The sequence below is a fragment of the Ambystoma mexicanum genome, chromosome 6p (assembly GCF_040938575.1).
Source record: "Ambystoma mexicanum isolate Mex_15411 chromosome 6p, UKY_AmexF1_1, whole genome shotgun sequence".
In the NCBI taxonomy this organism is placed as follows: domain Eukaryota; kingdom Metazoa; phylum Chordata; class Amphibia; order Caudata; family Ambystomatidae; genus Ambystoma; species Ambystoma mexicanum.
In genome coordinates, this window is record NC_090935.1 from 152,011,199 (window position 1) to 152,292,739 (window position 281,541).

The window sequence follows — 281,541 nt, forward strand, 5'->3', positions numbered from 1 at the left end:
GTGCATTCCTGGGCTCGCCTTTGAGTGTTGTCTCTGTCCTTCATCTTGCTCTTTTGCTCCTGATCCTTGTCTCTCGTTTGCTGTTCGAGTTGTGTTGGCAACGCCGGTGTGGGCCCTTCCGGTAATCTTGTTTTGACGTGTCTTCGAAACACCAGGTCTGCGAGGCACACCCCGGTGGTGCTGTGGGGTGCGTGTCGGTACTCCCTCAGCCGCTGATAGAGAGCTTGCTCGAAGGGTTTGTTAAGTATGATGGCTATCTGCAGAGTCAGCTTGATGCTTGTCATAAACCTTTCAATGATACCATTGGCTTGAGGCCATCTTGGAGTTATCTTCCTATGCTGAAAACCCCATGTATCTTGCAAAATTGTGAAAGGCCTGGCTGGTAAATGGCAGGCCATTATCTGATTTTATAACTTTCGGAACTCCGTATATTGATAGCATGTGGTCCAGAACTGGCATCACACACGTGGTAGATGTGCTCTCAACCAGCTGGAAAACGGGAGTGTTCGTCTATCAGCACAAGGACATACTTGCTGTTGCGGAGAGGGCCAAAGAAATCCACTTCCAGTTCGTCCCAGACATTTTCAGGGAGTGCAGACATTTGTAATGGTTTTGGGAGTGCAGGCGGAGTCACCTGTGCACATGTCGGACATCCTCCAACCATCTCCTCTACCAGGACGTCCAACCTGGGGAACCACACCTTTTGTCTCAGCAGGCGCTTTGTTGACACCATCACCCAGTGATCTTTGTGTGCCAGCCTGACTATCTTCTCTCATAGTGCCTCTGGAATGACCACTTTGCAGCCTTTCAGGAGGATGTAGTCATCAACGATGGACAGTTCGTCCTATACCAGGTCTAGACACCTAATGTCGTCCCGGACAGACTCATTCTAGTTCCTGGCTTTATGTTTCACGTGAGCCATTCTTTCTGACTTGATGCAATGAGTTGTAATGCTGAGGGCTCTGTCGTGCTCCGATGCTGCCATGAGCTCAGACCAGTCCACTGGGAGTGGCTGCAAGTGATGCACAATGTAGTTGATATACGCGCCTGTGATGGAGGGCCCCGTCTGAGCCGGGCCTGTGGGGTGGCGACACAGACAATCCACTGGGTTTTCTCCTTGCCTGGGAGATGTTTGATGTCGAACTTGTAGTCCAGCAGGCGAAGACCCCATTTGGCTATCCTGGTGGGCATCCTCGCCTTTGGGTCCCCATAGATCGTTAAGAGGGCCTGGTGGTCTGTCACCACCGTGAATGCCTTCCCGTACAAGAATAAGTGGAAATACTCACAGGCCCATACCACCGCCTGACTCTCTTTTTCTGCCTGAGAGTATGCCTGTTCCGTGGCTGTGAGGCTCCTGTTGGCTTAGGCTACTATGAATATGTTTGTAGGGTCAGCAGGGTCCCTCTGTGTCAGGATTGCTCCCAGCCCCACAGGGCTGGCGTCTACTATTACTTCGGTAATTCTCTGCGCATCGAAGTTGGCCATGTCCTCATCCTGGGCGATGTTGTTGCGAATTGTCTCGAAAGCGCATTGGCAGTCTTTGGACCACTCAAATGGCTGGCCTTTTCTGGTGAGTAGATGAAGGGGGTTGCTGATGGTGGCATAGTCCTTGAGGTATCTCGAACAGTAGCTTGCCAGGCTGAGGAACGATCGCAGTTTGGACGTGTTCTGAGGGGGTTGTGCCCTGTTGAGTGCTGCCTCTTTGTCAGGATGGAGCCTCATCCCTTTTTCTGAGAAGATGTGCCCTAAGAAGCGAAGTGACCCTTTTACAAATTCACCCTTTGCTTTGTTGATGGTAGGCCTGCCGCCTCGAGTGCGGCACACACCCTGTGAAGAGCTATATCGAGTTGTTCCTTAGACTTTCCGAACACGATGACGCCGTCTGAGTAATTGAGGCAGTTCGGTACATGCTGTATGACCTTGTGGATCTCCTCCTGAAATATCTCAGCTGCTGACGAGATGCCGAAACTGAGTCTTTTGTATTGAAATAGCCCCAGGTGCATCACCAATGTGGTGCTGTATCGAGACACAGGCACAATCTTGATTTGGAGATAGCCTTTTGTGACGTCCAGCTTGGAGAACTGTATCGCCCCGTGGAGCAGATGGATCATGTCAGTGATCCTTGGCGCTTGGTGTCACTCACGTCCATCAATTGAGGACCATTTATTTTTCAAAGAGACGTTTGTCTATATAAAGTGTGCACTTTAGAAACAGTAAATATATTTTTTAAAGACTTGTTTACTTTTTCTAGCAGCTGCTTTGTCGGGGGTAGTTGTTTGGAAGTAGGGACAGTTAGATTATGAAGCATTAGTGTCTGTTGACCCCTTTTTATATGAAACTAACAAAATGCCAGTGTACTGTCTGCGGCTTGGCCCCTTTATTGTAGGGCAAAGCCAGAGACCATGTAGATCATGACCGCCTCGAAAGATACCATACAGCAGAGACAGAGCAGGTAGTGTGTCATTGTGTCATCTGCTGATCTGCATAATTCAGTGGCTGTGTGTTAATATGGTACGTTGCTTCATTTAGAAGATTGGAGCCTTTCCCTTGGTCCCTGTCTTTCTGCTAACCTGGCTACCGGCACCTAACCACCTTTCCACTGCGGCACAACCCCTGGAGGATCCACGGGCCATAGGAAGTCCAGTACATGGAGTGGTTTCTCCAAAATGATCTGAGCTCCTCCTGCTGCCACCTATTAACCTAGCAAGGCAACTGAAGCACAGGGCAGGGGTTAAAAAGGGATGTGTGACAAATCCTCCTACCTGCGGACTATTGGGACCCTTAGGGAGTGGCTAAGGGGGATGGGTGCCGACCCGAGCGCATGATGTACTGGGAGAGGAATGGGGGAGCATGCCCGTCACTCTCCCACAATCCCTGTCACAGGGGCCAGTCACAGTGCCTCAGACACCTGAGGAAACCATTCTGGATCATGAAAAGGCATCCCTTGCCCCTTGGGAGAGCCTGCAGCCCTTTTCAAATAGAGCTCCATATCCAGTGAAGAAAATAAAGTGCTTTTCCTTTAAGGGGATGTGTTTCCTGTCACCAGACCTTGCCAGCGTGCATTTGTGAAAAAATATTGTTTGTAAAATGGGGGAAGTCATTTCCCCCATTAAAAGACGCATTAGAAGAATCAGTGAGTTCTCAAGTTCCAATCGGCTGTTGGCGGGGGCAGGGGATGTATGAGAGGGAAAACCGAGTTATACAATGATTGTCTCTCAATAGAGAAATTACATGTCAAGATTACAAGGTTGCACGTTCTCCAAGCACAAAGACTATTCCGTGAATTTAAGAGTATACAAAGATTACACAGCCTGTCTCTTGACCCTCACCTTCCAACCCTGGGTGTGCCTTGCTGCTCTGACGAGCAGGTCCATGCCCACAAAAAGCTCCCTCACAGGAACTGGAGCCTGTGTTTCACCTTCTTCCTAGAGCTGAAGGGAGGGTTTTTGTGTAGGTTAGTAAGGGGCTGTCACTGTAGGAAGGGAAAGGGGTTCCTGGGAGATTTGGGTGCACTATTGGGGAAGCCACAGGATGAAACAGAACCCAAAAAGCCAAAAGAGACTACTTCCCCCAGAAGACCATATCTTCTCTGTGGACTTCAGAAATTTCAGGGGCCATTTTAATGGTGAGGCAATACAAGCCAAACCCAATGGATGATCGAGGCTCAACAGAAAGCATCAGGAAAGCTGGTGGTGCTGTAATCACTTGTGAAGACCAAGTCCAAGTCCCTCCGGAAAAGGATCAGCATCTATCAGGTGATCATCAGGCCTACCCTGACATATGCCTCCCCAGCATAGATGACTTGCCAGGAGCGACACAGGATGAGACTTCAGATAGTCCAGAACAAGGCCCTGCGGATAGCGACTGGAGCTCCACCCTTCACAAGGACAGATGACCATCGCAGAGAACTGGACATCGAGATGTTGGACGAACATCTAGAGAAGCTGAGCAAGAACATCTGCCAAGGACTAGATCAGAACACAAACCCTCTGCTCAGGAGACTGACTGCCACCACTGCAAACCCTTCCGACCACAACCAGCGGCCCGTCACGGCAAAGACCCTGTGAAACCAGTCTAACTGTGACAAGTCAACACAGACCATAAAGAAATCCAACCCACGACTACACGCTCACCTGAGAGGATGGAGTAATGAGGCTCAAGCCTCGGTATCCAATAATCACCACTGATGGATAAAATCTGTCAGCAAGAAGGAAGAAGAAATGAGCTTTACTCAGCGTTCACAAGACCCGGCGCTTACCGGATAAGCTGCTAAGGCTTGTAAAATATTCTGCTCCAGTTCCCTGCTCAATGAAACAAAGAAAAAGAGAAAGAAGAGAGGTGAATGGGGAAAGATACTGTGTCATTGTTACATGTAACATTATAAAAAGCATCACTTACCTGGAAAACGTATCCACTCTCGGGAACCGCTACTGGGTAGAACTGAAAAAAAGCAACAGGACAGGAATTAGTACGCTGCTTATAGCAAAGCAAGATACTACCTCACGAAGACAAAGAATACCATCAATTCATTTGCTTACCCAAGACCGTGTCTGCATTTTGGCTACTCCTCCCACCTTCTGTGGAGCCACCAGCAAAAACCTACCAAAGAGATAACAACGGTGAAACAAAAGAAGAGAAAAAGGCACAGACATTGCATATCAAGGAAGTAAACAGGGAGCCCATTCCTGAGTCAGCCATACTGGGGCAACAGGTCCGCTGCAGCCAATCAGTGAGGATAACTGTTTAGGAAGCCAACTCCCTCGCAACTGGGGCACAAGGTATACTTGGGGTTATATGTCGATGGGTGGTTTGGTCAGAAGTGGAGAGGTACTGAGCCTGAGTTATTGCATATTTCAAACCTGAACCCAAATATGGGCACCACTTGGATTTAAACATCCCCCTTCCTCCCATTGGGTTCCCCAGTTTGTATCATTGAAAGGTTGAAACACCAGTAGGAGTAGTGGAGGATCCTAAGTGTCTCTGCTGAATTCATGGGAATTCCAGGTAAGGCATCAAAGCCTGTTTCCAGTATTTCCTTCACAAGCTTGGGAAGCATAAGCTCTCGACTCAGTTCAGGCCACTCCAAGTAGGGTTAGGGAAATATTTCTAAAATCCAAAATGGTGGTCAGGTCAGATATAGTCTTGGTCCCACCATGGGTGTGATTTGATTGGAGAAGGCTGGAGACTGGTGAGTGCTTGAGAAGGAGGTGGCTGGAGAGACATAGAGGGGGGTAGAGGTATCAGCAAGAGGGACCGAGAGGTTGCAAGATCAGTAGGGAGAGTAGTGGTAGAGGCACATGTGGCATAGGTGGTAACAGCCGAGGACAACATGATTAAGGGATGGTAGTGGAGGAGTTGCGGAAAGACTCTACATGGTAGAGTGGGGGTGGAAGTGAAGAGAAGGGGCCAAGGTGGCAGAGACAAGGTGGTAACAGAGAATATCCCAGGGTGGTAGGGAGTAGGTGGCAGCAACAAGAACAATCCAAGGTAGTACAGACACATTAGTGGCAAGGCGAACAGCCCTATGTGGTAGAAACAGGGTGGTGGTGGTGAGCAGAACAGGCCAAGGTGGTAGATATGAGGTGGTGGTGAGAATAGCCCATGGGGGTAGAGGGGCGTGGTAGCAACAAGAACAGCACAGGGGTGGTAAACAGCACAAGGTAGCAACAAGAACACCCCAAGGTAGTACCCAGGAGGTGGTGATCATAAGTACTGGCCAAAAAGGTAGTGAGAATATGGAAGTGGAGTTAACCACAGAGGTAAAGGAGGGGCTGACCCGGAGGACTGGGTACGTTGGAATAGGCACATCTCAGAGTGAATGGGACAAGGAGTTTTTGAATGAGAAAGGTCAAAGAATGTTATAATGAGGAGGTTGAGAATGAATAGGAAAGTAAGAACTGTCTTTGGTGGATAGCAGGTGGTGGAGGCAGGAGAGGGCAATTTACCACAGAGATCTGGACTTTATTGACAGGTGGGGGGAGGTTCTAGCCGGGGGACAAAGAGCCTAGTGTTTCCTCAGAGACGGATTGTGGATGATCTATTAGAAAGTATGGACAGGTCGGGGGTTCCATGTCATTTCGACGACAGGCATTTGTACGTAGACAATATTAAGAAAAAAGCCATGGAAGTTTTTCTTTGGGGGGGGTCCCCCAAAACTCTCCCTCCCCCACCTATTTTTTGGTATCGCCGACCCCCCGCCCTAAAATTTCAATTACTTTTTCGTAATAGTGTCCACGTAAAAAAAAGGCAGTCGTAAAAATGCCTGTCGATGAAACAACGGTATACCAGGTCGGGAGTGATCCTTCTGCCTCTCTTCTGCATAATCCTAACATCATGGACGAGACCCGGAGAATCTCACAAACCTTACAGATTGGGTTACTGCACCCCAGAAATCCTGCACCTAGAGTAATAACTAAAGACGGAACGGGAACTCTGTGAGCCCACAAGGCCAGAGGAGGCCGGGAGGTAACTTACACTCCCATAAACACTGAGAATCTGCACATTGGCAAACAAGGGTCTGAAAGACCTAATAACACAAAACTGGGCGGAAGAGGCAATCGTCTGTAGGAGAGACCATCCTGACTTTATCATTATTATTGCTTGTGGAGAAAGTCCTAGCCTTATGCTTAACCTGTGCAAAGTCCAAAAATGAAGCATTGCACTGAAGATGCCGAGTCTTGGCATTGTTCTTTATTCTGGATGCTATACGTATCAAGAGAAGTCCAGCAATTATCTAAGAGTGGACCACTCGACATTGCTATACGTATCAAGAGAAGTCCAGCGATTATCTAAGAGTGGACCACTCGACATTGCTATACGTATCAAGAGAAGTCCAGCGATTATCTAAGAGTGGACCACTCGACATTGCTATACGTATCAAGAGAAGTCCAGCGATTATCTAAGAGTGGACCACTCGACATTGCTATACGTATCAAGAGAAGTCCAGCGATTATCTAAGAGTGGACCACTCGACATTGCTATACGTATCAAGAGAAGTCCAGCGATTATCTAAGAGTGGGCCACTCGACTTTGCTACACGTATCAAGAGAGGTCCAGCGATTATCTAAGAGTGGACCACTCGACATTGCTATACGTATCAAGAGAAGTCCAGCGATTATCTAAGAGTGGACCACTCGACATTGCTATACGTATCAAGAGAAGTCCAGCGATTATCTAAGAGTGGACCACTCGACATTGCTATACGTATCAAGAGAAGTCCAGCGATTATCTAAGAGTGGACCACTCGACATTGCTATACGTATCAAGAGAAGTCCAGCGATTATCTAAGAGTGGACCACTCGACACAGTACCCGAGGCTCCCCATTAGTTTGTTGACATGGCTCATGACTGATGGGGCAGTAGCCTCATGGAACCTACACCGTGAAGGCCACCCTAACACGGGAGCCTCTTCAGGGTCACCCAGTTATCCCTACTATAGAATTGTCCATTTGTGGCAGTTCAAAGTTGTGGGAAGTGCACACATTTTACAACAGAAGTATTGATATTGATACTGATATTTTATTTGTATTGCGCTCGTACACAAGTGTTTCAGAGCACAACGAGGCAAGGGAGGGGAACAAGGGAGAACAGAACAACAATCTTATTAGGCCCAGTGACATTGAGAATGCGCAAGGTGTTTACATTGTTGTGCTAAAGCCTCAGAGAATCTCTCCTGGCCCCTCACCCTCAGTGGGGTGAGGTGGCCTTACTCTGGCATCAAGCTCTATACAATTAACGAACCTATCATTACCATGTGTGGTAAGAGCACTGCAACACACGCAGCGCCCTAAACAGGAACCCTGAGCTCCACAGGCACTACATTCGCAGACAAGGGTGTAGTGCTGTGAAGTCATGCGTATTGGCAGCTGTGCACTATATACTGCAATCAGATGCTTAGAGATAGATCATCGGCCTGCAGCTGATTTTGCTCACTCCGCCTTGCAGCACAGGATCACAATAATGGACCCACATTCGGTCCTCATGCTAGCAATCACTAATTCACTGACCAAGTCAAACACATACTCCCCCCCCACCCAAAAGATAACAAGTCTTAAAGATGACTTTACAGCCCTAGTCATCTCTGCCCAATGAAATGCTCTTTTCCTGGAATGTAATCTAAAGTCTATATTGTAATGTCCATACTACTGCCCACCGAATTCCCAGACAATCCAAAGCGCTTTGAAGCCATAGTGAACCAGCTGGGTGCGTTACAGAGATCACATGACATAATGTGTCCTTCTTCTGGCCAGCAAGGTGACCAGGTCTAAATTGGCCTGTGTGTGGGCAGGACAAGACATTTAGGACAGGTCTGGGTCTGCATTGTTGTATGGCTGGCCGTGTTTTGGAGCATGAAATAACACAAAATGTTGCCAATAGCATTTCTTCGCAGAACTTTATTATCCGAGCAAGCAAAATGACGCCATAATCAGTCATATAGCAAAGGTGTGTGCTGTAATTTTTAGATGAATATGTATCTGTAGGCAGCCTTTCCCAGGAATGGCATTTTTCAGCTTACCGCCTCAGAGGCCTGCACTGAGGCAGGCGTGCAGCTAATTTCATAGCACCGAGCAGGAAGATTATTGTTTTCTCAGAGTTTGGGGCTTGCAAAAGCAAAATGAGCTATCATTTTCGGCCGTGCAAATAACAGCCTGGGGTGAGGTGGTAAGCTGTACTTGCAATCTTTGCTCCCTCTATGGGGCGGGCCGTATTGGGAGGGCGGTTGGGGGGGGGGGGCGGAGGTTGGCGTGCTGAGGAAGCAAGCTATGCGTATGGAATTAGAGGATGCATGAGAGAAAGGCAGGACCCCCCAAATCGAGGGGGTGGGGGTGGCTGGAGGAATAACATGTCGTTTAGTTGGTATCTTCTCATCTTGCGTGCCCTCAAACCAGATCAGAAAAAATAAACCGCTAGGGGAAAGGGTAGGGGAAAGGGAAGTACATGTCGGGGAGTCGGGTAATAGGGAAGCGCCCCAGTTAAAACGATTAAAATAGGCAATAACTAGGAAATTACACCATTTTTTTTAATTGTTTGGTTGTCAATTTTCAACCTTTCCATATTAATTTCGCCAGTCATACAGTACAAAAGAAATCAGTTTAAAACATTTAGCATTTTTACATAGAAAAGACACACTAAAAAATACCCATGATGCATGAACAACAACTGAAAAGACATTAATGTCTTTATTTATTTATTTAATGTGATTTAGTTTACATAATAAACTTTACACATAATATACATAAAAATAAAACAAACATATTTCCAATATCCACAAAACACATATCTAACAAAGTGCGCAATGCATCTCTTAAAAATGTCAATCTCAAATGAAAATAATAAAAACATTCAAGGATTCCCTTAGATTCCTTTAGTGATATACATCATTCCCTGCTCTAATTGATAGTCTCAGATACCCATCCCAGTTAGTAATCCATTCCACGCACTAGTTTCCACCTGTTTAATTCTACTCAATGAGCTGCAGAGTGCTTGACTCGCTCTGCTCCATCTTGTGAAAGGTTGCTTAGGGGGAAAACTCTGTTTAAGAGTTTGGGAATGGCTTGGACTGGATGCAGCTGCAGCTTATAGTGATCGGGACATTGGACTACATAGGTCTAGGAAAGCCAAGGGAGATGCTTCAGGTTGAATGAAATGGCAGCTGAAACCAACAGACACCTTAGATGCTAGAAACACGCACCTCCTCTCGGGATGATGGCTCAGGGGCAACGTGTTCGCCTTGGAAGGACGACGACACGGAGAAGCGCGGGTTCGATCCCTGGGTCGCTCTTAGAAACCTCTGGGTATTAAGCACTTCATAAATAACCAATCCTATCATATCAAGAGGCTACTATAGCCAATCAGATTGTACTCCATAGCAGCCTAGTGGAGGTCCATCTGCCAGCAGCCAAATCCAGTAAAACCCCTTTGCAATAGACATGCCCAGTGTGTGCATTTATTGCTGCAGCATACACATCAATGGCAATGTTTAACCCTCGCCCCCTCCCACGCCCCACCACACACACACATTTCACAGAGGATGAATGAAGCAAAGAGGACGCACCAGTGTACTCATGTCAACTCTGGACAGTGAAGGTATCCATGAGAACCGTTCCCAAGTCATTACTGATGGAATTTCCTGCTAAAAAGTCTCTCAAACTATGTGGCCCAAACCCTTGAACAGAATTGCTGCGTCTTGGTTCCAAACTGCATGGAATTCAGAGTTGGCTAATTTTGTGAAATGAATGGAAACCTTGCACTGATTTACTTACATGCTTCTCTAACTATTTTGTAAAACTTTGGTTCACATGTTGGTTTACAAGTGAGCAAAACATGCAGATCTGCAAGTCCATTTGGACTCTAAGCTCAAGAGTTTTGTAAAGATTAGGTTTGCCTGGTTTACAAAATAGAAAATATTTGCAAACTTGAGGGACACTCATGAACATGTTATGTAAACGCTACACATCAAGTTTACCTTGCTTTCATGGTTTACAAAAGCATTGCAAACTTTTAAAGCCTAAAGTTAACAATGGTTTACAAATATGCAAAACATAGTAAATGTAAAGTTTGCTCATGGTTTACATCCTTGTAAACACTTTGCAAACAGAATTTACGCTCATCAACATGTGTAAACACCAAATAAACATCGGGTTTGCAAATAGTTTGCAACATTGCTATGAACTGTTCAAATCTAGGGGTATGCAATGGTTTACACATTCTGAGAAATGTGCAAATCATTGTTTTCTAGCAGCGCCACAACAACTTCATGAAAGCGCTTAGAGACAGGTCTACAGTATTAAGCGCATTGTAAAAGATTAATTAATTGAAGGCAGACCCATGTTTGTGGGAAGTGTAGCTCTATGAACCCCATGAAGCTTGAGCCCTCCTACCACACCTCCATTTTAGAAAAGCACTGAAAATATGGTGATTTAAGAACGCATGCTACATAGACGAGCTGCCTCAGCTCAGAGAATCGCCTGGAGACACATGTTTTTCGAGAATTCTCCCCAGTCTCAGAGGAAGGTAGAGAGAGGGAGACCTCCAACATTATTGGTGGGACGCATCCATCTGAGTGGGGGGTCCCACTAATGCTTGGATCCCCTAGGACTTAGGTCCTGCAAAGTACCGTCAGGAACACTGTTAAAGGAGTGTTGTGACCCTTGGCCGGACACCCGGCCCCTAACTGTCTTACAAAGTCAGGGAGGCACAGAAGCTCTCATAGTATGCTGGAGGAGGGGGCCTTAAATGTCAGGCTGTGTATCCACCCTGACCTCAGAGCCTTTGTACTCCAATAGGTTACATGGCACGTATTACTTTACATTGCATTGCAGACTCGGAGCGGCCTATAGGGCAATTGGCCCATGCCCGAACCAAAAACACAAAATGCTGGTGTGGGCCAGTTTTTCTGGTCAAAGTGGCCCACTTTTCTGGCTAATTTGTGCCAGTTTGATGAGTTCATTCACTCTGCGGCTAGTTGTTATGACCAGAGTTGCTTAATAAATATAATTTAAAATGCACAATTTGCATCACACTGTATCAAAGCAAACCCTCTTAGTTACTATTGAAACAGTGTCATAAAAGGAATGAATAGCCATGTGCAACTATGGGCCACTTTTTCATTGGTGCCCGAGACAATTTTATGGCCCAGTCCGACCCTATTGCATTCTGGTAGTTGTAGTTGTCCGATGAAGGTGGTCAAAAAAGGAAAGCTACAATCATACTCTTTACTTAACATATTTCTATAGGGGTTTCTAGATTTGTCAAGTTGGTAAACTGTGATGAGTGCACTTTTCAAGCAATCTCTTTAAAAAAAAAAAAAGGGGTCTTTCTTGAAATCCACACTTTGAACACATTTCTACCAAGTAGACCTGAGAACATACAAGGTTAGGTCCCTAAGTGGTGGACTGGTCTAAACTTCTAGCTGCATCACTTAACTAAAGTGTGTGATCCTGGGCAAATCAGTTTATCCTTCACATAGAAAGCCATTGCCTAGACACTAACTCTCTAGCTGGATCTACACTTAGCCCCTCAAAGGACAGGTGGTACAAAACGTCTGTGGTGCAACACCACACAAGTATTATAAATACATAACCTTATATTTGAAAATGTTATTGCCCTGGTTTGACATGTCTCAGACAACTCAGGGCTTGCACTACAACTCCCATGGTGCCTGGCCATTGACTTTGGTGGCTTGGGTTATTGTGAGTTGTAGCACACACTATCTGGCGTACCAAAGGTTTCAGAAACCTGTGGGTCGCCACAGGTGGGCTACTCATATGTGTCTCTATATGCATAAGTCCCCTTAGCCTTGGCAGAAAATAGTACAGGTCAGCAAGCTGCTCTGAGTGTGTTATTAAGAGTCCCCTCTAGAGCCTTCCTGCAGCACTATAAGCACTTGGGGGTCTACTGCTCTTTGTGTATCAAGTTCAAGGAGAACTAGTGTTGTGCCATGCGTCCATTCAACTATGGAAACTCATTGATTTAGCAGCAAGAGATCATTCTCACTAACATGAACCTAAATATATCCCTATCTACAATCCGGATAGGTGTCCCCGCTTAGAGGGTGTGGCGGGTCGGAAGATGGAGGTGGACACTAGAAGGACCTTATAACTGGTGTTTATTAAAATAATAAAGATAAGGCCAACCTTTCCCTATTGCTTGAGGGGTATCGCTGCCTTTATAAATTTCTCAAGATGTTCGTCAGTCGTCCGGAAGTCCCCAATGAATGTGTCCAAAACTAGTTCTATCTGAACCTACCGCTATTTTTTTTAACTAACTTAAATTACACAAGTAGAATGTCTCCCCTCTCCTGGTTATCTCTTATGACAATGTCTCTTCTTACTCCATAGTTCTCTTCAGTAAGATATCATCAAATAGTCTCTTGCCACCTACTGGATAAGATCTTGTAACTCTTTTACAAACCCCTTGGGTGTTGTCTCCCCTTTAGGCACAGTTGTTCCACAATCCTTTGGATCACTCTTTCTTATTCTTTGATTTCTGACTCTTGTAACCCAGGCCGCCTGAGGTTGGTTATCAATGACTTCACATTCCCCTGCTCCTGTGGTTTCTTAGTTTGAGTATTTCTTATCATATCTGCTTCACTTGCTTTCACTTCCCATTCATATCTATAAACTCCACTTTCTGGTTTCCTCCACTCTTTATTTCTTAAACCATGGGGTGCGTTCCCCTCTTCGGAGCGTGTTTGTGCCCAGTTCTTAATACTTTGTCAGGCTTGTTCGTTATTCTTTTGATCACATTGACACAGTTCCATGGCTCTATACTTAGTATCTCGTCAATTCCACTGGCACAGAATTCTTCTCCATAACGATGCCCTCTCCCGTTACTCCCTATCTCCCAGTTACACTGCATCTGCAGGTAAAGACTGTTGGGCTTGGTGCTCGCTCAGGTTCTCTTGCTCTGCTCTGGATCTTGAGCTTCTCCTTGTTGTCAGTGTTCCGCACTCAGTCCTCTCTCTCGTTGTAACTGGGTCTGGGCCTGGGTGCAGGTTGCATTGTGTCTTGTTGACGCCCCCCGATGGACGCACTACCCACTACGAAGTCATCGTGGTTAGGTCACCAACGGGATAAGGATTCCCTTATCTTCAGAATTATACGATCGGACCGAAAAAAAAGGTCTGACCATATAAAAAGTCCAAAAATGCTACCACCAAAGGTTCGAACACCAAAAGTTCGAACCTTTGGTGATAGCATTGTAGGTAAGTATTAAAAAAAAAAGACTGCGGGGGCTGCAGGAGTGTCCCCCGCAACACCCCGCTCACTATACTGTGTGGTATAGTGAGTGGTGGATGCGGGGGACACCCCTGCAGCTCCGAGAAATTAAGAAAAGAAAACAGGGGCTGCGGGGGTGTCCCCCACAACACCACGCTCACTATACTGTGTGGTATAGTGAGTGGGGGATGCGGGGGACACCCCTGCAGCTCCAAGAAATTAAGAAAAGAAAACAGGGGCTGCGGGGGTGTCCCCCGCAACACCACGCTCCCTATACTGTGTGGTATAGCGAGCGGGGGTTGCACCTGCAGCTTCTGAAAAAAAAAAGAAAAGGACCTGAAGTGAAAGGGAACTGGTGCCGCAGGGAGACAGCGTGAAGGAAAGGTAGGTAGGGTAGGGGTATGGTCGGTGTGGGTTGTGGTGTTTTAAGGGTGTGGGTGGGGGTGTGTTGTGGGTGTGTTGTGGGTGTGGGTGGGGGTGTGGATTTGTAGATGCATGTTCGCATGGGAAATGTGCAAACTTTTTGTGGTTCGCACATTTCTCATGCAAACGTTTCCGTCGCAGACTTTTCTGCGACGGAAAAATCACACAGATCCTTACCCTCGGCTTCTCTCTTCTCAGAAATGCCACGCCTCCAACATTTCCTTCTGATACTCAGCACTCCTCTGAAAGTCGCGGGCCCGTGAGTTTCCTCAGCTCTGCCTCCACTAGACATCACCTCATCAGAGGGCCTGCTTATGCTCTTCTCTCCCTGCCTGTGCTTTGCCTTTCCTCAGCGTGCTCTCCCTCTTCCCAGGGTGCTTACTCAGTTAAATATGTGTCTCTGCTTAAAGAGACAGATCCACCTCCTTGTGCATAATGGGATATTTTAGCTTTGTCTTCAGCCAAGTCCCTGGATCTTATAATGTTCTTTATATCGGATAGTCCCATATATGCCATTATGGTAGATGGTCTAGGGAGTTCCTCAAGGGAATGGGGGTCCTTGTCCCCTAAGGGGGAATCTCGTCCCCCAGTGAGATACCACTTGCCCAGACCCCTGGGGAGGGTGTTATAGAGTAGGCTCACATCCCTAGCCTCAGAGGGGGAGGCTCGCCCTTGCAGAGAAGGGAAAAATACCCTTGATTTGTCACAATGGGCAAACAAAAACTACACATTTGGCGATGCCCATTTCAACCTACCTTTTTTAAGCAATATTGCATTTGGTGCAGATCGACCCAGATGGTAATGCCCCTCTGCCAGAGGTAATATGAGGAACATTGCGAGGACCTGTAATGGAGGAATATGGGCTGTTGGTAGGTATGGCACACCGTTGAGGGCATTATTGCTATTAGCACAACAAAAGGAGCACTAATGTATTTTTTATTGATGAAAATATTTTCCCCCATTGTGTGAAAGGCTTGTATTCCCCAATGATAATAATAATACAACCATGATGGCTGCCAGGGCAATAGGGAAGGGCACTCTTGTAAGATCCCATGGTGGCCGGCAGCAGCATGAATAGGGGCGAGCGAAGCAAGAGGCAGCATGAAAGACAAATTGTGTTCTTCATTTAGTATCAGGAGGATTGTGGAATGGAGTGCGTAGGAGACAGACGAGAGGGGCATAAGAGAATAGCCAACAGCATGCTTGGAACACAGGTCTTTACTGTAAGAGTCCCCATGTATTCCGATTTGCTGCTCACTGACAGTGGCATAGCACAAAATGTGGGGGCCCCCTGTGAGACATGCTGAGGGTCCCCTCCCCCACCCCCAGAGTGGCAACAAATCAAGGTTCGCACCAGTCAAGATTACCACGCTTGCGCAATACACAGTCATGCTGCTGCAGAGACACGCCGCACACTACACTAGGAGAAAGATATAAATATGTGCTTTAATGAATTATACAGCACACTTTCTGAGAAAAATTGGCTAAAAAGCCAGAGCATTTGCAATTGCATTGTAGGATAACACCAATCTAAGAATCCAATACATGCAAGTCACCAACAATGCACGGGAACATTAATGCTTTAATTAATGTACTGCTTTGCTATTAAAAATGCCATGCCACAATGAAAACATGACCAACTGGCTGCACAATGTAGACCATTCTAGACATGTAATAACATATTACAGTAAAACATGCCATGCCACATTAAGACGGACTGGTTACACCAACATGCCTGCTGAAGTAATAACACTTATCATGGTTATTCTGTCACAGATGCCCAGAAAAATATACAATGCCAAAGTAAGAAATGACTATACTGGCTGCCCCAAAATGCCTGTCTAGCCACTAATAACACATATCATGCCTGCTTAACCTGGACATGGATTACCGTTTCTATGTAGAGCACAGCCCCTCTCCCCCACCCACCCACACATCACCTCCCGATCCCACCTCCTACCCCAAACCCCAAAATCAGCTTCTCTGCCCAGAATTACCTCCATGACATAAGTACGGAGTTGAGGAAGAGAAGGGCTAGCAGTGATGAAGATTACCACTAAGTAATCCAGGCATTAAACACAAGCACACACACCATTCACCATACACTCACACACACCCAGCCACCCATACATTTAAATGTGCACCCTTTCACCATACACTCACACACATACGCACCCAGGCAGCCTCCAATACATCATGCATTCACACATGTAGAGGAGCATGTAGACACATCATCCATACCTCCCGCCCCCTCACCTCCATCATATTGAAATAGCATGAGAAGAGCCCTCTGTGGAACACCAGGTATAATCCCAAACCGCATCGAGTGTATGAGAGTAGGTATGGACTCAGACAACCATATTGAATGTGCCCTCGCACCGAGAGGGTGGAAGGATGTCTGCACACACCATTGGACATCGAAGAGCTATAAGTGAAATCTGATGAGAGCAGAGTGATGTCATAAAGGATACAGATGTAACTAGAATGATAAGATAAAAATGTAATCGAATATGAAGAAATAATAGACACTAAAGAAATAAGTGAGAAGAGATTAAGTAAATGTATATACGCAGAAACGCAAGGCAGCTGAGACATATAGAAGCTTGCTTCAGAAGAAAACATAAAGTGGCTAAGGCAGCCATGATGGAAAGATGGACGTCAGACTCATTTTGAAACCAATCAAGCTACCTCAGAGACAAACCAGGGCTGCATAGTCAAGAGTTGCTGGAAAACAGCTTTCTGTGAGGAATAAAGAAGAGTGTATTGGCCTGGGATCAAGGATGCCACGCCAAGGAATAATTGTAAGTCACAAAAGGAGTCAAGAAGATAGGCCATGTACGTAAGACATATTTCTCTTAGATTAAGCTGAGAGGAAAAGATCTGCAAGAGCCAAGTATTAGGCATTCAAAGATGTGAAAACCATTTGCAAGGTGGAGTGAGCATGTCTCCAGAGGCCAAGAGGAGTAATAACACCAAGCTTAATTACATCAAATAGCAGTAAATAAATGGTTGAAATGGACAAAATCATGGTCTCCTCGCGCATGATTCAGAAGTCAAAAACAAGGGCTATTCATTAAGCTCTAGACGAAGATAATGGTGTACCTACACTACCTTGAAAGACTCTGAACACAGAACAGGCTGCAAGGTCAACTATAATGAAGATGCCTTAGCTTGGGGCACGGCCAATGAGAGATGATGCACTAATTGGCCAAATGGGTAATAGTCTGCACCTGTGTTTCATTTTGCTTACATGCTGCTAACGAGCTGAAAGTCCAAGGTTGGGAGAGGATGCAAACCAATTAGAGGGTCTATGTAGCAACATGCTATACAATGTTGCAATGGCTAACCCGCTGCTGTTATTCTGCTATAATTTGTATTATAGGTATTTAGAGGTGGTTCAAGGCGTTCCTACTAGATAAGGGGCATCCAGCGATAGTACTAATACTCATATGATATATAGGCATATATGTTCCCTTAACCAATCCCTCCCTTCAATAGGTTTTACAGTTTGCCACTCAAGATGACATCCTAGCTGACGTACATTGAGGTATAAAACCTTTGTGTAATTGAAACTGAAGTGTGAGTGTGTTGAGTACAGTTTGTTGTTCGCCAGATTCCCCTACTTTATTTTATGCTGATCATAAAGTAGTACTTTGCCATATTCTTTGAGTCTCTGCAGTTACTTGTGTCTGAGATCATTATTGGTAATTCCATCTAGCACATGAGACACTTCAAGGTGCTAGAGCACACACACATGACAGTATATGCATCTACATACACACTTACATACACGCACACACATTTAAACAAAACACATTTTCTTGCCTTTTTGAATCCGTTGGTCGAGGGAACGAGGCCTTCAGCTCCTTGAAGCAGCCGCGTGTTCCCTTCATTTGTAGAGGATTTGGAGGCCTCCATGTCATGAGGTGCAGGGGAGCCCTCTGACTTCATAATTACGTAATTAAATAATGTATTTATGAAAGCAGAGTGACTTCAAAAAGAAACAATGTATTTTTGAAGTCATTGGGCTCCCCCCACTCCATGACATGGAGGCCACTAGCCACGGGCTTCCATGTGATGGTGTGGGTGGTGGGGGGCCGACAGACTTCAAAAAGAAAGTGTTTCTTTTTTAAGTCACTCTGACTTCATAAAGAAATTATTTCCGTAGCATAACGGAAATAATTTCTCTATGAAGGCAGAGTGACTTCAAACATTCCAAGGAGGCTCCCTTCCAGGACATGTGGCAGCAGGGCCCCTGCACCAAGGGGATGCAGGGGCCCCACTACGCCAGTGCTTACTGAGACACAGATGTGAATGACACAGGAAAAAAGAAGCAAGGAAGGGGTAAAATGTTTAGTAAAAAAATGGCCAATGCAGAAAGGAAAACCAATCCAAGTAAAAGAAAAAGGATAAGAAACAAGATCAAAGCTAGAAAAGGCTGAAAGCAATTGGAAGAAAAGAAAAGGAATAGAAAAAGATAAGATAAATGTTTTAAAAAAAAGAGACAAAAGGATGGGAGGGCAATGAAAAGGGAAAACATGCAGAAAAAAAAGAGGCTCAATAGGGAAGCCAGGTGCAAAATATAAAAAACAGATGAAAATAAAAATAAAAATGTTGGCTGAGCGATAACAGGAGAGACAAAATGGGATAAAGGTCTGGAAAATGAGAGGCTAAATAGAGAAAAAAAGGAGAGAAAATTGCAAAAAAAGAAATTTGGGGATGGTAAAATGACAAAAGTGGTTTGGTGATATATGCCGTAACACCTATGTATAAGAAGGTATAAAATACCTACAAGTGTATGTAAAAAGGATAATACAAGTCACCTCAAGGCTAAACACTGTTGCCTCTCTAGGAGCACAGAGCTCCTTACTAACTTAAAGTATAGTGTGACATCACTACTTACCTGTAATAAGAACATGACATCACTTATAGGATGTAAAGTCTTATTGCTGTTGAGTTTTATCATTGCAATGCTTACTATTAGTACAGTGTGTGAGGCAGTTCCTTACAGCAAATACCAGCAGAATACTAGCAGCCACTTATCCACTTAAACCGATTATTAGCTTTTGCGATTCTTTTAATCTAAAGCAGGGTTCTGCAACCTGCTGCTCTCCAGATGCGTTGGACTACGGCTCCCATGATATCTCACCACTGACTATGCTGACTAGAACTGGTGGGATTTGTAGTCCAAAACATCTGGAGAGCCAAAGGTTGCGGAGTCCTGATCTAAAGTAACATAGACACTTCACTGGCATTAGTTAGTAAAGCGATATGTACAGTTGTATGTTTAGTGCACTGCGTGTTTTTAGTACAACCTTCAGGAAACTATCTTCATATTACCATTTCACTGCAGATATAATTGGTTGCGGCACTTTACAAGCTTCGTATTGGGGTTTCTCTTTTGTGCAATGTAGATTCTACACATAATGTACATATTTACAACACAACATGTTATAGTTCATCAGAGCAAGATACTAAGAGGCCGATTCATGGAATAATTAGCGCGGCGCAAGTGGGCAAAAACGTGCGAATCGCAGTGGAATAGCGAAAATCGCAGTGCAAGTGCGAAAATCGCACGAAAAGCAGCGCACATCGATTCATGGAAGGCCATGCGCGAGAAAACCATCGGATGTGCGATAAAAAAGTGCGCGGCGCACGTTGGCGCACAGGTCATCTAACTGCGTGCGCCAGGTCACAGCGAAAATCGCACAGGCCACAGCGAAAATCGCACATAGCGCGGCGCACGCAACAAAAGTAGGCGGAACACGGGGCGCAACACTCGGAATGGGGAACAACTTGCCAAAATGTGGGCGTCACGGGGGAAGTACAGGGTACAAGTGCGCGGAACGCCCACACGCTCGCCTACAACACGTATTCATGGAATAGAATAGGGCAAAAAAGCGCACGCTCAAACCAGCGCACAGGCACAAACACGACCACCACAAGAAAGCAGGCGGTAGTGTCTCTGCGCCTGGAAGAAATGTGCGCCAAAAGGTGCGCCAACAAATAGCACCTATATACAGCCATGATGAATGTCCTATACTGTGGCCCTCCAGGACAAATGACGTGCAAAGGGGTACCCACAAACACGGACACCCGCTGACAAAAAATACATGTGCGTGTATACCGGGGTGCGCGGGAAGTCTCACACGCGATTTGGCAGGGTATGTGGATTTCAGGGGTGCGCGGGAAGTTGCACACGCGATTTGGCAGGGTACGTGCGCAGGAATTTCCACACGCGATTTGGCTGGGTACGTGGATCTCAGGGGTGCGCGGGAAGTCTCACACGCGATTTGGCAGGGTACGTGGATTTCAGTGGTGCGCGGGAAGTTGCACACGTGATTTGGCAGGGTACATGCGCGGGAATTTCCACACGCGATTTGGCTGGGTACGTGGATCTCAGGGGTGCGCGGGAAGTCTCACATGCGATTTGGAAGGGTACGTGGATTTCAGGGGTGCGCGGGAAGTTCCACACGCGATTTGGCCGGGTACGTGCGCGGGAATTTGCACACGCGACTTGGCTGGGTACGTGGATCTCAGGGGTGCGCGGGAAGTCCGACACGCGATTTGGCCGGGTACGTGCGCGGGAATTTCCACACGCGATTTGGCTGGGTACGTGTAATTCAGGGGTACGCGGGAAATTCTACACGCGATTTGGCTGTGTGCTCCCAGGTATTCCCTGTACACCCTCCACGGCCCCTGCAGGCAGCCGACACCACAGGGGACTACCCTGCACACCTGCTCATGTCACCCAGCACCCCCAGCAGTGTGGGGCACCCTCCATCAGGCCCCCACTCATGGCCCCTATCACCCGAACCCCCCAGCAGTGCAGGGGCAGCACCACCAGGCCCCCACTCATGTCCCCCTGCACCCCCACCCCCCAGCAACCAGGGGCACCCTCCACCAGGCCCCCACTCATGGCCCCTATCACCCCCACCCCCCAGCAGTGCAGGGGCAGCCTCCACCAGGCCCCCACCCATGTCTCCCACCACCCCCAGCCACCATGGGCATCCCCCACCAGGCCCCCACTCATGTCTCCCACCACCTCCACCCCCCCAGCAGTGTGGGGCACCCTCCACCAGGCCCCCACTCATGGCCCCTATCACCCGAACCCCCCAGCAGTGCAGGGGCAGCACCACCAGGCCACCACTCATGTCCCCCTGCACCCCCACCCCCCAGCATCCAGGGGCACCCTCCACCAGGCCCCCACTCATGGCCCCTATCACCCCCACCCCCCAGCATCCAGGGGCAGCCTCCACCAGGCCCCCACTCATGTCTCCCACCACCCCCACCCCCCAGCAGTGTGGGGCACCCTCCACCAGGTCCCCACCCATGTCTCCCACCACCACCCAGCCACCATGGGCATCCCCCACCAGGCCCCCACTCATGTCTCCCACCACCCCACCCCCCCAGCAGTGTGGGGCACCCTCCACCAGGCCCCCACCCATGTCTCCCACCACCCCCACCCCCCAGCCACCATGGGCATCCCCCACCAGGCCCCCACTCATGTCTCCCACCCACCCCCACCCCCCAGCCACCATGGGCACCCTCCACCAGGCCCCCACTCATGTCTCCCACCACCCCCATCCCCCAGCCACCATGGGCATCCCCCACCAGGCCCCCACTCATGTCTCCCACCACCCCCACCCCCCCAGCAGTGTGGGGCACCCTCCACCCGGCCCCCACTCATGGCCCCTATCACCCCCACCCCCCAGCATCCAGGGGCACCCTCCACCAGGCCCCCACTCATGTCTCCCACCACCCCCACCCCCCAGCAGTGTGGGGCACCCTCCACCAGGCCCCCACCCATGTCTCCCACCACCCGCACCCCCCAGCCACCATGGGCAGCCCCCACCAGGCCCCCACTCATGTCTCCCACCCACCCCCACCCCCCAGCCACCATGGGCACCCTCCACCAGGCCCCCACTCATGTCTCCCACCACCCCCACCCCCCAGCAGTGCAGGGGCACCCTCCACCAGGCCCCCACCCTTGTCTCCCACCACCCCCACCCCCCAGCAGTGCAGGGGCAGCACCACCAGGCCCCCACTCATGTCCCCCTGCACCCCCACCCCCCAGCATCCAGGGGCACCCTCCACCAGGCCCCCACTCATGTCTCCCACCACCCCCACCCCCCAGCAGTGTGGGGCACCCTCCACCAGGCCCCCACTCATGTCTCCCACCACCCCCACCCCCCAGCAGTGCAGGGGCAGCCTCCACCAGGCCCCCACCCATGTCTCCCACCACCCCCACCCCCCAGCAGTGCAGGGGCACCCTCCACCAGGCCCCCACCCATGTCTCCCACCACCCCCACCCCCCAGCAGTGCAGGGGCACCCTCCACCAGGCCCCCGCCCATGTCTCCCACCACCCCCACCCCCCAGCAGTGTGGGGCACCCTCCACCAGGCCCCCACTCATGTCTCCCACCACCCCCACCCCCCAGCAGTGCAGGGGCACCCTCCACCAGGCCCCCACTCATGTCTCCCACCACCCCCACCCCCCAGCAGTGCAGGGGCAGCCTCCACCAGGCCCCCACCCATGTCTCCCACCACCCCCACCCCCCAGCCACCATGGGCATCCCCCACCAGGCCCCCACTCATGTCTCCCACCACCCCCACCCCCCAGCAGTGCAGGGGCAGCCTCCACCAGGCCCCCACTCATGGCCCCTATCACCCCCACCCCCCAGCATCCAGGGGCACCCTCCACCAGGCCCCCACTCATGTCTCCCACCACCCCCATCCCCCAGCCACCATGGGCACCCTCCACCAGGCCCCCACTCATGTCTCCCACCACCCCCACCCCCCAGCAGTGCAGGGGCAGCCTTCACCAGGCCCCCACTCATGTCTCCCACCACCCCCATCCCCCAGCCACCATGGGCATCCCCCACCAGGCCCCCACTCATGTCTCCCACCACCCCCACCACCCCAGCAGTGTGGGGCACCCTCCACCAGGCCCGCACTCATGTCTCCCACCACCCCCACCCCCCAGCCACCATGGGCAGCCCCCACCAGGCTCCCACTCATGGCCCCTATCACCCCCACCCCCCAGCATCCAGGGGCACCCTCCACCAGGCCCCCACTCATGTCTCCCACCACCCCCATCCCCCAGCCACCATGGGCACCCTCCACCAGGCCCCCACTCATGTCTCCCACCACCCCCACCCCCCAGCATCCAGGGGCAGCCTCCACCAGGCCCCCACTCATGTCTCCCACCACCCCCACCCCCCAGCAGTGTGGGGCACCCTCCACCAGGCCCCCACCCATGTCTCCCACCACCCCCACCCCCCAGCCACCATGGGCAGCACCACCAGGCTCCCACTCATGTCTCCCACCCACCCCCACCCACAAGCCACCATGGGCACCCTCCACCAGGCCCCCACTCATGTCTCCCACCACCCCCACCCCCCAGCAGTGCAGGGGCAGCCTCCACCAGGCCCCCACCCATGTCTCCCACCACCCCCACCCCCCAGCAGTGCAGGGGCAGCACCACCAGGCCCCCACTCATGTCCCCCTGCACCCCCACCCCCCAGCATCCAGGGGCACCCTCCAACAGGCCCCCACTCATGTCTCCCACCACCCCCACCCCCCAGCAGTGTGGGGCACCCTCCACCAGGCCCCCACTCATGTCTCCCACCACCCCCACCCCCCAGCAGTGCAGGGGCAGCCTCCACCAGGCCCCCACTCATGTCTCCCAACCACCCCCACTCCCCAGCCACCATGGGCAGCCCCCACCAGGCCCCCACTCATGTCTCCCATCACCCCCACCCCCCAGCAGTGTGGGGCACCCTCCACCAGGCCCCCACTCATGTCTCCTACCACCCCCACCCCCCAGCAGTGCAGGGGCAGCCTCCACCAGGCCCCCACCCATGTCTCCCACCACCCCCACCCCCCAGCCACCATGGGCATCCCCCACCAGGCCCCCACTCATGTCTCCCACCACCCCCACCCTCCCAGCAGTGTGGGGCACCCTCCACCAGGCCCCCACTCATGGCCCCTATCACCCGAACCCCCCAGCAGTGCAGGGGCAGCACCACCAGGCCCCCACTCATGTCCCCCTGCACCCCCACCCCCCAGCATCCAGGGGCACCCTCCACCAGGCCCCCACTCATGGCCCCTATCACCCCCACCCCCCAGCATCCAGGGGAAGCCTCCACCAGGCCCCCACTCATGTCTCCCACCACCCCCACCCCCCAGCCACCATGGGCATCCCCCACCAGGCCCCAACTCATGTCTCCCACCACCCCACCCCCCCAGCAGTGTGGGGCACCCTCCACCAGGCCCCCACCCATGTCTCCCACCACCCCCACCCCCCAGCCACCATGGGCATCCCCCACCAGGCCCCCACTCATGTCTCCCACCCACCCCCACCCCCCAGACACCATGGGCAGCCCCCACCAGGCCCCCACTCATGTCTCCCACCACCCCCACCCCCCAGCCACCATGGGCAGCCCCCACCAGGCCCCCACTCATGTCTCCCATCACCCCCACCCCCCAGCAGTGTGGGGCACCCTCCACCAGGCCCCCACTCATGTCTCCCACCACCCCCACCCCCCAGCAGTGCAGGGGCAGCCTCCACCAGGCCCCCACCCATGTCTCACACCACCCCCACCCCCCAGCCACCATGGGCATCCCCCACCAGGCCCCCACTCATGTCTCCCACCACCCCCACCCCCCCCAGCAGTGTGGGGCACCCTCCACCAGGCCCCCACCCATGTCTCCCACCACCCCCACCCCCTAGCAGTGTGGGGCACCCTCCACCAGGCCCCCACCCATGTCTCCCACCACCCCCACCCCCCAGCAGTGTGGGGCACCCTCCACCAGGCCCCCACTCATGTCTCCCACCACCCCCACCCCCCAGCAGTGCAGGGGCACCCTCCACCAGGCCCCCACCCATGTCTCCCACCACCCCCATCCCCCAGCAGTGCAGGGGCAGCCTCCACCAGGCCCCCACCCATGTCTCCCACCACCCCCACCCCCCAGCCACCATGGGCATCCCCCACCAGGCCCCCACTCATGTCTCCCACCACCCCCACCCCCCCAGCAGTGTGGGGCACCCTCCACCAGGCCCCCACCCATGTCTCCCAAAACCCCACCCCCCAGCCACCATGGGCATCCCCCACCAGGCCCCCACTCATGTCTCCCACCCACCCCCACCCCCCAGCCACCATGGGCAGCCCCCACCAGGCCCCCACTCATGTCTCCCATCACCCCCACCCCCCAGCAGTGTGGGGCACCCTCCACCAGGCCCCCACTCATGTCTCCCACCACCCCCACCCCCCAGCAGTGCAGGGGCAGCCTCCACCAGGCACCCACCCATGTCTCCCACCACCCCCACCCCCCAGCCACCATGGGCAGCCCCCACCAGGCCCCCACTCATGTCTCCCACCCACCCCAACCCCCCAGCCACCATGGGCACCCTCCACCAGGCCCCCACTCATGGCCCCTATCACCCCCACCCCCCAGCATCCAGGGGCACCCTCCACACGGCCCCCACTCATGTCTCCCTCCACCCCCATCCCCCAGCCACCATGGGCACCCTCCACCAGGCCCCCACCCATGTCTCCCACCACCCCCACCCCCCAGCCACTATGGGAAGCCCCCACCAGGCCCCCACTCATGTCTCCCACCCACCCCCACCCCCCAGCCACCATGGGCACCCTCCACCAGGCCCCACTCATGTCTCCCACCACCCTCACCCCCCCAGCAGTGTGGGGCACCCTCCACCAGGCCCCCACTCATGTCCAACTCATGTCTCCCACCACCCCCACCCCCCAGCCACCATGGGCAGCCTCCACCAGGTCCTCACAATCCCCAATCATGTGCGTTATGGTCAGCCTCCACAGCCAAAAAGCCCTACCAAGTAACCCATTCATCCACATGGAAATGGAAATTACATGTTACACACCCAATGTTCATGAAGCTAATGAACCCATGTCCGTCACACACAATGGTTGCAATTGAATGGGAAAACACCCAACATGACATGCATGAAACCAATGAGATGATACCACACAGTGAAGTATGAAAACAAAATTGTATTAAAAAAAAGAAAGAATGCTAAAGAAATGAAACAAACTACAATGGGAATGAAAAAAAGATAAGCTGCATGTCCGTTTTAAAAAATAAAAACACCAAATCCTAATCCAAAAAAATGTCGTCCAAAGTCAAATGAAAAAAATGAATCTATCCAATTAAGAACTATGTAAAAAACATCCAAGGGTCCATGAGCCCAACTGAACAAAGGAAACCTACAAAAAACCCTAACTAAAATGCAACTATATACAAAAAGTGGAGCAGTGTCCGTTGACTCCAAATCATAATAACAAACAAAGGAAACCTAAAACTAAAGAACTATATACAAAGGCGGCGGGCAAGTCCAGCGGCTCACTCCGTGGTGTTCCGGGCCAGGGCATCATCGAACTCCTGTTCGATGTCCCGGAGGCGGTCCTGTTCCATGGCCCTGAGGGTCCGCAGGGACGACGCCGTGTCCTCCTCCAACCCCCTGCGGATTGCCTCGAGGCACTCGGCCCGCCTCAGGGCCCTCCGCATGGAGTTCTCCGCCCTGACCATTGTGAGCCGCGCCTCTTCCGCCCGCCGCCGCTCCGCACCTATGGCGTGGCCCAACCGCTGCCACACGGAAGACACTCTCTGTCCTGGGTCCTCCTGCCCTCCGGCCGATGCCTGCCCCTCCGATGTCGAAGGCCCCGAGCCTTCATGGCTCCCACCATGTTGCTGCTGCTGCTCTGCCTCTGCCCGTGCACTGCCTCCTGCTGCCTGCACATCCTCCGCCGGCTGGGGTGCAGTTGTTGATGTGGCCACCCCTGCTGGACGTCCGACTCCCGACTGTGGCAGGGATGCCTCCTCCACCAGCCTGGCCGCACCGTCAGAGGCAGCTCCACAGGGCACCCAGGTGACTGATGGGTGGGAAGATGGCACAGAGGACGACTGGCGCATAGGGGTTCCAGTTGAGGAGGGGGTCGGAGCAAGCCCCATCAGACGGAGGAATCCGGCCTGGGTGACCTGTCCCAGCAGGCTGACGAGGTCAACGAGCCATTCGAGATGACGTGCAGTCTCTCCATGAAAAGACTGCAGGTCACCTCGCATGGCCCGTTGACGCAACGCCACACCAGCCAGGACAGGCTCATCCCGGACCTGGATAGCCACGTCCGCAGGCAGAGGAAGGCCAGTTGACGTCAGCTCATCCCCTGCCTGAAAACGGGTCTGGACGTAGGCATCCCTGCTGGTGCAAGATGATGCAGGGACAGGATCGGGGACAGGATTGCACACAGGCACCTCCGCGGCGGCCTGTGCTGCCTCCTGTCCCTGGTCCTGCACTGCACCACTAGCACCAGTGGGATCCCCACCTCCAGACCCCGTCTCTGGTGCTTGCACGGCCTCCTCCTCCACCAAACCCCCCACCAACCTGGATGACTCCGTGCCATCTTCCCCTGTTGGGCCCTGTGGGGTCCCAGCTGCCCCTTCTGCTGCCGAGGAGTCCAACTCCAACCTCCGCCTCTTGGACCTCCCCCCGGCAGCTGCGGCCTTGGACGCGGCACCGGACTCCTCACTCCCCGACGAGATGACAACACGGGAGGGGAGCCGGGCCTTGCGTCTCCGGCTGGCGGTGGGATCCCCGCCGCTGTGCTCCACAGCACCTTCTCCGCCCTCTTCATCAGTTGACGCTGCAGACAGGGAGAAACAAAACACAGGCATCAGGGCACTGTACAATGGACACATACACACATGACAGTTGCACATGAGTGGCATTGGCAAACCTCAGACATGTCATCACAATCCCCAACACACATGTCATTGCAACTCGCACACATGAGCCATACCACAGCCATATCGCAACTGCCACCACCATCCCTACACATACAACAGCATGAGCAGCCAAAGGTGAGCCAGACATCACATGCAACACAGGAAGTGCACCACACATGTACACACACCACCACACTTGCATGCATGTGTACACCTCTGCCAAGTGTCGCACTGTTCAGACTGGCATCCATGTCACATCTGCCAATCAGGCTTCCACATACCGCTGTCACATGCATCCATGTTGCATCACTGTTGCACCCTTGCCAAATACACACACATGCACATGTACACAGTGCTCATACATGCAGCCGAAAACAACATACATGCGTGACATCACGGACATGTCTACTTACATACACATTCATCCAAACATGTGTGCCCACACAACTGCATTTGGCATGCAAGCCTACACACACAAGCACCATCCATGTCTCACACATTACAGCCCTCGCATGTGTTAGCCCCACAGCCCTGTACACCCCCACCCATACTCGACCCCATACAAACAGATGTGCAACCTGCACACTACCGAATAATCACCACACGCACTGCTCACAATCAGGATGCATGTACACTCACCGCTCGACTCCAGACGGGTCTGCTTCTCTAGGACCTGGACGTGGAGCGCTGGGGATATGCGTTCCAGGACCCTCATCTGTTCTTCCGACAAGTGGCCCCGGCGCCCCTTGGCATCCGCTGCCTTCAAGAGGCGCCGGGCCTTGTTCAGGGTCCTGGACCTGAAGTCCTCCCAGCGCTTCCTGACATGTTGTAAGTCGCGGACTGCCACCCCCTCCGCGTTGATGGCAGTCACGATGTCAGTCCAGATCCGAGTCCGTCCTTCCTTGTCGGCGCGGGAACTTCCGAAGAGGGCATCATACTGCCCCAGGACTTGCTCCACCAGGACACCAACTTCGGTGGCACTGAAGCTGGTGCCCCTCTGCCTCTCTGGCCGGGGGTTGTCAGTGGTCACAGATGGTGTTTGCCCCGACATGACAACCCCAGAGGCAGGAGTGGGTGGGCAACTGGGTCCTGGGGCTGGGCTGTGGAGCGATGGAATCCCAGTCGGGAGTCTTCGGTTCCAGCAGGGGTGGTCACAGCAACAGCACCCCTGGCTGATGTGCAGGCAGCAAATGGCAGTGCACGTGGGCAGCAGGCAGTCAGGCAGCAGCAGATGGCAGGTGGGAGCGTGCTCGGGGCTCTGGGGGGCAGTAGTTCGGCCTTCTGGGCAGGAGCGTGGTCTTCCGTGTGCTTACGCGTGGCCAGCTTGATACGGAGTGATTTGGCACGTGAAAAATCCAACACGTCTGCGTGTAATTCGAGGAAAGGCCCTTAGCGCGTAAACGTGTCGCCAGCGTATGCGCGTCTATGAAGTCACGTGCACGTTGAATTGGGCACACGTATGAAAATGTTGCGTGTGAAAAAAATGAAAGACACGTCCGAGTGTCAAAGCGTGTAATTGGTGGGAATGGGCCTAGCGCGTACACGCGGCAGTGACAAAGCGTGTAATTGGTGGAAATGGCCCTACACGCAGAAGTGACAAAGCGTGTAATTGGTGGAAATGGCCCTACACGCAGAAGTGACAAAGCGTGTAATTGGTGGAAATGGCCCTAGCGCGTACACGCCGCGTAAGTGACGCTGGACGTGTGGGCCTGTATAAAAGGTACGTGTAGAACACCATTTCCTTGTACGTGCTTTTCGTGGAGAGCGAGTGGGTGAATTCTGTACTTCTTGTCGTTTCACGCGCGATTTACTTCACGGCGTTTCAAGTTCGTATTCCCTGTTACCTCTCCTCAGACAGCGTACAAATCTTCTTTTGGCGGGGGTGTTGCCAACCAAACGCGCTCCTTTTTCATGCTCTTTTACCTGGCAGACGGTGAGTCACGCACGTATCTAACATCTGTGCTTGCCCCGTGTGTAGCCTACCCCTTTAGAGGTCATTCTAGGCTGCGTGTGACAAGCATACGTTCATTCTTGTGTTACTGGGTGCCACAGCGTAGTGCAGGTTTTACTTTCTGCACACGTGGTCTAGGAGGGGTTGCGTGCACGTCATCTCCCTTTTTTGGGGCTCCTGTGCGTAGCGTGACCCGTCATCTTTCCCCAGGGGTTACATTCAGCCTTGCAAGAGCACTAGGGTACAATTACCATCTGGTACCGAACCCCTTTGACCCCCAATTGCCCAGGACAATAGTTTACAGCCACTCCCATACGCACATTAACATCAGTGCCATGGCTGGGAGGCGAGGATTCCGTAAGGGTGGCAAAGGTGGAAGAGCCACAAGTGGTGGCCGTGGTGGATCCGGTAGGGGACGTGGTCGTTACTTGCAGGGTGAGCCTGTCCCCTCATGTGTGGAGGACCAGTCAAGGGCACCCATAATCCCCCCCCTCCCGTTGAGGCTGATGTGGCTGACACCATCCATGCTCAGCCCTTGTTGGACCAGCCCATTGTGGCACCAGACCTGGCTGACTCCATGGCTGACTTCCTGGTGCACGTTGATGTCATCATGCCACGTGCATCTGGGGCAGCAAGGTCATCTGCTGCCCCAAGTAGGCAGGGCGGAGAGGCTGCAGGGGCAGCTGCGGCTCCATCCACCCCAGCTCTCACACACCCAGCCAGGACAGTGTCGGTCCTAGTCCATCCTGCTGACATTCCCCCTGACACCATTACACTTGAGCCAATGCCTGCACCAACTCCCATGCTGAGTGTGCAATCCCACACTCCTGATACAGAGTGTGATGGCATGTGTGTTTCACCTGGCAATCACAGGCCAATGTGTGATGCCACTGCCAGGCAGCATGCAGAAAATGTGTTCATCTTCCATCTTGGTGTCATCAGTGTGTGCCATTTGCCTGCCCTTCATATGCAGTGAGGGTGCATGCATGGGAGGGTTTTAGTCATGTGGGACATGTGTCAATCAAGTACTGGTTCTGTTGCTTCTCAGCCCTCATTGTGTGCCATGGTGCTAATGCCTGTTTCCATTTCTTTGTTTTTATGTCTTTGCAGGGGAAGACTCACCTGATACTGCTGGGGTTGTGGAGATGGTGCAGACCCAGGAGGGGTCCGAGGGCCGACCAACCACCAGTGAGGGACGTGGTGTGGTGGTGGGTGAGAACCCACAAGTGCTGCAGGTCGTGCTCTCAAGGGATGTCTCTGGCTGCACCTCCCCCGAGCTGTACTCAGGTGTTGATTCGGATGATGAGACCTACGTGCCGTCGCAGGTGAGTGTTCCAGGGAGGGATTCTGTTCTGTCCCACCCACCTGCACCAGGGTCAGAACCCTCAATGGGGATGTCAGTGTTGGCAGCTACGCCTTTGGTGGTTACGGATGCAGGGTCACACTCCGCGACATCTGATCCTGTTCCTGGGCCAGCAGATCAGAGGGGGAATGCAGTCCTGCAGCCTCAGGCAGTGCCGGCACAGCAAGGCGCAGTTCGCCTTGCCCCAGACAGGTGTGGTGCCCGCCGATGTGGTGGCCGTACGCCACCTGGCAATACCGCATGGGAGCAATCCATTTACGGTATGGCAACCCAACAGGCAGCATCATCCAAGATGATGGCTCAGGCCATGGATAGGGTGGCCACTTCCATTGTCCCCCCTGAAAGGCTGATGGAGCGACTACAGCAGGCAACCGACTCCATCTGCCAGTCACACAGGGAGGACATGTTGGCGTCCAACAGGGACAGGCGGGCGGCACTGGCGACTCTGCAGGAGGCCATCTCCATAGAGTCCCAGGGCCACAGGGAAGCCCTGAGGCAGGAGCTCCTTCACCTCAGGACGACTCTTGTTGAGCTTGAGGCTTCAACACACCAAAGGACAGAACAGCAGCTGGAGCGTCTCACCCGTACGCTCTCAGCTGAGATGCAGGCAACGAGGGCGAAGGTTCGGGCATCCCGTGAGTTGTTGCATGGGGACCTCCGCACACTCATCCTCCAGAACCAGACCTACCACACCCGCATGCTTGCAGCCATGGAGGAGCAGACTAGGGCCTTGCGTGGGCTGCCTCCCATAGTGCAACCACCTCCGGATGCAGCTGAACAGGGTGATAATAGCAACAGCAGTGATACTCCCACAATAGTGTAGCCGTGTGGGCCATGAGCCCATGGAGGTGTTTTCTTTTCCCAGGATCCACACAGGTGGGTTTTGGTGTGCACCCTGTCCTCAGACCTCCTGGGTGGCCTCCCAAACCCCCCCGGGCCCATCAATGGCCATTTTTTATTTTTTTTTATTTTTATTTTTATTTTTTTATTTTTTTATTTTTAATAATTTTTTTCCCAATTTTTGTGGGACAATTTGTTGCCTTCCGTGGTTCCTGTGGGCATACGCTGCATTGTGGCTGGGCACATGCAGGCTTGTCATGCATTTGGTTCAGATGCTTGGGTTTGAGTCACACACACCCCTCCTGCTTCCCGTTTCCATGGGCTTGCAAAGGGTGTGCCCAAGTGACATTGACGTACATGGTGACGTTGGACTCCCACTACATGTGTGGGTAGTCTAGTCAATACTGTGTATACATTCCTAGTGCATATTGCTGTTGTGTTGTACACTGCATGTTGCATTGATGTGTAACTCATCATCTGTGTCTACCTCCCAATTTGCAGGTCTCTTCCTCATGTCTACACAAGGCCCTCTAGTTTGGAGATGGGGTCCATGTTGGCAGCAGTGCACCTACAACTCTACATGGCGCCAACACTGCACAGTTGGTAGTGGTGGGAGTGCAGGCATTTCCAGGTGGTGAGACTACTAATTCATAACATTTGTGATGTCATGTTAATGGTAGTACCTGCTCAAGTTTGTTGTTGGTCCTGCATTACTGTGAGCATTTCAGGTGTTGCAAGTTTCAATTAGGGACACTGTACATTGTGACACTAGTGTCATGTTGTGGGGATTACTTTGTTTACCTGCAAATAGCATGACATGGCACGGTGTGTCCTGTGGCGGTGCTGGGGATGGGTTGGCTGACATGGCACTGTCCTCTTGTTGCATTTTGCAAGTGGGTATTCATTTTAGCTGCTTGAATGTGTTTCTTCACAAAACTGCATTGGTGGTGTCTGTGTGGGTAGGGATGCACACATTGTAACACTTCCAGGTGAACAATCTCAGGCTGATATGGTTTTCACGGTTGATTCTCCAGACATTCAGGATCAGTGTCAGGTTGAGTCATCATTGATTGTCAGATGGAATGTGCCAGGGCAGTGTGCACTCCACAGGGGTGTGATTTCTATGTGAAGTAATTAGCCACTAGCTGTGTACGGGCTGCCTCCCCCCGTGCCCTTTCCCCTCCCATGCGCAGCGGCTGTGCATGTGGTTGGGGATGTGGGGCCACCACCATGTCCACGGCCAGGTCCCGGCGTGTTGCAACGTTGTGCAGGACACATGCTGCCACTATGATCCTGCACACTACTGGGGGAGCGTACAACAGCTGCCCGCCAGAACGGTCAAGGGAGCGAAAGCGTGACTTTAGCACTCCGAATGTGCGCTCCACTCTGCCCCAGGTTGTAATGTGGGCTGTGTTATATCTTACCTGGGGTGGCGTGGTGGGGTTCCGAATTGGCGTCATCATGTGGGGGCTGAGAGGGTAGGCACTGTCCCCTGTGGAGGTGGTGATTGGTATCATTGGTGGGGTTGTGACCTTGCTCAGTATCTGACATGCATGCATGTGCAGTGGCATTCATACTCACCAAGCAGCCATGTATCGCCATGCCGCCCAGCTTCTAGGTCCCGGCTTAGGGTGGACATTCGGTAAATGAAGCTGTCGTGGGTGGACCCGGGATAGTTGGCATATACTGAGGTGATGATTCCCTTGGCATTACGTACTACCTGCACGTTGATGGAATGCCAGTGCTTGCGGTTCCTATAGATGTGCTCTGATGCCCTGGGGGGACGTAGAGCCACATGGGTGCAGTCGATGGCACCTAGCACTTTGGGGAATCGTGCCACACCGTAAAAATCCAGGGCGGCAGCATGCCTTTCTGCAGGTGTTCTGGGCAGGTATATGTGCCTGCGGACTGATGGGCGTGCAGTGATGATGTTCAAGACCTGGTGTAGGCAGCGTGACTGGGTGGCCTGTGATACCCCACCCACTATGGCACTTGTCCGCTGAAATGATCCAGTGGCTAAGAAGTGCAGTACATTGAGGACCTTCTCCAGGGGGCTGAGTGCTTGGGAGCACAGGGTGGGTGATGTGAGGTCATCCTCCCACTCACTCACCAGGTCCAGTATAATGTGTGGTGGAAACCTCTACCTCCCATACACCTGGTCATCAGGCATCCCGAAAAGGCTGGTTCTGGGTGTGAATATTCTGGCCCTGACTATCCTCCTCCTCCTCCTTTGGTAGCCCACACCCACTGCTGCTAGGAACGGTATGTTCATCCTGGGTCTGAGCTTGTTATTTTGTTAGCGCGCAAATTCATGCGTTGCGCGTGTTGTAGGCGAGCGTGTGACCCGCGCACCCCTGAAATCCAGTACCCAGTCCAATAGCGTGTGGAAATTCCCGCGCACCCCGGGATACAGGTGCGCTGACGTACTTGCGTGTGTAAGTGCCCGCGCACCCCTGATATACATGTACATAGGCCAATCGCGTGTACGCGCACTTTTGTCCAATTACACGCGATGACACTCTGACGTGCTGTCCAATTACACGCGATGACACTCTGACGTGCAGTCTTTCCACGTGTGCTCTGTCATCACGTGCTGTGTGGGAAACACCCGTGCGGGTCACGTCACAGACGCGCTTATGCGCTGAGGGCCTTTGGTCCAATAGAATCGCGTATGCGTGCTGACGCGCTTACGCGCTAAGGGCCTTTCCTCGAATTTCACGCTGACGTGCAGACTTTTCACGTGCCAAATCACTCCGTATCAAGCTGGCCACACGTATGCACACGGAAGACCACGCTCCTGCCCAGAAGGCCGAACTACTGCCCCCCAGAGCCCCGAGCACGCTCCCACCTGCCATCTGCTGCTGCCTGACTGCCTGCTGCCCACGTGCACTGCCATTTGCTGCCTGCACATCAGCCAGGGGTGCTGTTGCTGTGACCACCCCTGCTGGAACCGAAGACTCCCGACTGGGATTCCATCACTCCACAGCCCAGCCCCAGGACCCAGTTGCCCACCCACTCCTGCCTCTGGGGTTGTCATGTCGGGGCAAACACCATCTGTGACCACTGACAACCCCCGGCCAGAGAGGCAGAGGGGCACCAGCTTCAGTGCCACCGAAGTTGGTGTCCTGGTGGAGCAAGTCCTGGGGCAGTATGAAGCCCTCTTCGGAAGTTCCCGCGCCGACAAGGAAGGACGGACTCGGATCTGGACTGACATCGTGACTGCCATCAACGCGGAGGGGGTGGCAGTCCGCGACTTACAACATGTCAGGAAGCGCTGAGAGGACTTCAGGTCCAGGACCCTGAACAAGGCCCGGCGCCTCTTGAAGGCAGCGGATGCCAAGGGGCGCCGGGGCCACTTGTCGGAAGAACAGATGAGGGTCCTGGAACGCATATCCCCAGCGCTCCACGTCCAGGTCCTAGAGAAGCAGACCCGTCTGGAGTCGAGCGGTGAGTGTACATACATCCTGATTGTGCGCAGTGCGTGTGGTGATTATTCGGTAGTGTGCAGGTTGCACATCTGTTTCTATGGGGTCGAGTATGGGTAGGGGTGTACAGGGCCGTGGGGCTGACACATGCGAGGGCTGTAATGTGTGAGACATGGATGGTGCTTGTGTGTGTAGGCTTGCATGCCAAATGCAGTTGTGTGGGCACACATGTTTGGATGAATGTGTATGTAAGTAGACATGTCCGTGATGTCACGCATGTATGTTGTTTTCGGCTGCATGTATGAGCACTGTGTACATGTACATGTGTGTGTATTTGACAAGGGTGCAACAGTGATGCAACATGGATGCATGTGACAGCAGTATGTGGAAGCCTGATTGGCAGATGTGACATGGATGCCCGTCTGAACAGTGCGACACTTGGCAGAGGTGTACACATGCATGCAAGTGTGGTGGTGTGTGTACATGTGTGGTGCACTTCCTGTGTTGCATGTGATGTCTGGCTCACCTTTGGCTGCTCATGCTGTTGTATGTGTAGGGATGGTGGTGACAGTTGCGATATGGCTGTGGTATGGCTAATGTGTGCGAGTTGCAATGACATGTGTGTTGGGGATTGTGATGACATGTCTGAGGTTTGCCAATGCCACTCATGTGCAACTGTCATGTGTGTATGTGTCCATTGTACAGTGCCCTGATGCCTGTGTTTTGTTTCTCCCTGTCTACAGCGTCAACTGATGAAGAGGGCGGAGAAGGTGCTGTGGAGCACAGCGGCGGGGATCCCACCGCCAGCCGGAGACGCAAGGCCCGGCTCCCCTCCCGTGTTGTCATCTCGTCGGGGAGTGAGGAGTCTGGTGCCGCGTCCCAGGCCGCAGCTGCCGGGGGGAGGTCCAAGAGGCAGAGGTTGGAGTTGGACTCCTCGGTAGCAGAAGGGGCAGCTGGGACCCCACAGGGCCCAACAGGGGAAGATGGCACGGAGTCATCCAGGTTGGTGGGGGGTTTGGTGGAGGAGGAGGCCGTGCAAGCACCAGAGACGGGGTCTGGAGGTGGGGATCCCACTGGTGCTAGTGGTGCAGTGCTGGACCAGGGACAGGAGGCAGCACAGGCCGCCGCGGAGGTGCCTGTGTGCAATCCTGTCCCCGATCCTGTCCCTGCATCATCTTGCACCAGCAGGGATGCCTACGTCCAGACCCGTTTTCAGGCAGGGGATGAGCTGACGTCAACTGGCCTTCCTCTGCCTGCGGACGTGGCTATCCAGGTCCGGGTTGAGCCTGTCCTGGCTGGTGTGGCGTTGCGTCAACGGGCCATGCGAGGTGACCTGCAGTCTTTTCATGGAGAGACTGCACGTCATCTCGAATGGCTCGTTGACCACGTCAGCCTGCTGGGACAGGTCACCCAGGCCGGATTCCTCCGTCTGATGGGGCTTGCTCCGACCCCCTCCTCAACTGGAGCCCCTACGCGCCAGTCGTCCTCTGTGCCATCTTCCCACCCATCAGTCACCTGGGTGCCCTGTGGAGCTGCCTCTGACGGTGCGGCCAGGCTGGTGGAGGAGGCATCCCTGCCACAGTCGGGAGTCGGACGTCCAGCAGGGGTGGCCACATCAACAACTGCACCCCAGCCGGCGGAGGATGTGCAGGCAGCAGGAGGCAGTGCACGGGCAGAGGCAGAGCAGCAGCAGCAACATGGTGGGAGCCATGAAGGCTCGGGGCCTTCGACATCGGAGGGGCAGGCATCGGCCGGAGGGCAGGAGGACCCAGGACAGAGAGTGTCTTCCGTGTGGCAGCGGTTGGGCCGCGCCATAGGTGCGGAGCGGGCGGAAGAGGCGTGGCTCGCAATGGTCAGGGCGGAGAACTCCATGCGGAGGGCCCTGAGGCGGGCCGAGTGCCTCGAGGCAATCCGCAGGGGGTTGGAGGAGGACACGGCGTCGTCCCTGCGGACCCTCGGGGCCATGGAACAGGACCGCCTCCGGGACATCGAACAGGAGTTCGATGATGCCCTGGCCCGGAACACCACGGAGTGAGCCGCTGGACTTGCCTGCCGCCTTTGTATATAGTTCTTTAGTTTTAGGTTTCCTTTGTTTGTTATTATGATTTGGAGTCGACGGACACTGCTCCACTTTTTGTATATAGTTGCATTTTAGTTAGGGTTTTTTGTAGGTTTCCTTTGTTCAGTTGGGCTCATGGACCCTTGGATGTTTTTTACATAGTTCTTAATTGGATAGATTCATTTTTTTCAATTGACTTTGGACGACATTTTTTTGGATTAGGATTTGGTGTTTTTATTTTTTAAAACGGACATGCAGCTTATCTTTTTTTCATTCCCATTGTAGTTTGTTTCATTTCTTTAGCATTCTTTCTTTTTTTAAATACAATTTTGTTTTCATACTTCACTGTGTGGTATCATCTCATTGGTTTCATGCATGTCATGTTGGGTGTTTTCCCATTCAATTGCAACCATTGTGTGTGACGGACATGGGTTCATTAGCTTCATGAACATTGGGGGTGTGACATGTAATTTCCATTTCCATGTGGGTGAATGGGTTACTTGGTAGGGCTTTTTGGCTGTGGAGGCTGACCATAACGCACATGATTGGGGATTGTGAGGACCTGGTGGAGGCTGCCCATGGTGGCTGGGGGGTGGGGGTGGTGGGAGACATGAGTTGGACATGAGTGGGGGCCTGGTGGAGGGTGCCCCACACTGCTGGGGGGGTGTGGGTGGTGGGAGACATGAGTGGGGGCCTGGTGGAGGGTGCCCATGGTGGCTGGGGGGTGGGGGTGGGTGGGAGACATGAGTGGGGGCCTGGTGGGGGCTGCCCATGGTGGCTGGGGGGTGGGGGTGGTGGGAGACATGGGTGGGGGCCTGGTGGAGGGTGCCCATGGTGGCTAGGGGATGGGGGTGGTGGGAGACATGAGTGGGGCCTGGTGGAGGGTGCCCCTGGATGCTGGGGGGTGGGGGTGATAGGGGCCATGAGTGGGGGCCTGGTGGAGGGTGCCCATGGTGGCTGGGGGGTTGGGGTGGGTGGGAGACATGAGTGGGGGCCTGGTGGGGGCTGCCCATGGTGGCTGGGGGGTGGGGGTGGTGGGAGACATGGGTGGGGGCCTGGTGGAGGCTGCCCCGCACTGCTGGGGGGTGGGGGTGGTGGGAGACATGGGTGGGGGCCTGGTGGAGGCTGCCCCTGCACTGCTGTGGGGTGGGGGTGGTGGGAGACATGAGTGGGGGCCTGGTGGAGGGTGCCCCACACTGCTGGGGGGTGGGGGTGATGGGAGACATGAGTGGGGGCCTGGTGGGGCTGCCCATGGTGGCTGCGGGGTGGGGGTGGTGGGAGACATGGGTGGGGGCCTGGTGGAGGGTGCCCCACACTGCTGGGGGGTGGGGGTGGTGGGAGACATGAGTGGGGGCCTGGTGGAGGCTGCCCCTGGATGCTGGGGGGTGGGGGTGATAGGGGCCATGAGTGGGGGCCTGGTGGAGGCTGCCCCTGCACTGCTGGGGGGTGGGAGTGGTGGGAGACATGAGTGGGGGCCTGGTGGAGGGTGCCCCACACTGCTGGGGTGGTGGGGGTGGTGGGAGACATGAGTGGGGGCCTGGTGGGGGATGCCCATGGTGGCTGGGGGATGGGGGTGGTGGGAGACATGAGTGGGGGCCTGGTGGAGGCTGCCCCTGCACTGCTGGGGGTGGGGGTGGTGGGAGACATGAGTGGGGGCCTGGTGGAGGGTGCCCATGGTGGCTGGGGGATGGGGGTGGTGGGAGACATGAGTGGGGGCCTGGTGGAGGGTGCCCCTGGATGCTGGGGGGTGGGGGTGATAGGGGCCATGAGTGGGGGCCTGGTGGAGGCTGCCCCTGCACTGCTGGGGGGTGGGGGTGGTGGGAGACATGAGTGGGGGCCTGGTGGGGGATGCCCATGGTGGCTGGGGGGTGGGGGTGGTGGGAGACATGGGTGGGGGCCTGGTGGAGGCTGCCCCTACACTGCTGGGGGGTGGGGGTGGTGGGAGACATGAGTGGGGGCCTGGTGGAGGGTGCCCCTGCACTGCTGGGGGGTGGGGGTGGTGGGAGACATGAGTGGGGGCCTGGTGGAGGGTGCCCCACACTGCTGGGGGGTGTGGGTGGTGGGAGACATGAGTGGGGGCCTGGTGGAGGGTGCCCCACACTGCTGGGGGGTGGGGGTGGTGGGAGACATGGGTGGGGGCCTGGTGGAGGGTGCCCCTGCACTGCTGGGGGGTGGGGGTGGTGGGAGACATGGGTGGGGGCCTGGTGGAGGCTGCCCCTGCACTGCTGGGGGGTGGGGGTGGTGGGAGACATGAGTGGGGGCCTGGTGGAGGGTGCCCCCACACTGCTGGGGGGTGGGGGTGGTGGGAGACATGAGTAGGGGCCTGGTGGAGGGTGCCCCTGGATGCTGGGGGGTGGGGGTGCAGGGGGACATGAGTGGGGGCCTGGTGGTGCTGCCCCTGCACTGCTGGGGGGTGGGGGTGCTGGGAGACATGGGTGGGGGCCTGGTGGAGGGTGCCCCTGCACTGCTGGGGGTTGGGGGTGGTGGGAGACATGAGTGGGGGCCTGGTGGAGGGTGCCCATGGTGGCTGGGGGGTGGGGGTGGGTGGGAGACATGAGTGGGGGCCTGGTGGGGGCTGCCCATGGTGGCTGGGGGGTGGGGGTGGTGGGAGACATGGGTGGGGGCCTGGTGGAGGGTGCCCATGGTGGCTAGGGGATGGGGGTGGTGGGAGACATGAGTGGGGGCCTGGTGGAGGGTGCCCCTGGATGCTGGGGGGTGGGGGTGATAGGGGCCATGAGTGGGGGCCTGGTGGAGGGTGCCCATGGTGGCTGGGGGGTGGGGGTGGGTGGGAGACATGAGTGGGGGCCTGGTGGGGGCTGCCCATGGTGGCTGGTCTGTGGGGGTGGTGGGAGACATGGGTGGGGGCCTGGTGGAGGCTGCCCCTGCACTGCTGGGGGGTGGGGGTGGTGGGAGGCATGAGTGGGGGCCTGGTGGAGGGTGCCCCTGCACTGCTGGGGGTGGGGGTGGTGGGAGACATGAGTGGGGGCCTGGTGGAGGGTGCCCATGGTGGCTGGGGGATGGGGTGGTGGGAGACATGAGTGGGAGCCTGGTGGAGGGTGCCCCTGGATGCTGGGGGGTGGGGGTGATAGGGGCCATGAGTGGGGGCCTGGTGGAGGGTGCACCACACTGCTGGGGGGGTGGGGGTGGTGGGAGACATGAGTGGGGGCCTGGTGGGGGATGCCCATGGTGGCTGGGGGGTGGGGGTGGTGGGAGACATGGGTGGGGGCCTGGTGGCGGCTGCCCCGCACTGCTGGGGGGTGGGGGTGGTGGGAGACATGGGTGGGGGCCTGGTGGAGGCTGCCCCTGCACTGCTGGGGGGTGGGGGTGGTGGGAGACATGAGTGGGGGCCTGGTGGAGGGTGCCCCACACTGCTGGGGGGTGGGGGTGATGGGAGACATGAGTGTGGGCCTGGTGGGGGCTGCCCATGGTGGCTGGGGGGTGGGGGTTGTGGGAGACATGGGTGGGGGCCTGGTGGAGGGTGCCCCTGGATGCTGGGGGGTGGGGTGCAGGGGGACATGAGTGGGGGCCTGGTGGTGCTGCCCCTGCACTGCTGGGGGGTGGGGGTGCTGGGAGACATGGGTGGGGGCCTGGTGGAGGGTGCCCCTGCACTGCTGGGGGGTGGGGGTGGTGGGAGACATGAGTGGGGGCCTGGTGGAGGGTGCCCATGGTGGCTGGGGGGTGGGGGTGATAGGGGCCATGAGTGGGGGCCTGGTGGAGTGTGCCCATGGTGGCTGGGGGGTGGGGGTGATAGGGGCCATGAGTGGGGGCCTGGTGGAGGGTGCCCCTGCACTGCTGGGGGGTGGGGGTGGTGGGAGACATGAGTGGGGGCCTGGTGGAGGGTGCCCCACACTGCTGGGGGGTGGGGGTGGTGGGAGACATGGGTGGGGGCCTGGTGGAGGGTGCCCCACACTGCTGGGGGGTGGGGGTGGTGGGAGACATGGGTGGGGGCCTGGTGGAGGGTGCCCCTGCACTGCTGGAGAGTGGGGGTAGTGGGAGACATGGGTGGGGGCCTGGTGGAGGCTGCCCCTGCACTGTTGGGGCGTGGGGGTGGTGGGAGACATGAGCGGGGGCCTGGTGGAGGGTGCCCCACACTGCTGGGGGGTGGGGGTGGTGGGAGACATGAGTGGGGGCCTGGTGGAGGGTGCCCCTGGATGCTGGGGGGTGGGGGTGCAGGGGGACATGAGTGGGGGCCTGGTGGTGCTGCCCCTGCACTGCTGGGGGGTGGGGGTGCTGGGAGACATGGGTGGGGGCCTGGTGGAGGGTGCCCCTGCACTGCTGGGGGGTGGGGGTGGTGGGAGACATGAGTGGGGGCCTGGTGGAGGGTGCCCATGGTGGTTGGGGGTTGGGGGTGGGTGGGAGACATGAGTGGGGGCCTGGTGGGGGCTGCCCATGGTGGCTGGGGGGTGGGGGTGGTGGGAGACATGGGTGGGGGCCTGGTGGAGGGTGCCCCACACTGCTGGGGGTGTGGGGGTGGTGGGAGACATGAGTGGGGGCCTGGTGGGGGATGCCCATGGTGGCTGGGGGATGGGGGTGATAGGGGCCATGAGTGGGGGCCTGGTGGAGGGTGCCCCACACTGCTGGGGGGGTGGGGGTGGTGGGAGACATGAGTGGGGCCTGGTGGGTGATGCCCATGGTGGCTGGGGGGTGGGGGTGGTGGGAGACATGAGTGGGGGCCTGGTGGGGGATGCCCATGGTGGCTGGGGGGTGGGGGTGGTGGGAGACATGGGTGGGGGCCTGGTGGAGGGTGCCCCGCACTGCTGGGGGGTGGGGGGGTTGGTAGACATGAGTGGGGGCCTGGTGGAGGGTGCCCCTGCACTGCTGGGGGGTGGGGGTGGTGGGAGACATGAGTGGGGGCCTGGTGGTGCTGCCCCTGCACTGCTGGGGGGTGGGGGTGGTGGGAGACATGAGTGGGGGCCTGGTGGAGGGTGCCCCACAATGCTGGGGGGGTGGGGGGAGTGGGAGACATGAGTGGGGGGGCCTGACGGGGGATGCCCATGGTGGCTGGGGGGTGGGGGTGCTGGGAGACATGAGTGGGGGCCTGGTGGAGGCTGCCCCTGCACTGCTGGGGGGTGGGGGTGGTGGGAGACATGAGTGGGGGCATGGTGGAGGGTGCCCCACACTGCTGGTGGGGTGGGGGTGGTGGGAGACATGAGTGGGGGCCTGGTGGGGGATGCCCATGGTGGCTGGGGGGTGGGGGTGCTGGGAGACATGAGTGGGGGCCTGGTGGAGGCTGCCCCTGCACTGCTGGGAGGTGGGGGTGGTGGGAGACATGCATTGTTGATCAGTAGTGCAAGGTGACATGTGGGTTGGCTGGGGGGCATGCCCATGGTGGATGGGCTGCCTGCGGGACATGAGCAGGGGTGCAGGGTAGTCCCCCGTGGTGTGGGCTGCCTGCAGGGGCCGTGGAGGTTGTCGAGCGTACACCTGGGAGGACCCACACGGCCAATTCACGTGTAGTACTCCCCAGAACCCCTGAAATTCACATACCCTGCTGAAATCGCGTGTGGAACTTCCCGCGCACCCCTGGAATACACGTACCCTGCTCGCACGGGGCCAATCGCATGTGGAACTTCCCGCGCACCCCTGAAATACACGTACCCTGCTCGCACTGGGCCAATCGCATGTGGAACTTCCCGCGCACCCCTGAAATACACGTACCCTGATGAAATCGCGTGTGGAACTTCCCGCGCACCCCTGGAATACACGTACCCTGCTCGCAGGGGGCCAATCGCGTGTGGAACTTCCCGCGCACCCCTGAAATACACGTACCCTGCTCGCACTTGCCCAATCGCGTGTGGAACTTCCCGCGCACCCCTGAAATACACGTACCCTGATGAAATCGCGTGTGGAACTTCCCGCGCACCCCTGCAATACACGTACCCTGCTCGCACGGGCCCAACCGCGTGTGGAACTTCCAGCGCACCCCTGAAATACACGTACCCTGATGAAATCGCGTGTGGAACTTCCCACGCACCCCTGGAATACACGTACCCTGCTGTAATCGCGTGTGGAACTTCCCGCGCACCCCTGTAATACACGTACCCTGCTGATTTTGGTGTGGAACTTCCCGCGCACCCCTGATGCACACGTACACAGGACAATCGCGTGTGGAACTTCCCGCGAACCACTGAAATACACGTTCCCCGCTTGGCGTTTGCTGTTTGCTAGCCCGGTGAACTGGTCCACGGTTAGCGCAGCCCTTTGCGATTATTTGGGGATTTTGAAGGCTTTTCCTTGCGCGAGGGCGTTCTTGGGGGCGTAACTGGCGCTGCTGCAGGGTCGCTGCGCCACGCTGCGCCACAGCTGGTTTTGGATGCGAAAATCCATGAATGCGCTGTGCGCGGAAATCGATTTTCGCGCACGCGGCTGGCGCAGACAATCGCACGCGGACACTCTGCGCCAGCCGCTTGCGACACTTTTCTGCGAAATTCTATGAATTACCCTGCAAGTATTAAAAAGATGTTGGGATAGACATGCATTATAAGAAATAAAGGTTCTATTTAATAATCTCCTTTAATATTCTAAATACATCAATTCCCCCTTGCCTGCCTGCCCTTTCACCCATGAACCCCCCTTAAACCATTGCCTGTCCCAACACTGCCTCACAAACAAATACTCACACTCAGACAAATACCTTTTCCCCATTCCCCCGCTTTACATACAAATACACACTAACACACACCTTCTCCCCAGCCCTCTGGCCCTATCAAACACGCAGGTACGCAAACATACACTCACCTGAAACCGGTCTTCTCCTACCCGTAGGGTGACCAGACGTACCGGTTTTGGCAGGACTGTCCTGGTTTTTGCTGCTCTGTCCCCCTTTCTCAAGATTATGTTTCCATTGGAAACTGCAGTGGTCACGGTGTTTGGTAGTCGGTCTTTATAGCTGACAGGCATAAATGCACAATCTCACACAGAAGAAATGCTGCACTTGACAGCTTGAGATAGTGTTAGTTATTGATAAATGTATTATAATATTTGTTTATTTGAACATTAACACTTAAACTCCCTTCTCCTCCAACCTCTACTGAAGTGTAGTGCCTTGACAAGCACTTTCAATAGTTAGTGCTACCTTTATGTTAATTACCCTGTCCCGGTTTTTTGACTTTTTATATCTGGTCACCCTACCTACCCGTCTCGGTCAGCCTGTCAGTCCCTGCGCGCACTTCTGTGCAGCAGGGACGTGATAGTTAAGATTTAGAAAGACTGCTCTGAGCGTTCTCAGAGTGGTCTTTCTAAATCGGTCTTTTTCACGAAAAAGACATTTTCATTTAATACCGAAATAAAGTTCCCCATGTGGGCATAAAAAAAGGTTTTTTTCTGGACTTGATAAAGGTCCTCCATCTATGGTTTCACAACTCCTCAGACACTTGAATGATCATAACAATGTATGATTGCGAGTAATTTCTCCCATATATGCTGAGAGCTTTGTTGCCATATATTGCTGTCAGTAATAGGGAAGTGACTAAATAGTACCTGTCTCACAATCCTTGCGAGTAGTGATATGTTAAGATTTGGCACTGGCAAGCATGACCACATCGAGGAGGCCAGGAGGTCGGCCACTGGGGACAGAATCAAGTTCAAGATCTTGTCCATCGCCCAACGCTGCCTGTCCAACGATGACCCCCTTACCTTTCACAAAGATTCAAGAAGCACACTTGATCAAGGCCCTCAAGAACGGCCCACAATCATCGACAACATCACACCTAGATAAAACCGCAAAAGGTCAGGTGGTGCCAGCTTCCCTGTCGTTGCCTCCATCCTATGGAACAACCTCCCACCCCACCTATGGGAGGTACCATCCTCCAACTCCTTCAGAAAACACCGAAAAACACACCTCTTCAACTACCTTAGGTTCTGCCTTGACTTTTTCATTGTCAACTTTACCCCCCCTCCTTTTGTCAACTGTATGCAAGGTAATTAGCACATAGATGCCTACGGGCTGTGTGTGATGTATACGTGTGTAAAAACATAAATAAATACAATTTAAAATATTAACGTGTAAGTCTATAGTTCAATAGTGAAATAACTACGATATTCTTGATGACTGAACAAACAGCTATCTTTAAACCCAAACCAACTATAGTTACTGATGCCCAAATCCTGTTATTTGAAATCTTATTCTTATTCCAGCCCCATCCCATCTAGTGACCAGTGAGATTCCATCTCTTTTTTAATTTTAATAGTTTTGATTGTTTAAGGCAATAATGATAATACATATGAGAGCAGGCTACAGGCTTTGCATTGAACACATTGGAACCTTGTACATATTACAACAAGCATATTAGATGGAAGTAATATAAATGTAACATTAATTATTGTAACAAGTCTGCAGATAGTAGATTAGGAGAAATAAGAATGGACATAAGGGGAGACAAACAGACTGACAGAAAAAAAGACATACAAGAGACAAGTGGGAAAGAGGTAAGGAAGGGAGATGGGTGTAATCCATTATTTGATCATACTTAAATTACCACTGTAATCATATTATATAACAGCTAATAGCTAATAAATTAAGTATGATTATATAGGTTCAGGAGCCATGAGCAGTTGCATTAAAACAGTTGAGATAGCGGATGAAAAAATACCATTTAGCATTAAATTTAGGAATAGTATTATGATTATTAGCCATGCAACATTCCATTTTATGAATATGACAGATAGAGTTCCACCATCCTCTGGTAGATAGAGATTGGAAGTCTTTCCAGTTGGCTGTGATACATTTCATTGCTAAACAGATAAATAAATCATACAGTCCAGTTGAGTCCGGAGAAATATACGTTTTTATTGCCAGACTTCCTGGGAAAACATTCACAGAGGATAACGTAACGTCAACCGAAAAAATAAGCTTAATGAACTTCCAAATGTCCTGCCAAAATCTGAGAATATATGAACATTCAAAGAACATATTCATGTATGAGGCGGGAGACATGCCACATGACCAAAACTTAGCATCCTGATTAGGGTTGGCCTTTGCGAGTTTAGCTGGAGTAATAAATGCTCTATGAATATATAAAAAATAATGCTGTGTTATGTTTGTTGAAACCGATATGTGTTTGATTTTAGAAAACAAACAGTGCCAGATATGATCCTCAAACATACATCCTGAGTCATTCTGCCATTTAAGACGAATTGAGCAAACATCATATGTTGAGGTGAGCATGTTATAGATTTTTGAAGCTCTCACATCGCAAGTCATGGTAAACTGTAATAATCTGAGGGCATCTGGAGAAAGAATCGCATTGGAGAAGTGATTGAGTGCATCTAGGCAGGAGTTAATTAACTTATTGTAGTATTGAAAATCAGCTTTGGGAATGGCGAATTTGGATGAGATATGCTGAAACGAGAGAATGGAAGAGCCATCTATAAAGTGTTGGATGAATCTAATTCCTTTTTTAATCCATGACTTGCGATTAAGGACCCTGTTATTAATTACTATATTCTTGTCGTGCCATAATAAAGGGGAAAGGTACTTATTGGGAGTTTTGGTATGGGGGAAGAGAAAGGTTTGTAGAGCTGTTATAGATGCTTTAATGGGGTCCAGAATGTTCATGTTGGTATGTTTATATATATATATGTGATTGGTGATGTTATAAGGCTGAACTGAGAGTTTTTCTAATGTGCACCATGTAGGAGTATCAGAGATTTCACGATCAGCGAACCAGTGACAAGATTGCTTTATGAGAAATGCAGAGTGATATAGTTTAAAGTCTGGAAATCTTACACCACCCATTTCATATGGTGCTTTAGGTTTGGTTAGCGCAATTCTTTTACTTTTTCTCACTCCCCAAAGAAAGTTTAGTACAATTCAATATATTGATTTGAAAAAGGAAAAAGATAGTGGAATAGAAAGAAGCTGAAGGAAGTGTAGTACAATAAGGGACTGCATCATTTTAATCGTATCCAGACGCTCCCACCAAGAGAGGTAAAGGGGGGACCATTTGGATGTTAGGTCTTTAAGACTATCCAAAAATGTCTTAGTGTTAAGCTTGATGGTATCATGGATAGTAGGGGCAAACCGAATACCCAAGTATTTAATGGAACTACTGCACCATTTAAGGCCATAAATGTCAATGTCATGTTTGAAGCAGTAGGAGTTTAAGGGCATGATTTCTGATTCCTGTCTATTTAATTTGTATCCTGATACTTGACCAAATTGGAATACAGCATTAAGGAGATTGGGTAAGTGAAGTTTTTTTTTTTACTTTCTTTTTGCATTTACCATTTACAAGAATACAAATTAGCCCGAACTGTGGGCTGTACAACTGGCGCCAACACCCTTTCCTCGCCCACCCCGCCCCGTCACCCCAGACCTCCCTCTAGTCGACGCACTTGTAATAGTCTTTCGGCCCCTTTGACTAATGTGTGTTGGTATTGGCACTTAGTCGGCATGGGTTCCTGTTTGCGTTGGCTTAGGCAATGATGTGGGGGAATCAGCAGTGGCGAGCAGATATGATACGTGAGGGCCTCAAATGTCCGAAGGCCTCGCGTGTAGGGGCAGTGTTCTTATGAATTCTGCTTCCACTTCTTGGCAATAGATGATGTCTTTCCTCTAGTTTGTTAGTGTGGGGCCTGGGCCCCGCCCCCATGCCATAGCTATTCCTCTGCATGCCAGTACCAGTGGTACGTTTGCCAGTTTCCTTATTGGTGGTGCCAGGGTTTTTGTCATCCCTAGTAATACTACTATCGGGTCGGGTCTTATCTCCTCGCCTATTATTGCTTCAGTTTCGCAGAGCACATCTGTCCAGAATTTGGCCACCGTTGGGCAGCTCCAAGCGAGATGCAGGAAGTCAGCTGCCGGTGTCCCGCACCTGTCACATGTAGAGTTTAACTCTGGGTGGTGTCTGTTCCAATTTTGCGGCGTGCAGTATGTTTGGTGTAAATAATTGAAATGAATTTGTTTGAAGCGTGAATTTAGTGCTACTTTTTGCATTTGTTTCAATATGTAGTCTCATTCTTCATCTGGGATAGGTGTTTGTAGCGACTTTTCCCATCTTTCTTTTGTTCTTGGGTTCGTTGGTAATGTGTCTGTTACAAGGGTTCTGTATATTGTTGAAACCAGTTTTCCCGCTCCTTGTGCTTGTATCGGTCCGTGTAGTAACTACCATGTTGGTGGTTGTTGTGGGAATGAGGGTATAAGTTCTTGCAGAGCGTATCGTAGTCTGAAGTATATGAATATATCCACGGAGGTAGTGCTGCCTTTCTCTTTCGCTTGTTGGGGTGTTATAAAGGTTTCTTGGTCGAACAGTTCGCCTAGCATACTAACCTTGCATTTGTCCGCCCACTTAAGGAACACTTTTTCAGCAGTGAGAGGTACCCCTGGGATAAATTTAATGGCATTATCTAATCTGTACGTTGCATTTTTGGGCAATTTTCTGCCAAAATGTATATGTGGATTGTACTATATTCAGTGTAGTGTGTGGTACTGCCTGTTTGCTAATGATTATGGCTCTCAGCAGGTTTGGTGAGGCCAGGGCTCGCTCAACCTGTACATGTCGTCTTATGAACTGAGTTGAGTACCAGTGGCTGGGAAACTGAGCTTGAGCTGCACAGTAATATCTTTCCATATCAGGGAGTGTAAGGCCACCTTTAGCCACCGGCAATGTGAGGGATGTGTATGCTACTTTCGCTGGCTTGCCCGCCGAAATTTGGTCCAGCACCAAGCTCCTCACAGTCCCCAAGAAGCGCTGAGACAGCAGGATTGGAATATTGGAAAACAGGTATAAAAGTTTGGGGCGAATTACCATTTTTACTAGGGACACCCTTCCCCACAGGGTAAGTGGGAGTGCTTTCCACCTGTTTACCTTTTCTCGTAGTGTTTTAAGTACGCTTTCGTAGTTGTCTCTGAATATTTCATGATGATTCAGGGACATCTGGATCCCCAAGTAACGGACGTGGGCGTTTTCCCATTTGAAATTGTAATCATCAATAAATGATCTAGTGTTGGCGTTCAAGGGGAATACAATTGACTTGGAGTGGTTGATTTTTAGCCCTGACACTGCCCCGAACTTTATTACTTCGCGCATGATGGGATTGAGGTTTTCGCTAGGGTTTTGTACGTAGAGAACTATGTCGTCGGCGTAAAGGGATACTATCAATATGTGTGATCCGATATTAAGCCCTCTTTGAATTTGTCGCTCCTGAAGGCCGGCCGCCAGGGGCTCCATTACTAGTGCAAAGATAAGGGCAGATAGTGGGCATCCTTGTCTGGTGCCACGTTGGAGTTTTATATGTGCGGATTTCGTTATTCCTAAAATGATTGCTGATTGGGGTTAGTTGTTGAGGAGGGAGACCAATTTAATATACTCGTTCCCGAGCTCGAGTTGCTGCAGCAGTATGAACAGGAAGGGTAACTCGACAGAGTCGAAGGCCTTTTCGGCATTTAACAGCACCGCTATAGCCTGCTGATTGGGGTCCAGTGCTGCTATCACCCCGAACATTCTCCTTATCCAAAATGTTGTATTTCGCCCGGGTACAAAGCCTGCTTGGTCTGCTAACACCAATGCAGGCATTAGTGGGAGTAATCTATTTGCCAGGATTTTGTTGTCGAGGTTAATTAGAGAGATTGGGCAGTAGGATTTAGATTCTTCAGGGGGTTTGTCTTTTTTATGTAGGAGGATTACGTTAGCTTCCCTTAGAGTTTGGGGGAGAATGCCAGACTCAATTGCTTCTTTGTAGACCCTTAACAGGAGGGGAGCTATGATGTGGGCAAATAATTTATAGAATTCACCTGTTAGCCCATCAGGCCCAGGGGCTTTGGAGGTGAGTAGGCTCTTTATTGCTTCTAGGATCTCCTCTAGTGAGATGGGGTCATTTAGAGGCTCTCGGAGTTCCCTCTCCACCCAGTACAGCTCGGTGTCGTTGAGATATTTGCAGATCGCCTCTATGTCTGGTGGATGATTGGCACTGTACAGTTCTTGATAATATATTCGGAACACCTCGACTATTTCGTCCTGTTTATATATCATGTCCCCTTGTGGGGATCGGATTCTTTCTACCCTTGTAGGCTTCCTGTCTGCTGCCATCAGTCCGGCGAGGAGAGCTTGTGGTTTCTGGCCCTCGCCGTATTGTCTGATCCTATGTCTGTGTCCTAGAAATTTTAATTTGCGCTCTGCTAGGGTCCTGAAGTTGAGATGTTCCTTCTTCAACTCTGCTTGGGTGTGATTTTCGTTAGTGGTGCGTTGCTGACTTTCTAAGGATTTCAGGCGGTTTTCGCTGGTGGTCAGTTCGCGGCGGATCAGTTTCAAAATACCATTCTCTTTGGCTAAGCACACACCCCTTATATAACATTTGAGTGATACCTGCAGAGTCGACTGTGCCCTGGTTGATTTCAAGATAGGCAGTGATTTCTTCTCGTAGCTCCGTTGCAAATGCTTGGTCAGCAAGTGCCCCGGGTTTGAAGCGCCAGTGGGGTGGTCTCGACCTGATGTCTGGTGGGTTGCATTCAAGTGTTACTGTGCCATGGTCCGAGAAAGTTTTGGGGATTATTTGGCAGGGACCCCATTGCCACTTGCTGTGGGAAGATACCAGCAGGTAATCAATGTGTGAACTTGAATTGTGGGTGCTGGAGTGATAGGTATAGTCTCTGTTTTCCAAGTTTTGTTGTCTCCAAATGTCTATCAGGTCGAACGCTTTGCAGATTTATTGCACTTGTAGACTGGAATTGGATGGGTTCGCTGTTGTTGACTGCGTTCTGTCTTTCCGTGGGTCGAGGTGTGTGTTCAGATCACCTCCCCAGATTATGGTTGCGTTACCCACTTGTGCTAGACGAGATAGCACCCAGTCAAAATTATTTGGGCCATCTGAGTTGGGGGCATATGAGTTGACGAATACCACCTCCTATCCTGCCACGACTCCCTGCACCAGGAGAGCTCTCCCTTCTCCGTCTTTTTCTGTTTTGGTCAGGCGGAAGCATAGTGTCGGGTCAATGAGGATCGCCACTCCTCTGGCGTATGATGAATATGAAGAGAAGTATCGGTGGCAGCCCCAGTTTCGGGCCCAGAGGTGTTTGTTATGGGGGAGAAGATGGGTCTCTTGGATCATTGCCACCTCTATCTTATGGCGTCTGAGGAGTTGTAGGATCTTCCTCGTCTTGGCGGGGTGATTGCCACCTTTAATATTCCATGATGCTACCTTGAATTGCCCCGGTGATACTTTGTGTGGTGCCCGCAAGACGGGACGGCGGCTGGTTTTTCGTGGCTCATGATGAAGGGTGGGGCGTCCCTTGAATAACAATAACAAAACTTGCTTCCTTGCACGAACAACCCCAAACTTGATCATTAGGAACCCCCCCAACTTGAACTGGAAACATGCTTTGCATGGGGCGCATGTGTCCTTCCAAGAATTAGGCTCCCACGTCCCGTTGCTGATATGGCCCAGACAGCGTGTTTCAACTTAGGTTTAGGCAGGTGCTTCGAGTTTTTATTAAGTCGGTATTCTTTCCGTCCTTTCTCTTCTTGATGGTCCGGAGCTTTTGTTTGCGGGTTTGCAACCCTGTCTGTCTAGGAACAACGTGGCTTCCTTGGGGGAATTGAAGAATTGTGTTCCTCCATCATATTGGATGCGTAGTTTCGCCGGGAAGAGCATCGAATAGGTGATTTGGTTGACGCGTAGTCTGTGTTTGATGTGAATAAAGCACTTTCTCTGGGCATGGACTGATGGGGAGAAATCTGGATAGAACTGAATATCGTCGCCATCATAATGGAATTTGCCTTTCTCCCTCGCCATTCTCAAAATTCTATCTCGGTCCTTATAGCTGAATAGCTTGGCTACAATCGGTCAGGGAGGTGCCCCAGGAATGGATCTGGTGGATGGGATCCTATGGGCTCTCTCAACCACGAACATTTGGGATAGTGCAGTGGATCCGAAAAGCTCTGTGCACATTTTCTCAATATGTTCCTCCATTTTAATTTGTAGCTGTTGTTCTCTCATGTCAACCACCCTTATGTTGTTCTGTCTGGGGCGTCCTTCCAGGTCCTCGTTTTTGGCCAGGACTGGTTTTATTTGACCCTCTAGTGTAGAGACTCTTGCGATGAGTGATGATGCTCCATCGTCGAGATCTGAGACTCTTTGTTCAACACTGTCTAGCCTATCGTTGTGTTTATCAAGGCAGTGTTGGAGAAGGTCCACTTTGGATGACAGCGTTTCTATCTTGCAGTCTAGGCTGCCTATCCCGGCTTTCAAGTCCATTAGTATTTCCCGGATATCTGGCTGCTGAGGAGGTTCTTCCTCTGGGAGGTTTGACATGGATTCTGGGCGACTCTGATCTAAGAGCCTTGGGCGCTGGGCCGGCATCAAAGTTGAGCTTTCTCTGGGACTTGTCTGTTTTGCACATGTTGGCCCATACAGGGATGTGTCCTTCAATTTTCGATAAGAGACTTCTGGTGTGCAATGTTAGCTGCTCTTGGGGGGTGAGACCGCCGGGGGGGCTCCTGTTTTCTTTTCTGCGTGAGTGCGGCTTAGCATTGCCTATCTGTTGATGTCTTGTGCCCTTCTGGGTCGGCGCAGCACGGGGAGGCCGTGGTGGTTCCCAGGCTGGAGGTCTAATATCAAATGTCTCCTCGCGTAGTAGGGTCTTGTGCTGGGAGTATTGGTATTGGGTTTGCTGTTCCGATGTGGGCGGAAGCCGCCAGCTGCTCCCGCTTTTGTTTGTATTACCCCCTGGCCACGCAGCGTCTTCTCCCCCTCGCTTCTTATCACTCGGCTGCTGTCCGTTCAGGCTCTGCTCCGCTCAGGTGGTGAAGCAAGTCTCTTTGTTCCCCCTGCTGGACCACAACGGCACCTCTGCCGCCACCCCCGCTGCCCACCACGTCGTTTCGCTGCTATCTGGACGTCGGGCTGTGTGCGGTTGGACGCGGGGGGCCCTCGCTCTACTCTCGGGCGTCTCCTCCCTCTCGGCCTCTGACTCCAACGGGCCTCGATGTTCCAGCCGCAGCCTTATACGCCGCGTGGTTCAACTCCCAGAGGGCCTGCGTAGATCCGGAGGGTGTGGCCTACTCCACAACACGGCCGTCTGGTATGGCGTTTTTCTCCGTTTTTTCGGCAAAAGTGCTGGTCTTGAGTTGTTTAGTTAGTACGCCTGCATGAACTGGGTGTTGCACATCAGGAATGCTTTGATTGATCAGGATTCATTCGGGAGATTGCCGGGAGCTCACAGGGGAGCCGCCATCTTGGTTGGCCCTCTAGCGCCCTCTATATCTTGGGTAAGTGAAGTTTGGGGTTTTTGATTAAAATAAGTATATCATCAGCATACGCTGCTGTTTTGGTACATGAGGTGCCTACTTGAATCCCTGGAATATTTTTGTTAGAGCTAATTAATTCCAATAATGGTTCAAGTGAAAGAATATATAGTAACAGTGAAAAGGGGCAGCCCTGTCACGTTCCTCTGAGCAATGGAAAGAAGGAGGATGTTTGACCATTTAAATAGATAGAGGATGTGGGGGATGAATAAAGGAGTTTGACCAGTGATATGAATTTATCACCACAACCGTGCCAGCGTAGGGTTTGAAACATAAAGTTTCAATCTACATGGTCAAAAGCCTAAGCCTTCTCTGCATCCAATGTGATGGCACCATAGCCTTGTTTATCTTTTTTTATCTTTGGCTGCTAGGTTAATGGCATTGAGTAGCAGTCTAGCATTTGAGTATATGTTGCATCCTTTAACATAACCCGTTTGATCTGCTTTAACCAGGATAGGAAGTGAGGATTCAATTCTATTAGCTAGTATTGGGGAATGGGATGATAGTTACTGGGAAGTGTAGGGTCTTTGTCTGGTTTAGGGAATATAATAAGAAAAGCTTCTAAGAATGATCCAGAAGAAGATTTATGGGATATAAAGTATGAGAGTAGTGCTTTAAGTTTTGGGGTTAGCACTTTAGAAAAATGTATATAGAATTCAGTGGAAAGTCCATCAGTGCCGGGTACTTTCCCCTTGCCCAGACCATGAATGGCTTTAGTAATCTCTGAGGATGTAATATCTTTATCAAGGTGAGAAAGGTCTGTTCGAGGGTATGATGTACGACTAATATTTTTAAGAAAGGATTCTATATTTACATTAGGAATAGAACATTCAAGGGTGTAAAGATCAGTATACAATTTTCTAAAACAATCAAGTATTTCTTCAGAGCGATGATAAGATATGCCCTGGGTATTCTTAATATGGGATATGTGAAACTTTTCCTTTTTGGTTTTTAAGTAAGAGGAAAGTATTTTGCCCGCTTTATTTGATGTTTGATATATCTTAGTTTTGTATTTGAGTATTGTCCCAGCTGCAAGTTCTGTAATTTCTTTATTAATTATGAAACGTAACTTTATAACCTGCTGTAGGTTAGTACAGCTAGAGTCTAAATAATAGTGTTACTCTGCTTGGGTAAATTGGGAATAAAGGTCATCTAGGTGTTATTTCCTAAGTTTCTTATTCCTACCTGAGAAGGCCATAATATGACCTCTTAAAGGTGCTTTGAACGCACCCAAGTTGTTAACAACAGAAGTATCACAGTCTTGATTATAAATTAAATATTGTTGGATAAATGATTGAACATATTGCATAAACTGTGGATCTTGTAGGAGGAAATTATTAAGTTTCCATCTACTAGTAGTTTTGTTACCATCTATAAGGCAAAAAGATGTTATTACAGGTGCGTACTCTGATATAATAATATTAGAGATTTTAGAATCCACAATGGATCCGGAGAGAGCCTTGACACCAAAGATATAATCTAGCCGTGATAGTGTATTGTGCAGGGTTGAATGTAGTCTAATTGTGTAGGATGGGATAGCCTACATGTGTCAATTAGTCCTGTTTCCGCTAGGCAATCTACAAAAGATTTATGGGTTTTATTTGATTTAAAAAAGCAGCTGGATGTTCGGTCTAAAAAAGGATCAAGGACCTGATTAACATTTCCACATAAAATCAAATTAGTAAAGTTATTTTTGAGTATTATTTGTTTGATTGAGATCCAAAAGGAGGGGTCTGGTAGAGTGGGACCATAAATGTTAAGGATAGAGGGCCTCCTCACGAGTCTGGCGGTGACCCTTAAATGCGGTAGTAGGGCTATTACTGCCGCATTTAAGGGTCTGCCAGATCATGGTTTTGGCGGATTTCCCCCCAGCTCTTAGCTGGGGGGAAATCCACTGCAAAATTGCTGATTTTCGGTGCGATTACCGCCGGTGGGAAATCTGCCAGCGGTAATAGCGCAAGTTTTCCCCATTAGGCCCAATGGGGAATGAGGAATTCCCGAATGGGCCCAATGGGGAATGGGCAATAACCCTTCCGCCAAACCCATGATCCGGCGCTAATAGCACCGGGTGGTTTGGTAGTAGGGCTTTTAGCACCGGCGTTACCGCCCAACTCGTGATGAGGCCCAGAGACTGGTGTAGAGTCAATTGAAAGTTTTACCCATACCCATCTTCCATTAGTATCGGCATCTTGGTCTATCATTTTAAAGGTTGAGTTTTACTAATTAATATAGCTACTCCATTCTTTTTGGCTACTGCCGGACTGAAAATGACCTCCTTTACCCAATGGAATTTAAGCTTAATTGTCTCCTTGATAGATAAATGAGTTTCTTGTAGACAAGCAACCGATAGCTTACATTTGTTAAGGTGAGATATAATTTTGCATCTTTTGATGGGATTCTTACATCCTATGATATTCCAAGTTATACATTTGAAGATGATTTATACAGATACATAATGATAAACATGCATCATATGACAGTAGTGAAATACCAGAATCAGATTCATGGTAATGTGGTTTAAAACATATATACCCAAACTGTGACACATAAGGATAGAACATTGAGGATCAGGGAGAGGAGAAGGGAGTTTGATCATGAACTGAGGACCTTTAGGCAATGAAAAACAAGTATTTTTAGAGCTCAAACAGGACATAGGAGAATAATCAGGGAGGATGGTTATAACAGGGATAGGTAACACCAACTGGGTCGCCAAAAGGAGAGAGAACGACCAACAGTGGAAGAGAGACACCACAAGAGCATCCGCCTCAGCCTTTTAACATAATTGTATAATGACTGCATTAAGTAAATAATAAAGTAAAAGGAATAAAACTTGCATATGTTTAGAGATGTAGATCTCAAGTACCAGATGAAATTGATCCATGCCGTTGCCTTTTATGGATTGAGTAAAGGCCCTTAGATCTGCTGGATCATCAAACACAGCTGTACGTCCTTCATGTGTTACCTTAAAGGAGCATGGATGGTATAGTCTGTAACGGATATTTAGTTGCTTTAGAGCTGGGCGAAAGGACAAGAAAACTTTTCTTCGTTGAGCTGTGCTTCTGGCCACATCCTGTGAGATAAATAACTTGCTACCATGCCAAATGAGGGATTTCGCTCTTTAGCAGTGGATATAATAAGTTGTAGTTGAGAGTATTCCAATAAATAGAAAAAGAGAATTCTGGGTAGCGGACGAGACGTGCTAGATATTGTAGATTGACCGATTCTATGAGCCCTTTGTATGTTGAATATTGCTTCCAAGGGCAAATGTAGAATGGCTAGTAGGAATATTTGTAGAAAAACAATGGGGTCAGATCCTTCAGACCCCTCTGGTAGGCCTGATATGTGTAGGTTGTGCGATTTTCCAAGTCTTCACTGTGCCTTTGGAGGTCTTTGATTGATTTTCCTAATTGTATCACTTTAGGGGATATATCTTCCAAGACCCCTACTCTTTTTTCCACTTCCTCCACTCTGTTGTTGACACCCATCCATTTATCGTCTAATTGCTGTAGTTTAGTATTTGTAGACTCCATAAAGGGTTTAAGTGCTCTGATTTCCGCAAGAATGACTTCAATGGCAGGATCAGAGATGCTGAGTGGAGGCGGTGAGTCGCTTTTTGGTCTTTTAAGATTTGTTGAAGAGGAGGTGGAATCTTTTGCTGAGGATGCATTTTTTTTATTTGCTTTGTTAGCTGCCATTGCAGATAGTTTCTTATCGAGATGTTGTTGGTGGAGCAGTATATTGAGGCAAAGATTTTAAAATAGATGTAAGTCAGAGCAATATGCAGCTTGTGTACAGTATTGTGAACACCTTTATGTAGGGTGTTGGGATGACTTCTTAGCTTGAAAAGGGTTTTATTTATTTAAAGATCTTTATTTATTTATTTAGTATAACATCTCATAGTATGCAATAATTATATCCATATTATTTACACTGTCAAACCCTTACAATAAGAGTCCAAAATAAACAGAGAATAATAAGGCGCAGACTGTGGGTACTTAAAAGTATGAAGAAATCTTATAAGATTAATAATGACTGATAGAATCCAGAAGCAATCATCCAACACAATGTATAATAAGGCGAGAAGCAAACAGATGAAGGTCAAAACTTTGAGATAAGAGTTATAAATGTTATATATGAGGAGGTGAGGCGGTTGGGAGTTATTTGTCAATGATGCAGTTAGCAGATGTAGACCGGAATATATTTCTCTTTTTACTTCCACTCTTACACAATTTTTTGTTATTATTTCACTTAGAACTTTATCTTTCTACTGTTTCTTATTCTTTCACTCTTTCCTCTCCCTCCACCTTATCCTCTCACCTTTTTATTTTTCTAAGTAATCTCCTATAATACACTTTTCTTCAGAATTCACGATTCAGCCACCATTCATTTCTTATTTATTTTTCCTTTATCCCAGTTCGCCACAGGTGGCGCCGTTTAAAATATAGAGCCCATGATGTAGGACCACGCCGGCGCATCACTTGGAACGCGTCGCTGCTCAACAAAGCTCCGTTCCGAACGCCGGACCGCAGCAGGGACTTCAGAAACCTAGCGGTCTGACTTCACAGCAAAGTAGTAGTGTGGAGGAGGAAGTAGTAGTGTGGAGGAGGAAGTAGTAGTGTGGAGGAGGAAGTAGTAGTGTGGAGGAGGAAGTAGTAGTGTGGAGGAGGAAGTAGTAGTGCAGAGAGAGGGAGTAGAAGGTGATAACATTGTGGGTGGAAGTAGGCGGTAGAAGGAGAGTGAGAGACATTGGAGGGAAAGAGAAGGAAGAGGTGGGATGAGAAGGGAAAGCAGATGGCATGAGAAGAGGGAAGAGAGTAGCCGTAAGTGAAATAGAGTAGAGAGACATAGGGAGGGGAACACCAAGGCATGAGAGGAAGAGGTCCAAGTGGGGCTTAAGTGTCTGCAAAGCACATCCCTACAAATCCCTTAAACCCAACCTGAATGTTAGAATGGGCAAGGGTAAATAAGTGCCATCTACTAGACAGGAAAGTAGGGATGCTTCGGCTATGGTGGGAACTGCGTACTTAAAATGAGGGAGACAGGATAAATTATTATTGCTCTGTCAAAGATTTCAATAGAAATACTTGGACCATCTCTGGGATTAGGTGTGCTCTTCATGCCATCTGTGACACCCCTAAATTCAGAAGCAGTAACCCTTTCCTGGGCTGTGTGCATTGACATAGTGAGGGGTGATTACGGTGAAGTGGTCACTTGGCAAGCCCATGGAAGCCCATGGTAGACTAATGTTGCTATTGCTGTAATCAGCAGTAAAGCCACTCATCGATGAACCCACATTTACTGGGTCAGTTTATCTTATCAGCATTCCCCAATTGCTGCACCACTTGGAACTCCCGTATAGCAGGAGTGGCAGTCACTGGTACATAACCTGTGCAGCAAACACTGTAACCAAATGGGCATCTCCATTCTGCACTCTGATAGGGGTTCAGAGGTGCAGAAGCTTGGCAGGTCCATAATGGACAAACAGGTGACATGAATACCCAAAAGTCCAAAATTAAACTCTGTTTGCATTTGTATCCACGATTCACATCTTTTGATCGATTTGTCCCATACTTATTAAGGGGCAAGATACGTGCCCCTCCCTCTTGCCCACGTGTGTGTCCTGAAGAGTTATCGTCATCTTCTGTACCTTTGCACAGCTGGCAAGTTGATAATTGGCAAATAGATTGTATGCATGGCCAACTTTTCATCATTTGTTTTCTCAGGCGACTCACAGGGGAGCCAAGGACCAGAGGAGAGATGGACAAGAGCAGCAATGTACAAGGGAGCCAAGGACCAGATGTAAGTGACTCACGGGGGAGCCAAAGACCTGAGGGACGACAGACCAGAGCAGACAAGGAAAAGAGGGGGCGATTGACCAGAGCAGTCAAGGACCAGGGGCTCACAAACTAGAGGAGTGTGGCTCGCCAGGGAGCCAAGGACCAGAGGAGCGATGTACAAGGGAGCCAAGGACCAGATGGAAATGACTCACCGGGGAGCCAAATACCTGAGGGATGACAGACCAGAGCAGACAAGGAAAAGAGGGGGCGATCAACTAGAGCAGTCAAGGACCAGGGGCTGACAAACTAGAGGAGTGTGGCTCGCCAGGGAGCCAAGGACCAGAGGAGCGATGTACAAGGGAGCCAAGGACCAGATGGAAATGACTCACCGGGGAGCCAAATACCTGAGGGATGACAGACCAGAGCAGACAAGGAAAAGAGGGGGCAATTGACTAGAGCAGTCAAGGACCAGGGGCTGACAAACTAGAGGAGTGTGGCTTGGCAGGGAGCCAAGGACCAAAGGGGTGGCGGACCACAGGAGAATCTTACAACTGAGTAGTGTTAGCAGATGACTCCATGTTATGAGAGACACCCAGCTCCACTACCAGGCTTTACTTTTACCTGACAGCAACCAGATGTTTACTGGCAGTCACAAAGTCTATTGACATTTAAGGTACAGGTATGGGCTTGCCCAAAGTATTGCATTTCTGTTTTGCTCAATTACTGTTATTGTTATTTATAAATAAAATGTGTTATTAAGGGAAATGTGTACTATAATAATGTAAAGTGAACATTAAACCTTCACCTGCCATAGCTGAATGGGCCCCCTTTACTTTGCATATAGGTAAATGTTATATCAACCTACTGACACTGTTAAGAGCCTTATGCAGTTCTAATTTGACGCCAATCACCACATGTTTAAGCTATATTTGTAAGTGTGTGTTTTAGTGTAAATGATGATTCAAAGAGAAAACTAATGAACATGTAAGGAGATGTGTGGCAAATATTATTTTCTTTAATTTGAGAGCATAGTTGGAACCTCGATTTGTATTTTTTAATAAATTGCTCGGATATCTGTGTTGGGGAAGAACCTAGCGCCAATTTTTTTATTATTCCAGTCATTATGCAGTCAAGCCCCAATGCAACGAGGGACAATGGTGATTGCTAACCAATGATCAAGCCACACTCTACGCCCTGAAGAGGCGCTCTTCATACAGGTGTATACCGTTCCTGCTTCCAACAGATAAGGAAGGGGAAAAGACATTGGGCCTCATTACGAGGTATGCGGTAGAGGGATAATTGGGCCAGTAGAAGTGCCGGCCCCGTTATCCCTCTACCGCCCCATTACAAGGTCTCCTTAGCGGGTCTCGTGAGCAGACCAGGATGCAAACAATGGGCCCGTCACTAACGGGCCGGTTGTTTGCATCCTCCCCATGCCCATTGAGCCCTATGGGGGCTCGAATAGGGATGTACCGGGTCCGGGTTCCCAGGAAGGGGAATTACCGGGCCCTCCAAGGTTGGAATGGCCCTGTACTTCCCGATTCCAGGAACCCACACCCGGTATGGGGTTAGCCATGCAACTAATAGCGGCATGGCTACTTCCATACTTGTAATGAGGCCCATTGTTTGAGGGCCAGACTTCCGGCACAACCTGGATGCGAAGGTCTCAGGCCTCGAGACTTCCGGCACAACCTGGATGCGAAGGTCTCAGGCCTCGAGCAACAGAATGTTAAGCCCTGCAAGTGCATCAGGGTGGGAAGGAGTGGCTTGTTGGGCGGGCCTGCTGCACTGAGGAGGGAGGAGACATCAACACTCAGGCCATCCGGCCACAGGTGATGGGGATGGGGGACTAGGAGAGGGGTCTGAGACCTATCACTAACCCGCACTTGTCTGGGAGTATGCCTACTGTGCTAATATGGGATCTGCGTGATTTTTCCATTACGGAAAATTCAGTGACGGAATAGTTTGTATGAGAAATGTACTCATCACCAAAGTTTTGTACATTTCCCATGCAAACATACACTGCAAATCACTACATACCCACACCCCACCCACACCACATCCACGGCACACCCCCACCCACACCCTCAACACACCCCCACCCACACCCCCAACATAAGCAAACCCTACTTACCTTTTCTTCCCGTTGTGTCCCTGCAGCGCCAGTTCCCTTTCACTCCCGTGATTGGGAACCGGCGCTGCAGGCTCCTTTTCTTTTTTTTTTTGTTTACGGGCAGCGGCAGGGGTTTCACTATACTTTTTTTTTTACTTATCTAAAATGCATGCCATCAAAGGTTCGAACTTTTGGGGTTCGAACCTTTGGTGGTATGCATTTTGGGAATTTTGGCCAAGTCAAACCTTTTTTTTCGGTCCTTTCGCACAGTTCCCTAATTTGGGATGCCAGTGCCTGGTCTGTTTGAGCTAATTGGGGATACTGTTCCTCTGGCCACATTGTGCTAACTATGCCCACTGGCATGGCCTCACTCTAGCTACTGGGCCTAGTGGGATCAGGCACTAGACTCACTTGAAGTGTCGCCGTCAGACTTCACTGTGCTTAGCTAGTACAAAATAACTCCCTGTGTTGTGCTAACAGAGGTTTATTGAATCGGGCCTGGCTGTGATCACTTGGAGAATTGGCAACTGGCCTCACTGTGCTTGCTGGCAGTACTGGCATCTGGCCTCATAGTGATCATTGATAGCACAGGCTTCTTGTATAATAGTACTTGCTTGGCCTGTTGAAATTAGGATTTCCTGTGCTTACTGGGGATGATGGAATCTGGCCTCACTGTGCATACTAGTATTACTGGCACTACCGTGACTGTGGTTCCTGGAAATACTGGCACTACCGTCACTGTGCTTACTGGAAATACTGCCATATGGCCTTACTGTGCTTACTGTGGCCTTACTGTGCTTACTGTGCCTAATGAATTAGGCTTCATTGGGCTTACTGATGACTGGATTTACTCTGCTTACTGGGAGCCCTGATTATTTGTCTCACGTACTGGCCACAATGTATGTACTGGGAGTACTGCCATCTGACATCACTGTGTTTACTGGGCCTAAGCGAGTTACGGCCCACTGTTCTTACAAAGAGCACTAACAGTTGACCTCACTGTGCTTATTGGTCCTAATAGAGTTAGGCCTCACAGTGGTCACTGGTAGGATTGGAATCTGTCTCAATGTACACATTGGGCCTTCTGAAGTCAGGAATTGCTGTGCTTTATGGAAATAATGGAATCAGGCCTTACTGAGAGGAGTAATGCATCTAACTACACTGTACTTACTGGAAATACACGCATCTGGTTACAAAGCCCAGTTGAATTGGGGATTATTGTGTCTACTGGGAGTTTACTGGGAGTACTGGCATCTTCCTCACTGTGCTTACTGGTCCTAATAAAAAGGCCTCATTGTTTTTACTCGGATTACTGTCATTTTTCTCCCTGTGCTTAGGGGGCCTAATGTATTAGGCGTCATTGTGTTTACTGGGAGTAGTGGCATCTTTCTCACTGTGCTTATTGGACCTAATGAATTAGGCTTCATTTTATACACTGGGACTACTGGAAATACCCCAAAAGACTGCATCCATTTGTAGGAATGGTTCAAAAGACCAAAAAAGGCCTGTACGAATCCAAAAATACCGGGCATGAGGAGCAGGGATTGCAGGGATGTCCCCCACTCCCCATTTCGTAATTTTCTAATTCAGGGGTGCAGGGGGGTCCCCCGCATAGGGGAATAAAGTAAGGGGGGAAAGGAAAGGACCCTATGGTGCCCGTTCCCAAGCACGTAAGTGAAGGGAACCAGTGTTGCAGGGAGTCAGCGGAACACAATGAGGTGTGCTGCCAAAAGGGAAGTAAGACGGGGTGTATTTTTAGAATATGCTTGGGGAGGCATTTACTTTGGGTTGTTTGACCGTAACTGGCAAGTTAGCTGCAGTCTTTTCGGCCGCAAACATTTCAGTTACAGGCAAACAAACCAAATCCGGAGTACTGACATCTTTCTCACTGTGTTTGATGGGCCTAATGGAATTAGGCTTCATTGTGTTTACTGGGAGTACTGGCATCTTTCTTACTGTGCTTAGTGGGCCTAATGAATTAGGCTTCGTGTTTACTGGGAGTACTGACATCGTTCCCACTGTGCTTAGTGGGCCTAATGAATTAGGCTTCATTGTGTTTACCGTGAGTACTGGCATCTTTCTCACTGTGCTTACTGGGCCCAATGAACCATGCTCCACTGTATTTACTAGGAGTACTGGCATATTGTTCACTGTGCTTAGTGGGCCTAATGAATTAGGCGTCATTGTATTTACTGAGAGTACTGGCAACTTTCTCACTGTGCTTACTGGTCCTAATGGAATTAGGCTTCATTGTGTTTACTGGGAGTACTGGCATCTTTCTCACTGTGCTTAGTGGGCCTAATGAACCATGCCTCACTGTATTTACTAGGAGTACTGACATATTTCTCACTGTGCTTAGTGGGCCTAATGAATTAGGCTTCATTGTGTTTACTGGGGGTTCTGGCATCTTTCTCACTATGCTTACTGGTGCTAATGGAATTAGGCTTCATTGTGTTTACCGGGAGTACTGGCATCTTTCTCACTGTGCTTAGTGGGCCTAATGAACCATGCTTCACTGTATTTACTAGGAGTACTGGAATATTTTTCACTGTGCTTAGTGGGCCTAATGAATAAGGCATCATTGTATTTACTGAGAGAACTGGCATCTTTCTCACTGTGCTTACTGGTCCTAATGGAATTAGGCTTCATTGTGTTTACTGGGAGTACTGGCATCTTTCTCACTGTGCTTAGTGGGCCTAATGAACCATGCCTCACTGTATTTACTAGGAGTACTGACATATTTCTCACTGTGCTTAGTGGGCCTAATGAATTAGGCTTCATTGTGTTTACTGGGGGTTCTGGCATCTTTCTCACTATGCTTACTGGTGCTAATGGAATTAGGCTTCATTGTGTTTACCGGGAGTACTGGCATCTTTCTCACTGTGCTTAGTGGGCCCAATGAACCATGCTCCACTGTATTTACTAGGAGTACTGGCATATTGTTCACTGTGCTTAGTGGGCCTAATGAATTAGGCGTCATTGTATTTACTGAGAGTACTGGCAACTTTCTCACTGTGCTTACTGGTCCTAATGGAATTAGGCTTCATTGTGTTTACTGGGAGTACTGGCATCTTTCTCACTGTGCTTAGTGGGCCTAATGAACCATGCCTCACTGTATTTACTAGGAGTACTGACATATTTCTCACTGTGCTTAGTGGGCCTAATGAATTAGGCTTCATTGTGTTTACTGGGGGTTCTGGCATCTTTCTCACTATGCTTACTGGTGCTAATGGAATTAGGCTTCATTGTGTTTACCGGGAGTACTGGCATCTTTCTCACTGTGCTTAGTGGGCCTAATGAACCATGCTTCACTGTATTTACTAGGAGTACTGGCATATTTCTCACTGTGCTTAGTGGGCCTAATGAATTAGGCTTCATTGTGTTTACTGGGGGTTCTGGCATCTTTCTCACTATGCTTACTGGTGCTAATGGAATTAGGCTTCATTGTGTTTACCGAGAGTACTGGCATCTTTCTCACTGTGCTTAGTGGGCCTAATGAACCATGCTTCACTGTATTTACTAAGAGTACTGGCATATTTTTCACTGTGCTTAGTGGGCCTAATTAATTAGGCGTCATTGTATTTACTGAGAGTACTGGCATCTTTCCCACTGTGCTTAGTGGGCCTAATTAATTAGACTTCATTGTTTTTAATGGTGGTACTGGCATCGTTCTCACCGGGCCACCCAGAGGAATGAAAGAGGTCATGGAGAGTCATGGTGATGGTGGGCGGATCCCCGTTTAGGCATAGGGTTGCCCAAAAGACCAGCAGAGCAGAGGTTGCTCCATGTGGTTAGCCAGGCCACCCTGAAGAAAGAGGCAGGGCCAAACCCCCAGTCTATCATCAGGGGAAAGCCCCCCAGCCAGCCCTTCTTCCAGCTTGGCAGGCAGCCCTCAGGGTGCCAGGGTCACCAGAGACTGCCCTTGAAGGTTAAGGGGATGACTGACTGCAGCAGTCAACCCCATTTTGACATACTGTTTATATAGTGTTACATGTTTTATATATGGTGTATGTCAATGTATATATGCATGTGAATTTATATGTATATATTTAAATATTGTTAAGTAGGATGTTAAGTTGGGAAATGTAGAATGGGGTTATATGGAAAGGGAATGTTATGTAGAATTTAAAATTTAAGCAGGGGTAGGACGTTAACTATATATATAAAGACATTGGGCCTCATTCCGAGTACGGCGCTAACCAATGGCGCTATTAACGCCTTGGTTGACGCCGTACCCGGACCGGCAGCGCCTTGGTGGATGGCGGAATTACCGCCCCATTCCAAGGTTGGCGGGGCGGTAATTCCCCATTCACCAAGGCTCTTCCTCATTCCCAAATGAGCCCCCATAGGGCTCAATGGGAATGGGGAAGATGCAAATAACGGTGACCGTTCATTACGGTCACCGTTATTGGCTTGGAGGCCCCTTTGCGCCCTCGACTTTACCACCTGCTCAAAGCAGGCGTGAAGGGCGAGGGCGCAAAGGGAACTCGGAGTATGGCGGTAAGGGATCACTGCCACCGGTCTCGTTACCGGTGGCCGCTATCCCTTACCGACATACTCGGAATGAGGCCCATTAAGAAGAAAAAGGGAGTAGAGGGGAGGTACCCTGGCGTGAGGTAGCAGGATAGTGTGGTGGCCTGCCCGAGATCACCTAGCAAGATGGGACAACCCACAGAGGCCATCCTCTGGCTTACACCTCATGTGGGTGGTACCTGAGTGTAGTTGAGGGGTCTGTTGCGTCAGACTAACTCTAAGGCTCCCTGGAAACCCTCCAAGGAAGGGTGAGCTGATGTATCAGGTCCCCATTTAGTTGGGGCTCACGCCAGGGGTATCTATGGTGGACTAAATGGCAGGGATGTATGGCAGTGATGCAATGCCTGTGTCATTCATGGAATGTTACTGTGAATCGTTGGAGTGAGCTTTCCAGCATTGACAGCTAGAGAAGAGATGTGCTGATGGCAGCTTGGATGGTGGGCACTGGTACTCCTGGCCTTACCTTGTGACACCTGGCATTCCTGTTGTCTGTCCTAGCCTGTACTTCAAGGGAATCAATACCATGACCTACATCGTAACTGAGTGGTCTCCTTCTTGATTCCTGCCTGCTTCCATGCAACTACACCCCTAGGACAGGACATGACACATGGCGACGAGCTGTGGAAGGACCTAAACTACTGCGGGGGAGTATCAATGCCAGGGAAGCACCCCCTGGAAGAGAAACCCACCACCCAGTGCCTCTGTCTCCCCTGTTGCCATCCAAGGTTGAGGAGAAAAGAAGAGGACTCGCCTCTCCAGCTCCCAGCAGACAGTGGCACTATCCTTTCAAGTGCCGCCTAGGGAATGACGTGAACAAAATGAGTCTGCGCTATGTCAGCTGTCCCCAAGGAGACTCTTGCAGCAGGTGCCGTTGTCCCTGTGAAGAACATGGACCCTGCGCTTACTCAACATGTGATCCTCATGAGGGTGCATTGTGAGTGCAGTGTCAAGCAGGGGGTGAGGGAGATCACCTTACCTTCAGTGAGATTCCCCAGGGAGGCTCCCAGTGTCAGTGGGCTCCGTCCCCCCACCCCCCGAGATGATCGCGCTGAGATTGCCCCATCCGCGCTGTATGTTGTGGGCACCCGATGACCAGGTAAGCACAGCATGGAAGGATTCAGGAGCCATAAGGTAGGTTAAGTATTTATTAAGTGGTCTGCTCCCAACATGGGAGCCACACCTTGCAGCAAAAGGCAACCATCGCTCTGCCGGTCCCTCGTGCCGAGACATTCAAAGGGTACCTCATCGCGACTCGCTGCACGAGAGACAGGCCGGCAGCCATGAGCCAACAGGGAGGCCCGTGGCGGGGGAATACTCCTGTACACACCTTCCTCCTTAATCAAACAAACTCAATACATAGTCCTTGAACTTGACGGGCAGGCGCCAGATCCATGCACCAATTCTTTCCTGCTCGACCACCAGTTCACTGTTCTTCTGCAGGTCAGTTCCAACCTGCCTTTCCGATGATGATCCTTCATGGGATCTTATTCCCTCTCCCTCTACAGCATTTGCACTCTGATCCACAACACTCTCACCCTCACTTTCTACCAAGGGGTCCCCAATGCATCTCTCACCTCCCCCCTGACACCTCCTGGCAACAACTCCATCCTCAACAGGAAAATCCTGTACAACTTCTTTGTGCATCACATCTCTGCACTCCCGCTCCGCTTTAGGACACCTCTCCAATTGACTTACACCCCATTTCGTGTTATCCTCCGACACCACAACTGTACCTAGAAACCTTGCAAACCCTCCTGGGTTAAGAAAGATATGGGACTTCAGCACCTCTCACCCTCGGGTTCCTTATCCTGACAAAATCGCCAACCACCAATTGTGAAATACACACTCTTTTCTTACTGTCATACAATTCCTTATACATCTGCTGACATTTTTCTTCTCTATTAATTAACTCTGCTCTGTCAACCTTGACTGGACCCGAGGTCCCCAACCATTCCGGGGTCAGCTCATCAATCAGCCTCCTTCCCCTCAATGCCACAAAAGGTACTCCCTTAGTAGAATGGGGCATGGTCCTGTAGGCCCAGGGCATATTCTCGACCAAACTCACCACATTCAAATTTGATATTCCGGCTAGTTGCAGCATCCCTTTCGCTACCCTGTTGAGCAATTTCTAAAATGGCACTTCTCATACCTTTCGGAGGAATTACCTTCTCCCCCCTGCACAAAATGTCACCATACATCTGCAACTCACCTTTGACTTGTTCAAACTGAGCACACACCCCAAACATCCTCTCTGGTCAACCATCCTTCAATGACTGACAGACCTTGGTCATCTCTTCGTCTGCTTCCTTCTCTATGTGCAATTTAGCCAAATCTAACACTTTGTCCTGGCCAATGACAGCAACCATGGACCAACCCTTGCCACAAACCTGCTCCCCCCCTTAAAGGGGAGGACAAGATAGACAATCTGCCACAACATTCTTCGAGACATGGACATAGACAACTGAAAGGTTGTACTCTTGGAGGGCAAGAGCCCAACCGTTAATCTTCAGGGATCCTCACACGTTTCTCCCTTCCAATGCATGAACCAAGTGGTTGACTGCCCAAAAACACCCCCGTGCGTCCCTCTCTACCGTTGAATAATTCTTCTCTGCACCTTGTAAAGTCCTAGATGCAAAAGCTATTTTGCACTCTTTGCCATCTTGAATCTGAACAAGGGCAGCTCCTAGGCCCACCGCACTGGCATCTGTCATTAGAATAGCTTTACAGCACGTATTAAACATGCTGATGGTGGGAGTACTGGCAATGCTACTTTTGATGCATGAGAATGCCTTCTGACACTCCTCGCCCCACACTAACCTGGCATTCCTTTTCAAAAGTTCCCTCAGATAAGCACAGATGGTTGCAAATCCTTTTCTAAACTTCGAATAATACTCAGCTAGTCCCAAAAATGTCCTCAATTCATCCTTGTTCTGGAGAGCAGGAGCTTTCGGCACTGCCTCCACCAAATCAACTTTAGGCTTGACGCCCTAACAATCAATAAAATGTCCTAGATACGACACTTCTCTCATGTTGAACTTACACTTTTCTCTCTTGACTGTGAGACCAGCTCGATCCAAAATCTTCAAAACTTCGCACACATACTCTTGATGACATACAGAGTCAAAAGCAAATAGCAAAATATCATCTTGAAAACACTTTACATTGGGCAACTTTCCACCCAGCTTTTCCATGACTCTTTGAAAAACAGCCGCTGCAGATGCCAATCCAAAGGTAATCCTTTTAAACCTGTAAGCTCGAAAGGGCGTTACAAATGACATCAAGGGCCTTGAATTTGGATGTAACACAATCTGGTGAAACGCACTAGACACATCAATCGCAGAGAAATACCTGGCACCATGCAGGAGGGTAATCATTTCTTGTACCTTGGGTAGAGGATGTCTGTCTACCCAAGTGTTACTGTTGAGTGACCTGAGGTCCACACATATTCTGATGTCACCATCTCCCTTTCTTGCAATAACCACAGGGGAAACCCACTGAGCAGCTTCAAGAGGTTCAATCACATCATTCAACCCCAACTTGTCGATCTCAGCCTTAGGTTCCCCCTTAGCAACAAGGGAACAGGACGCACTTTGTGTACAACAGGTTTTGCTTCCCTTTTTAAAATTATTTTGTGGCTGAACCCCTTCAGGTAACCAAGACGGTCAGCAAACACATTGTGAAAGCGAGAACTACAATCATTCTCTATAAACATGACTTGTTGCAAAGCATTGGGATCGAGGACCATACATTTCTCCTCCTGATGCCTCCAGCTTAGTAGCGGAACACCCTTGTTTGCCACATACAAAACTGCTCTGATCATTCTATCCTTGAAAGCAATCTCAAAAGTTTGTGACCCCAGTATGTGAATTGTGAGCCCCCATATCCTTTAGGACATATATTAGGAGGAGCTAATTCTTCCATAGTAATACCAAACGTATGCATAACATCCAGCCCAATAACTGTGTATTTTGAGCCTGATTCAGCCCTCATTCGTATCTCAAGACAATCGACTTTCACTTAAACCCAAGGAGCATCCACATCCTCACCATCTACACTGGCATTGAGCAAATCCTTCCCTCCCTCAAGGATCAGGTCTACTTCTTCCTCAATGCATCGCACATTCCCCACTGTATCTGCACGCTTTCGCTAAGTGCCCCTTCTTGTTACACTTGACACATGTTGCCACCTTGGCAGGACAACAAGGGCTGGTGGAGATGCGATCCCCCTCGCCACAGGCATAGCACCTAATGGCTAAACTGGGTGCTTGTGCCCAGGAAGCCTGAGGAGGGCCAGTTCCAACTAGGTTACGTGGGGAAAGCTGATGCTGCACTTTCTTCACAGACTTGCTTCCAACATTGTTCACAACTCCACCAGAAGCGTTCAAAGTCATGGAGTACAGCAAAGATTGTTCAGCTAGTTTAGCCATGGTTATGGCCTGTTCCAGAGAAAGATATCTCACCATTAGGAGCCTCTTTTGTAGTTTTTTTATCTACAGTACATCTCACAATCTGGTCATGAACCAGGCTATCAGTAAGTGCTCCAAATTCTTTAGATAGCCCTCTCAGGGAAGCCATGAACACATTCACTTTCTCCCCTGGCTGCTGTGAGCGTGAGAAAAACAAATGACGCTCCGTGACGACATTAATGCAAGGACCAAATTGAGCAAGTAGGGCACATTCTGTGGATTGGTATACATCTGAGGCATCTCCGTCCCCATCACCAATGGGAATCACAAGTAATGTTTCAAAGATCCTTCGCCCTTTCACTCCCAGGCAGTTGAGAAGAATGGCTTGCTTTCTCTCTGGATTAAATCCTTTCAGAGAACAACATCCAACAGAGGAAGCACAACACTCAACACCACACTACAGGCGACAACAGAAGTGGATGCAGCCAACTTACACCTTCAGAACATCCACAGCCTCTCACACAGAAGGAAATCCCTCCAAATCCAATCTGCGTGCAACCCTTGCAAGAAACAAACAGGGTTCGCACAACCGGCGCACGCCCTGAACCACGGCATGTGATAACAACCCTACACCATCAGAAGAAACTAAAAACGCTCTGCCTAGGATTGCCACCCCCAAGCCTCAGCCCTGCCACAGCAGAGCCAGACCAGCTCAACTTCGAGCAACTTACATGGCCAATCGACAACACACCTTCCACTCAGGTATGACAGCTCCAAGTCTCAGCCCTGCCACAACCAAGCACAACTGGGAATACTATCGAGGGAAATGGCATAGACCATTCACTTGCTGGATGCAAAGTAAATGCTTTTTTGGCTTTTTTTCTCACTAAAAACGAGTGATACCACTGGTAGTATTTATTTATTTATTTATTTATTTATTTATTTATTCGCATTTGTTGAGCGCACAGGAGACCGAAGGCATTGTGGCGCTAGTTACAGTGTTGCTTGTACTTAGTTACATACAGTTCCTGTTCGTACGGTTACATTGGACGATATATACATTTATGTTTTTTGCTTATTTATTTTACATATGTGTTTTGAGCAGCAGCCAAACACGAAACAGCTTTAGTTGAGTTTCGGAAGGAGAAGAGAGATGTTTCAGCTTTGAGGTCAGTGGGCAGAGAGTTCCAGAGCTTTGGTGCGAGAAAGGGGAAGCCTATACCTCCTGCCTTGATTCTGTTGATGCGAGGTATCGTGAGTTGATTGGTGTATTGTGATCTTGTCGGTCTTGTGGATTGAGATCTACCTATCGTGTCTGAGAGGTAGGAGGGAGCTGAGAGATTGATGCATTTGTGCGTGGTTGTAAGAATTTTGAAGGAGATACAGTCCTTGACTGGGAGCCAGTGAGCTGTTTTTCTGGCTTTTGTGATGTGCTCTCTTTTCGGTATGCTGAGGGCTGCTCTGAGACCGTTGTTTTGGGTGGTGTGGAGCCTAGATAGGTTTTTTTAGGAGGTGCCGGCTAGGCGTGCATTGCAGTAATCTAGCTTGGCTCCTATAGTTGCTCGGACGATGGAGAGGCAGTTATCCTTGGTTAGGAATGGTTTTATTGCGTTAATGAGTTTATTACTCAGTGCTGAGGCAGAGACTATGGCAATGACTTGTTTGTCCATAGATAGGGTAGAGTCTATGTGAACCCCTAAGGTTTTGACTGAGGATAGGACTGGGATGGTGCAATTATCTATGTTGAAGTTGATGTACAGATGGTTGAGGTTGGAGAGGGTGGTTTTCTGGGCTAGGATGAGGATTTCGGTCTTGTCCCCGTTCAAGCAGAGGCCATTAGTCGCCATTCATGCTTGTATGGTAGAGTAGATTTGCTGTAGGGTGGTGGCGTCTTGGTGATAATTCCCTGTCAGGGGGAGAAGGACCTGCGTGTCGTCGGCGTAGTTTGTGTAAGTGATCCCCAGCGCGTCTAGTTTATCAAAGCGAGGCTTGGTAAAAAGAGTGTAGAGCGTGGGGGCAGTACAGGAACCTTGTGGGACACCACAGTGGATGATGGAGGGTGCTGCATGTGCTGTGTTAGAGAACACTTTCATAGCCCTACCCTGTAGGAATGAAGTTACCCATGAAGCTGTGTCCTTAGAGAAGTGTGCAGTGTGCGTCAGGTGACTGGTAAGTGTGGTGTGATCTACCAAATCAAACGCGGCTGAAAGGTCAAGGAGAAGGAGGAGAGCAGGCTTGCCTTTGTCTAGGATGTTGGTCATTTCATTTTTTAAGTCTAGAAGGGCGGTTTCAGTTCCGTGTCTCTTGCGGAACCCTGATTGTCTTTTTCTTAGGATTGCGTTCGATTCAAGGTATAGTTGAATATGTTTGTGGGTGGCTTTATCAAGTATTTTCAGTAGGAAAGGGAATGTGGTTATGGGTAGGTAGTTGTTGGGATTAGCAGGGTCTAGCGTCAGATTTTTTTAAGAGGGGGGCATACCCAAGCCTCTTTAAGGCTGTTTGGGACTATGCCCGTTTTGAAAGATGCATTGATGAAGGCTGTGAGAAGGGGGGCGAGTGGTTCAGCGCAATCTTTGATGATTTTAGGGGGGCAAACATTACCCTTACATAGTGACGGTTTGAGGTGTCTGAGGATGTCAGTGACCTCGGCCTCGGAGATTTCGGTAAATGCAAATTTGGGCAAGTTTCTTACTTTTACATTTGGTTTTATCTGTTCATGTGTGCTTTGCTTAGGTAAAGTATTGAAGTGGTGTGACATCTTATTTTGTAGGAGGTTTATTTTTGCAAGCATGGCTGATAGAATGCCTGTACATCAAGCCTCGTCTTTGACGATCTCATCAGGGCATGTCGGTGGTACGGTCAGTTCTTTGAAGATATTGAAGAGTTCTTTAGAGTGAGAGTTGGCAGTGGAGATGCAGTGATTGTAGGCTTCAGATTTAGCTAGGAAGATGGTGTCTTTGTATTTTTTTGCTTGGGATTTGAAGTTGTCTTTTGTGGTATCACAAGGGTTACCCTGACAACTTTTTAGCACCATGCGTTTGTGTTTGCGCATAGTCTGAAGTTCCTCTGTGAACCAGGCATTGGCGTGGAAGGATTTTTTCTCTCTTTTATTTTCCAATGGGGCAACGGAGTTAACTGCCATTGTTATGGTGTCTTTGAATATTTCTGCGAGGATGTCAGGGTCTGCGGAGAACAGGGGCGCTAGGCATGGCAGATTGAGGAGAGCCCTATCGTTGTCAGCGGTGAGTTTCTTGACACTTCTGGCTAAGGTCGCCGGTGCTTTGGTCGGCACTTTAGTGCTTAGTGGGACAGGGATGTCAAATAGAAGAAGGTTGCTGTCTGTCCATGGGAGGCTACTATTGGAAGTGATGGCTGTGTTACAGTTATGGTCTATAATCCAATCTAGGATGCGTCCTTTTGCGTGAGTAGATGAAGTGATATTTTGAGTGAAGCCTAGGTCGTGGAGGTCTTTGGCTAGGGAGATCGCAGTTTTGTCCTTGGGGTCGTTGAATCCTAAGTTAAGGTCACCTATAAGTAGTGATTTCTTGGTTTTTTTAATGTTGTTTCCTAGCAGGTGGTTGACTTGACCTATGAAGTTGGCGGTAGGGCCGGGTGGACGGTATATGGTGTGAATATGTATTGTGCTATTTGGGGAGAGTGCTAACTTGACTGATAGGATGTCCGTGTTTCCTTCCTCTTGATGGGGTACGGCTCTGATAGATAGTGTTTCTTTGTGAATAATGGCTACCCTCCCTCCTGTTTTGGCTATCCTATCTTGTCTAAGGATGGCATATCCTTGTGGTAGGGCTAGTGTGATGGCTGGGCCGGAAGCTTCGTTGAGCCAGGTCTCAGTGATAGCGAGTATGTCTAAGTTTTGGGTAGTTATTAGGTCATTTACTTCTAGAGCGTGGGCGTTGAGAGATCGTACATTGATTAAGGTGCATTTGTACGGCGTTGAGCAGAAGTTTTTTGTGGGTATGGTGTGGGTGTCTGCTTCGGAAACAGCGGTACAGTGAGAGTAGGAGTTCCCTCCAAGTGTGGTGAGCATGGGTTTGGAGCTGAGGCATATAGGGGTGTTATCATGTATGTGTAGTGAGTGTACTTTGGAAGTGCGTGAGCCTAGTCGGAAGTTTCTGTGAGGTATGCGTGTAGGGTTGGAATGGTGGTGTATAGGGTGGGTGCGGGCTCTGAGTCTGTCTGATCTGAGACTGAGGTTCGGTATCAGTGCAGTGTTGTTTGAGGTGTTTGAAGGCTTGGGCAGGAGGTCCATTGTGTGTGGATGATCAGAGGTGGTTTGGTTGAGCTTTAGAGTATAATGGTGAGGTGTGGTCCTAGGGGTGAGTAGCGTGCTGACTAGCCAAGCGAGGAAAGGCAGGGAGTACATACTGTGTGTGAGTTCGTTGTGCTGTGTTTTTCTAGGCTAGGAGTGTTGCTTCTAGGCCTGGGGCCTGTATTACTGTTAGGCGCGATAGAGATTACACTTTAGTGGCTAAATGCACAATACACACTATTGGCCTGGAGGGCAGAATGAATGCACAATACGCACTATTGGCCTGGAGGGCATACACACTATTGGCCTGGAGGGCAGAATGAATGCACAATACACACTATTGGCCTGGAGGGCAGAGTGAATGCACAATACACGCTATTGGCCTGGAGGGCAGAATGAATGCACAATACACGCTATTGGCCTGGAAGGCAGAATGAATGCACAAAACACGCTATTGGCCTGGAGGGCATACACACTATTGGCCTGGAGGGCAGAATGCATGCACAATACACACTATTGGCCTGGAAGGCAGAATGAATGCACAAAACACGCTATTTGCCTGGAGGGCATGCACACTATTGGCCTGGAGGGCAGAATGAATGCACAATACACACTATTGGCCTGGAGGGCAGAATGAATGCACAATACACGCTATTGGCCTGGAGGGCATACACACTATTGGCCTGGAGGGCAGAATGAATGCACAATACACGATATTGGCTTGGAGGGCATACACACTATTGGCCTGGAGGGCAGAATGGACATTATTTGGGATGTAGCATCTGGTATTAGTTGTTATTAGATGTATATGGCCGTTTATCTATGGTGTGCAGGTCTTAGGCCCTGCTTAGGGCATAGGCAGATAAGACTTACTGTTATGGCGCCTTCAGTATAGGTGTGTCCGAGAGCATTTAGGTCCATGAGGGTCCTGGGGGACAGGTGCAAGTGTTCCCTCTTTGTGTGTCCTTGTTTTCGAATCAAGACGGAAGAAGGATCATGGAATCATGGATTCACCTGCGGTGGCCAGGAAGACTAATCGAACTTGTAGAGGCGAGTGAGGCGACAGGACAGGGAAGTGGCAGAGAGGGGCAGACAAGAGGGGTCTTTGGCTCACGGGCCTTCGGCTGTTTAGGGCCGGCTTCCGCCTCCGGTCCTCGTCACTGCTGTATATGTGTCATGATGCCCGCTCCCGGGGAGCCGGTTCAAGCCCTGCGTCCCCGAAAGCGGACATCCAGTCCCCAAGGAAGGACCCAGCAACCCCATATAGGGGCCCTCTGGACAGTGTCCTGGCGCCTGTGGCGCCAGGCTCATAAAAGACATCAGTCCTGGCGCCATAGGCGCCAGGCTCATTATGGAAGTGCTTGGGTGCACTTACCTGATGCAGACAATGCTGCAGGATCCCTGCCTCCTTGAGGCCTGAAAGGAACTACTTTACCTGTGGGACTAATTTACCATCCGGGCGTGGTCGGGGAAGGATACATACCTGATTGGAGGAAGGATACATACCTGGAACTTCTTCCAAGGCTATTTAAACCCCACCCGAACAGCCACACGTGCTTCGGTTGTTCTGCATCTAGCAGCTGGACGCTCACCGTGTCTGCTCCTGCATCCTGACTTCTGCCACGCCTGCCAGCATCCTGGATCACCTGCAAAGGAAGAGAAGAAGAGAACAGAAGAAGGAAAAGTCCTTACCTGCTAAATCCGCATCCCGGAGACATCTCGCCGACAATCCTGAAAAGGAAGACTTCTATTTAAAAGCTCATCGCGTCGATCGCTGCAGCGCTGCATTCCACTCACCTTTACAGGGCGCCTCCATGTTCAGCAGCGATCATCCGGATTCGCAGTCACGCCCCAGCGCCTAGGGAGAAAAAGACCAGAACAAAAGGTGAGAGAGAGAAGGGAATAAGGAAAGCTAAATCTCCATGTTAAGACTTACCTGTTGATTCATTCCCTCTTCATTTCAGGTCCGCGCCGCATCCTGGCATTTCCGGACCCCGGCCCCTAAGGGGAAAAAGAGACATCAGCGTTAATGAGCGAATGAAAAGACATTACCAAAAAACGCTCATTAAAGACTTACCTGATTTCTACAAGGATTTCACCTGTCATCTCGGGTCGGTGCCTGTTCCCCGGCATTCCGTAGCCCGGCCCCTATGGGGAAAAAGACACTAGCATTAGTACATTAATACATGGACACAAGGGGAACCTCTTATCAAAAAAACTTACCTGGAAGCCAAGCAAGTTTGGTTCTCACCAATCCGAAAATCCAGTGAAGTAACTGGATACCAACGCGCCCCTGCATAAGAAGCAGGATGGAGAGCTTGTCCTTCCAGACCCTAAGGTGAGACGCTACGAGGAATCACAGAAGGGTTTCGAGGAGGGTGAGAGGGGAAAGTAGGAGACTGATTGCATTACCCCGCAGACAGTTAATCCCCTATTTTCACCTACAGAAGGATACTTCTGCGAGCCAGACAAGCCAGATTTGGGGGCCCGGTCCAGTCCGTCTTCCGAACCCTGCGCATCACCTTAGAAGAGGTCACAGCAGCGCGAACCAGGCCAGTGCCTCCGTGGGAGTCAGGTGAGCGTTACAATATGCTAACATGGTTGCTAGGCAACCGAGGTGAACGCTCGTAGTGCGTTCTTCATGACGGCCATCTTGTGAGGACGAGGCTCGTCGGGTTTCCTTCCTTGTGGAGCTGGGTAATGTGGCCAGGGGAGCAGGCACAACGGTGCAGGCACTGGCGAAGTTGGGATTTCAGGCACAATGCTCACTGGATCGATACGATCGGCGAGGCAGGCGTGCTGGCTGCTGTGCTTCGTTCTAGGCTGCTCCTGCAGCCTGATGCCGCACCGGCACGCGGAGCTGCCTCTGGGAGAGTGTTGCAGGGCTCCTGCCCATATGGATAGTGGGCTGGAGGGGCAGACAGGGGGGCATTTGGTTCACGGGCCTTCGGCTGTTTAGGGCCGGCTTCCGCCTCGGGTCCTCGTCACTGCTGTATATGCTAACGTGGTTGCTAGGCAATCGAGGTGAACGCTCGCAGTGCGTTCTTCATGACGGCCATCTTGTGAGGACGAGGCTCGTTGGCTTTCCTTCCTTGTGGAGCTGGGTAATGTGGCCAGGGGAGCAGGCACAACTGTGCAGACACTGACGAAGTGGGGGTTTCAGGCACAATGCTCACTGGCTCGATACGATCGGCGGGGCAGGCAGGCTGGCTGCTGTGCTTCGTTTTAGGCTGCTCCTGCAGCCTGATGCAGCACTGGCACGCGGCGCTGCCTCTGGGAGAGTGTCGCAGGGCTCCTACCCATATGGATAGTGGCATAACCACACTGTGCTTACTGGAAATAGTGGGATGTGGCCTCACTATGCTTACTGGGAGCACTGGCATCTAACCACACTATGCTTACTGGGAATACTGGCTTCTGGCCTCACTGCTTACTCGTTTTATTGGCATTAGGCATTATTTGGCTTACTGGTGACTGGCTTTTCTCTATATATTAGGACCACTGACATCTGGCATCACTCTGCTTACTTTAGGCATCATAGTGCTAACTGGTGGTACTGGTTTCTGATCTCAAGTACTTACTTGGCCTGATGAATTTAGGACTCCCTGTGCTTGCTGGGGATAATGGAATCTGGCCTCACTGGGCTTACTGGGCTTCCTGGGAGTACTGGTACCTAACCTCAGTCTGCCTACTGGAAATACTGCCATCTAGACTCACTGTCTTTACTGGGCCAAATCAAATTAGGCAGCATTGTGCTTAATGGTGACTGACTGTACTCTGCTTACTGGAAGCACTAATATCTGGCTTCACTGTACTTACTTGGCCAATTGTAATTTGGCCTCTTTGTGCTTACTGAGAGTACTGGGGTCTGGCCTCACTGTACTTACTGGGAGTATTGCCATCTGCCCTCACAGTGCTTACTGGGCCTAATCCAATTTGATGTCAACATTATTACTGAGTGCACTGACATTTGGCCTCACTTCGCACAATAGATGTTGAATGCACTGGGCTCACTTGTAATAATGGCAACTAATTCTGTGCTTACTCGGGGTACTGATATCTTGCCTCACTCTGCTTACTGGAGATAATGGTGTCTGACCTCCCTGTGCTTACTGGTACCACTTTCATCTGGCCTTACTGTGCTTACTAGGCCTAATGGGATTAAGCATTGTTGTGCTTACTTGAAACAAGCCTCAATGTGCTTACTGGGGTTACTGGTATCTTGCCTCGCTGTGTTTACTGGCGTCTGGCTTCACTGTGCTTAATGGAAGAACTGACAACTGACCTCACTGTGCTTTCTGCGAACGCTGCCATATGGCCTCATTGAGCTTACTATGAGTACAGGAATCTGGCCTCACTGTGATTACTGGGCCTCATTGAATTAGACATTCTTGGGACGTCTGGAATCTGGCCTCACTGTCTTCAATGGGGTTGATGATATGCAACGCCCCTCTGCTTGCTGGGAACACTGGCATTTGACCTCATTGTAGTTCCTGGGCCCAATGAAGCTACACCTCACTTTGCTAAGTGGGAATAAAGATGTCTGGCCTTACAACGCTTACTGAGGCTAATGAAACAGACTCACTTTGTAAAATTGGATCAATGGTATCTGATCCTATTGGGTAGATAGGTACTGGGCCCTCTGTCATATTTGAGATTAATGGTATTTGACCTTCCTGTGCTTACTAGAGACCAAAGGGAGCCTGGACTCTGGGTGCACACTGGAAACATGATGCTTGTCCTAATTGCACTTGCGGAGCTGAATGGAATTAAGCCTCACTGGGCATAATGAGGTGGACTCTTACTGTGCTTGCTTGGCCTATTAGAACTTTGCTGGGGTGATTCTGAATAGTTGTATCTTGACTTTCTGCAATAATTGCCAGTGTTGATATTGGTCCAGACTGTGCAACTCAGCGCATGTCCCCATAGGCTATCTGGTTGTATGGAGATATGGTAGCAGGTCCTCTGTACTTATAAATAATAACGTTAGTTGAATTGCTTACACTCTGCATTGCACGCAGAAGCACGCAGTGGTAAAGGAAGGCTGGGAGCAATGTCGGGTGTTTTTTTACACCCACAATTGACATTTTTCATTGTCACTTGTGATCGACAGCTTGTCGATCGGTGCGTGTGCCTTCCAGGCCACCGCAAGGAGTGTTGCCAAGCACTCGAGAGTTAATGAGTGCAGCCCCCGCCGTTGGAGAGGCGGAGTTATTGTATTGGGGAGCGGGAAGGAGAAACGGGGAGTTCTGGGTAAGGCGCGAGGGCGCCAGTTCCTGTTAGAGATTAGATGAATAAAGAAGTTGTTACATCCACTCCGTGTGCGCGTCCTCCTTACTGGCCCTTCTGAGAGGGCAACACTGGCGACGAGGTCTTCCAGTGCGCACCGCGGAGTCCTCCTCCTCCTTGGCAATCCGCCACGCTCGTGCTCGGCAGGCCTACCGGCTCCTCCGCCGCATGCACCTCCTCCTGCTCCTTCAGTGGCCGCACACGTGCCACCACCTTCCTCTTTCCGCTACATCGGGGATTTTTACCACGTGCACTCCGGCAACTGAAGTACGCCACGGCCTGACTCATCTCCTCCCGACGAGCTACCGTCGCACGTCGCCATGAGCAGAAGGGGCTCCACCTCAGGGTCCGGGCCCAGCTCACCTCAACTGGCCCGTGCGACGCAACCGATTCAACTACGCCTACCCCCACCTTTCACCATGACCCCACAGTCCACAAAAGGGCCGCGATGGACTGACTGGATGGAAGATTTTCAACACTACGTACGGGGGTCCGGCGATGGCGAATCGCCCAACATCAGGGACATTTTCCTCAACCTGGTGGGGGGAGAGATCAAAACCGTGGTGAAAACGATTCCCGCTGCAGAACAAAACACCTTCAAGAACTTGATCAAGGCGCTAGACAAGCTCCTCATAATTGAAGTCAACCGTGACTATGAACGCTACTTATTCAACAAGTGCACCCAAATGCCACAAGAGACGGTAGATGAGTTCATCACCCGCCTTCGGGTAAAAGGAGCGAACTGTCAATTTGACGCGTATTCACTGGAAGAAGCCATTAGACTGAGGGTCATCGAAGGGTGCCTGTCTCCGGCCCTCAAGAAACAGCTCCTGAAGAAACCTCTCACTATCCAAGAGGTGAGTGAACTAGCCCGCATTCACGAGAGGGTGGACGCCCAGGCCACATCCATGTGCAATCCGGCCCACTCCAAATTGGACACTGCTGAAACCGTCGCGGCGCTGCAGCCATCCCGCCCGGGAGATAGAGGCCCATACCCGTACAGGACGCAGCCCACGCAAGCTCCTCGTCTACAGCGGCAGTGTTATCGATGTGGGATGTCGTTCCCCCATGCCGGAGCGTGTCCAGCGCTATCACAACGATGCTCGAATTGCGGGAGAGAGGGCCACTTCCAGTCCGTATGCCGGGAGGGCATACCATTCCCGCCGGTGAGACCCCTCACACAGGCCAGGATGCCTTTCCGTCCGCCGTCCCCACAATATCACCAGCCCAGATTCGGCCAACCAGGAGGGGGACAGAGGCGGTACATCAGAGCCATCGATGAGTATCAAACCCAAGGTTACCCGATGCAACCTGAACAACCGGATCAGCCACAAGCTCTCACCGACGAATATGACCACCCCCCGATAGACTTCAGATATGGGTCTGCCTACCATGACGGGCAAGATGCGGCATACGATCTGCCATACGACATGTATGACCAGGACGAATTCGTCAACCTGATACAGGACACCGAAGAAGCCAGAGAGGCCCCCAAAATCCCTGTCAAGATGGGAAATCAACAGTTCCTTTTCATGATCGACTCAGGCGCCACCGTCAACATCATGGGTGAACAGGACTACGCCAAAATTCTGAACCCACCAGCACTGGAGGCCCCCCGTTCCAGAATTTTCCAGTGGGGTGCCGCAACGCCCCTACAGGCTGTGGGATGTTTCACTCAACGCTTCCTCCTGAACGGCCGGCAGATCGACACGACTATCCACGTCATCCGGTCGCTCACCAAAAGCCGATGCCTCCTCAGTTACCACACGGCATCTCGTCTGGGACTAATCGAAATCCATGTGAGAGCGGGAGACGTCATTGCCGCAACCTCGGACAGCCTGAGCTCGAGAGACTCAGTCGGCACTGTCACGTGCCATCAACCGCAAAATGTGATCACACAGGCCGACGTTGCGAGTGGTTTCCCGAAGCTGTGCAAGGGCCTGGGCAAGCTCAAGGCCCCCCCCATCCGGCTACACATCGACCCTTCGGTGACCCCCGTCCCGCAACACCCTCGGAGAGTTGGATTTCACCTACAGACGGCAGTGTCGGAGGCACTTCACCAACTGCTCTCCGACGGTATTATCGAACCAGCCACCGGGCCGACGCCGTGGGTGTCACCACTTGTGATCGTGCCCAAGGAAGGGGGCAAGATACGTCTGTGCGTTGAAATGAGGGTGGCAAACACCGCCATCCAACGGGAGAGACATCCAGGACCGTGCATCGAGGACATGATCGTCCAACTGAACAACGCCCAGATGTTCTCCAAGCTCGACCTCAATCAAGGTTACCATCAGTTGGAGCTGCATCCGGAGTCCAGACCCATCACCACATTCGCCACCCACGATGGCCTCTACAGATACCGGCGGCTGAACTTTGGGATCTCGTCCGCCGCTGAAATTTTTCAGGAGGCCATCCGGCAGGTAATCAGACCCATCAAAGGCACCCTAAATTACAGCGACGATATCCTCGTGTTCGGATCGACGAAAGAGGCCCACGACCGAGCCCTCCTTGCCACGTGCACGGCACTCCAAGACGCGGGTCTCACCCTCAACATCTCCAAATGCAGATTCAGTAAATCGAAGCTGAGATTCTTCGGTCACATCTTCTCCCGTGAAGGGATGCTCCCGGACCCTGACAAGGTCGACACCATTACCAACCTGAGCGAGCCGCGGCAAGTGGCCGAAGTCCGTTCGTTCCTTGGCATGGCGGGGTATTGTGCCAGATACATACCCCACTACGCGTCCCTCACGGATCCACTACGCAAACTCCTGCAAAAGGAAGCAGCCTTCGAGTGGACCCCCGCGTGTCATGCGGCATTCTCTGACATCAAGCGTGCCCTGGCGGAGGCACACCGATTGGCGTACTTCAACCCGTCATGGCACACCGAAATTGTCGTGGACGCTAGCCCGGTGGGCCTCGGCGCCATCTTGGCCCAGACCAGCGGGGAGGACATTCACCCACGACATGTGATCGCATATGCGAGCAGGGCGCTGTCCGCCCCGGAACTTGCCTACTCCCAGGCGGAAAAGGAGAGTTTGACAGCTGTATGGGCCTGCGAACATTTCCACAATTTCGTCATTGGCAAAAAGTTTACGCTCATCACTGATCACCAGGCCCTGTTGTCCCTGTTTGGGAACCCTCACACCAAGATGCCCCCTAGGATCAAGAGGTGGGGCATCCGCCTGCAAGAATACAACTATGACATAGACAACCGCCCCGGGGGTGACCTCAACCCCGCTGACTACTTGTCACGACACCCCGTCGGGGCGCAAGTGACCCGGGAGGGTGACGTCGCCTACGTACAGTTCATCTCCACCAACTCACTGCCACCCGCGATGTCCCTCGAGAGAGTTGCAGCCCCATCGGCGGCCGACCCGACCATGGCCCTCGCCATCAGCCTCACCTCCGCCAACAAGTGGCACGACCACCGCAGAGCGACGCTGGCGCACCCGGGGGCATTCAAACAGGAAATTGAGCGGCTGGCCTGGATACACAGGGAGCTGATGTTTGGACATATTGTTCGGGGGTGGTGTTGCCAAGCACTCGAGAGTTAATGAGTGCAGCCCCCGTCGTTGGAGAGGCGGAGTTATTGTATTGGGGAGCGGGAAGGAGAAACGGGGAGTTCTGGGTAAGGCGCGAGGGCGCCAGTTCCTGTTAGAGATTAGATGAATAAAGAAGTTGTTACATCCACTCCGTGTGCGCGTCCTCCTTACTGGCCCTTCTGAGAGGGTAACAAGGAGGTGCTGGAAAAGGAGAAGAAACTTTTGCAGCTGAAATCTGGTGGGAAATAGCAATGGGCAGCAAACGCACGTTACAGCACACAGGAAACGAAACGAGCGGGAGAAAATGTCAAGGCTGCTGCAGTGAATATAAAAGGCCACCGCGCAAATGGCGATATAGTACGTGTTAAATAAATAAATAAACAGCGTGCATAGTGCGTCGTGAAGCTAGGAAGAAAAGGAACATTAAATTTGAAGGTGATTCTGTGGTCGGATAACCTGGCAGTGGTCCAAATCATTAATCAGGGGACTTCCAGCAACTTGATGGTACTGAGGTTACTGAGGGAGCGGACGACAAGCCTGCTCAAATTGAACTCTGACGTAAGAGCACAACACATTCCAGGAGTAAAGAATATGGCAGCTGACTCTCTCTCTCTCGTTTGCAGTGGGAGAACTATCCAGAGGCAAGCAAGAGGATGACCCGGTTCAAGGTTCAGTGGTGGGGCATGATTGCATGATTAGGGAAATCTGAGCTCACTGAGCCATGCAGCCCTGGCCCTGGGCACAGCAAGCAGGTACAGGGGGTGCTGGGAGCAATTCCTGGCCTTTCAAGAGCACAGTTTGACGGAACACCAGAGGGGAGCGCCAGTATGCGCCTTTGTCATATGGGGATGGCGGTTTGGGAAAACCGGATCCTGGATATCTTACCATTTGGCGGCGATAGCACATTACTACAAACTAGGGTTAAAGCCCGATCCCACCAAGGAGCATTACATTGTAATGGCAATGAAAGGTTGGGCAAAGCAAACAGAGAAAAAGCCTGACGTAAGGCAGCCCATTTATATTGTTAAATTGCACAGTTTAATAGAAATCCTGAGTGTGATTTGCCATCGCGAGGGGGAGAGGGTTTTGTTCAAGGCAGCTTTTACCTTGGCCTTTTTTAGAGCCTTCAGAGTGAGCGAGCTGGTATCTGAGAATAGAGAGGGATGGGGCTCCGGGTTTCTAAGTTTGGAAGATGTGCAATTATCAAAGGAGCTGGTGTACATTTATTTAAGAAGATCTAAGATGGATCAGGAGGGAAAAGGGAGAACAGTCACCCTTTATAGCAATGAGGGGACCATAGTGTATCCAGTAGCAGGGCTGACAGCTTACCTATATGAGAAGCAACAGGCGGGTGCAGGGTTGCCCCTCTTCCTGCACAGGTATGGGTCGGCTCTGAGCAGGTTCCAGTTCAGGAGCGTGATGGACATGGCGTTTAAAAGGCTGGGAGTGACAGGAGGGGTGTTTGGAACACACTCTTTTAGACTCGGAGCAGCCACATCAGCAGCCGAGCTGGGCATGGGGCCGGAGGCAATCATGAGAATTGGGGTTTGGAAGTCAGGTTGTTTTAGGAGGTACATAAGGCCGGACAAACTGTAGTATTAATGTATCACCTTCTCATCTCCCTCCATTTAACATTAGCACGAAGGAGGAGATGGTCCATTCGGGTAATGGGTCATTCTTTTGTGGCTATGGCAGGGGCCAACTGGACGGTGGAGAGAGGGTGACCACTGGCGAGTATCGGATCTGGTGGCATGGGGTGCCCGAGATGAGATGAGCACAGTTGCAGGGGCACATTGGCAAATTGTTGGGCAGGCATCTCAGGCCCGATGTATTGATCATCCATCTTGGCGGCAATGACCAGACAAGTGTGGGTAAGGGGTCATTGATGAGGGAAAATATGTTTACCTTACAGAAATTGTCCTCGCAGTTGGGCAAGACAGAGATCATTCCGAGACAGGAATGGAGGGGCGCAGAAAGCCATTCGGCAGTGGAGAAATCAAGGAGGAAGCTAAACGGGGCAATGGCCAAGTTCTGCAGGAGCAGAGGTTTCGCGCAGGTCAGGCATGGTCTGATCAATTTAAAGTCACCGGAATACTGTGATTAGTACATGTTTGGACACTGAACAGTCGGCTGGTCGCCGCACCTTCAGAACTATTTTCACAAAGTTTGGTTTGCAGTGTTTCGAATTTTGTAGTTATTAGCAATGTTGTTAAAATAAATCTGCGTCCTTTTATGCCAACAAAATAAAGAATGCCTCATTCTGCACCTTTTTCATAGCAAGGTAACAAGGTGGGCGATTGGAATGAGCAAGTATGTTGGTGTAAGCATGGACAAATGCCCAGGTTATGGAGGTGACGACGTAGCACAGCTGAAGGAAGCGCACAAATATCTTGGCAGTGTCCTCCTCCCTCCCCCCTGGGTAAGGGGGAGGAGTTGGGCCAAGCCCGGGAAAGGCAAGAGGGGCTGGAAGCCCGCCAAATGGACAAGAAGGCCAGCGAAAGCAAACAATGGAAAGGGGTGTGGCTGGGGGCTTATAAGCCAACGGATAGCTGACTGCTGGATCATTGCAGTACAGGGACGCCGGACGACGATCGAGGAAGGAGGAAGGAGACAGCAGTTTTTGTTTTCCTCCCACTCTGCATAACGATGGCAGATTTGCAAGGCTTTGCCGTTGCTGTCGCAGAGCGGTGAGGCAGTGTTTTGGTGACAATTAGCACTATACAGACTACTAATGAGCCGTGGAAAAGCGGGAAAGGTTTTTGCTCTTCTTGCGAGCAGCGCCCTTTGAGACCTAAGCGGCAAGGGCGCTGGAGGCATCGAAGAGGGCTTGGCTTCCCCCAACAAAATGGCAGTCCTCCAGCCCAGGAACACCTGCAAGGGCAGGTGGGGTTCGGACAAGAATGGTTGGGGGAGTTTTGGCCTACAGTGGGCTTGGTTGGGAAAGGGGGAAGCAAGGTTTGGACACGGAACAGTCAGCTGGTCGCCGCACTTTCAGAACTATTTTCACAAAGTTTGGTTTGCAGTGTTTTGAATTTTGTAGTTATTAGCAATGTTGTGAAAATAAATCTGCAGCCTTTTATGCCAACAAAAGAAAGAATGCCTCATTCTGCACCTTTTTTCATAGCGGGGTAACAAGGTGGGAGATTGGAATGCGCAAGTATATTGGTCTAAGCATTGACAAATACCTAGGTTATTCCCCATGTAAGGATATATTCATGTGTGTCGTGGCGTGGGTTGGCCTCGGTCGCTGAGGGTGACACACCTACAGAGAGACAGACATGGAGCGAGTATGCACACGTCTTTCCTTTATTCATTCCTTACACAAACTAACTGATCCCTCCTCCCGCCACCCGTCATATCCCGCTCCCCAACGTCACTTCGCTTTCCCAATGACCCGCCCCCATAACCATGGAGACATCAACGTGACACCTCCCCCCTTTTTAAACAGTTACCAGGACATTTACAACAAGTGAAAATCTGTGGTGGGCCCCTTAGCCCATTTCTTCAATCCAGCTGCGCGCTTGTTCCAAGCTCTCTGCGGGTGTGTGCTCACAAGTTCGGGTGGGTTTCCACTGATCTCGTACTCCATGGAAACTTCATGGTCCATGTCATCTGTGTCTCCATGATCTCCTTGATACGGGTCGTCTGAGGCATAGCTAATGGGAATGACCACGCGTCCACTGAGTCGGTGCGTTCCCAGCGAGGGAATGTGATGAGTTCCTCTTGATGGGGCCTCCCAAGCCCTGAGTCCTGATTGTGGATCCCTTCCTCTGCGTGACCAGCAGTGGTTCCACTTGGAAGATGGGGGTGTGCTTGTGGGTTTGTGGTTGTTGTACGGCCACAACGTCTCCCACCTCTATCTGGGGTGGCCACGCCCCTCTCTGCTGATTGGAATATTCTTTAATTCGCTCCATGGCTGCTTCATCTTGCTCCCTTAGCTCCTTTTCGAGGTCGGCAACCTGTTCTTGTGGCAGAGCTTGCGGAAGTCTTGTCTGGACGTCTCTCCCAAACATTACTTCTGAGGGTGTTCGCCCCGTGGTGCTGTGGGGTGTATTTTGGTAGTCCCTCATGAGCTGGTTCATTACTTGTTCATAGGGCTGCCCCGTCAGTTTGGCTATCTGGAGCGCTCTCTTTAGGTTGGCCATGAAGCGTTCCATCATCCCGTTAGCTTGAGGCAACAGCAGTGTTATCTTGCAGTAATGAAAACCTAAGTAGGTTGCAAACTGTGTGAACTGGTGCCCATTGAATGGGGGCCCATTGTCAGCCTTGAGCACTCTCGGAATGCCATATGCAGAGAAGATGCGGTATAGGGCGGGTGTGACGTGATCGGCGGCTGTCGAGGATATGAGTTGGGCCTCCGGATAAGGGGAGTACTCGTCCATGACTGCCAGCATGTATTTTCCTCCTTCAATGGGCCTGAAGAATTCGGCCGCCACTGCTTCCCATACTCCTTGTGGGAGTTCTGACTTCCTCAATGGTTCCGGGTGACGGTTTGGCATGATGAGGCTGCAGGTGGGGCATGTCTTCAATGTTTCATGAGCCAGCTCGAGGACCCTTACTCGCAGGGCTAGTGAGATTACCAGTTTGCGGTCCTTAATCAGGAGACTGTCGTCTGAGAGTGCCAGTTCATCCTTTACCTGTACCAGCCGTTACACCTCAGTGTGTACCGGGTCCCCGGCCGCTCCTCCTTTCTTGCGGGCCCTTCTCCACATGCCTGTCTGAAGACCCTCGCAAATGATTTGACAAACCGAGTCGTTTTCTGTTTCTCGGGCTACTATCCCAATGTCTATCCCAGCTGGGATGGATTGATGTCTAAGGTACCTAAGATACCTATCTGCCACTGAGGGTTCTGGTATGCACCCATCGCGGGGTCTTCTGGAAAAATAGTCAGCAGGGTTATCCCCTTTGCCCGGTCGGTGCACAATTTCAAAGGTGTAGTCCTGCAGCCGCAGCCCGCAGCCGGCTATCTGAGGTGGTATTTTTGCCTGGGGGTTCCCATAAAGGAACAGCAGCGCTTGGTGGTCTGTGACTTCCCGGAATGGTTTGCCATATAAGAAGAGATGGAAATGTTTGCACGCCCAGACTGCGGCAAGGCCTTCCTTCTCTGCCTGGGAGTAGGCCTGTTCTGTGGTCGAGAGACTCCAGCTGGCATACGCGACTTTGTGAGTTCACGAGGTATCACTTGGGTCCATCTGGGCCAATATGGCCCCTAGCCCTACTGAGCTGGCGTCCACCGTTAGCGCTGTCTGACGACTCAGGTCATAATGGGACATATTCTCGGCCTTGGCAACTCTTTCCCTGATGGCTTTGAATGCCTTTTGGCACTCGTCTGTCCATTGGAAGGTTAGCAGTCTCAGTGGTTCGCTTACTGTCCCGAAGTCTTTGATGTAACGCATGCAGTAGCTCGCGAGCCCTATGAAAGAGCGCAATTCTAAAACATTGGCCGGAGGTGCTGTGTCGTTTAGCGCAGCCATTTTATCGGGGTCTGGAGACATGCATGATTCCGAAAATATGTGTCCAAAGAATTTCAGCGTGCTCTTGCGGAATTCGCATTTGTCCCGATTTAGGGTGAGGTTGGCTGCTTCCAAAGCCTTGCACACTTTCATTAAGGCCTCATCGTGTTTGCTGACATCGGTGCCGAAAACCAGGATGTCGTTGCTGTAATTAAGGCAGTTTGGTATATGCTTGATGACATTAAGTACCGCGGCCTGAAATATTTCTGCAGCCGAGGATACCCCGAAGCTTAGCCTTTTGTAGTAGAAGAGGCCTAGATGGGTAACGAAAGTGGTTATGTTTTGGCTTTCGGGGCTCAACACCAGATGGTGATATCCTTTCTGTAAATCCAGTTTCGAGAACACCTTGGCCCCATTCAGAAGGTGGATCATGTCGGTGATGCGTGGGGCCAGGTGTCTCTCCCGCTGTATGGCTTGGTACGGGCGCCTCATGTCCACGCAGAGTCTGATCGCTTCCGATCCTTTCTCCGGAACGGTTACTATTGGGGATACTCACGTGGTGGGGCTGGTGGCCGGCTCGATGATGTCCGGTTCGAGCAGCTTGTGTAATTTGTCATCCACTTTCCTCTGGATGTTAATCTGGATCCCTCAGTAGTGTTGGGCCACAGGGCGTATGGATTAGTCTATGTGCAACTTTATGGGTCTGTTCTTCAGTTTTCTGATGCCTCGGAAAATGCATGGATAAAGATTGCTGATCATTTCCATGGGGTCGGTGTATTTGTGGACCATGATATTGTATAGGATGTGAATGAGTCCCATGTTGGCCGCTGCTATGAAGCTTAGCACACATCCATTGTCTGTTTTGGTTGCCAGTACGTGATCAGGTGTTCTTTTCTAATGCCCCTTGTATCGACATGTGCCCTCAAATTGTCTTAGGCACTTGTCTACCATGGCGGGGCTCAGTTTTGGTCTCGCAGGGAGTTCCTTGAAGACGGCTTCACTGATGACATTCACTGTGGCGCCCATGTCGATCAGGAATTTGGTGGGTTGTTCATTTAATTTGATGATCAGCGTGGGACTGTGTGCCGTGGCAGTGGGATTTCCCAAAGCATAGACGTATGCCTTCTTCTTCTGGTCGCTTCCCGAGGAACTGGGCTCTGAGTCAGATGGTGATTGCTCCACCAGATAGCGCACATGGCGCCTTGATCGTTGCTCGGATCTCACCCTCATTACATATCTCCTTCTATCTCTCCTCTCTCTTCTTTGTTTGTCTTTCCCTGAGTCTTGTTCTCGGGAGTCTGGGGTTACCTGAGTAGATGGCCCTTGAGATGAGGCACCAGGGTGGTTCCTTGGGTAGGGGTGGGGTTTTGCCTTGTGTCTGGGTGGTGTGTCCCTGGCACGATCCTTTCCTCTGTCTCAGAAAAGTCTACACACTGACTTAAAGTGGCCTTCCTCGCCACATGTGGCACACCGCTGACCGACGGCAGGGCAAACCCCTTCACGGGGGTACTCAAACCCACACTTACAGCAAAATGGTTCTGCCGACCTTCTCTCGGGTTGTAGTCTGTGGATGCTTTCTCCTGTTGCAGGGTTGTTGAAGCTCTCCACCTGTGAGTCTATGGCTCTCTCTGCGCAGGCCAATGCGAGTATCTCATCCAGAGTGCATTGTTTTTGGAGTAACTTCCTCCTAAATGTCTGAGATTCACACCCTGCTATGATTTGGGACCTTAGCGCTTCAGTGTTGGAATAATTTGCGAAGTCACAGTGTTTCCTTTTTGTGTGCAGCCGCATGACATAGGCGTTCATGGTCTCACCTTTTTGTTGCTTGGTGCTGTGGAAAAGGTGCCTTTCATAGTCCACATTGGTGTGGGGGGTGAAGTACGCCGCTGGAGCGTCCTTTAGGTCTTGAATGGAGTCAATGGAGTCAGGGGGCATCTCGTCGATGATGTCACGAGTAGCAGATCCCACTGCCAGCTTTAATAGGCATATTTGGCGAGCATCTTCTATGGGCCCTGTGGCTCCCATGTACCGGTCAAAGTCTCTAATCCACTTGCTCCATCTAGGACTCATGTTGCTGGTGTCGGTGACGTCAAATGCCCCTGGCATCTGGGCCGCCAGCGTGTACGGCAGCCTACATGGGACTTGGTCTGCCACCTGGGGGCCTTGTCCTTGGCCCTGGCCTTGCGCGCCTTGTTCATTGTCCTGACTGGACATCTTGACCTCCGGGTCGTTCCTTTATCTTGGGCCGGTGTGGGGTTTCTTAGACCTAGGTCCCTTGTTGTCTTTGTCTTTTAGGACGTGGCGGCCTCTTTGGGCACAAGCACCACTCCCTGCAGGGCTTCCAGCCCTACACATGTCACTATTTCTGAGAGAAACGCCTCCACTCTCTCAGTCCCCAAAGACACAGATGGTGCTCGTGCCCAGAGAGGATGGCCGCCTCTCTGGGCACGAGCACCATCTGTGTCTTTGTGGACTTGTGGGGGTGGGGTCTTGCCCTGGTATGTCCCCCCTTTGGTGGTCCTACAGTTACCGTGTTGCTGGCTGCTCCCCCCTCTTCCGGGGTACATGCCTGCTAGCTGGAGTCCCCAGCTTCAACTTTCACCAATGCGGCTCGGGAATAGAATGTTCGGGTCAATGCAGGAGTTGCCGCTTTGATCAGGCCCTCTGAGGCAGGCCTCCAGCGTTCTATCTGCGCTCATGCAGCTCAGCATGCAGCTGAAGAGGCCTTCTTCGTTCGCCGTGTGGGCAACGGGCTGTAGTGCAGCCCTGCACACTCCCTCGCCTCACTTTCTGCTCCACGTGCACCCCACAGGAGGCCGCCCGCCTCGTTGCTAGTGTCGTGGCGTGGGTAGGCCTTGGTCACTGCGCGTGACACACATACAGAGAGACAGACACGGAGCGAGTATGCACACGCCTTCCCTTATTAATTCCTTACATGAACGAACTGATCCCTCCTCATTCCACCTGTCATATCCCGTTGCCCAACATCACTTTCCTTTCCCAATGACCCACCCCCCATAACTGTTGAGTGTTGGTCTAGTGGTTGTGTGCGAGAGAGCGTCATGATGCCTCTCTAATAAAAGGGGCTCTGCTGGCACGCAGAAGAGAGTGTAGCAGATCCCCAGGAAGCGCCAACTCGTGTCTGTGTGGACTTCTTTGTGGGGAGGTCGCAACCATGTGATCGTGGCCTGTGTGGGTTGGCTTGGCCTGGGTGCCCCCTGGCCAAGGCCGACATTTGCTGGGTGACCCCAGCAGTAAGGAACTGCCCGGTGATCCGGGCCAACTAGGGTGATCCCTGGTCCTGGCTCGCGGCGTGCTCGCTGGCGTTCTATCCCTGTCAGGAGTTCCCATCCCCTGTAGAGGCCCGCCCCGGTGACCGGGGGTGGGCCCCTAACATTGGCGACGAGGAGGTCTCGCCCGCCCAGAGGATTTCATCTTCTGCTGGGCAGAACGGGCAGAGAGAATGACCCACGCACACGGTCGCAGTCACGGCCCTGTAGTGGGAGGACGTGGCGTCGGCCACATGGCCCAGGGACCTGGCGCTGTACATCTGCACAGGTCGCCTGGTGCCCGCAGCGGGTCTTGAAGAGGAGGAGCAGTCCTGTGCGGCAGTGGGAGCCGCAAGCAGCAGTCCAGCTCCGGAAACCGGAGAAACTAAATTGAAGCGCGGTGTGGGCCACGTTGTGCCGCCATGCCCCCGGCACAAAGAAAAGGGGCAGGGCCTGAAGGCCCGGGCCCGCGACCCATCAGTGAATCCCGCCACGAGTGGGAACGTGGGCGTGATTCCCGCTGCGAAAAGTGAAAACAATAGAGTTGGACATTATGTGAAAAAAAAAAATTCTATTTTTGTTTAGATAGTGGATCTGAAGGCCGGTGAAGCGGGCCAAAAAGGGGTGTGGCCTACAAAACCTGGCCGTGGCGGTGAACAATAAGAGAAAAGTATAATCTCAACTCCACATCTGTGCCAGGCCCGGAGGTAGCAGCCCCACCCGGTGTGCTTGTGCGCCCTCAGGCAAGTCCATGCTATCTGGCACTGCCGAAGCCCATCACCAGAGAGTGCCAGTGGTGGCCCACACTGACAGGAACCCGTGAGCCCAGTCCAGTGAACACAAAGACAGGGCTGGATCCATCCCGGCATCCCTGCCACCATCCATCTCCCAAAAGGTAGAAGCCCCCCTAAGGAGTGCTTGAGCGCTTTTAAAAGACTTCCACGAAAGGGGGCAAGACATAGCAGGCCCGCCGACCGTGGACACACCTTGAGATTCAGCAGCAGGGGTCCCATCTCGCACCCCAGTAGCCATCATGACAGAGAGCGACAACGAAGGGGTATGACAAGGCCAGCTCGCGCCACTACATCATTTTGACGTGATGGGGTTGTTGGCCAGTTTGGGACCCCAGTGGACGGCCCTGGTGGAAACCCTGGAGCTGTATTTTGAGGCGGTCGAGACACCAGCCAGCATGGCGGGGACATCGGTGGAGAGTGAGTCGAAGGGGAGAAGGACCCCTAGAGTGGCTGCGGTCCAAGCGGTGGAAAACCCAAGGAGAACGCAGTATGATGCGGGAGAAGAGGAAGAGGAAGAAAATGTATTCTTCCTGTCATGCAGCAGTGCCACTGGCCAGTTCGATCCAGGAATCTTCTGAGTTGGACGAGCCCGCTGCCGAGCCCCGTGGTTTGCAGACTGGAACACACATGTTTGTTTGCACTGATAAAGGCACAGGTTTGTGAGTAGATAGTAGATGGTGCTCGGACTGGAATGCACCCAATGTTTAGAGTGATGATGTAGGAACACAGTGGATGCGCGGACTAGAATTCACCAAGTTAGACCCAGTAGAGGGTCGCTGTTTGCAGTGGGGGGGTGATTTTTCATTTGTTATAACAAAGGAGGGATGTTGAGTGTTGGTCTAGTGGTTGTGTGCTAGAGAGCGTCATGACTATGTCATGACGACTCTCTAATAAAAAGGGGCTCTGCTGGCACGCAGAAGGGAGTGCCGCGGAACCCCAGGGAGCGGCCACTCGTGTCTGTGTGGACTTCTTTGTGGGGAGGTCGCAACCACGTGATCGTGGCCTTTGTGGGTCGGCTTGTCCTGGGTGCCCCCTGGCCAAGGCCGACATTTGCTGGGTGTCCCCAGCAGAAAGGAACTGCCCGGTGATCCGGGCCAACTAGGTTGATCCCTGCTACTGGCTCGCGGTGTGCTCGCCGCCGTTCTATCCGTGTCAGGAGTTCCCAACCCCTGTAGAGGCCCGCCCCGGTGACCGGGGGTGGGCCCCTAACAATAACCGACATCAACTTGACCATGTGTTACATGTGACTATTTCTTTGAGAGGTATGATCTTGTGAGTTGATGCACTTCCTGTGAAGTTACTTTCTGTGATGGAGCGTCTGACTATGTCACTTCCGTTAACACCATGGAGTGGCATATATTGTTGTGATGTCATCGAATATGAAAATTAGTACTTGCTCGCAGCACTTTTGAAAACTTAAAACCTGAAAACAGCGACTAATGTATGCAAATGTTTTTAAAACAAAATGCATTTAATTCATCTAGTCTATGAGGTAGCTGCAATTCTAATATAATTAAGTATCAATTTCGGAGGGGTTTTGAGAAAATGCCCCAATTTCGGGGACTTTCGCCTGGCCTGGCACATAATGTCAGGTAATGCTTGGGAGAAAGGGGGCGTAGCCAGGGGGGATGTCTAAAAGAGAGCTCCACATGTAAATCAGAAAACATGCCAACACATCAGCAGAGTACAGATGCGTGTGTTGTGCCTTGCGTGCTACAGGTTGCCAGGCTGCAATCCAACACGCCAGTGGTTGCTGAAAACAGAACTACATCCCCCAGATTTCCTAAAACGCGTTTCCACCCAGCCCCGCCCATTTCACCGAGCGACAGCAACTTTGGCCAATCGAACAGCTTGCGGAGGAACCCCAAAAAAGAAAAGAAAGTTGCTCTTCCTGATGCAGTTGGAGTTGCAAGTTGGCATGTTCGCTTCTGGCATGGTGAGTGCATGCTCGTGTTTATCTGTGTGGGGCCGAGGTGCTTTCGGAGGGGTGTTTTGCAGTTCCGTGTACATGGCTTGTCCCATCTGGAGTCGTGACTGCATGCACTGAGGGCGAATTGAGGAGACCCTAGGAAGGGCGACAGACAGAGGGCTGTGTGTGTGTGTGTTGCGCAGGGCACGGGGACTGCATTGCACAAGTCGCGCCTGGGCATTCCAGAGACAGCTCGGCTAGTAAACATGCTGCGGCCGGGGGCTCTGCCGCAGAGCACCGCCGCCAGTGCACGACCGCCGCCGCAGTGGACACTGCATTGCAAGGCTCATGGGTGGCAGCGCTTCACAAACAGACGCTTCGGGGTTTGGGCTTGTGGAGGGAAGGGGACAAAGAAGAAGGAAGGACTTAGCCCCCAGTCAGCATTGTTTTGAGTTTAAGTGCGGAAGACAGCTCATCAAAAAACCCAACGTGAACATAGTTTCTAAATTAAACAGTTCATGTAATTCTGAACGGTTTGTATTTATTGAAAAAAAACGGTCAAAGGTGTCATTTTGAATAGACAAGGTTTACATAGTGAGCAATTGGTGAGCAGACTCGGTGCTTGGGTGAAATCCTTTTAAATGAGAAGCACTGGGAAAGCCCAACAGTTTTTGGCTTTTGTGTAAGGTGGGCATTTGCCAGGTACTGCCTTAATGGGGACTGCACAGGCAGACTGTGGGAGTACCTGGTCAAGACACATTTAAGAGTTCCAAAACGGTTGGTTTTTACCATTGCTCGTTTTTAGCAGTCATTCTATGCAAGAAAGAGATGCGAGGACACACATGTAGTGTTTAAAAATCAAGTTACTGAAGACACAATTAAGGCTTTTTTATTACACCAGGAGTGGCTTTACAGTTGCAATGAAGCCATTGCATGTTTGAGGCTGCTCGAAATTAACAGTAGCAGACCCATAACAGCCCTTACTTTGATTTTACTGTATGATAAAGCTAGCTCAAAGAGACCTCATGAGGGTGTGTTTTTTGGAGAGTAGTGGATGAAATGGCTATAGGGATTAACATAGCCATGCATAGTCATTGGGTGGCTAAAAAGCCACACAACACCAACAGGCTGTATGTTACTCCTCCTAGCTCTGCTATTTTGCGAACAGTTTAGGCATTTACATGGGGTGTGATAGCACCACCTAATAGCCAAAGCTGTAAAAGGGCAGATTTATTTTCCTATGGAATGAACTGTGTGTCTTCTGAGCTTGGTCGTAAGACTCATTTGGGATCCTGGACACCCTTAATCAGTGGTGGTATATCAACTCTGTTTGATCACCATTGACATCATAGATATACAAGGTGCTTGGCCCATCTAAGATTGGTGCTTGTGGTATCGGTTACCTGGACACATGTCGGACCATGTAGTACCTCTCTCCTCGCTGAGAAGTGGGGTACAGAAAGACAAAGTGAGCATATATGCTCCTGAAGTTTCTGGTTATTGCTGCAGCTCCTGGCTTCGGAGCTGGGGTTCCATTCCAGGGTATGAGATAACAGTCTACTTTATGTGCTAAAATACGCTGCATGTCCTACCTGGGAACCTAGTCGCTTCACTGTCAGTGGCACGTTTAGGCTTTCTGCTGCCCTAGGTCCAACTAAGTGCATGCTCCCCCCCCCTTAACTTTACCTTACCTCTGCCAGACTCTGCACCTTCACCAGATTCTGTCCCTTCAACAAACTCTGTTCGCCTTGGCCAAACTACGCCCCTTCACCCTCATTTTGTTCCCTATTTTGGCTCCGTAACATTATGAGGACGTTTTTCAGGTTCCGGGAATGAGAATGGTATTGCTTCCTCTCTGTTGTTTCAATCCCGTCATCTTGTATGTTATATTGGTTGAAAGAGTGTTTTCGTATCTCTGCTTCCCAAGGTTTGGAGAAGGCAGCGTGTTCTGCAGTTGAGTGCGCTAGAGGTAATTGTTGCACCTAATTGTCTATTTTCGTTTGGGTCTGAAAACTATCTTTTAGAGGAAGCGATTAAAAACTACTAACTAGACACAAGTGAAAGAAGGTTGGAACGAGGAATTTTGGTCTCGATGCTAATATCTGGTTTTTCTCACAAAGTGCCTGCTGTCACTCTATGAGAAGCACCTAGACTGGTCTTTAATAAAACTGCAATACAACATAGCTACATTTCTACCTCCTGGTCTTGTCAAATGGTAAAGCTTACATATGAAGTATAGGCACATATTATCAAAATGTTGAATTAAAAGAACTCTACCCCCTTCTCATGGTTACAGCTCTGGTGTTAGCAGGGTGCAAAATCGAAATAAGGCAAGTTACCAGTTTCAGCCGATGTAACTCCATTCCCTTGGGCTTGAACACCATTAAAATATGGCAAAATCCCAAATGAAGTTTGCAAACTCTGCCTGGGCATAAATGGCTCAACAAAGACATTTGGGGAAAGTTCTTGGAATCTTTGGCTGTGCATTCTCACGGTGGAGTAATGGATAAGGGCGACCCTGAACATTCATGTGTGGGAAGCAACAACATTCCTCGTAGCTACCCAATGCAGCACCTTTTATAACAAATTAAGTGGTACATACTGTTTACATCACTGCTGTTTGTGGAATTGTTCAAAATACCCAACACTCCACAAGTAAAATTGAGCAATGGATCGGACGTTCAAGCACAATATTACCTTTTGTGGGTGTGGTTTAGGCTGTGGGTCATGCCAGCTCGCGTTTAGGGTCATTTAAAATGTTTGTTAACTCTGTAGAGTTGATTGGACTGTACAAAACATTGGAGCATTTTGAGATTTGTGGGTATAGATAAAGATATTTTGCTGTCGTTGGAAGCACTGTTTCACAGTAAAAGCCCTACCTTGTATTTAAAATATAATTAATGTAAAGATTACTTATAAACATCAGTTATGCATTGTGCGACATCATTTGTAGTTGCTTCTCCTGGTAGTACTGAGCATGCAGCAGAATGTCCTCAAGATTCATGTTAAAACAAGAAAGGGTGCCATTTACCTGCTTGGCACTGAGCAGTTTCTGTAAAGATTGCTTGCTGTATGGATATCTTTGCAGGACACCTTCACAGCTGTGAAACAGTGTGTACCTTTTGCACACAGGTTTTGTTCTCACCCTTCTATGCCTTTTGTGAATCCTTTCACAGGTTTCTTGATGCACTTGTGCATTCATATTTACTCTTTGCCATTTTAACTTCTCTATGAATTATTTCATGCTTGCTCCTTTTGGGCGGCCACAGACCTCTGAAATGTGGGGCTGAGGAGGGAAATTGGTGCTTGCTTCTGAACATCATTTTAGTTTATTTTTTATTTTTGTATTTGTTTTGGAGCGCGGTATAAATAACCAAGACGGACTCAACTGTTTCCAAGCGCAGATGGTCAAGAAAGCTATATTCAAGGTGTCCAGAACAAATATTCTTGTGTCTCTGAGATGAATGACCTACTTGAACAAATGAGTTTTTAAAGCCTTTCTGAACTGGCCCAGTGACTGACGGGCTCTGATCTCCAGTGGGAGATGGTTCCAGAGCTTAGGTCCTAAAACTCTGAATCTCTCCAATCTCCTTTGGAGACAACTTTGGAACGTGGATCAGCCAGCAACAGTTTGTCACCTGAGCCAGTGCCCTGGGCGGATGATAATGGCACACCTTCGTACTGAGGTAGACTGGGGCAAGGCCATTGGGATATTTGTACATCAGGCACGCTACTCTAAACTTGATTCGATCCTCGACCACCAACCAGTGTAAGGATCTATAGAGAGAAGATGCATGGTCCCTTTTTCTGAGATGTCCTACCAGTCTAATCGCTGCATTCTGGGCCCTCTGGACTCTAGATATCTGCTTAGCTAGAATACCTACCATCAGATTGTTGCAATAATCCAGATGAATAGTTGTCATTGCCCCTACAACCACTGGATGATCTTCTAGAGGCAGAAAGGGCAGAAAGTTCCTAAGCATCCGTAAGGAATAATACACTGACTTCACCTAGGCCACCACCTGGGCTTCACTGCCCAGGTTCTCCTGTCAGACACAGGCCAGCTTTTACATTTGGCAAACTGAAGTTTCTCACTGAGAATATATGGGGAGGAAGATTGCTTCTCATCCCTAAATCTCCCCTTAGGGCCAAAAAGAAGAATCTCAGTCTTTGCTGCATTCAGTTGAAGCTGGTTACTCGCCATCCACTTGTCAATATCCACTGTGCAATGATTGATTCTCATAAATGCGTCCTAGGTGTTCTTCGTCTCAATATAAATTTGTGTATCATAGGCATATGAGTGAAAGCTCCACCCATGCTTCCTCAATATATTTAAGACTGGGCGCATGTACAGGTTAAATATCAACATGGATAATGGTGATCCCTGATGGACAACCGCCTCCGAGGTGAAGTCCCCAAACAGCACTTGTTGGACTCTGTCCATCAGATCTAAACCACATCGCCTCTTGTTCTGAAGCTTTTCCCAATCCTCACAGATGCTCCAACATAATGTGATGATCCACTGTGTCGAAAGCTGCTGATAGGTCCAACATCAACAATACCTTTTGATCCGCGGGTTCCAACAGATCATGTACTGCTAGCAGCACTGTCTCCGTCCCATGTTTGGGTCGGAAACCAGACTGGAGTTAATCCAACAGCCCCTCCTTATCTACAAATGCCTGAAATTGAGAGGATACAACCTTCTCCAAAATGTTAGCTGGCCGGATCAAGTCAGCCACTGGTCGATAGTTCTTCAACACGGCTGGGTCAACGGGGGTTTCACTATTACATTTTTAAGTGCATCCGGGACCCAACCCTCAGACAGGGACTTGTTCACAAATAGGGTCACAAATGGTGTAATGTTAGCAGCCAGCCGCCTAGCTGCACAAGCGGGCATCGCGAAAGCGAAGCCATTTGTCGGCTTGAGTTGGAGAATAAGGGAATGTATCAGTTCCCCAGTCACCTGCTCGAATCCACTTTCCTCCTGTACCCCCTTCCCCAGCATGAAGTTCTTCTTGTTATAATCTAATGACCCATCCTGGCCTCTCAGACTCTCAAGGCTCTTCTGTATAGCTATGATCTTCTCCTTAAAGAAGGTATTAAAGTATCTGCTTGTTCCTGCGACGGAGCAAGAGAAGCTGTAATACAGGCAGGACTACTAAATTTAGACACTACTGCGAATATTGCCCTTGCCTGATCAATTAATCTTAGTGACATCTGTGGGAACTCTGTGTTTGACTTAAATATAGGCATGTGTTCAATATTGTAAAATGATGCATCATTTTAACCTTTACTTTTCTGAAAAGGATACCCTTATTTCTGCAACGGTTTAAAAAATGCATTCCATTTATTTGAATATAAAAGTGATTGCTTAACACAGTTTATATGTGTAGCGATTCGAAAGAACTCCAAAGATAATGTGAAGTGACACCAATGAGGTTTTGGCTGTTTTTCATATTGAGAGCATTTTGGGAAGATAAGAATCATCAAAGAGCTTTATAGCCACACAAGTCTGAGAGAGTTGTATTCCCGAATCACTAAATCCCTAAAGCATGCTGGGTTTGCAACGCATGTGTTTCCTTTAAAAAAAAAAAAAAAAAAATGTTTAAACAAAACTGTAGCAATAAAACGTTTGTAAATATCAAGCATATATATATGTTTGGCCATCAAAGACTTTATCTGTCAGCGTGGAATAACTGCTCCTAGCTCAAAATTACTCGTGGTGTTGAGGATCAGTCAGAGAAACAAAATTTGCTTCATATTTAAAAAAATGACAACCAGTAAATTGAACATAAACCGCAATAAAATGCTGCTCCTCTGGCAAGCTGCTGCCGTCGGCCTGGGCTAGTCGCTTGTTGTAAATACGTCTATGTTCACTGTTAAATCTTGTGCCAAGTGAGTTGTTGTTCCTCAGTAGGAAATGGGATACCCTGCTTCTGTCCTTGGCACCTTTCAAAGCCTCAAGGGACCCTTCGCTTTCTTACTTGCACCCATCAGTCAATAGTACACATCAAGATAATACGTGTCCACTTACCAACTTTTGGTGGGTGGCACCCGCTATAGTCAGTTCCCTCCATCGCCAATTTCCTTGTTGACCAATAGGGGTCAATAGAGAGCACACATGCAAAACGAACATCTTTTCAGTTCACCTGCATTTTCATTTCTAGAGGTTGACTATTGTGGAAGATGCTGTTAGTAGATGGAGGCTGTTATGTGCGAATTAATGCAGCCAACGGTTCCTTTAGAAAGAGGACCCAATCTAACAGGATGAGGAGGAGCCAAAGAGGAGGAAGGCTGCAATGGAATAAATATTGTTTTGTGTGAAGATCTATCTCTGCATCCTCCTTTTATTTATTTTTTGCACCCCACATATATTGGCTTGCATGATCCCAGTGTTAATAACTGACGACAAGGCATGCTCTTGGTTTATCACAGCACTTTCCCCCCCCCCCTATTCACCACCTCCACTCCCCCCCCACCCCCCCAGACCCCAAGGTCATACTGGTGCGAGGTCCCTGGTGCATCTGCAGTTAACTCCTGTTCTGACAGGTTGTGTATAGTAGATTTTACGGTCTATGCATTCTCTCCCAATCCCACTGCAGTGACCATGTGCCAGGAGCTTAGGTAGCACAGTTTGGACCGCACGCACCATGTTGTATTGTTGAGCTGTAGGTGATTATTAAAAGCTTGTTTGGATTCAGCAGTTATGCTTCTTTGTGCACGTTATGTTTCATAGAGGTTAAGGGGCAGCTGGTCATTGAAGCTCTGCTTCATTAAGCTTCGAAACAAGTTGCAGAGCATCGTCACTACATACCTCCTGTTCTGAACAAAATGAGTGTCCTGTTCAATACAGTCCATCTCGAAATCGGTTGGGCAGTTTTGTCATGATCTGGTCTCGATCATTTGATCGCTGATTTGGTTTTCTGTAAAGACCGAGTACCTGGTTGTTTGTCTCCAGATGATGTCCAAGATATGAGTTGGATTCTTGAGGATTGACGGTCTCTGTATTGGTGTCAGCTGTGGAGGTGGGCTTGAATAATGTGTAGTCGGTGATGGTTTCTTCTTAAGTGTCTTCTCAGATAGTTTGTCCTTCCGGTCCTGAATGCAGTGGGGGACAAGGTTGTTCTTTTTGTACAGTGCCACCCATTTCGTATTCCACAACCTACGTCATGTTCTCCTCTTGTGTACTAAATGGGAGAGCTATACTCTAATCATCTTTGTGATTGTTTTATAAACGAAAGAAGCAAATCTCTCGCGGCGATATCAGAAACTTGCATTGTTTTGTGCTTGTCGCAAAGAAGTGTGTTTACTTGTCAATGATGTAGGGCCGTTTTTCTTGATGGTCCTCTTGTCAAAGAATTTGACATTGAAAACTTTAAGTGGGCCTTCGCTAAATCCAAATATCACAAAGGGATAAATGAAATGAAATACTCTCTCTCAAGCCTTTGATGAATGGAAAGTGTTTTGATTCTAATATTGCAGGGGGGAAAAATAACTAAAAAGGGACAAAGAGAAGGCTATTGGAGGTATGAGATCCCTCTCATCAATTGACCATTAAAACAAAATGTAAAACTAGATGTATACAAATTCTGTCCAAAGGTACAAAGCATCTGCCATAACGAAACAATGGTTCCTTGTATTTAATGCTTTAGGTAACAGACTCTCGTAGATTCCATTCCTCCATCTTATGAAGAATAAACAGCAGATCTCTGAAGCAAGTCATTAAGGAAACCAGGATTTTCATAAGGGACACATTGAACCGTGCAACATCTTCTGTAAATCCTTCCACCCAACCTAGAAGTAGCATCCAGCCTTTCCTTGCCCCTGACGGTATAAATCCCATGCTGAAACCACCATAGACCAGAAGGAAGTTAATCCCATATCGGAGTCCTCGTGGACAATTTATATCTGCAGCCTATAATATATAGATCATTCTGAGTTAGTGAATGAGGAATAATGGCACTTTGTATTGGTAAAATATAGCTTACAGTAGTCAATAGAAGACTTGGAGCGAATGATCCAAAAAAACAAAACAGTCTAGGGCCACCGGCCCTGATGGGATAACTAATCTTATTATGAATAAAGTACCTAAAAACTGGTCCCTCCATATTGGATAGATTATTTCATATAATGAAAACCACTGGATGCACACAATGTGGCTGGAAGTCCTCCATACTGATCCCGATATTCAAAAAGGGATCCAGGGACAACCAATCGAATCATTGCTTGCTTGCAATGGTGAATGCCAGCTCTAACCTCTTCTCCCAATTACTCCTACAAGAACTTAATGCCTGGATAAAAGAGAATAATCTCTTAAAAAATCAACAATCTGGATTCAGGAGGGTTATGTGCACTCTCTCCAACTTGGGTACCTTTTTATATCTCATTTGCTCCAATCTGATAAAGCACCCTTTATATTTGCTTTGTAGATTAAAAAGTGGCGTTCGACACATTAAAACGTTGATATTATGGATCAAACTAAAAAAGGGGAACCTGCACCTGGTGGTGTTGCATTTCCTAAAAGATTTATATTCCGACACAACGGTCCAATTGAGAATAAATCAAGAGGGGCAACTAAGTAACAGTATAAACGCCAATCAAGGATTGAAACAAGGTTGTCCTCTAGCCCCCATCTTGTACAATCTTTGTGGCGGACCTGGGAGATGCACTAGACGAGTCATAATTTTCCACCGCGAGTAGGGAGCCAGCATGTGTGGCTTGCCTACGCCGATGACACTATCCTATTAGCTAGGACCCAAAAAGGACTGCAGCGTAGTATCAACGGCCTACATAGCTACTCAGTGGATAATGGTCTCATCATCAATCGTAAAAAAAAAAAAAAAAAAATTATGATATGTCTGAACAAGAGAAACCAGAATAAGGTTGTTTGGAAGATTGAAGACAAGACCATAGAGGTGGTTTGCGCATATGTTTATTTGGGTATTAATATAATGGACACCCAGAAAACCTCAGAGGTGGGGGAAAAAACAGCCTTAAAGTGGAGAGAAGAATTCAACGTTGCCCGTAATTTTATTAAATATAAAGGTGGCTACTCGAAAACAACATGTTTTTAAGTGCATTATATGGACTAGAGGTTTTTAAGGTTAAAGAGACTAAATAGTTAAAACTTTCAGAAGGGAAACTTGGCGTAGATCACTAGCATTCTACATCTTTTGAAGCAATAAACTGGGGATAATATCTTTATGTACCCTTACCTACCTTTTAAAGTGGTATTTTATTTATGTTAAAATGCTATCTTAAGAAAACGGTCATGATTCCATGTTCGCAAACTTTACTGGACTACTGAATTTCCCTTTTTCTACTGATACCTTGAGGAAAATGGATAAAAGACAATGATTCCTTGTTTGAAGACATTGGATTTGTGTTAGAGCAAAACATCAATGTTACATTGTCGGATATAAATATTATGAAATTTAGCAAAGAGGGATAGAAACAATAACCTAGTATTATTGGGTATCCATCTAAATAGTCACTTGACAAAGCTTTCCTGTTAATGACCCATGTAGCTACAGAGAGAAATTGTACAGTGGAAAAGTGAGAAGATTCATAATGCCGCTACGATTGGTGCTTCTCCCTGCTATGTCTAGACTGGCAGCATGGACAAAGAAAGAAATCCTTTACCAGCAACGTCTGTCTGTTTTGTAACATGGAAGTGGAAACTTCGAGACATCTACTGCCTCGTTCTAGGACCTAGATGAACTGTACATAAAAGGATTTTACAATCAGTGTTTTAAACTTGAAAGTGTTAACTCTGATCAATCATGGGGACTTCTGTACTCTAATAGAACGATTTTACATTGTACCACATTTGGTTGGAAATCTTGGCATACACATTCGTCTTTTGTGGGTATTTAAAGCACCGATATATTTAAGAAGGTATAATTAAGTTGATGCTAAGCACTTTTTTATTGTTTATGAAATGTTTTATAAGATTATGAATTTTTAAAGGGATAATACTTGTTTATAATATCTGTAATAAAAGTAAAATGTTTTTGTGATAGTGTTTAATAGGTATTTATCCATGTAACTTTTTTAAAAAAAAGTAGAGCGGCTTTGCGTTTTTTGTGCTATGCCAGAAATCCAAATGTATCCTGATTTCAGTTTACACCATTATCTGTGAGCAAATTGCTTTGGTATTTCTTGTCTTCTGAAAATGTCTTTGAGTTTCTATATATGGTGGGTGTTGTTGTGTTCAGAACAAAGTACAGTTTTAATCATCTAGACAAATCTACAACGGGTCCTATGCATTCAAATCAGACTTTTTCCCCATGGTTTTCCTACTTTCTATGCCGTATTCAATGTTGCCGTTATCTGGCCACAAGTATGCTTCTTCCCTGATTCTTTAAGGTCATGCCGAGTTGTTCTACGAGTCTTCTCTATTCATGTAGGCCTTATGGTGGTCTAGCCTTCTCTCCTTGAACAGTACGGCCCCCCTGGAGTGTAATTCAGTGGACATCACTGTTGTGTTGTGGAGCTGGCCAGGGGACATCGCACCAGCTCCACCGTTGGATGCTATGGGACACCAGCATCAGGAGGCTCATGGCCCCAGTGATCGGCACAGCTGGCCGTGGTCCTTCCTAGGAACCTGCCCGGCAGGCTAAGCAGGGAACTTCATGGCACCGTGGCCTGCAGGCCCTGTGTCTTCAGGGCGGGCCTGCAGGCCACAATAAGAGACACGCACACCAGTTAGTTGGTCATGGTGCCTGCGGCCGTTCTCCCCGCACGTGCCTACAGGCTTCCTTTTAACTTGGGCCATGACGTAGTCATGGCACCTCTTAAAAGGGTAACACTGTACCAAGGTACACACACCCTTAAAGGGGAAATACATATCGGAGGTCCACTCCGTAACAATCACTCTGTATGCTTCCGGGGACAGGGATCATTTGTCTGGTCAATTTCATGTACTGTATTGCATTACTTTCTTGAGGATTTAATGTGTTGCCATGCTGCTCTGCCTTTCTATTTCACTGATGGTTTGCACACACATCTGTACTGGTGGCGACTATACATTCATCTCTCAGGATTGTATTGTTGGGTGCTTCTCTGTAGGGCAAGCGGGACATGCAGCCCACTTAGCTGTTATTACAACCTGGAATGTGCTGGATGTCATGGGCAGTATTCATGTAGCTTTGCCACTTGTCTGCCTAATTTAGGGGTACAGGACTTTGTGCTAGGTTTCAACGTGTGCACTATTTGCTTGGGATCAGTTTGGAGGTGGAACCTGTTACCCTACACATCTGGTAGAGTGCTATGAAACAAATGCACAAGTATGCATTTTATTTTGCAATCCTGAAGAAATTACATTCTGCATATAAAGGAGTTTTCAATGTTGGAGAAGATGGGCTCTTGGTTGCTCTTGTGTGGCCCTGAGGCTATAAGAACCTGCATCAACTGTTATTATCAAGCCTTGGATCTAAGGGTTTCCACACATTATATTTAGTATGTGTTTTCATTTGTGGAAACTCTGTCTATATTCTGCGTCACTTTTAAAGGGTGCATGAACAGGCTCAACTTCTCAGAAAATACTGGTACAAATTTTACATATTCATCCGATCCCGGAAAGGACTTCTTCATAAGTCTGAGCTAGAGCATCAACTATGGCTGTGAGTAAGTTGTGTTTTTGGTTTAATGCCATCTGTCGAGAATGAGTAGCCCAAGTATTCTACTGACTCCTCCTTGAATGTGCATTTTTCTCTTCTGGCACATGTTGCCGACTGGGGATTTTTTGGGGCACAGTTTCTAATAGTGTTGCTGTCAAGACCTTCTACATCAGGGGTGTCCAACTCAAAGCCTTGAGGGCCGCAAACCTGACGTGCTTTCAGGAAATCCCTTAACAATATTCATGAGATTTACCTGTATACATTTAGAATCATTGTATGCAAATTCATCATGAAAAGTGATGAGGGCTATCCTAAAATCTTACATGTTTGCGCCCCTCGAGGCCTGGAGTTGTTCAACCGTGCTTTACATCATGGCATCTTCCTGAAGTATGCAGCATGTTGCACTACACGTAGCAAAGAAACCATCGTGCTTTGGAGCACAGATGCAGCAGATGACCGTCCGAAAGGCATACAGGTTTATTGGAAGGCACAGGTTTTGTATTCTTTGTAGCGCTTCATCTTATGATGGGTGTCTTCCATGTCTAATTTTGAGAATGCGTGTGCTCTCTTATTATCAGTATTAGCACAGTAATGTTCAAAGTGTAGTCGTCACTAATTTTCTCCCGTGGAAGTCGTCTTAGACCACACACATTTTTGTCGGCTCGTTCTTCTGTAGTGCCAGTGGGCTCAACCATTCTCAAGCCTCAATGGCCTTCTCATGTTGCATTTTCTGTAGTCAGTCTTTCAGTGCCTGTCTTGCTGTGGCAGGCACAGAGTGGGGTTCTATGGTTTACTGAAACCTTTCAGAGGTGTAGTTTAATGTTAAGAACTTAGTTCATCCGGGGGTGCTGTTGAGCAGCCCGGGAAATGGCTGCCTAGCTGCGGAGCTCCGTGGAGAGTGGACCCAAATCTGGCCACATCGGCGGACTACGCTGTTCCCATCGCCCGAAATCAAGCTAGACTACTGCCTAGACCACATTGCCTGCCCCGATCGAATCCCGGTTGGAATCGGGCTATGGGAGACCCGTTGTCCCTTATCTAAGTTTGGGGCCTGCTCGCGCGGGCGGACCCCGGCGCTGCCGGTGGCCTGGTTGTGGTCCGCTTCTGTGGGAGCCCGCGCCGCTCATCATCGGTGCGCTTGGATTGTGCCTGCCTGCCCCTGATGCCCTAACACTCGATCCTTGCGAGCGGCGGGGGTTGTGTTTATTCCCCCCCCCTCAGGTGCCACAGCGTCCTCGCCAAATGGCCGCGCTGCCCCGGGGGCCGGGGCTCCATCTGCCTGATACCTGTGACCGCCCCTCCTCTCGTCTGCAGCGCTGCGGTCGGCCTGGCGGTGCTGCCTGTGAGGCAGCTTGCGGCTCCTGGTGGCGGTCCCGCCGCATTCGCGAGCCGGGGCTGCACTGAGGACCCGTGTATTGGACGCTTATGCCCACAAGATCCGGCAGCATACCCCGCCGACTGCGGACCGTGCTCGCGGGGCAGGTGAGGAGTTGGGGGAAGGGGGGTCTTGGTCTCTCCCACAATTGACATTTAAGCAGACACCTCCCTGCATCAACCGCCCACTGCTTGGACTGGGCGGCAGACCCTGGCACACCTGACACCTGGGCCCCAACAACAACTCCGGCTTGACTGTGCCTGCAAGCCCGTGGGCCCCACCGTGATCACCCTTTCCTCCTCAGGACTGCCTGTAAACACATACCATCTTGGCCACTACCCATCCGCCTGGTGGGTACCATACTGCTCCCTCGGCCAACGGTTCTGCTGTATCCGACCCCAGGATCCCCCGACTACCGAAGCCCGACTGTGGCTACAGGGCTGTGGACTTCATTCACGTTTTCAGTCATCTGCCAAGGGGCCCACAACAACATCACCTTTCCAACACCACAGTGCTGGTTCGACAAGCGCCTCACGTCTCCTATTGCGCCCAACATCGCCCTGGCCGCTTGATAACGCAACCCTTTATTGCCCTGACATTCCCAACGACGGAGGGCTGCATGAACAACTGACCCCATTGAGTCCTCATTGCAGCCTCACCATCACTTAACCCCGAATGCAACTGATGGGCCACTGCCTACTCCGGCTTCTTCCATTGGGCACTGAAACTTGGTGCTACGCTCTCGCTCTGAACGCTGCCCCGGGTTTGATCTGCTTGGGCTCCCGCAACCACACTTGCAATGCCTAAGAGATCCAGAGGGGCCAATAAGGTGGCTGCCATGGACAAATTAGCGAAAGCTACCCCGCGAGTGAACTCGGAACCCCCAACATCCACCCGGGAGGACCCTGAACCTGAGCCTCGCTCCAGTGCAATGACCCCCGACCTCACCGAGATGATGGAATCTATGGCAAAGAATCTTGCTTCTTTCCATGAGAAACTGGACGATATCAACGCCAATGTTGCATCTCTCAAATCGCGGGTTGAATAGGCTGGGACTAGAATCACTGAGGCGGAAAAAATCGATTTAGGGCAAATGGACGGGCTGCACATTTTGCAAGACACTCTGGCCACCCTGACCCGGGATATGAAAACTGTGATGGCGAAGTGTGATGACCTCGAGTCACGCTCGCGCAGGAACAACCTCGCATTGTCGGGCTCCCTGAAAGCGCCCTCAAAGGGCGCATGGAAATGGCTGTTGAGAACCTACTTAAAGATCTACTGGGTGATCCCGCCCTGTCACCATACTTCACGGTCGAACGAGCTCACCGGGCCCTATCACCGCACCCCAAACCAGGAGACTTCCCCCAGGCCTATCATCGCCAGAATTCTCAACTACAGAGATAGGGACCTTATCCTTCGCCTGCCCCGCGAGAAAGGGGACCTGCGCCTTGACTCGCATACCATCCGTATATTCCCCGACTTCTCTGTTGGGGTACAACTGGAGAGGCGTCAGTTCTTAGGAGTTAAGAAATTGCTACGAGAGCGCAACATCCCTTATGCAATTCTTTGCCCGGCCCGGCTCAAGATCTCCTTCAGGGAAAAACTGTACATTTTCGCTGTCCCGGAGGAAGCTGTGAAATTTATAGAGTCTCAGATACCACTCCATAATGCAAATGAAGACCCTGTGGTCGATGACTGAGCCTAGTTCCAGTACTAGTCATTATTGCTTATTATCGAAATGTGCTGATGGTAACAACATCTTACTGGTTCAACTACGCATACGCGTTTGTCACTTCAGACAATCGCACCTGGCAAGTGCCCCACCAGAGGCCATTAATGGTTTCTCACCAGACACTACCTACCTGTTGACACTTGATCTTGTGCTTACCTAATTGCTCCCATACCTTTGGGCATTTACCATCCTTGATGAGGGCGTTCTGCCTCCTGACCAACTCGGGTTGTGTGGGAAAATGCGTCTACTATGCGTTCCATTGTTTAATGTACCGCTTGATACTTTGTGTCATCTGCGTTTGCTTAGACGTCCATCACACGGCAACAGCGCACCCCACTGCGATTGCAATGTTTATTCTTGTTAGATTGATGTTGGGTATTGGCCCTGGTTGGGCCACTAGCAAGCCGGACCCACGTTGGGACCCGCCCGCTGACCCTTGTTTCATGGGGAATTTTGGTTTTGTAGGGAGTGGGGGGAGGTCGGGTACGCTACCTACCAGGAAGCGGTGGTGCGGGAGGGGGGTGGGATTGGGTTGAGAAATGTTATTGGAAAAGGCAGAGGCAGATTGGCAAACCACACAGAGTGGCGGATCCCGCTGCAAACATGTTCTATAGCAACAGTGGTGGGATGTACCCTAGATGCCTAGAATGCCTACTACAGTGATGTCCTGGAACATTCAGGGCTTGAGTAATTATACTAAGGCCCGTAAAATCATGGCCTACGCTAATAGATCTGGATGCAAAATATTACTCTTACAGGAAACGTACTCTACAGGCCCTCTGACTAAGTGTATGGCACCATCTTGGTGGCCCCAACAGGTATTCTACCTCCTACTCCACTCAGGCCAGAGGGGTCTTGACAATGATTCACAAATCACTCCAGTTTGTACTCCACAGGAGCTACATTGACACGGAGGGTAGATATATCCTATTACATTGCGCAATAGCTAATAGAGAGTATCTCTTGGTGAAAATGTATGGTCTTAATGTAGATTCTTCCGACTTTGTAGACCTGGTGGCATCCATATTGCTGGGCTATGTGGGGGTACAGATTATCTGGGGGGGGATATGAATTTCATATTGGACAATGTATTGGACAGAACAGGCACAGCTCCTAGACTACTGTCTGGTGCGTCACGTAGACTGCTAGCTCATAGCACACACTCGATATTCGTGATGTATGGAGGACACTGCACCCACAAACACGAGAGTATACGTACTACTCCTCAGTTCACGATATTTCCTCCAGAATAGACCTGTTCCTACTGTCAAGCGGAATGCTGGGCAGAGTGGTGGAAACTCGAATACTTGCTCGCACCCTGTCGGACCATGCCCCAATCTTGCTATCCCTGGAACTGGGAGTACCTGCCCCTACCATCAACAATTGGCGATTCAAGTCAGCCGCCCTGCAGGATATCGTAGTCAAGGCAGACATCCTTGCTGACATCCAGTCCTACTTTGAACATAATACACCCCAGTCCACCACCATGGGAGTCCGATGGGATGCCTTCAAAGCCTTCATCAGGTGAATGGCCATTTCTAGGGAGGCGGGAGTCCTCAAAACTATAAGAGCAGCCCTCGGTCGCTCTGAAGCCAGACTACATGAACTAGAGCGGGCACACCCGACATCAGTTGACCCTGCTACCCTCTCTCAGATTAGCGAAGAACTCCAATTATTTAATGAACATGCCACAAGGGAAGTCCAATACTTTAGCTGTCCCCAAGCCACGCGGAAATATGGGGAGATTGATCGACCCGTCAAAACACTGGCTGCTTTGACAAGGGGAGAGTGGGGCCAAACTCAGATCACTTGCGTCAAGGATTGTCGGGGAGCAGTACAATGGTCCGACCAGCAGATATTAGACGTCTTTACAGACTTCTACACGGAACTATACTCCCAACCCAGAGAACACAGTAAATCCCATATGAGAGACCTCCTTGAGCAGATACCCACGACCTGTATCTCCCCCCGCAACCAGACACCAACTGGATTCCCCAATCCTACTAGATGAAATAGTCAAGGCCATATCCAGTCTCCCTAAGGGCAAGGCGCCGGGCCCCAACGGGCTTACGGCAGAATTTTACCAGGAGCACGTAGCTATACTGGCCCCTAAACTGCTTGAAGTATGGGACGAGTCACTCCGTCTAAAGACCCTCTTTCCCCCCCCCCCCCCCCCCCCCCCCAACACTACGTGAGGCCGTCATAACGGTGCTACTCAAACCCGGCAAACCCAGAGAGGCTCCTCTCGGTAATTAATCTAGACACCAAAATCTTCGTAAAAGTAATCGCTTCCTTCCAGTCATGACATATATGGTCCATGACGACCAATTGGGCTTTGTACCTGGGAGATCCACGTCCCATAATATCAGAAGGCTACTCAATGTCATGTCGCGGATTGATCAAGGTGAGAATGCAGTTACGGTCACACTTAATGCCCAGAAGGCATTCGATATGGTGTCCTGGAAGTACATGTGGCTGGTACTGGAAACTATGGGCATTGGGCCTAAGATCGGATATATTAAGTTACTATATACCTCTCCAGTCTGGCCTAATCGCACTCTTTAGAGGCACCTGACAGGGCTTCCTGTTCTCCCCAATTCTTTTCGCCTTGGCGATAGAACCAATCGCGGATCACGTCAGGGCACGCCACTCACGCAAGGGGATACGGCTGAAAGATACTCCTGAACTCCTTTCACTCTATGCGGATGACATGTTATTGTTCATCGGAGACCCCGCTATGCACCTCGATCCAATTCTACGCGACATCACCCGCATAGGCATGCACTCCGGATTCACTATAAATTACACTAAATCTGAGCTCTTTCCCCTCACCAGCTCCACTCCACAACACGCCACTGAGTACCTGCTTTGCTGGTCGCCTGATTGGATTAAGTACTTGGTGTCCAGGTGTCCCTGACCAAAGATACATTGCTAGCAGACAACTACCTGGCCGGGCACAGCAAGCTGAAGCCAAAATGGCGCTCCCTCCCACTATCACTGGCCAGGAGACTCTCACTTATTAAGATGGTACTACTCCCTAAACTGCTGTACATATTCAGCAATATGCCCGTATCGGCGGGAAATACTTTACAAGACTGCACAAGTTGTGTGCACAGTTCTTATGGCACTCCGGTGCTGTGCGCAAAAAATGGTCTGACATGACACCCCCCTACGATAGAAGGGGGTTCACCGCCCCTGACATGATGCGGTACTGGCTTGTGGCACAGGCACAATTAGCTTCTTATTGGTACCCCGGGACCCCTCCTCGTTCCCATGTCAAGCTGGAAATTCTTGCGGCAGCAAGCATCAACGTAATGTCACTAATACTTCACCAGCAGTACGAGCTGGACTCTCCCATTGACCCGGTCCAAACCACTGTGCGTGCTTGGGGTCGAATATTTAAGTCTTGTGCCGAACAGCAGCCATACTATAAGTGGCTCCCCGCCTGGCGATTTCCCCGGGCTGGAACCCACGCATGACACGGCCCTGGCGCGCCATTGGGAAACCCTGGGGTATCTCGCCCTAACAGATTTTTACCCGGACGGACAGTTTATAACACCACAGACGTGGAGGCCGGGCCACTTGGGTTCAGAACTGGAACTTCTGCAATACCATAGACTTGTGCTGCCTTCCGAGCTGCATGGCTTGGCTTCCCCAACGAACCCCCGGATTCCCCTGGGATTGCCTATATTGCTAACTCGGGCGGCGCCCGTGCGGTGGTCTCTTCACTATATAAGATTTTGCTGCTGGGTGCCCTGCCCCAACCCTCCAGGGCCCGGGATGACTGGGCGACAGAACTGGAGCTGGAGCTCACTGACCACCTGTGGGGGAAGATGTGTTCACACACCAACAGAGTTTCTCTCGACTTCCGCTACCGAACCATACAATACAAATTGCTAAATAGGCTGAATTATACCCTGTACAAGATTTCCAGATTTGCCCGAACCAACCCGCAACCCTGCCCTCGCTGTGGTGCAGAGAGCGCTCATCCTTTACACATGTTCTGGGAATGCCTGAAGCTGGTGGAATTCTGCGGCAAGATCCTGGAGACACTGTCTGAAATTAGGGACACTGTTGACCCAGACCCGATGGGAGTTCTGTTTGGGGTGTGGCAGGTTGAGGGGGCTAGATGTATGGCCACATTTCTGAATGTGAGCTGCATAGTGGCTAAGAAGTGTATTTTACAGAACTGGAAGAGCCCTTCTCCCGCCCCCCCCCCATTCCAGAAATGGTTAATCTTACTTACCTGGTCCCGCAATTGTGAAGAGGAATTTCTTAGTATGATCCCAGTTCGACCCCACCCAAAAAACATTTGGACTGCTTTCAACAGTTACCTGCATAGCCTAGATGAGACCTCCTCAGTGGATGATTCTTCCCAGACCTCTCATTAATGTACTGTAGCATTCTGATACACCGTGATGTCTTGCTCCCCACCTGCTGTTCTATCATTGTCTTTTTTTTTTTTTTACCACTGTATTTATTCATGTATATATTGAATTTATTGGCGTGTGCGTGTGCGTCTGCGTGTGTGTGTGTGTGTGTGTGTGTTAAAAAAGAAAAAAAAAAAAAGAACTTAGTTCATCCAAATGTTCTGGAGAAGATTTCCTGATGCTGGTTGACTAGGTCTTCCCATGAGGTTCCTAAGTACATGTTCGCTGCCTGATGGGTTTAGGATTATCGCAAGGTTGGCTTGGTTGGGCCAGCCTAGTACAGGTAGGTGTGCAATGTTTTCCAAGTATACTTTTGTGGTGCCCTCATTGAAGACTAAGTGGCAGTTTTCAGAGCCTAAGGCATTTACAGGCGATCCACCATCCGCTGTGGGGTTATAGCGCCATCTACTAACAGAGCTGCAGATAAGATTACTTCAGGACCGTCAGTCTACTGGAACTTAATGTGGGGTTTTGTGCATCTGTTGGCCCGTGTTTTGAGTGCTTGGATGGTGGCTTCATGGTTTTTCTGGGTTGCTGTCATTTTCTATTGAGTTAATCATATTGCATCCTTCGGCTTTCTGGCTGCATAACTTCAGAAAGTGACATTCTCGGCTGCAACCCAAGCACTTGTGTAAAAATGTGCCAGGCATTTGCAAGCGTCTGCTAAATGGTTCTCACTGCCACATTGGTGGCATGAAGTCTTTGTAGAAATGTTTTTCTCGCTTGACTTGAGAAAGTACTGCAATGGGGCTCTTCTCTGACTTTGTCCTCCTATCCGGCGTAAAATAAATGTCAAGTTTCAACCTGCTAACCAGCTATGAAGTCACTTGCCACCTAAATTATACACACAGCACACCATTTCTTACTCGCCAAGAGTCATTTATCACTAGCCAGTGGTGAGTGCACCTTTTGAGCCTTGCTATGTTTCTATTTCTTTTTCCTATATTGAGGATAAATTCTCTTCTCTCCTAAGCATTTTCTTTTCCATAAATCTTGCCATTTCTTTCTCAAGCGTAACTTTGTTTTCTTGAATGAAGTTTTAATTGAAGTACATTGGAGCCTTGCACCTTGGTATAAAGCCATATTTTGTGCAGGGTCACGTCTTTCTTCTAAAATCTGCATACGAAGTGTATTGTGTAATGTTATTCACCTGTGCTCCACTCCTGTGTGAATGTTATGTTAGAAAGCGGTGTGCGTGACAGATGGAATGTTGGTGAGTGCGACGTGAGATAATGAGGTGATAGAGGCTCGTGGAATGCCTGTTGACGGAGGAGGGAGCACAGGGTCTTTGGTCCTTGAATAAACAAGACTTTACTTCTACTATAAGACTCCGTAATTCATTGTAACAAAGATACAAAATTTGGCGACGAGCTGGCCAACGACCGATTGAGGACCCACGCAGTAAGGATACCTGGTTCTGCTCTGCATTTAAGCTCCCTCTGGGCCATGTTGTATGCTGGTGCTGGACCACGAAGATCTTACAAGTAAGGCGCTGCGTGACGTAGAGCGGCAGTCTCTATTGTCAAGCAGTCCCTTTTGTGCCATTGAAATGTAAAAGTTTCTGGCAATATTGAAGCAAAGCGAGGACACAGTGTGGAAAAGGATTAGAGTAAAGGACCCCAAAAAAGTCCAAAAACGTGCCGCCATTTTGGAGACATTAAGGTGAACTTTAGGCCGAAGTGGAGATCAGCATTCATGTTCTTCACAATAATTTAAATTTAAAAAAACATATCATTTGTTAGACATGAAAACCTTGCCACAAGTAACACAGAGTTAGTGGAAGGTTTACAGCATTCAGTTTAACACCTTATAAATAGGGAGCCAACAGTCGGGTAGAGGCTGCAGTACAAAGATACAAGGGATAACGCATCCTCCAGAAGTGTTTTGCCAAATCCTGGTCAATTAAATGTTTTGTGGCCAGAATTTATGTTATATTGGAAGAATTATATTAACCGTTAAACAGACTGGATTGTCTCCACAAAAGAAGAAATTACTAGTGTGACATGCTTTAGGGCTTGAAGGGCAGCGCAAATGTAGTGAGTTGCTGGAATTGACTGGTGATGTTGATGAATATCACACGCTTTAAGGCAATTGAATGACTATTAAGCCCCAGAGATGAATGTCGCAATGAATAGATACAATTTAATAGTTACAACTTCTACACTAGGTCGCAAAATGAGGAAGAAACAGTGGAAGAATTTGTATCCGCTCTGAAGAAACTTGCTCACTCCTGCTGATTCGGTGCAGGCATCACACTAGATAAGTTAATAAGAGATCAGATTATCATCCACACCAAAGACCCCTTGGGTCAACTTCGGTTGTGGGTGGTGGGTAAGCCTCCTTATCGGAGGCTGTAGCAATTGCCAAGAGGGTTGAACACACACACGCACCTCTGTTCGAAGGAGATTAAGAATAAGAAATTGGAAGTTACACAAGCTCAAACTTTCGATCAAGGTCAAACCAAGCCAAGTGCCTGCAGAACAATCCATGGTAAACCTTGTGAGAAGTAAGGGAGATAAAGAAGAAGCTGATGTAGCAGCAAGTGGAAGGCAAGGCAATCTAGGTAGTGTTACTCTCATCTGGATTCCACAAGGGCGTCGAATGAAGCTGGACTGCTGCGGTCTCCACCAGTGTGACTCGTAGCAAAGTGATGATCGACTGCACTTGCCCACTCGGTTTTGTCTGCCTGGCCCGCAAGAATATTTTCCTAAAAAGGGGATTAGCCACCCGTGGTAGAGAGGAGGTTACACTAACACTATTTTCCCTGAAAACTTCCAGTATTCCCCTTCATAAAGTCTCACCTTATTGTTTGGAAGGATGAACTCTCCATCCTGCGTGGAGTGCAGGAGCGCGTAGGAGTTGTTACTTCACTAATCCGAAGGTATTTGGCAGAGTTCCAGACAACAATGACTCTGAGGTAAGTAGTGTGTAAACTGAATGTATAGTTCTTTTAGAATTCAAATGTCTGTTAATTCACTCTTGCTCCTTTCATACCATTTCCCTTGCAGCGTGATCCAAGGAGTGAGTTTGCCTCGATGGATGAAGGTAGCGCTTAGGTAAGAGTCAGTTTGTACCAAGCACTGTCTAGCAAGTAACATTGTTCCAAATGTAATTAACCAATAGTTCTCCATCTTCTTTGCAGGTGCGCCGCCTTGCCGAAAATTTCTAACGTAGGATGGTGACCAGCGCTGCCTCGAGCGGTAAAATTCCGAGTAAGTATCTTGCGGTAAGTAAAATAATGTCTTTGGCGGAACCCAGCTCACCTTTTGTTTGTTCTTCAGATGCTGATGTTTCGGGCGGCAATCCAACGGGTGCTGGGCCGGGTCGTGGAGATGCTCCGAAGACAGGTGAGTATGGCGCGGCGCTGCAGCTGGCAATGCAACGCGGTTTATTTTAATGTCTTTTTCCTTTATCCAGAGGTGCGGCTGCTCCAGGAAAAAGAGGATGACCAAATGGAAATCTCCTTGTTCTAACCTTCTCTTCTTCTTTCCTTTTCTCTAGGATCGGCTCCGGACACAAGACGGGTGTGGCTGTAGACTGGATGCTGGACTGCAGACACAGTGAGCGTTGCGCTGCTAAGATGCAGAATAACGCGAAGCGTGTGCTGCTCTTCGGGCCTGGTTTAAATAGCATCAAAAAAGTAGTTCCCAGGTAAGAAGTTCCAATACCACACCGAAGCAGCAAAATAGTTCCTAAACGAAAGTAGTCCCCTCATGGCCTGTACATGAGTTCTTTGCAGGATGACCTGCATAGTTTAAAGTTGGCAATATGAGCCTGGCGCCTATGGCGCCAGGACTGAACCCATATAGCCCCTAGGTGGGGTTTTGGGAATTCCTGTATCTTCTTGGGTGCCTGTTCCCTGGACAGATGGACCCGTTTCGGATGTCTGGGGGCAGGCATCGTGACAGGTAGAAATATCAGGATCATAGAGAAAACAGGAGGGGCATGAAGGAAACTGGATTCAAGAATGAGAACAGAGATAACCGCAATAACAGAGGCTTTAAATGCGGCAAACAAGGACATAATGCTAATTCGAGGAACTGTCCAGCTATTAATCAGACATGTGCCATTTGTGAAATGAGGTGATATTTTGCAGTGGTCTGTAGGAATAAGAAAAAGGTATCAATTCTACAAGAAGACATGCATTCAGAAGAACGTGTAGTAGTAGTTTGTGAACCAGCTGGTGGAGAGTTGAAGTGCCCCAGATGTGACATTTTGATGGAGAATTGGGAATTATCAGTCATGGTGGATAGATGCTCTCCATACACCATAATTACAGCTCACACAAGGCATGGGAGAAATTGAGATATCCAGGATTGAAAGCAAAAGTTCATCCATCGGACATCAAGAATCCTGAAGGATTAAGAATTTACATCACAGGCTGGTTCCATCGTCAAGCAGAAATAAGTTTACATTGCAAGGAAGGGTGTAAATGTTCTTGGCTGGAGAGATCAAGCTGTGCTAAAAATGAGATTAGAGCCATGTGAAGGAGAAAGTGGAGCAAGAATTGAATAGACTTGAGAAGGAAGAAATTGAGAGGATTGAATCGTCTCAATGGGTGAGCCCCATTGTTGTTGCAGTCAAGAAGAACGGGAAGTTAAGGATTTGTGTAGATCTCAGGGATCTAAATAAGAATATTTTGGTGGACAAATATTTGTTAGTCATAATATTGGGAATGTTGAACTGCATTGAGTGAGCGGACATATCTTGGATTTGTCCAATGCATACCATCAGATAAATCTCACAGAAGATTGCAAAAATGTAACTGCTTCATTACGCCATTCGGCATGTACTGCTATAAAAGAAATCCTTTAGTTTAGCATCTGCTACTGTGGTATTTGAGGGCCATGGCTCAAGTGCTGAAAGGTTTTAGAGGGACATTAGTGTATCGGAAAAATATCATTGTGCTTGGAAAAGGAGCGTGTGAGCATGATGAAAGGTTGCAGAATGTGCTGTCTAGACTGAGTGAGAAGGGTTTGAAGGTGGAAAGGAGCAAATGTAAGTTTAAAGATCCTCAAGTAGAGTACTTGGGCCATGTGGTCAGTGGGGGAGGTTATAAACCCAAGGTTGATGCCATGAGAGCTATTAAAAATGCACCGGATTCCACGAGTAAAGAGGAACTCTGATCATTTTTGGTACTTTGTGAATTTTATAACAAGTTTGTGCGAAACTTTGCAAGTTTAACGGAACCTATGAGAAGACTGCTCAAAAAGGAAGTTAAATTCGAATGGGATGCATAACGCAAGAAGCCAGCTGAATGCATAAAGAATAGTCTATGTGAATCAATGAATGTGGTAGGATTTGTGATTGGAAAAAAAAAAAAACTCACTGTAGATGCAAGTGGTCTTGGATTGGGAGTGATGCTATCCCAAATGATGGAAAATGGGAGTGAAAGAATCATCTCCCATGCATCTAGAGCAATGACTGAGGTGGATAGTAGATACTCTGAAATTGAAAGAGAATTACTGGCTTGTTTTTGGGCAATTAACTTTTTCAGGAAGTATATATGGGGGAATAAGTTTACGGTCTTTAGCGATCATAAACCTCTGGTGGAAGTTTTATCAGTACGAGGTATGTGCAGGGCAACACCCAGATTGGCGACGTTGTTTGAGATTGCAAGATTACCATTTTGAAGTGAAGAATGTGCCTGGAAAAAAATATAAGGTTGCAGATTTCCTTTCAAGGTTGCCCTTAGATATGGAAGGAGATGGGCAAAAGGTTTTGTGCAAGGTCATGGAGTATACTGTAAGAGGGTGGCCCAATAAAGGTTTGGTCCATGAGAGATGTCTCCCGTTTTGGGAAGTGAGGGATGATTGTTCTGTTGAGGATGAGTTATTGGAAAGAGGAGACCAGTTGATACCACCCCGGAGTCTTAGAGAAGGATTATTTGAGAGGGTTCACCAAGGCCACATAGGGTCCACAGGAACCAAGAGAAATGTTTGGTCTAAATATTGGTGGCATGGTGTGGATCTTAAAGTGGACAGGTTTTTGTGAAGTTGTTTGTCTTGTCAGAATTCGGACAAAAGTGGAAAAATTTGAACATATGGTTATGCGTAAGCCAGAACAACCATGGGTACAGATTGGAATCGACATTGTAGGACCATATAGTGATTTCGGCAAGGAAAATAGATTTTTGATTGGTATGGTGGATTATTGTTCGAGATAACTTGAGATTAAAATTATGCGTAATGTAGGGACAAATGATGTCATCAGGTTCATGCAACATGTATTTAGAAGTGAAGGTAACCCTAAAGTCATCATTAGTGAGAATGGTGTGCAGTTTAGTAGTAATGAGATAATTTAAGTATGCCTGGTCAGTTGGCATTGAGTGGAGGTTCTCAGCTAATTATCACCCACGGACCAATGGGTTAGTAGAAAGGTGTAATGGGGTGGTTGTAGAATCTGTTGAACAAGCTATTGGAAACAATATGTCAATTAAAAAAGCGATTAAGGAAAAGTTGTGGAGTTGTAGGACATCTGTTCAAGCTGATTTGGGGAAACTCTTTATTTGAGGTGATGGGGGCAGAGAGCCTAACGCAGTGTTAAATCTAGTATGGGTGAATGGAAGGAAACAAAGGTTTGAGTGTGGTAATGCAGTAATGAGTTGAAGTGTAGTGTGTCTAGCCATCTGTTGCAGATACGTGTGGTACCTGGTGATTTCTTTTCTGGATAAACTAGGTGAGCGTGGTGAGAAAGAGAGTGTCGAAGTACACCAAATCTGTAAGAGGTAAAGAAGTTTTTAGGATGGGTCAATATGGAATATGGATTGTGTGAGTAGGTGGCGATGGCATCGAGTGAGTATGGGTGCTGAGGATGAAGTGGATTGTAATGGTAATTAATTGTTTCATGGGGATGTAATGGAAGAGTACAGAGTGAGAGGAGAGAATTGTACAAATTCTGGTGGGGAAGAGGATAACGCAACTAGTGAGAGGGGCGTCTCTGGGGGAAGAATGAGGAGACCTCCGTTGTGGTCAAAAGACTACTTCACGAAATGATTGGTAAAGAACTGACTCGCAGTAGGTCGAAGACTCATTTTTAAGCACAATTGATTTTTTTTGTTATGGTTGCCAAGTTGTTTTGTTAGGGTGGGGGGCCAGGGGATGTGTAGTGTCTAATGTTATTACCTGTGTGAATGTTATGTTAGAATGTGGTGTGTGTGAGGGATGGAATGTTGGTGAGTGTGCTTGAGAGAATGAGGTGAGAGAGACTCGTGGAATGACGGTTGAAGGTGGATGGAGCGCAGGGTCGTTGGTACTTGAATAAACAAGCCTTTGCTTCTACTAAAGGACTCCGTAGATCATTGTAACAAAGATACAACACGAAGCACCTCGTGGCTTCATTTGAAGACTGTCGTTATTAGTAGCCCTAGCGTGGCTTCGCCCTGAAGCCTGCACATCTGTGTTGTCCCACCACCGCTACGGCTTTTAGTGGCATCCGCAGCCCTACAGGTAAGGGGTGTATCGGCCACTTTTAATACCTAAAAATAGGCAAATACTCCCAAAAAAATAAAATGGTGAGTAAGAATACCACTAACAAAAAAAATAGGAAACGCCTAATCCTCGTTCCTGTGATTTCACCCAGACAGCTCCATGGATCTGTTGGGACCAGTAGTGCATGTAGTACGACTGGAGGAAACTATTATTACTTCCTGATCAGAAATAAGTAAACCTGTATCTATTAATGTACATGAATAACTAGGTGCAAAGAAATAATAATTACAAAAACATTTCAGTTTTCCAGTTAAATCCTATTTTTACCTGCTAAGCAATTCCCAATGGGAGTATTTTATAAAGTTTGTACTCGCTAAAAATCATTTTACTCCCAACTGTAAAAATAGGGAATAACATACTCCAACCGACAAATCGTACCTGGAGCACTGGGCATCCCTCCTTTATTTCCTGAAGCCTCAATCTGTGTTTCGGACATTGGTAGCCATTGTATCCATGGTACAGCAGGCTAACCGGGTGAAGGCAGGAACGAACAGAGGGGAGTTGTGGCGCTTTGCAGTGTTGCTGGTCGTTTGGCCCACTCCACTCCAGGTTAATGCCATGAAGTGTGGGCAAATGATGACTGGGACCGAAGTAGGGTTACTAACGCTTGAATGGTAAACATGATTTGGTTATAAACCTTTAAAGCAGAAATATCCTGGCAGTACCCCATCTGCTCACTGCTGGGTGCATGCTATCAATGCACGGCAAAGCCTTTGAACATGTGCGTAGTGGCCAGGTGTCAGCCCGCGCACCTCTGCACCATTAATCCCTGGAATGCCCGTCCAGAGCACTACAACGTTTCACTTGGTGGAACCTGCTTAAATTCTCCTCAGACGCCATTATCCATTTCTATTCGGGAGAGTCTGGACTGTCTCGCTCATGGGGTGTGCAGGTTATTCCAGCTGGTGTCTTAAGTGTTGGTGAACCTTGTTATGGAGGCCAAGTCCTGAGTTTAGGTCTGAGGTCGCCTGGATTGCAGCAGGGGTGGTTGACCAGGAGAGCATTCCTCCGCCCCTTCTTGCACGAATGTTATAATGTAATTTGCCTGCCGCTGGTTCTTAGTCAACTTTCCCTGACGGACGGTTATTGTCGCGTCCTAGTTTAAGGCCAGACATGTCTTGCTTGCCCAATCAGATCTTTTGTGTTGGATGTGAGCCGGTCAGATAGCACAGTGATCTAAGCGCACAGCCTGCTGTGGCAGGTTCGAATCCGGCAGGGTCAACTCTGTCTTTCATCCTTCTGAGGTCTACATATTTGGTACCAATCTGTGTGATAATCATGTCTTCTGTTATTTCAGCGCTCTGAGAGCTATGGGTGTGTAGACTATATAAGAAATGTTGTTGTGGGACGAGGAAGATCGATGCAAAAATAATGCTTCAATTACTTGCCATAGTCCTAGTCCTACTTGTCCACTCCTTTTCTCCATGGTACGACTTCCCCGGTTCCTTTGGTATGGTCTAGACTCTAGAGGATTCTTCGACAGGTTACTTGAATTATACCCCAAGATGACTGGTCGTGGTGAGGTTAAAAACGATTTTTTGTGGTTCCGCCTCCGAGGTTGCTGATTGAAGCATTATATGTACGCCGTATGTTGCGCTGCTGTGCGAGTCGGGGCATCTGTGACTAAAATTATCAGAACTTGTGAGGGGCTTGCGTGAAATCGGTAACAATACAAAGTATTTCATAACAATAGTCCTGTTTTAATTACATTTTTATAAAAACTTATAAACCAGGTGGACAGCATATCGCGTAAGAGCAACACTGCCACCCGGACAAGACCAGGCCGTGCCACATGGGTTTGAGTACCGGGTTGGCGCATACATTGATTTTGCCGAAGTCCATACATTGAGTTCCATAACTGGGTAATAATGCTGGCACAGATTATTGTAGCACGTAGAAACCAGAAGAAACTGGTATGCAGTGTATACAAATCACTACATTGTTATCTAGTTGGATTTGTTTTTGTTGGTAAGAACTGGTTTGACAATCCAATCCTGAGCCCTGGGCCATTTTTCTGTGGGTCATTGTTTCTGCTTGGTGTGAAGTGTAGTAGCGTTTTGAAACCTGGCAGCTTTTCTCCTTCCTGCCCTTGAAGACTGTGCCCTTCATAGCTTGGCGCAGCCACTGTTGGTCTGATGTACTGCACGCCACGAAGACGGGTCTTTACCGTGCATGAGGTGTAGATCCGTTCACCGAAGGGCGTTTCCAAGCTCGGCAACGTTTCGTACACTTCATGCTTGCCACCTTACTGCTGTGCAATGTTTTAGGTTTTTATTTCAAGCGGAAAGATTACCAACAAAATTGTGTTCATATTTTAAAAAAAAAATAAAAAAAAAAATAAAAAAATAAAGTGTGTGCGCTGCCGAATATCACCCATGTGTCTGCATGGATATTTTATACACGTCATTTCTCGGCGTCCATTCTAACTTTACAAATCCCTCATTGTGAGTGTGCCCAGATTGGTGATGTATTTTGTGTATGTTTGGGTGTAGTTCTTTCTGTTAGACTGGCGCCCAGTGGGTTACATGTCAGCGTGTAGGTGAAGGTGATAATGACCAATTTTAGCTTTGGTACAGTGGCCCTCACAGGCATCCTTTAGAGTATGTCAAATAAGGTCGAAGGTCTGGGTCGTGTAACCTGCCTGCCTGAAGGGGTGGGCTCTGGAGCAACTTGCTTCGTGATTGGATAACGAATGTGCTGTGCCTCTCAAGGGACATGAAGTGTGATTGGTCAGGTTGAAGGATGTGACAAATGCCCTGCACTTGTATAAGAGAAGCAGCCATTAATCGCGCAGCGGCCTATCAAAGGTCTGGAGGAAGAGCCTTTTAGAAGAGGTCACTTCTAGGGCACCTGCTAAGGTCCTGTAGGCCAGACCACCAACAACCAGACAATAAAAAAAAAAAAAACAATCCCCTAAGGAAAAGGGCTTGGTGCACCTCTAGTGAGGTTTATTTTGTATGCAAAAGAAAGTAAGTGCCAGAGAGTAGTATAGAACCCAAGTGTTGTCACGTGTGATGCGAGCAATATACAGTATTCTTTTCTCACCCACATTGGTTACTTCCTATATACCTACTTTCAGTCCTCTTTAGTACCTCAAGTGATTGGCCGACCCAATGTATTCCCACCACGCCCCCCCCTTCCCCACCAGCACATGGTCTGTTGTCTTGCCACCCTGAGTTCGCAGAACATGATTGGCGAGCATTTAAGAATGTTACCCTCCCCATGAACCGAATCGCATGATGTGCACCTGGAAATTGACGTGAGCTCAGTGGATACTTTCGAGTGAAGAAGCGTCTCTCGTGATCCTAGACACGCAGGTGCCCTCCATGCCTCCCCATCGCAAGGCTGGATTTGTTGGCCTCACTCTGTAGTACAAATCACTGAACGGCGTTCTCTGTGCTCCCTGTGCTCCCATTTTAGCAGCTGCCCCTCCTCCGAGCTACACCTGGGCCTCTCCAGCAACATTCTAATCAATCTGGTTGTGAGGGATTTACGAGTGCTGTTTTGTTGTCACCTGGCAGGTCAAATAGGATGACTACCTTCCTGGAGGAGGGGGGGGGGACACGCCAGTGCCCTAAATCTGGGTTGGGATGTTTTTGCAGCTCTTTTGTCCCGGCTCACAGGAGATTGTCCTTTAGTAACGGGCACAGCCCTACCCGGGCTAGGCCATTCACATTCCTTTCTGATTTCACAGGCCTGCAACGTGGTACCATGAATGGTTTATCTACCAGGCCTAAAGGCCTTCTTGTCTAACGCCTTGGCTGGGAACAGGGATGGGAAAGTGCTTTGGGACTTGGTGACATGATGCATTGCTGCTTCTGGGTAAGAGGACAAAACAATTCTGGTGAAGAATTCCTAGCTGAAACTTCTAGCCAGTAATGTAATGGTGAATAGTACTGCATCAGGACTTTGGGTTTCTCCTGTAATAGGTTCCCCACTTCAAGACTTAGATTTTTAACTATCCACTTTGAAAGAAAAGAAAAATGATATCAACCGACTATAAACTGTGCACCAGAAACCTGGGATAATTTACGGCCAGCACTTTTTAAACTCTTGGCACTACTTCGGGAATGCCCAATGACTCCTCAAATCTCTTCGGCGTGTCAATGGTCTGCACCTTGTCAGTGAAATCTACCACCATGAGCCAGGAAGTAAAAACACACTCGCCCCCACTTGCACTGACTGTAACTAGCGCCTAGATGCCGGAAGGCTTTGTGCGCTGCTATAAATGTAAAAATAAATACCCCCCCCTCATCCATCAACTGCTCATTACTAAAATCTTGCATACTTACAACTCCCACACTTGTATCGATGACCTTAATGAACAGACTCGGCCCTATCCATCTTCTATCAGCAACCATGCTGTTTAAGCTTTGCACTCCACAATACGGTGGGGCTGCTCATATGGCTAACCTGCCTGGTCGGTACCAACCACAAACAACATCAAGATGTTCACATCGACAAACAAGTGACCGGTTTGTCTGACCTGCATCTTCCTTCCCGTTATCCGACTAAAATACTCTGTCTTCCTTTCTTACACAGCCTTGCGCAGCAAGTCCAACATTATTGGTAGAAGGACACTTTATAGAACCATTCTGCATTACATACTTCTGATGTGTTTGGTTTGCAAAGGTTGCCCACCTTGTGCCCTAGGAACTCACCAAATGTGACTATCCAACTGGGTGCATGTCTCAGTTGACCCCCCCTACCCCCCCCCCCCCCCTGTTGAGCTCAAAGAGGTGGTCGCTTCAGAAGGGGTGGGCCTGCATGGCCATATCATCGAAATTATGTTTTACCTTGCCCTAGAATGCCCTGAGAGTAAAATGGATCTATTACACCTGATAATTGCTATGTTGCATCGTGGTATGTAACTGTTAAGATGGATTTCTAAACTTTGACATGGAGGCAAAAGTTTAGGAGGCCAACCTAGTTTAGTATAAGAGGGGAACCAGATCAATTTACTGTAGCTTGGCAAGCGGGCAAGACAAAGTCTCGTGAGAGGTCACAGTGATCGGAAGCCCACAATGAGCACACACAGAATACTCTTAGACAGGTGTATATCAAAAATACATTTATTATAGGCCTTTATACCTAAACACTTATAAACCACAGTAATAATGAACAGTTGCCACATGCCTTACACTATGTAACATACATACAAATGCGTTTCTCCTAATGCGGATAAAGCAGAGAACGCAACCATGACCTGTAACAGAAGGGGTCAGTAAACGCAGTAATCGCATTAGGCAGTTTTTCAAAGTCGATCTCTAGCTTATGCAGTACAGCCCTACGAAGTGAGGAACCTTGTGTCAAAAGTACAGCAGTGCGTTACCAACGCACGGTCGTGCATAAGAGCGAAAGTGAGTCCTCTTCAGGGAGCTGTAGCAGTTCAGGAAGGGGGTTGAGGTTATGACTTATAAAGCCCTATTGTTTGGGGAGGGTCTACCCTTGCAGGTAGGTCGACTTTCGGAGTTTGTGAATTGATGGAGAGCGCAGGCTAACCCAGCTTAGGTGAGTTCTCTTTTCAGGGGTTCTTGTGCGTAAAAACAAATGGCTGTGTCAGGGGGCCACCAGTAAGTGATGCAAGTACTCACCGACCCTTGACACAGTCCGGGCCAAACTTTGCCAGTCTAGTCCAGGTCGCTTGTACGTTTAACCCCCGCAGTTGCACTTCGCTCCAGCTCTCAGCGGCTGCGGGATGGGATGATCGTCTGTGGCGGGACAGTAGCCTTTGATCTGCTTTCAAAGAAGAAAGGAAGACAGTTCCAGTGCAGCATGTCTCGGGGGGGCAGGTCTGCAGGCACTTGTGACCGTCCACTGCGGGGCGACACAGGGACCGTAAATTCTCACAGCATGGTCCATGCTCTTAAATCGTGACCCAGAGGAGTTAGGATCACAAGTTTTGGCGGGAGAGGGCCCAGGACCACAAGTAAGCGATTCCCTTTGTTTCAAGTCTCAAATCGGGACAGCAGCGCTCCTATATAGTAACCCGGGTTCAAGCTGGTCAGTTTGCTGGATGGGCCAGGAATACTTCTGAAGAGGCTCTTTGCGAGGGTAAGCAGGAGGTGTAGAGAGTAGTTTAGACCTTTTAGGTTAACCAGCGAATCCCTCCTGCCACCAGCCACTCTACCTAGCCCCACCCAGTCAACCCCCACCCCCCTTGCCTTTTATTACATTTCTTCGAACTGGGTGTAATCCAGCATACTGTGATATTTAATGGTTACACTACTTATATAATTGTCGTGTTTCGGATAGTTTAAAGTTCTTCTTTGAAATTGACTTGGTTACGGCTCTTTAGACCTTTTTGAGGAAGCAGCTGCCGCTTTGCATTTTACCTGCACGTCTAAACGCATAAGAAGTTAGTTATGCTAAGGTGAGGGCATTTATAAGGAGGATCTGCATTTAAAATATGTATAGAAACATCCAAGGAGTCGGCTCTTGGATTTAGTAACCTGATTACTTGTTTGTGTAAATTGCCCTTTAGTTGAGGATCTCGACTATTAGTTGAGGTGTGTGTATCTAGGCTCTTATTTCACGAGGTGTTTTTTCAGGACCTAAATCACTGAATGTGTATTTGAAGATGGGGTCAGGTTAAGATTTCCTTTTCTAAGAAAAAATAATTCTCCCCATTCAGAGTGGAAATGGGGAGATTCACAACCTCTCTCCTCAACCATTCAAAACTGCTTTCAGAGAACTCTCAACTCGCAGGCATTGAGTCTCTCCCTCCACTTCACCCCTGATACCCCTTTTTTTTCTTCCCCGCTCTCCTCCTCTCAAATGTCCTGTATCTAGAATGGAATTTAGGATTCTCAAATCCCTACTAAATCTGATATGCTTCGGTTTAGTTGGCTCTGTCACTCATTGGAACACCATTTGTTTAATCGTCGTTCCTGTTCTTTGTTTTGACTTGTTTGCTGCGGTCATGAGCAGAGCAGAGTCCTTCTAATTGAACATTTTCTGGTTCTGCTGGCAACTGTATCCAGAGCAAGGTTGATTAGGTGTCCTACTCTTGCTACCACAGAAATGCATTCTGCATGGAAGCGCAGTACCTGCTCGCCAGGCCCTTCAGTGGGAGTCTTAATCATGACCAACCTTGTCGGACGTTCTCCAGGGGATCTTCCCAGTGTCTGGAAGGGCTGTGTAGAGCTCTTGAGCATTAAGGCAAACGAGCCTTGAGATTGATCCGATTATGAATGTCAGAGATTTGAGCATGTGCGTTGGAGGGAATGCTGAAGTAATTCTATGCAGTTAATGACCATCTTAACCAATCCCACCACTGGTTGCTTTCTAGATTTCATAGTGTCTTGGAAGCTTGATAAGAAGATAGGCTTCACTTTAGACATTTGGTACTTAAAGAAAATCACTTACCTTGCTGTCTGCACATTGCATGTCACCAGTGCAAACCTTGCAGGCTGTATATCGTATGCAAATGTTGCTGGTTGAAGTTGTGCTTGAAAGAAATGGGTTGATTTTGAGAGATGAGAAAAATGGGCATCGATGCATCTTAAGGCAGACGTTATTCTCCGGGAAAATGAATGTTAGAATAGGTCTTTCCCATCACCTCTACTGCAAAAAGATACATGTCCTCTACCATTGCAGGCTCATGCCCAGCACACGGCTAAAGACGCGGCGCCATCCCTACTTGAGCAGGGATACGATTGTTTTCAGGAGAGGTCCCCCCCCCCATTAACTCTACTGCCAAAAGACAATGGCCCCTACCATTGCAGGTTCACACTCGGCATACGGCTATGCATAAACTGGCCCTGAATACAGCATCAAACACCAATACCTCTGTCCGTGCGTTTAGCCAGAGAGATTGCCTTTATTAAAGACGAACTGGATTCAAAGGCAAACTCACTGACATCACGACCAGTGAGCAACACTTTGAATCAGAAGAAACGGTACAAGGAAATTATGGCCTCATCTAATAATTATGGCAATTCAGATGATTTTCAGCTGAAGGGTGACCTTGTTACTGAAGGACTCACTGAATTTGACCTGCCCCGTAAAGCTGACTCTGAAATACTTCCATCATTCATTACAAAGACCAGACTAGCAACAACAAAAGAAGTAAACTCTTAAAGCAACCTCATCTTCATCTTTGGATGACTCGGTCTTCACCCCTAGAAACCACGGAGAGAGGGTAAACCTGCTAAATTCCATGCCTTTTCATATTCAATGTATTGACTGCGCTAAATGTCTCCTTGGCACCATTCATCAAGCTATATGAAAACATCAACGAAAATTACAAGTATTCAGCAACCCTCCTACCATGATCCACTCAAAGATGCTATACGTTGAATCTTTTATCACCTTGTTACAAGCTAGAGTGGACCGTGAAGCGGCAATGTTTATGCAACAACCGATAAAATTGCAGGAATCTTTGGATATAGAGAGGAAGGATAAAAAAGACCTATTGGGTGCTCTGTTCGAAATTCTAAAGAACAAAATGGATCCGCAGGTGTATAAATAGTCAACATTCGTGGAGTCTTTGATCGACCTCCTCAAGTTCAACCTGTATAACTGACCCCAACTTGAAGGAATTGGACCAAAAAGACTTAAATTTAATAAAGCAACGACAGCATGATGTGATTGTGAATAAAGACGCTTCCAAGCAAAAAGGCGATGCAGCAAATACTGGACATGCCATGACATTTTATTGGGAAATGTAAAAGAAGCCACAATAGTTCTTTCACCTTTTGTGAAGCCACTGGAAAACGTAGCTGTGGGTAAAAGTCGAAACCAGACTCGCCTTCAGTGCCAGGGGAATACCCCTTTCCAATCTTGAAAAAGAGAAAACTGCTTAACAAACAAGAATAATATTCAGCAGGTCAAAATAGGAAGATCGAATGACGAAAGGCAGTTTCTGTGAAATATATCATTACCACCTGAATCTGAAGTAGATTCTGAAAAAGCAAATTAAAACGATAGCTCTGAACAATCGAATTGAAAATTCAAAAGGACAAGAGGAAATTGATTTCTTAGATCTTTCCACTTATTCGATGGATGATGAAGAGTAGCAAACGACTAGAATAGAATTTGAAATGCAATGGGAGAATGGGTCAGACATGGCCCAGTAGCTGTGAATCGGAAGGATTAAATGGGAAGTCCAAAGCGCCTTTTCCTTACATTGGCAGAAAGGTGAGAGATGATTGAAGATACTGACTGGAGAAGGAACGATTTGAAACAAATCTCAATTCTCATGGAATGGGAGTCGGAAACATCCCTCATAGAAAAGATTGCTCTTCCTGTCGTTCAAGAGATTTGATCAAATAAAACCTGACGAAACCTGGTGGGCTAAAATGGTCTCCTTCTAGACCGTCTATTACCAACGAATGACGATCTGATATTAAACCGCCATAATGTGCTGTGTTGATTTTCACATTCTCGCATTCTGCTTTATTAATACCGAGGATATGAAGATGGTAACTCAAGTGGTAATGAAATACCGAAAGGGGAAATCCTGAAACGGGAATAAAATCAAGTCTAAAAAGCAATGCTCTGGCATCAGAGTACTCTAACGCTAAAACGTGGACGCCATACCAAAATAAAATCAAAACTTAAACCTACAAGGATTATTGTAGGGAAAAACCAAATACCTATATTGTTGATATGAATTATCCTTTAAAGGTCACATTCAGCTGAACAATTCTGCTGCACAAACAAAGCAGTCGGAACAATGAAAGAACATCTCCCTAACACCCCTAAAGATCCTCAAATGGAACAGTCGCTATGGACAAGAGTCTTAAACATATAACGCCAACCTCCAGCATTGGATCATAGGTTCCTGGAATACGTGCAGATTTATGCACCTGTTTAACAACTGTGAAATTGTATTCTCGGATTTTGAGGCCCTATGCTTCCAGGAAACATGATTGGCGGTTTTGATGTCTCAATCCCTCATACAGGTGAGCTAAAGGGAGACCTTCAGGCCGCCTTACCCTGGTGAAAAATGGCATGGGACTCGTTTCATCTTGGAATTCGAATTTTTTTCATTCAAGCTACCCTACTGAACCATAACTAGGACACAGATTCAGCAATGCAATGACTCCTAATCCTTAATCTATATTGGAATTTGGAGGCAATATCATCTAATCTCTTCATAGAATTCATTATGGATATAGCAAGAAAAGGTCCTGGCTACCTTACAAGCTACGTGTTTTTGGAAAAAGTGGTTTCCACGCTAATTGTGGTTGATACAGCATAGGCTTTATTTCAGTGTGGAATCTTAGTCCAAGTGATGGTCAGCCGACGCGTGTTTCAACCTTGTGGGTCTTTATCAAGGCTAGGTTAAAACGGTCCGGTGCCCTGGTCGGGGTTCCCTTGTGGTTAAACGGATTTCTTTACGGTCTGCTCGGTTCCTTCTATGGGCCTGTGTATTGCAGTCATGGCAGCGGATGCTGGTTCGATCTGTACTGGGTTATGGATATAGTCGACAAATGTGCAAGTCAATTGAACCCGCCGTTGGTAGCAATATGCAGTGATTTACACATCTCATGTCTTGACAGAAGGGGCAATATCATTACAGACTTGCATTGTTTCCAACAATTCTCAAGCTAGGGCAGCCAGATGGACCGCTGCAATGGAAATGAAACTTTCAGATGCTGAATGGACAAATCGGGGGAGACCTCGCTTGGAAGCCCACCTGGACAAATGAGACCCAGTCTAAAGACTCTAGATTACTTTTTTTGTATCTGACAATATGATAAAAACATGTCAAATCTTTGGAAGTGTTGAACACAAAAAAAGTGACCATTTCCTTCTGAAAATGACCTCCAATATCTGCTCTTGGCAAGAGCCAGAACATTGCAAACTTCATGTCGAAATTTCCGAAGGAACAGGTTTAGTATACGACCAAGAGAGGTCTCTACTTTGCTTTCTAAATATAAACTCCAGTAACCTAATCGAGAAGGTGTGAATTACGCTCCATTGTTGTTGGAATTTGGGGTTTCAGGTAACCAGGGAAGCAAAATCATCTTTACACCCAAGCACGCTCGCGACAGAGGAATTGCTTCCATGAAATAAACAGTTACGGTCAGACATATGGGAAATTCACCACCTAAAAAAATGAACTGGTGGCGGAACTGCAGAATATAAAAACTGGCTGCTTTCATATAGAGCACACATTCTTCAGAAAGATGCTGATTTAATGTTGAGAATAATGGAAATTGAAAACTCAAGAGAAATTAGGCAGCTGCTCAATGGGAAAACATTCTCACAATGTTCTTCTCATGAATATGGTGACAGAGGACAACTGGGTAACATTTTTTACCCAAAATATTTGGCCCCATTGGAGAACAGGATATTACCCTCTTAAAGATACCAGAGGGCCCTAGTCAATCCCGTTCTACTCCGAAGAATTGCAATCCTTGATCAAGATTGCAAAATCAGCAACAGCTCTGGGCCCGGACGGGATAACGTATAATATGATTAAATCTGCCCGGAAGCTTTGATTCCTTTTTATATAGAAATAATTCGAACAGGTGATGCAAGCAGGAGTGATCCCTGACTGGTGGAGAAAGGCCATTATAGTTCCCATATTCAAGAGAGGCAATAGGGTGAACCCTAACAACTACCGCCCTATTGCCTTCTTGGATGTATTGGGCAAGCTGTTTTCTGGAATAATTTTAAAACCTCTACAGACATGGGCAAGTAAAGAGAACCGATGCGATCCTCGTAAGATGGGATTCTTAAAAGGCGTGGGCACTCATCTAAACTGTTCTTCTAAATCTTCTGACATTAAAAGCTTTAAAAAGTCACACAAAAAAATGTACTTGGGCTTTCATCAAACTTAAAAAAGCATTTGACATATACTCCATGGTCAAAACTGGAGGCGTGGAGCTGTCCCTCGTACCGGTTGTCAGGAATTGAGGCCCTGCTAATTCAATCTTATCTGGCCTGTAGTTGAAGAACAATCAGGGGCTCTTATCCAAAGAAATTCACCCAAAAAGACTGAAACAGGGGTGCCCCTTGGCCCCAAATATATTCATTTTTTATTTTTTTTTGTCAGATCTACATGAGACAATGGACACTCCGTGAGCCTTTCCTCCGTAAATTTAATGACCAAACTAAGTCATGGGTATCATTAATGCAGATGACCTAGTAATGATCAACCAGGCCCCAATAGGACTCCAATGAAGACTTATCGATTCTACAAGACTATGGGCCTCATTCCGAGAATGACGGTCTGGAAATAACAGTGCTGGTAGTGCCATACCGGCACCCTTTCCAGACCGCCAGACTAAGAGATTGCCTGCAGGGTCCCGATCCTCTCCCGGCAGGTATGACCTAACAGGAGTACTGGCATCTGTAGGCATGGTTTTCAAAGAAACACCGGCACACTTAGCAACGGTGGCGGTACTTCCATGTCCCCATTCCCGTGCAGTCCTTTGGGACTGCACGGGAATGGGGACTTGCAGTTTCCTCTGCCTGACATCCAGGCCTGTCGCCACCGGTACCAGGATATCGGCCAGCGAAACAGTGTTACAAGGTTTGCATTAACCGGCCGGTAGCTTACCGCCAACCTCATAATGAGGCCCTATGTTATCAAAAATGGTCTGCAGATTAATACGGAAAAGACAACCTCTTAACGTTCCGTTCATTAAGAGGAAGAGTGTTCAGATGGTTCCTAGGGCAGGAAGTACTGTCTCAAGTAAATGAAACAACTTACCTAGAAACCTGCATAAATGACGAATCGCGCCGTATAGAGCTAAGAACAAAAGTAAGAGCCTAATAGCCCAAGGAATGGCGATCCATAGTAAATATGGACAATTCTCTATATGTCCTGTGCTTCTACAGGGCCAAAGTTCCCCCGATGTTAACACACAGCAGAGGCTTTTCTGTCTACTCCGTGAGAACTGTGGACCACATTAGAAGGCATATTCTGGAGGCGAATTCTTCCTCTACCAAGGAGGGTACCTACGTCAGTGATCGGATATGAATTGGCTCTGATTTCAATATAGGCAATGGGGGGGGTTCGAGATTGGATCGAATGAGAGGAGTGTGTAGGGGTTCTGTGCTGGGGTTTTGGAAGACCTTGCTAAGGACCAGGCTGCAGTGTTTACAACTGCTTTTAATGTTCATTTTTTTTTTGGGGGGGGGGCTATTTGTGCCTGCTACAAACAGATCATTGGTTTTAATCTGAATATAACTTTCTAGATATTTAGTAATGATTTCATTGGACTTGCACAATGCTCATTTCTAGTTATCACTTTCAGTATATATTCTAGTGATAATAATGTTAAACCTCTTATACTTAGCAGTGTCACAACCTGCAATACACCTATACATTCTTTTCTCATAGGTTGTCATTTTGAGGTGGCCACTCTTGAACACTCGTATTCGTTGGAAATACTCCCGTGAAAAATGGGAAGGTGGAAAATGGCATGAATTGGGGTTCTGGCCTGTTTTGAATAAAATAAATGAGCATTTTGGGATCATAATGACCTCAGATCTGTACATCCAACATGTCTGTGAGAATCACCAAGTACATCATGCATACGGGGCTCGGTACCCAGACAGAGACCCCCACAGCCCCCCACGCTCACCCTAAGATTAACTTGTTTCTATAGCCATGAGTTATATACACTCATGCAGATAGCCGTACGATGTGGACGTAAAAGGGCTGGGATATCTCTCTACATTAGGGTCCAAGGACCTTCCTTTTAGTTTTCGGAGATGTTTATTTTCTCCAAAACTGAACTTTAGAGGAGGAGAGGGGCTGAGAGCGGAGGCGCTGCAGAGACCTGCTTGGGGCAGTGTATATCGTGTATTATCTGTTTCCTTGTTCTTTGATTTGTCTATGGCGCGGAATGGGTATATTTCTAGCCTCTTGTTTGAACCGTACTTATGGCGTTGACCCTATTATTGTATCTGGAGGGTTCCACTGCTGGGCTCGTGTCTGAAGAGTAAAGTCTGTCCCCAGCACATGCTGCCAATGCACAGGTGAAGGAGACCCACTGTTCACTTGTTACCTGCTTAACATTTATCCCAAACACCACTCGGCCACCTTGAGGAACAAGTTTGGTCTTTGTGCATAGTCGCCATTGTGCATAAAATAGCTTGGAAGTTCTTAGTAATTGCTTTTGTTTTTCATAAGTTCTAATAAGGAGTTTTGGAAGGGTTTGCTGCACAGTTGGCATTCTTGCAGACGGCGGCAGCACAGTGAGCTTGCGCCAATGCACTGCACTGCAATGTCCCGGGAGGATAGCTCAGGGCAGCGTGTTCGCCTTGGAAGCAAGACAACACGAAGCAACACAGTTTCGATCCCCGGGTCCGCGCTTAGAAACCTCTGGGTATTAGGCGCGTTATAAATACCCAACTAAGACAAAAAAAATAGGAAAAAAACAATTACGAAACTTAAAAAAAAAAAAAAAATGTGTGAGCGCTTTAAAAATGCAAGGGGTGCGCGGCTGTAGAGTTCTGCGTGGCGCGCGCTGCCGGGGCACCTTGCGCTTCAGTCGGGGTGCCAGGAAACTTGGCAGCCTTCTTGCTCTGGAGCTTTCCGAGCAGGTGTTATGGCCTTAACACACGTTCTGACGGCGCAAGCTAAATTAAAATGAAATTCTTCTTGGCAGGGCTTTTGTTTTTTTCCACAGTGCTTAGTTGGTGTTTATTCGAGTCTTGCTACATATCGCCACGCGTTCAGTATGACCCGCATAACCTCCCACCAGAGGTCATATGTGCCCTCTTGGAGCTAGAGATTTGCTGACATGGATTTGGCAAGCTCCCTGGAAGGCTGCTGGCACGAGTGGGCTCTGCTGCATTTGAGAATGCAGGGAAGTGTCTTTATGCATTGGAACCTTGATTTAACCCCTTCAGTTCCCTTGGCAGGTGTAGTCTTTTAGGCCTCCCCCACGCTTGGCGTTCCCTATCCTAGGGGTGTGTGGAAAGCAGGGACACGTGTGGGTCCATCTGCTTGGCATACACTGCTGGCTGGGTTCATGAACGACTGGCTCCAGAGCAGGCAATCCGATTCATCTGGTGCTTTGGTTTTTATGTGCCTAGGCGTTTGACATGTACGGCATGATGATGGAATAGCCTCCCGTTCTGCACTCGCCACTAGTTCTTGGCGAGTGATTAAGGACTCTTGGCGATTAAGAAATGGTGAGCTGTGTGCTGGTGAAGAATTGAGTAAGTGCAAAAGTACACGATGGTCGCAGGGGTGGGTGTGTGCTTGTGAATGTGATTTGGGCATGGAGGTGCACCGCAGGTTTACGCATGACCAAGGGTACACAAGGTTTGTGTGTGGCAGTAGCTGATGATGGGCAGAGCATGGCTAAGTCTGTGCAGAGTGACTGTGGTCCAGAGATAAAAATGTCAAGTTGTCATAAAGTCACTTGCCACCACAATCTATACACAACACACAATTTCTTACTTGACAAGAGTCTATCACTAGCCAATTTCTAGTGGTGACTGCAAATGTTGTGCCCTGGTCCACGGTGTACTGGAAGTGAATCGAGCAGTGCTAGGTCCAGGGGTCTCTTTCAGTGCTATGTGACCCCCCCCACATTTTTCTGATCTAATAATTTGGATGTGAAGATCATGGTAGCGTCTTAGCATACATTCTGTTGAAACACTGCAACCATGGCACAAAATGGGCACTTGCCACAAGCCATATGCTAGTGATATTTGACTCTTGTGCTGTGTGTATGTATAGAATTGAGGATGCAAGTGACTTTTTTTATGGCTGGTTAGTAGCTTCACTTAAATATGTTCTCCTTGCTGCAACTGTCACAGGTCTTAAGTAGTTGAAAGATCAATACCGACAACCAAAAGATAATTCCTCTATACATCACCATGACGGAATACATTAAGTGGGCAATTGGCCATCACATAGAGGCCGGCTTGAAGACTTGCTGCTTCTCTGAAAGGAGGGATATGTTCCGCTCGATGCTGATCCTCTCGCCACAGAATGTTTGTCCACCAGGGACGGAGGAAAGAGGAGCACCAGGGATGGAGGAAAGAGGAGCACCAGGGACGGAGGAAAGAAGAGCACCAGGAAAGAACACGCTGATGCCTCCTGCGCCCTATTAGGTATGCTGGTTGGATCGCGTGATGGTCATATTGTACATATATACGTTGATGCCTCCAGCGCCCTATTGGCTATGCTGGTTGGATCGCGTGATGGTCATATTGTACATATATACGTTGATGCCTCCTGCGCCCTATTGGCTATGCTGGTTGGATCGCGTGATGGTCCTAGTGTACATATGTACGTTGATGCCTCCTGCGCCCTATTGGCTATGCTGGTTGGATCGCGTGATGGTCCTAGTGTACATATATACGTTGATGCCTCCTGCGCCCTATTGGCTATGCTGGTTGGATCGCGTGATGGTCCTAGTGTACATATATACGTTGATGCCTCCTGCGCCCTATAGGCTATGCTGGTTGGATCGCGTGATGGTCCTAGTGTACATATATACGTTGATGCCTCCTGCGCCCTATTGGCTATGCTGGTTGGATCGCGTGATAGTCCTAGTGTACATATTCATGAAATACAAGTAAGCACACTCTGAATTGTATGTGCAGAGATTTTAGGAATGCATATATAATAAAAAATGGGGCACCTGTGATAATGGTTACACTCTGACTATGCCGTTGTGAATATGGAGGTTCACTGAATGGTTGTTACTGCTAATGCCTGACTTGCCCCTTAGCAACGCACTGACAAATGTATGATGTGTTGAGGACGCAGATTGTGTGATGTAAGTGACTTGAGAGGGAAGATTTCTGCAGCCGGTCATTGCGCTTAAACAGGCAAATTGGGTCAGAAGAGGCAAAGTTGGCTTCATATCTTGCATACAGTAACACACTAGGGATGAAACTATATATAGCCCGTCCAGATCCAGGGAGAACGCCTGGATGGATTATACTGTGATGCACACCAATGATTCCAGTGCAGACAATTGTTGGAATCACTGGCAAAGTTGAGCTCTCACAGTGGGACCTGAGAAATGGTTCTCTTAACGCAGACCATGAGATCCCTTTGCATCACTTGTGCTCACAGGAAGACTACCTTGTTCTCCAGATAACAGACTTCTTGGGTGAATCCATTATTCCACAGTTACAGGTTTTGGAACAATAGTCTTCGTGGTGCTCCAGAGAGCAATTAAAAGGTATCGCTACCACGCGCCTCCATGGAAGAGTTCATCCTAGGGTATGTCGGTGCAATTTGAATTGAGAGATAATTGTTTTACAATTAGAAAGAATGGAACTTAAAAACGAGCCCTGAGGGGATATGACTTGGTAATTTTGTTTTAGGCCACTTCAACTGCCACTGCAATAGTTTCTTCCACTTGATCATAGAGTGCTTCGAGTGTCCCTCTGCAAGCCTGTGGTATCCCTGATTTAGAGAGCTATATTATGTTTTAGGAATATTTCTCTGGGATTCTGGTTTTGGTGAGTAAAGGGTTTGTCCGTTATGCGTCAGGAGCCTTGAGGAGGGTAGTAGGCAACAGCAAAAACACAGTAACTAAGGGTTTAATTATTGATGGCGTTTGGACCTCAAGTCCTCATTGGTTGCTAGATGCCCCATGAAGTGGCAAATATCCTTTTGCTTGTCTCGGTAATGGTCAGATATGGTGCTCGCTGCCGGTATTTTGTTGGATAGTGCTGTGTATCGCTCTCTGTGTGCCTCTGAAGGGACTTTCTGATCCCAATATGATGAGCTGTAGATGTTTCTGGAACAGCTGACGAATACTTGTGTGCTTCTTCAGGATTCAGAGCAAACGAGGACTAGGATGCAGGATACATCCGTGCCATTATAAGTAGTTGGTTACTCGGAGCCTGCATGCCACAGCTCTGCTTGGTACGGTCAAGTTCATGTGAATTTCAGCTTTTGCATTCGGTGTGCATCCAGAGTGCAAAGCCTGCCCCAGACAGACCGAGCATGGCTAATGGCCATGGCACATTGCTTATGCAGTAAATGGCCATGGCACATTGCTTATGCAGTAAATCAGTCTACATGCGGAGCTGTGGCCACACCCAAAACTGGTGATTGTGCTGGAACGCCCTCCCGTCCCTCCCACCGCCAAGATTCGCAACTGCTGCCCCGTCCCTTCAGAAGGACAAAACGCATACCACTACTCTCGTAGACTGCCATGCCACCCGTTTCTACCCTCTACCTCTGGCTCCATACCACCTTGTCCCTGCTGCTTTGTACTCGCTCTGTCCGCTCCAGCTGCCGTCCTCCAATAAGCCCTACTTGCTTCCACCGACCACCCCCAACTCTGTCCTCCTGCAGCAACACTTGTGCCCTATGTCTTTCCTGTCCTGCTGTACTTCCTTACCACCCACTTCATAGGGTAGTCACTGGGACAATGGAACCAGATGCTGAGAAGACCAATTGCAATCAGGAAGACTTTTCGCCCCCTAGTGGTTGCAATTCTTTGATCTGAACACTCCCAGAACCTGCTGCGTTTCCAGACCAACCTGTGGGGGTCCATGCATCTGCACAAGGTCAACGCAGTGGCTGGCACCCTCCTCCCCCCACAGATTACACGATCTTACAAAGTGCTACATAATAGGTGAGCATGTGGTTCCTCGCCGTGCCTGCTGGCCTTTCGGAGCTAGCCACGGGAAGCGAGCTGTCCCGCCACCACTAAAGGTTCTGCCGCCTGTGAAGACATGACTGGCATTGATGGCGCTTGAGCTGTGGCGAAAGGTGCCGCAGGTCATTACATAACAGAGTGCAGACTCCATCTAAAATCCTACCGCTTTCTACCTGTGGATAGACGTGGTGGGATCTACGTTATATCGCTGTGTATCACCACGCACACTGCATTCAGTATCGCACTCCCGCTATTCCTCTTTTTTTCCACCCGACTACAACTTGGCCATTTTTCTTATCAACTGCACAACTGTAGATGATAAATTAGGGTTTGGTGTAATAGAAGTGGGGATGGAGGTGTGGGGTTTTCCTCCTTCTCCCCTATTTCCCCCCTACCCCCATACATTTTTGCAGTTGGGTAAAGTCGTCCTAATTCAACTCCTGGCGGGCAAGTGGTCCCATTGCTCAAACCACCCACATGACTGTCTTACTGGTTATGCGTTTTGTCCAATGAGCCAAGGACGAAACCAGCGTGAAAACTGGCCCTTCTTGAGAACTCTTTGGGGATAAGAGCAAAAGGCATCGAGGTGAAACATGTGGCCTGGCGGCGCGTGACTGCAAGCGCGTGCGCCAACACGTGCATGTTTACAACATCTGAAGCCAATGCATCATCAGTAGGCCCTGGAAGCTGCGGTTCCTCTTTCTGTCTGCTGTGCGCCATGTCGCAAATGTGCTAATGTTCAGTCTGCACCTAAGGTCCTGATGGATTGCAGTACTGAATGCTGCAGAGCAGCGAGGAGCCAACCCATGGCCGGAATGAAGACCGTCTAGTCTGCTAGGCTGTGGCGCGGCTCCGTATATCCTATCATTATCGTCCTTCTGCAGGCTGGGTTTCAGTCTTGCACGCCTCTCTTTGCATAACCTTTTAACAAAACTAGTAATTCTAGTGCAGACAGACTAAACACCATAGCTAAGCTGATGAACCGCCCTCTTTTTCAGAATTAGTATTGCCTCGCACCTTTAACTCGGTTCCAATGGGTTCCCAAGCATCTAGGAGCTTGCTAGGTTGTCTCTTCTGTGCCCTCTGGATGGCCCATGCTTTGCTTACAATCCTTCCCCTGTACAAAGCTGACAGTCCTATGAATGTGCTCTAGTCAGTGGTCGAAGTGGGTGAGAGAAATCTGGAACGGTGCTCCTCTACTTCTTTTAATTAAGTTTTACTGTTCCTATACTTTTATTTAAAAAAAGAAACCATTCCGGAATGGTTTCGTTCTAAAATAAAAGTGTAGGAAGTAGTTGAAACTTTCACTTTCAGTGCACTGCACTGAATGTTTCCCTAAGCGGCAGTCACATGTGTTTTGGGCTTTGAATTGTGCGTGGCGATTGGGTTTGTGGGAGGGGTGCAGGCCAGTAGGGAACATAGTTCCACTACTTCTTTCTGTACACTTCGACCACTGGCTCTAGTTCGACAGCCAATCGTATGGCTCAAAATACAGCCTTAGCCATCATTTGTATTATGGAAGGTGCGTCCTGGCCAGTGAAGGTGTTGGCACTCGGCGCGGTCCGTAACCAGTGCTTTGTACCATAGTTAAGGGCAATCCAAGGGGGTTTGACAAACCACCTGTTTTCCGTTTCCTCTGCTGTGGATGCGGCACTTTTCACCCTGGTGGCTCTGCACAATTGATTGGGATGCTTTCGCAGTGGAAATAGAAAAGGGGCTATTTCATTTGTGAAAAGGCTATTTCAGATGCCATGGCACCATATTCCTCCCCGTTTTTTTTTCATGGCCAAAAACATGTTCCCATTTGAGTGCAACAAACGTCTGCTCTCGGTGAAAACGAGGCACCCAGGTGCTTCACACAGATGCTGATAGCCCTGTAGCCTCGAGCTGTGGACTATACCGCTGTTAAATCTTTCAGCCCTCCAGACCGCTCTTTGCTTGGTACAGGACATTTACTGAGGCTTCTAGAATGTAACAGCTACTAGGACCTGCAAATGTGGACTGTAATGCTGTATTACAACAATGGAAAGTCTGATGAATCTGATGATGTCAACACTCCTTCCCTTGGATAGCCTCTCCAGGGAACGACAGCCGCTACCTGATCCTGACCCTGGTGGTGGCTATTTTTAAGGGAGATCACATGGGGGGGGGAGGCGACAATCCGGGGTATGATGCAACATCAGGTGTGACATGGTATGCCTCTTTCCCCTTTGGTGTTAACTATAACCCCGAAATTTTCCTAGACCTACTCTAGTGATACACTAGAAAGTCAATGGGTAAAAATGTATATTATTGGTGTAGTCATTCTTCCCTGTCCAGTGTTTGCGATGTTGATAATCCGTTTTTAAGTTGGACTATTTAGATACGTTTAACCCCTCTTTTGCCACAAGACAAGGAGAAGGATGTGATGAAGAAGAATATGGCCGTCTTGAACAACAACCCCCACAACTCCCTGTGGAAATGCTGAGATTAAGAAGTGCCATGAACATTTCTGGCATAACCATAGCACTGGAACGGGTTAGAGGGATGGAGTAAGGAAGATAACTAGATCCAGAAAGCCAGCTCTGCATTCTAGATGTTGGAAGAGTTTGAGTGGTGGTGGGACTTTGAAAAGCCCCACAGCTGTTATGGGAATGGGCTGGGAGAGCGATCCGGCTAGTAGCTGCTGGTAAAACCAAGCTGTCGGGTGGACAGGCGAGCGAGAAGACACAGGAAACCCGTGGGGGAGATTTCCCAGCTCGTGCTGGAAATCCAGCAGGCCGCAAGCGAGTCAGAGAAGCAGCACAAAAAGAGGGGGGGGGGGCAGCGTTTGGTGCGGAGACTCGTTCCCGCAGGCAGAGGAGGTGCTGAAATGGTATGCGAGACAAAGAAGCTTCGTACTGGCAAGGGAAGCTGCAGAGACGCGCAGACTGCCGCCAGCAGCAGAGATGCTCCGCCCAAAGCTGAGGGAGAGCGTGGAAGCAAAGAAGGACCTGAGCTGGGTTGGAGATGTCAAGAACTCAGTCCTAAAACCGGTGAGCCTACAGTGGATGGTCGGTGACCTGGGAGCGAGCTGGAGAAGGCAGTCCCTAATTAGAACAAGAGGCAAATTGCCAACAGTTTACATTACAAACTGATTTTCATAATCCCAGTGTTTGGGGAGATACATATACACCAGTGATGAGAGGAACTGGGGGCGGGAGGTGAATATGCCCTGAGATCCTGAAAGTGGAGGAGCACATGAGAAAACCTGGCAGGAGAGTACACCAGGTGTTTTGCGGGTCAACAACCCGCACCCAAGTTGTGGTACCTTGAAAAGCGAATCCCAAGGAAGGTTCATGCCCCTAGGATTTTTTTTAATTGCATCTGTGTTGCTTTGAAAAGAGAACCCCAAGGACAACTCATGCCCTTAGGATTCTAAATTGCATTAAATGTGGAAAAGACTTGGGTCAGGGAGTCATTTCCCCTTGAGTGGATTGCAACTCCGAGAGGAGAGGGTTATCCTCTTGAGCTACGAAGAACTTGGTTTTTCTTTCTCAACGGTTGTTTTGGTGGAGAGAAACCTGGGGATGGGAGTCATTCCCTGGTACTATGAACATTATCCATTTGGAACTTTAGTTGGATTTATCTTTTTGTTGAATTTTAACATTTGTGCACTTTCCAAGCCCAATACATTACCTTAAGATCTTGGAGCTCATTTTAGAATAAGGGGGCTAGGATAGGGCTTTGGTCACAGGATAATTTTGCTTTGGACATCTTGACACAGTACATGTTTTGTTTTATTCACTTATAATGCGCACCAGACCCGAATGTAACCGGGTGCAGCAGTACAGGATATGCAAGGCCTAAGTTACAAGGTTGCAGATTACAAGCATACCCTTTGTTTGTTTGAGGTAGGGAAATACATCCTAGATTAGGGACAGCAAGGTCTTTCCCAACCCTTATTTAATAAAGGTCTGCATTAATAACCGTGAGTCCGCTGTGGACACACTTCATTCCTGGTTCCTCACAAAGGGTAGGTGCTCCATTGCATTCAATGAAATGGGTTCCAGTTAATAAGGCCTTTATGCAATTCCTCTGTCCAAGCATTTCATGGTTTCTCCTCTGCCTCACCTTATTGCTTGATATTTTATTTCTATTGCGCTCGTACACAAGTGTTTCAGAGCACGACAAGGCAAGGGAGGGGAACAGGGGAGAACAAAACAGCGATCTTGCTAGACCCAGTGACATTGAGAACACGCAAGTGCATGGGAGAGGGGGAGGGGAAAAGTTCAACGAAGGGGGGAGAGGTGGAAAGTGTGAAGCAGAGGAGAAACAAGATAAATAACAAAAAATAAATAATAAAGGCAACAAACAGTGGTAATGCAGCCAGCAATTTGCAAGTGCTAGGTTTAAGGCAGCAGACAGGGTAGATCTGATAAGTGCAGGAAGAAAAAGGGGGGGGGCTGTATGGGTACAGATACAGACCCCAGTGCAAGGGGTGGCCCGGAGGCAGTGCGGGAGGGTGGCAGGATGAGCAGGTACCTGGGCACAAAAGACAGAGGGTGGCCAGGTGCACTGTGCCAAGAGAGAACAGATCAGCAGGGGAGAGGGGGAGCGAAGGCAGAAGAAAAGAGGAAGGTCTTGAGGTGCTTCCGGAACCGGAGATGATTCTCCTCAAGTTTTAGAGTGGCAGGGAGGCTGTTCCAGAGGGAGGCCCCAGCCGAAGACCGAGATCTACCCCCCCCCGCTTTTTTCTTAGAAAAACGACTGACCTTGAGTGAGTTGGAGGTAGAGGAGCGAAGAGCTCGAGAGGGGAGGTATTTGCGGAGGGATAGCTGAAGGTATTTTGGACCCAGGCCCCAGAAAGCCTCGTGGACAATGCAGAGGGTTTTGAATTTAATCCTTGCATCCACTGGGAGCCAGTGGAGAGATTTCAGAGCTGGAGAGATACGATCCCAGGGCTTGAGGCCAAGGACAAGTCTTGCAGTCCTGTTCTGGATTAGTTGCAGAGGGCGGAGAGTAAAGGCAGGTAGATTTAGAAAGGGGCTGTTACAATAGTCCAAGCTAGAGAGAACCAGAGCTTGAGATACCATGAGCTTCTGGGGGAAGGAGAGGAAAGGCAGAGTACCTCTGAGGAGGTGCAGTCGGAAATTTGACTTTTTAGAGACCTCAGAGATGTGGGCAGAGAAGGAAAGGGTGGAGTCAAAGATGACCCCGAGGTTCTTAGCCTCGCAGGTGGGGGTAGGAGGAGGGCCAAGGGAGGCCGGCCAGAGAGTGAGGGGAAAGGATGGTGAAGGTGTGCCGATGAGGAGGATCTCCGTCTTGCTGGCATTCAGACAAAGATCATTGGCGGCACACCAATCTTGAATGGCAGTTAGGCAATCGGAGATGAGAGGGGGAGAGGAGGTGGCAGAGGGCAGCCTGAAAATGAGTTGAGTGTCGTCAGCGTAGCACTGGAAATTTTAGTAGAAAATGGCAATGCAGTGGGCGAGAGTTGCCAGGTATTGGATGAAAAGCCAGGGCGAGAGGTTAGACCCCTGGGGAACACCACAGGTAGAGAGGAAGATAGATGAAAGGAAGGACCCGAGTTGGACCTGGGAGGGTCGATCTGAGAGGAAAGAGGTCAGCCAAGCCAGAGCCTGATCAGTGATACCCAGGTTTTCACTGAGATGGTTGAGCAGGATGGTATGGTTGACCGTGCGAGGAGGATGAGGACAGAGGGAATGTTAGAGTCAAGGTTGGTGAGCCGATTTTCACGCATGTTTAGGAGAGCAGTTTCCGTGCTTCTGGCAGCTCTGAAGCCAGATTGGTGGTCATGGAGACAGCCAACATAATTGGAATGAAGGTTAAGCTGAGAGATGGCCAACTTTTCCAGGAGTTTGCCAAGAAAGGGAGTAATGGAAATTGGGCGATAGTTAGCTGGACAAGAAGGATCAGCTGTGGGTTTCTTGAGAAGAGGATGCACAAAGGAGTGCTTCAGCGGGGAGGGGAAGGGAAGGACCCAGAGGCAAAGGAGTGGTTGCAAAAATCAGCAAGGGCTGGAGCGCGGGTGTCAATGTGGTCCTTGATGGTTTTAGAGAAACAGGGATGAACCTGTTTTGAAGAGGCTTTCATAGATCGGACTTGTCTAGCAACCTCGTCGGGGGTGAAAAGAGGAAAGGACGAGAAGGATGGTGGGAGGGTGGCTAAATGAGGGTCAGCAAGCACAGATGGAGAGGGAAGAGGAGTAGGAGTGTGGGTGGAGAGCGTGGACAAGATGTCCTGGGTTTTTGAAATTGAGAGGCAAGGGCATTGCAAAGAGCCTGGGAGGCAACAGGAGGGGCAGAGACTGCAGCAGGGTTGGCCAGCTCCTTGCAGATTTTAAAGAGTTTGGCTGAGTTATTAGATGCCGCAGAGACACGAGCTTGAATATGGACTCTCTTCTTCGTGAGGACAGAGCCGGTATTGCCTTTGTAGCAGGCGACGGGCCAGTTTGTCAGAGGATGAACAGGAAGTCCTCCATTTCCTCTCAGCTGCCCTACACTTATGTTTAAGTGTAGCTAGGTCAGAGTCATACCAGGAATTGAACTTGGCTTTGGACTTCAAACGGATCCTCATGACAGGGGCAAGAGCATCAAGCGTATCAGAAATTGAAGAGAAGAGTAGAGTAGAGTAGAGCAGAGACAGGGCTGTATCTGGATGAGACAGCCAAAGGTGGAGGGGGGGGGGGAGAGAAAGTGGCGGCAAAAGCCTCAACTGACACACGCTTCATGGGCCGGATGTCCGAGAAGGTAGGTGGCAGTGTTGGGGTAGGCTTGGGGGGGGGGGGGGGGGGAGGGGGAGAGATGAGATGAGAGGAGGGAGTGATCGCTCCAGGAGAGAGGAGTGGTCCGAGGGATGGAGAGGGGGAGGTCAGAGGAGATCAAGACATTGAGTGTGTGCCCTGCAGAGTGAGTCGGGCCAGAGGGGAGGATGGACAGGGAGAGGGAGTCGCAGATGTCACAGAAGAGTACAGGAGGAGGAGCAAGGAGAGTCTAAATGTATATTTAGATTACGGAGGAGGAGGAGGAGGAGCACGAGGAGGACCACTCGGAGATAAATGAGGTGATTTGACCAGGAGGCCGGTAGATGGTAACCACAGTAAGAGAATGGGTAGGCGAGAGAGAAAGCCTACAGACAAGGCATTCAAAAGAGAAGTAGGTCCGAGTGGGAATGATAGAGGCAGGAATCCACTCAGGAAAAATCAGGGCTACCCCCCACCGGACCGGGAGGATCTGGGTGCTGAGAGGATCTTGTCAGGGAGGAGAGTGTCAAAGCTCGTAACAGAGCTGGCCATGAACCATGTCTCAGTAAGACCAAGGACATCAAGGTCTAGTTCTTCAAGGAGGAGGCAGATGTCAGAGGAGTGTTTACGGCAGAGCGAGAGTTGAGAGTGGGCAATATGAAGAAGGTTGCCAGCGTTAAAGACCTTCTGGGGAGGGGTACTGATCAGAGGTACGCCCTGCGGAGGAGAAATAGCCCGAGGAGGAGGAGGAGGAGGAGGAGGAGGAGGAGGAGAGATTGAAAGGTAGCCAAGGGGGGGAAGAGGAGGGGGACAGCAGGAGATGAGAGGAAATTGATGAGCCGAGGGTAGCGCCTATCAAAGAGGAGGAGATTGGCCTGAGGGCCTTGGACCATGACAGTGCCATTTAGGTAGACATTAATGATGACTTTAGAGGAGTCGAAGGAAGCCATGAGAACTTCCCAGCGAGTGCCACCATTAATGGGAGAGGAGGAGATAGGGCAGAGACCATATGAGGAGTCCATAGATCTGGTGAAGGAAAGACAAAGAGGATGTCTGTGAGGGTCTGTCTGGCGGAAGCATTGGAGTAGGTGTCGGCGATAGGAAGACCAGGATTAGAGGCCAAGATATCCTTTTTGAACTTCTACCTACCAGACTTGGTGAGAAGGGAAGGATAGTCAATGGAGAAGCAGTGGGAGAAGATAGGAGAAACAGAAAGCGCCATTGGGGTGGAAGTAAGGAGAGGATGGAGATACTGGGGGGGGCTAAGGCAGGTAGGTGTGAGAAGAGGGTGGTGAGGTCACTGGGCTGGCAAGTTACAGAGAAGAAACCATATACAAGCAAAATACAGAGAATTTCGCAATGGGCAGCAAGATTTGACTTTTTAGCACAAAGCAAAAACAGCAAGATTTGACATTTTCAATCTTGGAATTGGATGTTAGCAAAGGGCTTTAGGATGCACTGCTCAGCAGGATGACAACATGGGAGCAACAAGCAGAAAGAACAGTGATAGTCAAAGGCAGTAGAAGTAAGTCCATAAGGAGGGAACTAACCCATAGTTCTGGAGGTGGCATTATGTTCTCAATGAGTGGAAGGTAATTGCCTGCCATCCTCTCCGCTTGAGCTGTATTGACCATGCAGTGCCAACCTCCTAGGTGTATGCCGTTGTTTTGTTGCTTGAGGTTGAGTGATGTTAGTATGTAAACAGCTGTTGTGTACTCTGTCTTTCTCTGATCAGGGCACAATAAAAATCATAGTCTGGACTGCCAGAGGAGAGTGTGTGAAAATGAGGTGAGAACACTGTCCTGTGATAGTTTTTAGTAACCTTCAAGCCAGTCCACATCAGATTGTTGTCCCACAGCATTCGTGATGTCACCAGCAGCACATGATCATAAGGTAAATTTCCTCCTTAGCCCAGTCCTCCACGATAAAATCCTCTGCTTTCCGAGACCGGCATCCCTTGTTGCTCCGATAATGTGACCCTTGGCCTCATGCGGTCAGTGTATAAGGGCATGACCAACCCAGTATTAGTATTCTTACTCTTGTCTTGCCGGACTGGTGACCCCCCCCCCCCCCCCGATCATGAGTATACGCCCCTGGTTTTGTTTTTCAGGAAACTCTGTGCCGATCCTTCAAATCGCCTATCTTTCCGGATCTTGTCTTGACATGTTTCGCAGCAGATGTGTGTCAATAACCCACATAAAATGCCCTGCATGCCGTGGGCATTTGGCCAACCATGGGCCCTGCGCATGTTACCACAGTGTGGGGAGTCCTTCCCACATTGTTATGAGGAAATGAGTATTCCGGGGCCTGTACGGAGCAGTTTCCGGGAGTCTGCAAGTTACTAGCTTGTGGACTCTTTCTGCTGATCTAGATAGGAGACTAATCTGGAGGCTCTCCCTCCTCTTTAGGAGGGATGATTGGAGAGGGTGTTGATCCTGCTCTCGCTCCAGAGGGGGAGTTAAAATACATGGGTGTGATCCCACCCCCATGGAAGGAAAGAGCTATAGGGCAGACCAGATAAAGTGGGTAGGCTATGAGCTGAACAGTAATGTTGCCATATGATTGGCATACTTGGACAAAGCATAGCAATATCTGCCAAATGGTGTGCAAGTTCATGAGCATTTAATGGGTAAAGTCTGGTATCTGGTGAGGGTACCAGTACAGAATGGCATGGTCTAGAAAATGGGGCGAGTGCTTAGGCATGTGATGGCAACAGCTACCTAATGGTTTGAGTTCCTTGTATACATACAAAATCTTTATTTTGAAATGTTAATTTCATAACAGTACACAATGAACACACAAAGTAAAAATATGTAAAACCTCTAATAAAATACAATTTCTTGAACAACATTAGACATGTAAACATGCGTAGGAGAAACCGCATACTGAGTGTCTTTAAAATAGGACAGAAAAATAAAAAAACGAGTTTAAAATCTTCCATCATTATGGTCTGGGTTTTGCTCCTGGACCATTTACCCACTATAGAAGCTAGAGGTTAGCAGTTTACTGTAACGATGAATATTATACCCGTCTTGTGTGGATTAACACACATGGTTGTATAATTCTTCAGACTCGGCTGTGGCCTCTGCTCTAGAAAACCATGCACCATGGGCTCTGTATCTTGCAGGTCGTTTTTTCCCCCCAAAGATGGCAGCTTTTGGAATAGTAATTGCCCCTTCCTCTAAGAGCCTAATGAATGCATTGCTTAATCTCAACCAGCACAACTCCTGCTTTATAAATCACAGCCACAGACTGCGGCCACTCGCTTCTCGGAATAGCTGCCTTGAGCCAGTGTGAGAGATGATGCTCCCTACCCCTGGTAAGCCACCGTCTTGCCCACAGTGCCGGTGGTTCCAGGCTTAAGGTGTCGGAGATGTAGCCCCAGCCAGCTTCCAAGTGCAACAGATTTGTAGGAGCACCAGTCGATGGTCTGAATAGACGGCACAGAAAGTGATTCTCTTATTGTTGGGATTGTACAAGGGGGGGAACCCCACACTTCAGCCCCGTACCTAGCGGTTGGAACAGCTTTGGCATGGTACATGCGGCAAATAGTCCCCAGAGAACACCCTCCCAGGTTCTTACTGCATTTCAGAACTGCTCCGTTCACTTGAGTGAATTTTGTGGCACAACTGGGCATCTGAGAATGCCAATCCATATTGTTCTTAAAAATAACCCCCATATAGGGTAATTCTCTCACCCATTCCAGATTCCCGGTAGCTGTGAGGATCATAGGCAATTTGCCCTTCTGACGACTCCCACAAATCACCTTTGATTTAGCAGTGTTAAGGCTTATGTTACGGGGTGTCATAAAATCAACAAAACCAGACCCTAATAGTAGCAGTGCCTTCGGTGTTCGGGCGAGTACTATGACATCGTCTGCATAACCCAAGGCTGGGATGGATCTACTTGTACACCTTGACGTGTCCGATGCTCTGCCTCGTAGCTCGCTGAATTAAAATATACGGACCTTAGCAGTCAGACGTTCATGCAGGGACACCAAAATGGCAATGACTGGTTTGGGAAGGCCTATACACCTCAAGAATTCCCAAAGCTTATCCCAATTAACATTATCAAAAGCTGAGCTGAGATCCATAAAACCCAAGTATATCCGTGAACCATAACCCGATACATATTCATCTAAAGTCGAACATGGATTCAATGCCTGCTCTGTGGTCCCAACTCCCCTGCGAAAAGCCGTAGGGCTCGTCGGCCCTGATTTCAGAGGACTTGACCCACTTGTTTAATCTCTTTTTAAAATGAGTGTCTCATACCACTTTGTAGAAGAGCCAATCGGAGAGACGGGCGATGGCAGCAAGGGCTTGCCCTGTCATCCCTATTGAATAATGGCCACCTTCCAATGAGATGGCCAAAGATTGTTTCTGTGAAGCACATTCAACAGCATTTTAAATACTGGAATCCGTATTGTTAGATTAAACCTTTAAAATATTCAACCGTACCATAGTTCCCAGGTGCTTTAGCGTTGGCCAAGGCCATGAGGGCTTGTTGAACTTCTAGCAAAGAAAACTCGATGGGGTCGGCGCCTGTGCAGGCCAGTTCCTAGCTTACAATGTAAACCTCTGGCAAATTGTTTCATGGCGGATGGATAGCTCATGGGCAGCTTGCTGATTTATTTTGGGAATGGGGCAATGCCATGTCACAAGTTCAAAACCCTGGTGCTACCAACTAGGCCCTTTTTCATTCTGAGGGCAATGAATGGGGTACCATCAGTGGGTAATAACAGATTAATACATCACTTAGAAGTGCTTTCTCTACAAGAAGCGCTGTAAAAAGAGTAGAATTATTATTCTATGATGCAAGTACAATGCCAATATCGGGAAAAGGATAGTAAATTGTGCTTGTTGCTGTTGTCTTATGGCAAAAGCTTGCTATTATTGTGAAAACCTGGCAATTATGTGAGTTTCTTACTGTATGATGCCAGGGTATGTTGATATAAAACCTATTCAATGAAGGTGTAATGACTAGAGGGGGGTGTCAGTACTTCTGTGCCTTTACCCTACCATATAGAGGGCACAACACCCAAGAAAGGCTCTCAATTTAGTAGCAATGGATGAGTAGATGGGCTTAAGATGCCGGTTGGTTCTTAAACACAGTGTTTCCGCAAATCCCCCACAAAAGAATGTCCACACCCCTAGTTATGTGATAATACAGCTTATTTGTATAAAATAAGGGCCCAGGAATATATACACATATAAATAAGAACACTTTGCCATTCTTTGAATAAGCATTCCAAGTACAAACATATGCACTCTATATGGCACTACACAATACTTAAATCCACTCATCGGTGCACTAAGTGCAGGCAGTTTTAAATAGGCAGGTGGGTTCTTAAGTGAGGTTTAACAGCATAGAATAGGGAAGAAAGGCAGGTTAGTTGTGAACAGTTGCGGAATACGTTCTTTAGCTTAGATAGATAATTCTGAGCGAGGATCCCTCCTCACCCCCCACCTGGGCAACCTGTAAGGGAAAGCCTAGGGAGTAACCTATGTTGTCCTTTACAGCCCAGTCCAGTAATGTTCAAAACCTTGTGCTTTCTTTTAAAAGTTTCTACCAGCCCAGAGTACCTGAGAGGCCACATGAGAACAGGATTCAAGATGAATCTAGGACCCATGGACGACTCCTGAGGCTAGAAGATGCTCTTCCTTGTCCTCTGAGGATGGACCTCCTTTAGAAGAAGGAGCCACTGGGATGCTGAGTCCAAGAATAAAAAGGAACCAAAGTCTCTGAAGTGCAGCAGTTTGACTCTTTGCGGTGCTCTTCTTTGGTCGACTGTTTCTCCTAGTGTAGAAGTCCTGTGATGATGAAACTTGCTATGGGCTCCTTAAAGGCCTGGTAGATAGTAAGACCCCTGAGACCCCTCTGACTTCTTGCAGCGAAAGGTGCATAGGTCACTTTTGGTTTTGGGGTTTTGGAATATTGCAGTTTTCCGACTTTCGGTTCTTCGGTGCTGCAGCCGCAAAACACAGAGCCCCGGAGTAGACCTCAGACCCTCACCAAGTCTGGACCCTCAGGATGTCTTCTTTAGCTTCTGGTGGCACGAAACTCACCAACGGACCCTCCTCTGCTTCCAGCGACTCTGGCCACTCTGGCGGGGAAAGCGGTAAGGGATGATTGCATGGATGTCCTTTGAAATGTTCTTAGGCAGTTTGGAACTTTTGCAGCTCCTGGTGTCCAGCAGCCCTGTGCCAGGGTACCCCCTCTTCTGGGCGGTAGAGTGCAACGGCTACCAGTGGTCAAACACATCTCCGAATCCTGGGACACAAATGAAGTTCTCTGGCCTGAGATGTCTGGCATTCCTCTTCTGGACTTGGAAGACCCCTTCTCCCGACGGCAAGCACATAGGACTGGCTTCCGGGATACTTCGATTAAGAGCAGCAGCTTTGCAAAATGGTCCCTCGCAGCTCTGGGCGAGGTCTCCTTGGCAAGTCCTTTCTGGATCAGTCTTTGGGAGAGACGACGGCTTTCAGATTACTAAAGCAGCAGCAGAACTCTCCTCCAGCTGGGCTTCCAGGAGCGGCTCCTTCTTGCTTCAGCTTCTGAACAAATTGGTAAGTCAGAAGTCCCCAGATATACACATCTGTTCCCATCTGGCTAAGCCAGGCTCAGTCAGAAAATCGCACAGAAGGGCATTCATGCAGACAGGCAGCCAATCAGACCCGCAGGTATTCAGGCCATTCACTCCACCCAGACAACCATAACAAAGAATGTGGATTGGGGCAAGTACCCAGCCTTTCAGCACACTACACACATGTCCGTTTAAATCAAGGCTGTCATTCATTGTGTCACACACCAAAACCAGACACCCACAACAGAGCATGCGAGTACCCACAACACCTGGGAAGTCTCCAGTCAGTCTGACAGGATGCAGCCCCAGAGCCATACAAGATATTTCCACCCAACAGCCAGCCGGGAGTAAGGGACAGTCTGGGCTTCCCGGGACTTTGGGAAATAAGGTAAAAGGCATTAGAAACCAAGAGGCCACAGTGGCCATCTTGCCTTTGTGTAGGAATCCATTGATTCCTAAGGCAGGGCCCGGGTATCCCAGAAATTGGAGGACACTCTGAGGCACTGCCAAGTAAGCGTGTAGCTGCCACCAGCCCATACCCTGCTCTGTGGGCAACACACAGGTGCCCAAAAACACACAAGGGGTACAAGGGTGTACCCCCACCCATTGGTGCCATAAGGGTATATGGTATGATATGGCATTTATAACGTGCCTATACACAAGTGTATACCATGGGTGTTTTTCCCCAAAAGATGAAATGAAGAGCTGCACTACCAGAGGTCCAAGTTGGACCTCAGTGGCAGAAAACATAGAGAAAACACACACAGAGAAGTGGTAGAACAAGGACGGGAGACCCTTTCCCTCCATAAGGCATTTCCAGCATCGAAGAAGGTATCTTGAACATGCTATTGTAAAGCTATGCAAATCGTGACTGTACATCTGCATGGCTTCCCCATACCTGCAGCGGCAGCAAGAAGGGTGCCTTTTCACCAGTCACATACCAAAACTGTTGAATTTAAGTTGCACATATATTTTGTCAGTTAAAAAAGCACACTCATCACTAAACTAAGTGCAATTCTCTCAGCCTTCAATTTCTCCCCAACTTTTGACCCCTTTGCTAAAACGTAAGACCAGCAACAAACCCAATGTGTACAAATATTGTCCATAATACAGAGGGAGTCGGGGATCCTGGCCCCCCCCCCCCCCCTCCTCCTGTCAAGTTCATGACTATTTCGGACGAATCCCAAGTGCACCAATGATTTGATAAATGCATTGAAAGGTATTCCCTCAGCCAGCCATACAGATCTATCCATGTGTAGATGAAGAGCCGCAGGCCATGGTCCGAGACCCCTATATGGACAGCCTGGACTAAGCAACAAGAAGCCATGGTGCTGACATCCTTAGAGACCCCACGACATAGCAGCGTCCGACCTGAAGCACACATGCCATTCGCACTTCGGAACACAAACACACACTCGAATACATGAAGTACACAAGCGTGCAGTTCTATGGTTGGAGGGCAGATACATATATACGCTGGCATTGCTTTTATTATTTGTTAGCCATTACCAAATACAGCAACGCAGAAAAACCGCAAGGCATAAGAGATCCTAAGCAAAGCTTGCAGATGCTTAACGTGAAATAACCATATGGAGCTGCAGGGGCACCTATGGCACTTGACAGAGCAGAGTATGACTAACTTGTGGAGAATATAGAATGGTTTGGAGAATGTTGAAACAGCATTATAAGGTTTAGAAAAATTACAGCAGGCCTCTGAGAAAGGGACGAGCTAAGCTGATTCAGGATGGACAGAAAGCAATATGTGTGAGACAGGACCCGCAGCCAAGGTAAAGAGATAAAGATGACATTCCAATCCCCAGACAAAGGGACCAGCTGCAGAAAAAAAGAATAATAAATCGTCATAATTCGAAGCTGCAGAGCTCAATTTTGTGGTCTCCAAACCCGTGATACAGCTGAAACAGAAAATGGGCAGTGATCGGTGGTGAGAAAGGAGAGCCGATCCCAGGCAGCCAGGCACGGACTGCTGCAAGTATGCAACAATTGTTGCGCCGAACAGGATAATCTTCTCATAAGGCAAAGGTGGTGCACAATAGTTACAATACAAACACATAATCGTTCTCATCACCTTGAAAAGGTACACAGTGAGTTGAGAACCTTTGGGGATCTCAGACCTGGGGACATCGGCTCTAGCCAATCAGTTTAATACCCTAGGAGTGGGGTAGCAATGGGCAAGAACCAATGATAAGTCCACAACACTGCAACAATATTATAGTTGGTGATTTGTGGATGGAACAGGCCAGCACCAGACATTGAAGAGCCAGTAAAATAACATATATATGTACCCATATAGGTTATTCTGCTCCTGACTGCCAGTCCCCTGCCGCAATAGGTTTTTGAAGAGAGGCCCACATAATGACGCAATAGTGACGTGTTTCTTAGACAAAAGTGGCCTGCGCGCCATTTACTGTGACATGCTGGCATTTTTTGGAGTTCTTGTATCGATCCCGGTTTGTTTGGGCTGTAATAAACCACAGTTTGAACTTGCCGTTGACTGAGTACTCTGTGTATTCTGGGAGAGAGTGTTGGGTCCTCAAAGTCCATGAATTATATATATAATTATTGGCTTCATGTTTTCTGAACACATTGTATCCAGTCCTGTGCTTTCGTGTCGCCTATCGATGCGTTCTGGGAGTTGTAGCTTTGTTTAAACTGGATTAACATACCAGAATAAATGTTATTCAAAAGAAACCCCAGTGATGTTCAGATGTCATGGAGTCATTAATTCCATTGCCCTGTAACAAATAAGAAAATGAGCCTCGTCACCTGCTAAAATACCATAAATGAATGCGAATTCCTCTGCTCCTCATATTATACCTTGTTTTAGACATTTACTTTTGGTCCCGCACAACCAACCTCCTATTCTTGCAGGCTATCTTGGACCCTTTTTGAGTAAGCCAGCAGAAAAGCAGCCCTTTCAGTCCACCATAAACCCCCAACCCTGCATCCTGACTTGCTGGTGCTATGCAGAGGTGATCAAACTGTTCAAGCATGATTGCTGAAATAAACAGATGCTAATATGCGAGGTGGAAGCCTTCTTAAAAACATTAACAATAACCTCTCATCAGAGTATTAAGCCACTAGCTGCATCTTGGGAGGTAGATGGATGCATCGGCTCCTTGCGCTCTCAGGTGGGAGATGAACCGGCTGCCTGCTGCACCCATTGCCCGATTAGCCCTCCCCTGCAAACCTGCTTGAGAGGTAAGGGACAAAGCGAGTGTGCTAGACCAACAAATGACAACCTAGGTGAAGCTAGTTCCTATTTCCAAACCTAAAAAAAATATATATAACCTTGTGCTCTCGTAAGGTTGGCAAGTATGCTACACCTTGCAACAGGTTGGGTACTTGTATGCCTCTCGGGCCAAGGTTCCTCCCCCTGTTTCCAGTCTCTGGGGGAGGAGGACTCAAAAGTAATTGGCTTGCCCGTCAGTAATCTTTACAGCATTGCCCAGCAACATGCAACGACTTGATGAAAAAAATACCTTCAGGCTTAGAAGGTCTCGGGAGGATAGCTCAGTGGCAACGTGCTCGCCTTGGAAACAAGATGACACAGAGCAACACAGGTTCGATCCCTAGGTCCGCGCTTAGAAACCTCTGGGCATTAAGCGCGTTATAAATAACCTATCATATAAGGTGTTTAAGGACATGGGCTTGTGTCTTGCATGTCTTGGCAAATTCACACATCAGCCTAGTTGGCTCAGTACACGCAGTCCAGACTGCAGGAAAGGATGCAGTTAACAAGGCTTGTTTTTCAGGGCTGCATGTTGAGGGCATTCCAGTACAGGTCTCGCGTGTTCTTCACTGCTCCACACCCAGACCAACTGACCTGGGCCAAAGTCAGATGTGTGACTAAAGGCAACAGGTTGTTCAGCCTTCCAGCACATCTTTGATCATCGAGTTCCCATCAGATAAGGCGAAAGGCAACCGCATCAGCATTGAACTGACGTGACAATGTTGCTATCATGAAAGTGACTGCCTGCCTAAAGAGCATAATTCGTTTTTAATTGTGGCAATGCAAACAGCGTGATAGAATCGAGTGCCAGGTGGCAATACAACCCGCGATAATAAAACACCACAATGTTCTTATGCTGGACGGATTGGTGGGGACACGCGTCTGTTTCAAAGGTCTGTACACGCTGCAAATCTGTTTCAGATTGCGGCAAGTCCACTGAGCCGTCTTTACTTGAGGCGGATAAACCTACTACTAATTTGGTGTATACCTGTTATACCACAGGCGTAACTGTTTCTCTGCCCCTCGAGTGCCCTGTTTGGTGAGCCACGTTGAAATGGGCAACAACAAAAAACTGTTGCTTAAGGGAACTGGCTCATAAACACTAAAGATGAAAACCAAGATTCACAAGTGTCATCCACTTACTCGAGTTGCCATTCATAGGCTGGCCAGTGATGTTACTAAAATTAGTCCTTCATGTGTAACCGTGCGAGACCGAACCCCCTTGAGGCATTTTATGTAGTGTCCTACTTCTGTGTCGATTCTATGAAGTAACTAGAGCAGGTTTGCCCAGCCTGATCCATGTCGGTTTTTCAGGATACCGCTCAGTAATATTCATGAGATAATATGGCATACAATGATTCTAGATGTATCCTTCCTCATGAATATGAATGAGGGTTATCCTGAAAACCCGTCAGGATCTTGGTCCTCCAGGCCTAGAGTTGGACATCCCTGAACTAGAGGGTCAGATGGTTCTGTGATAACATTCTGAATGTTTAAAAGCTAGAATAGTGAAAGCTGTATCGCAAAAAACAAATTACTATCTAGTACATTATTGGAAGAATACAAGGAAACATTTAAAAGTAAAGGTTAAATAAAAAATAAAATCGAAAATAAACCTATAACAGGAATTTATACCATGCCTCACAGCCATTTCCATGGTCTCCATGCGATTGGGCAGATGTGTAAGAGTGGTGTCTGGACCAGGTAATGCATTTATTTTGTTCTTAAACTCATAATTGTTCACCTAATCCTTGTCCTGGTAACTCTTCCCTCGTGAGTCTCTTCCTTAAATGAGGGGTAATCCTCCCCGCTCTACCCTCGCCAAACACCTACTCGCTTTATTGGCCAAGACTTCTTCTCAACTCTTCGAAACATATGCAGTTTCTGACTGTTAAAATAAACGTTCAACTGTCCTGTTTTTGTCTGCATTTTGAAATTAGATATTTCTATCTTATTATCTTTTTCATTTGAGATTTTAAATGTACATGGCTTTAAGGGTGAAAGCTTCTATACATTTCAGAATGAATCCTTGGCTGTAGCCATGAAGGATTATGTATTACATTTGTATGAAATGTTATTGGGAAATTTGCAATTTCAATTGAAAAAGGTTGGTATAGTAAATGGGTATGCAGTCTGCATCGAAAGTATTTCCATCAGGTTTTCCAACAAAAACATTTGCATCGATAGCATATTTTTGTGAGGGGAAAGGGTTAATTATGTTTGGGTTGGATTTTTAAGGGTAACAAAATGGGAGGTTTGGGGGGGAGGACACACCCCCCAAAAAAATGCATTTAATGCACATTTTTTAGTTGGAAAAAAATTTGATGGATAACACCTTGGATGAAAATAATTTGATGGAGACATGTAACCGGTAAATGCTATGTTTATATAGAATTGTGTTAATGGATATTCTATCCATATCTCATATTGTTTGTGAAAGGTTTATTACAAATGTCAAACCGTGGCGCAATAAAGAAAATCTATCTTTTGGATCGTTACTGTGTGGCACGTCGCTCTCCCGTGGCTTTTCGGCTGGTTGGCTGCTGCAGTTGTGATCCATCCTGTCTTGTAGGATTCCCCACCGCCCCCGCCCCCCCAGGCAGGATTCCAGGTTCTTAACATCTCCATCCTCTGTGTCGTCATCACGGACAATCGTAACGTAATCTACCACGCCCATGCTGATAACGCACAGCTGTACCAATACCAGCAAACGTCTTTGTCAATATCTGCAACACTGACAGTCGTATATGAACAGTTGGTTGGCCAGAACTGGAGCATCGCTCATATCCCTGGGCCCTGGAGTTAACCGTTCACCATCCGGTCCGGCAGGTTGTGATACATTGTTATGGCAAACTTTTGTTCACACTGCTCCTTTTTGTTTCTTTTTCGCATTGCTGTGGTTTGATTTGTCTCCGCTGTTGTGAGACTGTCTCCTCTATTGCTCAACCACTATGTCCTTCACATGTACCATGGTGCGCCTACCAAATATCATATACCAATGATCAGATTGTACATGCTAAATGAGCTGCCCATGTAACCAAAGCCCTGCCAAGGAGTTGTATCCAGTGTAATGCGTTTGTATTTCACTTAAAAGACCTAGGACAACACATGATGTCAAAGCCCAAACATACCTGCCCTTTTCACTGTAGCTTGTGCTCAGAGGCGACTGCTAGTTGCGATCATCTGATGGAGTACATCTGATAGTCCCATGCAGTGCCAAGGAAATGTTCCTTTACCACTGGGTATTTGTGTGTGGGCCTTTAAGTCTCTGGAGATCTCAAGTGCCTCTCATTTGTAATCTGTTGAGACGCTAATAGCTTTTAAGCACGCATCACTTGCCATTGTGGTATCGTCCTCCATTTTTTTTTAAAGGACTGATAACCTACAAATGCATTACAGGGATTCCAAATGATGTGAGCTGGAAGCCAAGACTTCCAGAACAGTATCCCTTTCTTCTCCTAAAAACATCTTCTACACTTTCTTCTTCATGCATTTACTTCTTCTTACCTTTACTTCGTCTGCATCTTCACGTTGTCAAGGTTGCAATGGACATGCTAAGGTTGGAAAATACTCCTATTGTCTATAATGCCCAGCCTTTTAATCTTCTCAATGGGTGATGATCCTGATACAATATACATTTGCAGTCTTGTTGTTTCCTTCCATCCACTACTTCTTTGGCTGCCCTGAAGTAACGCGTGTATGAAGGAAATTGTTCTGTCCGGATGTTGGGACAGATGCGCCAGCCACTATGCAATTATTGTGGCTTGTTCATTCAGTCTTGGTTATTGTGTATTCCAACACAAATGCACTTCTTTTGTCATGTGCCTCTGTAATTGTGTGCCTCTACACATGTTTCACCACCTTTAAATTGGTGGAGACTCCTCGAGAGGTCTTTGTGCTCTTAACAAAATACATGATACAATAGTTTACAGGTTTGTACATGTGAACCAAAATTCTTCAACTTATATAAACAAATACAGGACACTTAAATGTTTCAAACAGAACTGCTTGTTGAACTTAATATATTTGCTCTGTAGTTGAAATCGCGTACATTCCTGATGTTTAAAAAAACTTTGTTTTTGTTCTGAAACCAAATATTGACTTAAAGAAACTTTTATTCGAAAGGTGGCCTACCTTGCTTGTTTCAAATCTTTCAATAGTAACGGTTACTAAACTTTGTTGTCCCCAAAGTTCCGTAAATATCCAAAATATTTCAATATTGTCTCGCAATGTCTTTTGATTCTGCAGGTGAAATCAAAACATTTTTAAAGGTAAGCGACCCCCTTAGGTGACTGCTTGAATTGAGGTCAAAAGTATTTAGCAAAATGTATTGGTTTACCAAAAATTCTGAATATAATGTGCTTGGATATGATAGTCCTTAGCGGAAAAGCGTTGATTTCTTTGCGCGGTCTCACGCAAAACAAAATGGCCACCAAAGGTTTATGTTATCATTGATGTCATCACGCCTACGTGTGGCATGATGACGTCACTGGGTTGGTGCCCGCTTCACAATTGAGGACCGAAATCTATATTCGAAAACGGCCATGATGAAAGAGTTGTGAGCTTCTATTGTATACATATTGAAGCTCGCAAATGTATTGAGTATTCATATCGATACGCTGTATGGTATGAACACCTTCCCTATTTTTGTAAAATGTGAAGATATTCTTAGACAAGGAAATCTTACAAAATATATCAAGGTATAATTTAGATATTGTATGTAAACTACAAATGCTTTGGAAGCTTGTATTGAGATTCTGGTTTCAGACAAAAATATGGTACTGTAAGAACTATGCATACATTTAATCCTTTTGTGTGTATTAAGTGGTCAGACTTATAAGGCAGTTATGACTCCTTTACCAAGTGTAACTTTTTTTTGTGGGAATATGACTCCCATCCACCTTTGCTGAATACTTCGCAATACTCCTATAGCAACCTCCATTTCAATGGACATCATATTATTAGAGAAGACCATAACTCGCACTCTTGATTCAAACCAAAAAAAATGGGTGTCCATATGCATGATCCATGTCGCCTCCTCTTGTCGTAACTTAAGTTCTCTATTTCCTCCTCCAGTTTCATAGGTGGTACTGTTGACGGACCCATAAAATGTAAATGGTTTGAAATTCCCAGGTGTTCTTGTTGACAATGTATCGCCATAGGGTATTATTGGTCTCCATTTTTTTTTAATTGCTCGTAGATGTTCTAAATTCTTATCTTTCGAAGCTTCCTCTTTGTACTTCCTATGTCCCAGAGTTTTCAGTGACATTGGATTCCATATGCTACATATTTGGTATCACAAATTCATGAATCCTTTGATTACTCTTGATGTGCCATTAGGGAGCTTGTTCAACTTTTTTTGTCCAATATTTGTAAACCTAATTTACATTTGCCACAATTATGATTTCCTGAGAGATGAGGCAAATTCCAATTGGAGAGCAGTATTCCTTGCTTAGGTTTCTAAGGATCCAAGAAACTGGGGCTTAGACTTGTTTTTTAGCGTTTCGCTTTCTACAAGTTACCGTTAGGTTATCCCCCAAATTCTTGGCTATTGTGTTGTCTAATTTTAAAATGTACTAGTGTTTCTGAAAGATCTTTGAGTTTGAAGTGGCCCATACTGTAGGTGGTGGCCAACTTCAATTTCAACATTTCTTGATCATCTTTTTCTTGTTTGTTCTACTAAACGCTGTGCTCTGTCATTGGTGACTGTCTTTTTCAAAGCTGAATTCGGTATTTTAGAAGAGTAGCCTCTTTTTCTTTAAGTCAATATTTGGTTTCAGAACAAAAACATAATGGGCCTCATTACGAGTCCGGCAACAACCGTGCCTGAAATTCCAGCAGGTTACCGCCAGACTCGTATTACCATTCCACCACTGTGATTCCCGGAATTACCGGGAATTCCGGAGGCAGAATTCAGTAAATCCCCATTCCCATTGAGTCCTGTAGGATTCAATGGGGAAGTGCAACCACCGGCACCATCTCGTGATGGTGCCAGTGTTTCCACGTCTGCCTGCAGGCGGGTGGTGTTAAACCCGCCAGGTCAGACCTGGCTGGAATGACACCTCCCGCCTGCAGAACTCTATATCACCCGGTCCGGAAACAGTGGCGGCGGGTTTACTGCCACCGTTATTTCCATACTGGGTGACTCGTAATGAGGCCCAATGTTTTTTTTTACCCAAGGAATGTACGCGATTTCAAGTACAGAGCGGATATATTATGCTAAGGTGTTGGGGTCAACGAGGAGTTTGGGGAGCATATGGGTTAGAAAAGAAGGTGGTGGTGGAGGCACAGGGACTCTTCCCCCTATAATGACGCAGTGAATTTTTGTGAAATGCAGAAGAAGTAAAGTTATGAAGAGGTAAATGTGACATAATTAATGTATGGCGAAGTGAATGCAGAAAAAGTAAAGGCCTACATCAAACAAAACCTCACCGGAGGGTTCCGTCTAGTTCTTTAAATCAATAAACCTTTACTGACAATTGTATGCTCGATTTGGGGAAAAAGCTGGAATTTGGAAGCTAGGCCAAGTTTATGATGGGAATTATTTTCTAGGCTTTGAATTCTTCAGATTTAAATACAAGCCATGTAATCTACAAAGAAAACTATATCAACAGCTGCAGAACGTGTTCATAACCATATGTATGCCATTGCATGTACATTCCTCTGGCTTTATTGCAGTGGTCCCAGTTCACACAGAGATCGGCCTCTGATATATACAAACTTATAGTGCCATCAAAGTTGGGGTTTGCCTCTGGGAGCCAGATATGGAAATTGCATTTGAGTGGAAACAATATGAACTGGACCGTGTAAATCCTGAGTAGATCTAGGTCTACACTATACCCAAGAAAGAGCAATTCATTCATGCTAGCCTCCTAATGGAAGAGGTGGTGATGTAGCACACGGCCCACCAGGGAATGTTGGCCTTGTAAGAAGCACTTGGGGACTGCATATGCTCTTTGTCTTTTCAAAGATCCGGATTTCTTGGGATGAGGTCCTGCAGTGCTAGATGCCTCGTTATCCGGAAGAGCGCCCGTGTATACTGGTCTTCCTTCCATCTCCCATAGGTACAAGAACTACCTGCTACCTTTTATGTATTATTGAAAGGAACTTGGGGTTGGTCACCTTAGGTCTCCTGGGGGCAACCAGACGTGGACTCCCTGCTCACTGTGCTTAGAGAGGCTCAGCTTCACCTCACTGATGATGCCCAACAAGGCTGAAACACGTGTATGGGGTTGCTGATGGTACTCTTGTTCAGAGAGGAATTGCCATAGCATTTCGGTGCTGGACTGCCCTTGTGGGCGGGACAAAGACTGATATGCAAATGGATATTTCCCATCTGTGAAGGTACAGTGAGCAAAAAGCAATGGCTGCGAACTCTCAATGTGGTTAATAACCACTGAACAGGTTATCATGCCTTGTTCTTTCGAGAGAGGGGCGCCTGCTACCTTTTATGTATACAAGAACTGACACATTTAAGTTTGGTTTCTAGAGCGCGTGTTGAATGGGCGGGTAACACTAGACCTGTGCTTGAAGATTGGCTAGATGGCTTAACCGCTCTTTCAACTAGAGAACGTTTTGTTTCAGAATAAGAATAGGATCAATGAGCATGGGCATTTTCAATCAACTGGATGGATAATTAGTCTAATTTTCTTATTCGTAAAGTCTTACTTCCCTTCGCCCACTTTTTAAAAAAAATGTTAGTTATCCGTTTTTACTATTCTCTTAATTCACTTTATTGTAATTTTAGATTATAATTGCTTATATATGCACATCTATTGTTGTATTTTGCAAATGTAATCCACTATTGTTGGAGTGATGTTTGGTGAGCGAAGTGGGTAGGAGTGTGTTCATGTTCTGGGGGAATTGAAAGTTACTTTCCATCCAGTTTGCCCCGGAGTTGAGGAATAGGAAATGTCCTCTAATGGCAATCGCGTGGATGCTCGTGACGTCCCATCCATCCTCTGGTATCCCAGGCAGTGAGTGGATTTGCCCATGTCACATGCAGCCCTCTGCAAGACGGTGTGAAGCGTCCAGTATATGTGTGGGCGCCATTGTGACCGATGACGCACCTGGACAAAGGGAAACCTGAAAACTAAACCCGCCCGCCCTACTGCGCCAGTGAAGACGAGTGGGAGCGCAATACAAATGAATAAACACGACGCAGCTGTGGAATGCCCGAGTTCAGTGCTATGCCACGATAGAATAGCAGCACCTAATTGTGAACCCGAGAGTAGGTGAGCATAGCACCAAGTTCGTTTATGTGCCAACTAATAAGGTACTGGCTAGCACCTGTACATATATGATATGGCATTTATAGCGCGCCTATACACAAGTGTTTCAAGGCGCAACGCGGCCAGGGAGCGGGCACAGAGGGAAGGCATGGATTAGGCCGAGTGTCATTCAGATCGCGCAAATTAAGGGGAGGGGGAAAAGTGCCGAGTGTGAAGTGGACAGTGCAGTACATGAGGTAATGGGGCCAGCTGGTGGCAAGTGCAGACATCAGGAGGTGTCAAGTGCTGGTGGGGGACTGTAGGGATACAGAAAACCGTCCCCAAGTGTGTGGGGGGTTGCTAGGGGGCAGTGCAGGTGTGTAACTGGCAAGGAAGGGGACCTGGGCCCGAGATCAGGGGGTGGCCAGGTAACCCGTACAGTTTGAGTGCATTCGCAGCTGAAACCTTAAAGGAAACCTGGCCATACTATATGCCACTCTGTCACTTGTCTATCCTGATCTTTCTATACTATCCTGAAAACTTTTTGTAACTTCTATTTCACCTCCAACCTTTTTATCCTTTGAACCTTGTAAGGCACTCCCTGTGTAGGGCCAGGGATGAACACAAGTTTTGTTAACATAATTAAATTATATATGCAAAACCAACACCACACTGGACCTACTAGATGTGCTCCCTCCCCCACCCCCAGAAACTAACAAGCTTAGGCCTAAACAAGAGAAAAGTGAGTGCAACTCTCTCCAGCAACGTTCAATTATTTGGGGTGCGAGCCCAGATTGTAGTACTGCCGCCTAAGTTCAGAAAGAGAACATCCACATTAGAAGCCTAAAAAACAGAACTGCCTTACCCGTTTACTACACACTAAGCTGCGTATTATCCCACCCGGCTTGCATTTAGGTACCCACAGCGGCTCCAGTCTGCCAAACATAAAATAAAGCAATGCCATCTTGTGCCCTGAAAAGGACACCCTCTATCTGACGGGTTACTTTGTGCCCCCGGTGTGCTTAATGCTGCTGCCATTACATCCCTCCTACCGCCTGTGCCGCCGCTGGCTTATTATGGAGGGGTGAAGTGGCAGGTCTTGCCGAGAGAGGGAGTTGAAGAACTTTTTACACATCTGCACTTCAGTGAACGCCACCCTGCCCGCGGGTAGTTTGGCCATTCCTGGTTTCTTCACTCATCCCCGTTTTCTCACTTTTTCTCTTTTCTTGGCCATGTCCCTGCCACAAGATGTTCCTCTGTCGGGACCCTGACTTCAGCGTTCATGACCGTGAGTTCTGAGACTGTAGCTGCCTCCAGCCTCTGCACCCAAAGCCCCTGGGCTTTCTACATTGCTAGGATCTGCGTGATTAGTCTTCCTCGAGTCCTCTAACTAACTAGGAGTTGCTGGTGGTTCTCATGGGCGAGGGGGTTCCTGCATATACTTTCCGCCCCCCCAATCCCACGCCAATCAGAACTCCAAAGAGCAGAAAGGTCCATCAGGTGGCTCCTCACCTTTCCCTCTAGGAAACTTTAAAAGTACAGGTTTACCATTCCTATGTTCAGTGCAGAGAGAGCACAATTGTCCGCGGGAGCAGGAGAAATGCTTCCTCAGAAGACCATACTTGTTGAACAATGGAAATTGCTTTTGAAGGTCTGCATGGAGTGAGGAAGGGATGTAAAGTTACTGAAAAAGCATGTGGTCTGGGAAGAGGTGGTGTGGAGCAGATCGGGCATGTGGGCATTGCAAGAACAAAAGGTTGATCCTCAGGGTCCCATATGATGCAGCTTTTTCAGGTGGAGTTTTGGGAGGTTGAACTTTGGCTCTTTGAGGGCCGGTGCTGGGATTTTGGAGACCAGTTTTAGTGTTTGCCATTTTTGTAGATCTTCTAGGAGCAAATCGTAGAGGGGAAATCGGAGGCCTATCCTGGTGGAAGATGATTTGCCAAACCCTGGACTGTCGGTGAGAACGTTGGAGGCTCAAATCCAGTATTTGGGAGGAAGAAAATGCGTATGATTTTAGCTACGCTGTGGATGAAGTCCGGGAAGGAGCCAGGACGAGTAGTATAGAGATTGTGGGAAACCTGGCATAGGCCAGTCCAAGGAGAGAGGGTGCAAAGAGCAGCCAGCCACAGTGCAAATGGTAAGTTTTATATTAGAAGGATATAAATAGCTTCGTATAGCGTATTGGCAAAGTGTCAATGTGGAGATAGAACCACGTTTCATTGACACATTGGTACCATGGGTTGGTGAATAGACTATTCTAAACTTAATTGGAAGGCTTTCTTGTAATGTAAAGGCTACAAAATTTACTATTTGTGTGTATATAACAGGTTGTACTCTATATTTTAATTTTCCGAGGGGTTTGTGGTGTATGAAGGTGCTAAGCAACAGAAAAAGAACCACACACTTCCTCCTCCTCCTGAATTTCTGGCTGACTATCAATGATCGGAACCATGTTCACACCCTGAAGTCGTAACACATATCAAATTCTTATACAACAAACCATACTTTTTTGATAACTGAGCATCATATTTTATTATTAACTCTTATCTGAGTCTGTTTTTTCTTTTTGTATTAAAACAACTAAAGCACATAAGGCATAAACAACATATGCCACAGACAATTTTCTCAAATTGGACATAATTTCATATATTCAGAAATTTGGTCTGGGTTTACACAAACAGTACTGTTACATACAATACTTCAAAACAAGTGAAAAACTGGTATAAAGGGAAATGGATCAGTCTCTTGTTGATTATAAGGTGCTTGCTACCTATCACCTCAAAAGCTGTCTTATTAGCAATGGAGGAAATTTCAGGGAATGGTGTCTTAAAAAAAAAGTTGCCTAAAAAATTATACATGCGACCTTTGGTTGGAATTGTTGGTAAAGAGAATTCTGAATGGCAGTACGAAGGCTGGCAAAGTCAGAGGCCCAAGAAAGGAAAATAAGACCACATGGAGCGAGAGAGACCAGCAAATGCTCCGACACACACACACCTTAGTGTTGGAGTTCGAGGGGGGGGTGGGTATGGGTGTGCGTTGATTATCGTACAGCTGTTCCTAGCTTGATGTACATTACCGTGTGTGTGTGTGTGTGTGTGTGGGTAGGTGTGTGTAGTCTCGGGAGGATAGCTCAGCGGCAACGTGCTCGCCTAAGAAGCAAGGCGGCATGGAGCAACACAGGTTCGAACCCCGGGTCCGCGCTTAGAAACCTCAGGTTATTCATAACGCGCTTAATACCCAATCATGTGAGTACTGACTAGATGGACCATCTCTTACTTGGTCTCCCGTGTGAGTGATTGGCACCGTTACCAATGTTAAACTTTTCCCAAAAGTGAAGCGTAACTGCTGTGCCACGTTTACCAGTGAGAGTTTGGGGTAACTCTTTGTCAAGGCATATAGGTCCACTACAGGTTGGTCTGTATCCGAACCCATGCCACAGGTGGTATAAAAACCCCTTTTTGACACCAAGTGATGGGCTCATTTCCTTGTAGTCGCCTGAGAGAGCGAGCCATTCTCTGTGTGAAGTCGCTGGGTGTGTGTTTGTGTAGCAGCAGCGTCAGAAGATTCTTTGTGCCGTTTTGGAATGACGCGGCTGCTCCTTTTGCAAACTCATTCGAGAGGTCCTACTACCTGATGAAGGGTGGTTAAATGGTCAATTGTCTTCATTGCTGCAACTTTATTTTCAATATGCTTTTTTAAACTGCAAAATGCAAAGGTATAAGAAAGAAATTAAAAAGAAGATTGGAACGCAGGTAAGGGAAAGTAGTGACTGATGAGGGCAAAGTGGATGGGGGGGGGGGGGGTCTCAAACCTTTATACAAAGGCAAAAAAAGGTGGGATACTGTAGACCCTACACCTTTTAAAAATATCTAGCACATGAAAGAACATGGATTGCAGATGGCCAGTGTACGAAAAGAAGTAGTGGAACCATGTTCCCTACTGGTCTTCCCGCTACCCAAAAAACCCATCCCTGCGCCCCCTTCCACACACAACCCAAACCCCCAAACAAACACACCTGATATTTAAGGGAATGTTCAGTGAAGTGCACTGAAGTGCAAGCTTCAACTTCTTCCTACACTTTTATTTTAAAACGAAACCATTCTAGAATGGGTTAACGAAACCATTCCAGAATGGGTTCTTTTTAAAGTAAGTATAGGAACTGTGAAACTTAAAAATAAAAAGTATGGGAGTACCGATCTCGGCCGCTCCCGCCCACTTCGACCTCTGCACATGGCTTGTAGACTACCTTAAAAGTCTGTGAATTTGCTGCAAACAAGATTTTGACAGGAAAGACCATGCTGCAGCCCATGTTCATCGGAGCAGCGGTGCAAGCGTGAACCTCTTACTGCTTTGTACAGTGTTTGTGGTTATTTTTGTGTTTTCCGGTTTGAAAGCTTGGCAATGGTTGTTTAAACTCGGAACTCTTTTTGGTAAGGGAGCTTTTAATTTCTCAAGGGACTAATCGCAATTGCAGAGGACTACAGTGCTTTGAGAGAGAGGCCTATCTGCTCTAAAAACACTCAAATTATAAAGGCAACCTGGCTATTAATTTATACATTGGAAATGGGAAAACTCTGTGTCCAAATTAGAGTGCTCAAATCATCCACGAGAGTGTTTGGTCACATTTTGGACAAACTGCTTCTGATTTCGTGTTAGCGCTTGTGTTATTCATCAAACCTATGGGTGTCCTTCGAGAAGGCACCCTAAAGCCGGCCATTCGCGAGCCCAACTCTTTCCACCCGAAGATTGACAAATGGGTGTGCCAAGAACATAGTGAAACTTTTCATTAATGACAGGCGAGGCTAGCCATTTGGAGAAGACCCCCAATGGCGTCTGATTTCCATCCCCCCCACACTCATGTTGTCTTGTTCTTAGACAATGTTGTCCTTTGTGAGAATGAATAGTTGCTTAACCTTGGCCATACGTTGGAACCCTCTATATGGGCGTTATCCAGTGCGAAACTACTTTGCTGGCCCTTTTCATAAACTTAGGTTTTTCTCTGGTAATTAATAATGGTAATTAATGTCCTATGTTTCTCTATTCATGTGGACTCGCTGAGTTTGGTTACATAATAAAAACCTACATTACCTTTCTTGTCAGCTGTAAAGGTGTATTACAGCACTGTTCTGTTACGAGGCATTGTTTTTTTGGGGGGTGGGTTTATTTTATTGTTTTAGCTGAAGTAATCAACTTTACAATTGTTTTTTTTTTTTTTTTTTTTTTAGAATAGTTTATCATACAATTAAAAGTAGGAAAAGGGTAAAAAAAAACATAAAATAGAAAATACACAGAATATTACTTAAAATCAACTTTTTCTATAAAATCAAAATTATATGGCATTATAATTCCATTTTTCCATGTGAATATTCAACTCTGCTATACTGTTTTTGTCTGTTGTTGTTGACTTGCTTCTTTTTCAGAGGGGGGGTTGTTTTGTTCACATCTCGTGGTATCCTATGTAGATTAACTGATATAGTAGAGAATACTGTAATTGATGCGCTCGTAATTGATAAAAGACCTGAGAAATGGCTAATGAATTACATGTGCTTACGTGGAATGTAAATGGATTAAACAATGCAAAGAAAAGGATCAAGATAATGAAATACATGAGAGAATTGAAGTGCGATGTCTGTTTTGTTCAAGAGACTCATTTACTTAAGGAGGAAATTTGTATCCTTAGAAAAGGTTGGGTTGGAAGGGTATATGGCTCAAGTTTTTCATCTCGATCAAGAGGAGTGGCAATTTTAGTCAAGAGGAATTGTCAGTTGAGGATTGTACGGGAAATGTCAGATAATGAAGGCAGGATGGTGGCTTTGTTGGTTAATATTCAAGGTTGTTTGGTGACATTGTGTAATATTTATGCCCCGTCAGTAGATGATGGTTCATTCTTTAGGCAAGTGGCGCAGACGCTTCAGGACTTGGGTTCAGACAACATCATTCTAGGTGGTGACTTTAACACTGTTTTGAATAAGGATTTGGATCGGAGTGTACCAGGAAATTTTAGACATAGTGATCGTCACTATGTTTCTCTTAAAAACTTGTTAGAGGAACATGCTATACGAGATTGTTGGAGATTGCAACATCCGCATGCTAGAGAGTATAGTTTTTACTCAGGTGCACATTCAGTTTATTCCAGATTAGACATGTTGTTGACAGCTGGTCTGATGACCAAGAATTTTATGTCAAGCTTGATTGGCCCGATTTTATTGTCGGATCATGCACACGTGAGGATGAACATTGACTTGGGAAATACTGTTCGGAGAACGTACACGTGGAGAATGGATAATGCGTTTTTATTGATGGAAAATGAGGTAGATAAGTTGAGGGCAGAAATTGACTTCTTTGTTTCAGTAAATCATACAGGTGATGTACGGCCAGAGGTGGTCTGGGAAGCTTTAAAATGCACTATGAGGGGTTATTTGATTAATTTGACGTGTGGATTGAGAAAGAAAACTGCAAATAGACAGAAGGAACTCGAAATTAGGGTTGGTGCCTTATCAAAGACAGTTATGGCTGACCCGTCTGACAGAGATAGTTTTACTGAATTGAGGAAACTAAAAAAGGAGCTTAATGGCATAATTGAGGAAAAAACGGAAAGAATATATTGTAACCTGAAATGTGATTACTTTGAAAAGGGTGAGAAGTGTGATAAATGGTTGGCGTATAGATTGAGATTGAGGGAGGCTGAAAGATCAATTGCATCTATTCAAGATAAGGATGGTCGAATCACCTTTATGCCGAAAGAAATTAACAATGTTTTTCGGGAATATTATATGCATTTATATAAGAGTGAAATTGATGCGCCTGTCAGGACTATTGACTTTCTGGAGAGTGAATCTTGCTAGGCTCTCTGATTGTGACTCACAGTTATTGGAGAAGGGTCAGACAATAGATGAGATTAAGATGGCTATCGGCAAACTAAATGTAGGAAAATCGCCGGGACCTGATGGTTTCCCGGTAGAATTTTACAAGATATTGCCTGATTCAGCCCTGAATCTTCTTAAAGATATGTATGTGTCCTCTTTGGCTGAGGGGGTCCTGCCGGCGTCGACGAGACATGCTATGATATCTGTCTTTCCGAAAAAGGGCAAAGATGAAACGCTTCCTGGAAGTTATCGGCCGATTAGTCTGATTAACACAGACAATAAAATCTTAGCTAAGATTATGGCTAATAGATTGGAAGGTCTATTAGGGAGATTAATTAGTGAAAATCAGTCGGGTTTTGTAAAAGGGAGGAGTACCTCCAGTAATATCAGGCGGTTATTTCACACACTTAATAAGGCATCGAATGAGACTGGAGAGATCGCTGCGTTTTCGTTGGATGCGGAGAAAGCCTTCGATAGGGTGGAGTGGAACTATTTATTCTTGGTGCTTGAGAAGTTGGGTTTTGGAGTGAATTTTATATCATGGATTAGGCTCTTGTATACAGAACCGACAGCAGATGTTAACTCTAATGGGATTCGATCTGATCCATTTAGACTAGAGAGGGGGACAAGACAAGGCTGCCCTCTTTCACCTTTGTTATTTGTTCTGGCGATTGAACCTTTGGCGGATGCCATTCGTGATCAACTGGACATAATGGGTGTTTCGTGTTGGGGTCTGTGTCAAAAAATATGGCTGTTTGCAGATGACATACTTTTGGTCCTGCGGGATTTACGTCTTTCATTACCAACATTGATGGGGGTCTTAACCTCATTTCAGGAGATTTCTGGTTTTAGAATCAATTGGGACAAATCTGAAGTGTTGCCGCTGGTTCCTGGATGTAACAAAAAATATGTCGCTGATCTAGGGTTTCGGTGGTGTCCCGATAGGATGTTGTATCTGGGGATTTGGCTCACCCCGAAGATTTGTGACTTGGTAAGAGTGAACATGAATGTGATTACAGTGGATTTTAGATCTGATTTAGAACGCTGGGGGTTACTAAAACTGTCACTTTGGGGAAAAGTGAATGCATTAAAAATGTCAACCCCTAAAATTAACTATATTTTGAGTATGCTCCCTTTGAAGGTTAATGTATCATATTGGAAAGAATTGGATAGACTTATTCAAGGTTTCTTGTGGGACAATAAACCGGCAAGATTGAGTCTGTGGAAGTTACAACTGCCTTTGGAGAAGGGCGGTTTAGGTGTACCAAACTTCAGGGCCTACCATCTGGCCTTCAGTTGTGCATTTTTGGTAGATTACATGGAATTGAATCCAAGTGTATGGGCTGTGGCCGAGGCAAGTGCGAATGGTCCATTATCTCCTAGGGCAATGTTGACCACTATATCGAAAGGAGTGAAGGATATACTGACTACATCACTGAGAGACTCATGGAAGGATTTGAATGTGTTATTGGGTGTGGACGCGTACAGGGATCCATGTGCATCTATTTGGATGAATCCGTCTATTAAATTGAATGGCAATTCATTTTTCTGGCCTGAATGGTTTTTGGGAGGTATCAAATGCATTGGAGATCTCTTCAATGATGGTGTGTGGAAATTGGCGAGGGAATTGCAAACTGAGTTCAGTATTGATGGATTCAGAATATCGGATTACAGGAAATTGAAGTTAGCAGTTGGCATAATTGATTTTCAGAATGGTCTAAACCTGGAATTTCTTACGAGAAAATCATTGGTGAATGAGGGCGGCTTGGCGAGCCGGGTGTATAGGCAGATTGTTAATAATTATAAAAGCAATGATGGCCTAAGAATTGAATGGGGTCGCAGAATTGGAGCGGACATTACTGAGGAAAGTTGGATACGGATGTGTGAGAATGTCAAATTGTGTTCCTTGGGATTGACTGAACGGGCAAGACAAATTAAGATCTTGAATAGGGTGTACTGGACCCCGGAAAAATTGTGGAGGAGAGGCTTGAAGGACGGACCGGAATGTTGGGCATGTGTTAAGGATGTAGTTACTATGGAACATATGTTGTGGGATTGTGTGAAGGTCCGTGGGTTTTGGAATGATATCGGTGTTATCTGTGAGAATGTCTTGGGTGTGACAATTGATTTTAATTTTGAGACATTAATTCTGGGGAATGATTCCATTTTGGAAGATCTTACGCTGTGCCAGAAAAAATGGTTCTTCAGAGGAGCTGCAATGGGTAAAAAGATTATCCTTAGAAATTGGAAGTCAAGTGCTACATTAGACAAAGAGCTGTGGCTGACTGAGTTGGGGAATTTGGCAGCTATGGAGGAACGACTGTATAGAAAACAAGGCAAAATCGGTTTGTTTCTTAAGATTTGGGGAACGTTTTTAGAACTATGTTGATCTGATCTTGTAGGTAATGAGATGTGAACATGGGGTTGGGTGGGTTTGGGTCCTGAAAATTTGTTGTTTATTTACTGTTTATGTGATTCTGTATATAATGTTAAAGTATTGTGTGTTGATGTATTCTTCTTTGTATTGTAAATACATTTTTCAAAAAAAAAAGAAAACGAATAGCACCATTTCTCTAAGACGGAGATGGATCACACATAACCATAAGCCACAAGGTTTCAGCAGTTATGCCACTATGTTCTTTCAATGCAGATTTCAGGTGTAATGGGCTAGCATCACACAAGGCTTGGCATTCTACCAATAAGTGTCTCAAAGTTTCAGCTTGTGTTACGAGGCCTTGTTACATCCCTTCCGAAGTACAATAAGATTTATTTGGGGGATACAATTACGGCAGGTGGTAATACCACGAGCAGAGTTTAAACCAATTTTAGTTTTGGTTATTCATGCCACCTATTAACCAATACTATGGCATTAGAGTACAGCTAGGAAACCAATGGCATATGAGATGGTGTACAAAGCATGTACCCACCCATTGGACTGACCTTGGCCAAGCGAATCCACATTTGGCCTTTTCCACCCACTTCCTGCACCTCCCCGCCCAAAGCCCATCCTCCTGGTATCTCTGAGCTTTCTTTAATAAATCTTACCATCACACTTTGTGCCACCGTGTGCCTGCCAAAGCAGTCTTCTGAGAGTTCATTGCTTAATTGGAGCTGTAAACGCGCTCTTGGTGTGATTTGAAAATGTCAACCAGGTCTGCCTCAGTGTGTCCTTCACTCCAGTCCTGTTAAAAACAAACCTTGGCAACACCAACGGTTTTGGCTTGTGTATAAGTAGTCTGCATTGGCCAGGCACTGCTATTAGATGCCCAGGTACTTGCACCTTTTTGCGGCCTTTGCCCGACCATAAGAACATTTTTGAATCTACATGAGTCCTGCAAGTAGTGGGTTTGTAAAGAATTATTGAAAAAGCACTGCTTGTTTGCCTTGTTGGAACGGAGAGTGGGTCATTGGATCTTAAAGAGCTTTGACTTGAATGGGACTGACATTGTGGAAATGACTATTTCATTAGAGCAAATTGTCTTCCTGTCCTTTATTGCTCTTGCTTTCCAAATGCGAGTGGTGGATCTGAAAATTAAGGCGGTACATCCCTTAGAAGTGGCCTGTTAGATTTGCAAGAGTCAGGAGTAGTTAAGGTACATTGTTTATGCAATTAAGAATGTGTCTTGCACATGATGCCCCTATACTGTGGTGTTCTTAAAAATGCATTGATTATGAAGGCACTAGCACTGCCTGGAGAAATTGTCACTGCGGTCTCTGACTTACCATTTTTGTTGCGTAAAATTCTCGAATGGTTGTGTGTGTGCATTTTTTGGATAGCAGCACAGGAGTGTGTTGGCGGGTGACTAATCTAAGGTGAGCAAATAGACCCCCAAATGCTATAGACTGAGAAGTATAAAAGGAAGGGATTATGTATGCAGTAATTCCTTTTTCAGTGTCCCCTTTGGAATGCTGGGTATCCAGTGAAAATGTTGGAGTGAAAATGGCCACCAGGTGGCGACATTTCCTTACAAATGCACCCTGCAGACAATCCAACACTTTTCCCAAATATTCTATTATTGGAGGTAACAGTATATAAATATACCCCTCCCCCCTAGAATATTTGGGGAAGGAATTTTAGGGGTCAGGAAAAAAGTCTAGTACTTGGTGACTTTTTCAGAGCGACATTATCACATGGAACCTAATGCTGTACCCAGGGAAACACTGTAAGATTCAGACTGATTACGCTCTTGTCCAAGCTACGCCTATTGGCGAAAACCTTCATCGACCTGGGTGACATTGTCATGATGATGTGCGCTCTTATATAGCCTTCATGACTGGTTCCTCATGATTCTAAATGCTTGTAACTACTGCTAATCTCTGGCAATTTGGTTGCTCTTGAGTTGTGGTCGATTGGAGGTTTCATTGGTTGCTGCAATCATTTGCCTTTGGACATGACCAGGTTTTGCAATCTCTTCAAGCAGTTAATTTTCCAGAAGGAAGAGGCAGTCGAGCACTGCTTTCACATGGAGCTGACAGTGGCGGGTTGTTTTTGGGTAACTCTCATCCATTCCTTGGAAGACCTTTCCAGGTCGTCCGATTGGCTTGCATGAAAATGCTTGAACGTTTCCTGTAAAGTGAATTTGGTGGAAATTGCATCCCACTCCCTCCCACCACTCCATATCCTCTGGTCATAGCCTCGTGTTCTTCAGAAGAATTCATAGGTATGAAAGACATTTCTAGTTTAACATGTATCATTGAGGCATGTCAAAGAGTTAATTCACCACCTAAATGTAACCTGCAAGATATGCTGGCTGCATGCGGTTAGAGGTTTCCATTGAGAGCGGAAGGGACTGGCAGCACTTTCTCCTGCCCCTGAGGATAGGTCAGGGGCAATGTGCTCTCCTTGGAAGCAAGAGGACACGGAGCACCACTGGTTCGATCCCCTGGTCTGCGCTTAGAAACCTCTGGGTATTAAGTGTGTTATAAATAACCTATCATACCTGTTCGTACAGGGAGAGGCAGGAGTACGCAGGTTGCAATACTGATTAATTTAGGATGTGGATGGAAGAGACTTGGTCGCTTTTCCTACTTTTAGGTGGGACAGTAGACTACCTTTTTATAAATCGAAGTTGTTAATTTGAATACCGGTGGTTAGTTGTTGGTTGAGGTAGGAATTAACTGACCAGAAGTGCTGAGTTTTCAGCATCAAGTTCAGCTGACTGTATGTTGGGTTTCTGCTGCCACCTGTTAGTTTTGATTTTAGGACTTGACTATTCACTATAATATATACCTTTTAATTCTCTCTTATCCACAGGTACTGCAAGCACCGGTTGCTTACTTTGGAAATTGCAGAGGAATCCGGAAGCCCTGAAGGGGCGGGCAGAGTGAAGGTATGGAAATTGGCAGGTTGGTTGGTGGTAAGGAGGCATGGTGAAGGCTTAAGGCGGGGGTCTGCAATCGGCATCTCCAGATGTTTTGGAAGCCGACTCTCGGAATCGCTCACTGTTGACTGCTGGATAGAGATGATGGGTGTAGTTCACATCTATAGAGCCACAAGTTGCTGACCCTTGGCTTAAAGGCGGAGTTATTCTATTCCAGGAAAGCTGCCAAGCTGAAGATGGAATCCTTCCTTGAAATACGACCATGGCATTTAAATGAATTTATGTGACTGCCATATTGGTAGAAGTAACGCAACACCTAGAGTGGAAATGGGTGTACCACCGCCGGGCCCGTGACGCGGTTACGCTGATGTAAGACCTTGAACAGCTGTGTGCGGTGGGAGCAATGGTTTTAAGGCGTTAAGAAGTTTTACATTTGCAGTATCTCCAGAGCAGCAGGTTCCGGTGTCTCGCTCCCTGTCTGGGCAGAAAGCCTTTCCCCCTTTTTATGTGGTTAACCAGAGCTGCCAATCGATGGTTGGGCCTATGATGATCTGTGTTACTTTGAGGGAGAACTGCCATTTGTGACTAGTGGTTATTTCTGTAGAGAGCGCTGAGCTCATTCAAACTCGCCTAGCCACAAACACGTGCTGTGCTCTGCAAATTAATTCCACTCCTGGCAGAAATCCCCAGGCTGCCTATTGCTTTAGGGTCCGACTTCTTACCCCTCCTCAGCCTCCTGAAGCTTGCAAGATTCTTGCCCATCTTAAAGCGCAGATGAGTCTAGCTCATAGTGGCAAACGTTCTTCTCCACTGCCACATTTGAACTGTGTCTCCCTGAAGCTGATTGACTGTGCCTGCTATAAGGCCGACCCATCGGCATGGGTGGAGTAGTCTACAGGGAGCTCTGGAGATTGACCGGGGGGGGGCCCTCTGCACCCTGGGGTCTTGAGTGGGATGATGTAATGAATTGGCTACAAAGTTTCCAGTATAGGTTAATATGGGTCACTTCAAAAAATATTTCCAGGGCAACTTTTGGTTCCTAGTCAAGCCCTGGACTATGTCATGTCCTCTTTTGTACATGTTTTGTGTATAAAATGTGACCCTTTTCTCTCGTATCATAAATCCCCCACTTCTCGGCTTTGCACTATCCACGTCACTACACGAATCCTAAAAACCTCATCTTCCCTAATTCGAACACCCTCTCCCCTACTCTTTCTATTGCACTGTGGTATGCCTCGGCAGAAGAACACCTGTGTCCACTATAACTGGCAGTGATCATGTTGCACACTCGCAAGGTCTAAACCAGCGCAGATATTATGGGGGAAGGGTTAAGCAGTACCACCACCTTCCTGCAGAAACTCTGCCTTCACTTTAATCAAAGGATTGTACCCTCGCAGGTGGCATTCTGTCACAATGTTTCATATGCAATAAAACCTCTTCTACGCTAATAGTCTTGCAACTGAACATGCTGTTTCCTAGAGCTGGCGATCACCGTGCAATACCTGCTACTCCCATCATGCCCCAGTCTCACTCCTCCAGCCCAACTGCTGAACGACAGCGGTACAGCTTTTCTACATCATTGCTCGTGGATTCCTCCTCCCTCCCGTCCTATTTTCTTTTTGTTTTCTTCCTTGTGAATATCACTATATTTCTTTTCCAAAATACTGTCTTGTTTTCTTGGGGACTGTCATCCCTGGATCCGCTTTCTTCTCTCTGTGGATATGATAGCAACTCTCTGCCTACCCTTTAACTTTTTCTTACAATTCATGTTCATGCCACTCATTTGACCCACCTTTTCCCATCATCGACAATGCCTTCCATTTGTCTCAACTTAGTGCACCTCCCTTATTCTATTTCGACTCTTGATCTAATCAAGTCACCCTCTGATTTTCACCCACACCTCAATTGCTGCGTTCCTTCTTTCTGCAGATAGTTGGTCTTTCACCTATAAACCTCCCTACTGCCCCTTCATGTGGATTTTCTACTTGCTCCTTGATGAGCTGTGACGTCTGTAGTTTTGACGTAAATTTGTTTCATCACTCTTCCACACCTGTTAATTTCCCCCTTCATCCGGACCATAACTCTACTTCTGCGTCTTCTTCGATCATGTCCACTCAACACTTTCTACTATTTGCTTGTGCCATGCTGGCCTCCCACCCAGGGTAGCTGCTTCTTAGGAGTACGCTCTCTACTCGCTCCTCAAAACGGAACCACGCACCTGCCTGCTGAGCTTGCTACATTTAATTCTCTTCATTCCTTTTACGATCTGCTACACACTATTGTACTACTGTCACGGTCCATACCCCCACACATCAGGTGCAGACCAACCTGCCCAGGACTTCGACTTCCATGAGGGCCTCTCTCAGAGGTCTCATGGACTTGGCCCTGGCGCTGTTGGCACCAGGCACATGGCAAGTTTCAAACTAAGTGAAGCACGTATGGACCAATCTGAGGCAGGCTGAAGGGACTACTTGCCTAGGGAACTATTTGCTTGGGTGTGGTTGCTGGGACTACTTTACCTGGGGACTACTTTCTGAAGGCTATATAAACCATGCCTTTGCGTTATTCTGCACTCATGCAGCGTAACGCTCATTGTGTCTGTTACCTTCAGTCCAGTCTGCTACAACGCCAGACCCGTTTCTTCTCGAGCAACCTGCAAAGGAAGGAAAAGAGATCAGGTTAGACATCAGGTTAGCCGCGCTGGTCAAGGATTCCACATCGCTATCCAGCGCATCGTTCATATCTACCCGAGAGCTGCTCTTTCCAGCGAACCAACAAACCTCCATCTCTCGACCGCTCCCATCTTTTGCCTGCCGCTGCGAGTCGCCGCACCTGTCGGATGCAAGAAGAAACATCAGGTTAGCGCATATTGGGGAAAAGCCATTTTGAACAGTCAACTCATTGCAGTGTCATACTCACCTGAAGGCCGCTCCTACTAGCGATCCCGCTAGTTTTCACCACGCGGTCCGAGGTACTGCACCTGAATAGAAGAGCTGCAGGTCAGTCGCACAGAAGAGCAATAGCGCATATAAAGACTTATCACAGAACGCTGGCATGAACTTTCCTTTTCTTGGAAAAACAACTCTGCGTTCTACGAACTTTCGCATCAAAGGGAAACCTACAAGGGAAAGACAACGAAGTGAAACCTGGGCAATTTGAACTCTTTGGCGAACCATATAGAGGGTAAAGACTTACCCATTGAATCAACGTTGTCTGAGGCTCGACAGGATCAGTGAAGTAACTGGATCCTAGAACTCTACGCACCCCTGCATGCTGTTGCAGGACGGAGAGCCTGCCATTCTTAAAACGAAGGTGAGACATAGCAGAGGGGGTTTCAGAAGACCACGGGAGGCGGGTGTGGGTCTTCCGCCTAACAGTTGGGTAACGTTTCATGTAACCATTTAGGCGCACCTTTGTGACGGCACAGATATAGAGGAGACACGTGAAACCATTTAACACCAGATCTGCCAGTCCCGTTTGGTGCCCCTGTGGAGACCAGGTGAGCGTAACAGAACGCGAAGCCTCACACAAACCTCTACCTGGGCGCCATGGAAACCTCTGGGATGGATCAACTAGCCCAGCTTTTGGGGGAACTCCGAGCAGAGGTGCATACGGCTCGGCAAGAGACTAATGCTCTAAGAAGGGAACTCATTGTGGCAAAAGAGCGCACTGATGACATTGCCAGATAATTATTCCAAGCCCAGGCTGGTAATACGCCGCTACCCGTGATGGGGGCGGGCGGGATCAATCTCAACTCCGTCAAGTAACCCAGTACAGGTGGTCCTACCGGGAGCCATACCCTTAGCTCCACCAGAACGCTTTGCGGGAGACCCCAAGCGGTTTGCAGTCTTTATGAACCAGTGTCGTCCACACTTTCTATGTCGGCCAGGGGCCTTTCTGAACGATCAATCCAAGGTGGCCTTTGTGCTTTCACACCTCAGCGGCAGCGCAGCAGACTGGTCAATACCACTAGTTAATCAGGATGATCCTCTCCTCCGAGACTTCCAGGGGTTTCAGCAGAATATGGAAAAGCTGTTTGCCCCACAGTCCCAAGGCTAGGCCTTAGATGACGAACTGCTGTCTCTTCGCCAGGGGAACCAAGACTTGTTAACTTATATTGCAACCTTCAACAGATTAGTGGTAGAGACCGGTTGGCCAGAAGACAAAAGGACTACCATATTTCATCGGGGGTTGAGAGGCGAACTGAAGGACGTCTTGGCCCAATTCGTGAATCCTCCCCGAGACTGTTCGGAATACATAGAGCTTGTGGTGCAATTAGACCACAGGTTGCAGAACCGGAAATCTGATCAAGCTAAATTTGATAATCAAGTGTTTGTGCGTCCGAAAGACAACCCCCCCCAAGAGTTCAGACACTTCGGAACCCATGCAAATCAGAGGTGTTCGAGGGCCGTTATCTAAATCTGAGAAACAGGAGACAACAACAATTGTGCCTATATTGCGGAATGGCCGGTCACTTCCTTTGAGACTGTCCTGTGAAACCTCCCAAGAAGGCAGTCGGGGTTGCTGACCAGGTCAGCACTACCCCGCCCGGCAAGCGTAGAGATCCGCTTGTCGAGCGAGAAGAAGGAATCCCAGACCTCGCATCTAGCCTTACCAATAATCCTTATTAGTCACCAGCACCCGTCTGGTATGCACGCAGTTGAGGCTTACATCTACAGTGGAGCTATCGGTAACTACATGGATCAAGAATTGGCGTCAAGGATGTGTCTTTCTCTGTCTCAAAAAGCAACAACCGATTTGGTCACCACCGTCGACGGAACATAGATCTCTTTGGGTCCTGTAACGCACTCGACGAATGAGATGACCCTGTTGTGCCAAGATGGGCATTGAGAAACCATTGTGTTCTACTTAATCAAGGCCCCGCAATTTCAAGTAATTCTGGGAATACCGTGGTTAGAAATGCATAATCCTTGCATAGACTGGCGTGACAAGAGGTTAACCTTCTCAGAATGTGCTCATACCTGCTATCCAGAGAAATCGCTGCCCAAAGCAATCGCAACAGTCTTGGGTCCAGCAAATCAGCTACCCCAGGAATACCAGGATTTTCAGGACGTTTTTCAGAAAGACCAAGCCAACACGCTACCACCTCATAGGCCATATAATTGTCAGATCGACCTAATACATGGAGCTCCGATCCCATGCAGCAGAATCTACGCCCTCACGGAACCCGAAAATCTTCATCTAAAACAATACTTAGATCAGTACCTGGCTAACGGCTTTATTCGTCCGTCCAAATCCCCGGCAGCCTCCCCCTTTTTCTTCATCCCAAAAAAGGAGGGGGACCTAAGAACTTGTATCGACTACCGCACATTAAACCAAGTGACAGTCAAAAATCGGTACCCCCTACCTCTAATCCCGGAACTGCTGGACCAAGTAAAGGAGGCTCGAATTTACACTAAACCGGACCTCCGAGGGGCGTATCATCTTGTACGAGTTAAAAAGGGGGACAAATGGAAAACCGCCTTCTGCACTAAGTATGGAATTTTCGAATATCAAGTGATGCCCTTTGTCCTTTGTAATGCCCCGGCAGCGTTTCAATATTTCATGAACGATGTCAATGGAGAGCTTATCGTTTATGTGGTCGTATATATTGACGATATCCTTGTGTACTCATCCTCAGAACAGGAACACGTAAAACACGTTTGTGCCGTACTTGAGAAACTTCGGCAACACAAGCTGTATGCCAAATTAGAAAAATGTTATTTCCATGTTACATAGGTCGAGTTTCTAGGGTTCGTTCTAACGCCAGGTGGAGTGCGAATGGATTCATGGAAGGTGGATGCTATCCTTAAATGGCCCTCTCCAACATTGGTGAAAGGAGTGCAAAGCATGCTTGGATTCGCAAACTTCTATCGCAGGTTCATTCCAGGTTTTTCACATTTTAGTACATCCCATCACATCCTTGTTACGAAAGAACAAACGCTTCCAGTGGTCTGACGAAGCTGAAAAAGAAATTCACCTCCTCTCCAGTTTTAAAACATCCGCGCCCAGACCTCCCCTACGTGGTGGAGACTGATGCGTCCAGCTTGGCGATGGGTGAGACGTTGTCTGAGACTCGTCAGGGTCAGTGAAGTAACTGGATCCTAGAACGCTACGCTCCCCTGCATACTGTTGCAGGATGGAGAGCCTGCCATTCTTAAAACAAAGGTGATACATAGCAGAGGGGGTTTCAGAAGACCACGGAAGGCGGGTGGGGGTCTTCCGTCTAACAGTTGGGTAACGTTTCATTTAACCATTTAGGCGCACCTTCGTGATGGCACGGATACAGAGGAGACACGTGAAAACACTTAACACCAGATCTGGTGAGCGTAACAACTACTACTGATCGCTCATCTCCTTGTATTCACAGCCATTAACCCTCCTTAATCATCTTTTTCACCCTGAGCACCAGATCCAACTTACTCTTGGCCATGGCCTCATGCCCCCAACCCTTCCCAGGGCTTCTCGCTCCTCTCTAACCTCTACCACCCATCTATCGTCCCTTAGAGCTCTTTAAGAAACCCGCCTCAATCTCCTGCTTCAACACGCCAATCCTGCTGCAGCTTCTCTACTTCCTCTTCCATCTGCCCTTATCGTCCCAGTGCTTTTTCCTAGTCTTTACTTGAGCTCATTTTTTAACTCCGCCCTCCGCCTCATCCCTTACACCCTCCCCCGTTCCCCACCCCCCATCCTACAGACTAGCTGTGTACCGGGTACTAGACTACCTCAATATGAGCAGATACAGCAGAGGAAAAATTGACAGTAGGAATACGCCCAACTAAAAAGAGAAAACTAACCCATTGTAGGAGCCTGTACCTAAGCTTCCACCTACACAACTCTACAGATTGTTTGAATCCTTGTGTCGTAGAAAACAAATACAGACTCCTTAGGTGGATTGGTGAACATCTTTTAATAGCTGTCAGCAAAGCCGGCATACACAGTAGGCACAGCAACCCAAAAGCAGAGTTAACCTCTCTGCAGCAACCCCCTTCACCTTCACTAACCGGCGCACATGCGGCTTTATTCTAAATCTTCAGGGAGGCCCCGTTAATATGGGGGCGCCCCATGTCGCCCGCACCGCCATTTTGATTTCAGGCGGCGTCCCCTGTGCCGTGGGGACACCCTTGCCGCTCCTACAGCCTTCTTAACTACAGGCAGCGTCCTCATGGCCTCGTTCATTGCTGCCGCCTGTTGGGACTTTTTGGCTGTCCCCTCAGCCATGCATCATGCAACCCAGTGGGTGGGTGTTGGAAAGAATTTTCATTTCTGTGCCAATTCCCAACTTTGGAGAACCCCAACTCTTTTGCTGGACTCGCTGAGTGAGTGGGACCTTTTTCTCACTCACTCTTGTGTTTTTCTGACTGATTTTCTATGTTCCTTACGGTTTTATGGAGTCTGGTAAACGTCATAGGTATCTGTTTTTGCATTGTGACACACAGCACCTTTGTGCAGTGCCACTGAGAAGTCCCTTAATGTTTAACTACATTTTCTTGGGTGAACTACTGTTCCCAAGAATAGTAAGATGACCCCAGTCTTACTTACCTTTACTTTATGGGTCCAGCACACACCACCCTATGTGGAGTGATTGGGGGTGGAGGGGGATTACATAGTTATTCCTTTAACCAATTTCTCATGTACCATTTTGTTAAACTAAATCACTTGAATGGTTGGTGGCAGTGGTTTATTTTTTACTACCTAGTGACATGTATCTGCAGGCTGATACCTCAGCTGCAGTGCTGCACCCAAGGGTGACAGTTTTCTAAAAATGGCCCTGGTTTACTTTTTTCGTCATTTCTTGTTTGTTCGTTTCTTCTGGGCTTTTACTCTGTTGTTTGCATCAGGTCTGAGTCCTTTGTGTGTTTTGCCTTTGGCGGGCTCCAGTGGGTCTGGAAAGGCAGGAAGTGAGAGAGGGCCTCGACTTCCCAGTCCTTTGTCTCTAGGTGTGCCTGAGTGAAACCAGTTCCCATTGGCCGGCCTGCTGTGTGTGACAGCCTAGGGCTGTGAATGAATGGGAACTTGCATAAAAAGCGAGGTATTGAGATTAAGAGGAGTCGACCATTGGAGGACAACATCCGAAGCAGAAGATGAGAGAAGATGCCAGCAGCACCCTCCTGGACCACCAAGTGCCCGGTGGAGTCCTGCAGCTGTGCTGACCCTGTTTTCGAATAGACAGGGAAGACCCGTAAAGGACGACTTCGTCTCTTATGCTAGTGGGGCCAACTAGCCTCGAGACAAACTCTATTTTGGCAAACCCCCGTCTTGCTGCGAATTTCCAAGGCTGCAGAAGCCCAATACTTGGGTACCTCGACCACCTATGAATGCATTGTCTTCTGAAGTCCAAATCCTGCCAGATCTCTGTGGACATCCAGAGGACCCTACAGAAGCAAGAAATCAGCGTCCAGAGTCCAGGACCGAGGGATTAAGGAAATTCTATCCAGAGCTTTATGGTCCTCTTTGGTGCTGAGAAAAAAGGCGCCAAAACCACAAAGCGCTGCTGAATCGATGGAAATCCATTGCTGCCGAGTCCCTGTCGAGTGCTGCCGCAGGAGCCCGCCAAACGTCCTTCCTTTGTCACCACGACCAAGGACCAAGAACAAGGGTCTACTGGATTTCATCGCGAAGGCAATCAGCTGGAACAACTTCTTCATTTCAAAGGTACTGTAGGGCTTGGGGTACTTTATCCTTTTGCCATTTAGGGTGCTTCCTATCTTTTGGGAGTGCGATTTAACCCTAAACAAAGTGGACCTCCTCTTACCTGCATTGGCCTTACATCTTGTGCTTTCCAAAGGTGACTCTTCTTGAGTTACTGTGAGTCCTCTTTTGAACACAGACTATTTAAGAACATATTTCTACGAAGAAGAGCATCAGAACTTTGACTTTGCCCATTGACTCTGGCTGTCCTGGCTCCCCAAAGGCCTCCTTCTCAATCTATTGACTTTGGCAGTGCTTGTTCACTCACAGGTTTTAAATGTTGAGCATTTTATTGCTGGGATAATAGGCTGCCTGCATCCCTTAGGGAGAATCTAACTGTTCTTATAACCTATCCGTCTGTTCTGATCTAACCCTAACCTTTCCTTCCTTGAAAACTCAATATTGCAAAGGCAATACTATATAAATGCTATACTGACCTCAAATGATGTCATCTCTGGGCACTGGAACATGTGTAACATATGAAAGAATTACTCGCCTGCTCTATTCACTTTTTCTATTGATTCCTCACTTGAGATTGTTACAGCTAATTACTGCTTTTTAAAGAATGCTTTAAATATCTTTGTGTATAAATAATGTATTATATAACTTTTAAGTATTTAATTGGATACTTGTGTTTACTGATTTCATTCAGCTCACATTACCTGGCTGCTCACATTACCAACTTGTGTAGTAGAGGCCATAGTAAATGGTGGTGATGCCCAATACCAAGAGGGACTTGGGTAGTCCCTCACCAATTGGACTGCACTCATTCCTACCTAACAGCGGGCTGCTGGTCTTCACATTGGGCAGCCTGGGGCTTTCCTTCCTCCTCTTAACCCGGGCTGTCTGGCAAAGCAGCCCAGGACTTTACTTCAGTGCTCCACCCTCTTGGGTGCAGTGCACTTACCGCTCTTCACCTCCCGGGCTGCACCTGACATACACAGCCTGGGAAGGACTGCTTGGACTGGGCCCACCACACTGGCTACAAGACGGACCGGCTTGGTGCACATCCAGCCTGCCTGGTCTGGCCCGCCATGTAACCACCCCTCGCCCCCTCTTCCACCCCCCCCCCACACGCGTCCAGGGCTGGGCTGTTGGGTTTCGGGCCAGACAGCACACTGTCCAGGCCCTGGATGATGCTGGGCATGTCTGGTTTGGCCCCCAAGCGAATAGACACCCACCATGGACCCCGGGGCAGCTGAGCTGGCCATGGCATAAGCATCTGAGCCCCCAGGTAGGTAAAGGGTGGCACATGACCCCTGAAGGGGCCAGATCAAAGCCCAGTCTTCGCTCCACGAGGAATAATTTGAGGGCAAACTGATGCTGCCCCTGGCCACTCTCCTCATGTGACCTCTATCCACCCTTCACCTACCCACAGACTTGCAATGGCTATAGAGTACTGAATCTGGGTCAGAACAAAAAGGGCTACAGTACTGGTGCATTCTCCCATAGCAGATGGATGTCCATGTGACCTATTTAGCGTATGCTTCAACAGAAATGCACAGAAGGGAAATTTGGACAGACCTACACAAGACCCTCAGAAGCCTAGTCCCTCCAAAAGCAAGAGGTCCAGTTGGAATTTTTTTTTTTTAGTTGCTCACCTTCACAATGCTGTACCATAGTCTGCCTCTAAGTGACTTGATCCTGTTCGAGCCATGTCTAGAATCAACTCTAAGAAGACCTCTGTTGCTGCCTGTCTTGGCTCAAATCGGAATACAAAGCCTCGCCTGTAGATGCCTCACTGACACATGTCCTCCCTACCCCTGCAGATGGGTTTAAATTGCTATGTTTGGCTACTATCCCAGTGTAGGCCTGAATCACGTGGTTTGGAGGATGAACAAGCTGTCTGTTCGCTGGGACCATCATCTGCCATTTAGGCGGACTGTGGTTTCTGTGATGAGGGCCGCACTCTGGTTGCCTCGTGCAGAGGTATGAAAGTTCTTCGGCCCAGGAAAGTTGACCTAACTGTATCCCTGCCCAAGTCTTGTGAGCTGAACGGAGTTGGATCACAATCTGCATGACCCTCGCCTCTCGCTGGACACCTATCACACATTTTGATTTCACCCAAACTCTCCTATTTACAAATCCTATTATGCATCTGTGTCGTGGGGCTGTTCTAGAAGTGCCACCACAGGGCTCACATGGACTACGACTGTTATACCAGGACATTTGAAGAGTGGGAGGAAAAAAACCGGATCAAGCTGCGCTCATGGAGCCATCGGGAAGCGAAGGACAGTTTTAGCGTTTGTGAGAAACCTAGCGGTACTCTCATGCCTTCTCCCTGGGCATCCCCTGCTCAGATGGCCAGGGAAGGGCCATAGCTTTTTGATCCCAACCCTAGGGGTGGACAAGCGAAGGAGGATCATCTGAGTGGAGGGTCTTCGGGGATTGGGGATGGAGTGCTGACAGGCGAGACATGGTACCCTACCGCTTTTCCTGAAAACGACCTCCCTTACACCCCCTCTGCCTTCGTGGACTATTGTGACCCTAGCCCCATGCAAAAACCTACACTTGCCCTGCAGACCAAGGAATAAGAAAAGACACACTGCCCCTTTAAGATCCAACTCACTCTGAGCTAAAGTACAGGCATGTCCAGATAATTGGGTAATGGAAGGTCAGGCAGGCTCTACACTGATCACACACCTGCAGCCTGTTAATCTGCTGCAGGTGTATAAAAGGTGGGGCATTCAGCAAGGAAGGGAGTGGCGGTTCGAGACACCGCAACGGGGGAGGCTGCATGCCTAGTTCCAGCAGGGGAATCCCTCACTTGCAAGGAACTGACGTTCTTGAGGCGAGAAGCAAGGCGGCGGAGAGAAAACCAGCTGGTGGAGACCGACGAGCCAGCATGCTATACTGTGGCAGAGCAGAGGATCTGGGGTGAAGAGGCGAGGGAACCGTGTTTGCGGGGAGCCAGTGTGGTTAAAAAGGGGAGGCCGTGGATCGTGCCGACCTTCCCTTATGTAAGCAGGGCGTGCTCGTTCTCCTTCCGTTGCCAGCAGTGTCTGAGGGGCAGATAGTGAGACTCTGACCTCAGCCGCAGTGTTTGTGAAGCAGATAGCCTGAAAGCTTGAGCGAAATCACTGCTGGTGAGTCTGAAGTACAGAAAGACTCGCAATGTGATAAGTGTGGCTAATTATTATGTAGCGAGTGTAAGCGGAATAATAGGAAATCCATTATTACAGTCCTCCACGATTGTGAGACAATTGGATAATGCGGAATGGGAACAAAGAAACTGAGTATCTGAATGAAGGCACGGGAAGGGAAAGCTCATTGCTAAAGCCTTCAGAGTGAAAGTACTGTATGCAGCAAGAAAGAGGAATAGAACCTTGAGTGATACAAAGTTACTGAGTGGTCACGTAAGGAAGATTACGTTGTCGAATGTCTCGATGGACTGAAAGAAGGAAATAGACATCCCGAGGGGAGCTGTGTAAGGTGCGAAGAGCGAGCAAAGTGGTGCAGGAAATCAAACGCAGTGAGAGCCGGCAGAAAGCTGTACATGAGAAAGGAACAAGGGCCAGAGCAAGTAAAGCGCAGTCAAACCTAGTAAACTAAGTGAACTGACAAGGAAGTGGCAGAGCTAGAAACTCAAGGGCCCCGTGTTGTGTGACCTGTATTGGGTGGACCGTGCGGTACACCAACTGTGCCCAGAGAGAGCCTGCAAGTAGGAAACGGTGGGGTGGGGTGGGGTTGGGGGGGTGTGTGTGTGTGTGCGTGTGTGCGCGTGCGCGCGTGTGTGTGTGTGTGTGCGCGCGTGTGTGTGCGCGTGTGTGGACGTGTGTGGACTTTGGGAAGGGAACCCTGTGGACATTAAAGGAAAAGACAAAGTGCTGCTTTCCGAGTTAAGGCAAGAGCAGCCTAAAACTAGCTGGACATTTGTTGTTAGTGCATCTGAGAAAATCAAGATTGTGAAGCTGAGCATAACAAGAACTGTAAGCTGTTACAGTACTGTGACATTTACTTGAAGTGAAACCTTGTGGGACTTTACTCCCCGAGTGTCTGGAACTTGGGGACGGGAGCTGTGTGAGAAGCTCCTGAAAGACAGTCATATGATTTGGGAGTACTTATTTAGTTTGAACATTCCAGCACATTGTTAGTATTAGAAGTATGGGCAAGCATAGGTTGACAGACAGCATTTTACTTTGGACTTTTAGACACAGACTGGCCTTCGATACATCAGTTGAGGGAAGTCCCTTCTTAGAGTTAGGGCATGTTGGGTGTTGCACCCATCCTGAAGTTTTAAATGTAGGTTTTACAACTGGATCTCTTGTGTCTAACTGTTGATACCATGTCTGTCTCGCACGTTGCAGACTCTGAACCTATATTTGCGCGCTGGGAAGGGGAGCTGAGCCAATCGAGTGTCTGGGACAGCAGGCGAGAATACACATTCTGTCCACAGTTTCCAGTCACCATTTTATTTACTTTTAATTTCTTTTTTTGTATGTGGGCAAGGCAACAGGGATCCTCTCCGTGTTGCCACCCCACCCCTCGAAGAAAAAAAAACCTACTCCTTCACCATCCTCTCCCTCCCCCCACTTACGGCTCTTAGGCTTACACCAAGGTCTGCAAGACTGGAATTCCAACTTATACTGACTGTGACAATAGATTTGTAAAAACCATACTTGATCTGAAATGGCATTTATAATGCACCTATACACAAGTGTTCAAGACGCAATGAAGCAAGGGAGGGGAACGGAGGGAAGCTGAGAGAACGATCTTACTAGGCCAAGTGACATTGAGATTGCGCAAGTGCAGGGGGCGTGGGGAGTACAATACATAGGATAGACACTAGATAAATAAAACAATAAAAAAGGTGTGGTCAGCTGGTGGCAGGTGCAAGGTAAGTGCAGATATCAGCTGTCGAGTTCTGGGAGGGGACTGTAGGGATACAGAAATAGCCCAGAGTGCAAGGGTTGCGAAAGGACAATGCAGGTGTGCAACCGGCGGGGAGGGGACCTGAGCCTGAGAGCAGAGGGTAGCCAGGTGACCAGTACAGGTTCAGTCTCAGCCAGGAGTTCAACAGGGGAGAGGCGGAGAGAAAGCGGAAGCAAAGGGGAAGGTCCTCGGGTGCTTCCAGAACCAGAGATGGTTCTCCTTGGTTTTCAAAAAGGCAGGGAGGCTGTTCCAGAGGGAGGCCCCAGCCAAAGAAGGCCATCTACCACCAACTAGTTGCTTGGAGAAGCGACTGACCCTCAGGGAGTTGGAGGCGGATGAGTGAAGAGCTTGAGAAGGAAGATCTTTAGGAAGAGAAAGTTGAAGGTATTGAGGCCCCAGAACATTGTGGACAGTGCAGAGGGGTTTGAACTTAATCCTCGGCGCCATTGGGAGCCAGTGCAGAGATTTCAACCTGGAGAGCTATGATCCTTGGGCTTGAGGCCAAGGACAAGTCTCGCAGTCCTGTTTTGGATGAGTTGCAGAGGGCGGAGAGTAGAGGCAGGCAGATTTAGAAAGAGGCTGTTGCAGTAGTCCAGCCTAGAGAGAACTTCTGTGACTGGTTTTGTTGATCGCTGCAGAACTCAACAGGGTATTCTAAGAATTAGTATTCTGTGATGGCAACTGCTAAACCACTACTCCTGGCTTCCTGTATAGTTCTTGTATGTGAGATGAAGTGAAGTGAAGCGAGGCAGGGACTTTGATCTAAAATAAGAATTTGCAACCTGTGCATTGTGGTAAATTGCACCATTCTGCAGTTTGCGTGACCTTCCACCACTGCTGTGTATGTCATTGCCATCAATCCATTTTAGGGACTCTTGCATATTTGGTTGTTCTTTTAGACGAATCGACTGGCTTCCTTTCTACACCAAATTATGAAGCATAATTTCTGTGAGGAGTTGCTTCCTGCCTTGCCAACAACCGAGGTCATGCCGAAGTCCCAGCGCTCATTCATGGCTTGAAAAATGATGCCTCTAGTCTCTCGTTTTGTGTGGGCAGCTCATAGACTTAGCCTTTGATCGGCTGACTGTAAATTAACCACAGTATCACTTCATGGTTTCCTACAACCAGCAGTCTGCTAATGCTCGTTATCCTAGGAGTTGAGTAATGTGGTACATTGGATAATGTGGTTTTCATTGGTCTTTTAGGTCAACAAATGATGTAGTAGAAGTGTGCTTCTCTTCACTCTGTTGTGGGTTTGATGCCCTTAATGTTTATGCATAACCTTTTAAATTTATTTCATGAAGACTGATATGGTTTGGCAAACAATAATACCCTGTAATATTTCTCAAAATGATTACAAGAAGTAATAGTAGCAAATTAATTCAACAATTCCATGACTGATTTTAATTTTTTTGTTTGTTTTTTTACATTTAAAAATGTGCAAATCCTCACGGAACCAAGCAGGGACCTGCATCTAGACGCAGATGTTCATTTCCTGAAGCAGCAACACAGAGGCAAGGATTATTGAAACGGATGGGGCTTCAATTTTTTACGAAAGAGACCCAGCGAAGAGGTTTTCCAAAGTTAAACAGGCAATGTATTCCAGAGGCGAGGGCCCTTGATAGAAAAGCCTTGGTCCCCTTGAAAGATGGACAGCCTGCCGATTTTCTTTTCCCCATCGAGCAAAGGGAACAGGGGGAGTGATAGAGGCTGATTTCGGATGCCAAATAACATACCATGAATATATATATATATATATATATATATATATATATATATATATATATATATATATATATATATATATATATATATATATATATATATATATATATACACACACACTAGGCACAAAGCCCTGAACGAATTCGTTTTTGGACTGGCAACCAGTGTAGCTTCCTACGGTGGAAAGAAACCGATACAGTTCTAGAAAAAGTGTGTACAAATCTGACTGCTGCATTCTGGGCACATTGAAGCCAATGTAATTGATTTGCTGGCACTCCTAAAATAAGAGTGTCTCAGTAATCCAGTCTGGAACTTGCCATTGTCCCCACGACCACAGCACGGTCCAATTCAGAAATGGGCGATAAGACCTGTTTATTAGCAGCTTAGGCTGTTAAAACCGGTCTTACAACTTCCGTAGCATGGGCGTGTTACCCCAAGGTTGCCTGCCATATGCAACCTAGATTAATTACTTTACCAGAGAGAGAGGTTGGGACATCAAAGAATTGTCAGGGCAGGGAATTGTCGCAAAGTCATAGCTTACTGTATGGGATACCTCTGCGTCATTCTTTTATTATGGAAATGTTTGGTTGTAATGCAAGTTAAATAAAGTTTTAAAAAAATGAAAGTTGGAGCTTACTCTCAACCATCCAGCTTTTTATTGCTTTGCCACACACCATAATTTGATCACTGGCGTCAGATGGAGATTTTATTCCAACATAAATTTGAGAATCATCCCAATAGGAACGATAATTCGGATCAAACCTAGCAGAGATATCCATTAGTGGTTTAAAGTAATTGTGAAACGGGAAAGGAGAAGGCAGTGAACCCTGAGACACTGCATGAAACCGAAAGATTGTCAGAATAAAAAGTTCCCAATTTAACAACGTTGGTTCGATCCAACAAAAAAAAAGAGCACCAATTCAATGCATCCTCTGAAACCCGGGCAACCTCAGTAAGTCTGGTCAGAAGATGATCAAAATTAACCGTGTCAAAGGCCACTGGTCAGTCGACCTTAATTAACAAGCTCGTATCTCCTTCATCAGCGGCCCAAAGGATGTCGCCCCAAACAGCCAGTAGGACTCTCTCCTTTCCATGTCCCGGCCTGAACACGGGTTGGAAAGTGTCAAGAATAGAATTCTCCTCCAAGTGGCTCTGGAGCTGTATATATTACTACTTTTTCCAAAATCTTTGATGGCTAAAGCAGACCAGCAATGAGGCGATTTGGAAAGAACTTCATGGTCTAGAGACTGTTTCTTCAATAAAGGGGCCAGAAAAGAATTCTTAAGTTCTTGAGGCACATTTCCCTGGATCAATGAAGCACTCACGAACGCTGTCAGGAAATCCCTTTAGGTATGGCACATTTTGTCATGCTAAATAAACTGGAATAAAATCATAATTGTGATTTGTAGGTTTCATTTCCTGAATCGTACTTTCAATGTCCTCCGTTTTCACCAGCGTAAAGGTAGATGTTGACAAAGATGAGATTGAGGAAACCGAAGTCTGATTGACAATCTGTGTATTTGTGAGTCAAAATTCTGGCAAATATGGTACTTTAGTGTAGATAAAAAGATGAAACTCATTTGCTAAAATAAGAGATGGAATGACCTAAGTGAAACACATTCAGGGGTGGTTACATTCTTTATTGTCGCAGAGATCCTCAGACTTATTTGTAGAGTGAATTTGTTTATGAAATAATTGTGACGTTGTCACTAAAATTCCTTTTTTATAAACAGCCCGTGCTAATTTAGCAGTTTGGCAATCAATAACATCTCTAGTTGTTAGCCACATTTTCTCTTGAGATAAATTTACTTCATATTTTATTTGAAGAATCTGAAAACCAAGATTTATTTGTATTCCTAACTTGTACAGTGTTAGTCTAGTGTCTGGATTTTCATTGAATTCCCCTCCCCCACGCCTTCTTCATCATTTTACAGTTTTCTTTGGTCAATGTATTTGAGAACATTCTTTGTGACATTGTTCCAAGACACTGTTTCATACGGGGGTGTGGGGGTGCTATCATTCCTAGTATCTATTGCTAGTACCTCCAGGGCACCCCCTCTATAATGGTGTGAACTCAATAAAGTGGGACTGGATTAAGGATCCAATACATGCTAGTACATGGGAAGCTGCACTAGGACCACATAACTATTTTTTTTTTTATTAATGAGCACCAAGTTCCAAATTTGCATGCCTAGTTGCTCATTTTTTTTCTGCCCCAGGATGCATATTTATGAGGTGCACATTCCATCTTTTCATATAGTTCTGGATAGAATCCAACTAACCTTTTGTTAGGGAGTTTTGTTACAGTCCACCTTTGCTAGGACTAGAAGACTCACTCTAAAAGGTTTGGTAGCTATAGCTGAGCATCCAGGAGTAGTCTAGTTGGAAAAAGGGCTGTAGTACAGTACAAAAACCTTTGAGCACACTTGCAGTCAAGGAAACACTTACACACTGTAGTTGCATACAAATATGCTTATTTATTAGATATACAAGGCAATGTTCAATTCAAAAATACGATTCGGGTAAATAAGGAAAGCTTCATTCATATCTACAATAGGAAATTTGCAGTAGCAATACTCGTATCTGTAAGGAGTCGCATGCATGGCATGAGGCTGACACAATTGTGGCGTGTTTAAACACTTTAGCTTAATTTAAAGGAAAAGAAGGAAGAACGACCTATCCCTGTGTCAAAGATTCCCTGCCTCAACTGAAACTAAGGAAACTGTCAGGATGTCAGAGAAAACGCATCCACCATCCTGTGTCCAAAACTCATTTCCAACCCTTACATTAATACAAAAACTAAAGGTTTGGCCAATGTTCTTGTTCCAGGAGAATTACTCCCTTCTCCTGAACATTGCTTCAGGGTTCATATGAGGTAGAGAATTGTTTCTTGAGGGAATGTCTCCCTTCCCTCCAAATGAACCTTTTTAGTTGCAAACGAGAAAAATCAAAAGTTCCAAAGGGTCTCAACACAGTCTCATAAATGATATCAAAACAAAGTTCCAAGCTAAATCCTCAAGTGTTCTTCATACAGTTCATAAACACCAGGGGGTACGCTTCCTTTTATTTATTGGATAATTAATAGGCGCTTATACAACAACACACATTGCCCTGGCTTCTTGTAGCCTTCACATGGCCAAGAGGATGCTTCTCCTCTCTTGGCCTTCTTACTATGTTTTCAGACAGCCCTGGTGTACTCCCCTGCTAGGGACTGCCTTAGGTCTTTCAAACCCCTGCTAGGGACTGCCTTAGTTCTTTCAACTGCTTCTTACTGGGTTACTGGTATTCAAAGGTTAACCCTGTTGTACTCCCCTGCCTGGGTTTGACATTGGTCCGAGACCCTTATATCAGACTTCTTTATTCGTGGGTTCCAAACCCCCTCTTTGGTTTCTTGGGTCCTCGCCCTTTCATACAGGTTTCTTGAATGTGGATCCTAGACCCCTTTACATAGGTTTCTTGCTTGTGGGTTCCCAACCCCTTTATACTGGTTTCTGATGATTATACAGGCTAGCGTAAAAATCCGAACCAACTGGGTTCGGAGTAGAGCCTCAGATTTCCGGTTTTGCAGCAAGCCGCACTATAAATCAGGACGTAAAGCGCACTACTAGTCGGAGCTACTCGAGTCTTTAATATTTACCTTCTCCTGCAGCTTGTCTTCCCTGTGTTAGGAAATGTTTTCTGAAATCCAACTAAGGGCTTAGTAAAACCATTCAACTGATGCAGTACAAAACTCCACTCTTAGTATAAGGCTGTACACCTGAGTTCAGGGTAGTGTAGACAGAGCAGCCAGCCTTATCTTAGGAGGGAGAGAGGGCTGTAGAATCTGTACAAATGAAATTGTAATACAAATGGTCCAAAGAAAGACTATGTATTGTAAAAATAAATTGTTTATTTAAATACAAGTAGGCCCAGATAAATCTTGGGAGAAATAAGTACTATCCCATTATATTTAACCACAATTATAAAAACACAATACTATGCTTGAAGGTGCACAGACCAAAGCATATAACCTTATTTGGAACACCTAGTAGGAGTCTAGGGAAGTCAAAACCAATAGTTACTTTTACATTACTTTCAGTTATACCAGGGTAGTAGACCCTAGCAGTTGTACCCTGACACTCAGCAAGAAATCAGTCATATTAACTGGGCAATATACCTTTCTAATCTAGAATAAATGCAGATACTAGGAACAGTATAAACCTATAACTCTGATTCAGGATAAGCTATTCTAGGGAAGGTGAGCCTTGGAGGGGGTAACCTTCAATTACAGTTGCTTTTCAGTTCACAGACTAAGGGAAGCAATAACTTTAACTTATTTTAGGATAAGTTATACTCTAGTTAAGTAAAACCTATACACTTTTTACATCGGCAATTTAAAGGCAGGTGTAAACCTAAGACTATTTTTGTGTCTGTCTAAAACAGACCAGGGAAGGTAATACCCAGTGTTACACTTTATTAATTACTCACTTATTCTAAGTAGGTAAAACCTAATGCAGACTTATTCTGGACAGGCTAACAGCAAGTCAGGGGAGGCAAGACCCAGTTGAGGACACTCCTACAAAAAATAATGAAGTGAAACCAACAGCATTACTTTTGGGGAAGAGGCACAACCAATTCACAGGTGAGGAACTTAACCTTACATATACTTTCAGAATAGTGCAACATACATTCAAGGTAAGTAAGAACTTTTGTAATGGTTCGCTCTCAGCGTTAGTTACCAACCAATTCATTATTTTTCAAGTAAGTCACTTTTAAACACTTATTCTCTTTTCTAGGCAAAAGGCCCAATCCTTTCAAAGTCGTTCCCTTATTCTTGGAGCATGAGTGTTCTCAGCGGCAAAAGGGGGGTCACTAGGGTCTAGTGTCCAACAGACGGTGTCAGTATAGGTTCTTAAGTAGCAAAAGTCAGAGTTCCTAAGGAAGATTGTTCAAACAAGTGTGTATTTTACTTTAGAGTTAGTTGAGGGTCCAGGGGCTTCACAGAAGACGCCTTTGGAGGATTCCAGCAGGAGGCTGGGTGCACTGGATGAGAGGACCCCCCAATCACAGAAAACACCCCAAAACTACACAGGAACCACAAGAGACTTAAGGTAAGTAAATACCCAAGCCAGCACAGTACCTCTGCACAGAAGATTTTGCAGCCAGGAGGACTTCAGGATCTGCAGCCAAAAACCCAGTCAGTGGATTCCTTGTCGTGGTGACTGAAAACAGGACCTTGGAAGGGACGTTGCAGCAGGGAAGGCTCTAGGCAAGGTTTTCCTGAAGTCTGGATGCGGCTCTGTGGATTTGGCTCCTTTTCAGGTTCCCAGGAGAGAACAGAATATCGCTGGTTGGATTCTCGTCATTACAAAGGTCCAGCACTCTGGGGAGGGGACTTTTCGGACTGGAATCGTGCCTCTGGAGATCCAGCAGTATGCCCATGAAGTTTCAGTGAGATCGGAAGACCGTGGACCACACAATGGCTCGAGGTCCCAGGGTATTGGGGTCTTGCAGCCCCGCAATGTCATACCACGGCATGGGATGGCTCAAAACGCAGGTCATCATGAGTCTAGTGGGTCTCATCAGGCTCTGGGTCTGGGTTGTTGTTTTCGGAGTCCCCAGGAAGATGGAAGGAAGGGCTACAGCCAGCATGCTCTCCAGTCGTTGGATATTGTCTCAGCCGCTTTCCTTAATCATCCTCTTCGGTTTTGGTTCCAGTGGTCGACTACCTCTTCAGCTTCCAGATTCAGACTTTTATGCAGGGACCCAGCCAATCAAACAGACTTGCAACATTCAATCATGTGTGGCAATCCTTTCAGGACAGCCAGCAAAATCTCGCACTCAGGCTGGAAGACAAAGGGCTGTGGAGTTTTGGATTCCTCCCTCGCTTCCTGCCTTCAGACCCTCTTGAGGCTGGGCGGGGAGACCACAGGACTCCCGCCAAAGATAAAAATGACACAAAGGAATTTCCCGCCCTGGATGTCAGGGGAAGGAACAGGAAATGACAAGGAACACTAAAATGGCAAAAAACAGACTGGGGCCATTTTGGTAAAATGAGCACCCATGGGTGCCTTTACCGCAGCTGTGGAAACAGCCCACAGTAAAGGTATAGTAAATTAGTAAAAGGTATCGCTGCCACCAGCCATTAAAGGAAAGCTTGTCCCTGTAACGGAATTGTTAGTTTTTAGTGTGAAAGGGAATACATTGCATCTCCCCAGCACTCCACATAAGGTGGGGTGTGCTTGTTTCACAGAATAAAATGTAAAAGGGATACAAAGATCCTTTCTACCCTGGGGCACTGTACTTCAAGTTTAGCCAGATAAAGTTAAAAGGGGACCCCCTAGGGCAACCTAGCAACAATAGGCACTTATTGCCAAAACGTTGTCAAAGAGGATAACTATTAAAAGACACTATGGAGAGTCTTAAAAATGACATCCATAAAAAGAGTAAAAGACTGTGTGTGGGGAACAGTTTCCCTCACATAGAGGTACAGGGAAAGATAATCCACCAGTAAAATCAAAATGTTCTGGGGTTGACACAGGTCAGGAAGATGTATCATTACTATGAAACTCTTACCTAACACTCTGCTGCTTGCTCCTCCCAGTGAGGGCTAGACAACACTTCCTGGTTCCCTTCCTCTATTTCAACTACTGTTCAGCCAATAAGAAGCTGGTAACCACTAAACCGCTTTCTGTGGTTCCCATAGTAAATCTCTGTCTCTGCACCCCTTACTCGTCTCAGTACTGATCGTATGGCTCCATTCTGGGTCAGTGGAATGCCTCCTCATCATAGGACTGGGAAAGGGATATCCCCTATGGAAGCAGTGACCATACCCTGGGATTAGTGTCCTATCACAGTTGGACCTTTAGATAGTAAAACAGGTAAGTATTGAGTAGCTTTTAGTTATCAAACCATTTATCAGCCCCATTTACTAGTTAGCAATACAGTTTAGATAACTTTGTGTAGGCCTGAACTTTAGAAGTCAAGCCACATCTGGGAAATGAGTCTCAAAGTCAGATGAGGACACGGGGCGAACCAGTGACCCTGAGTGGCAGAATAAAGGAAAACCGACACTGTCAAAGTTCTTAAGATGCGTTCAAGTAACAGTTAGTTAACACTTTTCGATTCAAAGGGTTCATGGGAGCTATCTAGGCCACCTGAAGGATTTCATCCTTGGGGACAACTGTCCTTCGGCCTGGGAGAACATGGTTGAGTCGTCCACCCCAATGTGACTCTGGAAGCTCCGTAGGAGCCAACATAAAAACTGCCTAGGTAAGTGCCCAGTAGTTGGACAGTACCTTCTATGATGATGATGAAGAAGAGCGGTGTCACCGGCGGGTCTTCCAGGTAAGACAGCAGCTACGGTTTGGTTCTCTGGCCTTGGTGGCTGGATGAAGAACCTTTGGCGGGAGAAGATGGTCAGACTCGGTCACAGGGGCGCACAGCAGATTATCTTTGCGGCACTTGGATCTGGGGGCTCGACACAGGCTATGTAGCAGCGACGGTTGTCACAGGGCAAACTTTCTTCCTTCTCTTGGTCCTCCCCTCTTCTGAGGGGACGTCTATGGTCCGGATGGAGTCTCTGTAGGTCCAGATGGATGCCCACAAGTTTGCAGCTGGAACCGCGCTAGAGGAGATGATGCAGTGCAAGAGGTCCCAGGGTATTCGGGTATTGCGGGCCTGGAAGGTAGCAGCGCTTTGTGGGATGGCTCCAGCTGTGGCAGGTCTTGAGACTGGTTAGGCCTACCCATCCAAGGGAGAAAGACATCCGGTCTGGGTCTTCCCTGTCACACAGAAGAAAGGGCTGGAGCTGCAGTGGTCACTCAGTCGGCTTGGAGGTTGCAGGAGGTGGCTGCAGTCATACTTCATTCTTCTTCTTCTTCTAATGTTTCTTCCAGTGGTTGACTCCCGCTTCAGCCTCCAGACCCTCGCCTTTTATGCCGGAATCCAGCCAATCCGCATACACGCAACATTCAAGTATTGGATGGTGGCTGTCCAAAGGAGACACTACTGTGTAAGGTGTGGAGATTGGTTACCCCTCCCTTACACAATTCCAAAAATTGAAGACAAACGCCGGAAGGTTTCAAAACACTCGAACAGCATGCGCGTGTGTGATTACCTTCAAAGCAATGGCTCACACACTACATAAACATTCGAAAAAATTGCACAAGAAGGAGTGTGGTCCCACCTCTAATAATCGCATGCAGAATTTACAGAAGAAATCCTTAATCTGCTGAATACACAGAGGCGTTCAATGAAATCCCTATACACAGCTGCCACTAACCTTTAAGAGTGGAATAGTTGGGTACCATAGATTGAGTCCCACTTTGAACAAGGTTACAGTCCTGATGGAGGCCCAATAACTAGCAGTCTGAGAACGCCAGGAAAAAGCCTATCTTCGAGAGGCCGAAACATGTTGACAGATAACTAGAGAATACACCTTTTGTCTAGTCCCCCGTTTTTTTTCCTTGGAGGACACTACAATAACAGTCCTCATCCCACAGCAATTGTATGCCTGCAAAAACTCTACCTATGGCATTCTTTCGGCCAGTGTACTTTGGGTTATTTAACCTCTGTAGTGGAAGTATAGATTACATCTGTGGGTATTGTTGCCTTTTAATAATGAAGACAACCAAATAAGTCATCCAGATCTATCTTTTATAAACGGTATACTCGATATGTTTTGAAGTCACTGTGTACTAACCCCACACACTTTAGAATGTGTTGATTATTGATGAGTCGTTCTATAGGAGTATGTCTAGTATGTAAAATGTATGTGATATTATAAAGAACAATACGTTTTAAAAAGAAATTATTATTAAAGAATGCAGTTTTGATACAAATGATACTCTGGTGCCCAATGGTGGTATTGATTTAACAATTGAGATAGTTGAGGATAATCACAATATTTTGGATTGTGTAAGGGAGGAGTAACAAATCTTCACGCCTTATACAGTGTATATTTTGTCTCCTGGCCTCCGTAAACAAACCATTTAGGGAAGTACCCATATCCTTTATAGATGTCCAAAGGAGACAGCTAGGCACCCAGTTGGAACTGTATGGAAGCAGGCACCGGAGGACAAAGACCTGAGGAGTTGCTGTCCTCCCAGCTTCCTGTCCTCCCAGACACACTGGTGCATCTGGACGGGCTTCCCAATGGGAACCTGTTGAAGACAAAGGAATGAGCAGGGCCTCCCCCACCCAGGTTAGCTGAGGATGGCTCAAGTAATGGCAATCCATCGTGAGTTAGTGAAAAAGACCGGCACCATTTTAGGTCAATGGTGAGCCATGTGGCCTTTACTGCAGCTGTGATAGTAGTTCTCATAAAAGAAAACCATAGGTAGGATAAAACGTATCACCCTATATTGGTAACATTTAAGTTAACCCAGCCAAATAAAGTAACATCAAAGAGGGAAGCTCAAGGAGCTCCCAGGAACACTGTACAAAATGTGCTGTGTGCTACAGTTGTAAAATACAGATGCTATTAAGATGAAGGAAAGCAGACTCCATAAACGGAAACCAAAAATGGTTCTTGGAGCCACAGAACAAGAATGAGTAAGGAAAAAGGCTCCCGCTCACCAAGAATTAAAAAAAGAGAGAAAAAACACACACCAAATAGCCCAGAAAAAAGTACTGGGGGACTAACTAAGTGGGTAGAATTAGACACAAGATAAAAATGCTACCAAACACTTTTGTCTAGATGTCTAGAAGTAATGTACCTCAAAACATTCCCAGAGCCTACTGTAAAACCTGGGGTCATACATATATAACACTGCAGGTGTCTGTTATTTTCAGTGAGGGTAGTGTTATCTATTTCAACCAATCGTTCCTCTATGCCAGTCCAGTTTGCAGGCATGTTCTGGTCTGTTTCTCCTCTGCATTATTTATACCTGTTTTCCCCCATTTCCATGACTTTGCATTTGGGTACTTTCTTGGTGTGCTTTAGGGCGAAAAATAAACATGCAATGGGATCCTACTCCAATTAGATCAAGAAGGGCCTGCAATACTCTTGAAAACTACTGGTGCCTTTGGCACTTCCTTAAGTTATACAACCATTCTGCAAAAACCACCTGCCAGGGTTCCAACACTATTAGTGCTATCTTTAAATATCCTGCTTGCCTGCACTGTTACTAGAGCTCCGAGTGTTCCTTTTAACATGAGATTGGAAACCAGTGAATTTTTCCAAGTTCTCCTGCTGCCAGTTCTGACTTTGGACGCTCTTGGGTCCTGCAGCCCAACCTACTGTTGACCATGCATAATTTCTAGGGCTCACTGGAGCACTTCTCAAATCCATCATGCAACCACACACACCAACCATAGCACCAAGTATTGCGTGGTCTTGATACTGGCGTTACAGTCCAGTCTTGATGTAAAAACTGACTGCACAGGCTGAACAATAACTAAATCACAGTTAAGAACTAGACTTCTATTTTTCTGGGGCGTTGATTGGTGTTTCTTTGGGTGTCTAAAGTTCTCACTCCACGCAAGATGATCCCACCCCTATGTAAAAATCCCTGGTGCCCCCGCACACACTGATTACATTGCATTTCCAATCCTAGACGTATAAACTCCAAATCCTCAAGGGTTTAGTATTAAATTGCATCACTAATTTGCATTCTGCATCAACTTCATAGAACACCATGCAACAACTTAAAGAACCCAGCCCTTTAAAACTCCAGGGTGTCTTGAATGCAATTCATTGACATCGGAATGACCACAGCGTTTTTCTTTTCATCACGGGAAGAGTGAGTAAGTTTATACTTCAAGCAGGATGGTAAATTTGAATGTTAGGATGGAGCGGTTGGCAAGATGGATGTAGCACCAAATAAACAAGTAAAGGCAGTCTACAAAATACAAGATGCCTATAAAGCGGTCCTGGGATATATAGTGGGGAATATGGCAGTGTCGTAGAAATGTGAAGTTATTCATCTCAAAGACTTTTTAAAAATGGATACCTGGAAGGTTTTTTTTAACTTCCGATGGAACTATTCAGCAACTACTGCCTCAGTTCCTGTGAGATTTCATCCAAGAGGCTAAAAAGGGAAATGGCGAAGATCCAGGCAATACATTGGTTGCTTTCAATGAACAGCTACCACCAGTCATCCAGGTGTGAATGTAGTCTGCATCGAGGCTTTCCTTTGAGTTGTTTACCACCACTTGTACACCTGTACTTTGCAGTGGCGAAGACGCATATTAGTAACTCTTTCCTCCCCATGACCTACTTCCTATTATGGTTTCATGGTTACTCTGCTAGCTTGAGAAGGATGCATTGTGACTCCAGAAGTGGCTGGTTGTGCATCTTGATCAAAATGGCTGTTACTTGGTGGGTTCAGAGAAGTTCTGTGCACCGATGGCTAGTTTGAGATTCTACTGACACTTGAATATCCATCTGGAAATGTTCCAGGGATTACTCCGAGGTTTGTCCCTCGTAACATATTACTTTCGGTGCATGATTGTAACCGTTGGCGCTCCAGGATTCCTGTCTTCCTGTAAAATCGGGCTCTGGGAGACTTCTGTTCTGCTGGTCTTCCGCTGCGTTCAATGTGCTGGGGTCTCGTTCAGGTGACTCCGTATGCACAAACTCTAGTAGGGCCAGTGAGGTAGTGAGCAAGGCAGATCAAGTTCTTTCTCGAGAGCAAGAGCCTTCTCCACGTGGGGACCAGGGACATTCTAGCAATCGGTCTTCCATATCTTGATGTAGTATTTATTGGCAATCTACAGCATCCTGTGCAGAGATGATTATCATGGCAGCTACTGTCACTAAATCCTTTTCTCTTCACTGATGCATGGTGGTGAATGGTCACACCTCAGGTTTCACATCTAATAACTGGGAATTTATGATTCCTCTTTAGTCAAGGGTGCCCTGCATCTGAGATCTTGGAATCTATTTGCTGATCAACAATCTGTGCTAATCACTGTTGACCCAGATTTCTAGATGACGCCTTTCTGTTTCCGTTAATGCAGTTCCTGCTCTACCACTTTTTTCAAGTTCATTTAAACACAAGCATTTTATTGGCGGACCTGGCTTGCCATTTGCGCTTTTGGGGCTTTTTGATGCTGGCATCTCACCAAAGTGATGTCTTTGGCCCCGCAGTGCAGCCTTTCATGATTATAATGCTGAACGTTTTCATTCAATTCTGAAAAGTAATCCTTCCGGAGACGCTTTGCAATTGCTTTGGCTGAGTGTTGTCTTCTGCCTCCTTCAGTAAGACATCCTCTTGCATATGGTGAAGCATGTCCATTCTGAGGGAGTTTATGTGGGCTTCTCGGTTGTTCCATTTCAGGACCTGTTTGAGACTTCTAGAAGTTAATTTTGGCAGAGGTTTTAATTCATTCTGAAGAAAGTATAAATAACTGATCTATATTTCTGCATTGTGTTGTCAAAAGTCAAACTGAGACTTTGGCATGGAGCACACATTTGATTGATTGTGCCCCAAGAACCCATAGCCCTCCCTGTGTCGGGAGACACCAAATTACTCTGTTTCCCCTGTCTGAGTACCATAGCTCTCAACCATTTCTGTTGCAAAGGCGGGTGAAATCACCCGATTTTGTTTTTGGCGGGTGAGACGCCCATTGAAATGAATGGGCGTGCAGGAGGCTTGGTGGTGAGTCAGCCCTTTACAAGGCGGGTGACACCCGCCAAAAGCGGGTGAGTTGAGAGCTATGGAGTACTCTCACATTGCAGGGTGCAAGTGCCCTCTTGGTTGGTGGCAGATTACCTCCTTGCAGTCTAGGTAAAGATGTGTACCCCATAAAGTACAGATAACCCTGTTAACGTTAGGAAGGCCCGGCCTGGTTACCTACATGTGGAAGTATGTGAACAAATGGTGACATGCAGAGGACCTTCCTTGCCTGATCTGATTGTTGTCCAGTAGGCAAGGAAACCAGCCATGCATGATCACAATGGCTGGCCCAGGTTCAGCCTTATATGGGCAGTTCCAGGCTGAGCCCTGTTGCTGGGTCAGAATCTTCCTGGATGAGACTAGTGTGAAAGGGCAGCTAGGGCTTTGCCTGGCAACACGCAGCCTAACCCAAAGCCCAGGACAGACCAACCACTTTTTGGAATGTGGCAACATGCAGTGATTGGGTGTCCGCACAATGTGTGAACTGATTGATCCCTATGATTGAAGACCCAGTTTTTCACTCTGCTTTCCAGTCTCCAAGAAGCAGAGAAGGTCTGCCCTGTTACTTTGCTTCTGAAACGCGTCTCAGCAGTGGACAAAGGCCATTCTTTGCAGAAGCTGTGCTGGATTTGCAGACCATCCAAGACTGTTCCCGACGGTGAACCTCTGCCAATGTCTTCAGAAACTAGAACCTCTGAAACAGGCAAGGCACTGCTTAGGTGCCTTTTTCACATGACGCTGTGAGATCAACCGAGTTAGCCTCTCCCGACTCTGACCTCTAAGCTTTAAGTGTCTGACCATGCATGGCAACTGAGACACTGAGGTGAGGGTATTGAGAGAAGAGGGCTCCACTGGACCAACCAATGGGTCTGAGGCTACGATTAGAAACTTGCCAAGAATTGCACTTCAAAGCACTTTGGTACCTTTGAAGGATACATCTGTCTTCTAGCTGCTTCCTCTGGATCACCATTGCACCATCTCGCCATCAGGTGGTGACCAGGAGGCTTCAACATCTGCCTCATGGGATTCCTCCTAAAACGTTTCAGCGTATTGTCGTCAGTTGGTGAACTTGTAATTCCGACAACCTTCTCCCAGTAGATGGGAGTTTTCGTTCCACATTGTTTCATTCCACGTGTTATGAAATGGTAACTCTTGAAATCTTTCTTGTTCTAAACATTCAGCGTAGTTGTCTATAAATGATTTCTCTGTGATTATACTATGGTTCCATTTTGAAACCTTCCTAAATTATCTTTTTTTTTACAGGACAAGATAAGTTCTGGTGTTTGTTTACATCTCCATGCTTTTCGACTTCGTGCTAGGAGCAGATTTCTTTTATAGTTTTGTTTTATTATTGTATTCATGTAGGGCAGACCTAGATTAGGTGATCAACCACGCTCATGACTATCATAAGCGGAGAGCGGAGCTGCAAAAAGGAAGCAGGAAGGAGCTAACGGAAGGGCAGGAAATTGGCATCAAGGGATCTAGAAGCAATCTGGGGAGGAAACCGTGAGGAGCAGATCAGGTAGGGTGCGAGTGGAGGGTTTGAGGACTCATTCTTCCACATACGAAGATGGACCAAGCCCCTACAGCTTTCACATCACTAGATGATTTGGACTAGAAGTCCCGCCAGCCAATTCACCGCTGAGGGGGTCATGTGAGTCCTAGTCAAACACTTCTGGATAGATGGAGGTAGCAGGACTCTGAGATTTGGGGTTATTAGCCCATCGACTTAACACTAAATCACTGTTGTCTGTGGGTTTGTGCTACAGCTGGTGTTATTAAAAGGATACACTTAGTTGCACCTAAATTGGTATTTGTAGCAATATAGGAAGATTTTGGGGAACAGCTGTGGAAAAAGTTGTAATTAACATTCATGAAATACGCTTTTTCGTGTAAGTGAAAAGTTCACAATGTGGGTAACTATGCGTATATTATACACAAGTAATTTACTACCACATTGATGTATCTGAGTCAGGAATGACATGGAGCAGGAACCAGGCTGACTCAGATAAGTGTAAAAGGAATAGGCTTTATTCTTCTTAGTTACATAGGTATAGTCAATGAAAGGTAGGAGAGTAAGTAACAAGCCTCTGCCCATTGTTCCCAGTCTATCTCCAAGTCCCAACCGACACTCTGTGGAATCCCCAAGCCTCCCACACTCCAAGCTCCACCTCACCATTCCATGAGGCTCATGCATACACTCAAGCAGTCAATACAATCATACCAGGACACCACACACATCTTCATATGCAGGTGAGATAATGTTATTGGTTATTTCCACATTATGCTTACTTGTGGTATCTGTATTTGTATACTTCCATTCTGTTTTTTATGGTGTGATGTCAGCAGTGCTGAGCAGTCTACCACGGAACCTTGATGATCCACTGGTCAGTTGGTGCTAGTGCTGCAAGGCTGTGGGTGCTTGATCAGGTGCAGTTTTTTTTCCTTACCTTGTGCATATCTTTATTACAGCCAGCATCTCCAATTGACTGCCGAGGAGGGTCTAGGGAATCTCGGTGCAAGCATTGGCTAGTACTCACTACAAATCATACATGTTGTTGATGTTCACAAAGTACCATCTATGAGTTTGGCGCGCTGGTATGTGTAGTTGGCTACCACTAGACCAGCTTTGGTCTAATTGTGGCGGGGTCGAATGAAAATGCACACGAAATTGCTGTTGAACAGTTGGTTAAATGAGACACTCTCAGCAAATCGTGTTGAAGTGTGAAAAATGTTGCAGCAAATTGACGCCAGTACTAAATCTTCCATGGCCATTGAGTGCCAAGTTGGTCTGAGTGGAGGGTGCTCTGTTGTCTTGGTTTACTCATGACAAGTCCTCTAGTGTTCTGCACTCCTAACCTATTCTTGTGCCTGATGTCCTCATTGTCCAGTCCTGTATGCTCTGAACCCTTTGTGGTCTTGGCATAGGAGCCGTGGGTGCTACAATAAATCTCCTTGCTCCTACCTTGTGCGTTTCCTGCCTGGTCACTTCACAGTCCCAGCCCCTCCAGGCTCAGATATGCCATGTGCAGATTGTGCTAACATAGCGCAAGGTGCCCATACACAGTTCAAGCATTTGCATACGTTTGCTTCCAAACACGCTTTTGTGAAACTCGCCCAATTTTCATGTAAGAAAACGCTGCTTTTTTGGGGGGCACAGATGTTTTGGTACACACAGGAAATATTTGAGGATCCAACCCTTTTGTTTTCTCGTCCCATCTAAGATATTTGTACGTATGGAAGTCCACCGAGATGTCCCGTCGCTGCTTTTTCTTGCTCCACGAAACTCGATATGGTGCTACTTGGCATGGAAGATTTGATATGAATCTGCCGTTCAATGAATAGCTTCAGTTCAGGAATTCATTGCCCGGCAAAGCAGTAGTTTTAGTTTAGCTTGCGAGGAAATTTCCATTTTTCTTTTCTTTCTTTTCTGACTAACTTAACAACTATGAGACCTATCATCCACTCTGCTAATCACAAGTTCCTCTCACATTCTGTAACAGCGTCTCGATGCCTCTTGGCAGCAAGTGAGCTTAACAAATGCAAATAAATAAATAAAGAACCAGTGGCTAGTAGTGCCCTTGAGGCACTTTAATGGATTGGAGTAGGAGTGAAACTCTTGCATCTGTAATTTCATTTCTCGTTTTAGAGAGCACGTGCCAGACCTGGAAAGAGTGCTACATAGCAGGCCGCCATCTTTTGTAAAGAATCTGTGAATGCATTTTGCTTCCTGTCCGTCATACATTTGTGTTATTTAGTTTATTGGTGAGCTATAAAAAAAGTCCAACGTCAACTAGAAGACCCGCTACGGTTTCCCAAATCTGGAATGCCAGTGCAGCAACAGCATAGCGAAGCCTCTTGGATTATGATTATGAAGGCTGTGTGACCTGTTCTCTCAAAGCATATTGGCTGGAAGTGAGGGGGAAGGGAAAGCTTTGTGGCTCAAGTTCCCTCAATGAAAGTTCTGCGTGCCCGTTGGCATTATCCAATAGCCATGTTATTTTCGGGATTCATGCATGTACCTCCTGAAGGTTAATGCTTCATGTTAGGGAGAATTTTCAGAAATGTTCTAATTCCCTCCACCTTAGAGTCCCCCAGCAACTTTGCTGGGTTTTGAGAACTTGCTTTTTTTAACCTGGAGAAAGTGAGACCTTTTTTCCCCACTCTCTCGTATTCTACTGGGATTTTAACTGTTTCTTTTTGGTTATGCAGTCTGACAAACTCCATAGGCATCATCTTTTAGCCAATTAAGGGTTTCTGAGGGGGCTGTGGGAAAAGGAATGACCTGGACCAAAGGTAATGTATAAATACTGAAAGAGGGGACAATGCAGCCCCCCTACGTGCTGCCTTAGATTCTGTAGGATTTTCCCAATGTGTGGAAGGTCTCACCCATGCTGGGAGTATACGCTCGAGTGGGTAGTATCTCACCAGCTTCCCATTACCAACATGTCTGTAACCCTCCACCCCCGTCCCTGTTTCGACCCATCATTTGCTGACTTTTTCAACCACCCCTCCAGCAGCTCCCCCCCTCTTGACCTCTGCCCTAGCATCCAGCTATTCTGCCATCCTATCAAAGCCCCTATGCTCACCATGCGTCATCCTCAAGCCACCAGCCCACCACCCACATCCCCCACCTTCCTCTCCAACATTCCACCCACATACTTTCTACCCTCCTTCACCAAAAGCAACATCACAGCCACCGATCCTCCACCCACCATAACATCATACACCAGACCCACCAACATTAGGAATCCACTCCTGGGACTCCGCTCCAGATACCCGAGCACTACCCACCAAGCACCATCCAACCCACCCAATACCACAGTAACGGACACCCTCACAGCCAAAGCATCCTTACCCACAGCTGCCTTGACTCACCCTAACCCTGCTTCATCAGCACCACACACTACCACCCCCTCACAACCTACAGTGTACCCTTATTAACGCTAGATCCATCCATGCTCATGCCACGGAAATTCACAAACTCCTCATCAACCTGGACCTCGACATTCTAGCCATCACGGAGACCTGGCTTCATAGCGCTGCAGGGCCAGCCCTCAACCTTGCCATCCCACAAAGCTACTCCATCATCAGGCAAGACGGCCTCTCCTCAGTAGGAGGTGGGGTTGCACTCATCCTGAAAGACCACCTAGAGGCCAGACAAACCACATCCAACCTGGGTGATACCACAGACTCCCTTGCTATAAAAATTGCCCTTTCCCCTAACTCCACCATCAACCTCGTCTACCGCCCAGCCGGCCCACTATTGGAGTTCCATGAGAACCTCCTACATTGCCTAACAGAAAACCTAAAAATCACTTCCAAATGCATCCTATTAGGTGACCTCAACCTAGGCTACCACGACAAAAAGGACAAGCCAGCCAAATCTCTCTCATTAGCCCTAAAAGAATTGGGCTTTGACCAAAAGATAACCTCACCCACCCATAACAAAGGGCGCATCCTTGATTGGGTAGCCGACCACAATTGCCACATAGACATAAGCTCCATCACACCGACTCCTTGGTCAGACCACTACATCGTTCACTTCCTCATCCCAGCCGCATATAAACCTAAAAAGCCTGGCTCCATCCCCCCAGCACTGGCAAGATGCGTGACAAATCTTACCAAAGACAAGATCACACCACACCTCAGCGTCCTCACAACTTAAGTCCTCCGACCCGTCAGTATTAGCAGATATTTATAAGAGCACCTTAAGCACTGCCATAGACATCTTTGCCCCACTACAGAACAAAAAAGCCAAAACAGTGAAACGCTCAAACACCTGGTTCTCCTCTGAACTCAAACAACTCCGCTCTCAGAAAAGAAAAGCACTGAACACCTGGCAGAAATCACCTTACCCAGCCACCCTATCTTCCTACAAATTAATCACCTCTAAATATAAAAAAGCCATAATCATAGCCAAGTCAGCTTCCTACAATGAAAGAATTGCCAATGCAAGCTCCGAATCCAAAGAACTCTTCACCATTTTCAAAGAACTCACTACACCACCTACCAAATCACAAGATATTGTTAAAGACCAAACTTGGTGTAACTCCATACAATCCGCCCTATTAAACAAAATAGAATTCCTACAAATTAAAATCAAGGAACACAACAAAAACCTATATCAGCACCTCCAAACATCCTCCACATCTGACCACTGGCACACCCCCAGTCCAGTGCCCCCATCCGACAAAGCCCCCATTACCCCCTTCAAATTCAGGGCAGTAACAGAACAGGAAGTCCATTGAGACAATGAACAAGATTAAACCATCCAACTGCAAAGGAGACCCCTGTCCAGCCAGTCTCATTAAAGACTGCATTGAAACACTTGCCCCCTTTCTCTAATCCTTCATTAATGCTTCCTTTAATGCCAACTCCGTTCCAGACGGTCTAAAAGAAGCCTGGGTACGCCCCCTCCGAAAAAAAAACACTCTTGACCCAGAAGTTGCTAACTATAGGCCCATCAACACCATACAGTTCCTGCTCAAGATCCTGGATAAAGTTGCCTACACGCAAATCCAGGAATATCTTGAAACCACCCATATCCTAGGCAAAAGACAGTCAGGCTTCCGACCAGGTCACGGGACAGAGTCCACCCTACTCGACTTAAAAATACAACTTGGCGACATCCTTGACAAAGCAAACCAGCACTCCTACTACTGGACCTGTCCGCAGCCTTTGACCTTGTCAACCATGATATTCTAGGAATGCACCTAAAAAAATGAAGCACATTTCTCCCCTGAAGCTATCGCTTGGGTGGCCTCGTTTCTAAATGGGAGTCTCATGAAGATCTTCTCAGACATTGCCTCGGCAAACCCCACCATCATCCACTGCGGCGTCCCTCAGGGCTCCAGCACCGGCCCCACACTTTACAACATATTTACCCTCCCACTCTTCAATGACCTTGACTGTCGCAACATAATGTACACCAAATACGCGGACGGCACGCAGGTATTACTCCCACTAACCGGGACCTACGATGAAGATGTGACAGCCCTAACTAAAATGTACACAGCCATCCAAACCTGGATGGCTGCTAACGGCCTCTGCTTAAATGGGGATCAAACCGAGATCCTCATAGTAGGCACCAACCAAACCCTCAACAAACTTCCCCCCACAATACAAATCTTTCAACAGCGATAACTCCATCACAGTCTCCAAGACTGTCAAAACCCTAGGTGTTTGCCTAGATGCCTCTATCCATTTCCCGCCATGTCAACGCCATTGCCGCCTCCTCCGCGCTCACCACCAAGGTCATCAACGCAGTCAAACCCTTCCTCTCCACCACAAACTGCCTATCCATTGCCAGAGCCACAATAGGCACCAAAGTGGACTACTGTAACGCCCTCTTCCTAGGCACCTCTGTCCACAATATTAAAAAAAACTCCAAATCACACCAAATAACGCCCTCAGGTCTGCGCTTACCATTCCCAATAGGGAACACATCTCCCAAGCCAGGAAAGATGCCCATTGGCAACCGGTAAAAGAACACTTACTTTTCAAAGCCATGGCTATCACACACAGGTGCCTTACATTATATGCCCCACCCTATCTCCCCAAAAGAATCGCCCTCAACACCTCCAATAGACCCATCAGAGCACACCGCGCCAACCAGATCTATGTCCCCACGTTCAAAAGAACCAGAGCTGGAGGGTCTAGCTTCCAACACCTCGCTCCCAAAAACTGGAATGCCCTGCCAACCTCTCTAAAGAACGAAGAATCTTAACACCACCTTTTGCGAAAACCTAAAAAATATCTATTCCGATAAATGTTTTTTCTCAAACCAACATGCACAAGCTATGCCTGCAATGTAACCGAAGCAAAGCACTACCGTCCCTCAACACTTGTCACTGCACGTACTGCTATTGAATGCTACAACTTACGTATGTTATGTTTAATGTTATGATATGATAAAATCAAGCCTTCTGTAACAGCGCCACAATGCCTCAGGGCAGCCCTGTGCGCTTTATAAATGCAAATAAATAAACAATAGCTGGTTCAATGATGCCTTCCTCGATCTCTGACGTCTTCAGCCGAACGAGAATGGTACAACAATCACTCACCAGTTACTTTTGCCTACTACAAACACTCGATGAAGAAGCTTAAGGCTGCCATCATCCAGGCCAATCCCCCCTCCCCCCCCATAACAATAGGATAGTATAGGCCAAATAAAGCTTTAAGGAGCTCTTCATGATTTTGAGAGAATTTGAGGGGAAGACCTCTGGTAAGGTTCCCCCCTCTTAAGGTTTCGCTCTGGTGTCAAGGAATCCATGATACCTTAGGCTACTTTGGAGACAATCATCAACAAACTATTAGTGATCAAAGCAAGTCTCTCAGCTCCGTAGAGGATACCCCAGAAGGGGCTCTACACTTCACTTTTTCCTCTGCTAAGGATAGACAAGCTTTCTATTTCTCCCAAAGCACCGAGCTCAAAATCACACAGACCATAGCCAACATGAAACTCACCTTGCTGTGGCGACATCTGCCCGTCCAGGCTACTTTTAGGTTGCCTGGATGTCCTAGGCCCATGGGTGACTAAATTGGTAAATCTCTCCTTCTCTGAAAGGCAGGTCCCGTTTCCCGCTCCGAGGCGTCGATTACTCCGTTATTGAAGGATAACCTGGACCCCCTGCTAACAAAAAAGTGCTGTCCTATCGCTAATGTGCCTTTGCTCCTCAAGATCATGGACCGGGTGGCATACCTTCAGTTTCAGAAATTCATCGAAGACGAACATCCTCTGACCGCGGCAGTCCGGCTTCAGAGCCAGATATGGCACCGAGACCGCCATGCTGGACTTGAAATCCAGCTTTTCTAGCATTGTGGATCCATGTCTGCCAGCCCTCCTGACGTCACACCATCTGTCTGCCGTCTTTGACCTGGTCGACCTTGCTTTGCTGGTGGCCTGCCTTGGGCTAGCAGCACAGTGGATCGACTCCATTCTGGGCCCCAGTAATGCTACAGTATCTACCAATAATGCAAGTTCTTCACTGGCGTCCATCGCATGCGGGGTCCCACAGGGCTCATGTATATCACTTACCCTTTTTAATATATACTTCCTGCCATTCTTGATGCTTCTTGGCGACCTGGGTGTCCTTTATACTAACTACGAAGATGACACCCAATCGTCTTGAAACTCTCGGGCATCTAATCAAAAGACACTGGCCATTAGCACCATATATGCCACAATCAGGACCTGGATGGCAGCTAATTCCTTGGCCTTAATACTGACAACGGAGCTCCTGACTGTTGGCACTGGCTGGAGCTAAAAAAACGTACCCGCGATTTATAAAAGCTTTAACATTGCAAAAAGCACTATTTTTGTGGCAAAAAGTGATTGGCTTGGATGTTATTTTGGATGCCGAGTTGACAATGAGATAGCGTATTGCCCAGATTCGGGCCTCTTGCGGTTTCATCAATAAACTGCTCGATCACATTCGCCCTTTTCTTTCTCACAGGATCATCTCCCTTCTAGTCTCAGCCCTAGTAAATTGTCGGCTGGATTATTGCAACAGTTTGCTGGAGAGAGCTGCACTGGCGACCCATGAACTGTTGTATCGCCCACAGAATCCTGGCTCTGACTCAGAGCCTGATTCGTGTGGCCCCACGTATCTTATTGACCGTTTGAGGGCTCACCAGCCAACCTGCTGCACCCTCAGGGCCCAGGATCAAGCAAGACATTTCCAGCCTAGATCTAGGCTGGCCAAATTTTGAGGGGCCTGCTTTGACGCCCAAACTCCTGCAATCTAGAATACCCTTACACTCGCTTTAGGAAAAACCAAAACCACAAATGACTTCAAAAAAAGGCTCACAGCATTCCGCTTTAACAGCCCATTTGGCTGAGTACTCTCAACCCTTTCTGCACTGATATGACGCCTTTTGTCTTGTTTCTGTTGTCCGTCTATTTTATTGTTTTTTCTGAGGCCTTTGGGAGTGTGGCTCATTTTAAAAGTTAAAATAAATAAACTGGTGTAGCTATTACATGTTTGTATGGTCTTGAAAAGACCAGTGGGCTCACAGTGTGAATTGTCTTTAGATTATGGGGACTTACAGAGGTTTTAGTGAATTTTTGGTGTGTAATTTGTATATGACACAGGTCATTTGGCAATCCACCCCATTTACTCATGGCCTAGATTTTTAAGAATTTTAGTTTGACAGTGGGATTTGTGGGTATGTATTATGGCCCATATTTTCTCCTAGCAAATGCTATGGGTTTTTACAACAAAATATTGGGCTAAATCATTGCAGAGTGCTTGGATAGAAATAGTGGGTAGAATATGGCTAGAAATGGTGGGTAGAATACAAATTATCAGTTTTCGTATCCCATATACGTATATCTACTTTTTTGTGTGTAGCTTTTGATTGTTTGCTTTGGTTTTCTTGCTACAGCAGCTTTTTGACACTTTGTTGATGGCCATTGTAAACTGATCTAGTATCTGTAGGGTTGTCGCAACGTTCTTTCCATCGATCCTGGTTTTAAGCCATCAAAGCTTAATGTTAACCCATTTTTCGGTTATTTTAGTTTTGAGATTCGAGTTCTATTTGGTTATCCAAGATGTAGATGATCAGATTGTTTATCTGTTGTCAGCACTATTTTTTGGCATATGGTTCTTATGGGATTCTGAGAATTTATCACCAACTTCAAGAATGTTGAGGGCATTGTACCAAAGCAGTTGGGTAACTCCCAAAGTTGGGAAAAGGGCTAAGTGGTTGGTCTAGACCGTGATGCAACTTCCATTAGCTCCCATTGTGTGTAGCTCGTAAAAACTATGCAGGCAGGTGGTATGAAGATCCATGGTGTTAAAACTTATATTGAGTCCTTGTTGGCCGAGATTAGTAGTATTGTCTTGCCATAAACATGACGGTACAATCTTTGTAGTATTGGAGGAGCTGGCGGGAGGGGTCTGGCTGTTGCCCTTGCAAACGGATGGTGTGTGGTGTAGCATGTAGCAGATCGGGTCACTAATTGGAAAGTGTTTGCGAGTGACTCCTACTTTTACTGGGAAACAACATTGAAAAAGCAACGCCCCAGGACGGCGGGTGGCTGATTGCACCCTTGACGAGCCCCGTGAGCGATGTGATCGGTTGTGCAGCCATGTAGAGGTGGAGGAGCAGAGAAGGCACTGAGCTGACCCTACTGCTGTATTTAATCATCCCACTGACTGCCTAATTGTCTGGCTGCAAGTCGGCCCACAGTGTTTGTCTTCCTTTTTTGTCCGGTTGCAGTGTGCCCAAAGCGTTCTCGATGAGCTTGCTTCCATATAGGGCAATTCTGCATACATCGCACGTGCTTCATATGGCTTTTGGTGGGTATTGGACAACATACGATTTGTCTTGGACAATACCAAGCTGATATTCAGCCACATTGCTGACCAAATGGATAGTCACAGGTTTAAATTCCACCCATTCAAATTCTGCTAATACCCTGCACATACAATCCCTCAGTTTGTGCAGGGTAATATCAAGTTTGTATTCAGCAAGTTGTGAGAAGGTCACTCTGGTTATTGAAGTCCTGAGGCTGCGGCTGAAGCAGCCCAATCGGGGGGAGTTTGGTGTTTATTTCAAATCTCCTCCCTTAATTGGACTGTGACGGAGTTGCACCATCTGCCTTGTGGAAGGAGAGATTCGCTGGTGAGTGGTTAAAAGGAAAGCGACAAAGTCCCCCTGTCCTAACTAGAGAGAAACCCGGCAATGTACCGGAAGGGGGAAAGGGGGGAAAGGTCACAATCTTCCCTTTTGAAGCAAGTAGCTGGTCAGCTGGAAGAAACGATGGAGGCTACTAAACAATACATTTCTCCTACGATTTAACTTGCAACTAGTGGAGGCTGGAGCGCAATGGCACTACCTTACTCCTGCCCCCCCCTTAGAGGGAAATGCAGGGGGACCTCGTAGGGCACCTCCAGATACTGTCAACTGCCCAGGAGCACCCGTTTTTAGGGGATCGAACCGTGATTCTTGTGTTGCTGAACTGTAATTCTATGTTTAGCTTTCCTCTGTTCTTGCTGCCCCTCTCGCCCGTGCCTGCCTGTACATGCGGATCGCTGTTTTGGCAGATTGGTCAAATCTGTCGACCCCAGTGAATGAATGACATTTGAGGTATCGAATTCCTTTCCCCGAGTGGATAGGATCAAGATGGCCCAGGCAAATAATATCTAGCTGGTTACCATTTAAGTGTCCTCATTAACAGTATGCCGGTGGTTGTTGGTCAGGATTGGTTGGTGTGGTGGACAAATTAACTATCGTGGGAATGCAGGATCTGGTCCTAATTCTGGGTGCGGATTTGAATGTGAAGATAGGGGAGGTGCCATAGTGCTGTTTTGATGAAATAGAAGACAGTTTGGTAGGGGGATCCCCAAAGCGGCCATGTCAGACCCTCGAATTAGTGCAGAGGAGCTTAGGTTATTGCAGAGCCAGTATGATTGGGGTATACAAGCATTTAATGGCTGCTTCCCCAATGACTTACCGGTCAAGGTGATTTTATTTTCCATGGCTCAAGGTAATTCCACCATAGATGATTTCTGTGTTCCTTTGAAATCGTGGGATCAGGTGCTGGGCTGTCCTTTTGTCAGGGATATAGTTGACGATCATTATCCTAGAAATGAACACAAAGGCATGCGCCTACTCGCATCCTGTTCCCTTCTGATGTCATAGTGGATAATCGTAAGAGAAGGCTGAAATGGCACTCGGTTAATCATGGGGGGGAATGATATCACCAATTTGTCAAGTGATTGGTGTTCTAGAGGAGGTTGTGTGTTCAGAGTGACAATCTGGACAAGTTTTCTGGTCTTATGATCAATATCTTGAATGTATTCACTATTGTTTGCAGCGGCAGGAGAAGGATGGATCATCTGGGATGGTTTCATTCGTCCTGTACAAAGGCAAATTCTAGGTTGCTATCAACTTTAAAGAATCCCTCCTCCCATAACGGTGAAATTATTAACAGGAAGAAGGAGATGCACGTTGCAGTTTGGTCTGACCTGGTTACCACCTCAGAAAATAACGATCCCAAGGTATTTTAGCAAACTTTTTTTTTAATCAACTTTATTTATAATTTCCAAACAAAATCAAACAATGAAGGATAATAACATAAGAAGAACAACCATACCAGCTTTAAACCTTGCCATAAGCCCATATCAGTAAATATTTCTCATAATGAGATGCATAGAAATGAGTAAGAAACAAGAACCAAATGAGATTCAAATGTATAGTAAAAACTACCAAGTGTTTTCAGAAAAATAAAGAAATATAAAAAACGAAATAAAAACATCTACACAGCAAAATTGACCAAACCCCATGACATGCGAAATTGTGAACCAACTACAAATCATAAGTATTGGATTCCATGGGTTTGGTCCAGTCTTGGCTAGAGCATTTCTCCCATCATTTATAGTGCAGGATGCCCCTGTAGTCCTTGTGACTTGCAGCCACAATTGGGATCCCCATTTGATGCATCAATCATTTGGGTTAGACATGGGTACAAGGCCATTTTTTACAGTGGAAGGAATATCCTTATTTGAGGTAGATCTGTGGCATCCATTTTGACTATGGGTTTTGATGCAATATACTGGCGGGTAAAGGTACCTCTTCATGGTCCTCTGCCTTAATCCAACCTATCTATCGGGAAGGACAGGAGGATGTGCCAGGCACATACAGACCGATTTCTCCTGGATTCCCTTTTTAAAATCTTCAGACTGGCTGTTCTTGCCAGGTTCGGAAGCCTGGATGGCTCAGAATAACATCTTGTCCCCTGACCAATTAAGATTTGGAGTGGGTCTGGGCACCTCTGAGCAATCTTTGAACTGCTATTTAATAGTGTCCCACTGCTTGTATATCAAGGATGAGCCAATCTATCTGGTTTTCATTGACCTGAGCACCGCCTTTTGATAAAGTGAATCTGGTCAAGCTGTGGTAGATTCTCAGATCCATGAATTGTCCAGTGGGGATAGTTGATCTTCTAATCGGGCTACACTAGTCGAAACAAGCTTGAGCAAGGAGTGGAAAAACGGGCACTATATGGAATATTTTCCAGTTGAGATGGGTGTGTGCCAGGGTTGTGTCCTGGCGCCCCTGCTCTTTAGTTTGTGTATAAGTTTGTTAAAATCAACACCTGGTGTGCGAAGGAGGGGAAACTGAGCTCTCCTGCTATTGAAGTATATGGATGATGCTGTTCTCCAGAAACTCATCCTTGATTAGACAGTGCTTATGGATGAGCTGGACCTTAGTAAATTCCCAAGAATCAGCCTTGATGGTGTGTTATAAATGGAGACGTGTGCCAAAATGTCCACCTCTGCGCAGCAACAGTATTATCCCCACAGTCAACGAATTAGAATATTTGGGCATCCGTTTCTCGTCGAATTTCTCCCAGATATGCATGTCGGGGAAACTGTGAAGTTTAGGCAAGCTCTGGGGGAGATACGGGGGGGGGGGTAGTTGGATCCCCTGGCAATGTTGAAAGCCAAACTGGTAGCTATGGTCCGAAAAGTCTACAATAGCAAGGCGGTATATCGGTCACAGTCTGTCATGGAGTTGGGGAGGCCGGGGGTATAAGAATGTAAGCTTGCTTCAGATAGTAAAATGATTTTTTTCAAACAAATATTGGGTTTTGCCCACTCAGTTTCCAATTATCGAGTAAATTTAGAATTGGGGTGTGAATTTATTAGCGATACTTTGTCTGCACAGCCATTATCTCATAGGCTCCGTTTATGGAGCAATGACCAGGCTCCAGTGACTCGCGACCTAATTAAGTTCTTAATTTTAAAAGACCCCTATGTTGGGATCTGCTGGCTGTCGTATATTAAGTCAGAGCTGGGGGAAATTAATGCTGCCTCATATTTTAATTTATTAGAGCTTCTCAGGCAGAGGGTGGCAAAGGACTTAAAAACAAGAGCCCGATCTCATAGGCTGGAGAAAATGGTGTCTCAGGAGTTATTGATACATTTCAATAGGAGGCATGTGATTATAATGCCTCCTGGTATCCAAGAATATCTACTATAACTGAGAAACCTTGATTACCATAGCAGTTTTAAATGCTTCCCTCTGAGCCATCAGGACTGTATGGGAGTGTGATGCTGAATCAGTTTTGCGTACTATGAAATGCACCCTTGGGGGACTTGGCCCATTTTTATTTTTATTGTTCTGTCACGCATTTTCCGAGTTAAGAGCAAGGACGTTGTTGCCGTTACTGTGTGAACTTCAAGTTCTCTCCATTTAGACCTGCATTACTCTTTGTTGTGGACTGGGCCCTTTTTTTGAGGCGAGCCCTGTACAAGAGGAAACGCTTATAAAATGAAATTTGTAGCTAATTTTTTCAGGCTCCTTGATTTGTTATAATTTTAATTTTTTTATTTTGCATTTTTAAAGCGCTCACACAGCCCGCGGGCATGGAGGGACTGTTACAGGAATTGTTTGTTTTTTCAATTGGGTAAGTTTTTTTTTTTGTTTTGTCTTAGTTGCGTATATATAATGCGCTTAAACACCCAGAGGTTTCTAAGCGCGGACCGGGGATCGAACCTGTATTGCTTCGTCGTCTTGCTTCCAAGGCGCGCACGTTGCCGTTAAGCTATCCTCCCTTAATGGTTTGTGTCTGTGAATGAGTTGTTTAATCTTTTATTTGGTATGTTATAGTTGTGCATTGTCTGCAAAGCGTTGTATGTACTTGTTTGTATTTTTATGGAAATTGTATTAATCTCCGAAATAATAAACTTTGTTGATGATGAAATGACACAACACCTCTTTGGTCGGAAAACTAGATGAAGGGCCATGAAGTCAATAAATCAGTAGCAACACGTGCACATTTTCCGCGTTGAAGTGCAACTGCTCATGCCAGTGTTTGCATAAGGTGATTTCTGGGGGCTTTGTACTTTTACAGGAAAAAGGTATAATTTCACTAGCCTCATCCCCAGCCTCGTTTAGTAGTGCAGTTGTACCTCACGCTTTTATCAGTGGGAGGGAAGGTATCACACATGGCTCAAAATGGCAACATCTGCGAGTCGTGATTCATAGCAAAAAAAAATAGAAGTCTTGTTTAAGTAACTGGTAACGTGAAAGTTTCATTTATAACCCCTGAGGGGGAAGTGAGTGTTTGCTTTTAAAGTGGGGTGGCTTTGGGGAGTAATATTTTTTGTCATTGGCAGCATCTATGTATAGCAGTGAGTTATGTAAGGATCTCGGGTGCGTAGACATTTAGTGAATCCCACCTGATTGGTTGCTAATGTATTCTGCATTATTGATGGAAGGTTTGGGGTAGGCTTGGCCTAACACTGGTCCGTCTTTAAAGCATGGGACCATCTGCATGGAGGTGCTGCCAGTGTCGGTATATTGATGGTAAGTGGGCAGCGGTGAACCGTTATTGCAGTGAGAAACAAAACTGGTTGTGTGCTGATCCGAACTATTATGTTCGTATCGGCATGGGCATATATAACGTTTCGGTGTGGTCAGATTAGTATGCATTATTATTGTATTTAACGAGTTTCTAGCTTCAAGAGGCAACAGAGCGCTTTACAGAGGTACACAACAGTACTGAGGTGATGTCGTCCCATCAGTGTAGACCCTTAATGAGGCGTGCAGCCGTGTTTGACACTTCCATAGGGCACATGCAAGGGTTCCATGTCATTTCATCGTGGGATGTATTTTCGTGGGGGTTTTTAACCGCAGATTTTTTTTTTCTAAAAAAACTCCGTTTTTTGTTTTAAATTTTTTTTTTTTTTTTTGGGGGGGGGGGGTGACCCCACCAAACCCCCATCCCCTTTCATTTTTTTTTATATTCCCATACACCCACACCCAATTTATATATATTTTTAACCCTTCCCAGCCTGCCCCCCCCCCCCAATCGATGGAGTTTTTGGGAAAAAAATTCTGCAGTAAAAACCCCTGCGAAAAAACATCCCGCGATGAAATGACGTCGTACCCATGCAAGGACGTTGGGAGGCCTTCAAGGAGGGCATTGCCCCCATCTAGATGGGATGGGACCAGTGCTTGAACGGTAGATCTAAAGTTGTCCGGAGGAAAGAAGGGCTTGACTTTCCACCGGAGGCAGAGCTGATACCGAGCCATGCTAACTGTCCCGTTCAAGCCTACTCTAGAGGTGGTTAATATGCTTTTACTTTAAGTCTAGTCTCTTATCTAAGTTGGGGGATTTAGCAGTAGCAAAGAAGAGAAATGGAACGCAAACCATTTTTTTTTTTTTGGGTTTATTTTCCACTTATTGGAGCTTAGAAACTTAATATTGAATTTAATGTCTGGCCTTCCGTTATTATATTGTTTTAATGCATATTTTCTGATCTGATTTTTGCAGGGGAAGAATTCTGAAAGCCAGCCATCGTAATTGCCGAGCTCTTCCCAAGCCTCTCGTTTCAGGCTACTGAAGTCTCATTTGGGTGATTCTTCTGGCTCCCTGCTCTTCTGTGCCCATCTCTGTCCTGACTGATTAATTATCAAGTCATTGTCCTCATAGATTTCTCCTTTAGAAAGCCCATTTAGTAACTGTGTGATTTACCTATAGTAACCAGGCTTGGGGGCTAAGCAATTGTGTCCGTTATTCTTGGGAACAGATGTCAAGTTGGCTCTCCAGACTCAGGCTTATTTTGGGGAGTTCTCGTGGGGCATTTGGGCAAGCATAACCGTTGGCGTATGTTGGAATGCCTAAGATTAAAGGGTAGTTGAGTAGGATCGGAAGAGGCATGACTTTGCAGTCCATGACCAGTTATGCCAAACTGAAGTGCATTTCCAATGGGCTTTGTCTCAACCGTTGTAGAGCTTTGGTCTCCCAACCCTGTGGACTACCAGATCAGTTGTAATTCGGCACCAACATAACACCCTATTTGTCTGCTCCTATTTTTTCTGATGGCTGGCTCTCTTGTAGGCTAGCCAATGAAACCTAAACTAACCTTGGTTTAAACCCCCCCCTTGAAGAATGAATGCTTTGTTGCCATTTGTCTACTTGTGCCCCCAACATGTGCATTGAAATCCTTACCTGAACGGTCATATCACCCACCGCTGCATCCACAGTACTGCACCCACTTACCTCACTGTGCGCATCTCCAAAAGACACAATCCCCTAAACCGGAGGTCCTCCTCTTCCTCCTCCCTTACAATGCCCAGATTCACCAGTCAAAGAGCAGGAGGAGCCAGCGTTCCATTTATTGCTCCCACTCTTTGGAATGCTCTCCCATCTATCAAAGACGAGCCATCTTACCTAATCTTCTGTTTAAAAAAAAAAAAACTCCATTCTGTTCAAGAAATACACCAAACTGAATTGTTTCATTTCTGCTGCAACTGTACTACTTATGTAACCCAGCAGCTGTTCTATTTCCAACTGCTTTGTTCTTACCAATGTATAATGTAACCCAGCAACTGTTTTACTTCAATGGTCTTTTTCCTCCCAATGTAACCTAGCACCATGACACTTCCGGGTTTAGGCTCCATCAACAAATGAAATAAATTAAATGAATCTGCCGGGTATTTTATTTATTTGTCATGACAACTGCTTATTCAGCCATTTGACATAACTTTCCCAACAGCGTAGACATGAAAAACGAATAAGACCTTACCTAGCGGTTCCAAAATGATGGCTTGTGTAAAAACCTCTGGTTAATCTGATGATCAAACTGATATACTGAAATTGATTATCAGACATACCTTGCAATCCATCCCGCCTTCTCCTACTTCCAGCTCCACTTCACCCTCTCCCTCTCCCAGACTTTTCTTTGTCCTTCTTCTCTCTGCCCTTTAACTATACTATTCCTCAGTTTTCCAACCTCTTGATTGGCTATTTCTGGCATGTCATCGCCTTTGTCAAAACAAATATTATGGGGCTATTTAGAACGCTGAACCAATGTTGAGATGGTTTTTGAGTCTCTTCACAGTTTGGGTTTAAAGCTATAGCACTCAATCAGATGTTCATGCTGCCTGCGGTATATTATTATTGTGCACAGGTGCAAAACCAACTCTCGTTGCATGTGCATCAATAGCACCATTATACTTGGGGCTAAGGAGTGCAAGTGGGGGTGAGTGGGGTGTGGTATATAGGGGAATGCCCCATTCTAAAAGAAATGCTGTGATTTCAGTGAAGTCAATTACCAAAAGGTAATTTTACTTTTGAGGAAAAACAGAAGAGAGATTTTCCTGCTTCCAAATTATTCAGTCTTGTTCTACTTCTCTGCAGACCCAGGGCTTCAGGACCCTCCTCGATACAGTTGCACTCTGACCAATATCCCATTACTGCACCCGGGTAACGGTTGTATCTGGGATGGCTAGAGGGAAGCGAAGAAAATATGGTTCCGGAGGCAGAGAAACAGGATTGATTGAAGCAATAAGTGCCTGGTGAGATGGTTTTTTTAGGACTAGGGTCTTATCGTTCCTCCTGTAGTTCGATGGATAAGGCAAGTCTGATCTGGATTGTTAACTTGTTTCTTAGACTGGCAGGTCAGTGGCATAGCAAGAAAATACCTTTTTCCGAGTGTTTCTCTCTCCCAGTTCTTTATTTCCAGTCTGGTTATGCCTCTAATGGTGCCTTGCTAATCCTCCCTAATCCAGGTAATCTTTGCCAAGGAATGCACAACAGCACACACTGTCCTGAAAATGGACACATCAGGTGATGGGAGATGTAGCGAGTGGAATACACATCTTGTAAAACTAGATGCTGGAGTATAAACTCCTGCCTATATCAAGCTCTTGGTGTCCATTCTCTTGTAGGTTCTCATTCACTCATTCACCTTGGGCCAGACAAAGAGATTGCAGTCTGAAGTTCTAGAATTGGTAAAAAACAAAAGTTTGATTATGTCAACTAAATTGCTTGAGATGTATGTATGTGTATATTATATGGCAGTGCAAGTTGCCCTATCCTCCATATCTAATGCAAACCTTCTATGTCTAACTTTTGAGCTGTAGGACAGATGAGCAGAAAATATACAAATGTAAACAAGGTGCAGATTTTATACTTTCAAATTCCAATGCACTGTGAGGACCACTTGAATTCCTTTTTTATTCTTTAGTAAGTAGGGATCTCGTGAACTGTTTTAGCTGCAAAGTTTTGTATAGATTTTGCGTAAAACTCTATCATCCCGAGAAATGATCGTAGTTGATCCTTACATGATGCTTCAGCTACGTTTTTCATGTTGTCCACTAATTTATTCTTGACATTCACACCATTGGCCGATATTGTGTGACCAAGGCATTCAATGGTTTCTTGGTTAAATGTATACTTCTCTTGACTTAGTGCGATTCCTCTTTCAATTAGCTTGGCCATTACATTTTTTTTTTTTGTGTCTATTGTGTGAGAAACCAGAAGGCTCAACCACTAGTCCAGGCCAGGACACAGCCATATCTTTTGGATCCAGTTCCTGTGGGTGGACCAGTGCGGAGGATCACCTGGGTGAGGTGTCTTCGGGGAGTGGCAGTGGAAGTGGGATGCTGTAAAGCTCACCTTGCATCCACAGGGGCGCCTCTCGACTGGTCTGGGTGCTTCTGGGCACACTGCACCTTCCCCGGTGTTTGTTCTATCGGGAATCAGTTCTAGGAAACAGGAGATGGATTTTAGCGACTTCTCCTTCCCTCGAGAGACCCACCTCCCGGGGTTCCCCTTGCGTTCTTTCCTCTTCAGACTTCTCTCACCTTGATTTTCGGAATGCTGCGCTCTCCATTCTGCAGCGCTGGGCAGGGGTGCGTCGTTGTTGGCTTGCTCCGCCGAGTTACTTCACTGGCGACAGCCCGGAGTCCAGACCGGCTGCGACTCCACTTTTCAGGTAAGTCTTTTAGAGATTTTAGAATAATGTCTGTATTGATGAATGCTCTAAACCTTCTTCTCTTGTCTTGCAGAGGCTGATGGAGAGAGCCGAGGCTGACGGCAGAGTTCGAGATGGTAAGGATGCACTAGATGAAGCACTGAAAGCGTCCTTGCAAGTGGTCTGACCTGTGCTGTTGTTTTTTACAGGTCGAGGAGGATTCCTGGAAACAGCGATAGATGGGACCAAACGCAGAGGATGATGTTCGGAGTGGCGGAGGCCTTCCGGGAGAGCCGGGGTAAGTAGCTTCTGATTCTTGCCTCTATTGCTCTAGGAATGTAGCGGGAGGACGATGGTGAAGTCCCCGACTGGATGGAGGAGCTGGAGCTGAACAGGTAAGGGTGGCAGTGTCTTGAAGTCTGTCGCCCGTGCAGGCCCGGATGCAGAGCAGGACCCGGTGAGCGTTGCGCTGCAAGAGCAGAATAACACGAAGCACGTGCCTCAGGTCGGGCGTGGTTTAAATACCCGGCAGGTATCCCAGGTGCCTTTGGGGCGGACCCCGCCCTAATGCTATGCTGCTTGTTGCAGTTCCTCGATGATCCTGGTGGGGACAGTCATGTTCACCCATTGTCCATTGGAACTCACGCTTGCCAAGTGATTCTGATGCCAACAGCACCAGAATTGCGTCCAAGGCACCCGCAACGGGCCGAAGTGGGCCTTTCTTGCCTTGTTAAAGTACTGTGGCGGGGCCATGGTGCCCGAGTCCCACAGTCTAGGGATAAGGTCGTGACAGATGCCTGATGGTGAGACGCAGTATCCCCTTCTCTGTAACAGGTAGGATACGTAGGAACTCTACTCCGTCCCCCACCACCCCCTGGCCCCGCCCCCTTACCAACACAAACACTTTCACACGGACAGCCCGCTCTGGGAGAAAACTGAAAAAATGAGGAGTATACCCGACGTGTCCCAATACAGTGGTCCGATGAGGTCAGGCAATTGCTGACCATTACTCACACCTCACTTCCTTTAAACTTCCCCACACAGATAAAAGGCGGAGCACGAAAGCATACTCTGAGCGAGGCCAAGCACCCAAGGAAACAGCAGTTTCAAGATGGCAGGTGAATGAGATAAGAAGGACTGCAAAACAGGAGGGGGATCGCAAGGAGAGAAATTCCCTTGGCTTTTCCGATAGGAAACCGTTACTTTCAAGAGCCCTCAAGATTAGAAAACGTAAGATCAGGAAACCAGGCTGAAGAATCATGTATTGTGTGTCGGAGATACCCGGGGCCCTCACGCATCACTAATCAAGGCGGGGCGAAGTAGCAGCAGGTTTGGTGCCGTCCTTGGCTCCAAGAACAAAGCAGAATCCATAAAATGAACACAGCCGGTGAGTTGGGGAGACTGATACAAGACCAGTTTTTTGTTGAAACCAATGTTTCAAGCAGCAACATTGTATGGTGAGCACTGGAACGAACATTGTTAAAATGCATGTGATAAGACGCAAGTAAAGTTGAACTGCTGATGAGTGTTTCAACTGAAGATATGCTACCTTTGACAGAGTGGTCCGGCACCGCTTGGGTGCTCAATCGAAGGTCTCTGGTATCCAGAGGAGAAGCGGCAGGAGTGGAAGTTAAAGGTTTATATTAAGTAGATAACAAATAATTGTGAATGGAAGTGGTCCTGTGACGGGTCAAGATAAATCCTGTGCAGAGTCAAATCTTCAATTTTGATATAGTTTGGGAAAATGAGAATGTGGTCCGAGCCCGGCAGAGGGAGACCAATTGACCCGGGGTGAACAGTGAATCACCAGAGAAATTGTGCATATGAGAATCCTGAGGAGAAATCCTGTGGAATGACCACCACCCTGAGAGCTGAGAAATCCTATTGGGTTTTTCGCAACACGCTCAAAACTCAGCTATTCCCTTAACCCCTAACTATCCCTACCTACCCCACTCACTCGTCAGACCTATTTCCCTACTACTGCACTTTCCTGTATGATTAACCTGTATGACCTTCCCACTATGTTAATGACATTCTATTAAGCTTTGTAAATGTACCTATGTTAGCCCTACTTTATTAAATGACAACAGGACTGTATTTCACAGTCTGACCAATTGACTTGTACCTGCAAGAGCACCTCAATGCCTCCGGGCTGCATGTGCACGATACAAAGGAACTTTGAATGTTTGTTGCGTCAGGCCCTCTGAAATAAGAGACTTTGAATGGCAAAGAGACTTTGGCACAGAAGGTCCTGATACTACGATTTTGAACTGCATCTTCGTGCTAGAAAAGCCAGAGTATGTGCTAAGCGCGATTGTGCCGCCTTACTCGTGCTGAAAACGTGGAGAAGGGAAGCTAACGGCTCAACTATCCTGACATATCGTTTCATGAACACTTTTCTTTTGTATAACATTGTTTCCCACACCATTTGTATTTAGAAGCAAGGATTGGCAATATATTTATTAGTATAGGCCCTTTTATTTTGACCAGACTCTACTAGGACTGTGTCATTATTAGATGGTCGTAGCCTGCTCCCGTCTTTAGGATTAGATGGGTGTTTTTCAAACCCAATTGAAATTCAATAAACCTGCTCGAACTATGATCACTTGTCTGTCGTCAATGTTGATTCCATGCCTTCCGTACAATTGTCATGTGAGCACGTCATCCAGGAAGCATATCGCACCCACTTCGTCGTGAAATATTTGGTGCATTGCCCTCTGGAAAACAGACGCTGCGACACCAGTCCAAATGGCATCCTAACACATTTAAAGAGACCCTTTAGAGTGATAAAAGCAGTCAATTGTTTTGAATCGTTGTGCAGTTTTATCTGATGGTACGCAGATGTGAAGTCTAAGGATGGAAATATACGTGCCTCATCTATGTTGGAAAGAGGATGGTGATCGGGTATCGCGCACATATTCAGAGATCTTAAGTCAACACAGAGCCTTAATTTGCCATTGAGTTTTGCCACTGCCACCTGGGGTGATACCCATTCTCACTATTCAATTCTCTCGATTATTCCTTCTTGTTCCAGCTTCCTTAAGTCATTTTTCACCTATTCACGCAGAGCTATGGGGATAGGTCTTACTTTATGCACCATAGGTTCGATCCTTGGGTCAGTCTTATTTTATGTACGAAACCATTCAAACACCCAATTGTGTTGGTATATAGCTTTGGATGCAGTGTCTCTTTATCGCAAAGTAGAATTCATTTTTCTCTGTTGGGATTTAACTTGATGCTTGGACATTTTTGTTGTAGTCAGTTTAATAATGGAATACTCTCCTTCTCAGTGATGTACACCTTGCCTGGCGCAGTCCTCTCCTTGAATTGGAACTGGCCATGAACCGCCTTAGCACCTTTATGTTTACACCTCCATGGGCTTGTGGTTTTATGTCCACATCGCTCAATGCGCAGTTTAGAAATTTCCTTCCAGATATCCTTTGGTATAAGTGTGTATTTTGCTCTGGAATCTCTCAGTTGGACATGTTGCCCGGTGATGCACACTACATTCTTGGGGACCTCTTAGATCCTATTCCTCTTCTTCCAACACAGTTATCACCACCTCTTCAGCTTGATTATACCATTCTTCATTCATGCTGATGGAATGGGATAAATTGCCCTTTAGTTTGCACCGTGTGCATGTTGTACGTCCCTTGCTGACACAACGTGTTATTTACAAGGTGTCCCACTGCATCAGATCTGAAACAACGCTGCAGATTTTTTTTTTTCTTTCGATTATTTGGGCACGTTGGTGATGGTTTTTGGTTTCACAACAAATTTGTTGTTGATGGTCCCCAAGCGCGATGACGCTACGCAACGTTTCGAGGCTATTGAGGTTGCGGTGGCGCTTGCACCTAAAATCCAAAAGGCTGCACTTCAATCCAAAAGGCAGTTTTTTTCTTTTCTGATCCACTTGCTTTATTAATACTATTCTTTTTGATAGTGCGTGTGTTGGGGAACTGGGCATTGCAGGCTCTTACCGGCTTGGATCAAGTGTCGAGCTGTAACTTGTGAAATTTTGGTCAAAGCGGTGTTGCCCAAGAATTACACACGTAGGTTTTGCCAACAGCCGCTAGTCTCCAAAATGAAGTAGGACGTACACACAGTAGAGGCTTGGCTTCCTTAAGCCTTTATTAAGGTCAGTATACATAAAGCTCATTGGCATTCTGTCAGCCATCCTCTCGGCCCCCTCCCCCAACCGTATTCGCCTTCACTGCTGCCTTCTCTCTCTGGCATTCCAGAACAGCCCTCTTGTATACTTTCTACATACTGCATCACACACACATCAAGCCCACTACACCCCTATACCCAAAACGTTTGTTATATCGCCATGTATTGCTGTTGCCAAGGTTTTTTTATTACTGAAAATCCGCTATCCCGCAGTTCAAGATCGCAAATTATTTTTGGAAACTGCCCTAAAATGATACAAGGGTGTGACTAGGGCAATTTTGACACTGGGGAGTATGTGAGCAAGGTAAAAGGATTTGTGAAGGTTTGGGGATAGATTTTCTAAATGTTTTATTTCTTTTCTTTGGGCATTTTGCCCCGATCTTGATTCATTTTGAGTGGCAAAAATAAAAAAAAACTTCAAACAACAATATATTGAGGTTTGGTAATCACTGATTGTTGGTGGAAGAGGAGTATTTTAATTTATGAAGCAAGCTGTGTTTTTTAATATATTACAGGGATTGCTTCCTAAGTTAACTTGAAATGTGTAGGAGGGTGGTATTGGGGAGGCTATTAGTGCCTGGGGTGTGTTACATGTGTCTTACAAGCTTATAATGGCTTAATTACATGGGGGGGGAAGTGTGCAAGAAAAGACTGTTTTGATTGCATAAGGTTTTCACGTGACTTAACAGTGAAAATCTGAATTCACTCATGACGTCAGCAGGAAAGATGTGCACATTATCACACCTCCCTCTTCTTCGTCACAGTACCTCATTTGTAATCCTACCTGAATCCCTACATACCTCTTCCTCGTCTTGGTACCCGATAGTTATTTCACATATACCCCAACATCAATTTTTCTCCTTAGTCCCCCACTACCACCTATCTTACTCGTCACAGTCCCCAACTATTCCACTTCTGTCTATCTCGTCAGTCCCCCACCTCACTCTTCGTCACAGTACACCACTAATAATCTCTTCTTATCAGGAGGACACAAAAAAGATGAAATACTTGATAGACTCAATGCTTTTTAGTTGGCCAACAGATATTTATAACAAATGATGTGATCAGAGAAAAAATACAGAATTACAGGTGATGGGAGGTGTAGCATAACACATCCCCTGTAATGCAGTGAAAAAACATTTGTTGGAGGGACATTAAGGTGCCGAGTTAATGTAACAAAACCCCTGAAATTCGGCAGGTGTTGGAAGCTCCACCACCTTAACTATGAGGCCCCTATTGTGCAGCACATAAGCACACATTGCATATGACATTACTTAAGACCTCATCAATAATATCACTGGTATAGCAGATCACGCATGCAAGTAAGAGATGAAGCATTAAGCATGGTTCTTCATGCAACGGTGGATTCAAGTGTAAAGCTTGGTTGGAGTTTGCATTTAAAAATACTGTCCATTTACAACCATGGTATTCGTTCCCACCAGAGCTACTCTGTATTGTATGATCATTCGCCATGATGAGATACTCCAGTAACATTATCACTCTGTTAAAAAAGAGAGAACAATTTTCAAAATCATTGTACCTTCATATATATGATTACTTGACTGTCAGTATAACAAATCAAAAGGTAGGCCTTAACCATGTCATATGGTAAAGGTTGAGGCAGTTATCATGCCGGGTTCATCAATGTTAAAAAATAAAAAAACTTCTGTTGTGAGGACAAAAAGATATCAGCAATAGAGTAGCTAATGTACTGGACAGCGGAAATGTGTATTTTCTTTTTTTATATATAGTTCTGGGATTTATAGCCAGCCTTTGGCTACATGTTTTGGACTTGACTTCCATGACCTCTCATCGTTGCCTATCCTGGGTAGGGCTAGTGGAAATTGTAACGTAAAAACCTCTGGAGATCCAAATGTAGCAGACTCCCGCTATATTAAATCTGAAATTGAGATTGCTATGTTCACAACTAACTTTCTACAGTTCCAACTGTTAGTTCCTATGCTTGACAAATGTTTTTGGATCTTCATAAAAGACAGGATATAAGGCATCTGTGATATATCTTCAAATGCAGTCCAAAATGTTTCCCAATGGGTGGCTGTACCAGTAATGTCATTGAGGAGGTCATCAGTGCTATCCTACCTGATTTCTGATGGGTCATCCCTGAAAGTGTCTGGCATGCTCAAAGCGATGTCATTAGTGGGTTTAGGGGCTGCACAATGGGCGCCTCATAGTTAACCATGTGATTCTAATTCTCAAACAAGTCATAAATGTTTTGATCGCAAATTTTAGGGAGGATAATGCTCTGGTGTGAAATAGATGGATTGTTTTTGTTTTTCTAGTTCTTTGCTAGATATAGTATTTGGTATACATTTAATTCTTCTGATATTCAATACAATGTTATGTTCTGTAATTGGTGCATTGTGTTATTAAGGACAGCCTCGTTTTTAAAATATTTTTTTTCGTTTTATTCTAGACACTTCAGAATCCACAAAGGGACAGCTGCCTGGATTGGAATTAAATTATGGTTTCCTAAATAAAGACTACATGTTCAAACTAGAAAAGTTGATTGTTTCTGAAGCAATCTTCAGGACAGCTTCGTAATCACTTTGAACATTTGTAACAAGACCTCAGAATGTATAGCTTCCTGCCAGAGAACATTAACCCGGTCAAACCAAAGCAGTCCAAGGAGTTGAAACCCCTGATCTGTGCTGTCCTTTTGGGTCTCGTTTTGGTGATCTCAGCCGTTGTAGCATGGTGCTACTACTCTGCTTCCCTCAGACGGGCCAGTCGCTTGAAAACCGAATTGCTGGACTTGAGGCAAGATGGCTTCATTATCAAGAACAGAAAAGAGGAAGTGGTCTTTCGACTTGCCTTCCAGTCTGGAACCCTCAATCTGGATTCCTGCTCCAAAGAGGGGGATATTTTAAAATGCACCAAATCCGACAAAGGAAAGCTCAACTTCTTCATTCAGATTGTGAAGCCAAAAGACACTGTCATGTGCTACAGAGTTCGTTGGGAAGAATTTAGGGCAGACACCGAAGTTGAGCATACAATGTATTGGGATGACGCCCACTGGTATGGAGGTGCTGAGATGAGCACACAGCACTGGCCTATAAAACTCTCTGGTCACCAGGAGCCGAAGCCTTTTGTGACCAATGATGTCTATTCTTTTAGGGACAGTTTTGGTGGCATCTTAGAAAGGTACTGGCTGTCGTCCAAGGCTGCAGCCATAAAGATTAATGATTCTGTGCCTTTTCATCTTGGGTGGAACAGCACAGAAAAGTCATTGTTCTTTGAGGCAAGATACAAGGAATCATCATATAAACCTCCACTTGGGCATCTGCCGTTCCCAGAATTGAGCTATCGAGTTTGCGTTGGCTCTGATGTGACCTCCATCCACAAATACATGGTAAGAAGATACTTTAACAAGCCCACCAAGATTCCCGCAGAGAGTGCTTTTAGATATCCCATTTGGTCGACGTGGGCCCTGTATAAAACGGACATTGACCAGGACAAGCTTTTACGCTTCACAGAAAAGATCAAGAAATACAAATTCAATTGCAGCCACATTGAAATAGATGATATGTACTCCAAATACTATGGAGATTTTGACTTTGATCCAATCAAGTTTCCAAATGCAACAGAAATGTTCAAAAAGCTGAAAGAAGAAGGTTTCAAAGTAACTCTCTGGATTCATCCTTTCATAAATTACAATTCTCCAAATTTTGGGGTTGGTATAGAAAGACAGCTATTTGTTAAGGAGCCAACTGGTAAACTTCCTGCTATGATCCAATGGTGGAATGGTATAGGAGCAATCCTGGATTTTACAAACCCGAATGCCAGAGAGTGGTTTCAAAACAACTTAAAACGACTTAAATCTAAATATTTTATATCTTCTTTTAAATTTGATGCTGGTGAGACGAGTTATCTTCCTAAACAGTTCAGCACTTTCAGAGCCTTGTCCGATCCAAGTATATTTAGTAGGCGTTACACAGAAATGGCTATCCCTTTTTATGATCGTGCAGAGCTTAGGGTTGGTTACCAATCACAAAATATATCTTGCTTTTTCCGCATTATTGATCGCAACTCTGTGTGGGGTTATGAGCTTGGGCTGAAGTCTTTGATTCCTACGGTTCTTACAATAAGCATGCTGGGTTATCCATTTATACTGCCTGACATGATTGGAGGGAACATCTACCCAAATGTTACTGATGGGGCTGACGAAATGCCAGACAGAGAGCTTTATATTCGATGGCTTGAGCTTTCTGCATTCATGCCTTCAATGCAGTTCTCGGTACCACCGTGGCTTTACGACAAGGATGTGATTGAAATAGCCCAAAAGTTTACAGAGCTCCATGAATCCTTAGTGGCACCACTTTTGTTGGAGCTGGCTGGTGAGGTTACAGACACTGGAGATCCAATCATACGGCCCATTTGGTGGATCTCGCCAAGTGATGAAACAGCCCATAAAATTGACTCCCAGTTCCTCATTGGAGACACTCTCATGGTTGCCCCAGTTCTCGAACCTGGTAAGCAGGAACGGGATGTGTACCTCCCAGCAGGCAAGTGGCGCAGTTACAAAGGAGAACTATTCCAAAAGACGCCAGTGTTTCTCACCGACTATCCTGTTGATTTGGACGAGGTCGCGTATTTTATTTGGGTCTCTTAATGAAACAACATGAATGAGCCTCTGTTCTAGGCCTCTTGGTAGCCGTTAAAAGAAAATCGCTGCCTGGAAGTGATTTTTCTCTGGGCGGCAGAGTGGATAGCTGCTCTGTTTGATGGTTGCCATCTTGTTTGGAGGGTATTTTGCCAAATATATGATTGTGGGACAAGGGACACATTTTTCAGATCTTTCAAGGTATCATTGGATCATTACGATTTGCAATGCAATCTGCGTGAGAAACCGTATCCTCAAGTTTATGGAGAGTTCACAATTTGTAAGAAACACTACTGACTATTCTTAGTCTTTTTCCTTCGATCGGGGGACATGTTCTTGGTCATGAAGCCTTGTATTGGTCAAATTGTTGGTGTCAAATATTCCCGCTCAGCAGCAGAGTAAAACGTTGCCTCCCAGTGCTAGAACCATGCTGGCCTGTGTAAGGATTTTCTTTTTCTTCTCCCCATTTCATGAAAATGTTCCCCTTCACGATCGAAGATAAATGTTGACTTGACAGTAAGACCCATGTTTGGGTTTCATTAGCCTCATCTGTGCTTAGTTGCCATAGGAATACCAGCATACTCTTGTTGTTTTTAATTGCTTTTTCCTGTACTAAGGTCGCTCAAAACCGTATTACTGTCTCAGTATTACTTTTGCCTGTGCTTGGTCCGAGTTCACCTGTTAAAAACAGTATTTTTTCTTTATGATTTGGTCATTATGCCGTAACCACGTGTTGTCCAACAGATTATCAGGATCCTGAAACCCTCCAATGTGGAGGGGCTTCCATTCATTTTGAAAACTGCAATGAAGCCAAACTGCTTTATTTGCTTTATAAAAAAAAAGAAAAGTTGGGCGAATGACGTATTGGCCCCTATGAATCTGTGATTGACTGATCTGCGTAAGTGTTGGTCAGGTGATGTGCAGGTCTATTACCAGTCCTCGTACAACAGCGCAATGTTCAATGACTTTTTAGCGTTTATGTACAGCAATATGAAATGAGTTTCTTAGCGGCTGTTATGAATTAGCCTGGGGTCAGCAATCGTCACACTAAGAACTGGTACAATTCAATGGTTTTTAGGTCAACAATGAAATTGTATGACTTTTTTTGTTGTTGGTACAGACCATTCATTTTAATTTGGATATGATGCATATATTTTGGTAATTGTGAAAATGACTGGATTTTACTATGTGGCGTTTTGACAAGCCCAGATTATCCAGATCTGGCTGCTTAATCGGGAACTTTTATTCACTACCCACTGGACACCAAGGCGTCATTTGAAAATGACACAATTGTCAGATGGGGTCTTGTATGAGGACACATCTCCCTATCCAAATTTGTATTTGAGTTAGCGAGCCGTATCCCTTGTCAGAACTGTTCCAGTCTATAATGGAGATAAAGGGAAAAGGTGTCCTTTTCATATAAGAAGTGTGTTCCGGTTTTGCCTGTGAATTGTATACCGTATGACCAATGTTCCGTCCGTGCTCTTCTCGTATCTTTGGTGTGATGATCTCTCGCTCCGACTGAATGTATTGCACTTTATACAAACTTTGATCGGTAGACAACCCTTCAAGAACAACCTAATTCTCTAATCTTAAACATACAACTCAAGTGTATTCTTTCCTTGGATGCAATGAATCTTTTGTCCACGTGTTTGCCTTGCAGGGATGCTGTTCTAAGGGGGATACATTTGCACAACATGGTTGCCACTAACGCATCATTGGGTTTTTCCATGTGAAGTCTAGCAGTGCAATTCCTTGCATCGCTTTCCTGATGCCTCCCAACGTTTGCTACGGATTTCTACCGGTACTTGGCTGTCTTTTGGGGTGCACATTTTTGTGTGTAGACTGTGACTGCACACATTTGCCCAATCGGTAGTGTTTATAACTGCCAGAAGTGGCGTCTTGCTTTTTTTTCGTGGTAATTCGAGGATAGTTGGCCTTCTCGTTGGTTCCTTCTATCATACTCTTGATTAGTGTCCATCCATGAATTGCGAGGCAGAAATAACCTACATGTTCTAAAATTACTCGCATATCGATGTTCCAGCTGGTCTGCATCCTAGTTTACACTATTATATTTGTTTATAAATCGGTTAAACTCACTTGTACACGGCACCCATGCACAGATTTTTTTTCAATTTATTTTGATCACCAATTGTATCCATTCCATCTGGTCCTTCTAGCAATGCAATTAATCACAGTTCTTAAGATGCAGAATTTGAGGGTTGTCAACAGGATTCTAATTTCCTATGTACGCCATAAACACCAGATAAACCAGGCATTCCCTATCGGTAGTCGGAGGTTTCCACTGTTGAAGTGCTTGTTGGGGCAAGTTATGTTTTTCTTTTATCGTTGCATGGATTTCTTTATGTTCTGTGATTTTTTAAAGGTATTGCGCCACTTGCATGGATATTGCATGCCTACTTGGTATGATTCCTGTGTGGAGGAGGGGATCTATACTTGCATTTTTTCCATTTGAAAAAAAAAAAATCCCTATTCAATGCATAGACTGGGTTTCCACACTGAAATGCAATTCCTGGTTGGGCACCCAATATGCAGTCCCTCATCGCTCCTTCTCTGCGCCATTGAAGGATGCAGCCTTCTGTTAGCTTTATTACTGCCTGTAAATGTAATAGGCTCGTACAGGGCCTTTAGTTCTCCTGGTCATGTTCACAGAATGTTTGGAAAATATGCAACCTCTGCAGTTTCCAGTGTGTATTCTTATTGCATGGAGGTGCTCCTTCTAGCAATTGCATGTCAGAAAGTGGGTATTCGAGTAGCATGGTCCGTTGGTGTCTTCACGTCCGCTAGGAAGAGGATTGCTGTTGAACAAGCCACTCCAGAATGATTAGACCAAGCCCAGGTTATCAAGGTGATGGGCATCGCATGCCGTGATGGGCATATGCTGAAGGCATCACGACTCCTATTCAAATTATTTCATAATGGCCTGTATAATTCACTAATTATATGCAAATTGGTTTGAGGGTTGCCTGGTTTTTCCACTCAGGCATGCGAAGAACTAATTATGCAGACAGGACCATTACTCTGCTGTGAATTGCCCAGAATGTTAAAGAACCATATCAGCGATTTTTCTTCTTTTAACTCCTTTTTGTGGGCGTGGCAGAGTGATGCCATTCGGTGTCTGCTCTCATACTGTTACAATAATCGAATAGGACTGTCTCGGGCATAATTGGGACGAAGTACACATGCCATTTTCACTTGGATGAAATATTTTCTTACTTTTATTTATTTTTTTTTTTACGAGCAGTGAGCTTTTTCATCCTAAAACCAACATGAAAACATGTATTGTATTACTGCTATCCTAGTGAAACAGTGCACATACTTATAAGGGTTTATAGTCACTATTTCGAATAACATTTGGTCGAAAGTCAAAATGTTGAAAAAAGAAAATGTCGAATGTCTTTTTTTAGTTTGTTTTTTTGTTCGAAATGGGCCCAAACCCCCTTTTTAATTTTTTTTTTTTTTTCTGTTTTAACCTTTTTTTTTTACTTGCGGAACCAAAAAAAACATGTAAATAAAATTTTAAAAAAGAAAGCATTCGAAAAACATTTTTTAGACATCATTTTTGTTTTTCAACCAAATGTTTTTGACATTTTGACTGGACACCACTTAAGGTATACTGGGTTCATGCTGAGGTTTTAAATGGCGCACTGGTTTGTGATCTGATTTTTATTTACTTGGCGACCCTTATGCTGAAAGCAAGATTAAGCGGACTAGGTGTTGGGTTTAGCAATCTCTTCTGCCTTTAAAATCAGATCTACCACCAACTTCAGACTGGCCTTTTTAACCCAATATTGATCAGAAGTTCTTTCCACTGCAAAACAGTTTAAGCATTTGTTTTACTAATGCTGTATCTAAAGTATTTGGAAAGGAAGCTATGTTTAAAAGATTATTTTTTTCTGAATTGAAAGGTTGGATACGTTTTGTTTAATTTCATTTTAGAGTGTTGCTTTTATAATTATAGGCTTTGCAATCTGTATAGCAAATTAATTATTTTACATCCTATCCTCTTCTTCCAACCAGTCTGTTTTGGGTGTTGTTTTTTTAAGTGTATAGAGTTAGAGCACAACCTTTACTTGTGAAGAGAAGTCTGACACTGACTTCCTGACTGAAAGTAATTGTTCTTATGGTTTTTAAGGGGTTGTTAGAAAATGGGGATCCCCCTCCTCAAAAGTGCAGTTCAGATGTGTATTTTAAGGGGTTTCTGAAGGCCATTGTTACTGGGTAGGTAATGTTGTGTTTTCTTGTCATATAGATGCAAGGCAAGTCGGTCTACCATTGTGCTCCCCTCATTGCGGCCATGTTTCCATCATGAATAAGAGGAGGAGCAATAAAATGGCTGCTTACTGCTTGATTTTATTGTTGCTTCTATTGTGCTTTATGGCAAACTGCTTTACAAAAATTGAGTTGGTGCATAACCATAATATGGTGACAAACAGTCAACACTGGACAACAAGAACGTTATTTGATGAACCAAGAAAGATAAAAGCTGATTTGCTTGACCAAGTTTGGTACCCACCACAAACGTAGATGACACAAACATGGGCATGAAGCGGAGTCTAAATGTTTTAAAATGCACCTTTCAACATTGTTAAAGACTAGTGTGATATGTAATGTTTTGGTAGAAGGAGAGGGTGGGAGGGAAAGGGTTTTTCCTTCCCATCTCAAAGGTGTAAGGTGGGTGCATTAGAGAAAGGAACATGTTTAAAAGATTGTGGTTCTGGTTCGAGGAACAGAGGTATGCAGATGAAGCGAATGGCTTGCTCCGCCGCCCCCCCCAACCCCCCCTGATGGAACATTGGCACTCTGTCACACAAACTACACGGCACTAGGCAAGCCTCTGGATTGTCCGAATCAGCATCACAGCGACCTGGCCCTAGAAGCTATTGCCTAAGTAAAGACTTGAGGTTGATGCAGAGAGAGTAGGTCTGGGACTTGTTGGCGCGCTTGGCCTCGCTTTCCCGTGTATGTCCAAGGGACTGGAATGCAAAACTGTTTCTGCTGTGCAAGCCACAGCGAGGTTGCAAAATCACCAGTTATGAGGGCCAAGAGCCTGGAGGTCCAATGCTGAATGTTTAATAATGCAAATTAAGGGAATCGTTGCGACACAGGCGAGAATTTGAACTTAATTCTGCAGAATATGTAGCTAGTTGAGATTTTTATTTTCTCTCTATTCAAAAGTGTTTCAAAACATTGTAGTCTAATTATTTGTAAGTGATTGCGTTACAGTAAACTTTCTACACTTGTTAGAGAAGGCCAATAAGCTGTGTTTACCACGCATGCAGGGTCTTATGGAAACCGATGACGGCCTGCATAATTAATGCCTTAAGGGGGAATGGCGGGAGGTTGGCTTGGCATGTTACCTGCAACATCTCGTCGAATACTGATGGTCTCTTAAAAATAAAAAGGGAACAGGTTTCAGCCTCTGGCCATTAAATTTGTCAGCTTTAAAGTTGCAGGTGCTAACATTTTCACAGTTCATGTAAAAAAGGGAAAACTATCAGGGGAAGGATAGGAGAGTGTGCCTTTTTTGTCCATCCTGCCACCTCAACCGTCCAAATCTGACACTTGTATCGGGCTGCCATATGCGTGGTGCAGTTTGTCTTTTGCCATGTGGGATTTTGTGTATGCAATGTGCAATTCTTTTGCATGCCAACACTACAGAGTGATCTATGTGGACAGCTCGGTTATGCCTCCTGGGTTATTTTGGCAGCAGTAGTCGATGGCAGACTAAAAGATTGCTAAACTATTCTGAAAAAATGCTTTACAGGTGATGGCTGGAAAGGTCTGTGTCAACCTACTGGTCGAGAACACTTGTTAATATAGACCAGAGGTCTGCAACCTGGGGCTCTGCACATGTTTTGGACTACAACGCCCATGCTCGCTCATCATTGGCTATGCTGGCCATGCGTGATGGGAAATGTAGTCCAAAACATCTGGAAAGCCAAAGGTTGCAGACCCCCGATAGAGCCTCCAAAGCGGTAAGCCTGCACGCCGAGAAATGAAAATGTTAGGGAAACCCACAACAAAGAAAGAAAGCTTGACGTCAAATGACAATCAAGTTTAATTAACAATTTTTAAAAAAAAAGGAAAAAGTGAAAACAAGAAGCAACAGAGGCAGGACACCAGTAAGAAATGTATGTATGTATGTATGTATGTATATATATTATATATATATATATTATAAAGAATGCAAATGTTATTCGATAACCCTGGGGTTATGTTTGTGTCCCATTGCTGTACTGCGCTAGTACTCAATGCAGAATTATCTCCAGCGCCTGTTCTGCTGAAGTGCAAGAGGCATGGCTGTCCCCCAAATAGATCACATCCTATTGCTTCTACTGTAAAGTAAATCTGGAGAATTGCCTAATTTTCCACAAAAAGGAAATATAGTACTTTGTTGAAACGCATAATGTTTGCCAATGTGGTTTCATACTAACCTGTGTGGTCTCCATAAAAGGGCACAGAATCGTTTTTAAAACTTTCAAAAGTGGAATTGTGTTCTCAGTAGCATACAGAGACCTTAAGGAGCAGGTGGTGTGTTCACGTGTACCGGAGCGCTGCTGAGAGTATAGGCAACACTGGGTACTCTGGACACCAAACGTTTATGCTGCATTGCTAGGTATGAAGGTATTCGTTACGCGGGGTGTGCATTGAACATAACTGTAAAATGCACATATTTCAAGACCACAAATCCATATGCCTTTCTTAAAACAAATGTAAGTATTACTGCCTCCTGGCTTGTGATACACTTTTAGTAAAACAAGCTTTGCATCTTTGCACCACCATAGTTCGCAAGAGGTCCCCTATAGCCAGATTTGAAGGTCCTTCTTTGCAGGGAAAAGCATTGCTGCGCGCTTTGTTTTTTGATGCCGCGTTGTGCGATTTCTGTTCATCCTTTGGTTCGATTGGCTGCATCTGTGGTCCTCCTTCCTTGGGCATTCTGTTGGTTTTACACCTTTAATGAATAACCACGCATACGAAATGCCAGCATCTGCCCCAAATAAGCCACAGTGGAAAATCATTGGTATTGCCAGTTTGAAAGATAATGCCTTTCAAAATGATTAGGTTTAAAAAAAATAAACTGCTTATGGGATGGAAAGGTTAATTATGAAACACACGCTGGAGACCAAGTAATAATACTGGGTCACACAACCGCTCTCATATGGGGCCCAAGATGGGCACGTATTTATATCTGATTCACGACAATATGTTCAAGTATCCATAATATACCATACTTCTTAGAGAAAGGAAGATGAGTCTTTCTGATTCATATCAAAAATGATTTATCCATAGTAGTTCAAACAAAAAGCTATCACTACTAATCCTTAGTGAGGAAGCAGTTGCCACAATCCACATGTATTAGACTAAAAAAGCCAATGCATTTCGGAAATTATTTCCTTCATCAGGGCGAGTCTCATTGGTGTGGTCAGTGGTGAAAAACAGAACGTCCTGCGTTCATGCCCACTCAGCAGTGGGTTGTAAATGACATTATGCACAAAGGCATGGAGAAAATCCACTCGTGCTTACAAGGAAACCAATCTTGTAATACACAGAGAGAAACGATCCTCCACTGTGCAGCTGCAGGGCAGTGACACAGACTGCAGGTTAATTATGAAAGCACATTCTCAGACATTGGACTCGTGTTCAAGAATGTACCTCGGCTCTTATTTTAAGATCCTGCCTCTCCGCTGGTTTTATAATTGTTTTTATTGTAGATATAAATACTTGCGGCTTTGCCAAGCGTCACTAAATGGTAGTGATGATCTGCTTTTTTCCCCATATGCTTTATGAAATGTTTTGCCATGTGTTTCTATTAAGACGTTAGCCAAAACTTTGTGCACTGTATTCAACGCACTCTTTACAGAGTTGTCGGACCTTTCGCGTAGCCTTTAAAAGCCATATCGTCAAGTATTTTAACATATGGTTACATTTGTATAGCGCCGCCCTATGCAGCCAGATGCCCATAGGCACGGTTTCATTATGGTGCTGTCAGAATGTGCCATTTGTTTGCATCCATATTTCAACTTTCGTGCTTATGTAAGGCAATATTTTTAAATGCCCATCATGCTGAGGGTGCTAAAGGTTTTCGCCCAAGAATTGCGCTTGTGTGTTTTAGCATCTCTGCTCTTAAAGGGTACAGAGTTGATTCAAGCACATAGTTACCAGAAGACTTGTAGCTTTTTTGGGGAGTTGGGGGGGATTTGGGGGGGGACAGTAAACCAAGAGCACAAAGAACGTTCATATCCTTGCAATGTGATGTAGACCCCTTTATAGGGACTTGGGGTGGCATAGAAATCAGAAGCAGCAGCTAACTGCTCACCGAAGCTATGTGACCTGAAGTTGTGTACTTGGTTATATATTTTATTATGTTCATCTACAAGGGAGTAGTTAAAACTTCAATTGGTTGTGACACATTAATGGCTTTGACGAGTTAGTAGCATTGACAAATCTTGTGTGGTTCTTGGGTTTTATTTTAATTCGGTGTAGCTCTCCAAACTTGAAAACCTACATTTGTGCCTGGCGATGAACTCTGTAATAACTAACCATAATGCAAAAAAAAACCCATTTTTTTCCATTTATACAGTATGTTTTTATTTGTAATTCTGTTTTTTACATGTGCGATTAAGCTAAATTGTTACAGGTGTGTGAAATAAATTACCTTTTTCCAGTTAACCTGTGTATGTTTTTATTATTTCAACCTGAAACATGTGTATTTTCGTTGTAGTGTAAAGTTTCACTTAGGGGAGCGCATATGGTTGAAAGTTATGTGAGGTTAGAAGGGATCTGTATGTGTGATCTTAATCGTAATGCAATCAATGATATGCCTACAGCTCCAGGATAAATAACCCCCGGAAGACTAAACTGTTGGCACCCCTAGATGCCTGTTGAGGGGATTCTGATGGCTGGACTGGCAAGATCATGGGGCACGTATATTATAAGTATTTGTCCCTACATCATTGTGATTACATTATTTAGAAAGGAATTCCAAAACGGTCACCCCAGTATTCCCAATCAATTGTTACTGGATTGATTCTGTAAATAACGCTTTTTTTGTTTCACGATTAAATGCTGGTCTAGTTTTCTTTTTTAATGTGTTTTTTTTAAAATTTGTAACCCCTTTCGTTTTAAATTTTGGGGCAAGAAGGTATTTGTGCTCTCATAATCCTCTGGTATGCAAGTCACACATGACTCCGTCTGCCCTCTCGCGGTTACCTCCAATCTGCCAAGTATGGGATTTCGCAGAAATATTATACCGGTTTTACAATTTACTTTTACATTGTTGAAACATCCAAATTTAAACTGTTTTATTCAGTTACTGCATAAAATAATATTCAAGATGTTTCCTTGGTGCATTATTGTTCTGTGAAAAATATATGAAGATTTTTGATACCTCATAACATGGTTTGGCACAGTCTTTTTTTTTTTTTGTATGTCCTTCCCTGTCAACCCTCATTTGCTGCAGGATCATGGCATATATGAAGATCCAGAGACCCCCTTCCGCTCATCTATGGTCCCAATAAGCACAGGGCTTTGCAGAACATCACCAACTCCCAAATAGACTATATTAGGGAGCCAGAAAGTTTAATTTGCATGTAAATGACACCATCAAAAATGAAACTGGCGCATTTAATTGCTGAAAAGGTCTCACTAAAATGACCCATTTACTTGCCCTTTAAATTTGCACACCCATTAAGACACTTCCCAGTTCTGTTTTTGTAGGTGCCTGTCTATCTAAATTTCGTTAACGTAATCGGACCACCAAAGGTAAGTAGTAATTAAGCAATATGACCTGAGCCGTGGAGGCATTACCGAAGGCTCTGGGGCATTACCTGAGTCGGTAATGCCCCCGCCGCTCAGGTCATATTGCTATTAGTACCCCGGCCCGCGTTATATGCGTGACCGGGGCACTGAAAGCATTTTTTTCTGTCCCGAAAAGCCGCAGCGTTTCGGGACAGAAAAAAAAAAGAAAGAAAATGGCCCCCAGGAAAGGGAAAACGGGAGTCCGTTTTCTCTTTCCATGGTGGCCTTCGGGAGCGGAAGCGCTGGTGTTCCCAGCGTGACCGCTCCCGAAAAAAAAAAAGGAGCAGAAGGTAAGTGGGGTTGGGAGGGCGGGAGGTTCGGGGAAGTGGGTAGAAAAAAAAACGTACCTTCGTCCCTGCCAGGCGCGGAGTCTCCACACTGCTGGAGGCTGCCATCGTCCCCTGGCAGGGACGCAGGAGCAAGAAGGTAAGTGGGGTGGGGTAGGGAGGAGGGAGGGAAGGAAAAGAAAAAAAAGCTTACCCGAGTCCCCAGCGAGCGGGGGGGCGGAGGCAGCCTCTCAGCCGTGGGGAGACTCGGAGCGGGGATGGCCCCGCTTCGAGTCTCCTCATTGGCTGAGGGGCTGCCACGCACCCCCACCGAGGACAAGGCAGCTGGAGTCCCCGCCGAGAATCAAAGTATTCTTGGCCGGGTAAGGACCCGGCGAGAGCCAATCGGAATGCGTGTTGCATTCTGCTTGACTCTCGCTGGGTACTAATTAAGCAATATAACCCGAGCGGCGGGGGCATTACCGACTCAGGTAATGCCCCGGGGCCCATAGTTATAGGCCCGAACGACCTGAGTCGGTAATGCCCCCGCCGCAGGGTTATATTGCTATTAATACCCCGGCCCGCATTATGTGCGTGACCGGGGCACTAAAAGCATTTTCTTCTGTCACGAAACGCTGCGGCGTTTCGGGACAGAAAAAAAAAAGGACGACCAAGAAAATGGCCGCCATAGAAAGGGAAAACTAAGTCCGTCTTCCCTTTCCATGGCGGCCATCGGGAGCGGACGCGCTGGGAACACAAGTGTTCCCAGCGCGTCCGCTCCCGAAAGAAAAAAAGAAGCAGAAGGTAAGTGCCACGCTCCGAGTCTCCACACGGCTGGATGCTTCCCTCGTCCCTCGCCGGGGAAGCAGGAACAAGCAGGTAAGTCGGAGTAGGGGGGAGGAGAGAGGAAAGGGAGTTTAAAAAAAAAAAAAAAGCTTTACCCGAGTCCACGGCGGGGGGCGAAGGCAGCCTTGACTCTCGCCGGGTAATTCATTTTATAGATGTCTTCTCTTTAAAATGTATGATCCAGTAGCAAAATGTGTGCTGAGCTTAACTTATCTTGCAACATCAAAGACATCTTATCCACATCTCAACAAAAAGGCCCCTAACGCGCCGTTTGCCAACCTATGGAGTAAATTCACATTGTCCTCTGCACATTTCAGAAATCAGTGTTGTCCTTTTGCTTTGTCTTTGTGTGAGATATAGGGGAAATCGAGCAAAATATACATATATTTTTTTTTAAGATGTAGTAATTTAAAGATACCATTGATTCCTGCTGTCAAGCTTTCCTTACAAATGTTCCTACCCAAGATCTCTTTTGTGGATTAATGGTATCTCAGCCTTTGATAGATTTTAGACATGCTGTATGGTGTAGTCGCCAAAGAGACTAATGCATCATTTCAGATAGATAATCAATATTTTGCCTACACACTCAATCGCCTTGTTCTGTTGAAGTTACTTTATTGAAACTGTGGTACCACCTCAATTTCCAGGGTGTCCAACTCTTTTTGCTTGCAATAGAATTTTTGGCCCACTTTGCAATCCTTAACGGAATTTACGTTTGCGTCGCTTCTTTGTTGCAGCTTATTTCTGAGTACCAACCACAGGCCTCTTGCTGTGTCCGTTGCATTTTTGTGTCTGCTGCTCCTGCCTCTGGTTACCAGGTTCGTGCAGGGTCAGGACAGCAAATCTTTCCTGGGATTCTGGTATGTGAGAAACCCAAGGCATTTCTCCCAAGTTATTCCCGGGGATCCTTTGTTCCGGTGGCCAGGGTAGGGCCATTACTCCTGGTTCCCAACCCTGGGTTGGAACGAGTGGGGGAGGATCACCTGGGGCGGGGGTCCTTGGAGACTGTGAGAAGCGCGTCCTTAGGTGAGACGCAGTATCCCATTTTTTTCTGATGCACCCCTACCTGATATCCCAGCAGTCTTTATGGGATGTTGCAACCAACAGCCCCCTCACGCCCCCGCCCTCCCCTGCACTTTCCATTACGGAAGAGACAAAGAAAATAAGGGAACTCAAAATTACCTCTAAAACCCAGTACAAATTCTGCCACTCCACAACACTACAACACCCATAAATCCCATTCCCCTATTGAAATCCACAATGACTGGAATGAGGAAGAGGCAGATTGGAGTCGTGAGGATTACCCATAGGAATAAATGGACAATAGATTCCTATGGGCAGTTTCGATGTTGTCCCGATAACAAAGTCAGTCAGAGTCAGGGACAACTACTCACAGGTGACTCCAATCAACTCTAGCTGAGAGTATAAAAGCAGCAGCCAAAAACTGCATTGTGAGTGATTCGGGGGATGCTGGAGAGACCCTGCAAGATCCACAGGAGGAGAAGAAAACTGCCCAAACACTGGCCCTGTTAACAGAGGGGAGATTGCAGTGTGGAGGAAGAAACTGTCCCTCCAGAAGGCAAGACCAGGTGTAACTGGGATTGCCTTGCATTACCGACAGTTAAACTTCTCCCCTGGGCCAGGCAGGCAAACCCAGGTCTCAGAGGGGCAGAGGGAGAGATCCTGACCTCCTACAGGCATCTCCTTTTGGCTACTGCAGCTCCCAAAGACAGAGTGCCATTTCATTTGAGCAATGAAGTGGGAGCAAAATCAACCCAAAGCATTCTGGGACTAGAAGTCTCAAACTCTTTTGTTAAAATTGTGACTTTTGGAAGCAGGGTCCGAGCCCGACGGAGGGAGATCCAGTGGTGGAGCAAGGCAGTTAGTATCGAAGGGACGACCAGGAGAGAAGCGACCTTGCCCTTTCTAACCCAGACCTGCAAAGCCTCTGCAGAAGGAAATCTAAGCCTGCAAACAATAGCCAGAGTGTGTTGCAGCAGATATCAATGGTACACGGAGCATGCCTGATGAGCTGGACAGAGGGACGCCTGCTACCGTGGTACGGGCCTTGACTCCAGATAGAGTGAAAATCCAAGCGGCTCATCACAGCCGATGAGCAAAAGGGGAAACGATAAAGAAACCAAACTGTCTTGAATGAAAGTCGCAGAGTGGCACATTGAGAAAGTTTAAATAACTGTAAATTGTTAAGGGAAGACAAGCTGCAGAGGCGTCTGGCACCACGTGGGTGCTCACTTGAGAGACTCTGGTTGATCCCGTGTTTGAAAGAAACTACTGATGCCAGAAGACCGTAGGAGAGCTGCCAAGAAAGGTCAAAGTGGTCATACAGGGGTCTAGCAAAATCCCTGTGCAGTCGAGTCTTTGACCGACAAACCATTGGGAAACGCAAGGGAAGTGAATCCCACAGCAGAAGAAAGTAAAAGGAATTATGAAATGGCAAAAGTGAACCCAGCAGAGGGATGTCCACGGAAAACTGTTTAAAAAGACATTAAGATTTGTGAATGTCAAGGAGGAAAATATCTTTGCAAAAACCAGGGTGAACCCAACAGAGGGAGGCCAATGTTCGAGAGGGGTCTGAGCATGGCAGGGGAGATCCAAGGGGGTAGAAAACCACTACCCCATCGACACATGAAAGCAAGAATAAGAGATCTTTAGAATACCAGCCAGAGTGAACCTGACGGGAGGGAGGCTGATATTCAAGAGGGGTCTGTGCCCGGAAGAGGGGACCCAGAGGTGAAGAAGCATCACCAAGTGTAATCCGAAAATAACTTTTGGTTTGTGTATTGAAACTATCAAATCCTCCTGAAACGGGAGAGACAACCTCCCAAGAGTCCTGATATTGATGAGAATTGTTCGAGGTGTCTGCGCCCGGAGGATGGGGGACCCAGGGGTGAAACCATCACCCAACGTACATTTGGAACAGAACTTATTTTGTTTATTTTTGGACCCATTGGGTCCTTGGAACAAGAGACCTTTTGTAGATAAGAGACTTTACCACCGAAGGTCCTGATACGTGAAGCGGAACTGTTGTCTCGTGCTGGGAAAGCTTGAGTGTGCGGTGCTCAGGAGTCCCACCTTTTCCTGTGCTCAGAACGTGGGGAAGGGAGACTCTCAGATACCCCATCTTGACGTTTTATTTATGAACACTTCTTTCTTGTGGCCCCTGTCCCACACTCTTTTTGTGTTTCGTGAGGATTGGCAATAGATTTTTCTTAGGCCCTTTTTATTTGACAAGATGCCACTAGGGCTGCCTTATTATTTGATGGTCGTAGCTTGCTCCCATCTTAGATTTAGGTTTAGATTAGGTGTTTTTCCAACCTACCTATAAAGTTTGATAAACACCCTTGAACTGTGATCACTTGTCTGTTCATTCATGATACCATGTCTTCCTTACAGGTATCTTTGAGATCTTGTAACTGCCTTGTGGTGGGAGCAGACCATTGGGTCCTCTGTTCCGCCCGTTTGTGGGAAGTGTATGGTCTACATCTTATTTACAGGATTTCATTTGAGTGGATTCAAACGTTAAATCCAGACAGTTCAGTCACATCTGTTTTGCAAAAATAAAACCCTTTTCTGTGGCTGGCAGCAGTCATGAGCATGTAAGCCTGAAAGATCCTGGAGGTGCAGCATGCTTCCCTTGTGAACAGGACGATGCTGTGCAGCATGGATTTGAGCTCCAGTCCAACACCTAAACTGGATGAGCGGCATGAAGTGCTATATAAATCACCAATAATAATATATAGAAACATATGTAGCCTACTTACACTCTCGTAGGGGAAGGGTCTGCCCTGCCCATTGGATTCTGTCATGGATTAAACCATTGGTTCCAGACATGGAATGCCTGGGGAGCGAAATGAGCAGGGATTCTGTCCTATATCCTCACCAATACTTGATCAACAGTCTTCCGTTGCCCAATTTGGGCCATATCCTGATGGGCAGAATTTGCAGCAGGGCACTAAGCACATCATTTTAGACATCTCTCAGTGAAGTGGGTGACTGCAGCCTCAAATTTCAGGTAGCTGCACCAGGCACACACCATGCTATGCATTGGACATTGGACCAGCTGCGCAATAAAATCAGACACCATAATAGCTACCACACATTGTTACTGTTCTACACTTGGGTGTTTTTATGTTCATTCATCAGAGAAAATGCACATGTAAACAACCTCAAACTGACCTTGGAAACGTTTGCAAAGAACACACGAAAAGGAAAAATGAAAAACACTTTGTACTTTGGTTCAGCAGAAGCAGAGCCCTTAGACCCGAGCTAGTACTTTGACTATGAAAGCAAATGCACTATAGATATAGCTTCAATCCTCATTTACCGTTTGTACTTAGCTAAGGTCGGGTTACCTCAACACTGACCGTTTTGTTTTGCTTCTGGAACAACCTTAACTGACATTCATTAATTATAACCCAGCCTTATTTGAGCCCACCCACAATTATTAAATTGGGGAAGAGATTAGGAGATATTGTATCCGGCACTTAGACTATGAAGGCAAATGCACTATAGATAGATCTTTAATCCTCATTTACCCTTTGTCCTTAGCTAAAGTCGAGTTTGTATGAGATTAGATATAATGCACTCTCCCGATTAGCAGAAAAATTCCCATAACAATCTTGATTTAGGCAACTACCTTCATCCTTGGATACTTTAGGAATAAAGGGAGTGTCGAGAAACACCTCAACGCTTGCACCAGAAACGATACAACCAACTAGGGGAAAAAAGGCCAGCACACCTCGTGCTAGGAAGACAATGTTTTATTTCCACAAAAATAGGAATGCACCAGCACAGAACTCTGCTGCCTAAGAACATTCTGGCAAAATCAGCACAGACAGAACTTTAAAAAGGCATACCGTGTCATCAGTGACGTAATTACATAGTGTGCAAACCCGCGTGGCTAGTTGGTTGAGACCCTATACATAGACTACCTGCCCCATAAGGAATGCCAGGTCGTTGATGCCAGCCTCCTCTGTCCATCTTCTTCCACGTGGGCTCCTCCTTGCATGTCATCGTGCATAGAACTTGCTGCTAATTGACAGTCATGTAGAAAATAACAATACCGGCTCGATCACCAGCCTGATGTGCCTCTGATACTGCAGACACTGGCTAAGAGGATACTTCAAGGCCATTGCTTCTAATAAACTAGAACTCGATTCCAAACACGGTGCCACCCAACCAAAGCTTCCTACCCATGTTTTGGCTTTGTTGTTTCATCCCTCTTGGCACCTCGCAGCACAAATCACGTGACCTATAATGAAGGCAACTACTCCCTATCTTCAGATGGGTTCTGATTGATTTTTGGGGGGGGGACTAACATTTATGGGCGGGGGACTGACTGGTATCTTGGAATGCTTGGAGTCTCGGGGCTTGGGCTTTTGAGTGCTATTACGTAGGGCTGGGACAGGACAGGCTGGTGGCTCGTGCCCTCCTCCACATGGGACTGCTTATCTTGGTGAGCTTTTTACCCCCTTGTGGCCTTGAAGGGCACATTCCTTCTAGATACCCAATGTTGGCAACTTGAGACAATGAGGGGCCTGTGAATCTCTGCAATGCTGGCCTTTTTTTCACTGATGCTCGGGCTGTAACCTACCCCTGCTCGCATGCATGCTACGTCTGTGTGCAAACTAGGCCTCGATTCCGATTTGGCTACCACGATCTACAAAATGGCTCCTGGCTTCCCATGTAAATGTGGGCAAGATGTTCACCTCACCTGGCTCCTACCACATATTCCCAGGCTCCTGCTTTAACTGAAAGTGCTGGGAAGTCGGAGCTTGTTAAATCTCTCTCAGGCCAGTTTTCAAGTTTCAGCAAGCCAAAGACCAGCCACAGACTCTGTTAACAGTCCAAAGTAGAAACTGCCCAAAAAACAAAACCGGGTCCACAAGCCATGCAGCAAAACCCCAGTCCAAAGACCCCTCCTTCCAGCTGACAGCCCATTATAAACCTTCCTTTTCTCCTATATAACCTATGGATTCTCAACATGTTTACCCATCTATCTCTCAGCTGCTAGTTTCTTAAACCTCCAGCCACTTTCTTGTATCAACCATAACTTCAACATGTGACCGAGCCTTCAAGAATCTACCAGCCCTTTCTGCCCGCATCTCGTGTAATTTTCCAAGCAACGTTTTGGCAGCATTCGGCACATCACCCGATAATTTAACACATTCCATCCTTCCTCTTTTCCACTCAGAAGAATGGGCATCTATCTTTAGGGCCCCTTTTTCGCAGCCTCGCAGCACAAGATCTGCATCTCGCCTGCAAATGCATTTTGCACACTTTGCTTTATTCTTTGAAACTGGCAAACTACAGCCAGTGTATTTGTTCAGGAACTTGCCACTTGCTGGCTGCACTACCACTGTTTGTTGCCTTTTATCATTTATGTATCTTATTATTTGTCTGTTTTCCTTTCCACCACACTTTCCAATTCTCCCCCCTTCGATGCACTTTTCCCCTCGCCATGCACTTGCGTGTTCTCAATGTCACTGGGCATAGTAAGATCGTTGTTTTTGTTCTACCTTGTTCCCCTCCCTTTGCCTTTTCGCACTCTGAAACACTTGTGTATAAGCGCAATACAAATAAAATATCAATGTTAGTATGTTAAGGCATGCAACCCACAAATCTAACCCCTACATCAACTGTTTTGTTAAAAATCACCATTTCACAATTTGATTTGAGTCAATTCTATTCGAGTATTGCTTCTTTTTATGGGGATTTTATCCACACTGTTGAATTCCTGTTTTGCTTTATCCTTCAAGGTTTCGCACATGGTATGTTGTTTCCCAAGTAAACATTACATTTTTATTCTGTTTTTCGGAATGCAACTTTTTAAAAAAATTAGAGGTGTTGATCTAAAGTCTCTCAGCTGAAGAGAGGATTATATAAGTCGAGAGGCAAAACTCATGCATTTGTTTCACAAGTAATATTTGTTAAACATCATTTGGAGTGTTGGACCAAGAATAGTCGAAGACGACTCCTATTTCTTTTGGTTCAGAGGTGTATTTCTTAGTGTGAACTCCGTTACTAGGTTTTTTTTAAAAAAAGAATTATATACACTATCCCTTTATGGGATCAGAATTATGGCCTGATTTGGGGATATCTCTGCTCCTTAGTTTTTCCAATCCGGCCACATGGAAGCCGACCGGTTTCAGTGGTAATGAAGTTATTAAAACCACTTTCTTCAGGGCTACGGACCAACACCAATTAGTGTGTGGTCTAATGTCTTCTACTGGTTATGGTGAATCTCTTGTGTTCAAAAGGGAGGTTGCCCTGTATTTGGAAGAGCAAGGAGTGGGGGGGAGAAAAGAAAAAAGGGGGAGAATGCCATTAGGGACATATCCCGCAAATAACCTCCGAGACATAAGAGGTCATAATGTATACATCTTACCCATTACAGGTGAGACAACTCCCAAATGTCAAGGTCCTGAATTCAAGCCCAAGTACCACATGTGCTACTACTAAAAAAACATTGAGTGAGAAAATGGGTTGCTGACTGGGGACGTGACGTGGGGGATATCCGACTGGGCCTGTGTGCACTATAGGTCAATCTCCTCAGGAGTTGACCAATAAAATGAAAAAAGCTAGTTTTTAATGACTCGAGATACTGTAAATAACTAAACCAGCTCGAATCCAGGACCTTGACATTGACAATTGGTGTTGGTCCGTAGCCCTGAAGAAAGTGGTTTTAATAACTTCAATACCACTGAAACCGGTCGGCTTCCATGTGACCTGATTGGAAAAACTAAGGATCAGAGATATCCCCAAATCAGGCCATAATTCTGATCCCATAAAGGGATCGTGTATATAATTCTTTAAAAAAAAAGAAAACCTAGGAACGGAGTTCACACTAAGAAATACACCTCCGAACCAAAAGAAATAGGAGTTGTCTTCGACTATTCTTGGTCCAACACTCCAAATGATGTTTTTTAACAAATATTACTTGTGAAACAAATTGATGAGTTTTGCCTCTAGACTTATATAATCCTTTCTTCAGCTGAGAGATATTAGATCAACACCTCTAATTTTTTTAAAAGGTTGCATTCCAAAAAAACGAAATAAAAATGTAATGTTTATTTGGGAAACAACATCCCATGTGCGAGACCTTGAAGGATAAAGCAAAACAGGAATTCAACAGTGTGGATGAAATCCCCATAAAAAGAAGCAATACTCGAATAGAATTGACTCAAATCAAATTGTGATATGAGGATAGGGATGATTTGAGTTCCAGATCCCCCAACTAGGTTCCAATATTGTGGATACTTGTTAAAAATCACCCCAATTTCATTATTTCATTTCCTACTTCTACAACCACCTCCCTTTTGGTAGTCATTCATGTTCTCCAGCATGGGGTCTGGCATGGATTCACATGCTCATGAATATTCCCAGTCGTCCGGCTGGGAATCCTCGGTAAAAGAAAAACAGTTTAACTTTCACTTAAAAACTGTATTTCTCCTCTAAACCAATCACTGTACTCTCGGTCATACTGCCCCCAGCCAATGACAGTCCTCTCCCTAAGCCCCTCCTCTGGCAGCCATCTTCAGATTTTTAATGCACATTTCAGTGTTGGGAGTCCTCGAGTTTTGCTCCGTGAGCTACTTCTAAGTTTTTTCATTTTTTAGCAGAAAAAGTTTCTATTTTTGTCAAGAGTAGTTGTGCTCTTCTCTCCATCTGCCAACAGTGGGGATACGTTTGTTGGTGAATTTCAAGCGCCCCTCAAGGGTGAGGATCGTCAAAGTTTCCAGAAGGCCATCGGGGCTACTCTGCACCTCCGGCCGTGACGGAGGAGAAGGAAGGCAGGCCCTGCACCAGATGCGGGCTACGGAATGGGTTTGTAGAGGACAAACGCCTCCAATGCCTCTACTATCTTCACCCAAACCACAAGGAGGGAGAGTGTGAGATCTGCCTCGGCTTCTCCAAAAAAACAATGAAGGATCGACTTAGACTGGCGGTGTGGCTGAATGCCAAGGTCTCTGCACCTGCCCTGAGCAAGGTCATGCCTCAGCCAGGACTGACCGGTTCGAGGAGCAGGCTTCTAAGTCCTTTGAGGGCACCCCATCCGTGGGGGCTAAAGACAAGGCCAAGCACCGCATGACCAGCTCCACCAGGCCCGCCGCGCAAGGAGGACCCGCGATGGGCAGGGCGTGATCAACATCACCATCCGCCTCCATCGCCAACCAGTGATCGAGCTCCTCCTCAAAGAGGAAATGGCCCATCCCGGCTAAGCTGCGGGAGAAGCCAAGGGCTGAGGAAAAGGTGGCCGACCTGCCCAACCTGCACAGGAGATGTCATTGTCAATGATTGAGCTGGTGGCAGCTGCTCTCACTAAGGCAAAAGGAGCTGACCCCATGAAGGTAACCCCTACAGCGCTCAAGGTGTCCGTGCCTCTGAGTTGGTAAGCCTCCACAGTGACTGTGGCAAAGCCGGCTGGCATGCCAGAGAAGAGGATGCTGTCTCTGAACCAGGGGCCTGACGCCTTGGGGTCCAAAAAGGGGTGGGGGGGCTGAGGAAGTCCCAGGCCAGCCCCAAGCAGTGCCCCAGGCCATGGAATCCATCCACAAATGCAGACCTTCAGTCCCTACACACGGTCCACGAGGATGTTGAGGACAGCAACACTGGCAGTGTCAATGGCACGGGGCCTAGCACTCCAGTAACACCAGATCCGCCAAGGGATGTATCCCTGGACATCCTATCAACCCTGCCCACCTTGGTGTCTGAAATCCAGAAAAGGACTCTGCAAACCCTAGTTCCTGCGGTACCCGACCAGCCCCCGGCTAAGAAGAGGAAGCGTCACCCTATGCCCCCGTTTCAGCCTCCACATCTGCGTTGGGTGCCATATCCACCTCCACTCCCCCACCCCCTCCTGCCCGGAGGGCCAAGATACAGGGACAGACATGGCCATCGTGACGACTGATGACGACATTGTCACGGCGGGTGGATATCTGCAGCTGAGAGCGTTCCCACCGGGTGAGGTAGGGCCGTTCCATTCCATGGTTGCCAAAGCATCCAAACTTTTCCATCTTATGCCTGAGGAGACTAAGAAGGAGGGTTTCCTTTACCAGAGGCGCAAAGCCAAAAGCAAGACCATCATGGCAGGTACCCTTGCTGAACGACGTGTGGGAGGAGGACTTGGCCCTCTTGAAGAAACCCTGCATGGCCCCAGCCAAGTGGGATAGACTGGAGGAAAATGTACTGGATGCCAGAGTCCTCACCCAAGTCCCTACGTCGCAACCATTGCCGGACTTGGTGGTATTGGAATCTGCGAGGAGAAGGTCGTCGAACCCTTCTTTGTCATCCTCCATCCCTGCGGACAGTGAGAGGAAGTAGTTGGACGCCATGGAAAGGAAGGTTATCTACACCGCAGCGTCGACAATCAAGGTGGCCAGCACACTGGTGATCATGGTCTGGTACAACAGGTAGTTGTGGTACAATCTGGGCCCGATTTTGATTTGAAGTTCCTCTCCAACAAGAGGGTGGAGGTAATAGCACTCTTCCAGGAGGGAGAGGTGGCTTCGGACCATGCCATCATGGTGGCCATGGACATCGCTGACACGGGTTTCCGGCAGATGGGGAACGGTGTCTGCCTCTATCGTCCAGGCTAGCTGAAGGTCATGAATTTCCGCCAGGAGTTCCAGGGGAGGGTATTGGACATGTTTGACGGGGATAACCTTTTTGGGGAAGGGTGTTGCCATCAAGGCGGATACAGAGACAGCCCGTGCATTGGGCACGCTCCAGCAACACTGCTCTTCCTTTCGGCCCTCTGCAGGAAAGTCAAGCAGATCGACTGAAGGTTTCTCTTTGTACTGCCAGCCCTCTAGGCCCATGGCACAAGAGGCCTACAGAGGTTATTCCAAGGCCTACGGTGGAGGTGCTCCGCACTGCCATCACCCTCAAGGCAGGGTGCCGAAGCAGGACTGAACCGGCCAGGATGTCTGCCTCTCCCCGCCCTCCCCCCATGCACCCCGATGGGAGGCAGGCTGACTGGATTCATCAGCAAGTGGAAGATCTCCACCGACAGATAGTGCTGGACGCTCTCACCCACTGACGTACCCTGAAGTTTCAGCACAGTTGTCCGTAGATCCCTCCGGTGGCCTGGCAGGAGCAGCACATCCCTCAACTCTTGGACGAGTTAAGGGCCATGCTGTGGAAGGGGGCGATGGAGCTGGTTCCATGATGGCTCGGGGCTCCACGATGGCTCCGGGGCTCCAGAGTCTGCTCCAGATACTTTTTAGTCAAAAAGAGGGGCTGGCGGCCCATTCTAGACCTGTGGCATCTAAACAAACGCCTCCAGTCCCAAGGATTCAGGATGGTCACGTTGCAGCATGTGCTCGGCCAACTGGAAGCAGACTCCTTGACGTTGCTGGACCTGGAGAATGCCTACTTCCATGTCCCTATTTACAAGAGGCACCAAAGGTTATATGCTGCGTAGTGCAGGAACAGCACTACCAGTCAAGGCCCTCCCCTTCGGCTTAGTCAGCCCCCAGGGTGCTCACGAAGGGCTTGGCACTGGTGGCGGTCCATCTGCGACTAGGGGATACACGTGTACCCATACCTGGGCGACTGGCTCATTCAGGACACTTCACGAGAGTTGACCATCTGACACAGGGAGACAACTATCCAGCTGCTGGCAGATCTGCGATTCTCCATTAATTATCAGATGTCCTGATTGAGGCCATTGGAGAACGCGCTGTTCCTAGAAGCCAGACTCCATTCAGTCTCCTGCCTAGCGTCGCCCTCGGAGGAGAGGGTAGCGGCCTTTCTGGGGAAGGTGCAACGACTGTTGTCACTGAAGACTGCCACAGTGCAGACCATCAAGTCGCTTCTCGGCATGATGTCATCTTGCATCAACCTTATCTGGCTCTGCAGGTTACGGATACGACCCCTTCAGGAGTTCCTGGACGCTCGTTGGATTCAGGTGTCTGAAAGCTTCGCAGACAAAATCCCACTCGACGAGGAGTTCAGATGGGCGCTAAAGTGGTGGGGCGTTCTCTCCATCGTTGCCCAGGGCACGTGGCTCCAAAGCCCCCCGTACCAGGAGATGAGATAGTCAGCACGGATGCTTGCCTGGAAGGCTGGAGAGCCCACACTGGACGTCTGCACAGCAATATCCTAGAGCTGCGGGTAGTGTTCTGGGCCCTCAAGTCATTCCTTCCATCTCCGAAGGGCAAAGTGGTGAGTATCATCACGGACAACACCACCAAAGTGGTCTAGATCAGGAAGCATGGCGGCACTCGGATCCCCGGCGCTCTCCAAGGAGGCGCAGGATTTGTGGAACTGGGCCATCGGACAAGAGATGTTTCTCGTCCCCTTTTACCTGGCGGGAGTAAAGAACACCATTGCCAACTCCCTCTGCAGGGAGTTGCGTTGCTGCCACGAGTGGGAACTTCGGCAGGACCAGGTAGACCGCATCTTCAAGTGGGGAGCATGGGGGACACGTTATCTTTCCTGTGGTAAGGCCTGTTTCTGTACGGGTTCCCTCCGTTGCCTCTCCTGCTGCGAGTCTTCGATCAACTCAAACACTGCTGATGCAGGGTGATACTCATCGCCCCGGTGTGGCCGAGGCATATTTGGTACCCGGACCTTCTCTGCCTGTCAGTGTTGACTCCGTCCAAGCTACTAGTGGTCACGGATCTGCTCACCAGAGAAGGAGGTGCAATCCTGGATCATGACCCAGGACTGCTGAACCTGAGGGCTTGGCTCGTGCAGCCCTAGAATTTGGAGGGTGCAAGTTGCCAGCAGACTGCAGGGAGGTCTTTGCCAGGGCCAGAGCATCCTCGAATCTTGGTCGCAAGTGAAAGCGTTTCGCTATGTGGTGTCGGTCGCAGAAGATCACCCCTCTGAGGGTCACGGCCCTGCAGATTCTTCCATAGTTGTCCTTGGCCAAGGCGGGACTGGTGCATGCCTTTATCAAGGTGCATCTTGCGGCTATCTCCCGCTACACCAGGTCTCCAGGAAGATCTTCTCTTTGATCCCACTGTCTCGTCAAGGAGTTCCTCAAAGGACTGTTTTGATCTTTCTTGCCGGTGAAGGCTCCTGCCCTGGCTTGAGAACTCGACGTGGTGCTGACAAGGCTCGTGGGGGACCCCTTAAAGCCTATGCATGAAGCCCCTCTCAGGTTCCTCTCATGGAAAATGGCTTTCCTTGTGGCCATCACCTCTGCCAGGAGGGTGGGTGAGATCCAGACCCTATCCTGCAAACAGCCATATCTGACTTTCCACCAATCTAGGGTGGTGCTGCGGACACAACCCTCCTTCATGCTGAAAGTTGCATTGAAATTCCACCACAAAACGCCTTTGGTATTAACTGCGTTTTTTCTGAAGCCTTAGTCACTGGCTAAAAGGGCTTTGCACTCGCTGGATTTTGCTTGTGCTGTAATGTTCTACGTGGCACGCACAAAGAGTTTTTTTCAGAAGACTTCTCAACTGTTTGTGATCTTTGGTCCTGTGAACCATGGGAAGGCCTTGTCCAAGGTTTCCATCGCAAGGTGGCTCTCCGGCTGCATCACACACTGTCATCCGTTGGCGAACCGACCGCTGCCCAGCTGTACGAGAGCCCACTCCACCAGAGCGATCGCTGCAACAGTGGTGTTCCTGTCTGGTGTGCCCCTGCTGGACATCTGCAGGGCTGCTACGTGGAGGTCCATGCACAACTTCACGAGATTCTACTGCGTCGACAGGGATTCCAGAGTCGGCCAAGCAGTGCTGCACAGCCTGTTCGCTTGAGGTGATCCTGTTCCAGAGGTAAGAGTAATTGCTTTTGTTGAGCCTTGCCACCTCCCATGTTGTGTACTGCTATGTATTCTTTATTCATGAGCATGTGAATCCATGCCAGACCGCATGCCGGAGAAGGAACTAGTTACTTAACTGTAACTATTGTTCTCCAGCATGGGTTTCGCATGGCTTTACATGCAAATCCTCCCTCCTGCTCCTCTGTGGCTCTTCTTGGTCATACTGCCACTTTATGTGCTTACCAAAATCTGAAGACGGCTGCCAGAGGAGGGGCTTAGGGAGAGGACTGTGATTGGCTCAGGGCAATATGACCCAGAGTACAGTTATTGGTTTAGAGGAGAAATGCAGTTTGTAAAGGAAACTGTTTTTCTTTTACTGAGGATGCCCGGCCTGACAACAGGGAATATTCATGACCATGCAAATCCATGCTTGAGAACAATAGTTACAGATATGTAACTTGTTCCTTTGTAACCCATATATTACACTACACAGCACATAGCATGTGCTGCAATATTAGTATATGTTGAAATTATTGGCACACAACCTCCATACAGAGCCAAGGGCAGTGAGGCCACCAATAGTGGCAGACGGATGATCTATAACACCACTTAACATTACATACTTGCATGTGGCCAGCAGTCATGCAGTGAGCAGCACTCTGAGTGAGCTCCCGACGAATCCTTAAAAAATACCCATTAACTGGATTAATTTCTGATTTGGTGACTGCTTCTGAACAGCATAGTGCTTTTGGGGGCTCTGTTAGCTGCAGCGATGTTGGGGACCTCGAGGTGGCTGTTGTGGGCCTGATTCCTGCTGATCCTAGTGTGGCGGCCATGTTGTGAGGCAGACTGTAGAGGAGCAGAACCTGGCATTGCTGGCATCGAGCAGGCAAAGAGGCCCAGGCGGGGACTAGCACGGCAGAGGATATGCAAGCCCTATGAGCTTGCTTGTGGGCCGGAGCACTGCATCGGGATGCTTGGTGGCGGAGGCCTTGCTTTTCGCTCCTGGAGAGTGTGGTGGCCCTAGTTGAGGAAGTCGCTGCCGGGCGGGAGCTGTGCGCCTCCTGCAACTGTTATAACTGGTCACTGTGACACGGACAGCAGAAGCTCAGGATGGATCCTGTGGTGGGCGGGTAGTGTCAGCCTGCGGGGGGCCTGCGCCTGGCTGATGTGTGCAAGCGCTGTGTGAAAGACGGGCAGAGGAATGACTGTTGTGGAGGTAGATGGTGGCTGGAACACATCCTGGTGAGTTGGCAGCCAAAGGCAAGGACCATACGCTGTTGAAGGAGTGAGAGTTAGCCCGTGTTGGAGGGAGACTTTGTTTGGCAGCACAGGAGGTCTGGTTGGTCACTCTCCTTTTTAATTCGCTTTCCATATGCTGTGGAACTGTGATCTGTAGACGCCACCCTGGTGGAATTGGGGGACAACACAGGGGCTAATCTGAAATTGGGGCGCCGATCCCAGGTGTTTGGCTGCTGGTGGAACTGAGGGGCAGAGCTATGGTTGCCCCTAGAGTGGGAAGGGCCCTGGAGAGTGTGTGGGTGAACTGTATCTCCTGCGGTGTCTGCTCACTCGTTCAAAGGTCCCACCCCCTGCACCATTCTCGCACCAGGTAAGTGTTGTATAAGCCGGGTGGGGGGGTTGGGGGAAACACACTTCCGCCCCTCCAGTACATATTTGTTCCACCCATCTTGGATATACGTATGTAAAAGTGCAACTAGTGCTTGTGGATTGAACTCCATTTTGTGCCCTTTCAAACGCCATCTTTTTCTAGGCCCTCTGCCACTCTGATTTGATATGGCATTTATAACGCGCCTATACACAAGTGTTTCAAGGCGTGACGAGGCAGGGGAGGGGAACAAAGGGAGGATGGACAGCGATCCTACTAGGCCAGGTGTCATTCAGATCGCGCAAGTGCGTGGGAAGGGGCAGGTACAGTGCAGTACATGGCAAAGATGATAACAAGAAGTAAGTAGCGGCCGGCAAGTGCATGGTAAGTGCAGACATCGGGTGTCGAGAGCTGGGAGGGGACTGTAGGGAATACAGATAAGTCCCCAAATGTTCACTCTCCCAGTGCTGTGCACAGACAGCCCCCACCACCCCTTTTCAGTTCCGCGCGAATCATGTTCTCACGGAAACTCAGCCATTCATTGTTGCCATTAGCAGGTATCAAGCACTGACAGAATGTGATCATCGCAGAATGAAAGACCAAGGCCTGCTCCAGCCCCAGAGCCCCATCCATCTCTGCTGACCGACTCATGCCCTTTCCACCCCCTTCCTGCCAAACCACTGGCCTCATGCCCCCTATTCCCTTTGAATGCAACTGCTCACCAGACCCGTCCCTGGACCACCCTCCAGTGCCCACCATATACCCAATCCTGAATGGTCATATATTCACATCTAGAACTAACAGCTGTCCCACATGCGTTTGAAATTGTGAAGCCCCAGGGACCACAAATCCAAGATAAAACCTGATAAGGCACCTGGCGAAAGACCCCAATCCAATGCCCCCATAAAAGAATGGGTTAGAATGTACATATATTTGCCTTCTTTTTATAACCGACCCCCTTTGAAGCAATGGTTTATGCCAGCCATTAATCTTTGCATGCCAATCTCAGTTGTTTAGTTTAGCTTAGATACAATTATGTCATCTGTGTGAACCTCAACTGACCTTCACCCTGCGATGATGAGCACAGCTGACCACGTGCACTGTGACTGATGGAGTGACAGCAGCCAATGGAACCCAGGCATCCCCTATGGAGCTGGGATTAGTATATGTGCCTAGGCAACCGAGTTTGTTAGTTTGTAACCTATGTATGATGTCATCATGACACTTAGTGCCTTCTTAATGTGTTGCCAGTGTATCTGTTGGCAGAGCCTTCTCGGGCTGCAGATTTCTTTGCTTGCATCTATTTACTTATATAAACTTTGTTTTTCTTGCAGTTACTCTCCTGGTCTCATTCCCTAGTGGGGTGTGTACTTCTGTCTAATTGAACACGTGCATGCTAAGGTGCCAGCCTTCTTTTGGTGACCCCTTATGCGCGATAGTCCTGGAGATCCTTCTGTACTTGCGGGGAGATCCGGGGCTACCTGTGGAGGGCTAACGCTACCTACGGTTGGCAGCATTTGACAAAACGCATACGCTCCTAAGTTGGTTCTGTGGGTCCCTGCTTTGCGAATACCCAACTGCGAGCTGGGCAGGGCCCACCACGGGGAGCCCCCCCCCCGACCCCCCTGGATACACTGCGAACGAAGGCTGTTGCTAGAACACCGGTACGTGAGTACTTATTGCAAGGGAAGAACAAATAAGGGAGGAGTAAGGGTATATGGTTGGGAGATTTAATAATAAGGAAAAGGGAACACGCATAGTTGGAGTGGGAGTGAGTGTGGAGTATGAGAAGTTGCATCTTTTTTATTATGGCCAGTTCTTTTTATATGGAGAAATAAGTTGAAGAAAAAAGAAAGCTGTGAAAGTGGGTAGAAGCTGGCACCAGATTGCACTGTGCCGACCAGTGCAGAGATTAAAGGCGAAAAGAGAACTCGTATAAGGAGTAGGCTCGATTGTAATTAGTTGTTTTATCTTTTTCTAGTGCTTTTTTTATTGCGGAGGAAGGCCCAGGAGGGGCACAGGTGATGTGAATGGAGAAAGTGTGAAAGAGGGTTAGGGAAGGGTAAAAAGGGTGAACTTTGTGTTTCATGTTTGTCAAAATATTTATTGGTTGTGTTTTTGTAAAGTGTTCCATGGTTAACATTCTTAATTTGTCACAAAGAAAATGAATTCCAAGTAGAGGTGAGGTAAAACCCACAATTACCATTGTAGGACCATCTGAATAAAAGAGCTTAAGAGAAGGGAGAGAGGGGAAGTATTTACCCAAACATGGGGATGGATACCGCACAGTCCCACATTTGTAAAAACCTCCCCTTACATCAAGAGAAAATAAAGAAATATCGCAACTAGTGGGTAGTAGAACTGAAGTGGGAGGGAGCAACCTGTGTCTGGCCAGAAGAGGGGTCCTTTGATAAGGGAATACTTGATTAGGGGAAGAAGCTCCAAAATAGGAGGGAAGTATTAGATTTTTGGAAAATGTTTGAGGAAACGCACGTTGTATCCAGTAAGAGCAAGGAAGGGGATGTGCCTGAGGAGGGGTAGCTAAGGGAGCAGGAGAAAACAAAAATAAAGAGCTCAAGAAACTATACCCGCTGCTCACATGACCCGCAAAGGGGTTTGCAGACCCAGTGTATGTGCCCGGGGGGAGTTGGCCAAATACTCCAGCAACAGCCCCACCGTATGGCCAGCTAAGAACACCCGTCCCCACTGGGCCAACAAATAGAGATTTAGAAAGAGTATTGACAGTATTGACATCCACCCAAGCAGAATTGGCCCGATTGAGAGCATTATGTGAAACACCATTACCAATGCTTGGGGAAGCACAACTGCCGATACCACCCCCTGGAGAAAGCCCATCTCTAGTGAAAGAAGACCAGTGGAAATCCGGGGATTTTCTCTTTAGGATAGACAGTACACCAATTAAAACGGAGCGAGTAGAAAGAGAGGGGGAGACGGAGAGTGCGAGTGCCGATACTGTGACTTTAGAGAGGGATGAAGAATGTTGGAGCGACTGATAAAGATGAGGGAGGGGCTGTGGGAGAAACGCCATTACCGCAAGTACATTGGGCCACCCACAAGTAACGGAAGAAGCAGGTTGGGAGGGGAGATTAAGAAATGGACTAGGGAGGATGGCGTTATCCAAAAAGAAAACAGGAAAGGTAAGTAGAGAAAAAATGAGGTCGAAATTACAGATGCCACTTATTCATAAAGGAGCGGGAAGGCCCGATTATGTACCCTGGGCATTAATGGATAAAGACAATCTCCCCAAGGCCCTCCCACCACTTTCGGGAGGGGCACAGGAAAATGGATATATGTATTCGAAAAGAATACAGCAGGAGTACCGTTGGCAATTGGGGATGTCAAAAGTCTCTTAGTAACCGGAGTTGGAGACCAAGCTGACGCATTATGGGTGAAAGCGGGGTTCCTTGGAGTATACCTGGGGAGTGATATGCATGGTGGCGCGTCATTTAATAACGTAAAAGCACAAGTGTGGGATGCATTGCGGAGAACCTTCCCAGATAACCCTGATACAATATGAGGGCCAAGGAAGATGCTGCACAGTTTATTCTTTGGGTGCAGGAGATGTGGTGGGCAAAGACGGGCACGGCTTGTGTCCAATCCACCTCCCTATATTATTTCATTATCAAAAGAGGCCCCCCTCGAAGGAAGTACAGAAAGCTCTTGGTAAAATAGCCGAGATAGAAGCCAAGGGCTGGCCAGAAATACAAAGCATCATAATACACCATTGTAGGGGATCAAAGAAAAATAAACTGTACAGAGGAGTTTAGCTGAGGAGTTGAAGTTGGTACAGAGCTAGTGAAGGTCGCAGCAGTGGCTGCAACACACAGACCAGCAAGGGGAAAAAAGGGAGGAGTCTGTAGCAATACAAGTTAGGATGGCTGCAGCATGGGCAGACAATGGACAGGAACAGTGGGGTGGAGAGGAACGTTACACAGGACCCCAGTGGCAAGGACGACTGGCCAGTGGAAGTGGTGGGTACAGAGGGTGGCGAGGAGAAGGAGGAGGAGGATGATGATGAGATGGTGGACAAGGTCCAAGGGGGGGTGCTTATCTAGGCCGATTGCTACAATGTGCTTTGCCGATACTTGCACTCCCTGCAAATCGAGTGAAATCACTGTCCCTGGCATTATTTTAGGTGTGGCTACAGGGTGAAAAATAAAATGCAAAGGAACTCTCCACTCCTTCTGCGTTAATTCAGTTACTGCCCGAGCCAATACTTGTATCCCATGAACAAACATGTCTGTATTTGTGGCCCTCCTCGCACTGCAGTCTCATTCGCTAGTGTTTGTATCAATAACCTTGCTCGGAGCGTACACATCCCTGGCGTGGTACACACTATCCCTCTCTCTGTGAATGCAATTGTCATGCTCAATTTACTCAATAGGTCCTGACCCAATACGTTTATTGGGATTCCTCATGGTATAATAGGGGTGCTCTTATTGTTTTACCCCCTATTCTGACATCCCAATCTTCTGTCTATGGAACCGTGACCACCGACCCAGAGAATCCTTGCATCTCGAGATTTTTGCCAGCTAGCGGAAAATTGCCTTCATGTAAACATTATTTCTCTGCACCCAAGTCTACCATAAAGATGAGCTGCTTGTTTCCTATCCCCGCCCCCACCAGTAGTTCGTCATCTGGACCGTAAGGTAGTCGATAGTACATGACACGCAAGTACTCTCTGTGGGCTGTCCTAGTTGGGGTGAGTGTCTGTTCCGGGGCAAGTAAAAAGATGATCACTCAGCACACATGTTCCTTGGAACGGAGGTGGTGTGCCATTAGCACAAGTGGCAAATCTGTTTGTGTGTGCATGTGCCATTTGGCGTTGCTGGGTCGGACAGCTTTGCAGAAAAACCAGTAAAACCTCAAACCCCCAAAAAGCTCTAACAATGCAACCCCCCTCATCCATGTAATACTGGCCCAGTAGCCGCAAGCAGGTTCAGGCCTAAATACAATCCAAACAAGGCAGACCATTCCAGCAGGGATACCACGGCATGAGAACACAATAGTGGACACCCCAAACACAGCAACAAACTTGGCAATACCAATCTTAAACTTAAGTAACTACAATCTTACCCCGGATGATATAAGTGTACTCAGTAAAGGCCTGAGCTTTGTACCAAAAAGTAAGGCAGACTGATTTACTACAAAAGTTGAAGTAAGAAAATTCTTCAGGACAATACGCCTAAAATCCTTCTTCTGTAATTCAACCCAAGAGAAACCGAAAGACCCCACCACCACTGGATTAAAACCTAAATCCACTTTCACACCAGTAACATAGATGATATGTCCAGAGATACTCTCGTTCGAAAACAAAATCTTGAGGGAAATGGAGGTCATTTTCAAATCAAAAAACCACTACAGAGATAATCTCACTAAAGAAGAGAGAAATGCCTTAAACCATCTAGAAAACCATGTAGACTTCCTAATCAAGCCAGCAGACAAAGGAGGCGGCATAGTGCTATGGGGTAAACAACTATATGAAGAAGAACTACAGAAACAACTGCATGATGCATGTTTTTACAAAAAACTAGACACCAACCCAACAACACACCTAGTAGATGAAATCAAGAGAGTGATGATTTTTGCCAAAACTCCGGGATGGATATATGAAGGTGAAAAATCATTCCTCATCAAAGAACATCCAGTCACCCCAGCATTTTACTGCATCCCTAAAATACACAAACATACTACAAAACCTCCAGGAAGACCAATATTGTCAGGGATAGGCTCACTCCTGGAGCCCCTATCAATCTACTCTGATGTATTTCTACGATCGTTTGTCAAGAAAATGAAATCCTACACCCAACATACAACAGCAATGATCCATCATCTAGCCAATATCAAACTGGAACAAGATGACATCTTAGTCACCTTTTGATGTGAAAGCTCTCTATACCAGCATCCCACAAAGAGAGTGCATAGAAGTACTCAAGCTCTACTTGGACAAAAGGACAGACCAGACCACCCCTACATCCTTCATATTGGAATGCATACGCCTAGCGCTGACCGAAAACTTCATGTGTCATGGCCACTTTTACCAACAAATACGAGGTACCAGCATGGGATCAACCTTCGCACCGGATGTAGCAAATTTATATATGGACCATCTAGAAACCAAGAACATCTACAACAACGACAAAAGATACAAAAACAAACTGATTGGTTGGGTAGATATATTGATGACATTTTCACCATCTGGAGAGGAACAAACGCCCAACTACAGGATTTTCACATATGGCTCAATGCAATTGATCCGTACATCAAGTTCACCATCCAATCAGACAAGCACCACATCCCCTTCCTTGCTCTAGACATCCAAAGAACAGACAATGACACCCTGATAACAACGCTGTACAGGAAACCGACAGATAAGAATACACTGCTTAACTTTAAAAGCTTTCATCCTCAAGCACTCAGAGAGAATCTCCCATTAGGCCAATTTTTAAGGATAAGAAGAAACTGTACAACATTGCCAGAATACTACCGAAATGGTAAAGAATTCGAAGACCGTCTAAAAGCAAAAGGATACCTGCCAAAATCATACAAAGGGCACACAGGACAGCAAGAAACACCAACAGGGAGACATGCCCAATGAAACGACAAAGAGTAGAGCACAAAGAAAAAATGACATGTGTCACCACATTTTCACCTGTCAGCAACGATATCAGAAAAGCAATCCTGGCGAACTGGAACCTTCTACAAACAGATTATTTTGCCCTGAAAAAACAGGATTCGCCTTTAAAAGGAGTCAAAATCTAAGAGACCGATTGGTCCACACTTACCCAGACCTGGGACACTCACAAGGAAGACAAACTAATCTGTGGAACCTACCTCCAGTGATCGGGCATTTCCAATGTGGAAAATGCTCAGTGTGCAGTCTAACGAAAGATCAAAAAGAAATTTCCCTTAATGGAATTATGTGGAAATACAGAACATTCACCAATTGTCTCACAAAATGGAACATTTATGCAATAAAATGCCCCTGCAACCTTTTGTACATAGGAAAGAGCAAACGAGAAATCGGGCAGCGCATCTGCGAGCACAGATCGTGTCTAAAAAATGCAATAGAGGACAAACCTATGGTAGCACATTTTACCAAACTAAAACATAAATGCACCTAATTTTAGTGTTTCATCATCCAGAGCATCAGCGAAAAAACCAGAGGAGGAGACCGAGATTTAGCACTCAAAATGCTGGAACAGAAATGGATTCGCAGACTTGATATAGTGAGAAACGGACATAGAGTGGAATCTGTTTTTCTAGAGACAATTCCTCACAGAACCTTTTTTCACAGAAACACTCCTTCATCTATAGGCCCCCTTGATTTGCACTTCAATTTAGACCACCTTGAGTGACAGAGAAACGTTTTCCTCTTAGACATAGAATCTCCTCATAGCAGCTGTAACAGCACAATTTGGTCCCCGACATGTATTTTGAACCTAGCCACCAGTCATTAGCATGTACAGTGCACTATGTGATCAAATGAAATCTATCGCAATCCAATATGAAGTATGTGTTCAAAGTGCCAATACGCAATCCGATAGGGATAATGTGTCTAAAAATAAAATGTGTCCATTGGCTATGCTGAGGAAATAAGACTTGTAAAGTATATATATCGGAATTTGAAGGAAATTATGTGAGACAAATTAGTCAAAAATATTTATTTTGGCACGTAAGAATATGTAATGCACAGGAACACGGGTACTCATTCTGCATACTTCTCATAACGCAGCCTTTAGCAACACGAACTGTGAACCAGAAATAGCTGTTCGATCACAGAAACTCTATTGGCAGTCCCGGTCAGTCTAAACACGCATGCGCAATACACAGTGCACTACTTTACGGTTACCTAGCAACACGTGCACACCATTTTGCTACTTAGATCCCTCACGTAGCCTTCAACCATCAGCGCGCATGTGCAGAGGTTTGACAGAGGTCTCCAGTGACCACAGCTCTCTCGGGTACTACGAGCAGAGTTAAGAGAAGACTATCAAAAAGCGGTTAATGCCTTTAGACCCAGCGAAATAGTGGCCAATACGGACACACGCATCCACCAATAGTTTTTGGTACAAATATGAGCAAATAGCCTTCCATCACGCTCTTCGTACTATTATGGGCACTGTATGCGGCGCATTACAGAATCTATTCAAAACTTAAGAAGCACTGGTCTCCCGGCCACCTTCTCGTATAATAATGCGGATCAGCCTTAAAAAACAGGCAGACCTGATATATTTTTAATTAAATTTGTTGCAGATCAAATGTTGATGACCGCAACTAAAGCCTAGAAGCGCTCGCCACTTCTAGTAGATAAGGAATGCCAGATTTTGAAAATTTAGTCACCAGTCAAGAGACACATGAGTAATTCAACAGGTACGTTGTGCTACACACACATCATAAGTCTTTTTTCTTATATGTAGACACTTTTTAATTTTTAATTCATGAATATCCTTGTTTATCCATAGACATTTGTCCAACCGTTAAATGTGGAGGATTTAGCCAACACACAATGCCCCCTCCTGAAATCCAGTCCTGAGGAATGATTGAACACAACTATATCAACACAACGTTTATGTTCTAAGCTGGAAACACAAAATAGTGTCGACTCGATGGGTGCAACACCACCAGAACTGCACTCGGTCACCTTGTACTAACCCTCACACTGTCTATTGTTATAATGCAGTAACATTATATGATTGTACAATATAATGCAAAACATGGACCTCAAAGCATTTGGTTGTTTTTATGTAAATAATCCCTAAAAGGATGTTTTTTACCCGAATTATTTTCCTATCTTAAAATAAAGTAGTTTATGTACCATAAAAAGGTTGTGATCTATTGAATGAAAACACAGATTTAGAGTACTACAATCTGTTAGATGTGTTGTGTATTACACCTGTAAGTGTTCAGAGGAAGAGGTAGCCTGAATCCTCCCCCTAGTCTTTTCACAATGTATTTGTCCTCCTGGTACAGGCCCATCTATAACAAAAAAGAAGACCCCCAAAACACCCCCCTTTTTACAAACCTAAATACATTCCATGCAGCACCACCCGGTGACGCACTGCAGCCGATACCTTCAAACGGGTATCCAAAACGAAAGCGCTCTTTGTGCATAGGAACAGGCCAGCCGCAAATACAGCAGGCAGCCGCCCCCCTGCCCAGAGGGTAAAAGAGGGGTGTCCGTTACCACCAGGCTCCCGCCATTTGCCGCTCTAGAATGCACCTTAGTGGTAGTCAGCTATACGTCCACGCAGGGCCTTGGCAGCACTGTGCGTTCATTGTACCTCTGTTCCAGTAGCTCTGCGATGCCTACCAAGTCCATCCAGACAAAACAATCAACCATTATGGAGCACTTGCAACTTTGCCGGATAGAGTAGCATATAGCGGAGGATGCCCAACCGAGGCTGTTCTTTAGTGGGGCCAAATGCTGCCCTCTTTCTCTGCACCAGTTGTGTATAATCCAGGTAGATCAACTTCGAGGACACCCTCAATCACTCCTCCCTCTCTGGGAACAAAACAGTATCCGATCCCGGACTTTAAAATGAGGGATCTTTGCAATCAACTGCCTCGGAGAAGCACCAGAGGTGGCCTTTTGGCCCTGTCAACATTCCAGGGCCCACCTCCTGCAGCAGCAAGTTCTCCACATAGGATGTAGGGCCCCCTTCCACCCTCTCCTTCTAGCAAACCTAGGATCCAGACATTATTCATCCTCTCTCTACTTTCAGCGTCTTCTGCCCATTGCTCCAGCACCCACACCCTCTCCGCCAGCGTGGCCACCTCAGACTGGTTACTGGCAATATTGGTCCTGTTCAGTTGCGCCAACCCTTAAATTGTGCTTAGCCGATCAGCCAGAGAATGCGCATCTTGCCGTAACAAACCAACATCCACCAGGTCCGTTTTCATCTTATGTTCCAGGGAGGTTTGCAATGCTGTAATCGCAGCCAGTATTCAGTCTTTTCCCTACTGTCTAATGGACACAGAGGAGGATTCTCCCCCTGAGGCAAGGGTTCCTGTGCCACACTGCGACAATCCTTATAAGTAAAGGCCACCATGCTCGTCTGCTGTGCCTTACTGTTGCTGTGCTTGTCTGGCATTTGCGATCTTGCATAGGGCACTGGTGCGCCCCCATGCATTCCAATACTCCCTGCACCGACCTCTCTCGCTCACCACCGCCCAACAATGTCTACACCCCCCGGTGACCGTCCTGAGCCAATGCTACTGAAAGGATTGTAGGCATTATTTTTCGCGCTGCTATCTTTACTCTTTTTAGCATTGCTGTTTATTGCACTGCGACCTCTCTCTCATTGTCTTGAGACATGTCTATTGCTACACTGTCATGGGCTTTTCTGACATCTGACAGGTGCACCCAGTATTTAAGCCCTTTCACTTGTACTGCAAGTGGGGTACAATAAATTAGGGACCGTGAAACCTGGGTGAGTTTAATTTTAGAAAACTACGAACATATACTAGTTCACCAGGCAGGAATGGTTTGGTGGGGCTGTTAGGAGCCACTGTTACTGTGTCTGTTTTATTTTCTCTTATGAAGGGCGGGACTATTGGTTTGGCAATGCACCACACTGCCCTGGTTAGTTGGGTGAGGTATTCTTTGAATTCCTCTCCTAAGACAGTTGCTGTTCGATGGGCACCTGACGTTCTTCTAACAGGTGACAGTGGAGTTTGCATTCTCCTACCAGTCACAATTTCATGGGTGGGGACAAGTGGTGGTCCTTACTGGGCTGTGTGCGTAGCTGGAAGAGGGCCAAAGGTAAACAACGGACCTCATTTTGCTTCGGTGTGTGGCATAATTTGGACATTTTGTTTTTTTCTACCATCCCGTTTGCTTGCAGGTTGTAAATGGAGCACATTTTGTGTTTTATTCCTAGCAACAAAGTTACTTCTTTGAAAAGGATGTTTACAAAATGTGTTCAGTTTTTGGATCGTATGACATCACATATTCCTCAATGAGGGAACACTTCTCTTACCAAAAATGTTGCTGTGAAATTTCGCGTCCGGGTCGGCACATGGTCCTGCTTCCACCCAGCATGAGAAGGGACAGACCACCACGATCAAATATCTAGCTTCATTGCATCTTTCTCCCATGTCTGCATAATCTATGTGCAGTTCATGGAATGGTCCTACGGGACGCAGCAATGTGCTGCATACCATTCTGAGTGTTATTCCTGAATTGAACGTTTGGCATGTGATACATTCTATTGACATGTTAGTAAGATATTTCTGGAGGTTTGGTAAAAACCAATCTTCCTGGATGTCGGCAGCAATGTGTTGTTTGGATGTGAGGGCAGGGAAATGCAGTTGCTGAAATGCTATTAACAACAATTCTATTGGCATTACCACCTTTCCTGTGCTATCCTGTCTCCAGAGGAGATCAGTGGGGGACTGGGTGCACCCTCGTTTCGTCCAGTGATGCTGGATGAGTCTCCTAATGCTGTAATCCAGTAGTAGTTCTGCATGTTGTACCAGGGACCCATCTGCTCTTCTGAACCCCATTCTTCTCCAGCGCGACAGACCAGCATGTACCGTGGTGGTTAGATATGCTGTATCTGAATAGATTGTTACTGCACATCCTTTTGCTGTGTGTAGGGCCTCTATTAATGCTATAAGCTCTGCTGCTTGGGTTGAATAATGCATGGGCAGACGTTTTTGTACCAGTATTTCATACTCCCCTTCCTCCAGTCGTACGACGGCAGCCCTAATATGCTTTTCTCCTGTTTCTGGGCATGTGGATGCCGACCCATTTACAAAGAATACTTCTCCCTCTTCTAGCGCATCCTCTCTGGCTTTAGAGATGTCATCTCACTCCACTTCATATGTAGCACAATCATGTTCTTGCATATCTTGTACTGTACATGGCTACGTAATGAACGTTGATGGGTTTACTGTTTTACAATGGACAATGTGGACATTTGGGTTATAGATGATAATCTCGTATGCTGATGCTCTTTGGGTGGTGAGTGTAGAATTTGATCGTTCAAGAATGGCGAACAGGGAGTGCTCAACGTACAAGGTGATGGAGCAAACCATTACAATTGTTGCGCATTTTTCTAATGCAAACGCGACTGCAGTGAGAGATTGTTCACATGCAAAGTGCCCCTGCATTACTGAGTAAAGTGTGCTACTGTAATATGCTAGTGGTTTGTGTCCTAGCGATGTTTTCTAAGTTAACACAGCAGTCATGAGTGTCCCATTGCAATGCGAAAATAAATAGAATTCTCGGTCATAATCGGGTGTTGCTAGGACGGGGGCCATACTGATCAGTTCTTTCATTGTTATGAAGGCTATGTGTATTTCAGGTGTCCATTTTATTCGGGCCTTTCCTTTTTGTGCTTCCTTCAAGCCATTTAGTAGCAGCCTCGTGTACGCTGCATAATCCAAAATCCATGCACAGCAATAGTTACGAATACCAGGAAACATTTACATGTCTTTTACAATATGCGGCGTGCACGTGGCACGCACGTCTGCTGCTCTTTCTGGTATTATCCTTTTGCTATCTTTTGAGATCAGTTGGCCTAGGTATAGCACTTTTGCTAGACAGTAATGCAACTTGCTTTTATCTACCTTGTATCCCTTGTGGGCCAATAGGGTCAGTAGAGTGATAGTCTTTTCTGCATATTTCTTCTCCTGTACTACATACTAGGAGATCATCAACTTATTGAATTATTGTGCTCTGTCCTGCAATGTTGCAACGGTCTTCATGGAGTATTCTGTTAAAAATACTCGGGCTCTCATAATATCCTTGGTGCAACCCGCAGTGTTCATATCCCCCCCCCCTATCATGAAGTCAGTGAGGTATTGGGTCCAGGGGCACAGAGAAAAAGGATTTTTTTTTTTTTTTAATCCACCACTGTGAAGTGGGTTGCCTCTTTTGGGATGCTACACAAAATGGACGCTGGATTTGGGACAAGAGGGAACTCTTTTTGGACGATATCATTAAGGGGGCGGAGGTCCTGAATCATACGCCACGCCCCTCTCATCGCTTTTTTGTTAGGGTAAATTGCCATATTACATGCAGAGTTAGAGGAGACAATGATACCTTGCTGTAATAATGTGTTTTAGTGGGTTTTTGTTTTCATTCCTTCCTCTGCTTCCCTGGACAAGGGGTATTGTTTCACTCTTGGGAGGATGGCACCTGGCTTCAATTTTATTTTTACTGGGATCACTTCTCTCAGTAACCCTACATCATGGGGGTTTGTGGTCCACAAATATGGTGGTACATGTTGTAAGTCTGTGTCACATAAAGATGGCGGTGCACTGACAGCAGCCTTGAGGGGATTTGCCACTCGTCTTTTCTGAATCATAATATCACATGGCATGCAAATCTCTAGTATAATTGCCCCATCAGTGTCATTGTCGGTGAACAATGCTTCATCCGTTAATTCTCTTAATGGGATGTTTGGATCTCTACACAATACTATCCTCCGTGTGTATCTAGGCCGATTACTACAATGCGTTTAGCTGATACTTGCACTGCCCGCAAAGCGAGTGAAATCCCTGTCGCTGGCATTATTTCAGGTGTGGCAAAAGGGCGAAAAATGAAATCGGAAGTTACTTGCCACTACTTCTGTGTTAATTCGGGGACAGCCCCACGCAATACTACTTAAACAAACATGTCAGCATTTGTGGGCACTCCTCGCACTGCAGTCTCATTCTCTAGTGTCTGTATCAATAACTTTGCTCGGAGTGTATACGTCCCCGGCGTGGAACACACTATCCCTCTCTCTGTGAATGCAATTGTCATGTTCAACTTACTCAATAGGTCCTGACCCAATAAGTTTATGGGGTATTCCTCATGGTATAATAGGGGTGCTCGTATTATTTTACCCCCTATTCTGACATCCAAATCTTTTGTGTATGGAGCTGTGACCACCGTACCAGAGAATCCTTGCGTCTTGTGATTTTTGACAGATAGCAGAAAATTGCCTTCACGTAAACATGATTTCTCCGTGTCCGAGTCCACCATAAAGATGAACTGCTTGTTTCCTATGCCTGTCCCCACCAGTGGTTCCTCATCTGGTCGTGAGGGCTGTCCTAGTTGGGGTGGGTGTCTGTTCCGGGGCAAGTAAAGATTATCACTCAGCACATACACGGAGATGGTGTGCCATTAGCACAAGTGGCAAATCTGTTTGGGTGCGTCTGCCATTTGGGGTTGCTGGGTTAGACGGCTTTGCATGCTGTGTGGGCATTGTCTAAGCGCATTATATCCCGGTATGGGTCTGCTATCTGGCTGCCTGTCACTTTCATAATTTCCTATGGGCAGACCATAAGGACTACCTGGGTGTGGGTGTCCCTACTGTTGCTCGTTTGCATACCTTTGGTTGCTTTGATTGTTCCCGATAAGTCTACTGCGACATTCCCTAGCAAAATGGCCACACCTTCCACACGACCAGCATAGCATGCTGTATTTGCGGCTGGCCCGCTCGTATGCACAAAGAGCGCTTTTGTTTTGGCTACCCGTTTGAAGGTAACGGCTGCAGTACGTCACCAGGTGGTGGAGTGGTGGTGCGTGGAATGCATTAAGGCCTGAATATACTTGCGGCTATTGGGCCAGTATTACATGGTTTGGGTGGGTGGGGGGCAGGGAGGTTGCAGTGTTCTCAAGCTTTTTGGGGGTTTGAGGTTTTACACTTTTTTCTGCAAAGCCGTCCGACACAGCAACCCCAAATGGCACACGCACACACAAACAGATTTGCCATTTGTGCTAATGGAGCACCATCTTCAGACACCCACCCCAACTAGGACGGACCACTGAGAGTACTTGCGTGTCCCGTACTATCGACTACCTTACGGCCAAGTGAGGAACCACTGGCAGGGCCTTGGGTTTGAGGTTTTACTGTTTTTTCTGCTCATGTCTGGAGTTTAGTTTCGTGGCTGGGGTTGCCATTGAGTATGTATCAGGTGATGGGGTAGTTACTGGGGAAGGCGTGGGTTGGGAGGCTGAAGGGTGATGTTCAGAAGTGGGGGGTGTGGTCTATGGAGATGATCGAGACCCGGAATGTTTGAAAACGGCTGGAAATGTGCATATGTGAAATATCCATGGTCTGAATGGCTATATTAAGAGACTCTGGCTGTTTTCATTTTTGGTAGCATGGGAGTGGGGGTAGCTCTATTGCAGGAGACCCATTTTACCAGTGACAAATGGGGTAAGCTTTCTGGGAAAAGAGGTGGGCAGTTGCACGGCTCCCCTTACTCTTGTGTGGCTCATGCCCTCTATCCTCTTTTGGATCATGGAAACAAAAGGGGATGGCGATATCACAATGGTGTTAGTCCTTGGAGCCCTTGTATTGTCAATACCTATGCGCCTTAACCATACCGCCATGCTTTTTCTTTGCCTCCCTCTATTCAATGCTGTCTAAACATAGGGTTGGTGGATCTGGGGGGGTGTCTTTAATTGAACATGGGAACCGGTCGGATACCAAATTAGGCCTTAAATGGATTGTCGGAGAACATGGCCTGACAGACGTATGTAGAGTAACGCATGTAGCAGAACAGTCCTATTCATATTTCTCGGTCCCACGCAGGGTGCACACCCATATTGATCATATTTCTACGAAACGGCAGTCATTGGGGGACTTCCCAGAAATGGCTTATAAGGCCAGGCTCCTTTCAGTTCAGGCACTGTTATTGGGCATGTGGTTGAGCCGATCACGCCGTCCCCCAATTCCCACTTGCAGGTTGCGGGCTGATGCCTTTCGAGAATATTTGGGCGAGGCAATGGAATCTTTCTTTTACATTAACAGAAGCAGTGTGGAGGGGTTGGGCATGCTGTGGGAGTGCAGGGTGAGGCAATAGGCAAAATGGGGGGAAAGGGTGGTGCTCCAGAAGGCGATACTAGAGTCCTCTCACGGATATGGAGGGCAGAATAGTACTAGAGGAGGGGAGGGCTGTCGAGACTGGACAGGAGACCAGGGACCCGCCTGAACTGTGGCAGCGGTGTATAGTGGCATGGGACAGGCTGGGCAGGTTCGACTTTGCAGAAAATATGCGGAAACTACTTGCGTGGTGAGATAAACCGGAGAGGCTGTTGTCTTGGTTGTGTAGAAGGGAAGAAAAGCGGAAAATGGGATGACCGGGGGGCAGTAAGGCATGGCCAAGAGGAGATCAATATAGTCTTTGCAAAATATTATCAGATGCTGTATTTATTTGAGGTGGAAGATTTCGGTACTGACGTTGCCAAAGCCGTCTCTCATATAGAATTGCCACGCTAGATCGGAGGTAGATTCTGAATACCCCCCTTTCAGGCGAAGAACTACTGGCTGCGATACAGGAATTGCTGCCGGGCAAGTCCCAAAGAGCGGATGGCTTGCCTGGGGAATTTCATAAGGAGTATGCAGAGAGGTTGGATCCCCAGCTCTTGGAGACTCTTGAAGAGGCTTACGAGATGGGGGTTGCCCAACTGCCTGCGTTGTTGGTGTCTGAGGCTTACTTCCTTGGGAGGTTCCCACAGGGGAGAAAACGCTGCACTCCTCCCCAGAATAAAAGACCTGGTCTGTGTTGGCGAAACGCAGGATTGCTCTGGCCTGGAAGGCAAAGGGGGGTCCCAATGTGTATGCGTGGTGGAGTGATTTGTATAGATGAGCGATGATGGAGACCTCCGTCTTGTACAGAGTGGTACGTAGAGGTATGAAAGAAGTCAGTAATGATGTGGCTGCCTGGTAGGCCCTCACACAGGCGATGGTTGTGCCATCAGATGACATGCCCCTGTAGGAGGCTGAACTGTGGCGGCATATAGTTGTGGGACCCTATCCCACCCATGGGACTCTGGAATATGGGGTTAGGCCCTACCATGGATCATGGGGATCCTGGAATGAGGAAGAGCGAGCAGGAGTTGCTGTGTGTTTATTTGGGTTATTTGTTTGGCTTGGCTAGGAGCTTATGTTTCTCTGTGATCCTGATTATACGGCTTATTGCATCCTGTTGTTCCTATTATACACTTTGGATATTACATCAATTGTAATGATTGCACGAACTGTACCATTTACAAGCCATGTTTTGTGGTTGTGCGGTGTTTTAACGGAAAACAATATGTTTAAAAAGAAAGAAATACTTGCATGTTTAGAATTGCCACAATTTCCCTTTGAATTTTCTTAATGAGTTAAAGCAAATTCAAACAGATGTTTATAATCGTAATGTGAATTTCCACACCGCAAAGCCTCTCCTTTTTTTTTCTCCAATTGTGTTCCCCCCCACAAACACTACAGTCTGCAGGTTCGCTCTGAATGCCTCTGGAAACCCATGGAAGGGAAGCCGTACTTGCAAATGTTATGCCTCTGTGATCTTAAATGCAATATGTTATAGAAGAAAGTTATGATAGATTTTGTTATGTCATATTTGCAATGTCATGTCACTTTGTAGGAAGTACTCCATAGATGGTTCTTATCATGGATTATTGCACACCTAGAGAATTGTCTTTCTAGCTTGCTATACATGATTTTACATCCTTGCATCTTAATTTAATTGTCCTACTGCACCCCAGTGGCTTATTTACCAGTTCACTACAGATTGTTATATGTTATATGAGGCAAAACACTTGAAATAAATAAAGGTGCAGCGCAACCTTTATGAACAGGATCCCATAATGCCCACACTAAACCTGAAAATGTATCTGTAAGAAGATTCCCTCCATCCTTTGACCTAAAATGAAAATGCTGCCCTCTATTAACAGGACAAGGTAACTGTAGCCCAGGTCGGGGAAATAATGCAAAGGCTGGATTAAGCGGATAAACTCCCATGAAATGCTTGACTCAACCCAAGAGATTCCTGCCTCACACGCCATTATAGCCATCTCCCTCCATAAAGTTTGTAGTTGGCCTCAAGAACCTTCAAGAAGCATGGTCCAGCGCAGTATTTCATAGCATTAATCTAACAGTTTTTCTGTTTACTTCTATTATGTTACTATGTTTTGACTGACATCTGGCCCTTCTTGTAATTCCACACTGTTTCACCAATCTGTACCAAATGTTGCATAGTTACCTGTTAGGACCCTTCCGACATTACTGGCTACACGACATTTGGACATGTGGACAACCCTTGTGGCAAACAAGTGTGTTATGTTTCCTCTTCTGGTTTCGGTAAATAAAACAGGTTAAGTCTTGTGAGTCTGAGTGTAGTGGTACTGAAAAGAATGCATTCTTCAAATCAATGACCGTGAAACAGGCAGCTTCCGCTGGAATGCTGCACAAGATTGTCAGCGGGTTTGCTGCTAGAGGATACTCTACTTCTACAATATGGTCAAGAGGTCTTAAATCCTGAATAAAGCTGCATGACCCCCTGTTGGCCTTGCGCATGGGGTACATGCTGTGTTGCATGGAGATTCTGATGGTACCAGAATGCCTCTGTCAATCAGGGCTGTAATTGTCTCATTGATGCCTCATCTGCCTCCTTGGTTAGGGGATACTGCTTTACTCTTGGGAAAATCGCTGCTGGTTTCAGTTTAATCTTCACCCTCCCCACCCCCATGCTCTTGGTCCATAAACTTCTTGGCACTTTGGCCATGTCCACCTCCCAAAATGAGGGTGGCACCTCCAGCACTATAGCCATTCTCTGTGGCACCTCTCTGTAGTGCATCTGTAACCAGTACCATCTCCAATTCCTGTCTCTCTTCCTGAAATAGTTCATCTGTTACTGTGGTCAGCCTGCACCCCTCTGGAACTGCAATGATTGCTCTCCATGCCCTCCCAGTATCATCACTCTGTGGACTGCAATCCAATCCTCCCTCGCCAACACCGCCTCTATGTTTATGGACACTATGGTTCCCTCTGGTTCGTCCAATGGTGTTTCTGGCCTGAACAGGTATTCGTTTGGAACTCTTCATACCTTTCCTGCAATGCCTGGCATCCATAAAATGGCAAGGTCAGTCCCATATTGAAACGTGTCTGGGTCCACTGCCTCCCCCCCCTCCCCACCCCCCTGTGCCCTATGTCCACAATATGCTTGAACACTCTGCTTTACATTTAACATGCATATGCCTCGTGTTGAGCACACTATGCCTTTGTCTGTGAATGAGATAGATGGTCATGTTTAGTCTGCTCATGATGTCTGGCCCCAATGGTTTACCTCCTATACCACTTCTCGAGCCTCAGAAAATCCTTGAGTGTTCATGGCATTGCCGGACAATGTAAATGTTCCTTCCCTAATGCATGACCTAGTTAACCCAGTGTCAACAAGAAAGGAAAATGTTTTGCCACCTTTATACGAGGTTCCTCCACAGGGTTAGGTGTGATCGACAGGATGGGACAGATAATGTTTCTCTGGGCTGTCCTATTGGGGGTACATGGATAACCCGTTTGCTGTAAAGGGGTTGTTCCCACCATGGTAACTCCTCCCAGTCGTCAGACGGGTACTATTTCCACTGTGTCCATGGGTGCTGGTGCTTCATCATTCTGTACCTGTACTAGTTGTTTTGTGCTTCCTCCTAATCTGTGGAGTTTGTAGATACGGTGGTATCGGTGCTGACATCTGTTGTACCTGCATCTGTTCTTGTGGCATCTGTAGATATGCACCCTGCATCTGCCCTTGTGGCTGTTGCTCTTGTGCATAATAATCTTCTTGTCCCCCTTGATGTGGCTGCTGGCCCTGCCCTCCCCAATTCTGTTGCGCCCCTCTAAATCGACACAACCTTGAAATGTATGCTAGCTGCCTGCAGGTCTAGCACTGTGGTTGCTCCTTCCCTTGTCGCTAGAAACACCCTTTAAAATATCATGGGTTCTGCTGCATCTGTTGTCCATACCCCTGAAACCCTCCTGAAATCCTCCCTTGGTTGTGATGCATCTGTGGCCCGAAGCCACACCTCCGTTGTATGACTGTGCTTCCTCGGGCACCCGGCTGGGGGCAGCCCCACCCCACGTAGCCTACCCCCATGGGCGGTACAAACTGTTGTGGTTGCTGGTGCTGCTGCTGTATATGTGGGTGGGGCTGGTTATAACTGCCCCTTCCATTGCATACTTTGATACATTTCTCTGTACCAGTTTTGCTTCATCTGCCTTCCTGTGTTCCTTTTTTTGCTTAACCTTCTCCTGCAATAGTCTTCAACAATGCACTATTGTGAGCTGTATCTCTGGCCATCCGTTCGCTTCCATTCCTACCAATTCCTTCTAACTCTTCTGAACTGGCTCTGGTAGTCCCAGCCCTAATATGTGATAAAATATTGCTACTGTTTTGTCCCAAGGCTCTTGAATTTCGATGTGCCAAATCTCTTGAATCTCCTGAATGTACTGCACAGGATCTTCATCTTCCCTCATCTTACGTGACGTAATCGGCCCAGTGTCTGACGTGTCTGGATATTGTGTTTGGAAATCTTGCCATACTGCTGCCCTTTGCAAATGGTGCCCCATGGTGTGCTGTGTTCTTTGTTGTTACCCCTGTGAACCCTGCCCTTTTCCAGACGTCATCAGCTGCTCCTCCTAATATCGATACTAACAGTCCCTTCACGTCACCCACTGCTAGCATATGGCCAGCTGGCCTCTTCTCTGTTCCATAAATCCATTTCCTTGCTCCTGTGCTCAATGACGGTAACCTACACTTCACA

The 281,541-nt window shown here is 47.3% G+C and overlaps 1 protein-coding gene across 1 annotated transcript; it reads left to right on the forward strand.

Moving 5' to 3' along the window:
- The first annotated feature begins 95,071 nt into the window (after positions 1-95,071).
- On the forward strand, positions 95,072-243,385 carry MYORG (myogenesis regulating glycosidase). The gene is made up of 3 exons (XM_069626837.1): positions 95,072-95,161; positions 177,224-177,299; positions 232,505-243,385. The coding sequence occupies exon 3, from the start codon at positions 232,664-232,666 to the stop codon at positions 234,698-234,700; it is 2,037 nt and encodes a 678-aa protein (XP_069482938.1). The 5' UTR covers positions 95,072-95,161; positions 177,224-177,299; positions 232,505-232,663; the 3' UTR covers positions 234,701-243,385.
- The last annotated feature ends 38,156 nt before the right edge of the window (positions 243,386-281,541 follow it).

What these genes read in the sequence shown, in the direction of transcription:
- MYORG (XM_069626837.1), top strand. Translation starts at nt 232,664, where the DNA reads ATGTATAGCTTCCTGCCAGAGAACATTAACCCGGTCAAACCAAAGCAG.